Source organism: Phyllobates terribilis, unplaced genomic scaffold (genome assembly GCF_046119375.1).
Source record: "Phyllobates terribilis strain yellow unplaced genomic scaffold, ASM4611937v1 Scaffold_2__4_contigs__length_985480577, whole genome shotgun sequence".
Taxonomy (NCBI): Eukaryota; Metazoa; Chordata; class Amphibia; order Anura; family Dendrobatidae; genus Phyllobates; species Phyllobates terribilis.
Window position 1 is genome coordinate 44540930 of NW_027362762.1, and position 259304 is coordinate 44800233.

At 44.3% G+C, this 259304-nt stretch overlaps 1 protein-coding gene across 3 annotated transcripts; it reads right to left on the minus strand.

Moving 5' to 3' along the window:
* Positions 1 to 76255: 76255 nt before the first annotated feature.
* Positions 76256 to 182092, minus strand: MAP6 (microtubule associated protein 6). 3 transcript variants are annotated; one of them, XM_073661409.1, is made up of 3 exons: positions 180738 to 182076; positions 130410 to 130623; positions 76256 to 80990 (listed from the first exon to the last, which is right to left on the minus strand). In XM_073661409.1, the coding sequence occupies exons 1-3, from the start codon at positions 181499 to 181501 to the stop codon at positions 80790 to 80792; spliced, it is 1179 nt and encodes a 392-aa protein (XP_073517510.1). In that variant the 5' UTR covers positions 181502 to 182076; the 3' UTR covers positions 76256 to 80789. The 3 variants fall into 3 exon arrangements, with proteins under 3 accessions (XP_073517510.1, XP_073517517.1, XP_073517524.1); XM_073661416.1 differs by lacking the exon at positions 180738 to 182076 and adding an exon at positions 177298 to 178463; XM_073661423.1 differs by lacking the exon at positions 76256 to 80990 and adding an exon at positions 94851 to 95820 and having other exon boundaries at positions 180738 to 182092.
* Positions 182093 to 259304: the final 77212 nt, after the last annotated feature.

A 259304-nucleotide genomic window follows, 5' to 3' on the forward strand; every position in this document is an offset into this window, starting at 1 on the left:
TTCCAGAATTATTTGATCATCTGAGGGGGGCTAGAATCTTCACCAAACTAGACCTCCGTGGGGCGTACAACCTGGTTCGTATCCGTCAAGGGGATGAATGGAAGACGGCATTCAACACCCGGGACGGCCACTATGAATACCTGGTAATGCCCTTTGGTCTCTGTAACGCTCCTGCCGTTTTTCAAGAGTTGGTCAATGACATCTTCCGGGACCTTCTCTACTCCTGCGTAGTGGTGTACCTGGACGACATCTTGGTCTTCTCTCCGGATCTCCAGACTCACCGGAGGGACGTTCGTCAGGTCCTGCTCAGGCTCAGGCAGAATCACCTCTTCGCTAAATACGAGAAGTGCCTCTTTGAGCAGACCTCGCTTCCGTTTTTGGGCTACATTATTTCTCAGACCGGCCTACGAATGGATCCAGAGAAACTGTCTGCCATCGAGAAATGGCCTCGACCAGAGGGGCTGAAGGCCATTCAGCGGTTCCTGGGCTTCGCCAACTACTACCGCCTCTTCATACCACACTTCTCTTCCCGGACTGCCCCAATTTCCGCGCTCACCCGTAAGGGTACTAATCCCAAAGAGTGGCCGCCCGAAGCAGAAGAAGCCTTTCTTTCCTTAAAACAGGCCTTCTCTTCCGCCCCGGTGCTGCATCGCCCGGACGGCAACAAGCAGTTCTTCCTGGAAGTGGACGCCTCCTCCTCTGGAGCTGGAGCGGTACTTACTCAAAAATCTTCTTCCGGGAGGATGGTAACTTGCGGCTTCTTCTCTAAACTCTTCTCCTCCTCAGAGCGCAATTATTCCATAGGAGATCGAGAGTTATTGGCCATCAAACTGGCATTGGAGGAGTGGCGTTACCTGCTTGAGGGGGCTCTTCACCCGGTAATAATTTACACTGACCACAAGAACTTGGCTTATCTCCAGCATGCCCAGAGACTCAACCCGCGCCAAGCCCGGTGGTCCTTGTTTTTTGCTCGTTTTGATTTTGTCCTTCATTTTCGCCCGGCTGACAAAAACGTCAAGGCGGACGCCTTGTCTCGATCCTTTCTGGTATCTGATCTCGAGGAAGATCCGAAACACATCATCGATCCCGCCAGAGTAATGCAGGTGGCTCCCGTGAGTCTAAATCGTCTTCCTCCCGGAAAGACGTTCGTATCAGTACCTGATCGGGAGAAGATCCTTCACTGGGGTCACTCGTCTAAACTGGCTGGCCACGCTGGTCAGAAGAAGACCCTCCAGCTTATTTCCCGGCACTACTGGTGGCCTACCCTGCACAAGGATGTAATAGACTTTGTTTCTGCCTGTGTGTCCTGCGCCCGCAACAAGGTTCCGAGACATCTGCCAGCCGGTCGCCTCCTTCCGCTCCCAGTATCTGCTGCCCCCTGGCAGCATATTGCAATGGACTTCATAACTGACCTCCCACTCTCTGCCGGTTGTACGGTCATTTGGGTGGTCGCTGACCGCTTCTCCAAGATGGCTCATTTCGTTCCCCTGCCAGGCCTCCCGTCTGCACCCGAGCTAGCTAGAGACTTTATTCATCACATCTTCCGTTTTCATGGCCTGCCCCTCCACATCGTGTCGGATCGTGGGGTACAGTTCACCTCACGCTTCTGGAGAGCCACTTGTAAACTACTAGACGTCTCCCTGGACTTCTCTTCCGCTTACCACCCACAGTCCAATGGTCAAGTGGAGCGGATCAATCAGAACCTGACCAGTTACCTCCGGCACTTCGTTAATGCCCACCATTCTGACTGGGTGGATCTCCTACCATGGGCCGAGTTCTCTTACAATAATCACGAGAGCGAATCCTCCAAATCCCCGTTTTTTGTAGTCTTTGGTCAGCATCCTCGGATTCCTTTTCCTGTCTCCACCTCGGTGGACAACCCGGCTGCGGAATCTCTCGTTAGCAAATTTTCCTCCATTTGGGAGAGTACCCGATCCGCACTCCTTCAGTCTTCCGAGCGTATGAAAAGACACGCTGACAAAAAACGTCTGGACCCTCCTCAATTCCGTCCTGGGGATAAAGTCTGGCTCTCGTCCAAATATGTCCGGCTCAAGATCCCTTCCTATAAGTTAGGGCCTCGGTTCATCGGCCCACTGGAGGTCATCAGTCAGATCAACCCGGTGGCCTATAAATTGAAACTCCCGGCCAACTTACGGATCCCTAACTCCTTCCATGTATCTCTCCTCAAACCTGTGGTACTTAACTCTTTTTCCAAGTCTACAGGTACGCCTCCTGCTCCGGTTTCTGCTGAGGACGAGTTTGAGGTAGAGAACATTCTTGCCACCAAAAGGGTAAGAGGAAAGACCTTTTTTTCTGGTAGATTGGAAGGGGTTTGGTCCTGAGGAGAGAACGTGGGAGCCCCGGGAGAACATCCATGCCCCTCTCATCCTAGCTAAATTTCTGTCTGGCCTAAAAAAGGGGGGGCCTAAAGGGGGGGGTACTGTAGCGCTGGCGTCCCTGCCCTCTGCTAGGCAGGGACGCTGCTCCCCTCACCGCTCTGCTCCGTGCCCGGCATCCTCTCCCCGCTCTGCTGTCAGCGCGCGCTCCTTCCCGGCGTCCTCCTCCCGCTCTGCTCTCAGCGCGCGCTCCTTCCCGGCCCCTGTGCTTAGGGCGTGCGCGCGCGTGCTCCCCTCCTCTTAAAGGGGCCGCGCGCGCCGTCCTAAGGAGTCCCCGGCCAATGGCCGGAGGACTTCATCATATATAAGGCACCTCCTCCAAAATGGAGGTGCCCGAGCAATGTTGTTTCCACCTGTGTCTCACCTGTGCTTCAGCCCTCAGGTCCCGTTGCCAGTTTCCTGTCAGTTACCTGCCAGTTTCCCGCCAGTTACCTGCCTGATTCCTGCCTGAATACTTGTTACCTGTCTGCCAGTCTGAGGTCCGACGGTCTGCCTTACTACTCCTGTCAGTCTGTCTATAGGACCAGCCTGCCCGCTCACCTGGGAGCGCACATCAGCTACCTGCCTACTTTCCTGAGGTCCGACGGTCTGCCTTACAACTCCGGTCAGTCTGTCTATGGACCAGCTTGCCCGCTCACCTGGGAGCGCTTCTCCGTTACCTGCCTGCTTGCCAGCCCGGAGGCTCCGTTGTCACGTGCTGTGACCATCAGCTACTTCAGACTCTTGTCCGCTCACCTGGGAGCGCTTCTCCGTTACCTGCCTGCTTGCCAGCCCGAAGGCTCCGTTGTCACGTGCTGTGACCATCAGCTACTTCAGAGACTCTTGCCCGCTCACCTGGGAGCGCTTCTCCGTTACCTGCCTGCTTGCCAGCCCGGAGGTTCCGCCGTCACGTGCCGTGACCACCTGTTATTCCAGAGACTCTCGCTTGCTCACCTGGGAGCACACATCTACCATCTGCCTGCTAGCCTACCCGGAGGCTCTGCCATCACAGGTCGTACCTACCCTTTACCCAGAGACTGCCCTGATCACTTGCCGTATCTCCCTGTCCGTTCATCCAGAGACTGCCACCCGCTCCCTTACAAGGGCTGCCCCCTTGTATAGTAGCTCAGAGGTTCCGCCTCCCAGACCCGTTACATATAGTAGTTATATTCCTGTACATAGGAGCAGTATTATAGTAGTTATATTCCTGTACATAGGAGCAGTATTATAGTAGTTATATTCTTGTACATTGGGGCAGTATTATAGTAGTTATATTCTAGTACATAGGGAGCAGTATTATAGTAGTTATATTCTTGTACATTGGGGCAGTATTATAGTAGTTATATTCTTGTACACAGGAGCAGTATTATAGTAGTTATATTCTTGTACATAGAAGCAGTATTATAGCAGTTATATTCTTGTAAATAGGGGGCAGTATTATAGTAGTTATATTCTTGTACATTGGGGGCAGTATTATATTAGTTATATTCTTGTAGATTGGAGGCAGTATTATAGTAGTTATATTCTTGTATATAGAGGCAGTATTATAGTAGTTAGATTTTTGTACACAGGGGTAGTATTATAGTAGTTATATTCTTGTACATAGGGGCAGTATTATAGTAGTTATATTCTTGTACATAAGACCAGTATTATAGTAGTTATATTCTTGTACATAGAGGCAGTATTATAGAAGTTATATTTTTGTACATAGGAGCAGTATTATAGTAGTTATATTCTTGTACATAGGGAGCAGTATTATAGTAGTTAGATTCTTGTACATTGGGGCAGTATTATAGTAGTTATATTCTTGTACATAGGAGCAGTATTATAGTAGTTACATTCTTGTACATCAGGGGCAGTATTATAGTAGTTATATTCTTGTACATAGGAGCAGTATTATAGTAGTTATATTCTTGTACATAGGAGCAGTATTATAGTAGTTATATTCCTGTACATAGGGCAGTATTATAGTAGTTATATTCCTGTACGTAGGGCAGTATTATAGTGGTTATATTCTTGTACATAGGGGGCAGTATTATAGCAGTTATATTCTTGTAAATAGTGGGCAGCATTATAGTAGTTATATTCTTGTACATTGGGGGCAGTATTATAGTAGTTATATTCTTGTAGATTGGAGGCAGTATTATAGTAGTTATATTCTTGTATATAAAGGCAGAATTATAGTAGTTAGATTCTTGTACACAGGGGTAGTATTATAGTAGTTAGATTCTTGTACATAGGGTCATTATTATAGTATATTCTTGTACATTCAGGCAATATTATAGTAGTTATATTCTTGTACATAGGACCAGTATTATAGTAGTTATATTGTTGTACATCAGGGGCAGTATTATAGTAGTTATATTCTTGTACATAGGAGCAGTATTATAGTAGTTATATTCTTGTACATAGGAGCAGTATTATAGTAGTTATATTCTTGTACATAGGGCCATTATTATAGTATATTCTTGTACATTCAGGCAATATTATAGTAGTTATATTCTTGTACATAGGAGCAGTATTATAGTAGTTATATTCTTGTACATCAGGGGCAGTATTATAGTAGTTATAGTCTTGTACATAGGAGCAGTATTATAGTAGTTATATTCTTGTACATAGGAGCAGTATTATAGTAGTTATATTCTTGTACATAGGAGCAGTATTATAGCAGTTATATTCTTGTAAATAGGGGGCAGTATTATAATAGTTATATTCTTGTACGTAGGGGGCAGTATTATAGTAGTTATATTCTTGTACATAGGGGGCAGTATTATAGTAGTTATATTCTTGTACATAGGGGGCAGTATTATAGTAGTTATATTCTTGTACATAGGAGCAGTATTATAGTAGTTATATTCTTGTACAGTGGGCAGTATTATAGTAGTTATAGTCTTGTACATAGGGGCAGTATTATAGTAGTTATATTTTTGTACATAGGGGGCAGTATTATAGTAGTTATATTCCTGTACATAGGAGCAGTATTATAGTAGTTATGTTCCTGTACATAGGAGCAGTATTATAGTAGTTATATTCTTGTACATAGGGGCAGTATTATAGTAGTTATATTCTTGTACATAGGGGCAGTATTATAGTAGTTATATTCTTGTACATAAGAGCAGTATTATAGTAGTTATATTCTTGTACATAGAGGCAGTATTATTGAAGTTATATTCTTGTACATAGGAGCAGTATTATAGTAGTTATATTCTTGTACATAGGGAGCAGTATTATAGTAGTTAGATTCTTGTACATTGGGGCAGTATTATAGTAGTTATATTCTTGTACATAGGGGGCAGTATTATAGTAGTTATATTCTTGTACATAGGGGGCAGTATTATAGTAATTATATTCTTGTACATAGGAGCAGTATTATAGTAGTTATATTCTTGAACATAGGAGTAGTATTATAGTAGTTATATTCTTGTACATAGGGGCAGTATTATAGTAGTTATATTCTTGTACATAGGAGCAGTATTATAGTAGTTATAGTCTTGCACATAGGAGCAGTATTATACTAGTTATATTCTTGTACATTGGGGGCAGTATTATAGTAGTTATATTCTTGTACATAGGGGCCAGTATTATAGTAGTTATATTCTTGTACATAGGGGCAGTATTATAGTAGTTATATTTTTGTACGTAGGGGGCAGTATTATAGTAGTTATATTCCTGTACATAGGAGCAGTATTATAGTAGTTATATTCCTGTACATAGGAGCAGTATTATAGTAGTTATATTCTTGTACATAGGGGCAGTATTATAGTAGTTATATTCTAGTATATAGGGAGCAGTATTATAGTAGTTATATTCTTGTACATTGGGGCAGTATTATGGTAGTTATATTCTAGTACATAGGGGGCAGTATTATAGTAGATATATTCTTGTACATTGGGCAGTATTATAGTAGTTATATTCTTGTACATAGGGGCAGTATTATATTAGTTATATTCTAGTACATAGGGAGCAGTATTATAGTAGTTATATTCTTGTACATTGGGGCAGTATTATAGTGGTTATATTCTTGTACATAGGGGGCAGTATTATAGCAGTTATATTCTTGTAAATAGGGGGCAGTATTATAGTAGTTATATTCTTGTACATTGGGGGCAGTATTATAGTAGTTATATTCTTGTAGATTGGAGGCAGTATTATAGTAGTTATAGTCTTGTACATAGGGGCAGTATTATAGTAGTTATATTCTTGTATATAGGAGCAGTATTATAGTAGTTATATTCCTGTACATAGGGGCAGTATTATAGTGGTTATATTCTTGTACATAGGGGGCAGTATTATAGCAGTTATATTCTTGTAAATAGGGGGCAGTATTATAGTAGTTATATTCTTGTACATTGGGGGCAGTATTATAGTAGTTATATTCTTGTAGATTGGAGGCAGTATTATAGTAGTTATATTCTTGTACATAGGAGCAGTATTATAGTAGTTATATTCTTGTACAGAGGAGCAGTATTATAGTAGTTATATTCTTGTACATAGGAGCAGTATTATAGCAGTTATATTCTTGTAAATAGGGGGCAGTATTATAATAGTTATATTCTTGTACATAGGAGTAGTATTATAGTAGTTATATTCTTGTACATAGGAGCAGTACTATAGTAGTTATATTGTTGTACATAGGAGCAGTATTATAGTAGTTATATTCTTGTACATAGGAGCAGTATTATAGCAGTTATATTCTTGTAAATAGGGGGCAGTATTATAGTAGTTATATTCTTGTACATAGGGGCAGTATTATAGTAGTTATATTCTAGTACATAGGGAGCAGTATTATAGTCGTTATATTCTTGTACATTGGGGCAGTATTATAGTAGTTATATTCTAGTACATAGGGAGTGTAGCGCCGGCGTCCCTGCCCTCTGCTAGGCAGGGACGCTGTTCCCCTCACCGCTCTGCTCCGTGCCCGGCGTCCCTCTCCCGCTCTGCTGGCAGCGCGCGCTCCTTCCCGGCCACTGTGCTTAGGGCGCGCGCGCGCTCTCCCTCCCTCTTAAAGGGGCCGCGCGCGCCGTCCTAAGGAGTCCCCGGCCAATGGCCGGAGGACTTCACCATATATAAGGCACCTCCTCCAAAATGGAGGTGCCCGAGCAATGTTGTTTGCACCAGTGTCTCACCTGTGCTTCAGCCCTCAGGTCCCGTTGCCAGATACCTGCCAGTTACCTGCCAGATTCCTGCCTGATTACTTGTTACCTGCCTGCTAGTCTGAGGTCCGACGGTCTGCCTTACCATTCCTGTCAGTCTGTCTAAGGACCAGCCTGCCCGCTCACCTGGGAGCGCACATCAGCTACCTGCCTGCTTGCCTGAGGTCCGACGGTCTGCCTTCCAAACTCCTGTCTGTCTGTCTATGGACCAGCTTGCCCGCTCACCTGGGAGCGCACATCTGCTACCTGCCTGCTAGCCTACCTGGAGGCTCCGCCGTCACGTGCTGTGACCACCTGCCTGTCCAGTGACTCCTGCCCGCTCACCTGGGAGTGCTCATCTGCTACCTGTCTGCTAGCCTACCTGGAGGCTCCGCCGTCACGTGCTGTGACCACCCGCCTGTCCAGAGACTTCTGTCCGCTCACCTGGGAGCGCTCATCTGCCGCCTGTCTGTTGGTCTTCCTGGAGGCTCCGCCGTCACGTGCTGTGACCACCTGCCTGTCCAGTGACTCCTGCTCGCTCACCTGGGAGCGCTCATCTGTTGCCTGTCTGCTAGCCTACCTGGAGGCTCTGCCGTCACGTGCTGTGACCACCCGCCTGTCCAGAGACTTCTGCCCGCTCACCTGGGAGCGCTCATCTGCCGCCTGTCTGTTGGTCTTCCTGGAGGCTCCGCCGTCACATGCTGTGACCACCCGTTCATCCAGAGACTCTCGCCTGCTCACCTGGGAACTCACGTCTATCTTCAGCCGCCACAGGTCGTACCAACCCTTTACCTAGAGACTGTCCCGGTCACTTGCCGTGACCACCAGCCCGTTCATCCAGAGACTGCCTCGGTCACTTACCGTGACCTCCAGCCCGTTCACTCAGAGACTGTCCCGTTCACCTGCCGTGACCACCAGCCCGTTCATCCAGAGACTGCCTCGGTCACTTGCCGTGACCTCCAGCCCGTTCACTCAGAGACTATCCCGTTCTCCTGCTGTGACTTCCAGCCCGTCTTTCCTGGTCGCCACCCGCTCCCTTACAAGGGCCGCCCCCTTGTATAGTAGCTCAGAGGTTCCGCCTCCCAGACCCGTTACAGTTTGCTCGGGCCATGGAACCCGGTGACACCCAAGCTCCCTCGCTCTCGGACTTGTGTCATGAACTGTCCCGTCAAAGGTCCCAACAGGAGTCCATCCTGGGTCACCTGCGGAATGTCAATACTCGCCTGGACACTCTGACTGCACCACCAGCAACCTCCGCCAGTGCCATGACTCGCAACCCGGCAGCCCCGCTGCCCACCAATACCATGGTACCTTACCCCGGACCCCGGCTTTCTGCACCTCCTCGCTTCGGAGGCGACTCCGCCCAGGCTCGGGGCTTCATAAATCAGTGCACCCTGCACTTTGAACTATTATCTCACCAGTTTAACTCCGACCGGGCCAAAATTGCATTCATCATGTCCCATCTCACCGGGGAGGCCCTGGCCTGGCTAAATCCTCTATGGGAGAGAGGAGACCCCCTGGTATCCAACTTGCCTGCTTTTCTCACGGCTTTCCGGAAAGTCTTCGACGAACCCGGACGGAAGACCTCATCCGCATCATCTCTGCTACGCCTCCGTCAGGAAAGTCTCACCGTGGGCCAATATGCCATACGGTTCCGTACCCTTGCCTCGGAGCTGGCCTGGGATAACGACGCTCTGGTATCCGTCTTCTGGGAGGGTCTGTCCGGCCGTATTAAAGATGAGCTTGCCGGCCGGGACATTCCTACCACTCTCGATGACTTAATAACTCTTGCCACCCGGATTGACCTACGGTTCCAGGAGCGTGCCAGAGAGGTCACCCGTGAGAGGAGATTACCCCGTCTAGCTCCTACTTTTCAGAAACCCGTCACTCCTTCTGTCTCTTACCAGGTACACTCTCCTGAGCCTATGCAGGTCGACCAGACCAAGATGGTCAAGACCCGTCAGGACTTACGCCGTGCCGAGGGGACCTGCTTCTACTGCGGCAGTAAGGAGCACCGGATCCGTGCCTGCCCGGAGAGGTCGGGAAACGCCTGTGTCTAGGTTCGCTCAGAGAGGTCCACCTAGACAAGAATAAATCCTCTCCATCCCTGCTGTTGTCAGTTTCAATCGTCTACGGGGAGAACCGTTATTTCGAACTAGCCCAACTTGACTCTGGAGCAGCCGGGAATCTTATTTCACAGTCCCTGGTAGAGAAATACCGCATCCCCACCAAACCTCTGGCTGTACCCTTGTCCGTTGCTGCCGTGGATGGGGGGCTCTTACCACGCCCCATCCAACTCATCACCGAATCCATTACTCTGCAGGTAGGAATGCTGCATTCTGAAAGTATCTCCTTCCATGTTCTGCCTGGACTCTCTCACGCCCTCTTGCTAGGTCTACCTTGGCTCCAGAGACATGCACCCGTTCTTGACTGGCAGACCGGAGAGGTCCTTCGCTGGGGACAGGGCTGCCATAAGACCTGTCTGGTTCAAGTTCATCCCGTCCGTCCTTCTCCTACCCCAGCTAATCTACCTGGACTTCCGATCCCGTATTGGTCTTATGCTGATGTCTTTAATAAAAAGGAAGCAGAGACACTACCCCCTCATAGACCATACGACTGCCCTATCGACCTGTTACCTGGTACTTCTCCTCCCCGTGGGCGTATTTATCCATTATCCGCTGCTGAGACCCGCTCGATGTCCGAATATATTGAGGAGAATCTGGCCAGGGGATTCATCCGGAAATCTACCTCCCCGGCGGGAGCAGGCTTCTTTTTCGTCAAAAAGAAGGACGGCTCCCTCCGTCCCTGTATAGACTATAGAGGCCTTAACCAGATCACGGTGAAGAATAAGTACCCCCTTCCGCTCATTCCGGAGTTATTTGATCGTCTGAGGGGGGCTAGAATCTTCACCAAACTGGACCTCCGTGGGGCGTACAACCTGGTTCGTATCCGTCAGGAGGATGAATGGAAGACGGCATTCAACACCCGGGACGGCCACTATGAATATCTGGTAATGCCCTTTGGCCTCTGTAACGCTCCTGCCGTCTTTCAAGAGTTGGTCAATGACATCTTCCGGGACCTTCTCTACTCCTGCGTAGTGGTGTACCTGGACGACATCTTGGTCTTCTCTCCGGATCTCCAGACTCACCGGAGGGACGTTCGTCAGGTCCTGCTCAGGCTCAGGCAGAACCATCTCTACGCTAAATTTGAGAAGTGCCTCTTTGAGCAGACCTCGCTTCCGTTTCTGGGCTACATTATCTCTCAGACCGGCCTACAAATGGATCCTGAGAAACTGTCTGCCATCGAGAAATGGCCCCGACCGGAGGGGTTGAAGGCCATTCAGCGATTCCTGGGCTTCGCCAACTACTACCGCCTCTTCATACCACACTTCTCTTCCCGGACGGCCCCAATTTCCGCGCTCACCCGTAAAGGTACTAATCCCAAAGAGTGGCCACCCGAAGCAGAGGAGGCCTTTCTTTCCCTAAAACAGGCCTTCTCTTCCGCCCCGGTGCTGCATCGCCCAGATGGCAACAAGCAGTTCTTCCTGGAAGTTGACGCCTCCTCCTCTGGAGCCGGAGCGGTACTTACTCAAAAATCATCTTCCGGGAGGATGGTAACTTGTGGCTTTTTCTCAAAACTCTTCTCCTCCTCAGAGCGCAATTATTCCATAGGAGACCGAGAGTTATTGGCCATCAAACTGGCATTGGAGGAGTGGCGTTACCTGCTCGAGGGGGCTCTTCACCCGGTAATAATTTACACTGACCACAAGAACTTGGCTTACCTCCAGCATGCCCAGAGACTTAACCCGCGCCAAGCCCGGTGGTCCTTGTTTTTTGCTCGCTTTGATTTTGTTCTTCATTTTCGCCCGGCTGACAAGAACGTCAAAGCAGACGCCTTGTCCCGATCCTTTCTAGTGTCAGATCTCGAGGATGAACCTAAACATATCATCGATCCCGCCAGAGTAATGCAGGTGGCTCCCGTGAGTCTAAATCGTCTCCCTCCCGGTAAGACGTTTGTTTCAGTACCTGATCGGGAGAAGATCCTACACTGGGGCCATTCGTCTAAACTAGCTGGCCACGCCGGTCAGAAAAAGACCCTCCAGCTTATTGCCCGGCACTACTGGTGGCCTACCCTGCACAAGGACGTAATAGACTTCGTTTCTGCCTGTGTGTCCTGCGCCCGCAACAAAGTCCCGAGACACCTGCCAGCCGGTCGCCTCCTTCCGCTTCCTGTGCCTGCTGCCCCCTGGCAGCATATTGCTATGGACTTCATAACTGATCTCCCAGTCTCTGCCGGTTGTACGGTCATTTGGGTGGTCGCTGACCGCTTTTCCAAGATGGCTCACTTTATTCCTCTGCCAGGCCTCCCGTCTGCACCCGAGCTGGCTAAAGACTTTATCCGCCACATCTTCCGTCTTCATGGCCTGCCCCTCCACATCGTGTCGGATCGTGGGGTACAGTTCACCTCACGTTTCTGGAGAGCCACCTGTAAACTGCTAGACGTCACCCTGGCCTTCTCTTCCGCTTACCACCCACAGTCCAATGGTCAAGTGGAGCGGATCAATCAGAACCTGACCAGTTACCTCCGGCACTTCGTTAATGCCCATCATTCAGACTGGGTGGATCTCCTACCATGGGCCGAGTTCTCTTATAATAACCACCAGAGCGAATCCTCCTCCAAATCCCCGTTTTTTGTAGTCTTCGGTCAACATCCTCGGATTCCTTTTCCTGTCTCCACCTCTGTGGACAACCCGGCTGCGGAATCTCTCGTTAGCAAATTTTCCTCCATTTGGGAGAGTACCCGATCCGCACTCCTTCAGTCGTCCGAACGGATGAAAAGACACGCTGACAAAAAACGCCTGGATCCTCCACAATTTCGTCCTGGAGATAAAGTCTGGCTCTCATCTAAATATGTCCGACTCAAGATACCTTCTTACAAGTTAGGGCCTCGGTTCATCGGTCCTCTGGAGGTCATCAGCCAGATCAACCCGGTGGCCTATAAATTGAAACTCCCGGCCAACTTACGGATCCCTAACTCTTTCCATGTATCTCTCCTCAAACCTGTGGTACTTAACTCTTTTTCCAAGTCTACAGGTACGCCTCCTGCTCCGGTTTCTGCTGAGGACGAGTTTGAGGTAGAGAACATTCTTGCCACCAAAAGGGTAAGAGGAAAGACCTTTTTTCTAGTAGATTGGAAGGGGTTTGGTCCTGAGGAGAGAACGTGGGAGCCCCGGGAGAACATCCATGCCCCTCTCATCTTAGCTAAATTTCTGTCTGGCCTAAAAAAGGGGGGGCCTAAAGGGGGGGGTACTGTAGCGCCGGCGTCCCTGCCCTCTGCTAGGCAGGGACGCTGTTCCCCTCACCGCTCTGCTCCGTGCCCGGCGTCCCTCTCTCGCTCTGCTGGCAGCGCGCGCTCCTTCCCGGCCACTGTGCTTAGGGCGCGCGCGCTCTCCCTCCCTCTTAAAGGGGCCGCGCGCGCCGTCCTAAGGAGTCCCCGGCCAATGGCCGGAGGACTTCACCATATATAAGGCACCTCCTCCAAAATGGAGGTGCCCGAGCAATGTTGTTTGCACCAGTGTCTCACCTGTGCTTCAGCCCTCAGGTCCCGTTGCCAGATACCTGCCAGATACCTGCCAGATTCCTGCCTGATTACTTGTTACCTGCCTGCTAGTCTGAGGTCCGACGGTCTGCCTTACCATTCCTGTCAGTCTGTCTAAGGACCAGCCTGCCCGCTCACCTGGGAGCGCACATCAGCTATCTGCCTGCTTGCCTGAGGTCCGACGGTCTGCCTTCCAAACTCCTGTCTGTCTGTCTATGGACCAGCTTGCCCGCTCACCTGGGAGCGCACATCTGCTACCTGCCTGCTAGCCTACCTGGAGGCTCCGCCGTCACGTGCTGTGACCACCTGCCTGTCCAGTGACTCCTGCCCGCTCACCTGGGAGCGCTCATCTGCTACCTGTCTGCTAGCCTACCTGGAGGCTCCGCCGTCACGTGCTGTGACCACCCGCCTGTCCAGAGACTTCTGTCCGCTCACCTGGGAGCGCTCATCTGCCGCCTGTCTGTTGGTCTTCCTGGAGGCTCCGCCGTCACATGCTGTGACCACCCGTTCATCCAGAGACTCTCACCAGCCCGTTCATCCAGAGACTGCCTCGGTCACTTACTGTGACCTCCAGCCCGTTCACTCAGAGACTGTCCCATTCACCTGCCGTGACCACCAGCCCGTTCATCCAGAGACTGCCTCGGTCACTTGCCGTGACCTCCAGCCCGTTCACTCAGAGACTATCCCGTTCTCCTGCTGTGACTTCCAGCCCATCTTTCCTGGTCGCCACCCGCTCCCTTACAAGGGCCGCCCCCTTGTATAGTAGCTCAGAGGTTCCGCCTCCCAGACCCGTTACAGGGAGCAGTATTATAGTAGTTATATTCTTGTACATTGGGGCAGTATTATAGTAGTTATATTCTTGTACACAGGAGCAGTATTATAGTAGTTATATTCTTGTACATAGAAGCAATATTATAGCAGTTATATTCTTGTAAATAGGGGGCAGTATTATAGTAGTTATATTCTTGTACATTGGGGGCAGTATTATAGTAGTTATATTCTTGTAGATTGGAGGCAGTATTATAGTAGTTATAGTCTTGTACATAGGGGCAGTATTATAGTAGTTATATTCTTGTATATAGGAGCAGTATTATAGTAGTTATATTTCTGTACATAGGGGCAGTATTATAGTGGTTATATTCTTGTACATAGGGGGCAGTATTATAGCAGTTATATTCTTGTAAATAGGGGGCAGTATTATAGTAGTTATATTCTTGTACATTGGGGGCAGTATTATAGTAGTTATATTCTTGTAGATTGGAGGCAGTATTATAGTAGTTATATTCTTGTACATAGGAGCAGTATTATAGTAGTTATATTCTTGTACATAGGAGCAGTATTATAGTAGTTATATTCTTGTACATAGGAGCAGTATTATAGCAGTTATATTCTTGTACATAGGGGGCAGTATTATAGTAATTCTATTATTGTACATAGGAGCAGTATAATAGTAGTTATATTCTTGTACATAGGGGGCAATATTGTAGTAGTTATATTCTTGTACATAGGAGCAGTATTATAGTAGTTATATTCTTGAACATAGGGGGCAGCATTATAGTAGTTATATTCTTATACATAAGGGGCAGCATTATAGTAGTTATATTCTTGTACATGGGGCAGTATTATAGTAGTTATAGTCTTGTACACAGGGGGCAGTATTATAGAAGTTATATTCTTGTAGACAGGCTCAGTATTATATTAGTTATATTCTTGTACATAGGGCAGTATTATAGTAGTTATATTCTTGTACATAGGGGGCAGTATTATAGAAGTTATAGTCTTGTAGATAGGCTCAGTATTATATTAGTTATATTCTTGTACATAGGGCAGTATTATAGTAGTTATATTTTGTACATAGGGGGCAGTATTATAGTAGTTATATTCTTGTACATAGGAGCATTATTATAGTATATTCTTGTACATTCAGGCAATATTATAGTAGTTATATTCTTGTACATAGGAGCAGTATTATAGTAGTTATATTCTTGTACATAGGGGCAGTATTATAGTAGTTATATTCTTGTACATAGGAGCATTATTATAGTATATTCTTGTACATTCAGGCAATATTATAGTAGTTATATTCTTGTACATAGGGGCAGTATTATAGCAGTTATATTCTTGTACATAGGGGCAGTATTATAGTAGTTATATTCTTGTACATAGGGGGCAGTATTATAGTAGTTATATTCTTGTACATAGGAGAATTATGATAGTATATTCTTGTACATTCAGGCAATATTATAGTAGTTATATTCTTGTACATAGGAGCAGTATTATAGTAGTTATATTCTTGTACATAGGGGCAGTATTATAGTAGTTATATTCTTGTACATAGGGGCAGTATTATAGTAGTTATATTCTTGTACATAGGATCGGTATTACAGTAGTTATATTCTTGTACATAGGGGGCAGTATTATAGTAGTTATATTCTTGTACATAGGAGCATTATTATAGTATATTCTTGTACATTCAGGCAATATTATAGTAGTTATATTCTTGTACATAGGAGCAGTATTATAGTAGTTATATTCTTGTACATAGGGGCAGTATTATAGTAGTTATATTCTTGTACATAGGAGCATTATTATAGTATATTCTTGTACATTCAGGCAATATTATAGTAGTTATATTCTTGTACATAGGGGCAGTATTATAGTAGTTATATTCTTGTACATAGGGGCAGTATTATAGTAGTTATATTCTTGTACATAGGGGGCAGTATTATAGTAGTTATATTCTTGTACATAGGAGAATTATGATAGTATATTCTTGTACATTCAGGCAATATTATAGTAGTTATATTCTTGTACATAGGAGCAGTATTATAGTAGTTATATTCTTGTACATAGGGGCAGTATTATAGTAGTTATATTCTTGTACATAGGGGCAGTATTATAGTAGTTATATTCTTGTACATAGGATCGGTATTACAGTAGTTATATTCTTGTACATAGGGGGCAGTATTATAGTAGTTATATTCTTGTACATAGGAACAGTATTATAGTAGTTATATTCTTGTACATAGCAGCAGTATTACAATAGTTATATTCTTGTACATAGGGGCAGTATTATAATAGTTATATTCTTGTACATAGGGGGCAGTATTATAGTAGTTATATTCTTGTACATAGGGGGCAGTATTATAGTAATTATATTCTTGTACATAGGAGCAGTATTATAGTAGTTATATTCTTGAACATAGGAGTAGTATTATAGTAGTTATATTCTTGTACATAGGGGCAGTATTATAGTAGTTATATTCTTGTACATAGGAGCAGTATTATAGTAGTTATATTCTTGCACATAGGAGCAGTATTATAGTAGTTATATACTTGTACATTGGGGGCTTTATTATAGTAGTTATATTCTTGTACATAGGGGCCAGTATGATAGTAGTTATATTCTTGTACATAGGGGCAGTATTTTAGTAGTTATATTTTTGCACGTAGGGGGCAGTATTATAGTAGTTATATTCCTGTACATAGGGGCAGTATTATAGTAGTTATATTCCTGTACATAGGAGCAGTATTATAGTAGTTATATTCCTGTACATAGGAGCAGTATTATAGTAGTTATATTCTTGTACATAGGGGCAGTATTATAGTAGTTATATTCTTGTACATAGGGGCAGTATTATAGTAGTTATATTCTTGTACATAAGAGCAGTATTATAGTAGTTATATTCTTGTACATAGAGGCAGTATTATAGAAGTTATATTTTTGTACATAGGAGCAGTATTATAGTAGTTATATTCTTGTACATAGGGAGCAGTATTATAGTAGTTAGATTCTTGTACATTGGGGCAGTATTATAGTAGTTATATTCTTGTACATAGGAGCAGTATTATAGTAGTTACATTCTTGTACATCAGGGGCAGTATTATAGTAGTTATATTCTTGTACATAGGAGCAGTATTATAGTAGTTATATTCTTGTACATAGGAGCAGTATTATAGTAGTTATATTCCTGTACATAGGGCAGTATTATAGTAGTTATATTCCTGTACGCAGGGCAGTATTATAGTGGTTATATTCTTGTACATAGGGGGCAGTATTATAGCAGTTATATTCTTGTAAATAGTGGGCAGTATTATAGTAGTTATATTCTTGTACATTGGGGGCAGTATTATAGTAGTTATATTCTTGTAGATTGGAGGCAGTATTATAGTAGTTATATTCTTGTATATAGAGGCAGAATTATAGTAGTTAGATTCTTGTACACAGGGGTAGTATTATAGTAGTTAGATTCTTGTACATAGGGTCATTATTATAGTATATTCTTGTACATTCAGGCAATATTATAGTAGTTATATTCTTGTACATAGGAGCAGTATTATAGTAGTTATATTGTTGTACATCAGGGGCAGTATTATAGTAGTTATATTCTTGTACATAGGAGCAGTATTATAGTAGTTATATTCTTGTACATAGGAGCAGTATTATAGTAGTTATATTCTTGTACATAGGGCCATTATTATAGTATATTCTTGTACATTCAGGCAATATTATAGTAGTTATATTCTTGTACATAGGAGCAGTATTATAGTAGTTATATTCTTGTACATCAGGGGCAGTATTATAGTAGTTATAGTCTTGTACATAGGAGCAGTATTATAGTAGTTATATTCTTGTACATAGGAGCAGTATTATAGTAGTTATATTCTTGTACATAGGAGCAGTATTATAGCAGTTATATTCTTGTAAATAGGGGGCAGTATTATAATAGTTATATTCTTGTACGTAGGGGGCAGTATTATAGTAGTTATATTCTTGTACATAGGGGGCAGTATTATAGTAGTTATATTCTTGTACATAGGGGGCAGTATTATAGTAGTTATATTCTTGTACATAGGGGGCAGTATTATAGTAATTATATTCTTGTACATAGGAGCAGTATTATAGTAGTTATATTCTTGTACATAGGAGTAGTATTATAGTAGTTATATTCTTGTACATAGGGGGCAGTATTATAGTAGTTATATTCTTGTACATAGGAGCAGTATTATAGTAGTTATATTCTTGTACATAGGAGCAGTATTATAGTAGTTATATTCTTGTACATAGGAGCAGTATTATAGTAGTTATATTCTTGTACATAGGGGCAATATTATAGTAGTTATATTCTTGTACATTGGGGGCAGTATTATAGTAGTTATATTCTTGTACATAGGGGCCAGTATTATAGTAGTTATATTCTTGTACATAGGGGCAGTATTATAGTAGTTATATTCTTGTAAATAGGGGGCAGTATTATAGTAGTTATATTCTTGTACATTGGGGGCAGTATTATATTAGTTATATTCTTGTAGATTGGAGGCAGTATTATAGTAGTTATATTCTTGTATATAGAGGCAGTATTATAGTAGTTAGATTTTTGTACACAGGGGTAGTATTATAGTAGTTATATTCTTGTACATAGGGGCAGTATTATAGTAGTCATATTCTTGTACATAAGAGCAGTATTATAGTAGTTATATTCTTGTACATAGAGGCAGTATTATAGAAGTTATATTTTTGTACAAAGGAGCAGTATTATAGTAGTTATATTCTTGTACATAGGGAGCAGTATTATAGTAGTTAGATTCTTGTACATTGGGGCAGTATTATAGTAGTTATATTCTTGTACATAGGAGCAGTATTATAGTAGTTACATTCTTGTACATCAGGGGCAGTATTATAGTAGTTTTATTCTTGTACATAGGAGCAGTATTATAGTAGTTATATTCTTGTACATAGGAGCAGTATTATAGTAGTTATATTCCTGTACATAGGGCAGTATTATAGTAGTTATATTCCTGTACGTAGGGCAGTATTATAGTGGTTATATTCTTGTACATAGGGGGCAGTATTATAGCAGTTATATTCTTGTAGATTGGAGGCAGTATTATAGTAGTTATATTCTTGTATATAGAGGCAGAATTATAGTAGTTAGATTCTTGTACACAGGGGTAGTATTATAGTAGTTAGATTCTTGTACATAGGGTCATTATTATAGTATATTCTTGTACATTCAGGCAATATTATAGTAGTTATATTCCTGTACATAGGGCAGTATTATAGTAGTTATATTCCTGTACGTAGGGCAGTATTATAGTGGTTATATTCTTGTACATAGGGGGCAGTATTATAGCAGTTATATTCTTGTAGATTGGAGGCAGTATCATAGTAGTTATATTCTTGTACATAGGAGCAGTATTATAGTAGTTATATTCTTGTACATAGGAGCAGTATTATAGTAGTTATATTCTTGTACATAGGGCCATTATTATAGTATATTCTTGTACATTCAGGCAATATTATAGTAGTTATATTCTTGTACATAGGAGCAGTATTATAGTAGTTATATTCTTGTACATCAGGGGCAGTATTATAGTAGTTATAGTCTTGTACATAGGAACAGTATTATAGTAGTTATATTCTTGTACATAGGAGCAGTATTATAGTAGTTATATTCTTGTACATAGGAGCAGTATTATAGCAGTTATATTCTTGTACGTAGGGGGCAGTATTATAGTAGTTATATTCTTGTACATAGGGGGCAGTATTATAGTAGTTATATTCTTGTACATAGGGGGCAGTATTATAGTAGTTATATTCTTGTACATAGGAGCAGTATTATAGTAGTTATATTCTTGTACAGTGGGCAGTATTATAGTAGTTATAGTCTTGTACATAGGGGCAGTATTATAGTAGTTATATTTTTGTACGTAGGGGGCAGTATTATAGTAGTTATATTCCTGTACATAGGAGCAGTATTATAGTAGTTATGTTAATGTACATATGAGCAGTATTATAGTAGTTATATTCTTGTACATAGGGGCAGTATTATAGTAGTTATATTCTAGTACATAGAGAGCAGTATTATAGTAGTTATATTCTTGTACATTGGGGCAGTATTATAGTAGTTATATTCTTGTACATTGGGGCAGTATTATAGTAGTTATATTCTTGTACATAGGGGCCAGTATTATAGTAGTTATATTCTTGTACATAGGGGCAGTATTATAGTAGTTATATTCTTGTAAATAGGGGGCAGTATTATAGTAGTTATATTCTTGTACATTGGGGGCAGTATTATATTAGTTATATTCTTGTAGATTGAAGGCAGTATTATAGTAGTTATATTCTTGTATATAGAGGCAGTATTATAGTAGTTAGATTTTTGTACACAGGGGTAGTATTATAGTAGTTATATTCTTGTACATAGGGGCAGTATTATAGTAGTTATATTCTTGTACATAAGAGCAGTATTATAGTAGTTATATTCTTGTACATAGAGGCAGTATTATAGAAGTTATATTTTTGTACATAGGAGCAGTATTATAGTAGTTATATTCTTGTACATAGGGAGCAGTATTATAGTAGTTAGATTCTTGTACATTGGGGCAGTATTATAGTAGTTATATTCTTGTACATAGGAGCAGTATTATAGTAGTTACATTCTTGTACATCAGGGGCAGTATTATAGTAGTTTTATTCTTGTACATAGGAGCAGTATTATAGTAGTTATATTCTTGTACATAGGAGCAGTATTATAGTAGTTATATTCCTGTACATAGGGCAGTATTATAGTAGTTATATTCCTGTACGTAGGGCAGTATTATAGTGGTTATATTCTTGTACATAGGGGGCAGTATTATAGCAGTTATATTCTTGTAGATTGGAGGCAGTATTATAGTAGTTATATTCTTGTATATAGAGGCAGAATTATAGTAGTTAGATTCTTGTACACAGGGGTAGTATTATAGTAGTTAGATTCTTGTACATAGGGTCATTATTATAGTATATTCTTGTACATTCAGGCAATATTATAGTAGTTATATTCTTGTACATAGGAGCAGTATTATAGTAGTTATATTGTTGTACATCAGGGGCAGTATCATAGTAGTTATATTCTTGTACATAGGAGCAGTATTATAGTAGTTATATTCTTGTACATAGGAGCAGTATTATAGTAGTTATATTCTTGTACATAGGGCCATTATTATAGTATATTCTTGTACATTCAGGCAATATTATAGTAGTTATATTCTTGTACATAGGAGCAGTATTATAGTAGTTATATTCTTGTACATCAGGGGCAGTATTATAGTAGTTATAGTCTTGTACATAGGAACAGTATTATAGTAGTTATATTCTTGTACAAAGGAGCAGTATTATAGTAGTTATATTCTTGTACATAGGAGCAGTATTATAGCAGTTATATTCTTGTACGTAGGGGGCAGTATTATAGTAGTTATATTCTTGTACATAGGGGGCAGTATTATAGTAGTTATATTCTTGTACATAGGGGGCAGTATTATAGTAGTTATATTCTTGTACATAGGAGCAGTATTATAGTAGTTATATTCTTGTACAGTGGGCAGTATTATAGTAGTTATAGTCTTGTACATAGGGGCAGTATTATAGTAGTTATATTTTTGTACGTAGGGGGCAGTATTATAGTAGTTATATTCCTGTACATAGGAGCAGTATTATAGTAGTTATGTTAATGTACATAGGAGCAGTATTATAGTAGTTATATTCTTGTACATAGGGGCAGTATTATAGTAGTTATATTCTAGTACATAGAGAGCAGTATTATAGTAGTTATATTCTTGTACATTGGGGCAGTATTATAGTAGTTATATTCTAGTACATGGGGAGCAGTATTATAGTAGTTATATTCTTGTACATTGGGGCAGTATTATAGTAGTTATATTCTTGTACACAGGAGCAGTATTATAGTAGTTATATTCTTGTACATTGGGGGCATTATTATAGTAGTTATATTCTTGTAGATTAGAGGCAGTATTATAGTAGTTATATTCTTGTATATAGAGGCAGTATTATAGTAGTTAGATTCTTGTACACAGGGGTAGTATTATAGTAGTTATATTCTTGTACATAGGGGCAGTATTATAGTAGTTATATTCTTGTACATAAGAGCAGTATTATAGTAGTTATATTCTCGTACATAGAGGCAGTATTATTGAAGTTATATTCTTGTACATAGGAGCAGTATTATAGTAGTTATATTCTTGTACATAGGGGGCAGTATTATAGTAGTTATATTCTTGTACATAGGGGGCAGTATTATAGTAGTTATATTCTTGTACATAGGGGGCAGTATTATAGTAATTATATTCTTGTACATAGGAGCAGTATTATAGTAGTTATATTCTTGAACATAGGAGTAGTATTATAGTAGTTATATCCTTGTACATAGGGGGCAGTATTATAGTAGTTATATTCTTGTACATAGGAGCAGTATTATACTAGTTATATTCTTGTACATTGGGGGCAGTATTATAGTAGTTATATTCTTGTACATAGGGGCCAGTATTATAGTAGTTATATTCTTGTACATAGGGGCAGTATTATAGTAGTTATATTTTTGTACGTAGGGGGCAGTATTATAGTAGTTATATTCCTGTACATAGGAGCAGTATTATAGTAGTTATATTCCTGTACATAGGAGCAGTATTATAGTAGTTATATTCTTGTACATAGGGGCAGTATTATAGTAGTTATATTCTAGTACATAGGGAGCAGTATTATAGTAGTTATATTCTTGTACATTGGGGCAGTATTATGGTAGTTATATTCTAGTACATAGGGGGCAGTATTATAGTAGATATATTCTTGTACATTGGGCATTATTATAGTAGTTATATTCTTGTACATAGGGGCAGTATTATATTAGTTATATTCTAGTACATAGGGAGCAGTATTATAGTAGTTATATTCTTGTACATTGGGGCAGTATTATAGTGGTTATATTCTTGTACATAGGGGGCAGTATTATAGCAGTTATATTCTTGTAAATAGGGGGCAGTATTATAGTAGTTATATTCTTGTACATTGGGGGCAGTATTATAGTAGTTATATTCTTGTAGATTGGAGGCAGTATTATAGTAGTTATAGTCTTGTACATAGGGGCAGTATTATAGTAGTTATATTCTTGTATATAGGAGCAGTATTATAGTAGTTATATTCCTGTACATAGGGGCAGTATTATAGTGGTTATATTCTTGTACATAGGGGGCAGTATTATAGCAGTTATATTCTTGTAAATAGGGGGCAGTATTATAGTAGTTATATTCTTGAACATTGGGGGCAGTATTATAGTAGTTATATTCTTGTAGATTGGAGGCAGTATTATAGTAGTTATATTCTTGTACATAGGAGCAGTATTATAGTAGTTATATTCTTGTACAGAGGAGCAGTATTATAGTAGTTATATTCTTGTACATAGGAGCAGTATTATAGCAGTTATATTCTTGTAAATAGGGGGCAGTATTATAATAGTTATATTCTTGTACATAGGAGTAGTATTATAGTAGTTATATTCTTGTACATAGGAGCAGTACTATAGTAGTTATATTGTTGTACATAGGAGCAGTATTATAGTAGTTATATTCTTGTACATAGGAGGAGTATTATAGCAGTTATATTCTTGTAAATAGGGGGCAGTATTATAGTAGTTATATTCTTGTACATAGGGGCAGTATTATAGTAGTTATATTCTAGTACATAGGGAGCAGTATTATAGTCGTTATATTCTTGTACATTGGGGCAGTATTATAGTAGTTATATTCTAGTACATAGGGAGCAGTATTATAGTAGTTATATTCTTGTACGTTGGGGCAGTATTATAGTAGTTATATTCTTGTACACAGGAGCAGTATTATAGTAGTTATATTCTTGTACATAGAAGCAGTATTATAGCAGTTATATTCTTGTAAATAGGGGGCAGTATTATAGTAGTTATATTCTTGTACATTGGGGGCAGTATTATAGTTGTTATATTCTTGTAGATTGGAGGCAGTATTATAGTAGTTATATTCTTGTATATAGAGGCAGTATTATAGTAGTTAGATTCTTGTACACAGGGGTAGTATTATAGTAGTTATATTCTTATACATAAGAGCAGTATTATAGTAGTTATATTCTTGTACATAGAGGTAGTATTATAGAAGTTATATTCTTGTATATAGGAGCAGTATTATAGTAGTTATATTCTTGTACATAGGGAGCAGTATTATAGTAGATTCTTGTACATTGGGGCAGTATTATAGTAGTTATATTCTTATACATAAGAGCAGTATTATAGTAGTTATATTCTTGTACATAGAGGTAGTATTATAGAAGTTATATTCTTGTATATAGGAGCAGTATTATAGTAGTTATATTCTTGTACATAGGGAGCAGTATTATAGTAGATTCTTGTACATTGGGGCAGTATTATAGTAGTTATATTCTTGTACATAGGAGCAGTATTATAGTAGTTATATTCTTGTACATCAGGGGCAGTATTATAGTAGTTATATTCTTGTACATAGGGGCAGTATTATAGTAGTTATATTCTTGTACATAGGGGCAGTATTATAGTAGTTATATTCTTGTACATAGGGGGCAGTATTATAGTAGTTATATTCTTGTACATAGGAGCAGTATTATAGTAGTTATATTCTTGTACATCAGGGGCAGTATTATATTAATTATATTCTTGTACATAGGGGCAGTATTATAGTGGTTATATTCTTGTACATAGGGGCAGTATTATAGTGGTTATATTCTTGTAAATAGGGGGCAGTATTATAGTAGTTATATTCTTGTACGTAGGGGGCAGTATTATAGTAGTTATATTCTTGTACATAGGGGGCAGTATTATAGTAGTTATATTCTTGTACATAGGGGGCAGTATTATAGTAGTTATATTCTTGTACATAGGAGCCGTATTATAGCAGTTATCTTCTTGTACAGTGGGGGCAGTATTATAGTAGTTATATTCTTGTACATTGGGGCAGTATTATAGTAGTTATATTCTTGTACATAGGGGGCAGTATTATAGTAGTTATATTCTTGTATATAGAGGCAGTATTATAGTAGATATATTCTGGTACATAGGGGGCAGTATTATAGTAGTTATATTCTTGTACATAGGAGCAGTATTATAGTAGTTATATTCTTGTACATAGGGCACAGTATTATAGTAGTTATATTCTTGTACATAGGAGCAGTATTATAGTAGTTATATTCCTGTACATAGGGGGCAGTATTATAGCAGTTATATTCTTGTACATAGGAGCAGTATTATAGTAGTTATATTCTTGTACATAGGGGGCAGTAATATAGTAGTTATATTCTTGTACATAGGGGGCAGTATTATAGTAGTTATATTCTTGTATATAGGATCAGTATTATAGTAGTTATATTATTGTACATAGGGGGCAGTATTATAGTAGTTATATACTTGTACATAGGGGGCAGTATTATAGTAGATATATTCTTGTACATTGGGCAGTATTATAGTAGTTATATTCTTGTACATAGGGGCAGTATTATATTAGTTATATTCTAGTACATAGGGAGCAGTATTATAGTAGTTATATTCTTGTACATTGGGGCAGTATTATAGTGGTTATATTATTGTACATAGGGGGCAGTATTATAGCAGTTATATTCTTGTAAATAGGGGGCAGTATTATAGTAGTTATATTCTTGTACATTGGGGGCAGTATTATAGTAGTTATATTCTTGTAGATTGGAGGCAGTATTATAGTAGTTATAGTCTTGTACATAGGGGCAGTATTATAGTAGTTATATTCTTATATATAGGAGCAGTATTATTGTAGTTATATTCCTGTACATAGGGGCAGTATTATAGTGGTTATATTCTTGTACATAGGGGGCAGTATTATAGCAGTTATATTCTTGTAAATAGGGGGCAGTATTATAGTAGTTATATTCTTGTACATTGGGGGCAGTATTATAGTAGTTATATTCTTGTAGATTGGAGGCAGTATTATAGTAGTTATATTCTTGTACATAGGAGCAGTATTATAGTAGTTATATTCTTGTACATAGGAGCAGTATTATAGTAGTTATATTCTTGTACACAGGAGCAGTATTATAGCAGTTATATTCTTGTAAATAGGGGGCAGTATTATAATATTTATATTCTTGTACATAGGAGTAGTATTATAGTAGTTATATTCTTGTACATAGGAGCAGTATTATAGCAGTTATATTCTTGTAAATAGGGGGCAGTATTATAATATTTATATTCTTGTACATAGGAGTAGTATTATAGTAGTTATATTCTTGTACATAGGGGGCAGTATTATAGTAATTCTATTATTGTACATAGGAGCAGTATAATAGTAGTTATATTCTTGTACATAGGGGGCAATATTGTAGTAGTTATATTCTTGTACATAGGAGCAGTATTATAGTAGTTATATTCTTGAACATACGGGGCAGCATTATAGTAGTTATATTCTTATACATAAGGGGCAGCATTATAGTAGTTATATTCTTGTACATGGGGCAGTATTATAGTAGTTATAGTCTTGTACACAGGGGGCATTATTATAGAAGTTATATTCTTGTAGACAGGCTCAGTATTATATTAGTTATATTCTTGTACATAGGGCAGTATTATAGTAGTTATATTCTTGTACATAGGAGCAGTATTATAGTAGTTATATTCCTGTACATAGGGCAGTATTATAGTAGTTATATTCCTGTACGTAGGGCAGTATTATAGTGGTTATATTCTTGTACATAGGGGGCAGTATTATAGCAGTTATATTCTTGTAGATTGGAGGCAGTATTATAGTAGTTATATTCTTGTATATAGAGGCAGAATTATAGTAGTTAGATTCTTGTACACAGGGGTAGTATTATAGTAGTTAGATTCTTGTACATAGGGTCATTATTATAGTATATTCTTGTACATTCAGGCAATATTATAGTAGTTATATTCTTGTACATAGGAGCAGTATTATAGTAGTTATATTGTTGTACATCAGGGGCAGTATCATAGTAGTTATATTCTTGTACATAGGAGCAGTATTATAGTAGTTATATTCTTGTACATAGGAGCAGTATTATAGTAGTTATATTCTTGTACATAGGGCCATTATTATAGTATATTCTTGTACATTCAGGCAATATTATAGTAGTTATATTCTTGTACATAGGAGCAGTATTATAGTAGTTATATTCTTGTACATCAGGGGCAGTATTATAGTAGTTATAGTCTTGTACATAGGAACAGTATTATAGTAGTTATATTCTTGTACATAGGAGCAGTATTATAGTAGTTATATTCTTGTACATAGGAGCAGTATTATAGCAGTTATATTCTTGTACGTAGGGGGCAGTATTATAGTAGTTATATTCTTGTACATAGGGGGCAGTATTATAGTAGTTATATTCTTGTACATAGGGGGCAGTATTATAGTAGTTATATTCTTGTACATAGGAGCAGTATTATAGTAGTTATATTCTTGTACAGTGGGCAGTATTATAGTAGTTATAGTCTTGTACATAGGGGCAGTATTATAGTAGTTATATTTTTGTACGTAGGGGGCAGTATTATAGTAGTTATATTCCTGTACATAGGAGCAGTATTATAGTAGTTATGTTAATGTACATAGGAGCAGTATTATAGTAGTTATATTCTTCTACATAGGGGCAGTATTATAGTAGTTATATTCTAGTACATAGAGAGCAGTATTATAGTAGTTATATTCTTGTACATTGGGGCAGTATTATAGTAGTTATATTCTAGTACATGGGGAGCAGTATTATAGTAGTTATATTCTTGTACATTGGGGCAGTATTATAGTAGTTATATTCTTGTACACAGGAGCAGTATTATAGTAGTTATATTCTTGTACATTGGGGGCATTATTATAGTAGTTATATTCTTGTAGATTAGAGGCAGTATTATAGTAGTTATATTCTTGTATATAGAGGCAGTATTATAGTAGTTAGATTCTTGTACACAGGGGTAGTATTATAGTAGTTATATTCTTGTACATAGGGGCAGTATTATAGTAGTTATATTCTTGTACATAAGAGCAGTATTATAGTAGTTATATTCTCGTACATAGAGGCAGTATTATTGAAGTTATATTCTTGTACATAGGAGCAGTATTATAGTAGTTATATTCTTGTACATAGGGGGCAGTATTATAGTAGTTATATTCTTGTACATAGGGGGCAGTATTATAGTAGTTATATTCTTGTACATAGGGGGCAGTATTATAGTAATTATATTCTTGTACATAGGAGCAGTATTATAGTAGTTATATTCTTGAACATAGGAGTAGTATTATAGTAGTTATATCCTTGTACATAGGGGGCAGTATTATAGTAGTTATATTCTTGTACATAGGAGCAGTATTATACTAGTTATATTCTTGTACATTGGGGGCAGTATTATAGTAGTTATATTCTTGTACATAGGGGCCAGTATTATAGTAGTTATATTCTTGTACATAGGGGCAGTATTATAGTAGTTATATTTTTGTACGTAGGGGGCAGTATTATAGTAGTTATATTCCTGTACATAGGAGCAGTATTATAGTAGTTATATTCCTGTACATAGGAGCAGTATTATAGTAGTTATATTCTTGTACATAGGGGCAGTATTATAGTAGTTATATTCTAGTACATAGGGAGCAGTATTATAGTAGTTATATTCTTGTACATTGGGGCAGTATTATGGTAGTTATATTCTAGTACATAGGGGGCAGTATTATAGTAGATATATTCTTGTACATTGGGCATTATTATAGTAGTTATATTCTTGTACATAGGGGCAGTATTATATTAGTTATATTCTAGTACATAGGGAGCAGTATTATAGTAGTTATATTCTTGTACATTGGGGCAGTATTATAGTGGTTATATTCTTGTACATAGGGGGCAGTATTATAGCAGTTATATTCTTGTAAATAGGGGGCAGTATTATAGTAGTTATATTCTTGTACATTGGGGGCAGTATTATAGTAGTTATATTCTTGTAGATTGGAGGCAGTATTATTGTAGTTATAGTCTTGTACATAGGGGCAGTATTATAGTAGTTATATTCTTGTATATAGGAGCAGTATTATAGTAGTTATATTCCTGTACATAGGGGCAGTATTATAGTGGTTATATTCTTGTACATAGGGGGCAGTATTATAGCAGTTATATTCTTGTAAATAGGGGGCAGTATTATAGTAGTTATATTCTTGAACATTGGGGGCAGTATTATAGTAGTTATATTCTTGTAGATTGGAGGCAGTATTATAGTAGTTATATTCTTGTACATAGGAGCAGTATTATAGTAGTTATATTCTTGTACAGAGGAGCAGTATTATAGTAGTTATATTCTTGTACATAGGAGCAGTATTATAGCAGTTATATTCTTGTAAATAGGGGGCAGTATTATAATAGTTATATTCTTGTACATAGGAGTAGTATTATAGTAGTTATATTCTTGTACATAGGAGCAGTACTATAGTAGTTATATTGTTGTACATAGGAGCAGTATTATAGTAGTTATATTCTTGTACATAGGAGCAGTATTATAGCAGTTATATTCTTGTAAATAGGGGGCAGTATTATAGTAGTTATATTCTTGTACATAGGGGCAGTATTATAGTAGTTATATTCTAGTACATAGGGAGCAGTATTATAGTCGTTATATTCTTGTACATTGGGGCAGTATTATAGTAGTTATATTCTAGTACATAGGGAGCAGTATTATAGTAGTTATATTCTTGTACGTTGGGGCAGTATTATAGTAGTTATATTCTTGTACACAGGAGCAGTATTATAGTAGTTATATTCTTGTACATAGAAGCAGTATTATAGCAGTTATATTCTTGTAAATAGGGGGCAGTATTATAGTAGTTATATTCTTGTACATTGGGGGCAGTATTATAGTTGTTATATTCTTGTAGATTGGAGGCAGTATTATAGTAGTTATATTCTTGTATATAGAGGCAGTATTATAGTAGTTAGATTCTTGTACACAGGGGTAGTATTATAGTAGTTATATTCTTATACATAAGAGCAGTATTATAGTAGTTATATTCTTGTACATAGAGGTAGTATTATAGAAGTTATATTCTTGTATATAGGAGCAGTATTATAGTAGTTATATTCTTGTACATAGGGAGCAGTATTATAGTAGATTCTTGTACATTGGGGCAGTATTATAGTAGTTATATTCTTATACATAAGAGCAGTATTATAGTAATTATATTCTTGTACATAGAGGTAGTATTATAGAAGTTATATTCTTGTATATAGGAGCAGTATTATAGTAGTTATATTCTTGTACATAGGGAGCAGTATTATAGTAGATTCTTGTACATTGGGGCAGTATTATAGTAGTTATATTCTTGTACATAGGAGCAGTATTATAGTAGTTATATACTTGTACATCAGGGGCAGTATTATAGTAGTTATATTCTTGTACATAGGGGCAGTATTATAGTAGTTATATTCTTGTACATAGGGGCAGTATTATAGTAGTTATATTCTTGTACATAGGGGGCAGTATTATAGTAGTTATATTCTTGTACATAGGAGCAGTATTATAGTAGTTATATTCTTGTACATCAGGGGCAGTATTATAGTAATTATATTCTTGTACATAGGGGCAGTATTATAGTGGTTATATTCTTGTACATAGGGGCAGTATTATAGTGGTTATATTCTTGTAAATAGGGGGCAGTATTATAGTAGTTATATTCTTGTACGTAGGGGGCAGTATTATAGTAGTTATATTCTTGTACATAGGGGGCAGTATTATAGTAGTTATATTCTTGTACATAGGGGGCAGTATTATAGTAGTTATATTCTTGTACATAGGAGCCGTATTATAGCAGTTATCTTCTTGTACAGTGGGGGCAGTATTATAGTAGTTATATTCTTGTACATTGGGGCAGTATTATAGTAGTTATATTCTTGTACATAGGGGGCAGTATTATAGTAGTTATATTCTTGTATATAGAGGCAGTATTATAGTAGATATATTCTGGTACATAGGGGGCAGTATTATAGTAGTTATATTCTTGTACATAGGAGCAGTATTATAGTAGTTATATTCTTGTACATAGGGCACAGTATTATAGTAGTTATATTCTTGTACATAGGAGCAGTATTATAGTAGTTATATTCCTGTACATAGGGGGCAGTATTATAGCAGTTATATTCTTGTACATAGGAGCAGTATTATAGTAGTTATATTCTTGTACATAGGGGGCAGTAATATAGTAGTTATATTCTTGTACATAGGGGGCAGTATTATAGTAGTTATATTCTTGTATATAGGATCAGTATTATAGTAGTTATATTATTGTACATAGGGGGCAGTATTATAGTAGTTATATACTTGTACATAGGGGGCAGTATTATAGTAGATATATTCTTGTACATTGGGCAGTATTATAGTAGTTATATTCTTGTACATAGGGGCAGTATTATATTAGTTATATTCTAGTACATAGGGAGCAGTATTATAGTAGTTATATTCTTGTACATTGGGGCAGTATTATAGTGGTTATATTATTGTACATAGGGGGCAGTATTATAGCAGTTATATTCTTGTAAATAGGGGGCAGTATTATAGTAGTTATATTCTTGTACATTGGGGGCAGTATTATAGTAGTTATATTCTTGTAGATTGGAGGCAGTATTATAGTAGTTATAGTCTTGTACATAGGGGCAGTATTATAGTAGTTATATTCTTGTATATAGGAGCAGTATTATAGTAGTTATATTCCTGTACATAGGGGCAGTATTATAGTGGTTATATTCTTGTACATAGGGGGCAGTATTATAGCAGTTATATTCTTGTAAATAGGGGGCAGTATTATAGTAGTTATATTCTTGTACATTGGGGGCAGTATTATAGTAGTTATATTCTTGTACATAGGAGCAGTATTATAGTAGTTATATTCTTGTACATAGGAGCAGTATTATAGTAGTTATATTCTTGTACACAGGAGCAGTATTATAGCAGTTATATTCTTGTAAATAGGGGGCAGTATTATAATATTTATATTCTTGTACATAGGAGTAGTATTATAGTAGTTATATTCTTGTACATAGGAGCAGTATTATAGCAGTTATATTCTTGTAAATAGGGGGCAGTATTATAATATTTATATTCTTGTACATAGGAGTAGTATTATAGTAGTTATATTCTTGTACATAGGGGGCAGTATTATAGTAATTCTATTATTGTACATAGGAGCAGTATAATAGTAGTTATATTCTTGTACATAGGGGGCAATATTGTAGTAGTTATATTCTTGTACATAGGAGCAGTATTATAGTAGTTATATTCTTGAACATAGGGGGCAGCATTATAGTAGTTATATTCTTATACATAAGGGGCAGCATTATAGTAGTTATATTCTTGTACATGGGGCAGTATTATAGTAGTTATAGTCTTGTACACAGGGGGCAGTATTATAGAAGTTATATTCTTGTAGACAGGCTCAGTATTATATTAGTTATATTCTTGTACATAGGGCAGTATTATAGTAGTTATATTCTTGTACATAGGGGGCAGTATTATAGAAGTTATATTCTTGTAGATAGGCTCAGTATTATATTAGTTATATTCTTGTACATAGGGCAGTATTATAGTAGTTATATTCTGTACATAGGGGGCATTATTATAGTAGTTATATTCTTGTACATAGGAGCAGTATTATAGTAGTTATATTCTTGTACATAGGGGCAGTATTATAGTAGTTATATTCTTGTACATAGGAGCATTATTATAGTATATTCTTGTACATTCAGGCAATATTATAGTAGTTATATTCTTGTACATAGGGGCAGTATTATAGTAGTTATATTCTTGTACATAGGGGCAGTATTATAGTAGTTATATTCTTGTACATAGGGGGCAATATTATAGTAGTTATATTCTTGTACATAGGAGAATTATGATAGTATATTCTTGTACATTCAGGCAATACTATAGTAGTTATATTCTTGTACATAGGAGCAGTATTATAGTAGTTATATTCTTGTACATAGGGGCAGTATTATAGTAGTTATATTCTTGTACATAGGGGCAGTATTATAGTAGTTATATTCTTGTACATAGGAGCGGTATTACAGTAGTTATATTCTTGTACATAGGGGGCAGTATTATAGTAGTTATATTCTTGTACATAGGAACAGTATTATAGTAGTTATATTCTTGTACATAGCAGCAGTATTACAATAGTTATATTCTTGTACATAGGGGCAGTATTATAATAGCTATATTCTTGTACATAGGGGGCAGTATTATAGTAGTTATATTCTTGTACATAGGGGGCAGTATTATAGTAATTATATTCTTGTACATAGGAGCAGTATTATAGTAGTTATATTCTTGAACATAGGAGTAGTATTATAGTAGTTATATTCTTGTACATAGGGGGCAGTATTATAGTAGTTATATTCTTGTACATAGGAGCAGTATTATAGTAGTTATATTCTTGCACGTAGGAGCAGTATTATATTAGTTATATTCTTGTACATTGGGGGCTTTATTATAGTAGTTATATTCTTGTACATAGGGGCCAGTATGATAGTAGTTATATTCTTGTACATAGGGGCAGTATTATAGTAGTTATATTTTTGCACGTAGGGGGCAGTATTATAGTAGTTATATTCCTGTACAAAGGGGCAGTATTATAGTAGTTATATTCCTGTACATAGGAGCAGTATTATAGTAGTTATATTCCTGTACATAGGAGCAGTATTATAGTAGTTATATTCTTGTACATAGGGGCAGTATTATATTAGTTATATTCTAGTACATAGGGAGCAGTATTATAGTAGTTATATTCTTGTACATTGGGTCAGTATTATGGTAGTTATATTCTAGTACATAGGCGGCAGTATTATAGTAGATATATTCTTGTACATTGGGCAGTATTATAGTAGTTATATTCTTGTACATAGGGGCAGTATTATAGTAGTTATATTCTAGTACATAGGGAGCAGTATTATAGTAGTTATATTCTTGTACATTAGGGCAGTATTATAGTGGTTATATTCTTGTACATAGGGGGCAGTATTATAGCAGTTATATTCTTGTAAATAGGGGGCAGTATTATAGTAGTTATATTCTTGTACATTGGGGGCAGTATTATAGTAGTTATATTCTTGTAGATTGGAGGCAGTATTATAGTAGTTATAGTCTTGTACATAGGGGCAGTATTATAGTAGTTATATTCTTGTATATAGGAGCAGTATTATAGTAGTTATATTCCTGTACATAGTGGCAGTATTATAGTGGTTATATTCTTGTACATAGGGGCAGTATTATAGCAGTTATATTCTTGTAAATAGGGGGCAGTATTATACTAGTTATATTCTTGTACACTGGGGACAGTATTATAGTAGTTATAGTCTTGTACATAGGAGGCAGTATTATAGTAGTTATATTCTTGTATATAGAGGCAGTATTATAGTAGTTAGATTCTTGTACACAGGGGTAGTATTATAGTAGTTATATTCTTGTACATAGGGGCATTATTATAGTATATTCTTGTACATTCAGGCAATATTATAGTAGTTATATTCTTGTACATAGGAGCAGTAATGTAGTAGTTATATTGTTGTACATAGGAGCAGTATTATAGTAGTTATATTCTTGTACATAGCAGCAGTATTGCAAGAGTTATATTCTTGTACATAGGGGGCAGTATTATAGTAGTTATATTCTTGTACATAGGGGGCAGTATTATAGTAATTATATTCTTGTACATAGGAGCAGTATTATAGTAGTTATATTCTTGTACATAGGAGTAGTATTATAGTAGTTATATTCTTGTACATAGGAGCAGTATTATAGTAGTTATTTTCTTGTACATAGGGGCAATATTATAGTAGTTATATTCTTGTACATTGGGGGCAGTATTATAGTAGTTATATTCTTGTACATAGGGGCCAGTATTATAGTAGTTATATTCTTGTACATAGGGGCAGTATTATAGTAGTTATATTTTTGTACGTAGGGGGCAGTATTATAGTAGTTATATTCCTGTACATAGGAGCAGTATTATAGTAGTTATATTGCTGTACATAGGAGCAGTATTATAGTAGTTATATTCTTGTACATTGGGGCAGTATTATAGTAGTTATATTCTAGTACATAGGGAGCAGTATTATAGTAGTTATATTCTTGTACATTGGGGCAGTATTATAGTAGTTATATTCTTGTACACAGGAGCAGTATTATAGTAGTTATATTCTTGTACATAGAAGCAGTATTATAGCAGTTATATTCTTGTAAATAGGGGGCAGTATTATAGTAGTTATATTCTTGTACATTGGGGGCAGTATTATATTAGTTATATTCTTGTAGATTGGAGGCAGTATTATAGTAGTTATATTCTTGTATATAGAGGCAGTATTATAGTAGTTAGATTTTTGTACACAGGGGTAGTATTATAGTAGTTATATTCTTGTACATAGGGGCAGTATTATAGTAGTTATATTATTGTACATAGGGCAGTATTATAGTAGTTATATTCTTGTACATAGTAGCAGTATTATAGTAGTTATATTCCTGTACATAGGGCAGTATTATAGTAGTTATATTCCTGTACGTAGGGCAGTATTATAGTGGTTATATTCTTGTACATAGGGGGCAGTATTATAGCAGTTATATTCTTGTAAATAGTGGGCAGTATTATAGTAGTTATATTCTTGTACATTGGGGGCAGTATTATAGTAGTTATATTCTTGTAGATTGGAGGCAGTATTATAGTAGTTATATTCTTGTATATAGAGGCAGAATTATAGTAGTTAGATTCTTGTACACAGGGGTAGTATTATAGTAGTTAGATTCTTGTACATAGGGTCATTATTATAGTATATTCTTGTACATTCAGGCAATATTATAGTAGTTATATTCTTGTACATAGGAGCAGTATTATAGTAGTTATATTGTTGTACATCAGGGGCAGTATTATAGTAGTTATATTCTTGTACATAGGAGCAGTATTATAGTAGTTATATTCTTGTACATAGGAGCAGTATTATAGTAGTTATATTCTTGTACATAGGGCCATTATTATAGTATATTCTTGTACATTCAGGCAATATTATAGTAGTTATATTCTTGTACATAGGAGCAGTATTATAGTAGTTATATTCTTGTACATCAGGGGCAGTATTATAGTAGTTATAGTCTTGTACATAGGAGCAGTATTATAGTAGTTATATTCTTGTACATAGGAGCAGTATTATAGTAGTTATATTCTTGTACATAGGAGCAGTATTATAGCAGTTATATTCTTGTAAATAGGGGGCAGTATTATAATAGTTATATTCTTGTACGTAGGGGGCAGTATTATAGTAGTTATATTCTTGTACATAGGGGGCAGTATTATAGTAGTTATATTCTTGTACATAGGGGGCAGTATTATAGTAGTTATATTCTTGTACCTAGGAGCAGTATTATAGTAGTTATATTCTTGTACAGTGGGCAGTATTATAGTAGTTATAGTCTTGTACATAGGGGCAGTATTATAGTAGTTATATTTTTGTACGTAGGGGGCAGTATTATAGTAGTTATATTCCTGTACATAGGAGCAGTATTATAGTAGTTATGTTCCTGTACATAGGAGCAGTATTATAGTAGTTATATTCTTGTACATAGGGGCAGTATTATAGTAGTTATATTCTAGTACATAGGGAGCAGTATTATAGTAGTTATATTCTTTTACATTGGGGCAGTATTATAGTAGTTATATTCTAGTACATAGGGAGCAGTATTATAGTAGTTATATTCTTGTACATTGGGGCAGTATTATAGTAGTTATATTCTTGTACACAGGAGCAGTATTATAGTAGTTATATTCTTGTACATTGGGGGCATTATTATAGTAGTTATATTCTTGTAGATTAGAGGCAGTATTATAGTAGTTATATTCTTGTATATAGAGGCAGTATTATAGTAGTTAGATTCTTGTACACAGGGGTAGTATTATAGTAGTTATATTCTTGTACATAGGGGCAGTATTATAGTAGTTATATTCTTGTACATAAGAGCAGTATTATAGTAGTTATATTCTTGTACATAGAGGCAGTATTATTGAAGCTATATTCTTGTACATAGGAGCAGTATTATAGTAGTTATATTCTTGTACATAGGGAGCAGTATTATAGTAGTTAGATTCTTGTACATTGGGACAGTATTATAGTAGTTATATTCTTGTACATAGGGGGCAGTATTATAGTAGTTATATTCTTGTACATAGGGGGCAGTATTATAGTAATTATATTCTTGTACATAGGAGCAGTATTATAGTAGTTATATTCTTGAACATAGGAGTAGTATTATAGTAGTTATATTCTTGTACATAGGGGGCAGTATTATAGTAGTTATATTCTTGTACATAGGAGCAGTATTATAGTAGTTATATTCTTGCACATAGGAGCAGTATTATACTAGTTATATTCTTGTACATTGGGGGCAGTATTATAGTAGTTATATTCTTGTACATAGGGGCCAGTATTATAGTAGTTATATTCTTGTACATAGGGGCAGTGTTATAGTAGTTATATTTTTGTACGTAGGGGGCAGTATTATAGTAGTTATATTCCTGTACATAGGAGCAGTATTATAGTAGTTATATTCCTGTACATAGGAGCAGTATTATAGTAGTTATATTCTTGTACATAGGGGCAGTATTATAGTAGTTATATTCTAGTACATAGGGAGCAGTATTATAGTAGTTATATTCTTGTACGTTGGGGCAGTATTATGGTAGTTATATTCTAGTACATAGGGGGCAGTATTATAGTAGATATATTCTTGTACATTGGGCAGTATTATAGTAGTTATATTCTTGTACATTGGGCAGTATTATAGTAGTTATATTCTTGTACATAGGGGCAGTATTATATTAGTTATATTCTAGTACATAGGGAGCAGTATTATAGTAGTTATATTCTTGTACATTGGGGCAGTATTATAGTGGTTATATTCTTGTACATAGGGGGCAGTATTATAGCAGTTATATTCTTGTAAATAGGGGGCAGTATTATAGTAGTTATATTCTTGTACATTGGGGGCAGTATTATAGTAGTTATATTCTTGTAGATTGGAGGCAGTATTATAGTAGTTATAGTCTTGTACATAGGGGCAGTATTATAGTAGTTATATTCTTGTATATAGGAGCAGTATTATAGTAGTTATATTCCTGTACATAGGGGCAGTATTATAGTGGTTATATTCTTGTACATAGGGGGCAGTATTATAGCAGTTATATTCTTGTAAATAGGGGGCAGTATTATAGTAGTTATATTCTTGTACATTGGGGGCAGTATTATAGTAGTTATATTCTTGTAGATTGGAGGCAGTATTATAGTAGTTATATTCTTGTACATAGGAGCAGTATTATAGTAGTTATATTCTTGTACAGAGGAGCAGTATTATAGTAGTTATATTCTTGTACATAGGAGCAGTATTATAGCAGTTATATTCTTGTAAATAGGGGGCAGTATTATAATAGTTATATTCTTGTACATAGGAGTAGTATTATAGTAGTTATATTCTTGTACATAGGAGCAGTACTATAGTAGTTATATTGTTGTACATAGGAGCAGTATTATAGTAGTTATATTCTTGTACACAGGAGCAGTATTATAGCAGTTATATTCTTGTAAATAGGGGGCAGTATTATAGTAGTTATATTCTTGTACATAGGGGCAGTATTATAGTAGTTATATTCTAGTACATAGGGAGCAGTATTATAGTCGTTATATTCTTGTACATTGGGGCAGTATTATAGTAGTTATATTCTAGTACATAGGGAGCAGTATTATAGTAGTTATATTCTTGTACATTGGGGCAGTATTATAGTAGTTATATTCTTGTACACAGGAGCAGTATTATAGTAGTTATATTCTTGTACATAGAAGCAGTATTATAGCAGTTATATTCTTGTATATAGGGGGCAGTATTATAGTAGTTATATTCTTGTACATTGGGGGCAGTATTATAGTTGTTATATTCTTGTAGATTGGAGGCAGTATTATAGTAGTTATATTCTTGTATATAGAGGCAGTATTATAGTAGTTAGATTCTTGTACACAGGGGTAGTATTATAGTAGTTATATTCTTGTACATAGGGGCAGTATTATAGTAGTTATATTCTTGTACATAAGAGCAGTATTATAGTAGTTATATTCTTGTACATAGAGGTAGTATTATAGAAGTTATATTCTTGTATATAGGAGCAGTATTATAGTAGTTATATTCTTGTACATAGGGAGCAGTATTATAGTAGATTCTTGTACATTGGGGCAGTATTATAGTAGTTATATTCTTGTACATAGGAGCAGTATTATAGTAGTTATATTCTTGTACATCAGGGGCAGTATTATAGTAGTTATATTCTTGTACATAGGGGCAGTATTATAGTAGTTATATTCTTGTACAAAGGGGCAGTATTATAGTAGTTATATTCTTGTACATAGGGGGCAGTATTATAGTAGTTATATTCTTGTACATAGGAGCAGTATTATAGTAGTTATATTCTTGTACATCAGGGGCAGTATTATAGTAATTATATTCTTGTACATAGGGGCAGTATTATAGTGGTTATATTCTTGTACATAGGAGCAGTATTATAGTAGTTATATTCTTGTACATAGGAGCAGTATTATAGTAGTTATATTCTTGTACATAGGAGCAGTATTATAGCAGTTATATTCTTGTAAATAGGGGGCAGTATTATAGTAGTTATATTCTTGTACGTAGGGGGCAGTATTATAGTAGTTATATTCTTGTACATAGGGGGCAGTATTATAGTAGTTATATTCTTGTACATAGGGGGCAGTATTATAGTAGTTATATTCTTGTACATAGGGGGCAGTATTATAGTAGTTATATTCTTGTACATAGGAGCCGTATTATAGTAGTTATCTTCTTGTACAGTAGGGGCAGTATTATAGTAGTTATATTCTTGTACATTGGGGCAGTATTATAGTAGTTATATTCTTGTACATAGGGGGCAGTATTATAGTAGTTATATTCTTGTATATAGAGGCAGTATTATAGTAGATATATTCTGGTACATAGGGGGCAGTATTATAGTAGTTATATTCTTGTACATAGGAGCAGTTTTATAGTAGTTATATTCTTGTACATAGGGCACAGTATTATAGTAGTTATATTCTTGTACATAGGAGCAGTATTATAGTAGTTATATTCCTGTACATAGGGGGCAGTATTATAGCAGTTATATTCTTGTATATAGGAGCAGTATTATAGTAGTTATATTCTTGTACATAGGGGGCAGTAATATAGTATTTATATTCTTGTACATAGGGGGCAGTATTATAGTAGTTATATTCTTGTATATAGGATCAGTATTATAGTAGTTATATTATTGTACATAGGGGGCAGTATTATAGTAGTTATATACTTGTACATAGGGGGCAGTATTATAGTAGATATATTCTTGTACATTGGGCAGTATTATAGTAGTTATATTCTTGTACATAGGGGCAGTATTATATTAGTTATATTCTAGTACATAGGGAGCAGTATTATAGTAGTTATATTCTTGTACATTGGGGCAGTATTATAGTGGTTATATTCTTGTACATAGGGGGCAGTATTATAGCAGTTATATTCTTGTAAATAGGGGGCAGTATTATAGTAGTTATATTCTTGTACATTGGGGGCAGTATTATAGTAGTTATATTCTTGTAGATTGGAGGCAGTATTATAGTAGTTATAGTCTTGTACATAGGGGCAGTATTATAGTAGTTATATTCTTGTACATAGGAGCAGTATTATAGTAGTTATATTCCTGTACATAGGGGCAGTATTATAGTGGTTATATTCTTGTACATAGGGGGCAGTATTATAGCAGTTATATTCTTGTAAATAGGGGGCAGTATTATAGTAGTTATATTCTTGTACATTGGGGGCAGTATTATAGTAGCTATATTCTTGTAGATTGGAGGCAGTATTATAGTAGTTATATTCTTGTACATAGGAGCAGTATTATAGTAGTTATATTCTTGTACATAGGAGCAGTATTATAGTAGTTATATTCTTGTACATAGGAGCAGTATTATAGCAGTTATATTCTTGTAAATAGGGGGCAGTATTATAATATTTATATTCTTGTACATAGGAGTAGTATTATAGTAGTTATATTCTTGTACATAGGAGCAGTATTATAGCAGTTATATTCTTGTAAATAGGGGGCAGTATTATAATATTTATATTCTTGTACATAGGAGTAGTATTATAGTAGTTATATTCTTGTACATAGGAGCAGTATTATAGCAGTTATATTCTTGTAAATAGGGGGCAGTATTATAGTAGTTATATTCTTGTACATAGGGGCAGTATTATAGTAGTTATATTCTAGTACATAGGGAGCAGTATTATAGTTTTTATATTCTTGTACATTGGGGCAGTATTATAGTAGTTATATTCTAGTACATAGGGAGCAGTATTATAGTAGTTATATTCTTGTACATTGGGGCAGTATTATAGTAGTTATATTCTTGTACACAGGAGCAGTATTATAGTAATTATATTCTTGTACATAGAAGCAGTATTATAGCAGTTATATTCTTGTAAATAGGGGGCAGTATTATAGTAGTTATATTCTTGTACATTGGGGGCAGTATTATAGTTGTTATATTCTTGTAGATTGGAGGCAGTATTATAGTAGTTATATTCTTGTATATAGGGGGCAGTATTATAGTAGTTATATTCTTGTACATTGGGGGCAGTATTATAGTTGTTATATTCTTGTAGATTGGAGGCAGTATTATAGTAGTTATATTCTTGCACATACGGGCAGTATTATAGTAGTTAGATTCTTGTACACAGGGGTAGTATTATAGTAGTTATATTCTTTTACATAGGGGCAGTATTATAGTAGTTATATTCTTGTACATAAGAGCAGTATTATAGTAGTTATATTCTTGTACATAGAGGTAGTATTATAGAAGTTATATTCTTGTATATAGGAGCATTATTATAGCAGTTATATTCTTGTACATAGGGAGCAGTATTATAGTAGTTAGATTCTTGTACATTGGGGCAGTATTATAGTAGTTATATTCTTGTACATAGGAGCAGTATTATAGTAGTTATATTCTTGTACATAAGAGCAGTATTATAGTAGTTATATTCTTGTACATAGAGGTAGTATTATAGAAGTTATATTCTTGTATATAGGAGCAGTATTATAGTAGTTATATTCTTGTACATAGGGAGCAGTATTATAGTAGTTAGATTCTTGTACATTGGGGCAGTATTATAGTAGTTATATTCTTGTACATAGGAGCAGTATTATAGTAGTTATATTCTTGTACATAGGGGGCAGTATTATAGTAGTTATATTCTTGTACATAGGAGCAGTATTATCGTAGTTATATTCTTGTACATCAGGGACAGTATTATAGTAATTATATTCTTGTACATAGGGGCAGTATTATAGTGGTTATATTCTTGTACATAGGAGCAGTATTATAGTAGTTATATTCTTGTACATAGGAGCAGTATTATAGTAGTTATATTCTTGTACATAGGGGGCAGTATTATAGTAGTTATATTCTTGTACATAGGAGCAGTATTATAGTAGTTATATTCTTGTACATAGGGGCAGTATTATAGTAGTTATATTCTTGTACATAGGGGGCAGTATTATAGTAGTTATATTCTTGTACATAGGAGCAGTATTATCGTAGTTATATTCTTGTACATCAGGGACAGTATTATAGTAATTATATTCTTGTACATAGGGGCAGTATTATAGTGGTTATATTCTTGTACATAGGAGCAGTATTATAGTAGTTATATTCTTGTACATAGGAGCAGTATTATAGTAGTTATATTCTTGTACATAGGAGCAGTATTATAGCATTTATATTCTTGTAAATAGGGGGCAGTATTATAGTAGTTATATTCTTGTACGTAGGGGGCAGTATTATAGTAGTTATATTCTTGTACATAGGGGGCAGTATTATAGTAGTTATATTCTTGTACATAGGGGGCAGTATTATAGTAGTTATATTCTTGTACATAGGAGCAGTATTATAGTAGTTATATTCTTGTACAGTGGGGGCAGTATTATAGTAGTGATATTCTTGTACATTGGGGCAGTATTATAGTTGTTATATTCTTGTACATAGGGGGCAGTATTATAGTAGTTATATTCTTGTATATAGAGGCAGTATTATAGTAGTTATATTCTTGTACATAGGGGGCAGTATTGTAGTAGTTATATTCTTGTATATAGAGGCAGTATTATAGTAGATATATTCTGGTACATAGGGGGCAGTATTATAGTAGTTATATTCTTGTACATAGGGCACAGTATTATAGTAGTTATATTCTTGTACATAGGGGGCAGTATTGTAGTAGTTATATTCTTGTATATAGAGGCAGTATTATAGTAGTTATATTCCTGTACATAGGGGGCAGTATTATAGCAGTTATATTCTTGTACATAGGAGCAGTATTATAGTAGTTATATTCTTGTACATAGGGGGCAGTAATATAGTAGTTATATTCTTGTACATAGGGGGCAGTATTATAGTAATTATATTCTTGTATATAGGATCAGTATTATAGTAGTTATATTATTGTACATAGGGGGCAGTATTATAGTAGTTATATACTTGTACATAGGGGGCAGTATTATAGTAGTTATATTCTTGTACATAGGAGCAGTATTATAGTGATATTAATCTGATTTTTGACCTCCATGGTTTATGTGTAAGATATAGGTCCCTTATTCACAGCCGAGGTCCCCTAAAGCTCTTCCTTCCCCCTTTTTTATGTGGCTGGTACATTTAGATGGATAGTAAATGAGAAATCTTCTACATATATGGTGGTCTTTCTCCGTTCAGTAATATGAGAGTAACAGAAAGCATTAGAGATAGATCATTGCTTGTACATGGAGTTTCATCATTTATTGTCTGTGAGGTCCTGGAGGACGATCTGATTGTAGATGTTTGATTTGTAGATATCAGAGATATATGGCCGGTCCCATACATGCTGGAATAGCCATTTATCCATGAAGACCTGGTGGCTCCTGTTCTGTGCACTGTAGCAGATGTGGATGTATCAGCATCGTCTTCTATTACTGGGATAAAGCGTTGGGTGATCATTAGAATTAGTCGCATTGTGTTGTTGTATAGTGATCCTGTCTCCTCTGTAATTCTCCAACTCTCACGATGGGAAATTAGCTCCAATCTGCCAGCGGAAATATTTCCTTGTTTCCCTTGTGAGTTAATTCAATTTCATCGGCCCACCCACGTCTCATACAAAATCCCCCCTCGTCTGTAGTCAGCGGCCGCAGGTCTGAAGATCCTCACTGGTGCCTCAGTCACATACAGAACTGCTCCAAAAATCACTGTTCATTTACTGTCTGCTGTCACACAAGACCTAATGACATAGAAGTAACAATGACGAGCGCCATATTGTAATGCACCGAGTCCTGTATCTTTGTTTCTATTATTGTGTAGTTTGTGCAGCTCTGGATGTGACTGGAGTATGAAGCTACAACGTAACTACGATAAATACAAGACTAAGCGTTAGATACCGAGTATGAAAGGTTTAGAAAGTTACAGAAGATTCTCTGTCTACAAACATTACATACCTTACACTGAGACTCTGCCAGCAGAATAGTGAGTGCAGCTCTGGAGGATAATACAGGATGTAACTCAGGATCTGTAATGTAATGTATGTACACAGTGACTGCACCAGCAGAATAGTGAGTGCAGCTCTGGAGTATAATACAGGATGTAACTCAGGATCTGTAATGTAATGTATGTATACAGTGACTGCACCAGCAGAATAGTGAGTGCAGCTCTGGAGTATAATACAGGAGGTAACTCAGGATCAGTAATGTAATGTATGTACACAGTGACTGCACCAGCAGAATAGAGAGTGCAGCTCTGGGGTATAATACAGGATGTAACTCAGGATCATTAATGTAATGTATGTATACAGTGACTGCACCAGCAGAATAGTGAGAGCAGCTCTGGAGTATAATACAGGATGTAACTCAGGATCAATAATGTAATGTATGTACACAGTGACTGCACCAGCAGAATAGTGAGTGCAGCTCTGGAGTATAATACAGGATGTAACTCCGGATCAGTAATGTAATGTATGTACATAGTGACTGCACCAGCAGGATAGTGAGTGCAGCTCTGGAGTATAATACAGGATGTAACTCAGGATCAGTAATGTAATGTATGTACACAGTGACTTCACCAGCAGAATAGTGAGTGCAGCTCTGGAGTATAATACAGGATGTAACTCAGGATCAGTAATGTAATGTATGTACATAGTGACTGCACCAGCAGGATAGTGAGTGCAGCTCTGGAGTATAATACAGGATGTAACTCAGGATCAGTAATGTAATGTATGTACACAGTGACTGCACCAGCAGAATAGTGAGTGCAGCTCTGGAGTATAATACAGGATGTAACTCAGGATCAGTACAGGATCAGTAATGTAATGTATGTACACAGTGACTGCACCAGCAGAATAGTGAGTGCAGCTCTGGAGTATAATACAGGATGTAACTCAGGATCAGTAATGTATGTACACAGTGACTGCACCAGCAGAATAGTGAGTGCAGCTCTGGAGTATAATACAGGAAGTAACTCAGGATCAGCAATGTAATGTATGTACACAGTGACTGCACCAGCAGAATAGTGAGTGCAGCTCAGGAGTATAATACAGGATGTAACTCAGGATCAGTAATGTAATGTATGTACACAGTGACGGCACAAGCCGAATAGTGAGTGCAGCTCTGGAGTATAATACAGGATGTAACTCAGGATCAGTAATGTATGTACACAGTGACTGCACCAGCAGAATAGTGAGTGCAGCTCTGGAGTATAATACAGGATGTAACTCAGGATCAGTAATGTATGTACACAGTGACTGCACCAGCAGAATAGTGAGTGCAGCTCTGGAGTATAATACAGGATGTAACTCAAGATCAGTACAGGATCAGTAATGTAATGTATGTACACAGTGACTGCACCAGCAGAATAGTGAGTGCAGCTCTGGAGTATAATACAGGAGGTAACTCAGGATCAGTACAGGATCAGTAATGTAATGTATGTACACAGTGACTGCACCAGCAGAATAGTGAGTGCAGCTCTGGAGTATAATACAGGATGTAACTCAGGAGCAGTACAGGATCAGTAATGTAATGTATGTACACAGTGACTGCACCAGCAGAATAGTGAGTGCAGCTCTGGAGTATAATACAGGATGTAACTCAGGATCAGTACAGGATCAGTAATGTAATGTATGTACACAGTGACTGCACCAGCAGAATAGTGAGTGCAGCTCTGGAGTATAATATAGGATTTAACTCAGGATCAGTACAGGATCAGTAATGTAATGTATGTACACAGTGACTGCACCAGCAGAATAGTGAGTGCATCTCTGGAGTATAATACAGGATGTAACTCAGGATCAGTACAGGATCAGTAATGTAATGTATGTACACAGTGACTGCACCAGCAGAATAGTGAGTGCAGCTCTGGAGTATAATACAGGATGTAACTCAGGATCAGTACAGGATCAGTAATGTAATGTATGTACACAGTGACTGCACCAGCAGAATAGTGAGTGCATCTCTGGAGTATAATACAGGATGTAACTCAGGATCAGTACAGGATCAGTAATGTAATGTATGTACACAGTGACTGCACCAGCAGAATAGTGAGTGCAGCTCTGGAGTATAATACAGGATGTAACTCAGCATCAGTAATGTAATGTATGTACACAGTGACTGCACCAGCAGAATAGTGAGTGCAGCTCTGGAGTATAATAAAGGATGTAACTCAGGATCAGTAATGTAATGTATGTACACAGTGACTGCACCAGCAGAATAGTGAGTGCAGCTCTGGAGTATAATACAGGATGTAACTCAGGATCAGTAATGTAATGTATGTACACAGTGACTGCACCAGCAGAATAGTGAGTGCAGCTCTGGAGTATAACACAGGATGTAACTCAGGATTAGTACAGGATCAGTAATGTAATGTATGTACACAGTGATTGCACCAGCAGAATAGTGAGCGCAGCTCTGGAGTATAATACAGGATGTAACTCAGGATCAGTAATGTAATGTATGTACACAGTGACTGCACCAGCAGAATAGTGAGTGCAGCTCTGGGGTATAATACAGGATGTAACTCAGGATCAGTAATGTAATGTATGTACACAGTGACTGCACCAGCAGAATAGTGAGTGCAGCTCTGGAGTATAATACAGGATGTAACTCAGGATCAGTAATGTAATGTATGTACACAGTGACTGCACCAGCAGAATAGTGAGTGCAGCTCTGGAGTATAATACAGGATGTAACTCAGGATCAGTACAGGATCAGTAATGTATGTACACAGTGACTGCACCAGCAGAATAGTGAGTGCGGCTCTGGAGTATAATACAGGATGTAACTCAGGATCAGTAATGTAATGTATGTACACAGTGACTGCACCAGCAGAATAGTGAGTGCAGCTCTGGAGTATAATACAGGATGTAACTCAGGATCAGTAATGTAATGTATGTACACAGTGACTGCACCAGCAGAATAGTGAGTGCAGCTCTGGAGTATAATACAGGATGTAACTCAGGATCAGTAATGTAATGTATGTACACAGTGACTGCACCAGCAGAATAGTGAGTGCAGCTCTGGAGTATGATACAGGATGTAACTCAGGATCAGTAATGTAATGTATGTACACAGTGACTGCACCAGCAGAATAGTGAGTGCAGCTCTGGGGTATAATACAGGATGTAACTCAGGATCAGAAATGTATGTACACAGTGACTGCACCAGCAGAATAGTGAGTGCAGCTCTGGAGTATGATACAGGATGTAACTCAGGATCAGTAATGTAATGTATGTACACAGTGACTGCACCAGCAGAATAGTGAGTGCAGCTCTGGGGTATAATACAGGATGTAACTCAGGATCAGAAATGTATGTACACAGTGACTGCACCAGCAGAATAGTGAGTGCAGCTCTGGAGTATAATACAGGATGTAACTCGGCATCAGTAATGTAATGTATGTACACAGTGACTGCACCAGCAGAATAGTGAGTGCAGCTCTGGAGTATGATACAGGATGTAACTCAGCATCAGTAATGTAATGTATGTACACAGTGACTGCACCAGCAGAATAGTGAGTGCAGCTCTGGAGTATAATACAGGATGTAACTCAGGATCAGTAATGTATGTACACAGTGACTGCACCAGCAGAATAGTGAGTGCAGCTCTGGAGTATGATACAGGATGTAACTCAGGATCAGTAATGTAATGTATGTACACAGTGACTGCACCAGCAGAATAGTGAGTGCAGCTCTGGGGTATAATACAGGATGTAACTCAGGATCAGTAATGTAATGTATGTACACAGTGACTGCACCAGCAGAATAGTGAGTGCAGCTCTGGAGTATGATACAGGATGTAACTCAGGATCAGTAATGTAATGTATGTACACAGTGACTGCACCAGCAGAATAGTGAGTGCAGCTCTGGGGTATAATACAGGATGTAACTCAGGATCAGTAATGTAATGTATGTACACAGTGACTGCACCAGCAGAATAGTGAGTGCAGCTCTGGGGTATAATACAGGATGTAACTCAGGATCAGTAATGTAATGTATGTACACAGTGACTCCACCAGCAGAATAGTGAGTGCAGCTCTGGGGTATAATACAGGATGTAACTCAGGATCAGTAATGTAATGTATGTACACAGTGACTGCACCAGCAGAATAGTGAGTGCAGCTCTGGAGTATAATACAGGATGTAACTCAGGATCAGTACAGGATCAGTAACGTAATGTATGTACACAGTGACTGCACCAGCAGAATAGTGAGTGCAGCTCTGGAGTATAATACAGGATGTAACTCAGCATCAGTAATGTAATGTATGTACACAGTGACTGCACCAGCAGAATAGTGAGTGCAGCTCTGGAGTATAATAAAGGATGTAACTCAGGATCAGTAATGTAATGTATGTACACAGTGACTGCACCAGCAGAATAGTGAGTGCAGCTCTGGAGTATAATACAGGATGTAACTCAGGATCAGTAATGTAATGTATGTACACAGTGACTGCACCAGCAGAATAGTGAGTGCAGCTCTGGAGTATAACACAGGATGTAACTCAGGATTAGTACAGGATCAGTAATGTAATGTATGTACACACTGATTGCACCAGCAGAATAGTGAGCGCAGCTCTGGAGTATAGTACAGGATGTAACTCAGGATCAGTAATGTAATGTATGTACACAGTGACTGCACCAGCAGAATAGTGAGTGCAGCTCTGGGGTATAATACAGGATGTAACTCAGGATCAGTAATGTAATGTATGTACACAGTGACTGCACCAGCAGAATAGTGAGTGCAGCTCTGGAGTATAATACAGGATGTAACTCAGGATCAGTACAGGATCAGTAATGTATGTACACAGTGACTGCACCAGCAGAATAGTGAGTGCGGCTCTGGAGTATAATACAGGATGTAACTCAGGATCAGTAATGTAATGTATGTACACAGTGACTGCACCAGCAGAATAGTGAGTGCAGCTCTGGAGTATAATACAGGATGTAACTCAGGATCAGTAATGTAATGTATGTACACAGTGACTGCACCAGCAGAATAGTGAGTGCAGCTCTGGAGTATAATACAGGATGTAACTCAGGATCAGTAATGTAATGTATGTACACAGTGACTGCACCAGCAGAATAGTGAGTGCAGCTCTGGAGTATAATACAGGATGTAACTCAGGATCAGTAATGTAATGTATGTACTGTAATGCAGCAGGTTGCTAGCATTACTGTAAATGGTCCAGGATGTGCTTACCGGACCATGTACCTTCCCCTTTATCTGACTGGTCACATGACTGTGACATCACCCAGGTCCTGCATGCACAGTAAAGCTCTGTATACATGACTGGGACAGCACACAGGACCTATACACACAGCTGACTGATCACATGACTGTGACATCAGCAAGGTCCTGTCAGTATGTGGCTGTCTGTGCACAGCATATATAAACCTGCTTAATTTGAGACAGGTGTGTTCGGTGTGAGGCGTGAGGCCTGATCCCCATGTGTGTGGGATACTGTGTTACCGTTTGTGAGAGGCCTAGTGAGGCCGAGAGTGAAGCCTGGCAGCCTGAAAGGCCAAGCCTGGATCCGATGCATGGATGTCAGTGGCCTTTGAGGGAAAGCCGGCTTGTGGAAGAGTCCTGGAAGGCGCAGGCTGGATGTGAGTGGAGACATACCAGTAGCCTTAGACGGAACGACGGCTGGAGACCCCTACCTGGGAAGCCGCAGAGCCACAGTGGTGGCAGAGTAACGGACTGAGACAGCTATACCCGGCAAAGGTAATACCCGGTGCTATATGGACATTGTGATATGAACATTGCTACTTTATTACCTTGCTGTAAGCTGTACCCTGGAGCAAGTGGGCCGGGGTGCCACTTGGCTCATGAATTGTTTGTGTGTAAACCTGCCGGTGGCGGACTAAGATGAACTGTGTGTGAACAGCGGTTTATGAAGTGCCATAATAAACTGCAACACTGTGTGAAAAACGTAAAGACATTGCATGTGTGCATTGATTGACGCAGCGAAGCGAGTTACCCCCAGTATGATGACTAGCGCTGCATTACATATGGTTCGAGAATGCGGGCAACGGCAGCCTGGTTGCTAGTGGCAACGACAACCCTGGTTGCTAGGGGCAACGGCACAGGACGACGAGTGTGGATAAAGCATCTTGCGGCAACTCGGCGGGGTTGCGAAGATTGGTGTCGCACTCAAACCTGGTTTGCTGTGGCTCGGCGGGGCTCACGAAGTATAAAGCATCTTGCGGCAACTCGGCGGGGTTGCGAAGATTCTCATCGCACTCAAATCCGGTTTTGCGGTGGCTTGGTGGGGCCACGAAAATTTTTCCGGGAGAGCGATGAAGTGCTAGTGTGAACAGTGTACCGCGATGGCTGTGAGCAAAGCAGCAGATCTGTCTGGAGCTATTGAGCGGTTGAAGGGCCGGTTGGGACCGGAGCAGGTATTTGGGAAACTTTTACTGGATATGGTGCAGGAACCGCAGGAGCTGTGGGCACCATATGGAATGGCAGCAGTGGACCATCCTATGGACTCTCCGGGGGCGCCAGTGTTGTCCCAGAGTGCCCGGGGAGGTGGTAAGAGATGTTGTGAACTGAGTCCTAAGACTACTGCTGATTTTTTGTGTAAAAATTACCCTGCCGGTGTGGTTGTTAAAAAGGGGGCGGAGTCTAAAAAAGGGGCGGATTTTCACAAGAGTGTGGAGTGTAGAAAACTGAAAATTGTTACTGGTGGTGGGTTGGTGCCTCCTAAAAATGACAATGTGACCGTTGATAACGTGGTAACTCCAGTAGAAGGGGGTGACGTCAAAGTGGGAGGTGACCTGTTAGTCCACAACACCATGGGTAGTGACACAGACCCCGTAGCTGACTGTGACACTATGAAAGTAAAAAGTGAGTTCAGTCAGGAGGGGCTAGACGAGGTGAGAGAGTCCCCATCTCGTAGACGGCGCAAGGGCCACAAAAAGGTTGCTCCTGTAGACTTGGCTGAAAATGAAAATAAAAAGAATGTAGTACTTTGTGCCTATGCTTCAAGTGTGGATCCTCCTTTAGAGGTAGAAGAGGAGGTGACGTTTCCAGTAGCAACCTCCGGTACGGTACTGAGACTGACGGATCAGGATCTGACAGCCCCGAAAGAGAAGGTGGCCAGTCATGACCAGGAACTGGAGCCTATCAGGCAACAGTGTCAGAGTGACGTGTCCGCAGACCAGCTGAACCTGGAGTCTGAACAGCAGAAAATATACCAGGTTATGAGGAACTGGCAGCGAGACGTGGAGGGAAGCAACGCGGAAATTAACCATTGGAAGGAAATGTTCTACGCAATTAAGGAGGACCGCCGCAAAATCAAGGAAGAAGTTTTGCAGTTGAAGCTTGAGAAGGAGGCGCGGCAGGATGGTGTTTCTGGACGTGAACAAATCCTAGAACGACTGCGCAAACAGCTCAACCAGGAGCTGTGTGACTCCAAGAAGGTGTGTGGTGAACGCAGTAGGGAACTGCAACAGAGTAAGAGAGATTATGAGGATCTCCTCAAGGTGAAGGAAAAACTAGAGGAGGATAAGGCGGGTGCAGAGCAAGTGCGCCAAGTGGTTGAGACCACTCTGCAAGACACCCGTGAGGAGAATGATGGTCTCCGGGGAAAGACCCTAGATCTGGAAGCTCAGGTGAAGGAGCTACAGATGTCCTGTGATACTCTCCAGAGGGCGGAGACGTGCCTTAAAGAAACAGTCAGCAAGATGGAAGCTGAGCGGAAAAAGATGGAGGAGTCCGTCAGAGAAGCCACAGACCAGGGCCAGGAGTTGGCCGCTGGTGAGGGGAGGTGTGAAACAGATACCTCCTCGAGTGATGCGAGCTTGGATGATTCGGTGGAAGTAAGAGCCGAGATCAGGGAGCTCAAGGAGTTGCTACAAACCCAGTGGACGCAAGAGAAGCGTGAGAGACTGGCTATTGAGAGCCGAGTGGGCACATTGGAGACGGAGAGGTCTGAGAGAGCTCTGCTGCTGGAAGAGCAGTTGAAGCAGGAAGAGCTTCAGAGACGGGCCGCTGAGAGGCGAGTAACTGAGCTGGAAGGAGAAGTTTTAGAGCTCAAAGGTCGCCTAGCAAAGTGTCACGTGGTGAACGAGGTCTCCTTGGAGAAGGGAAAAGGCAAACAAGTTGCACTTACTCCCTTAGACCCTGAGAAGGTGGACCTGAGGAGAGCTAAAAGTATGGTGTTGGAAGATAAAGGTGAAGTGGAGGTGGTCAAGACGAAAAGTTGTGAAGTGGTAGCTGTGAGTCAGCTCAGGGGAAGCGTCCAGGGTGAAGAAGCTGGAAGTCAGTTGTCCCTGAAACCTGAGCTGGTTGATCGTCTGGAAACCACTGGTGAGACCGAAACGTCTCGTAGATGTACCCGAGGACTTGAGGGAAGAATGCACCCGTGAGTCCGTGCATGAAGAGTTTAAGAAGGCTGTGGGAGCCTGTAAGGTGTACTTGACCTCAGAAGCTAAACAGCTGGTGGTCCTGTCCACGACCGAAGTCACAGTGAAGAGGGTGGCGATCCTAAGTGATATGCACTGGCGATGTATTCGCACGAAGCGGTTTCTCCGGTTGAAGACGGAGCAAGCCGTTAGACAACTGGAGCTTAGGAGGAAAGCTCACAGTATGCGTGAAGAGGTCATCCGGTGCCTCATGTTCTGGTGAGAAAGCTCATTGGGAGAAGCGGTCGAGCCATGCAGATGATGGTCAAAAAGTCTGGTGTGATGAGAGTAAGCAGTCCACGTGATCAACAGGACTGGATACCAGACGAAGACGGCATGGTGTCCTTCTCCGCTGTAGGAACAGAAGAAAGCCTAGAATATATACGCATGCTGATTGAGTACCGAGTGACCTACCTGCAGGAGGTAGAACAATTGAATCTCGCTAGACTGCGAGTGGATAGACAGCATCATCTGAGCAGCAGAAGATGGAAGCCGTCTAGAAATAGTGAGACCCGACAGAGAAAGGGCCCCCTAAATAACAGAACAGCTACAGCTGAAGTTAGGGACCTTTTAGGATGTCCTGAGAGTAGTGGGTGTGGGTTTAGAGGTAGTGAGACCTCCAGTAACTCAGGTTTGAGCAGTCCGTACAAACGACCCAATAGAGGACAGGACAGTACGGAGTCGAACCGGACCTTAGATACCAGGGCATGTGAGTCGCACTGCTGTATTGACCGCTGGGAGCGGGGGAGACCTGACAGGGTTTTGATTGACCGCTGGGAGCGGGGGAGACCTGACAAGGTTACAACTGACCGCTGGGAGCGGGGGAGACCTGACAAAGTTACGACCCGGAAAGGTGACCTGACGAAGTCAGTGACAGTGACAAATGGTAGGTCCCTAAGGAATGGGCTAATGTCATTGACCAAGGTTCCAGGGGCTGAGTAGCACAATTGTAAAGTTCATGGTCTATATGTGAGCTGGGGGTTATAATGTTATTGTGTATATTATGTGTTCAACCCCACAAGTTTGAACAGAGGGGGGGGGGGATATGTAATGCAGCAGGTTGCTAGCATTACTGTAAATGGTCCAGGATGTGCTTACCGGACCATGTACCTTCCCCTTTATCTGACTGGTCACATGACTGTGACATCACCCAGGTCCTGCATGCACAGTAAAGCTCTGTATACATGACTGGGACAGCACACAGGACCTATACACACAGCTGACTGATCACATGACTGTGACATCAGCAAGGTCCTGTCAGTATGTGGCTGTCTGTGCACAGCATATATAAACCTGCTTAATTTGAGACAGGTGTGTTCGGTGTGAGGCGTGAGGCCTGTTCCCCATGTGTGTGGGATACCGTGATACCGTTTGTGAGAGGCCTAGTGAGGCCGAGAGTGAAGCCTGGCAGCCTGAAAGGCCAAGCCTGGATCCGATGCATGGATGTCAGTGGCCTTTGAGGGAAAGCCGGCTTGTGGAAGAGTCCTGGAAGGCGCAGGCTGGATGTGAGTGGAGACATACCAGTAGCCTTAGACGGAACGACGGCTGGAGACCCCTACCTGGGAAGCCGCAGAGCCACAGTGGTGGCAGAGTAACGGACTGAGACAGCTATACCCGGCAAAGGTAATACCCGGTGCTATATGGACATTGTGATATGAACATTGCTACTTTATTACCTTGCCGTAAGCTGTACCCTGGAGCAAGTGGGCCGGTGTGCCACTTGGCTCATGAATTGTTTATGTGTGTAAACCTGCCGGTGGCGGACTAAGATGAACTGTGTGTGAACAGCGGTTTATGAAGTGCCATAATAAACTGCAACACTGTGTGAAAAACGTAAAGACATTGCACGTGTGCATTGATTGACGCAGCGAAGCGAGTTACCCCCAGTATGATGACGAGCGCTGCATTACAGTACAGAGTGACTGCACCAGCAGAATAGTGAGTGCAGCTCTGGAGTATGATACAGGATGTAACTCAGGATCAGTAATGTAATGTAATGTATGTACACAGTGACTGCACCAGCAGAATAGTGAGTGCAGCTCTGGAGTATGATACAGGATGTAACTCAGCATCAGTAGTGTAATGTATGTACACAGTGACTGCACCAGCAGAATAGTGAGTGCAGCTCTGGGGTATAATACAGGATGTAACTCAGGATCAGAAATGTATGTACACAGTGACTGCACCAGCAGAATAGTGAGTGCAGCTCTGGAGTATGATACAGGATGTAACTCAGGATCAGTAATGTAATGTAATGTATGTACACAGTGACTGCACCAGCAGAATAGTGAGTGCAGCTCTGGAGTATGATACAGGATGTAACTCAGCATCAGTAGTGTAATGTATGTACACAGTGACTGCACCAGCAGAATAGTGAGTGCAGCTCTGGGGTATAATACAGGATGTAACTCAGGATCAGAAATGTATGTACACAGTGACTGCACCAGCAGAATAGTGAGTGCAGCTCTGGAGTATAATACAGGATGTAACTCTGCATCAGTAATGTAATTTATGTACACAGTGACTGCACCAGCAGAACAGTGAGTGCAGCTCTGGGGTATAATACAGGATGTAACTCAGGATCAGTAATGTAATGTATGTACACAGTGACTGCACCAGCAGAATAGTGAGTGCAGCTCTGGAGTATAATACAGGATGCAACTCAGGATCAGTAATGTAATGTATGTACACAGTGACTGCACCAGCAGAATAGTGAGTGCAGCTCTGGAGTATAATACAGGATGCAACTCAGGATCAGTAATGTAATGTATGTACACAGTGACTGCACCAGCAGAATAGTGAGTGCAGCTGTGGAGTATAATACAGGATGTAACTCAGGATCAGTAATGTAATGTATGTACACAGTGACTGCACCAGCAGAATAGTGAGTGCAGCTTTGGAGTATAATACAGGATGTAACTCAGGATCAGAAATGTATGTACACAGTGACTGCACCAGCAGAATAGTGAGTGCAGCTCTGGAGTATAATACAGGATGTAACTCAGGATCAGTAATGTAATGTATGTACACAGAGACTGCACCAGCAGAATAGTGAGTGCAGCTCTGGGGTATAATACAGGATGTAACTCAGGATCAGTAATTAATGTACGTATACAGTGACTGCACCAGCAGAATAGTGAGTGCAGCTCTGGGGTATAATACAGGATGTAACTCAGGATCAGTAATTAATGTACTTATACAGTGACTGCACCAGCAGAATAGTGAGTGCAGCTCTGGAGTATAATACAGGATGTAACTCAGGATCAGTACAGGATCAGTAATGTAATGTATGTACACAGTGACTGCACCAGCATAATAGTGAGCGCAGCTCTGGGGTATAATACAGGATGTAACTCAGGATCAGTAATTAATGTACGTATACAGTGAGTGCAGCTCTGGAGGATAATACAGGATGCAACTCAGGATGAGTAATGTAATGTATGTACACAGTGACTGCACCAGGAGAATAGTGAGTACAGCTCTGGAGTATAATAGAGGAGGTAACTCAGGATTAGTAATGTAATGTATGTACACAGTGACTCCACCAGCAGAATAGTGAGTGCAACTCTGGGGTATCATACAGGATGTATCTCAGGATCAGTACAGGATAAGCAATGTAATGTATGTACACAGTGACTGCACCAGCAGAACAGTGAGTGCAGTACTGATCAGCTGTTGCTCACTGTGGTGATTGTGGGTATGGTGGATGCAGATCCTGCTGTGAGCTCCAGCTCTCCTGACAACCAACACCTCTCCACCTGAGGATCTGCTCTCTCTCCTACCCAGTGGGGGAGTGGGTTTCCTGGGATGAGTGATGGAGCCAAGTCCCAGGCTTCTGCTTCCCGAACCAGGCCGGCTGAAGGGGGGGGGGGGGGGGGCAGGAGAAACCAGCAAGCGTCCTGCACATCGGAGGAGTCGGGGGTGAGACGCTCCACCAGGAGTCGCAGCAATGTGGCTCCTACTCCCCCCGGGATTGTGAAGACTCCTAGAAGCCGCAAGGCTTCCAGCATGGAGGAAAAGCCTGACAGCGTGCATGATGGCGCTCCTTCCGGAGGAAAGCTGAGTGCTCACGGAGGTGAGGCCGACCTCACTGAGTAAGGTTGGGGCTGCAGAGACCCCGGGAGTCTGTGTCCACCTATGCCTCCCAGGTCATGATCCACCTCCGTGAGTATTAAGATGCGAGTAAGCTCGTCAGGAGGCTTCGCGATGAGCAGCGCTGCACAAGCGCCAAAGCAGCGGGGGCCTCCAAACAGAGGAAGGCTAAACTCCAGGCGGAGGTAAAGAGGCTAACCAGTGAAATTAATATGCTTGAACTTAGGAAAGCTATCATCAGAGAGCAGAGTCGTCCATTCAAGGAAAAACTAATTAATGAAGACCGATTCAGAGAAATGGCTGATAACAGAGAGCAAAGGCAGATGGGGCTGCAGCCTGAGAGCGAGGTGGATGATGAGAGTGATGATGACCAGCAGCAAGCCCCACCTGGCAGCCTGCAAAGTCACCCGCAGGCCACGTGCAGCGAGCTCCCTGCAGGACAGGCGACAGTGACATCCGGTCGCAGTTCTGCCGGCTCTGGGGAGGACAGTGACAGCAGCGGCAAGGGAGGGGCGCTAATGGCCGAGATAAAGCTCCTGGAGTCTCCAGTGTGCCTCCAAAACTTCCATATTGGTTACGATCTACCAGAAGAGGCACCTGGGGGCCACAAAAAGGCTAAGAAGACCAAGCCAAAGCTGCAGGAAGCGGTAAGATACGTATTTGCCCCCCTCCCTGAGTCGGTGGCAGGCTCAGCTCGCTGTATAAGCCCCGTTGCCCAGCCCAGCCCGGGCTCTGCTGTGGATCCGGTGCAAAGGCGCGGGGTGATTACACATCTTGGTAGTGAGGCGCAGATCTCCGTCTCTGCTTGTAGTAGCGGGGACGCAGCAGGAGGTGCATCAGCCGAGAGGCTGGACAGGGAGGGCGGCCCGGCGGCGGGCGTTCGGTCAGGCCATGATACTGTGGTGCGCTCCTCAGTGGGAGGGGGGAGCGGCCCGGTGTCGGGGGCAGCTTCGGTAGCCTCGGCGCCTCTGAATGCTGTTGTCGCTGATCACTTAGTTGAGGAGCGGCGGCAGTGTGAGGGGGCTGTCGGGGCTGAGCCTTCCAGTCCTCCCACAAAAGTGCTATTTTGTGTTGGCGCTGCTGGTCCGGAGGATCCTGATGCTAAAGATCAGCGGCGCCTCACAACAGCTAAAGATCAGCGGCGCATCTCTACAAATGCAAAACAGCGGAAATTACCGACTGATGTGGAGGGCACACATAAGACCAGGTGGAGGGTGAGATGGAGGTGGGTAATGGTGATGCTGTTGGAGCTGATTTAGTCACTGGTCCGGTTGCCCCCCCGGGGGTGGCAACGCCTGTCCAGAGTTATGCCAGTGTCACCTCCAGGGCAAATAGGGCATCCTCCTCCTCCTCGTCTCTGGGCTTTGGGGACGGCATATTGCAACGTCTCCTTGTGAAGGCTCTAAAGAAGGGTGAGAGATCACTAACGGTAGAGGGTCGAGAGGTTGATCTATCCTTCTGGATAGAGAGGCATGGCCTCGGGGCCTTCCGAAAGCGAAAAGGGGGGATACAGTGTGGTCCCTCCCAATAGCCGGGCCAGGCAGTGTGCGTAGGAATGTGGTCCGTCTTCGGTGGAGGGGCAGTGATGCATGTCCTCCAAGGTCTAAAGTTGTGGAGCTCCTGCTGAGGATGGGCTTCAAGGCGATTGACATCTACGCCTTGATACATCCCTATTCCACTCCTGAGTTTGATGTCAGCTTTGTTCGTCTGGAGGGGCTTGAGCTCTTCTGGACGAATTATGAGTTGGCAAAAAATGAGCCCGGCTGGCGAGACTTTGCCGTTCAGGCAGTGTCTCGCCAAAACCAGATCAAGAAAGTGACCGTGATGACTCGTAACAAGTCCCTTTCTTGTTATGACATCATGACGTGGCTTGGTCGGTATGGAGAGGTGGTGGAGATGCCAAAGAAAAACCGCGACGAGTTTGGTAACTGATCAGGGGCCTGGACGTTTATGGTAAAACTTAAGCGTTCAGGTGGTACGGTTGCCCACATTCCATCGTCTGCCTTCCTGGGTAGGGATCGTATCCTGGTCTTCTACCAGGGGCAGCCGAGGCTCTGTCACAGGTGCGGCGACCCCACACACTTCAGTGCAAACTGCACCGTGCAGAAATGCGCGTTGTGTGGGGGTGTCGGCCATCTTGCCGCCTCTTGTGTGGAGATTAGGTGCCACCTGTGTGGTGAGTTAGGTCACCCATTCAGCCGTTGTCCTCGCTCCTTCGCTAATGCAGTCGAGACCCCGGTGGGAGAAAGCCGTGAGGCCGATTCTGCTGGAGAGGGGTCTAGCAGGGGTGGGGGAGCTGAGGGGCCAGGGAAGAAAAGCAATAAAAAGACGCCTGCCCAGCTGAGGCGTCTAGACAAGCGCAGAGAGGAGAGGGAGCGGGGCGAGCCCCAGACTACCGGGGCAGCCCCTGTCCTGGATGCCAGTCTTGCTACTGAGGCCCCGAGGGATGATGAGTTGGATGAGGAGGTCAGGAGGATCCACAGGGAGGAAACTGCCTCTGCCTCAGAATCCTCCCATTATGAAAGTATGGATGAGGATAATAAGCGGTGGCTAGAGCACAAGCGTAAGCTCGGCACCAAAAAGAAGAAAAAGAAGGGAGATAAAACATCTTCTCCTGCTCTGACCAAGGAAGGTAAAACCGACTTCCCTCTGGTTGGTCTTTCTAACCGGTTCCAAGCTCTTGATAACATCTCTTCCTCAGAGGAGGAGGCCGAGGGTGAGGTTCCGGCTTCAGCGGAGCTTACAGGGGGCGCTGAGTCTCCTTCTCCTGGGGATGCAAGGTCTTTGGGGGGAGGGACTGGCCCAGAGTCCAGAGACGAGGACGAGAAAAGAAGAAAAAATGTGGGAATGGACACCTCTGTGTCATTACAGAGGGGGAAGGATTCCTCCTCTGAGGCAGAGGATAAGGGGAGTGGGAAGAAGAAAGCCATCTAACTCAATCACCAATGATGGCGGTACCCACTCCGTTGATGCTGGCGTCCATTAATGTCGCCAGCATTAAGTCAAATATTGCTAGATTTGCGGCCTTTGATTTTCTCAGCCGGGTTGAAGCTGACATTTTCTTTTTGCAAGAGACCAGGCTGCCAAATATGGCAGAGGTTTTTATAGCTAAGAGAGAGTGGAGATTCGGGCCCTCCTATTGGTCTCTTGCGGCCAGGTCGTATAGCGGAGTGGCGGTCCTTTTTTCCGCACCGGTAGAATGCGGCACGGTGGCGCAGTGGTTAGCACTGCAGCCTTGCAGTGCTGGGGTCCTGGGTTCAAATCCCACCCAGGACAACATCTGCAAGGAGTTTGTATGTTCTCCCCATGTTTGTGTGGGTACACAGTGACTGCACCAGCAGAATAGTGAGTGCAGCTCTGCAGTATAATACAGGATGTTACTGTTAAGAACTGCTACAAACACTAAGGAAAGATAGGAAAACTGTCCCTACAATAGGACTAAGCTGATTCCCTATGATGCAGCGGGGGACCTGTTCCTTGTGAACAGACCTGCCTCAGTCCTCGGCTAGTGTGAACACAGACCTATAGATATAAGGGAGGGGTCCCTACAAGAACTAAGGACTGGGATATAGTTGGACACCTTCTAGCAGAAATTGTAGCAGAGCAAAGACAAACAAACAAAAAGTACTAGTGGTCCAAAGACCAAGCAAACTACAGAGAAAGGTACAAGGCACCTGGCTAGCTTAAGAGTAAATGTAACACTGAAGTCCAGCAAGGCCAGGAGGGCGGAGCTGGATTATATAGGCAGAAAGTCATGTGACCAGCAAAATAGAAAAAACTAACAGGAGGGTTCTAACAGGAGTACCCCCTCTTCTATGAGGATCCTCCGGATCCTCCAGGCCCAGGCCTATCAGGAAACCTCCTGTGAAACGCTCTGATAAGTCTAGGAGCAGAGACATCATCCGCCCTTACCCAGGAGTTATCCTCGGGACCGAAACCCTTCCAAGCGAAGAGATACTGTAATTTCCCTCTATGCCATCTAGAAATAAGAATGCATGAAATTTCATATTCACCGTCCTCCACCACCGGAGGAACAGAGACAGTGGCATCCCTATCCGAAACATCAGCTTTCTTCAATAAGGAAACATGAAACACCGGATTAATCTTCCAGGAGGTAGGAACCTCCAACCTAACAGCAGATTGGTTAACTACCTGAAGCACTTTAAAGGGCCCTACAAACTTGGGACCCAATTTTTTAGAAGGAATCCTCAACCGCAGATTCTTAGAGGACAACCAAACCATGTCACCAACCGTAAACAAAACCTCTTGACGTTTCCTGTCAAACTACCTCTTAGATTTTTTGTTAGCCTCTTGAAGGTTACAACGTACATCAGTCCAAACTCTCTCCAAATCACCGGAAAAATTCTCCTCCTCCAGCACCGCCGATACCAATTTGGAGAATGACCCAAACGACGGATGTCTCCCAGAACAACAAAAAAAAGGCGAACACCCAGCAGAAGAGGATGTATGATTGTTCAGAGCAAATTCAGCAAGTGGCAGAAACTCAGACCACCCCTCTTGATTGTCTGCCACAAAACAACGCAAGAACTGCTCAACATCCTGGTTCTTCCTTTCTGTCTGGCCATTAGACTCAGGATGATATCCGGATGAAAACGACAAATGGACTCCCAACCTGTCACAAAAGGCACGTCAAAAGCGAGCCACGAACTGAGATCCCCTATCGGAAACAATGTTGGTAGGAACACCATGTAGTCTGACAATTTCTTTAACAAAAGCCTTAGTGAGTGTCTTAGCGCAAGGCAGTTTGATGAAAGGAACCAAGTGACACATCTTGCTAAAATGGTCCACGACCACCCAGATGACAGTGAAACCCTCGGACACAGGAAGGTCAGTAATAAAATCCATAGTGAGATGCGTCCAAGGTGCACTAGGAACCTCCAGAGGACAAAGCAACCCCGCTGCAGGAGCATGCGAAGCCTTTGACCTAGCACACACAGTACATTGACGCACCCACTTAATGACTTCCTTCTGCCATCCAGGCCACCAAAAACTGCGACCCACAAGTCTCTTAGTCTCCGAAATTCCTGGATGACCTGCCAACCGAGACTCATGACACTCAACAAACAAATCTCTCCTAAAGGTTCTAGGCACAAACAACCTCCCATGGGGAGTGTTAGAGGGGGCATCCTCCTGGGCTTTCAGAATCCCATCTTCCACAACGGAGTCCAATGCTGCTACCACAACACCTTCCTGTAAAATGCTCTCCTCCTCCTCCTCGGTACCAACCATGGGAGAAAAGCTGCGAGATAAAGCATCAGCTTTGACATTCTTGGTACCCGGGATGTAAGTAACAGAAAAATTAAACCGTGAAAAAAAAGTGCCCACCTAGCCTGACGGGCATTCAAGCGCTTGGCAGCATCAAGATAGATCAGATTTTTATGATCAGTGAAAACCTGAATGGGAAATTCAGCACCTTCCAAGAAATGACCCCAGTGTTCAAATGCGAGTTTAATCGCCAGCAATTCCCTATTACCAATATCGTAATTAAGTTCAGTCTCGGAAAATTTTTTTGAAAAAAAAAAAGGCACAGGGATGTACTCCATCCTTGTTCTCCTGAGACAAAACCGCACCGACCCCCACCGAAGAAGCATCAACCTCAACCAAAAACGGCTTGGTCACATCAGGCTGCATAAGGATGGGAGCAGAGGTGAACCTCTCCTTTAGAAACACAAAAGCTTCAATGGCCTCAGAAGTCCACTGAACCGCATTAGCACCTTTCCTGGTGAGATCGGTCAGTGGTTTAACAATTATAGAAAAATTCTTAATGAATTTTCTGTAATAATTGGCAAAACCCAAAAATCTCTGTATTGGTTTCAAACCAATAGGCCTAGGCCATTCCTGCACAGCCTGAACCTTCACCGGGTCCATCTCAAAGCCCTCGCTGGAGATAATGTAGCCCAAAAAACTAATCCTCTGTACAGCGAACTCACATTTCTCCAGCTTAGCAAAAAGCGAATTGTCCATTAATAACTGTAATACCTCACGTACGCTCCGCCAATGAGACTCCAGATCCGGCGAATAAATCAGAATCTCATCCAAATACACAACCACATTCTTACCGATCAGCGGCCTTAGGATGTCATTTAATAAGGTTCTGAAAAAATGCTGGTGCATTGGTAAGACCGAAAGGCATCACCAGATTCTCAAAATGACCCACCGGAGTGTTAAAAGCAGTCTTCCATTCATCACCTTCCTTCATACATAACAAATTGTATGCCCCCCGGAGATCAATTTTAGAGAACCACTTGGCCCCCACTAACTGGTTGAACAAGTCAGGAATTAACGGCAGTGGGTAAGGATTGCGTACAGTAATTTTATTAATTTCGCGAAAGTCCAGACAAGGACGTAAACCGCCGTCCTTTTTTTTTTTTTTACAAAAAAGAATCCAACAGCCACAGGAGACTTAGAGGGCCTAATGTGACCGGCGGCCAAACTTGTCTGTATGTATTCCTCCAAGGCCTTTCTCTCAGGAATAGTAAGATTAAACGACTCTTAGGAAGAGTCGCTCCAGGGACAAATTCAATGGTACAATCATAGTCTCTATGAGGAGGTAAAACTTGCGACTCCTGCTCAGAAAAAAACTTCCAAAAATCCTGAACAGGTACAGGTAATTCCCCTCTTTCCACAGCAGCAATGCGACCATTACAACATCTATCATAACACTTAGGACTCCAAGACTTAATTTTATTGGTAGACCAGTCCAGTACAGGATTGTTAAATTTTAACCAAGGTAACCCCAAAACCACTGGAGCAGGCAAACTATTTAATACCACCAAATCCAAATTATCTTTGATACCATTAATGGTGAGGGGAAATTCAAAAACCTTGTAATACCTTGCAAGGGAGAGCCATCAACAGCAACCACAGAAATAGGAGATGACAAAAGTTTGGATTCTAATTTAAATTTTTCCAAAAAACCCTCATCAATCACATTGAGTGTAGAACCACAATCCACAAATACCCGAAATTCAATCAACTCCTCCTGGAATGAGGTGCTTCCAGAAAGAAATACTCCTTTTGAGTTTAAACAAGCTATACGGGTGTAACTGACCTCTTTTTTTTTTTTTTCTTTGTTCAAACGAAGCACACAGTTCTTTAATAAAGTGGTCAGATTTACCACAATAAAAACACAATCCTTTAGCAAACCTGCGGTCTTTTTCCTGAGAGTGGGGTGACATCGCCCCAATCTCCATCGGTTCTTCACCCTCCGAACAGACCCGCTGAAAACTAGGAGCTGCCATAGTAGTAGATTTCTCTTCATTACTCCTAGCACGCAGTCTCCTGTTCACATGTATGGCTAATTGCATTGCCTCCTGCAAGGTTCCAGGTTTTGGGAAGGCAATCAGCAGATCCTTAACCCTTTCACCTAGACCATCAAGAAGCAAACATTTTAATGCTGAGTCATTCCATTCCACTTCAGCCGACCATCTTCTGAAGTATGTACAATAATTTTCCACATCACCTGATCCCTGCTTCAAACGTCTTAATTCAGTTTCAGCAGATGAGACTCGATCAGGATCATCATACAACAACCCCATAGCAGAAAAAAAATCTTCCACAGATCTAAAACACGGATCATTAGGTTGTAGAGAAAAGGCCCATCCCTGTGGTTCTTTGCGTAAAAGTGACATTATAAATCCAATGAGCTGTGATTCATTCCCCGAGGATCTGGGTCTTAAACGAAAATATAATAAACAAGCGTTTTTGAAGGAAAAAAAATCTTGCCGTTTACCATTAAAAAAAATCTGGCAGTCCTACCTTCGGTTCGACAAAATGCGCTCCAGGACAGCTACTCACGTGTTGCTGGAGCTCGGCCACCTCCAAAGACAGTCCCTGCAGGCGTTGAGCCAACTCCTGAACCGACACCATGCTGAAATCAGGATTTCTTTCCTTAGAGTGTTTTATTTTTGGGCTGGACTTACTGTTAAGAACTGCTACAAGCACTAAGGAAAGATAGGAAAACTGTCCCTACAATAGGACTAAGCTGATTCCCTACGATGCAGTGGGGGACCTGTTCCTTGTGAACAGACCTGCCTCAGTCCTCGGCTAGTGTGAACGCAGACCTATAGATATAAGGGAGGGGTCCCTACAAGAACTAAGGACTGGGATATAGTTGGACACCTCCTAGCAGAAATTGTAGCAGAGCAAAGACAAACAAACAAACAGAAGTACTAGTGGTCAAAAGACCAAGCAAACTACAGAGAAAGGTACAAGGCACCTGGCTAGCTTAAGAGTAAATGTAACACTGAAGTCCAGCAAGGCCAGGAGGGCGGAGCTGGATTATATAGGCAGAAAGTCATGTGACCAGCAAAATAGAAAAAACTAGCAGGAGGGTTCTAACAGTTACTCAGGATCAGTAATGTAATGTATCTACACAGTGACTGCACCAGCAGAATAGTGAGTGCAGCTCTGGAGTATAAAACAGTATGTAACTCAGGATCAGTAATGTAATGTATGTACACAGTGACTGCACCAGCAGAATAGTGAGTGCAGCTCTGGAGTATAATACAGGATGTAACTCAGGATCAGTAATGTAATGTATGTACAGTGACTGTACCAGCAGAATAGTGAGTGCTGCTCTAGAGTATAATACAGGATGTAACTCAGGATCAGTAATGTAATGTATGTACACAGTGACTGCACCAGCAGAATAGTGAGTGCAGCTCTGGAGTATAATACAGGATGTAACTCAGGATTAGTAATGTATGTACACAGTGACTGCACCAACAGAATAGTGAGTGCAGCTCTGGGGTATAATACAGGATGTAACTCAGGATCAGTAATGTAATGTATGTACACAGTGACTGCACCAGCAGAATAGTGAGTGCAGCTCTGGGGTATAATACAGGATGTAACTCAGGATCAGTAATGAAATGTATGTACACAGTGACTGCACCAGCAGAATAGTGAGTGCAGCTCTGGAGTATAATACAGGATGTAACTCAGGATCAGTAATGTAATGTATGTACACAGTGACTGCACCAGCAGAATAGTGAGTGCAGCTCTGGAGTATAATACATGATGTAACTCCGGATCAGTAATGTAATGTATGTACACAGTGACTGCACCAGCAGAATAGTGAGTGCAGCTCTGGAGTATAATACAGAATGTAACTCAGGATCAGTAATGTAATGTATGTACACAGTGACTGCACCAGCAGAATAGTGAGTGCAGCTCTGGAGTATAATACAGAATGTAACTCAGGATCAGTAATGTAATGTATGTACACAGTGACTGCACCAGCAGAATAGTGAGTGCAGCTCTGGAGTATAATACAGGATGTAACTCAGGATCAGTAATGTAATGTATGTACACAGTGACTACACCAGCAGAATAGTGAGTGCAGCTCTGGAGTATAATACAGGATGTAACTCAGGATCAGTAATGTAATGTATGTACAGTGACTGCACCAGCAGAATAGTGAGTGCAGCTCTGGAGTATAATACAGAATGTAACTCAGGATCAGTAATGTAATGTATGTACACAGTGACTGCACCAGCAGAATAGTGAGTGCAGCTCTGGAGTATAATACAGGATGTAACTCAGGATCAGTAATGTAATGTATGTACACAGTGACTGCACCAGCAGAATAGTGAGTGCAGCTCTGGAGTATAATACAGGATGTAACTCAGGATCAGTAATGTAATGTATGTACACAGTGACTGCACCAGCAGAATAGTGAGTGCAGCTCTGGAGTATAATACAGGATGTAACTCAGGATCAGTAATGTAATGTATGTACAGTGACTACACCAGCAGAATAGTGAGTGCAGCTCTGGAGTATAATACAGGATGTAACTCAGGATCAGTAATGTAATGTATGTACACAGTGACTACACCAGCAGAATAGTGAGTGCTGCTCTGGAGTATAATACAGGATGTAACTCAGGATCAGTACAGGATCAGTAATGTAATGTATGTACATAGTGACTGCACCAGCAGAATAGTGAGTGCAGCTCTGGAGTATAATACAGGATGTAACTCAGGATCAGTAATGTAATGTATGTACACAGTGACTGCACCAGCAGAATAGTGAGTGCAGCTCTGGGGTATAATACAGGATGTAACTCAGGATCAGTAATGAAATGTATGTACATTGTGACTGCACCAGCAGAATAGTGAGTGCAGCTCTGGAGTATAATACAGGATGTAACTCAGGATCAGTAATGTAATGTATGTACACAGTGACTGCACCAGCAGAATAGTGAGTGCAGCTCTGGAGTATAATACAGGATGTAACTCAGGATCAGTACAGGATCAGTAATGTAATGTATGTACACAGTGACTGCACCAGCAGAATAGTGAGTGCAGCTCTGGAGTATAATACAGGATGTAACTCAGGATCAGTAATGTAATGTATGTACACAGTGACTGCACCAGCAGAATAGTGAGTGCAGCTCTGGAGTATAATACAGGATGTAACTCAGGATCAGTAATGTAATGTATGTGCACAGTGACTGCAGCAGCAGGATAGTGAGTGCAGCTCAGAAAAGTAAATGTAACATATTTATAAAGTCACTTGGGTGTAAAACAGCGTACATGTATATATCTCTCGTGTCACCAGCTCCTCATAGATTATAAGCTTTTATAAGCAGTATCCTCCCTATTAAAGGGAATCTATCACCCCCTGGGACTTATTTGACCTCTAATATGGGCATACAGGTGATAGAAATGTAAATCTATACTTACCTGTATGTCCCATATTACAGGTTTGCTTGCTGTGAAATGACTTTTTATTCCTACAAGTTTCTGATGTGTTCCCGTCCCGCCTCCTGTGTGAATTACAATGTTTCCCCCCTCCCCTGCACAGTGCCCTGTGACGTGCAGCTGCCGCGCTAAATCCCGCGCACTTCACCTTTTACGCAAGGCGCACTTCTCGCTGCCGTCTATGTTCATTGTAGAGTAGGGGTCTTGTGCACAGGCACCGGGAAGTCACAGTAGGAGGGGATTTCTTCCCGGCCTCGACCCCACAAACATCAGAAACTTCACTGAATAAAAAGACATTTCACAGCAACCAGACCTCTAATATGAGGCATACACATACGTATAGATTTACATTTCTACCACCTGTATGCCCATATTAGAGGTCGGATAAGATCCAGGGGGTGACAGATTCCCTTTAAGCCTCCCATACATATCACACCAATATTGTCCGCACTTGCCGATATTGATGGGTTTAGCAGACAGTCCAATGTGTATGGGGGCTCTGGCCAACTGACTGACGGGGGATATATCCCTCAGGGGTGTCTCATTTCCGACAGCTGATCCTTTTGTTTTCCCATAGATAAGTCGCCAGCAGAGATGTCTGTCAGTGGTTTTCTCATAGACAACAGAGCTGCGCTCGGCCGAACGATCGCTCCTGTGTATGATAGAGGCAGCCATGGTGGCCAACAGCAGAACGATTGGCCGAAGCTTCTTACTAATGTGAATGGGGGTTTAGTTTTTGAATAGTTTAATATTTCATTACTGTATATTTTCCTATCTTGTTAGTATCTGCGCTCTCTCTGTACAATGATGTGGAACATGTCGGCATGATATAAATGAAGATTATTGTGATTGCTATGTACTTTTTATATATTTTGTTTATCTCAGAGTTTCATAGAGACGCGTGGCGCTCAATAAATGCCCTATTGTTCATCTGCTGAGCCCTTGTGGCCACTAGCCACTTACAGAACCATTTGTCACCACTGTTGTAGGGAGAAGTGTATAGACACCAATACCACAGCACTCCTAGCAGCCATGTATGTTTGGAGAATATAGGACCCTCATGCAATGGAGACCCCCTGTTCAGATATTGAACCTTCTTTTATTTCTGCAATATATTGCAATGGTTTTGTGTGTAGCCGTCCCTTTATATAACAGACTGGTAAATTGTTCCTCAGAGCCTCGGTGCCCATCACCCCTCAATCATCGTACTCCGCAATAATCATCACATACAGCACAATACAGACAACGCCAGAGAGAGAAATCCCCGCTGATCTCTGCTCCCTGTGCACAATCGTTACCATGCCAACCACAATGATAAATAGAACTCCGACTGTATCCAGTGTGCTGCTACACTATCCAGACTGTAGTAAATTTGGAGGAAAAACTGAGTATTATAGACTCAAATAAAATGAACATTCATTAGAAATATATTAAAATACACATATTGATTAATACAACACAGACAGAACAGACAATAAATTTATAAAGTTGTGTGCAGCCCTAGGTATCACCATTTAACATGTCTAATGGAGTCATACCAAACCTGTAGTAGACAGTTAAGGTACAGAATATACATACAATAAGCAAGAAAAATCAATAGGGAAATGCATTTACATAGTGTCAATCAAGTGATATGTTCACAACCTCTCCAGGATATCCCCCATGATGAAGCGAAACGCGCGTAGGGGTCTCTTAGGGGGATCTTGTGTGTCAGCCTCCCTTACTCTAGGCTGTCCTGCTACCTGGGTAGGTTGTGAACATATCACTTGATTGACACTATGTAAATGATTTACCTATTGATTTTTCTTGCTTATTGTGTGAGAGATAGAGGCCGAGTCATTATGTTTTACCATCCCAAGTGTGGGAAATTGCTATCTATGGCTCTGCCCTCCACTTTGGCAATATATTCTGTACCTTAACTGTCTACTACAGGTTTGGTGGGACTCCATTAGACATGTTAAATGGTGATACCTAGGGCTGCAAACAACTAAGTATGCATATAATGCCTTATCTGGGGTTGTTTGTGTTAAACTATCCAGACTACGCATAAGAAAGGAGAGATAGATGATAGATAGATAGATAGATAGATACAGGGGCGTAACTGTAATAGGTTTAGTGGGTTGCAATCGCACCCGGGCCCTGGAGCCTAGGGGGCCCAAAAGACTCCTTTGGCCCATATGAAAAGACCATTACTATTAAAGACTTGCAATAATGAGGGGCCCCATTGGAGCTTTTGCATTGAGGCCCATAAGATTCAAGTTATGCCACTGGATATACAGTGGTGGCCAAAAGTATTGGCACCCCTGCAATTCTGTTAGATAATACTCAGTTTCTTCCTGAAAATGATTGCAATCACAAATTCTTTGGTATTATCTTAATTTAATTTGTCTTCAATGAAAAAACACAAAAAGAATTGTCCTAAAGCCAAATTGGGTATAATTCCACACCAAACCTAAAAAAGGGGGTGGAAAAAAGTATTGGCACCCTTTGAAAAATCATGTGCTGCTTCTCTAATTTGTGTAATTAACAGCACCTGTAACTTACCTGTGGCACCTAACAGGTGTTGGCAATAACTAAATCACACTTGCAGCCAGTTAACATGGATTAAAGTTGACTCAACCTCTGTCCTGTGTCCTTGTGTGTACCACATTGAGCATGGAGAAAAGAAAGAAGACCAAAGAACTGTCTGAGGACTTGAGAAACCAAATTGTGAGGAAGCATGAGCAATCTCAAGGCTACAAGTCCATCTCCAAAGACCTGAATGTTCCTGTGTCTTCCGTGCGCAGTGTCATCAAGAAGTTTAAAGCCCATGGCACCATGGCTAACCTCCCTAGATATGGACGGAAAAGAAAAATTGACGAGAGATTTCAACGCAAGATTGTGCGGATGGTGGATAAAGAACCTCGACTAACATCCAAACAAGTTCAAGCTGCCCTGCAGTCCGAGGGTACACCAGTGTCAACCCGTACTATCCGTCAACGTCTGAATGAAAAGGGACTGTATGGTAGGATACCCAGGAAGACCTCACTTCTTACCCCGAGACATAAAAAAGCCAGGCTGGAGTTTGCCAAAACTTACCTGAGAAAGCCTAAAACGTTTTGGAAGAATGTTCTCTGGTCAGATGAGACAAAAGTAGAGCTTTTTGGGAAAAAGCACCAACATAGAGTGTACAGGAAAAAAAAAAGAGGCATTCAAAGAAAAGAACACGGTCCCTACAGTCAAACATGGCGGAGGTTCCCTGATGTTTTGGGGTTGCTTTGCTGCCTCTGGCACTGGACTACTTGACCGTGTGCATGGCATTATGAAGTCTGAAGACTACCAACAAATTTTGCAGCATAATGTAGGTCCCAGTGTGAGAAAGCTGGGTCTCCCTCAGAGGTCATGGGTCTTCCAGCAGGACAATGACCCAAAACACACTTCCAAAAGCACTATAAAATGGTTTGAGAGAAAGCACTGGAGACTTCTAAGGTGGCCAGCAATGAGTCCAGACCTGAATCCCATAGAACACCTGTGGAGAGATCTCAAAATGGCAGTTTGGAGAAGGCACCCTTCAAATATCAGGGACCTGGAGCAGTTTGCCAAAGAAGAATGGTCTACAATTCCAGCAGAGCATTGTAAGAAACTCATTGATGGTTACCGGAAGCGGTTGTTCGCAGTTGGCTAAAGGTTGTGCAACCAAGTATTAGGCTGAGGGTGCCGATACTTTTGTCTGGCCCATTTTTGGAGTTTTGTGTGAAATGATCAATGATTTGATTTTTGCTTCATTCTCTTTTGTGTTTTTTCCTTGCAAGCAAATTAAATAATGAAGATAATAATACCAAAGAATTTGCGATTGCAATCATTTTCAGGAAGAAACTGAGTATTATCTGACAGAATTGCAGGGGTGCCAATACTTTTGGCCACCACTGTATAGACAGATAGAAAGATAGATAGATATGTATAAAAAAGGGAATAGCAGCAATCCAATTCCAAAAAATGAGGATGTTTATTCATCCAACATGGCAACATTTCGGTTCATGTGTGAACCGTTCACAAACTACAGTATTCCATTTTTTTATACATATACAACCTCTGGCAAAAATTATGGAATCACCGGGCTCGGAGGATGTTCATTCAGTTGTTTAATGTTGTTGAAATAAAGCAGATCACAGACATGGCACAAAATTAAAGTCATTTCAAATGGCAACTTTAGGGCTTTAAGAAACACTAAAAGAAATCAAGATTAAAAATGTGGTACTCAGTAAGGGTAATTTTTTTCAGACCAAGCAGAGGGAAAAAATTATGGAATCACTCAATTCTGAGGAAAAAATTATGGAATCACCCTGTAAATTTTCATTTCCAAAACTAACACCTGCATCAAATTAGATCTGCTTGTTAGTCTGCATCTAAAAAGGAGTGATCACACCTTGGAGAGCTGTTGCACCAAGTGGACTGACATGAATCATGGCTCCAACACGAGAGATGTCAATTGAAACAAAGGAGAGGATTATCAAACTCTTAAAAGAAGGTAAATCATCACGCAATGTTGCAAAAGATGTTGGTTGTTCACAGTCAGCTGTGTCTAAAATCTGGACCAAATACAAACAACATGGGAAGGTTGTTAAAGGCAAACATACTGGTAGACCAAGGAAGACATCAAAGCATCAAGACCGGATACTTAAAGCAATATGTCTCCAAAACAGGAAATGCACAACAAAACAAATGAGGAACGAATGGGAGGAAACTGGAGTCAGTGTCTGTGACCGAACTGTAAGAAACTGCCTAAAGGAAATGGGATTTACATACAGAAAAGCTAAACATAAGCCATCATTAACACCTAAACAGAAAAAAACAAGGTTACAATGGGCTAAAGAAAAGCAATCGTGGACTGTGGATGACTGGATGAAAGTCATATTCAGTGATGAATCGCGAATCTGCATTGGGAGAGGTGATGATGCTGGAACTTTTGTTTGGTGCCGTTCCAATGAGATTTATAAAGATGACTGCATGAAGAGAACATGCAAATTTCCACAGTCATTGATGATATGGGGCTGCATGTCAGGTAAAGGCACTGGGGAGATGGCTGTCATTACATCTTCAATAACTGCCCAAGTTTACATTGATATTTTGGACAGTTTTCTTATCCCATCAATTGAAAGGATGTTTGGGGATGATGACATCATTTTTCAAGATGATAATGCATCCTGCCATAGAGCAAAAACTGTGAAAACATTCCTTGAAAGAAGACCCATAAGGTCAATGTCATGGCCTGCAAATAGTCCGGATCTCAATCCAATTGAAAATCTTTGGTGGAAGTTGAAGAAAATGGTCCATGACAAGGCTCCAACCTGCAAAGCTGATCTGGCAACAGCAATCAGAGAAAGTTGGAGCCAGATTGATGAAGAATACTGTTAATGAGTGACAAAGTCCATGCCTCAGAGACTGCAATCTGTTATTAAAGCCAGAGGGGGTGCAACAAAATACTAGTGATGTATTGGAGTGTTCTTTTGTGTGTTTGTTTTTCATGATTCCATAATTTTTTCCTCAGAATTGAGTGCTTCCATAATTTTTTCCCTCTGCTTGGTCTGAAAAAAATTACCCTTACTGAGTACCACATTTTTTATCTTGATTTCTTTTGGTGTTTCTTAAAGCCATAAAGTTGCCATTTGAAATGACTTTAGTTTTGTGCCATGTCTGCGATCTGCTTTTTTTCAACAACATTAAACAACTGAATGAACATCCTCCGAGCCCGGTGATTCCATAATTTTTGCCAGGTGTTGTATATAGGTTTGGGCTTTGTCTGGGAAGCTTTGTACCTACACATCGGTTAGCTGGTGCTGCATCTTAATTTGTCTTTCTAGATAGATAGATAATAAATGATTGATAAATAATACACTTTGTGCAGAATTATTAGGCAAATGAGTATTTTGCTCACATGATACTTTTTATACAAGTTGTCCTACTCCAAGCTGCATATTCTTGAGAGCCAACTACCAATGAAGTAAATCTGGTGATGTGCTTCTCTGTAATGAGGAGGGGTGTTGACTAATGACATCAACACCCTATATAAGGTGGGCTTAATTATTAGGCAACTTCCTTTCCTTTGGCAAAATGGGTCAGAAGAGAGATTTGACGGGCTCTGAAAAGTCCAAAATTGTGAGATGTCTTGCAGAGGGAGGCAGCAGTCTTGAAATTTCCAAACTTTTGAAGCGTGATCACCGAACAATCAAGCGTTTCATGGCAAATAGCAACAGGGTTGCAAGAAGCGTGTTGGCCAAAAAAGGCGCAAAATAACTGCCCATGAATTGAGGAAAATCAAGCGTGAAGCTGCCAAGATGCCATTCGCCACCAGTTTTGCCATATTTCAGAGCTGTAACGTTACTGGAGTATCAAAAAGCACAAGGTGTGCGATACTCAGGGACATGGCCAAGGTAAGGAAGGCTGAAAAACCACCACCTATGAACAAGAAACATAAGATAAAACGTCAAGAATGGGCCAAGAAATATCTTAAGACTGATTTTTCAAAGGTTTTATGGACTGATGAAATGAGAGTGACTCTTGATGGGCCAGATGGATGGGCCAGAGGCTGGATCAGTGAAGGGCAGAGAGCTCCACTCCGACTCAGACGCCAGCAAGGTGGAGGTGGGGTACTGGTATGGGCTGGTATCATCAAAGATGAACTTGTGGGACCTTTTCGGGTTGAGGATGGAGTGAAGCTCAACTCCCAGACCTACTGCCAGTTTCTGGAAGACAACTTCTTCAAGCAATGGTACAGGAAGAAGTTGGTATCGTTCAAGAAAAACATGATTTTCATGCAGGACAATGCTCTATCACATGCATCCAACTACTGCACAGTGTGGCTGGCCAGTAAAGGTCTAAAAGAAGAAAAAATAATGACATGGCCCCCTTATTCACCTGATCTGAACCTCAGAGAACCTGTGGTCCATCATAAAATGTGAGATCTACAGGGAGGGAAAACAGTACACCTCTGGGAGCAGTGTCTGGGAGGCTGTGGTGAGATCTACAGGGAGGGAAAACAGTACACCTCTGGGAGCAGTGTCTGGGAGGCTGTGGTGGCTGCTGCACGCAATGTTGATCGAAACCAGATGAAGCAGCTGACAGAATCTATGGATGGAAGGCTGTTGAGTGTCATCATTAAGAAAGGTGGCTATATTCATCACTAATGTTTTTGGTTTTTGTTCTTGCTTGTCAGAAATGTTTATTTCTAAATTTTGTGCACTGATATTGGTTTACCTGGTGAAAATAAGCAAGTGAGATGGGATTATATTTGGTTTTTATTAAGTTGCCTAATAATTCTGCACAGTAATAGTTACCTGCACAAACAGATATCCTCCTAAGATAGCCAAATCTAAAAAAAACCCACTCCAACTTCCAAAAATATTAAGCTTGGATATTTATGAGTCTTTTGGGTTGATTGAGAACATGGTTGTTGATCAATAATAAAAATAATCATCTAAAATACAACTTGCCTAATAATTCTGAACACAGTGTAGATAGATAGATAAGAGAAAGATAACCGATAGATGATAGATTGATAGACATATAGATAACGATAGACAGATAACGATTCATAGATACATATGTGAGATAGATAGATAAAGACAGCAAGAGAGATAGATAAATAGATAATAGATAGATAGATAGATGATAGATAGATACAGTAGATAGACCGATAGATAAATAGATAGATAATAGATAGAGGATGCTAATTTGTATTTGGTCCTGACAACAACCCTTCTTTTTAGAGGTTGTTCCAAGTCTGGAAGTTATCCCATGCCTATGGGATATTGGATCATTTCTCAATTTCTAGGGGTCTGACAGCTGGGACCCCCATAGATCCCTGGGCTCTGAAGAGCTCAGAGCTCTGTGTGAATGTATCAGTGGTCAATCCTGTGCACTGCGGTCCCATTCATTCTTATGGAAAGACCAGATGAACCCCGCTTTTGGCTTTCTCCGGTGGTCCCATACAGAATTAATGGAGCGGCAGTGCACATGACGGACCACGTCTCCATTCAGAGCCCAGTTCTTGGGATCTATGCGGGTCCCAGTGGTCAGAACCCAGCAATCGTGAAGTTGTCGATTGGGTAGGTGATAACTTCCAAACTTCTACAATCCCTTTAATTTGACAGAGATATCGTTGTGCAGTTCTGTAGGAATCAGATGTAGAAAGGCCGGCACCTACGTCATATATATGATTTCTTATCTCACCGATTCCTTCTCATCAGATCCTGAGAACATTCAGTGAGCGCGGCCTCTCCTTCTATCCCATAGTAACAGACTGACCCCCTTTCCTAATAGTGAGTGCCACGTGGACTTCTTGTAGTTCTGTAGCAAGTGTTATGACCTCTGGATACCTGGCTGGTGTTGAACTACAAGTCTCAGCATTCTGCACAGGATATGCTAGGACTTGGACCTGGAAACAATCAGTAAGGCTGAATTTCTGTATTTTTTTTTTATTGATTTGCAGTCATTTCTCAGCAAGCATTACATTGTACAGGTAGGAAACCATTAGAAGGTGACGGATGGCGAGGACGAGCTTCATACCCTCAATGACATGACAACAGAAAAATCTCTTATAGAAAGGTCGGGGGTGAACATGGCGGACAGAGGGGACATGACCAATCCCTACAACCTGGGTACATCGCCAATCTGGGCAGGATATTGGGAACTCTCAGGGTCATAAACACTTGCAAACCCCCCAAGTCGCCCCTTAATGTCATTCATTCACCAGAAGACATCACGTTATGGATTCTTCCTTTTCAGCCAAGACTTCGTATCATCTGCACAGACTTTATGCTTCGCTTACTGACAGCAGCGGCTTTTGGACCTTGGACACGGCAAAGAACAACTGCATAGAATGGACATAATGCAGTCAAGGGCAATAACCACATTTGTATCCTTCTAAAAAGGGGTCAAAAAATCTTTGCTGATTGATTTCATAGCTTTGTCCTATATCTTTACAAGGATTTTCCTATTACACAGCTCCAAATCTCCTGCGCTTAAGATTTACGCTATAAAATTCCACCTGCAGCCACCACCAGGGGGAGCAGAGGAGCTGACTGCATGGAACTCAACAAACACTGTATGCAATCATGTATAAGCTCCCCCTAGTGGTGACTGCAGGTAGCTAACATGTTTATTATGTAGCTCTGTGAATATGCGGGAGATTTGGAGCTGTATATCAGATGGAATAAAGGAATTATCACTATAATTATGTAAGTTCACAAAGGTAGCCCTTGTTACTTGTCTGCTATGTAAACTAGAAGAAGAAAATTAAATTTGCATATTTTTCTCATGGAGTATTGGCAATAAGGTCTCCCTAATGAGAGCAAATACCCTCCAAAACTGTCTCATGGGGGCCTCATTCAGCAACAAAACACTATCCCTGCTCATTTCGAAAGGCTCCTTATGAGGTCAGACATCACTATCACCAATAGGTGGCACTAGTGAGTTTTCTTCCTCTGGAATGCTGCTAATTTTCATATTATTACCCATAGTGCATTTCCAACAAATCTCCATACTTAACTGATCGTCATAAAGAAAGCCAGCAGGAAATTGGATCTATATATTGTAAATTGATAAAAAAAAAGTCCTGGCTGAGAAGCAGAGAATAAAGATGATGTATCACCTGTAGATGACGTGTTCCCGTCCCTTTTCCTGCAGGTTCTCCTTTACGATTTTTATTTTCCTTACCCTGAAGCTTATTGGTTTCTTCTGTTCTCTTCCTTTACTTCCTGCTGTTAAAGTGGGAGGGACTTAAAACAAGTCTGCGCAGCAGAGAGGAAGTCCATTGTATAGCAAATAGAACTTCCTGTGCCCTCAACAAGCGGGTCACCAGGTCAGGAAGATATAAGAGATAACCCGAACTGCTTGTATATATATTTGTGTGTGTGTATATATATATATATATATATATATATATATATATATATATATATATATATATATATATATATATATATATATATATATATATATATATATATATATATATATATATATATATATATATACATATACACTGCTCAAATAAATAATGGGAACAGTTAAACAACAGAATATAACTCCAAGTAAATCAAACTTCTGTGAAATCAAACTGTCCACTTAGGAAGCAACACTGATTGACAATCAATTTCACATGCTGTTGTGCAAATGGAATAGACAATAGATGGAAATTATTGGCAATTATCAAGACACCCTCAATAAAGGAGTGGTTCTGCAGGTGGGGACCACAGACCACATCTCGGTACCAATGCTTTCTGGCTGATGTTTTGGTCACTTTTGAATGTTGGTTGTGCTTTCACACTCGTGGTAGCATGAGACGGATTCTACAACCCACAGAAGTTGCTCAGGTAGTGCAGCTCATCCAGGATGGCACATCAATGCGAGCTGTGGCAAGAAGGTTTGCTGTGTCTGTCAGCGTAGTGTCCAGAGACTGGAGGCGCTACCAGGAGACAGGCCAGTACACCAGGAGACGTGGAGGGGGCCGTAGGAGGGCAACAACCCAGCAGCAGGACCGCTACCTCTGCCTTTGTGCAAGGAGGAGCACTGCCAGAGCCCTGCAAAATGACCTCCAGCAGGCCACAAATGAGCATGTGTCTGCACAAACGGTTAGAAACCGACTCCATGAGGGTGGTAGGAGGGCCCGACGTCCACAGATGGGGGTTGTGCTCACAGCCCAACACCGTGCAGGGTGCTTGGCATTTGCCACAGAACACCAGGATTGGCAAAGTGGCCACTGGCGCCCTGTGCTCTTCACAGATGAAAGCAGGTTCACACTGAGCACATGTGACAGACGTGACAGAGTCTGGAGACGCCGCGGAGAGCGATCTGCTGCCTGCAACATCCTTCAGCATGACCGGTTTGGCAGTGGGTCAGTAATGGTGTGGGGTGGCATTTCTTTTGAGGGCTGCACAGCCCTCCATGTGCTCGCCAGAGGTAGCCTGACTGCCATTAGGTACCGAGATGAGATCCTCAGACCCCTTGTGAGACCATATGCTGGTGCGGTTGGTCCTGGATTCCTCCTAATTCAGGACAATGCCAGACCTCATGTGGCTGGAGTGTGTCAGCAGTTCCTGCAAGATGAAGGCATTGAAGCTATGGACTGGCCGCCCGTTCCCCAGACCTGAATCCGATTGAGCACATCTGGGGCATCATGTCTCGCTCCATCCACCAACATCACGTTGCACCACAGACTGTCCAGGAGTTGGCGGATGCTTTAGTCCAGGTCTGGGAGGAGATCCCACAGGAGACCATCTGCAGCCTCATCAGGAGCATGCCAAGGCGTTGTAGGGAGGTCATACAGGCACGTGGAGGCCACACACAATACTCAGCCCCATCAGGAGCATGCCCAGGCGTTGTAGGGAGGTCATACAGGCACGTGGAGGCCACACACAATACTCAGCCTCATCAGGAGCATGCCCAGGCATTGTAGGGAGGTCATACAGGCACGTGGAGGCCACACACAATACTCAGCCTCATCAGGAGCATGCCCAGGCGTTGTAGGGAGGTCATACAGGCACGTGGAGGCCACACACAATACTCAGCCTCATCAGGAGCATGCCCAGGCGTTGTAGGGAGGTCATACAGGCACGTGGAGGCGACACACAATACTCAGCCTCATCAGGAGCATGCCCAGGCGTTGTAGGGAGGTCATACAGGCACGTGGAGGCCACACACAATACTGAGCCTCATCAGGAGCATGCCCAGGCGTTGTAGGGAGGTCATACAGGCACGTGGAGGCCACACACAATACTCAGCCTCATCAGGAGCATGCCCAGGCGTTGTAGGGAGGTCATACAGGCACGTGGAGGCCACACACAATACTCAGCCTCATCAGGAGCATGCCCAGGCGTTGTAGGGAGGTCATACAGGCACGTGGAGGCCACACACAATACTGAGCCTCATTGTGACTTGTTTTAAGGACATTACATCACAGTTGGATCAGCCTGTAGTGTGTTTTTCCACTTTAATTTTGGGGGTGACTCCAAATCCAGGCCTCCATTGGTTAATAAATGTGATTTCCATTGATGATTTTTGTGTGATTTTGTTGTCAGCACATTCAGCTTTCTACAGAACAAAGTATTCAATGAGAAGATTTCATTCATACAGATCTAGGATGGGGTATTTCAGTGTTCCCTTTATTTTTTTGAGCAGTATATATATATCCGAGGTGTTCAACTGTACGGAAGAAATGAAATGTTGTGAAAATTCCGGAATTGGAAAACGCAACAATGTATCAATATTTTTTATCGTAGTATCAAAATAGACATGAGATCTGGATGGTAATGCCTGCGCTATGATAATTAATAATCTTTAATAGAATGTATATAGGAGTCTGGATTCTCGGATCAGACAGGGTTATAGGAGGACATGACCAATGGGTCCAAGAGCTTGCACTCTGATTCACTAGTCAGTAGTATTTTTTTTCCCACGGCTGATTATAAAGTCTACGAAGCATCTATGGGATGTAATTAATGTGAATTTCTTTCCCTGTACATATGCCCCCCCCTGCCCCACCCCCACCCCACCATATAAATGCGCTTACTTGTTCACCCTTGGTCCTACCACATTGACGCTAACTATGAACTTTCCACCACTGGTCACGTCACACCACACACAGGAGTATAGGGGCATTACAGGCGATCACGTGGAGCAGTACATTCTCTTGATAGCACCGTGAACACGTATAGATTTGGATCATTCTCACATAGAAATTCTTGGACCGTACAGAAATAAAAAATTAAAATAAAATAATAATAATAATAAAAAAAAAAAATAAAAAAAATCAGTGTCGTTACAGTGTGGCGGGAGTGAGAGGACGCAAAGTCTAGGGCACAATCAGAAAGCATAAGCAATTTCGTAGTCACTAACGTTATCCGGTGGTCTCGGTAGTAAAAATAATACAATAATAATTAACCAGAATAATCATAGAATTATAGAATAAGCGCTTTGTCATAATTAGTTTTGCATTACTCTTTCGCTTCGGCCAGTTTATTGTTCATCTCTTTGCTCTTGTCTTCGGGTTTGGCGGTGGTGGTGGTGGTCTCGGGGGCCTTCTTTTTGGAGGCTCGGCCGGGAATGATCTGCTTGTCTTTGGCCTTTTTCACCGGTTTATGGCTTGGGGTGGATGTCTTTTTTGGTTTGGAAGGCTGGACGTTGGGTTTTTCCACCTGGACGGAGACAGACGCACAGGAAAAACACGGGGACAACACAGACACAGACACGAAGAGGAGAAGAAGGTAAAATCAGGAGGAGGTCGGACAATGGTTTTGTTACAATGTATCAATGTGATTTATAGACAGCAACCCAAGTGAACGAATGGAGCAAGGACCTCTGCGGAGGACGGCGGTGGACCTCTGCGGAGGACGGCGGTGGACCTCTGCGGAGGACGGCGGTGGACCTCTGCGGAGGACGGCGGTGGACCTCTGCTGAGGACGGCGGTGGACCTCTGCTGAGGACGGCGGTGGACCTCTGCTGAGGACGGCGGTGGACCTCTGCTGAGGACGGCGGTGGACCTCTGCCGACCTTAGACTCCGCTAGAAAAAGCAGCTAAGGTGGAGTCATCTATCGCAGCGGTGTCCTAATGGAGCAGAGCTGCAGTGTACAGCATGGGGAAGTACATGAGCAACCTGATTCTCTAATGATAGAAGAGGTGGATTTCTGACTACCTTGGACTTCTATAGACAATGCAGATGAGTTGGAGTCGCTGATCTATGCTGTTTGATAATAGAGCAGTGCTGCAGTGTACAGCATGGGGAAGTACAGAGGAGCAACCTGACCCTCTAAAGATAGAAGGGGATTTCAGACTACCTTAGACTCCAATAGACAATGCAGATGAGTTAGAGTCACTCCTAGCGATGTCCGTCCTAATGGAGCAGAGCTGCAGTGTACAGCATAGGGAAGTACAGAGGAGCATCTTGACCCTATAATGATAGAAGAGGTGGGTTTCAGACTACTTTAAACTCTGGTAGACAATGCAGATGAGTTGGAGTCGCTGATCTATGCTGTTCGATAATAGAGCAGTGCTGCAGTGTACAGCATGGGGAAGTACATGAGCAACCTGACCATCTAATGATAAAAGGGGATTTTGACTACTTTATACTCCAATAGACAATGTAGATAAGTTGGAGTCACAGCTAGCGGTATCCTAATGGAGCAGAGCTGCAGTGTACAGCATGGGGAAGTACAGAGGAGCATCTTGACCCTCTAATGATAGAAGAGGTAGATTTCAGACTACCTTAGATGCCAAGAGACAATGTAGATGACTTGGAGTTGATGACCTATGTTGTTTTTATAATAGAGCAGTGCTGCAGTGTACAGCATGGGTAAGTACCGTGGAGCATCCTGACCCTCTAATGATAGAAGAGGTGAGTTTCAGACTACCTTAGACTCTGGTAGACAATGCAGATGAGTTTGGGTCGCTGATCTATGCTGTTTGATAATAGAGCAGTGCTGCAGTGTACAGCAGAAGGAAGGATGGAGCAGCTGCATGATCCCCTGATGAGACAAGTGGTGGATTTCTGACAACCTCAGACTTCAATTAACAATGTAGTTAAGATAGAGTCACAGATCTTAGCTGTACCCTAATGAAGTAAAGCTGCAGTGTTCAGCATAGTGGACGACACTACAGTCGCCTGACCTGCTAATCAAAAAGGATGTAAATTACCTGAAGCTCCAACAGACACAGTAAGCTGCAGTCAATGATCAGTGCCATGTGCAAATAGAGAAGAGCTGCAGTGTAAAGCATGGGAGATGGATCTCAGACCAAAGCAAAGTCCAAAAGACAATGCCGCTCAGGTAAAGTCACCGATAACAGCTGTGTCCTTATAGAGCAGAGCTGCACTGTACAGCATAGTGGAGTAAAGAATAGTGGCCTAAGCCTCATAGTTGTATCTAATCAGATAAGAGGTGGACTTCAGACCTGGACTCCAGTGGAAAATGCAGCTAATGTAGAGTCACTGCTGAACCCTGAAGGAGCAAAACTGCAGTGTAAAGCACAGGGGAGTATAAAGCAGCTGCCGAAGCTGACCAATAAGGAATCAAGATAGCACATACTGTATCTAGAATGTCATCCCATCCACAATGCGGGCAGCAAAACAGCTCATGTGCTGCTCCCCCAATTATTATATCTCTGTGCGGTAACAATGTGAAACTGGAGCCCCCACCCAGCGGCACAACAGGATACAGGTGTGGGGGCGACACTACAGACCACCACAAATCACTCACCCCTTATACTGTGCTGAGTAACAGGATGCAGGAGGTAACTCAGGATCAGTAATGTATGTACACAGTGACTGCACCAGCAGAATAGTGAGTGCAGCTCTGGAGTATAATACAGGATGTAACTCAGGATCAGTAATGTAATGTATGTACACAGTGACTGCACCAGCAGAATAGTGAGTGCAGCTCTGGGGTATAATACAGGATGTAACTCCGGATCAGTACAGGATCAGTAATGTAATGTATGTACACAGTGACTGCACCAGCAGAATAGTGAGTGCAGCTCTGGGGTATAATACAGGATGTAACTCACGATCAGTAATGTAATGTATGTACACAGTGACTGCACCAGCAGAATAGTGAGTGCAGCTCTGGAGTATTATACAGGATGTAACTCAGGATCAGTACAGGATCAGTAATGTGATGTATGTACACAGTGACTGCACCAGCAGAATAGTGAGTGCAGCTCTGGGGTATAATACAGGATGTAACTCAGGATCAGTAATGTAATGTATGTACACAGTGACTGCACCAGCAGAATAGTGAGTGCAGCTCTGGGGTATAATACAGGATGTAACTCAGGATCAGTAATGTAATGTATGTACACAGTGACTGCACCAGCAGAATAGTGAGTGCAGCTCTGATCAGCTGTTGCTCACTGTGCTGATTGTGGGTGTGGTGGCTGCAGATCCTGTTGTGAGCTCCTGATCTCTGAGAAACCAACACCTCTCCACCTGGGGATCTGCTCTCTCTCCTACCCAGGGAGGGAGTGGGTTTCCTGGGATGAGTGATGGAGCAAGTCCCAGGCTTCTGCTTCCCGAACCAGGCAGGCAGGGGGCAGAAGAAACCAGCAACCGGCCTGCACATCGGAGGACTCAGGGGTGAGACGCTCCACCAGGAGTCGCAGCAATGTGGCTCCTACTCCCCCCGGGACTGTGGAGACTCCTAGAAGCCGCAAGGCTTCCAACATGGAGGAAAAGCCTGACAGTGCGCATGATGGTGCTCCTTCCAGAGGAAAGCTGAGTACTCACGGAGGTGAGGCCGACCTCACTGAGGGGGGTTGGGGGCTGCAGGGACCCCGGGAGTCGGTGTCCACCTATGCCTCCCGGGTCATGATCCACCTCCGTGAGTATGAAGATGCAAGTAAGCTCATCAGGAGGCTCCGGGAGGAGCTGCGCTGCACAAGCGCTAAAGCTGCAGGTGCCTCCAAATCGAGGAAGGCCAAGCTCCAAGCCGAGGTAAAGAGGCTCACCAGTGAGATTCATCTGCTGGAACTAAGGAAAGCCACCATCAGAGAGCATAGTGGTCCATTTAAGGAAAAACTAGTTAATGAAGACGGCTTCAGAGAAATGGCTGATAACAGAGAGCAAAGGCAGATGGGGCTGCAGCCTGAGAGCCAGGTGGATGATGAGAGTGATGATGACCAGCAGCAAGCCCCACCTGGCAGCCTGCAAAGTCACCCGCAGGTTGCTTGATCCTGCCCCCGCAGCTTGTCATTTCCGGCCGTTCCCCCAGCGACATGCACTACGCCGACATGCATGTTTACTATGCGGGGAGCTGCCTCCCCTTTTGCTCTCATTTCCGGCATCCGTCCCCTGGTGGTGCGTTCCAGTGTGGAGCGCACCGCTGTGGGCGTTGGATTCTTGATCCTGCCCCCACAGCTTGTCATTTCCGGGCGTTCCCCTAGCGACATGCACTATGCCTTCCTCCCCCAGGCTCTATTTCCGGTTGCAGTGTTCCGGTGGTGCGTTCCACTGTGGCAAACACGCCATTCACTATTTGCAGGTGGATTCTCCCTAATGCGCCGCAGCTTATTCTTATTGGGTCCTGGTGGGAAGCATGTAATCATGGATGTGGGAATCCTACTGGAGTCTTTATACATTCTATAGTGGGCATATCTCCTGATGGTATTATTTTCATCTGGCCCAGTTCGTGTTTTTATTGTCTCTCCTCTTTGACTAATTAGGGCATGTGATTTTTGAAGTATACATTTCTAATGTTTGGGACATTGACTCTATACCCCTGAGGAAGCCATAATCGTATGGCGTAACGCGTAGGTTTTGTATTATTGACATCTCCTTCTTTCTATCTGTACTTTTATGTAACACCTGCACCGGGAACTGTTAGAGCCGTTGCTGGTATACTGGGACTTACAGACACTAAGAAGAGCTTTGCAGCTGCTGTTAAACAGGGACCTACAGACATTAATCGTTTTTCCCCTGAGCTGCAGTGGACTACAATTCCCAGGGACCCTTGTTTCTGTCAGATGACACAGCCTGGAAGGAATGAAGGAGAGAGAGTGGATTGGATGAGGAGGGACTTGGGGGAGGGAGCTGGGCAGAAAGTAAAAGTTCAGAGGGAAAGGAGCGTGGCAGCCTGCTGTGAAAGACAGAGCGGTGTGGATTTGTATTCCTCTACGCTGCAGTGTTGCCGCCCCCTCTGATATACCCACGCTGCTGGAAAGAGCGCGGCCCTGTCACACTCTGAAGCAAGTTACATCAAGGTCTCAGAGAGTTCTGCCGGCACTCCCACCATATAAAGGCCTGAATCCTGCCGCCCCCAGCTGGTGTCCAGAGAACCATCCGACCGTTTGAGACACACAGTGAGTGCCCTTCTGAGACTTGTGGTTCTACCAGCGCTATTTACAGTGAGTACACTACAACCCAGACTATTGACATTAATATTCATCTAAGTGCACCAACGGTTCTAATTTGCGCGCCAACATCCGCGGCAACTGGGCCCCAACATTTGGAGTGAGTTAATACAAAAAGGGAAAACCTGCTACGTTATATTTGCAGGGTCGGAGTAGAAGTAGATTGTGATGTGTATATGACTTTTATAGAGCACCGTTACTTGTATTATATGTTATTCCTTTACACCCACCTCAATTCTGCTGCATAGTAATAAACCTGTTAAACGGTTTTACTCCTGTTCCCTGTGAGTGTGTAGTGAGCCTTGGCAGGGGGTTCCCGAATCAGCCCCTGGCAGAAGATAACCGTCCTTCTGCAGTTACAGAGAGAGAGCTCCAATCAAGATTCAGGTGGAGGCACTGCGCTCTAGAGAGGTGAGACCCCCCATAACACCCAGTGTACCGTGGTAGCCCTAAAGGGGTGTTACAGTGGAGGCACTGCTGAGATCCAGAACTAACACAGGAGTATTTACTATGGAGACTTTAACAGAGCAAGAAGCGTATTTGTGGTGTGAAGAGATGGATGTTACAGCCAAACAAAGCTTTGCAGTGAGTGGTGAGCTCTGTGATGCGTCTGATGAAGAGATACTGAAAATAGTTAACCGACTCACTGAACTTGCCCACCCTAAAGTGGTCGACCGCAGGAAGGAAAAGGGGGGACAGTTACCCACAGCCCTGATCTCAACCGGGCAGGTCTTGAGGAAAGAATACTTCCCATCCATGGTAGCTGTGTCCCCAGAGTATGGTCGACAATGGAAGATCATTTGGCCTACTGAGTCCGAAGTTGAGACCCGGCAACAGGAATCAACCACTCAGCCTAGAAAGACTAATATATGTCCACCCTCTACTCCACTTAGAGCCAGTCCTGAAGAGACAGCGGCCCCTGCTGATGTGCTTATGACAGCTATGGAAAAGTTAGTCAGTCAGTTTGCAAAGATGCAGCCAGAAGGGAACTACCGTCGTCTAATAATTTTCTCGGGTGCCCTCCCCACCCCTGCTGGAGAAGAAGGATATGATAGTTGGAGGGATGTCACTTTACTGTGCTTAGAAGAGTGGCAGTGCACTGATGTCGTAAAGAAGCAGAGAATAGTAGAAAGTTTGAAGGGTACTGCTATGGAAGTGGTGCAGGCTGCTTGGCGGAGCAAGCCACTAGCAACTTATCAAGATTATATGAGTGCTTTAGAAGATGCCTTTGGATCCCCTGAAGATGCTACTGATCTACTCTATAAACTCCGTACCACCTACCAACAACCAGATGAGAAGATGTCCGACTATCTATACCGACTAGATAAGCTGGTTCATAGAATAGTATCTAAAGGTGGAGTCAGCCCTAAAGAAGTTGATCAGTGTCGTCTGGAACAAGTACTCAGAGGAGCTCTCACTCATGATCCAATTGCCCAGCGGATGAGGTCTTGTGATAGGGAGAAGATTCCTGGTTCTTTTCATGAGTTGCTTAAGGAAGTTCGCAAGGAGGAGGTTATTTTGGCCGCAAGAGAGAAGACATCCCCTCGGGTGACTACTGTTGCCCTGAAGCCAGCAGCCGACTGCCAAGAGACAGAACTGTTGAAAGTCATCGAGAAACAGGGGGAGCAGATTACACAATTGTTAAGTGCCCAGGCCAAGACAATACAGCGGCTACAAAGTGCTGCAGAGGTAGCCGAGAAGCAAACCCTGGCTTCAGGAAGAGAGAATGATGACCTCTGTAGAGTGGAGAGTAGGAAACCAGAAGGGTGCTTTGTCTGTGGGAGTCCAGGCCATATAGCTCGTCAGTGTCCGAAGAGGTGGAGCTCAAGGAACTCTTCACATCTTCCCCATCACTCTCAAAGGCAGTCGGGAAACGGGAAAGGGGGCCAGTAGAACCCCATACTGAGCCCCCATCAGCAACTAAGACCTACTCTACCTCCCCATCCAATAGTGCCTCATCGAAAACACTGCCTGAAGGGTTAGTGGGACCAGCCCCACATGTCCCCGCATATATCAATGGTCAACCTTGTTCAGTATTGCTGGATAGCGGATCTCAAGTGTCCATCATCTTCGAAGGATGGTATAAGAGATATTTATCCAATGTGCCCCTGGAACCGTTGTCTGGACTCGTGGTGTGGGGACTGAGTGAGCACAGCTACCCCTACCGAGGATACGTGTCCGTGACACTACGATTCCCAAAGACTGTTGTTGGAGTGGATAAAGAGATACCCATCATAGCGTTAATCTGCCCGGAGGCAGAGGCAGATGAGAGACCAACACCTGTCATAGTGGGAACAAATGCCAACATCTTCCGTACGTTAGCTCAGTGGTGTCGTGAAGTTGGGGGAGAAAATTACTCGCAGACTCTATCCATCCACCCAGTCTGTCTGGAAGCCTATGTGAGAACAGAGGAGGAGAAGAGGGAACTGCAGCCTGAAAGCTTTGACCCTTGTTTTGAAGGAAGTGAGCTGAAAGGAGAAGAGAGGGGGTTGGTCATCGAAGGCATGATGATGCGGGGGGCAGCTTTCTCTTTAGGCGAATGGGACATGGGCCTCACCCAAGGAGTAGAGCATCGCATTCGGTTGAAGGATCAAACGCCTTTCCGAGAGAGATCCCGAAGATTGGCCCCTGGGGATATTGAAGATGTCAGGCAGCATCTACACGGTATGTTAGACACAGGAGTCATCATAGAGTCTAGTAGCCCCTATGCTTCCCCCATCGTGATAGCTCGGAAAAAAAATGGAGCTATTCGGATGTGTGTGCATTATCGTACCTTGAACAAACGTACGGTCCCTGACCAGTACACTGTGCCCCAAATAGATGAAGCTTTGGATTGCCTGAAAGGGAGCCAATGGTTTTCTGTGTTAGATCTCCGGAGTGGCTGCTATCAGATACCCATATCAAAAGAAGATCAGGAGAAGACCGCTTTTATCTGCCCCATTGGGTTCTTCGAGTTTCAGAGACTGCCTCAAGGATTGACAGGTGCTCCGGCCACTTTTCAGAGATGTATGGACAAAGTAGTGGGGGACATGCACTTATGTGTGGTCCTGGTTTATCTAGATGATCTTATTGTTTTTAGGAAGACTCTGGAAGAACACAACCAGCGGTTGTTCAAGGTGCTGGATCGGTTGAAGGAGGCTGGGTTGAAGTTGTCCCTTGACAAGTGTCGGATTTGCCAGACGACTGTGAAATATGTGGGGCACATAGTCAGCAGAGAAGGAATTTCCACCGACCCCGCCAAAGTGGAGGTTGTTGTAAACTGGCCTAAGCCCACCTAACTGAGGGAGCTTAGGTCCTTTTTAGGATTTTGTGGATATTACCGAAGATTTGTACCCCAGTACTCTCGGATTGCGAAGCCATTAACTGCCCTTACCCAGGGGTATCCCCCTTCCGGGAGGACAGCCCACTCCTCAAGGTCAGGACAGAGGGTCTACTTCCGAGTTAATGAACATTTTGGGAAAAGATGGACACCTGTATGCGATGAGGCATTCGAGAAACTGAAGTCATGTTTGACCCAAACTCCAGTGTTGGCCTATGCAGACCCCAGTAAACCATATGTGTTACATGTAGATGCTTCTCTCGATGGACTAGGAGGGATTCTCTACCAAGACCATGATGGCTGTCTGCGTCCCGTTTACTACATTAGTCGAGGATTGACTCCCAGTGAACGCAACTACCCAGCTCACAAACTGGAGTTTCTGGCTCTGAAATGGGCTGTAGTGGACACGCTGCATGACTACCTCTATGGGGTATACTTCGTGGTTCATACCGACAACAATCCATTAACCTACGTGAGAACCACAGCAAAACTGGATGCCACGGGGTACCGGTGGCTTGCCGCACTCTCTTTGTACGATTTCAGCTTAAAATATCGACCAGGGATCAGTAACATTGATGCAGACACACTCTCTCGCCTGCCTAGGGAACCCTTAAATGAGGAAGAAGAAGGAGGATGGATAGCGGTCCCTGCCCCTGAGGTGAAGACTCTGTGCCATAGACATCAAACTAATGCCCTCCCTATGCAATGCTGTGCTAAATTCTTAGGAGTATCCAATGAAGCGCTCCCGTTGTTGTACTGCCGAGTGACAAATGTAACCCCAGACTCTCTCCCTCAACTGACTCGTAATCAAGTCAGAAAGGCGCACCAGGAGGATCGGTCGGTGGGGGTAGTCCGATGGTGGGTTAAGAGGGGCTGGAGGCCTGAAAAGAATGCATTAAGAACAGAGGAGTCTGTCCTGCTGACTCGGCAGCTAGAGTCTCTAGTAGTAAGAAATGGACTACTATACCGGGAGGCAAAGTGCCAGAAGGGAGGAGTCCGCAGACAGCTGGTGTTACCCACCCGATTTCGGAGGATGGTCATGAAGTCCCTGCATGATGACCGTGGACATCTTGGCATCGAAAAGACCACGAGTCTTGTGGCCGACCGATTTTACTGGCCTCGCATGGAAGCGGATATTGAAGAATACTGCAAATCATGCTCCCGGTGTGTGTTGAGAAAAACCTTGCCTTTGAGAACAGCCCCCCTTGTGAACATTACCAGTGATGGCCCACTTGAGCTAGTGTGCATTGATTTCCTCTCCATCGAGCCTGATGAAAGCAATGTCAGTAATGTGTTAGTGGTCACTGACCATTTCACCCGATATGCCCAAGCCTACCCCACTAAAGATCAAAGGGCAATTACTGTGGCAAAAACACTATGGGAGAAGTTCTTCGTACATTAAGGGCTGCCTGCCCGCATCCATACCGATCAAGGAAGAGATTTCGAAAGTAGACTAATCAAGGAGCTATGCGCTCTCTGTGGGATCAAGAAATCCAGAACCACACCATATCACCCCCAAGGGGACCCTCAACCTGAGAGATTCAATCATACCCTTCTGAACATGTTAGGCACTTTGGATCCGAGGAAGAAGGGACACTGGAGCAGGCATGTGAGCCAGTTGGTTCATGCCTACAATTGCACCACAAATGAGTCCACTGGATACTCTCCTTATTTCCTCATGTTTGGAAGAAAAGCCCGGCTACCAGTGGATATTAGTTTTGGGACATCCATTGACCGTTCTAATGGGAAGACCTACTTAAAATATGTGTCCCAGCTAAAAGAAGATTTGACAAAAGCTTACAGATTGGCAGAGCAGGCCTCTGGTCGGTCAGGGAAGCGCAATAAGACTCGCTACGACTGTAGAGTTCGAGAACAAATTTTACTGCCTGGAGATAGAGTCCTTATTCAACTTCTGGGCCTTCCTGGGAAGCACAAGCTTGCTGATCGGTGGTGTCCTGACCCTTATGTGGTGATGGAGAAGCGGCCCGGTGTCCCGGCCTACAGAGTGAAGCCCGAGAAAGGTTTTGACAGCTCCGCCCCCTATCATCGACACCATCTGTTGCCTGTGGGGAAAAAACATCCCTTTACCCCCATTGCCAGCTCAAGGAGGTCATACAACCATTCCGTGCAATAGGAGAAGTCGTAGGTGTCAAAAACCACCCCAGCCTGGGGTTGCCTCAGGAGGAAGTGACAGCGAGTCTGGGGATGAATGGGGACCCAACGGTCAATGGAGCTACAGGTGGACCGAGGACCCATGCCCCATGGGCGTGTACCCTGTAAACCAGACTCCTGAAGTGGAAACAAAGAAAAAGGACATTTGTCAGGAGGCGAGTGCGCTCTGCCCACAATTGGGGGAAAGTTCAGAAGAGGGACATTTATTGAATGAAGAGATCCACCTGGAGGAGCCCGTTCTTGAGAGACAAGAGTCAGGGGATGAGGAGGAGGCCCCCTCAGCACACAGTCGTCCCAAACGGGACACTAGGCCACCCATGATGTTGACCTATGATAGAATGGGACATAGCACTGAGGTCCCCAGGCTGATACACCCTAATTCAAATTCTATTTGGCCTTATTTCCCGGTATCTCCCATGTGTCCAGGAGGTGGTTTGTGTGCATGTAAATTTGGTGTTAGTCAGGATGCCTTAACCCCCATTCATGTTTCAGGTGGTGAGTCCTCATGTCATGATGGGACACTTTCAATGGCTCACCAGGGGGAGAATGTAACACTTGCACCGGGAACTGTTAGAGCCGTTGCTGGTATACTGGGACTTACAGACACTAAGAAGAGCTTTGCAGCTGCTGTTAAACAGGGACCTACAGACATTAATCGTTTTTCCCCTTAGCTGCAGTGGACTACAATTCCCAGGGACCCTTGTTTCTGTCAGATGACACAGTCTGGAAGGAATGAAGGAGAGAGAGTGGATTGGATGAGGAGGGACTTGGGGGAGGGAGCTGGGCAGAAAGTGAAAGTAAAAGTTCAGAGGGAAAGGAGCGTGGCAGCCTGCTGTGAAAGACGGAGCGGTGTGGATTTGTATTCCTCTACGCTGCAGTGTTGCCGCCCCCTCTGATATACCCGCGCTGCTGGAGAGAGCGCGGCCCTGTCACCCTCTGAAGCAAGTTACATCAAGGACTTGGAGAGTTCTGTCGGCACTCCCACCATATAAAGGCCTGAATCCTGCCGCCCCCAGCTGGTGTCCAGGGAAGCATACTACCGTTTGAGACACACAGTGAGTGCCCTTCCGAGACTTGTGGTTCTACCAGCGCTATTTACAGTGAGTACACTACAACCCAGACTATTGACATTAATATTCATCTAAGTGCACCAACGGTTCTAATTTGCACGCCAACATCCGCGGCAACTGGGCCCCAACGTTTGAACTGAGTTAATACAAAAAGGGAAAACCTGCTACGTTATATTTGCAGGGTCGAAGTAGAAGTAGATTGTGATGTGTATATGACTTTTATAGAGCACCGTTACTTGTATTGTATGTTATTCCTTTACACCCACCTCAATTCTGCTGCATAGTAATGAACCTTTTAAACCAGACCTGGGCAAACTGCGGCCCGCGGGCCACATCCGGCCCTTTGACCGCTTCTGTGTGGCCCGCTGACACAGTCAGCCAGACGCAGGAGAAAGCCTGAGCTATTATCTTACTCAGACTCAGCATTCTGATTGTAGCTCCGCCCCCCTGTGGATGCCATCTTCTCATTGGTGGATGTGGGGATGCTCAGTTCCTTGCTTGCAGAGCAGAGCTACTGTAATGTCTTCAGGTCAGGAGTGTTCAAGAAGAGGGAAACTTGGACTACTACACCCATCTGCTGCACATAGTGGGCAAGTGACATCTAAGTTGAGCCCCATGGTATAAAATAACAGCTAGGAGCTGACATTGTGTCTACTGTGCTGATCAGTTCACAGCACAGCACTGCCTCCTTTCTCAGACCGCAGTTTACACTCAGTGAGAGCAGCTAATTATCTGCAGCTTACTGAGTCTTCCCCTGGCAGCTCAGACTGATTGGAGAGAACATTTGCATTCCTAGTGAATGACTCCAACAGTGAAGTGCCCCTCCTCACCTGGGATATTCTATGTGCTCCCCAAACTGCACCCCACATACTCTGCTGCCTCTCCACCTTTGAGTGAGGGTTAACCCTTACCTCACCCTTTACACTGAGCTTTTGAGTTATTGCGCTGTGTTCTATGTCCTGTGCAGGTGAGGTAAGTGTTAAGCTCCTCACAATGCTCCCTGCTGTGATCTGTGACTTATCACAGCCATAGACTTTATTAAAGATCCCCCCCACCTGCCTGTTACCTCCTGCCCCACATGTGATGTGGATCTATGCATGTGGAACAGGGGTGGGCAAACAACTTTTTTTTTCCACATGCTCCCAATTTATGTATTGATTGATCAATTGCCAATGCTTGCTATGATAAACTTTATTGTAGCAAGTATTATCAGGGTGTGTTCACACAACTGTATTTTCGGTCCTAGTGCTTTTCGTGAAAAAAATAAAATAAACCTGACTTCACACGGACAGGACTAGTAGCAATGCTTTGCAATTGAGCTATTCAGATTACAGTTTAAGTCCACGGCCCCACTATCAGTATTTGGCAGAATTTTTTTCTCAGGAGTGGGAGCCAAAACCAGGTGAGGAACAATCAGAGAATAATAGAAGATATAATAGAAACAAGTCACCAGTTCTGCATTTATCACCCACTCCTGAGAAAAAATACTGACTGAATACTGATAGTGGGGCCGTGGCCTAACACAGACCAAATATCCGTGTGAAAAAGATCACAGCACACACCAGTTTCTTCTGTGTATCGGATAACACTCACTTATTGAAGTCAGAGTTTGCAAAAAAAAAAATTGAATCACATATTAATCATCTGTATGGCATCTGATTTTTACAGATACATTTCGATTACAATCATACGAAACTGTATTTGTTTTTGTACATTTTATTCACTTCTGATATATAAAAATGGATCACAATACAGATGATAAAAATAGTCTGCCTTTCTGGATGACAATCATGACATCGCTCATGTACACGTAATCATATAATCACCTTCTTTTTATAAAGCGATAAAATTAATATTGAGCAGAATTAAAGGGGCGGCCTAAAACAGAAGGTAAATTTCATACTAAATGTCTATTTAATTCAATCCAATCACTTATCTAGTACAGTTCAATTAAAAATTCCCTACCGTTTCCTCTCTACTCTAACTTCTTGTTTGTTTTTTCTCATCCAATGATGTTTTGTTGAGAATTCCAGTGCATTTTGGGATACTCACATGGGACGTCATCAAGGGGAAAAGGATGCGATCACTGACGCTGCTTTCCTCACATTTAAACGAAGCACCATCAGTGACCTCTGTTTTGGAGTCTGGGTTAGTCCCTGCTTGCTGCGTGGTGTCCTTACAATTTCCACTGACAGCGCACTCTCTTGCTGGCTCATCACTTCTCTTTAGAGCCAGCAAGGGAGTGCACTGTCACTGTTCATTCAAAGGAATATAGTGCCGGGAGCTCATACTGTCCATAGGTCATAATTTATAACCGATGCATTATCAGTAGAGCAGGGACTAGCCCAACCTCTGAAACAGACATAATTGATGCCACTTCATTTCATGGAGGGGGCAGAAGCTGCGGAAGTGACCACAGCTTCTACCACCTTATGACGTCCTGTGTGAGTATTCCAAACAAAATGCCATTGGAGGTTAAAAAAAAAAGACTGGAAGTCAGACTGGAGAGGGTATATTAGGGAATTTTCAATTGAAGTATATAAAAAAGGAGATTAGAAAATTACATTATTTAGATAAATGTTTAGTATGAAATTCACCTTTGGTTTCAGACCACCCCTTTAAGTTCAGCCGACTGGTTCGGCCCTCAAAAGCAGTGCCAGTTTCTCATGTGGCCCCTTGGGAAAATTAATTGCCCACCCCTGTGTTAAACAGTTTTACTCCTGTTCCCTGTGTGTGTACGGAGCTGTGGTAGGGGCTTCCCGAATCAGCCCCTGGCAGAAGATAACCGTCCTTCTGCAGTCCCAGAGAGAGAGCTCCAATCAAGATTCAGGTGGAGGCACTGCGCTCTAGAGAGGTGAGACCCCCCATAACACCCAGTGTACCGTGGTAGCCCTAAAGGGGTGTTACACTTATACTGTTGGTACTCTCATATTTACTCCCTATTCTGGTACCACTCTTTTCTGTATCACTTTTTAGGATAAACCTTATGTATTGGATACTCTCTCTGTGGAGAAAATTTTTTTTTTAGGAATCATTAGATACAGAGTGGGTCTAGGATATTTTCAAATCAGGCTATCTTATTGATTGATCGGTTTAAATCATGTTATTACATCTATACTAGTTTTACTTAGATCATGTACCACAATTATTTAATATTTTGCACAGATGAATTGTTTGATATTTAAGACTATATTGGATTGATATGTTAATTTCTATAAGGGGATCTCTCTGCTTGTGTTTTTTTTTTGTCTTACATGTCTTTTAATCATGTTTTTAAATGGTGGTGTTTAATGTCCTAAGAACAATAAAATTTTGTATCATTTTTTCACGATACTGTGTACATATTTAATTACTCAGTGTGTTTAGTGCCTTCATTGTCCCATTTTCTCTCTTCTCGCTCCCTTCAGGACAGGCGACAATGACATCCGGTCGCAGTTCTGCCAGCTCTGGGGAGGACAGTGACAGCAGCGGCCAGGGAGGGGCGCTAATGGCGGAGATTAAGCTCCTGGAGTCCCCAGTGTGCCTCCAAAACTTCCATCTTGGTGACGATCTACCAGAAGAGGCACCTGGGGGACACAAAAAAGGCAAAGAAGACCAATCCAAAGCTGCAGGAAGTGGTAAGCTATGTCTATGCCCCCCTCCCTGTACCCCCTGAGTCGGCGGCAGGCTCAGCTCGCTGTATAAGCCCCGTTGCCCAGCCCAGCCCGGGTTCTGCTGTGGATCCGGTGCAAAGGCGCGGGGAGATTACAGAGCGCGGTAGTGAGGCGCAGAGCTCCGTCTCTGCTTGTAGTAGTGGGGACGTAGCAAGAGGTGCATCAGCCGAGAGGCTGGACAGTGAGGGCGGCCCGGCGGCGGGCGTTCCATCAGGCCACGATGCTGTGGTGCGCTCCTCAGTGGGAGGGGGGAGCAGCCCGGTGTCGGGGGCCGCTCCGGTAGCCTCGGCACCTCTGAATGCTGTTGCTACTGATCACTTAGTTGAGAAGCGGCGGCAGTGTGAGGGGGCTGTCGGGGCTGAGCGTTCCGGTCCTCCCACGAAAGTGCTATTTTGTGTTGGCGTCGCTGGTCCGGAAGATCCTGATGCTAAAGATCAGCGGCGCCTAACAGCATCTAAAGATCAGCGGCACATTATTCCGAATGCCAAACAACGGAAATTACCGACCGATGATGTGGAGGGCACACATAAGACCGGGGGTGAGGTCGCCTCCAGTTCTATGGAGGTGACTGAGCCCCTTGTGCCTGATGCGGAGGTCAAAATGTCATCCGCCATTGTCACTGGTCCAGCAGGAATGAATGTGGTGGTGGGGGTGAATGAGGCTAATTCATTGTCTAGTGGTGTGGTTGCTGGTTTGGTGGAGGGTGAGATGGAGGTGGGTAATGGTGTTGCTGTTCGGGCTGATGTGGTCACTGGTCCGGTTGCCCCCCCCCGGGGGTGGCAACACCTGTCCGGAGTTATGCCAGTGTCACCTCCGGGGCAAATAGGGCATCCTCCTCGTCTCCGGGCTTTGGGGACGGCATGTTGCAACGGCGCCTTCGGGAGGCTCTAAAGAAGGGTGAGAGATCGCTAATATTAGAGGGTCGAGAGGTTGATCTATCCTTCTGGATAGAGAGGCATGGCCTCGGGGCCTTCCGAGAGCAAAAAGGGGGGGATACAGTGTGGTCCCCCCAACAGCCGGGCCAGGCAGTGTGCGTAGGAATGTGGTCCGTCTTCGGTGGAGGGGCAGTGATGCATGTCCTCCAAGGTCTAAAGTTGTGGAGCTCCTGCTGAGGATGGGCTTCAAGGCGATTGACATCTACGCCTTGATACATCCCTATTCCACGCCTGAGTTTGATGTCAGCTTTGTTCGGCCGGTGGGGCTTGAGCTCTTCTGGACGAATTATGAGTTGGCAAAAAATGAGCCCGGCTGGCGAGACTTTGCCGTTCAGGCAGTGTCTCGCCAAAACCAAATCAAGAAAGTGACCGTGATGACTCGTAACGAGTCGCTTTCTTGTTATGACATCATGACGTGGTTTGGTCGGTATGGAGAGGTGGTGGAGATGCCAAAGAAAAACCGCGATGAGTTTGGTATCTGGTCAGGGGCCTGGACGTTTATGGTAAAACTTAAGCGTTCAGGTGGTACGGTTGCCCACATTCCATCATCTGCCTTCCTGGGTAGGGATCGTATCCTGGTCTTCTACCAGGGGCAACCGAAGCTCTGTCACAGGTGCGGCGACCCCACACACTTCAGTGCAAACTGCACCGTGCAGAAATGCACGATGTGTGGGGGTGTCGGCCATCTTGCTGCTTCTTGTGTGGAGATTAGGTGCCACCTGTGTGGTGAGTTAGGTCACCCATTCAGCCGTTGTCCTCGCTCCTTCACTAATGCAGTTGAAACCCCGGTGGGAGAAAGCCATGAGGCCGATTCTGCTGGGGAGGGGACTAGCAGGGGTGGGGGAGCTGAGGGGCCAGGGAAGAAAAGTAGCTGAGGCGTCTAGACAAGCGCAGAGAGGAGAGGGAGCGGGGCGAGTCCCGGGCTACTGGGGCGGCCCCTGTCCTGGATGCCAGTGTTGCTGCTGAGGCTCCGAGGGATGATGAGTTGGATGAGGAGGTCAGGAGGATCCACAGGGAGGAAACCACCTCTGCCTCAGAATCCTCCCATTATGAAAGTATGGATGAGGATAATAAGCGGTGGCTAGAGGACAAGCGTAAGCTCGGCACCAAAAAGAAGAGAAAGAAGGGAGATAAAACATCTTCTCCCGCTCTGACCAAGGTACCTAAGGAAGGTAAAACTGACTCCCCTCTGGTTGGTCTTTCTAACCGGTTCCAAGCCCTTGATAACATCTCTTCCTCCTCTGAGGAGGCCGAGGGTGAGGTTCCGGCTTCAGCGGAGCTTACAGGGGGCGCGGAGTCTCCTTCTCCTGGGGATGCAAGGTCCTTGGGGGGAGGGACTGGCCCAGATTCCGGAGACAAGGACAAGAAAAGAAGGAAAAATGTGGGAATGGACACCTCTGTGTCATTAAAGAGGGGGAAGGATTCCTCCTCTGAGGCAGAGGATAAGGGGAGTGGGAAAAAAAAGCCATCTAACTCAATCACCAATGATGGCGGTACCCACTCCGTTGACACTGGCGTCCATTAATGTCGCCAGCATTAAGTCAAATATGGCTAGATTTGCGGCCTTTGATTTTCTCAGCCGGGTTGAAGCTGACATTTTCTTTTTGCAAGAGACCAGGCTGCCAAATATGGCAGAGGTGTTTATAGCTAAGAGGGAGTGGAGACTCGGGCCCTCCTATTGGTCTCTTGCGGCCGAGCCGTATAGCGGAATGGCGGTCCTTTTTACCGCACCGGTAGAATGCCGACGGGTTATTGAGTTAGAAATGGGGAGGTGCCTGATATTAGATGTCCTCATGAAGGGACAAGAGCTCCGGCTCATTAACATCTATGGTCCCCAATCTAAGTTGGACCGGAAGTGTCTCTTTAAGAGGATCAAGCCCTACCTTTTCACGAGTCGGCAGGTCATCTTTGGAGGGGACTTTAACACTGTCACGAGGCCCCGGGATAGAGGAGGTTCCAGAGACAAGCTGACTTATGATAGCGTCGCCCTTAATAGTATAGCTAGTGAGGCTCGCCTGGTGGATGTCCACATCCAGCACACCGCAAGCCATGAGGGGTTCACCTATCATAGAGGTAACTGTAGGTCCAGGATAGACAGGTTTTATTTAAAGGAGGAAGCCGTCTCTTCAGCAGTATCTGTTGTTGAGGTGGAGTTCTCCGATCACTGTTTGATTTTGTTTTCCCTGAATGTTACAGAGACCCCCCGGATGGGAAGAGGCTTTTGGAGGCTCAATTCGTCTCTCTTGGAAGAAGCGGAGATAAGACAGTCCTTTGAGGATTTTCTTCAGAGCCAGGTACCCTTACTGGATCTTTGTAGTAGTAAGTCAGAGTGGTGGGAGATGTTCAAGAAAAGGGTGGAGAGATTCTTCCGCCAGCTCTCGAGCCTCAGGAGCCTGGACAGGTATCGCCTGTATCAGGGCCTGAGGAGGAAACTCGAGCATCTTGTCTCAACTGGAAGTAGCCGCGAGGAGATCTCCAGAGTGAAATCTTTGCTAATGAGGTGTCAGTATGATAGACACGCATCTTTGGTTTTTGAGAGGGATTACGAGAAGTCCTGCTCGCCCGACCCTTACAGAAGCTGCAAGATGTCAGTGAATAGTAAAGTTGTTACAGGACTGGTTGACACTGCGGGGTCCCTGAAATGATCCAGATCAGGGATCCTGGAGGTCGTCAGATCCTTCTACTCGCACCTCTTGGGGAAGAGGGATCTGGATTGGGATGAGATGTCGGCTTTTCTGGCTGAAGCCGTCCCCGAACGAGGGGTAGACCCCTCTCTTGGCGTTTTGACAGAGATGATCAGGGAAGAGGAAGTTAAGTTGGCGATTGAAGGGCTTGCCCTAAAGAAATCTCCCGGTCCAGATGGCTTAACATCTGAATTCTATAAGACCTTTAAGGACGCCTTGGTTCCCCTCTTGACTGAGGTATTCAATGAGTGTCTTTCCTCGGGCACTCTGCCAAAGTCAATGAGGAGGTCTGCCCTGATCATCTTGTCAAAGGGTAAGGACCCATCTTGCATTGAGAATTGGTGTCCCATAGCGCTTCTTAATGCAGACAGGAAGGTTTTGGCAAAGGTGCTGTTTAATCGGCTGGTGAAATTTGCGCGCCGGCTCCTTTCGGGAGCTCAGCATTGCTCTGTTCCGGGCCTCAGTACAATTAGTGCTGTACTCTGTGTCCGAGAGGCGGTGGAGCAGGGTAGGGCTGGTCACTGGAAGGGGTACATGCTGTCATTGGACCAGGCAAAAGCGTTTGATCGGGTTAATCATGAGTACCTCTGGTCTGTCCTTCTGAGGTATGGCCTACCGGGGGGGGTTGTTGATTGGCTTAAGACCTTGTACGCTGGGGCAGAGAGTTTCCAGCTTGTGAACAGTTGGATTGGCAGCTCTTTTGAGGTTGGATGTGGTGTTCGCCAAGGTTGTCCCCTGAGCCCGCTGCTGTACGTGTTTGCGATTGACCCACTTCTTAGGAGGGTGGAGCGTGGACCGTTGGCTGGGATCGGGATGGACCGGGCAGCACCGGAAGCCACTCTGAGAGTGGTGGCGTATGCCGATGACGTCACCATTTTTGTTTCCTCTGATGGGGAGGCAGAGTGGCTGATGTCAGAGGTAAATCGCTACTCGGAGGCATCTGGGTCTAAGATCAACCGGGATAAGTCTGAGAGTCTCTGGCTGGGAGGAGGAGATCCTGGTTTTGATCTCCCGGACACTCTTCCAGGACCCAAAGTCTCTGCAAAAGTTTTGGCATCGAATTTGGCCAGGGGGATTACCCCAAACAAAATTGGAAAAGCAGGCTAGAGATCGCCACTCAGAAGGTGAACCAATGGAAGGGTTGGTCTTTGACCCTAAGGGTCAAAACTTACCTGCTCCCTTTGGTGATCTATCTGGGCAGTGTGTGCATCTTGCCGGAGACTCTCTGGACTCGGGTCTACAGTTTGTTCTTCCAACTGTTATGGGGGAATAGACTGAACCTGGTCAAGAGGGAGGTTACTTACCGTACGAGGAGACTAGGAGGGTTGGGTATGGTCAACCCTGTGGTATTCCTTGTGAATACCTTCATTAAGATCAATATTGCAAACCTATGGAAAGAGAGGGCTCCTCCGTGGGTATTCTCCTGTAAGGGATGGTTTCAGCCTTTCTTCCAGGAATGGGAGACAGAAGGGCAAGTGAAGGATCTACACACACCGCATGGACATCTCCCGGCTTACGCTACCGTGGTTCTGAAGGTAATTCGCCGGTGGGGTCTGGGAATGTGGGAGGTCAGGACTCCGCCAAGGAAGCTCCTTGACAAAAGGGTTCTGTTGACCCATTTTCAGAGGCCTCTGGTGCTCAGGGATTGCCCAATTCGGGATCTTGGGGTGGGTCTGCATCTTTTGAATTCTATCAGGATCCCCTCAAAGGTTTGGGACTTGGCTTGGCGCTGCTTCCATGGGAAACTGTGTGTGAGGGACAATCTGAAGTGTAGGAGCTCTGAGGACAGGAACTGTCCTCGGGAGCATTGTGGCACCATGCTTGAAAGCATGGACCTCTTCCTGCTTCGTTGTCCCTTTAACACAGAGGTGTACAACAGGGTGGGCGCCTCCATTGGCTGGCCCCGGCTGGCCGGTCTCTCTTATGCGGAATGGGCCTATGGAGCATTCGGGGACCTGGGTGGTCGGGACCGCTGCACCTTATTTCTAGTTAGCGCAGTGGTTAGGTATCACACGTGGAACGCACGGTGCTTAGTATCGACGCAACGGAAAATCCTCCCAGTGGACGATGTGTTTAGGACCATACTCGGTGACCTGGTGAAGGTGCGTTCTCTGGAGTATGAGAGACTGGGTACACGGAGGGCCGCTCTCCTCTGGAGGGGCTTTTCTTTTAGTGTGCCCTAGTCTGGTCATCTCCTCTCCTGGTGGTGGGCTGCTGCTGACACCATAGATTTTTGTTTTGATCAGTAGACAGTGATGTAGGGCTGCAGGCGCCGAACTTGGGCTTTGTTAGTTGTGGTTATTCTATTGTTTGTTATTGTATTGTTTGTTTCTATATATATTGTATATATGGATATGGATTTGGGTGTAGGTGTTAGGTTGGGTGGCGGGAAAAGGGGGAGGTGGGTTCATCTTGTGGGGTTTTGGGACACTGATTATTTGGGTGAAAAACTGGCACTGCCTGATCTGGCCTATGGAAGTTGGATATAGGCATGAGACGCAGGACCAGCTCTCAGGTCAGTGCCGGGGTTGGGAATGGTGGGCTCGAGTGTGGGGTGCTTAGTTTAGTATTGTATATATTTGTATAGTTAATATTTATTTTATATTAATTAAAAAAAAAAAGTTTGTATATATTTGTCAGCTATTGTTTATTTTGTTTATGTTTATTTTACTTATTGTTTGTGGTTATTATTTTGTTTGGTAACCGGAACAGAAGTCTGTAGTGTAAGTTTTTATTATTGTGTATATATGTATAATATGTGTGTGAGGAGAGAGGGAGCGGCTGGACCAGTTCATTATATTGTTTATTTTCTGATTATAAATTTTGTTATGCTTTTCATTTTTATAATAAAAGATCTACAGGAGGTAACTCAGGATCAGTAATGTAATGTATGTACACAGTGACTGCACCAGCAGAATAGTGAGTGCAGCTCTGGAGTATAATACAGGATGTAACTCAGGATCAGTAATGTAATGTATGTACACAGTGACTGCACCAGCAGAATAGTGAGTGCAGCTCTGGAGTATAATAGAGGAGGTAACTCAGGATCAGTAATGTAATGTATGTACACAGTGACTGCACCAGCAGAATAGTGAGTGCAGCTCTGGAGTATAATACAGGATGTAACTCAGGATCAGTAATGTAATGTATGTACACAGTGACTGCACCAGCAGAATAGTGAGTGCAGCTCTGGAGTATAATACAGGATGTAACTCAGGATCAGTAATGTAATGTATGTACACAGTGACTGCACCAGCAGAATAGTGAGTGCAGCTCTGGAGTATAATACAGGATGTAACTCAGGATCAGTAATGTAATGTATGTACACAGTGACTGCACCAGCAGAATAGTGAGTGCAGCTCTGGAGTATAATAGAGGAGGTAACTCAGGATCAGTAATGTAATGTATGTACACAGTGACTGCACCAGCAGAATAGTGAGTGCAGCTCTGGAGTATAATACAGGATGTAACTCAGGATCAGTAATGTAATGTATGTACACAGTGACTGCACCAGCAGAATAGTGAGTGCAGCTCTGGAGTATAATACAGGATGTAACTCAGGATCAGTAATGTAATGTATGTACACAGTGACTGCACCAGCAGAATAGTGAGTGCAGCTCTGGAGTATAATACAGGATGTAACTCAGGATCAGTAATGTAATGTATGTACACAGTGACTGCACCAGCAGAATAGTGAGTGCAGCTCTGGAGTATAATAGAGGAGGTAACTCAGGATCAGTAATGTAATGTATGTACACAGTGACTGCACCAGCAGAATAGTGAGTGCAGCTCTGGAGTATAATACAGGATGTAACTCAGGATCAGTAATGTAATGTATGTACACAGTGACTGCACCAGCAGAATAGTGAGTGCAGCTCTGGAGTATAATTCAGGATGTAACTCAGGATCAGTAATGTAATGTATGTACACAGTGACTGCACCAGCAGAATAGTGAGTGCAGCTCTGGAGTATAATACAGAATGTAACTCAGGATCAGTAATGTAATGTATGTACACAGTGACTGCACCAGAAGAATAGTGAGTGCAGCTCTGGAGTATAATGCAGGATGTAACTCAGGATCAGTAATGTAATGTATGTACACAGTGACTGCACCAGCAGAATAGTGAGTGCAGCTCTGGAGTATAATACAGAATGTAACTCAGGATCAGTAAGGTAATGTATGTACACAGTGACTGCACCAGAAGAATAGTGAGTGCAGCTCTGGAGTATAATTCAGGATGTAACTCAGGATCAGTAATGTAATGTATGTACACAGTGACTGCACCAGCAGAATAGTGAGTGCAGCTCTGGAGTATAATACAGGATGTAACTCGGGATCAGTAATGTAATTATGTACACAGTGACTGCACCAGCAGAATAGTGAGTGCAGCTCTGGAGTATAATACAGGATGTAACTCAGGATCAGTAATATAATGTATGTACACAGTGACTGCACCAGCAGAATAGTGAGTGCAGCTCTGGAGTATAATACAGAATGTAACTCAGGATCAGTAATGTAATGTATGTACACAGTGACTGCACCAGAAGAATAGTGAGTGCAGCTCTGGAGTATAATGCAGGATGTATCTCAGGATCAGTAATGTAATGTATGTACACAGTGACTGTGTAACATACCTGGCGGCGTCCTTGCATAGTGGTCCATCTCCCACTGTGCAAGAGCGCGCACTTGATCTCCAGTCCAGGGTGTCTCTCTGGCTTCCCTCCATGCTGTCTGTTTGCTTCTGTGTCTGCTGCTTAAGGGCCGCGCCTGATCACTTCCTGCTTTTTGTACCTGCTGCAGGCACACCCCTTGTGCGTCCTCAGCCTATTGCTGTCTGTCACCTGTTATTTAAACAGCTGCCCCAGTTAACCCATGCCTGAGCATCTTGCCCTGTCAGTTGGCTTTTGTCTCTGACATGCCAGGTCCTGTCTATGTTACCTGTCTTGCAGTATCTGTTCCCATGTCTGTACTGTGTCCTATCTGTGTACCTTAACCTGCAGTCTGTACTCGTTCCTTGCCTGTTTGTTCCGCCTTCCTGGAGGCTGTATTTCCAGGCTAGTCTGAACACGCTCCTTGCCTGTTCGTCTCGCCTCTCTGGGGGCCGTATTCCCAGACCCTCTCCTGTATCCCACTGCAGTGTCGGTCTCCTCCGTACACTCAGTACCAGTCTGAACTCTCTCCTATCTTTTACCTGTTTTTTCTCTATGTCCGTTCCTTTCCTTTTTCTGCAGAGTCTGAACTCGTACCTAACTCCTGCTCGTTGTCACTGTGCTTCCGTTTGTGAGTTTGTGGTCCACTCGCTACTTCTCTGCAAGTACCCTGTGGGTATCTGGTTCTGCCTTTCCCTTCTAGTCTGTTCCGTGTGAACAGAGTCCTGTTCCCTCTGTGTCTGCGGTTTTCGCTTTGCTCAGCTCTGTCCGCCGCGTCTGCGGTTTTTGCTTTGCTCAGCTCTGTCCGCCGCGTCTGCGGTTTTCGCTTTGCTCAGCTCTGTCCGCCGCGTCTGCGGTTTTCGCTTTGCTCAGCTCTGTCCGCCGCGTCTGCGGTTTTCGCTTTGCTCAGCTCTGTCCGCCGCGTCTGCGGTTTTCGCTTTGCTCAGCTCTGTCCGCCGCGTCTGCGGTTTTCGCTTTGCTCAGCTCTGTCCGCCGCGTCTGCGGTTTTCGCTTTGCTCAGCTCTGTCCGCCGCGTCTGCGGTTTTCGCTTTGCTCAGCTCTGTCCGCCGCGTCTGCGGTTTTCGCTTTGCTCAGCTCTGTCCGCCGCGTCTGCGGTTTTCGCTTTGCTCAGCTCTGTCCGCCGCGTCTGCGGTTTTCGCTTTGCTCAGCTCTGTCCGCCGCGTCTGCGGTTTTCGCTTTGCTCAGCTCTGTCCGCCGCGTCTGCGGTTTTCGCTTTGCTCAGCTCTGTCCGCCGCGTCTGCGGTTTTCGCTTTGCTCAGCTCTGTCCGCCGCGTCTGCGGTTTTCGCTTTGCTCAGCTCTGTCCGCCGCGTCTGCGGTTTTCGCTTTGCTCAGCTCTGTCCGCCGCGTCTGCGGTTTTCGCTTTGCTCAGCTCTGTCCGCCGCGTCTGCGGTTTTCGCTTTGCTCAGCTCTGTCCGCCGCGTCTGCGGTTTTCGCTTTGCTCAGCTCTGTCCGCCGCGTCTGCGGTTTTCGCTTTGCTCAGCTCTGTCCGCCGCGTCTGCGGTTTTCGCTTTGCTCAGCTCTGTCCGCCGCGTCTGCGGTTTTCGCTTTGCTCAGCTCTGTCCGCCGCGTCTGCGGTTTTCGCTTTGCTCAGCTCTGTCCGCCGCGTCTGCGGTTTTCGCTTTGCTCAGCTCTGTCCGCCGCGTCTGCGGTTTTCGCTTTGCTCAGCTCTGTCCGCCGCGTCTGCGGTTTTCGCTTTGCTCAGCTCTGTCCGCCGCGTCTGCGGTTTTCGCTTTGCTCAGCTCTGTCCGCCGCGTCTGCGGTTTTCGCTTTGCTCAGCTCTGTCCGCCGCGTCTGCGGTTTTCGCTTTGCTCAGCTCTGTCCGCCGCGTCTGCGGTTTTCGCTTTGCTCAGCTCTGTCCGCCGCGTCTGCGGTTTTCGCTTTGCTCAGCTCTGTCCGCCGCGTCTGCGGTTTTCGCTTTGCTCAGCTCTGTCCGCCGCGTCTGCGGTTTTCGCTTTGCTCAGCTCTGTCCGCCGCGTCTTCGGTTTTCGCTTTGCTCAGCTCTGTCCGCCGCGTCTGCGGTTTTCGCTTTGCTCAGCTCTGTCCGCCGCGTCTGCGGTTTTCGCTTTGCTCAGCTCTGTCCGCCGCGTCTGCGGTTTTCGCTTTGCTCTGCTCTGTCCGCCGCGTCTGCGGTTTTCGCTTTGCTCTGCTCTGTCCGCCGCGTCTGCGGTTTTCGCTTTGCTCTGCTCTGTCCGCCGCGTCTGCGGTTTTCGCTTTGCTCTGCTCTGTCCGCCGCGTCTGCGGTTTTCGCTTTGCTCTGCTCTGTCCGCCGCGTCTGCGGTTTTCGCTTTGCTCAGCTCTGTCCGCCGCGTCTGCGGTTTTCGCTTTGCTCAGCTCTGTCCGCCGCGTCTGCGGTTTTGAATTTGTCTCCTAGTCTGTACTGGACCCTACTCAGCCTGTGCTCTAGTCTGCCTGTTCCTGTATTCCCCGGTGTGGGTCAACAGCCGTGTCCGGAGTCTGACCTGGAGTAGACCCTGGTTCCTCTGCTCGGTTCCTCCCTGGTGCACTGGCGTCGTATGCCGTTGTGCGACCTTGGTCGGATCGGGCAGATACTTAGTTATGCCCCTCCAGGCACTCTCCGGTTCAAGGCACAGTGGAATCACTACATAAACACGCACACGCCAGTCAGTCCGGGCGTGTGCATTACAGCCTGCACCAGCAGAATAGTGAGTGCAGCTCTGGAGTATAATTCAGGATGTAACTCAGGATCAGTAATGTATGTACACAGTGACTGCACCAGAAGAATAGTGAGTGCAGCTCTGGAGTATAATTCAGGATGTAACTCAGGATCAGTACAGGATCAGTAATGTAATGTATGTACACAGTGACTGCACCAGCAGAATAGTGAGTGCAGCTCTGGAGTATAATACAGGATGTAACTCAGGATCAGTCATGTAATGTATGTACACAGTGACTGCACCAGCAGAATAGTGAGTGCAGCTCTGGAGTATAATACAGGAGGTAACTCAGGATCAGTCATGTAATGTATGTACACAGTGACTGCACCAGCAGAATAGCGAGTGCAGCTCTGGAGTATAATACAGGAGGTAACTCAGGATCAGTAATGTAATGTATGTACACAGTGACTGCACCAGCAGAATAGCGAGTGCAGCTCTGGAGTATAATACAGGATGTAACTCAGGATCAGTACAGGATCAGTAATGTACTGTATGTACACAGTGACTGCACCAGCAGAATAGTGAGCGCAGCTCTGGAGTATAATACAGGATGTAACTCAGGATCAGCCATGTAATGTATGTACACAGTGACTCCACCAGCAGAATAGTGAGCGCAGCTCTGGAGTATAATACAGGATGTAACTCAGGATCAGTAATGTAGTGTATGTACACAGTGACTGCACCAGCAGAATAGTGAGTGCAGCTCTGGAGTATAATACAGAATGTAACTCAGGATCAGTAATGTAATGTATGTATACAGTGACTGCACCAGCAGAATAGTGAGTGCAGCTCTGGAGTATAATACAGGATGTAACTCAGGATCAGTAATGTAATGTATGTACACAGTGACTGCACCAGCAGAATAGTGAGTCCAGCTCTGGGGTATAATACAGAATGTAACTCAGGATCAGTAATGTAATGTATGTACACAGTGACTGCACCAGCAGAATAGTGAGTGCAGCTCTGGAGTATAATACAGGATATAACTCAGGATCAGTAATGTAATGTATGTACTCAGTGACTGCACCAGCAGAATAGTGAGTGCAGCTCTGGAGTATAATACAGGAGGTAACTCAGGATCAGTACAGGATCAGTAATGTAATGTATGTACACAGTGACTGCACCAGCAGAATAGTGAGTGCAGCTCTGGAGTATAATACAGGAGGTAACTCAGGATCAGTAATGTAATGTATGTACACAGTGACTGCACCAGCAGAATAGTGAGTGCAGCTCTGGAGTATAATACAGGAGGTAACTCAGGATCAGTAATGTAATGTATGTACACAGTGACTGCACCAGCAGAATAGTGAGTGCAGCTCTGGAGTATAATAGAGGAGGTAACTCAGGATCAGTAATGTAATGTATGTACACAGTGACTGCACCAGCAGAATAGTGAGTGGAGCTCTGGGGTATAATACAGGAGGTAACTGAGGATCAGTACAAGATCAGTAATGTAATGTATGTACACAGTGACTGCACCAGCAGAATAGTGAGTGCAGCTCTGCAGTATAATACAAGATGTAACTCAGGATCAGTACAGGATCGGTAATGTAATGTATGTACACAGTGACCGCACCAGCAGAATAGTGAGTGCAGCTCTGGAGTATAATACAGGAGGTAACTCAGGATCAGTAATGTAATGTATGTACACAGTAACTGCACCAGCAGAATAGTGAGTGCAGCTCTGGAGTATAATACAGGATGTAACTCGGGATCAGTACGGGATCAGTAATGTAATGTATGTACACAGTGACTGCACCAGCAGAATAGTGAGTGCAGCTCTGGAGTATAATACAGGATGTAACTCAGGATCAGTAGTGTAATGTATGTACACAGTGACTGCACCAGCAGAATAGTGAGTGCAGCTCTGGAGTATAATACAAGATGTAACTCAGGATCAGTAATGTAATGTATGTACACAGTGACTGCACCAGCAGAATAGTGAGTGCAGCTCTGGAGTATAATACAGGATGTAACTCGGGATCAGTACAGGATCAGTAATGTAATTTATGTACACAGTGACTGCACCAGCAGAATAGTGAGTGCAGCTCTGGAGTATAATACAGGATGTAACTCAGGATCAGTACAGGATCAGTAATGTAATTTATGTACACAGTGACTGCACCAGCAGAATAGTGAGTGCAGCTCTGGAGTATAATACAGGAGGTAACTCAGGATCAGTAATGTAATGTATGTACACAGTGACTGCACCAGGAGAATAGTGAGTGCAGCTCTGGAGTATAGTACAGGATGTAACTCAGGATCAGTACAGGATCAGAAATGTAATGTATGTACACAGTGACCGCACCAGCAGAATAGTGAGTGCAGCTCCGGAGTATACTACAGGATGTAACTCAGGATCAGTAATGTAATGTATGTACACAGTGACTGCACCAGCAGAATAGTGAGTGCAGCACTGCAGTATAATACAGGATGTAACTCAGGATCAGTAATGTAATGTATGTACACAGTGACTGCACCAGCAGAATAGTGAGTGCAGCTCTGGAGTATAATACAGGATGTAACTCAGGATCAGTAATGTAATGTATGTGCACAGTTACTGCACCAGCAGAATAGTGAGTGCAGCTCTGGAGTATAATACAGGAGGTAACTCAGGATCAGTACAGGATCAGTAATGTAATGTATGTACAGTGACTGCACCAGCAGAATAGTGAGTGCAGCTCTGGAGTATAATACAGGAGGTAACTGAGGATCAGTAATGTAATGTATGTACACAGTGACTGCACCAGCAGAATAGTGAGTGCAGCTCTGGAGTATAATACAGGATGTAACTCAGGATCAGTAATGTAATGTATGTGCACAGTTACTGCACCAGCAGAATAGTGAGTGCAGCTCTGGAGTATAATACAGGATGTAACTCAGGATCAGTAATGTAATGTATGTATACAGTGACTGCACCAGCAGAATAGTGAGTGCAACTCTGGAGTATAATACAGGATGTACCTCAGGATCAGTAATGTAATGTAATGTATGTACACAGTGACTGCACCAGCAGAATAGTGAGTGCAGCTCTGGAGTATAATACAGGATGTAACTCAGGATCAGTAATGTAATGTATGTATACAGTGACTGCACCAGCAGAATAGTGAGTGCAACTCTGGAGTATAATACAGGATGTACCTCAGGATCAGTAATGTAATGTAATGTATGTACACAGTGACTGCACCAGCAGAATAGTGAGTGCAGCTCTGGAGTATAATACAGGATGTAACTCAGGATCAGTAATGTAATGTATGTACACAGTGACTGCACCAGCAGAATAGTGAGTGCAGCTCTGGAGTATAATACAGGATGTAACTCAGGATCAGTAATGTATGTACACAGTGACTGCACCAGCAGTATAGTGAGTGCAGCTCTGGAGTGTAATACAGGATGTGACTCAGGATCAGTAATGTAATGTATGTATACAGTGACTGCACCAGCAGAATAGTGAGTGCAGCTCTGGAGTATAATACAGGATGTAACTCAGGATCAGTAATGTAATGTATGTACACAGTGACTGCACCAGCAGTATAGTGAGTGTAGCTCTGGAGTATAATACAGGATGTGACTCAGGATCAGTAATGTAATGTATGTACACAGTGACTGCACCAGCAGAGCAGTGAGTGCAGCTCTGGAGTATAATACAGGATGTAACTCAGGATCAGTAATGTAATGTATGTACACAGTGACTGCACCAGCAGAATAGTGAGTGCAGCTCTGGAGTATGATACAGGATGTAACTCAGCATCAGTAATGTAATGTATGTACACAGTGACTGCACCAGCAGAATAGTGAGTGCAGCTCTGGAGTATAATACAGGATGTAACTCAGGATCAGTACAGGATCAGTAATGTAAATTTATTAGATTATAGTTTATTTAGAAGGGACCGGAAACAGGGGAAGGGCGGAGGAGTCTGCTTATATGTAAGGTCACGTCTAAAACCCAGACTAAGGGAAGATATAGGAGAGGGAGAAGAGGGGGTCGAGTCCATGTGGGTAGAGATAGAGGGAACTAAAAATAATAATAAAATATTACTGGGGGTCTGCTATAAGCCACCAAATATAACAGAGGAGAATGAGAATCTGCTATTAGGACAAATAGACAAAGTAGCAAAACATAATGAGGTGATTGTAATGGGGGACTTCAACTACCCGGATATTGACTGGGAAACAGAAACCTGTAGATCGCAGAAAGGAAAAAGGTTCTTGACAAATATTAAGGATAATTATCTCTCCCAACTAGTGCAGGAACCAACGAGAGGGAAGGCAGTGTTGGACTTAATATTGACTAATAGGCCTGATAGAATAACTGAGGTACAGATAGGGGGGCACCTAGGTAATAGCGACCATAATATTATCGACTTCAAAATGCCCTTCAGTAGGGTTATCAATAAGGGAACAACAAAAACATTAAACTTTAGGAGGGCGAAGTTTGATCATCTGAAAGAAAACCTTCAACTTATAGACTGGGACAAAGTTCTTAATCAAGGAAATACGAATAGTAAATGGGAAACCTTCAAAAGAATTCTGAATACTCAGTGCGAGAGGTATATACCGTATGGGAATAAAAGGGCCAGAAATAAGAGGAAACCAATATGGTTGAACAAGAACGTAAAAGGGGCGTTAAATAGCAAAAAAGAGGCATTCAAGAGATTAAAACAGGAAAACAGTAAGGAGGCACTAATGTGTTACAAGGAAATAACGAGAACCTGCAAAAAACAAATAAAAATAGCGAAGGAGGAAACAGAGAGACGTATTGCTAGGGAAAGTAGATCAAATCCCAAACTGTTCTTTACGTATATAAATAGTAAAAGGATTAAATCGAATAATATTGGACCGATAAAAAGTGATGAAGGCAAAATCATAGAGAAAGATGAGGATAAAGCTAATCTATTAAATACATTTTTTTCGTCAACTTTCACAAAGGAAATCGAACTAACAGGCGAAATGAGAAGTGACAAGCTTAATCCTCCACTAAGTATGACAAATCTAACCCAAGCTGGGGTACAGAAACGCCTCAGTAACATTAAAATAAACCAATCACCAGGACCTGATGGCATACACCCACGGGTACTAAGGGAACTAAGTAATGTGATAGACAGACCGTTATATTATATTTAAGGACTCTGTTGAGACTGGGTCTGTGCCACTTGATGGGCGACAGGCGAATGTAGTGCCAATATTCAAAAAGGGAGCGAAAAGTGACGCCGGAAACTATCGGCCGGTGAGTCTGACGTCCGATGTGGGCAAAATTTTTGAAAGCTTCATTAAAGAGGCAATTACAGAGCATCTTGATGCTAATAATCTATTAACCCCGAACCAACATGGATTCATGAGGAATCGCTCCTGCCAAACACACCTGAGTGACTTCTACGAGGAGGTTAGCTCTCGAGTAGATCAGGGGGAACCAGTGGATGTCGTGTATCTCGACTTCTCAAAAGCGTTCGATAGCGTGCCACATAATAGGTTGGTATACAAAATGAGAATGATGGGGCTGGGGGAAAATGTCTGCAAGTGGGTAGCTAACTGGCTAAAGGATAGAAGGCAGAGGGTGGTTATAAATGGAATATACTCACATTGGGTAAGCGTCACTAGTGGGGTACCACAGGGGTCTGTACTAGGCCCAATGTTATTTAATATCTTTATTAACGACATAGTCAACGGGATAAATAGTAAAATATCAATATTTGCAGATGACACAAAGTTATGTAAAACAATTAATACAAAAGAGGACAGTGCAGACCTACAGAGGGATTTGGATAAGCTGGGTAGGTGGAGCATTAAATGGCAAATGAGGTCTAACGAGGAGAAATGTAAGGTCATACATATGGGAAGGAGAAATGGAAGTCACCAGTACTCACTGAATGGGAAATCATTGGGGAATTCAGAGATGGAGAAGGACTTGGGCATCTTGATTGATGGCAAACTAAATTGGAGTGCCCAAAGTCAGGCCGCTGCTGTAAGGGCAAACAGGGTAATGGGATGTATCAGAAGAGGTATAGCTGCAAAGGATGAGAACATTGTTCTTCCACTGTACAACGCACTGGTCAGACCACACTTGGAATACTGTGCTCAGTTATGGGCCCCAATATATAGAAAGGATATAAATGAGCTTGAAAAGGTACAAAGGAGGGCAACAAAATTAATAAAGGGAATGGAGGGACTGCAATACCCAGAGAGGTTGGCAAAACTAGGACTATTCAGCCTGGAAAAGAGAAGGTTGAGGGGGGACATAATAAATGTGTACAAATATGTTAGGGGACAGTATAGAGACCTTGCCAGGGATTTGTTCAAAAGGAGGGATATTACGGTAACAAGAAGGCATTCACTAAGACTGGAAGAGAAAAGGTTTCAGCACCAGCATAGGAAGGGGTTCTTTACGGTAAGAGCAGTGAGAATATGGAATTCACTGAGTGAGGAGACGGTAATGTCGGATTCACTACACCAGTTCAAGCGGGGACTGGATGCATTTCTAGATACCAGGCAGATTTCAGCATATACTTAAAAATAGAATAAAATAGTAGGTTGATACAGGGATTTATTCTGACTGCTGGTTTCAGAGTCGGGAGGGAATTTTTCCTCAGGTGAAGATTGGGGTTTGGTTTTTTTGCCCTCCTCTGGATCAACTTTAGCAATTACAGAACTAACAGGTCGAACTTGATGGACGCAAGTCTTTATTCGGCTTTACAAACTATGTTACTATGTTACTATATTACTATGTTACTATGTACACCGTCACTGCACCAGCAGAATAGTGAGTGCAGCTCTAGAGTATAATACAGGATGTAACTCAGGATCAGTAATGTAATGTATGTACACAGTGACTGCACCAGCAGAATAGTGAGTGCAGCTCTAGAGTATAATACAGGATGTAACTCAGGATCAGTAATGTAATGTTTGTACACAGTGACTGCACCAGCAGAATAGTGAGTGCAGCTCTGGAGTATAATACAGGATGTAACTCAGGATCAGTAATGTAATGTATGTACACAGTGACTGCGCCAGCAGAATAGTGAGTGCAGCTCTGGAGTATAATACAGGATGTAACTCAGGATCAGTACAGGATCAGTAATGTAATGTATGTACACAGTGACTGCACCAGCAGAATAGTGAGTGCAGCTCTGGAGTATAATACAGCATGTAACTCAGGATCAGTACAGGATCAGTAATGCAATGTATGTACACAGTGACTGCACCAGCAGAATAGTGAGTGCAGCTCTGGAGTATAATACAGGATGTAACTCAGGATCAGTAATGTAATGTATGTACACAGTGACTGCACCAGCAGAATAGTGAGTGCAGCTCTGGAGTATAATACAGGATGTAACTCAGGATCAGTACAGGATCAGTAATGTAATGTATGTACACAGTGACTGCACCAGCAGAATAATGAGTGCAGCTCTGGAGTATAATACAGGATGTAACTCAGGATCAGTAATGTAATGTATGTACACAGTGACTGCGCCAGCAGAATAGTGAGTGCAGCTCTAGAGTATAATACAGGATGTAACTCAGGATCAGTAATGTAATGTATGTACACAGTGACTGCACCAGCAGAATAGTGAGTGCAGCTCTGGAGTATAATACAGCATGTAACTCAGGATCAGTACAGGATCAGTAATGCAATGTATGTACACAGTGACTGCACCAGCAGAATAGTGAGTGCAGCTCTGGAGCATAATACAGGATGTAACTCAGGATCAGTAATGTAATGTATGTACACAGTGACTGTACCAGCAGAATAGTGAGTGCTGCTCTGGAGTATAATACAGCATGTAACTCAGGATCAGTACAGGATCAGTAATGCAATGTATGTACACAGTGACTGCACCAGCAGAATAGTGAGTGCAGCTCTGGAGTATAATACAGGATGTAACTCAGGATCAGTACAGGATCAGTAATGTAATGTATGTACACAGTGACTGCACCAGCAGAATAGTGAGTGCTGCTCTGGAGTATAATACAGGATGTAACTCACGATCAGTACAGGATCAGTAATGTAATGTATGTACACAGTGACTGCACCAGCAGAATAGTGAGTGCAGCTCTGGAGTATAATACAGGATGTAACTCAGGATCAGTACAGGATCAGTAATGTAATGTATGTACACAGTGACTGCACCAGCAGAATAGTGAGTGCAGCTCTGGAGTATAATACAGGATGTAACTCAGGATCAGTAATGTAATGTATGTACACAGTGTCTGCACCAGCAGAATAGTGAGTGCAGCTCTGGAGTATAATACAGGATGTAACTCAGGATCAGTAATGTAATGTATGTACACAGTGTCTGCACCAGCAGAATAGTGAGTGCAGCTCTGGAGTATAATACAGGATGTAACTCAGGATCAGTACAGGATCAGTAATGTAATGTATGTACACAGTGACTCCACCAGCAGAACAGTGAGTGCAGCTCTGGAGTATAATACAGGATGTAACTCAGGATCAGTAATGTAATGTATGTACACAGTGACTGCACCAGCAGAATAGTGAGTGCAGCTCTGGAGTATAATACAGGATGTAACTCAGGATCAGTAATGTAATGTATGTACACAGTGACTGCACCAGCAGAATAGTGAGTGCAGCTCTGGAGTATAATACAGGATGTAACTCAGGATCAGTAATGTAATGTATGTACACAGTGACTGCACCAGCAGAATAGTGAGTGCAGCTCTGGAGTATAATACAGGATGTAACTCAGGATCAGTACAGGATCAGTAATGTAATGTATGTACACAGTGACTGCACCAGCAGAATAATGAGTGCAGCTCTGGAGTATAATACAGGATGTAACTCAGGATCAGTAATGTAATGTATGTACACAGTGACTGCGCCAGCAGAATAGTGAGTGCAGCTCTAGAGTATAATACAGGATGTAACTCAGGATCAGTAATGTAATGTATGTACACAGTGACTGCACCAGCAGAATAGTGAGTGCAGCTCTGGAGTATAATACAGCATGTAACTCAGGATCAGTACAGGATCAGTAATGCAATGTATGTACACAGTGACTGCACCAGCAGAATAGTGAGTGCAGCTCTGGAGCATAATACAGGATGTAACTCAGGATCAGTAATGTAATGTATGTACACAGTGACTGTACCAGCAGAATAGTGAGTGCTGCTCTGGAGTATAATACAGCATGTAACTCAGGATCAGTACAGGATCAGTAATGCAATGTATGTACACAGTGACTGCACCAGCAGAATAGTGAGTGCAGCTCTGGATTATAATACAGGATGTAACTCACGATCAGTACAGGATCAGTAATGTAATGTATGTACACAGTGACTGCACCAGCAGAATAGTGAGTGCTGCTCTGGAGTATAATACAGGATGTAACTCACGATCAGTACAGGATCAGTAATGTAATGTATGTACACAGTGACTGCACCAGCAGAATAGTGAGTGCAGCTCTGGAGTATAATACAGGATGTAACTCAGGATCAGTACAGGATCAGTAATGTAATGTATGTACACAGTGACTGCACCAGCAGAATAGTGAGTGCAGCTCTGGAGTATAATACAGGATGTAACTCAGGATCAGTAATGTAATGTATGTACACAGTGTCTGCACCAGCAGAATAGTGAGTGCAGCTCTGGAGTATAATACAGGATGTAACTCAGGATCAGTAATGTAATGTATGTACACAGTGTCTGCACCAGCAGAATAGTGAGTGCAGCTCTGGAGTATAATACAGGATGTAACTCAGGATCAGTACAGGATCAGTAATGTAATGTATGTACACAGTGACTCCACCAGCAGAACAGTGAGTGCAGCTCTGGAGTATAATACAGGATGTAACTCAGGATCAGTAATGTAATGTATGTACACAGTGACTGCACCAGCAGAATAGTGAGTGCAGCTCTGGAGTATAATACAGGATGTAACTCAGGATCAGTAATGTAATGTATGTACACAGTGACTGCACCAGCAGAATAGTGAGTGCAGCTCTGGAGTATAATACAGGATGTAACTCAGGATCAGTAATGTAATGTATGTACGCAGTGACTGCACCAGCAGAATAGTGAGTGCAGCTCTGGAGTATAATACAGGATGTAACTCAGGATCAGTACAGGATCAGTAATGTAATGTATGTACATAGTGAGTGCAGCTCTGGAGTATAATACGGGATGTAACTCAGGATCAGTAATGTAATGTATGTACACAGTGACTGCACCAGCAGAATAGTGAGTGCAGCTCTGGAGTATAATACAGGATGTAACTCAGGATCAGTAATGTAATGTATGTACACAGTGTCTGCACCAGCAGAATAGTGAGTGCAGCTCTGGAGTATAATACAGGATGTAACTCAGGATCAGTACAGGATCAGTAATGTAATGTATGTACACAGTGACTCCACCAGCAGAACAGTGAGTGCAGCTCTGGAGTATAATACAGGATGTAACTCAGGATCAGTAATGTAATGTATGTACACAGTGACTGCACCAGCAGAATAGTGAGTGCAGCTCTGGAGTATAATACAGGATGTAACTCAGGATCAGTAATGTAATGTATGTACACAGTGACTGCACCAGCAGAATAGTGAGTGCAGCTCTGGAGTATAATACAGGATGTAACTCGGGATCAGTACAGGATCAGTAATGTAATTTATGTACACAGTGACTGCACCAGCAGAATAGTGAGTGCAGCTCTGGAGTATAATACAGGATGTAACTCAGGATCAGTACAGGATCAGTAATGTAATTTATGTACACAGTGACTGCACCAGCAGAATAGTGAGTGCAGCTCTGGAGTATAATACAGGAGGTAACTCAGGATCAGTAATGTAATGTATGTACACAGTGACTGCACCAGGAGAATAGTGAGTGCAGCTCTGGAGTATAGTACAGGATGTAACTCAGGATCAGTACAGGATCAGAAATGTAATGTATGTACACAGTGACCGCACCAGCAGAATAGTGAGTGCAGCTCCGGAGTATAATACAGGAGGTAACTCAGGATCAGTACAGGATCAGTAATGTAATGTATGTACAGTGACTGCACCAGCAGAATAGTGAGTGCAGCTCTGGAGTATAATACAGGAGGTAACTGAGGATCAGTAATGTAATGTATGTACACAGTGACTGCACCAGCAGAATAGTGAGTGCAGCTCTGGAGTATAATACAGGATGTAACTCAGGATCAGTAATGTAATGTATGTGCACAGTTACTGCACCAGCAGAATAGTGAGTGCAGCTCTGGAGTATAATACAGGATGTAACTCAGGATCAGTAATGTAATGTATGTATACAGTGACTGCACCAGCAGAATAGTGAGTGCAACTCTGGAGTATAATACAGGATGTACCTCAGGATCAGTAATGTAATGTAATGTATGTACACAGTGACTGCACCAGCAGAATAGTGAGTGCAGCTCTGGAGTATAATACAGGATGTAACTCAGGATCAGTAATGTAATGTATGTACACAGTGACTGCACCAGCAGAATAGTGAGTGCAGCTCTGGAGTATAATACAGGATGTAACTCAGGATCAGTAATGTATGTACACAGTGACTGCACCAGCAGTATAGTGAGTGCAGCTCTGGAGTGTAATACAGGATGTGACTCAGGATCAGTAATGTAATGTATGTATACAGTGACTGCACCAGCAGAATAGTGAGTGCAGCTCTGGAGTATAATACAGGATGTAACTCAGGATCAGTAATGTAATGTATGTACACAGTGACTGCACCAGCAGTATAGTGAGTGTAGCTCTGGAGTATAATACAGGATGTGACTCAGGATCAGTAATGTAATGTATGTACACAGTGACTGCACCAGCAGAGCAGTGAGTGCAGCTCTGGAGTATAATACAGGATGTAACTCAGGATCAGTAATGTAATGTATGTACACAGTGACTGCACCAGCAGAATAGTGAGTGCAGCTCTGGAGTATGATACAGGATGTAACTCAGCATCAGTAATGTAATGTATGTACACAGTGACTGCACCAGCAGAATAGTGAGTGCAGCTCTGGAGTATAATACAGGATGTAACTCAGGATCAGTACAGGATCAGTAATGTAAATTTATTAGATTATAGTTTATTTAGAAGGGACCGGAAACAGGGGAAGGGCGGAGGAGTCTGCTTATATGTAAGGTCACGTCTAAAACCCAGACTAAGGGAAGATATAGGAGAGGGAGAAGAGGGGGTCGAGTCCATGTGGGTAGAGATAGAGGGAACTAAAAATAATAATAAAATATTACTGGGGGTCTGCTATAAGCCACCAAATATAACAGAGGAGAATGAGAATCTGCTATTAGGACAAATAGACAAAGTAGCAAAACATAATGAGGTGATTGTAATGGGGGACTTCAACTACCCGGATATTGACTGGGAAACAGAAACCTGTAGATCGCAGAAAGGAAAAAGGTTCTTGACAAATATTAAGGATAATTATCTCTCCCAACTAGTGCAGGAACCAACGAGAGGGAAGGCAGTGTTGGACTTAATATTGACTAATAGGCCTGATAGAATAACTGAGGTACAGATAGGGGGGCACCTAGGTAATAGCGACCATAATATTATCGACTTCAAAATGCCCTTCAGTAGGGTTATCAATAAGGGAACAACAAAAACTTTAAACTTTAGGAGGGCGAAGTTTGATCATCTGAAAGAAAACCTTCAACTTATAGACTGGGACAAAGTTCTTAATCAAGGAAATACGAATAGTAAATGGGAAACCTTCAAAAGAATTCTGAATACTCAGTGCGAGAGGTATATACCGTATGGGAATAAAAGGGCCAGAAATAAGAGGAAACCAATATGGTTGAACAAGAACGTAAAAGGGGCGTTAAATAGCAAAAAAGAGGCATTCAAGAGATTAAAACAGGAAAACAGTAAGGAGGCACTAATGTGTTACAAGGAAATAACGAGAACCTGCAAAAAACAAATAAAAATAGCGAAGGAGGAAACAGAGAGACGTATTGCTAGGGAAAGTAGATCAAATCCCAAACTGTTCTTTACGTATATAAATAGTAAAAGGATTAAATCGAATAATATTGGACCGATAAAAAGTGAGGAAGGCAAAATCATAGAGAAAGATGAGGATAAAGCTAATCTATTAAATACATTTTTTTCGTCAACTTTCACAAAGGAAATCGAACTAACAGGCGAAATGAGAAGTGACAAGCTTAATCCTCCACTAAGTATGACAAATCTAACCCAAGCTGGGGTACAGAAACGCCTCAGTAACATTAAAATAAACCAATCACCAGGACCTGATGGCATACACCCACGGGTACTAAGGGAACTAAGTAATGTGATAGACAGACCGTTATATTATATTTAAGGACTCTGTTGAGACTGGGTCTGTGCCACTTGATGGGCGACAGGCGAATGTAGTGCCAATATTCAAAAAGGGAGCGAAAAGTGACGCCGGAAACTATCGGCCGGTGAGTCTGACGTCCGTTGTGGGCAAAATTTTTGAAAGCTTCATTAAAGAGGCAATTACAGAGCATCTTGATGCTAATAATCTATTAACCCCGAACCAACATGGATTCATGAGGAATCGCTCCTGCCAAACACACCTGAGTGACTTCTACGAGGAGGTTAGCTCTCGAGTAGATCAGGGGGAACCAGTGGATGTCGTGTATCTCGACTTCTCAAAAGCGTTCGATAGCGTGCCACATAATAGGTTGGTATACAAAATGAGAATGATGGGGCTGGGGGAAAATGTCTGCAAGTGGGTAGCTAACTGGCTAAAGGATAGAAGGCAGAGGGTGGTTATAAATGGAATATACTCACATTGGGTAAGCGTCACTAGTGGGGTACCACAGGGGTCTGTACTAGGCCCAATGTTATTTAATATCTTTATTAACGACATAGTCAACGGGATAAATAGTAAAATATCAATATTTGCAGATGACACAAAGTTATGTAAAACAATTAATACAAAAGAGGACAGTGCAGACCTACAGAGGGATTTGGATAAGCTGGGTAGGTGGAGCATTAAATGGCAAATGAGGTCTAACGAGGAGAAATGTAAGGTCATACATATGGGAAGGAGAAATGGAAGTCACCAGTACTCACTGAATGGGAAATCATTGGGGAATTCAGAGATGGAGAAGGACTTGGGCATCTTGATTGATAGCAAACTAAATTGGAGTGCCCAAAGTCAGGCCGCTGCTGTAAGGGCAAACAGGGTAATGGGATGTATCAGAAGAGGTATAGCTGCAAAGGATGAGAACATTGTTCTTCCACTGTACAACGCACTGGTCAGACCACACTTGGAATACTGTGCTCAGTTATGGGCCCCAATATATAGAAAGGATATAAATGAGCTTGAAAAGGTACAAAGGAGGGCAACAAAATTAATAAAGGGAATGGAGGGACTGCAATACCCAGAGAGGTTGGCAAAACTAGGACTATTCAGCCTGGAAAAGAGAAGGTTGAGGGGGGACATAATAAATGTGTACAAATATGTTAGGGGACAGTATAGAGACCTTGCCAGGGATTTGTTCAAAAGGAGGGATATTACGGTAACAAGAAGGCACTCACTAAGACTGGAAGAGAAAAGGTTTCAGCACCAGCATAGGAAGGGGTTCTTTACGGTAAGAGCAGTGAGAATATGGAATTCACTGAGTGAGGAGACGGTAATGTCGGATTCACTACACCAGTTCAAGCGGGGACTGGATGCATTTCTAGATACCAGGCAGATTTCAGCATATACTTAAAAATAGAATAAAATAGTAGGTTGATACAGGGATTTATTCTGACTGCTGGTTTCAGAGTCGGGAGGGAATTTTTCCTCAGGTGAAGATTGGGGTTTGGTTTTTTTGCCCTCCTCTGGATCAACTTTAGCAATTACAGAACTAACAGGTCGAACTTGATGGACGCAAGTCTTTATTCGGCTTTACAAACTATGTTACTATGTTACTATATTACTATGTTACTATGTACACCGTCACTGCACCAGCAGAATAGTGAGTGCAGCTCTAGAGTATAATACAGGATGTAACTCAGGATCAGTAATGTAATGTATGTACACAGTGACTGCACCAGCAGAATAGTGAGTGCAGCTCTAGAGTATAATACAGGATGTAACTCAGGATCAGTAATGTAATGTTTGTACACAGTGACTGCACCAGCAGAATAGTGAGTGCAGCTCTGGAGTATAATACAGGATGTAACTCAGGATCAGTAATGTAATGTATGTACACAGTGACTGCGCCAGCAGAATAGTGAGTGCAGCTCTGGAGTATAATACAGGATGTAACTCAGGATCAGTACAGGATCAGTAATGTAATGTATGTACACAGTGACTGCACCAGCAGAATAGTGAGTGCAGCTCTGGAGTATAATACAGCATGTAACTCAGGATCAGTACAGGATCAGTAATGCAATGTATGTACACAGTGACTGCACCAGCAGAATAGTGAGTGCAGCTCTGGAGTATAATACAGGATGTAACTCAGGATCAGTAATGTAATGTATGTACACAGTGACTGCACCAGCAGAATAGTGAGTGCAGCTCTGGAGTATAATACAGGATGTAACTCAGGATCAGTACAGGATCAGTAATGTAATGTATGTACACAGTGACTGCACCAGCAGAATAATGAGTGCAGCTCTGGAGTATAATACAGGATGTAACTCAGGATCAGTAATGTAATGTATGTACACAGTGACTGCGCCAGCAGAATAGTGAGTGCAGCTCTAGAGTATAATACAGGATGTAACTCAGGATCAGTAATGTAATGTATGTACACAGTGACTGCACCAGCAGAATAGTGAGTGCAGCTCTGGAGTATAATACAGGATGTAACTCAGGATCAGTAATGTAATGTATGTACACAGTGACTGTACCAGCAGAATAGTGAGTGCTGCTCTGGAGTATAATACAGCATGTAACTCAGGATCAGTACAGGATCAGTAATGCAATGTATGTACACAGTGACTGCACCAGCAGAATAGTGAGTGCAGCTCTGGAGTATAATACAGGATGTAACTCACGATCAGTACAGGATCAGTAATGTAATGTATGTACACAGTGACTGCACCAGCAGAATAGTGAGTGCTGCTCTGGAGTATAATACAGGATGTAACTCACGATCAGTACAGGATCAGTAATGTAATGTATGTACACAGTGACTGCACCAGCAGAATAGTGAGTGCAGCTCTGGAGTATAATACAGGATGTAACTCAGGATCAGTACAGGATCAGTAATGTAATGTATGTACACAGTGACTGCACCAGCAGAATAGTGAGTGCAGCTCTGGAGTATAATACAGGATGTAACTCAGGATCAGTAATGTAATGTATGTACACAGTGTCTGCACCAGCAGAATAGTGAGTGCAGCTCTGGAGTATAATACAGGATGTAACTCAGGATCAGTAATGTAATGTATGTACACAGTGTCTGCACCAGCAGAATAGTGAGTGCAGCTCTGGAGTATAATACAGGATGTAACTCAGGATCAGTACAGGATCAGTAATGTAATGTATGTACACAGTGACTCCACCAGCAGAACAGTGAGTGCAGCTCTGGAGTATAATACAGGATGTAACTCAGGATCAGTAATGTAATGTATGTACACAGTGACTGCACCAGCAGAATAGTGAGTGCAGCTCTGGAGTATAATACAGGATGTAACTCAGGATCAGTAATGTAATGTATGTACACAGTGACTGCACCAGCAGAATAGTGAGTGCAGCTCTGGAGTATAATACAGGATGTAACTCAGGATCAGTAATGTAATGTATGTACACAGTGACTGCACCAGCAGAATAGTGAGTGCAGCTCTGGAGTATAATACAGGATGTAACTCAGGATCAGTACAGGATCAGTAATGTAATGTATGTACACAGTGACTGCACCAGCAGAATAATGAGTGCAGCTCTGGAGTATAATACAGGATGTAACTCAGGATCAGTAATGTAATGTATGTACACAGTGACTGCGCCAGCAGAATAGTGAGTGCAGCTCTAGAGTATAATACAGGATGTAACTCAGGATCAGTAATGTAATGTATGTACACAGTGACTGCACCAGCAGAATAGTGAGTGCAGCTCTGGAGTATAATACAGCATGTAACTCAGGATCAGTACAGGATCAGTAATGCAATGTATGTACACAGTGACTGCACCAGCAGAATAGTGAGTGCAGCTCTGGAGCATAATACAGGATGTAACTCAGGATCAGTAATGTAATGTATGTACACAGTGACTGTACCAGCAGAATAGTGAGTGCTGCTCTGGAGTATAATACAGCATGTAACTCAGGATCAGTACAGGATCAGTAATGCAATGTATGTACACAGTGACTGCACCAGCAGAATAGTGAGTGCAGCTCTGGATTATAATACAGGATGTAACTCACGATCAGTACAGGATCAGTAATGTAATGTATGTACACAGTGACTGCACCAGCAGAATAGTGAGTGCTGCTCTGGAGTATAATACAGGATGTAACTCACGATCAGTACAGGATCAGTAATGTAATGTATGTACACAGTGACTGCACCAGCAGAATAGTGAGTGCAGCTCTGGAGTATAATACAGGATGTAACTCAGGATCAGTACAGGATCAGTAATGTAATGTATGTACACAGTGACTGCACCAGCAGAATAGTGAGTGCAGCTCTGGAGTATAATACAGGATGTAACTCAGGATCAGTAATGTAATGTATGTACACAGTGTCTGCACCAGCAGAATAGTGAGTGCAGCTCTGGAGTATAATACAGGATGTAACTCAGGATCAGTAATGTAATGTATGTACACAGTGTCTGCACCAGCAGAATAGTGAGTGCAGCTCTGGAGTATAATACAGGATGTAACTCAGGATCAGTACAGGATCAGTAATGTAATGTATGTACACAGTGACTCCACCAGCAGAACAGTGAGTGCAGCTCTGGAGTATAATACAGGATGTAACTCAGGATCAGTAATGTAATGTATGTACACAGTGACTGCACCAGCAGAATAGTGAGTGCAGCTCTGGAGTATAATACAGGATGTAACTCAGGATCAGTAATGTAATGTATGTACACAGTGACTGCACCAGCAGAATAGTGAGTGCAGCTCTGGAGTATAATACAGGATGTAACTCAGGATCAGTAATGTAATGTATGTACGCAGTGACTGCACCAGCAGAATAGTGAGTGCAGCTCTGGAGTATAATACAGGATGTAACTCAGGATCAGTACAGGATCAGTAATGTAATGTATGTACATAGTGAGTGCAGCTCTGGAGTATAATACGGGATGTAACTCAGGATCAGTAATGTAATGTATGTACACAGTGACTGCACCAGCAGAATAGTGAGTGCAGCTCTGGAGTATAATACAGGATGTAACTCAGGATCAGTAATGTAATGTATGTACACAGTGTCTGCACCAGCAGAATAGTGAGTGCAGCTCTGGAGTATAATACAGGATGTAACTCAGGATCAGTACAGGATCAGTAATGTAATGTATGTACACAGTGACTCCACCAGCAGAACAGTGAGTGCAGCTCTGGAGTATAATACAGGATGTAACTCCGGATCAGTAATGTAATGTATGTACACAGTGACTGCACCAGCAGAATAGTGAGTGCAGCTCTGGAGTATAATACAGGATGTAACTCAGGATCAGTAATGTAATGTATGTACACAGTGACTGCACCAGCAGAATAGTGAGTGCAGCTCTGGAGTATAATACAGGATGTAACTCAGGATCAGTAATGTAATGTATGTACACAGTGACTGCACCAGCAGAATAGTGAGTGCAGCTCTGGAGTATAATACAGGATGTAACTCAGGATCAGTACAGGATCAGTAATGTAATGTATGTACACAGTGACTGCACCAGAAGAATAGTGAGTGCAGCTCTGGAGTATAATACAGGATGTAACTCAGGATCAGTAATGTAATGTATGTACACAGTGACTGCACCAGCAGAATAGTGAGTGCAGCTCTGGAGTATAATACAGGATGTAACTCAGGATCAGTACATTATCAGTAATGTAATGAATGAGCGCAGCTCTGGAGTAGCAGGTATCCTCATGTAACCTATTGTTGTCTGGAGCAGTGGCAGAAGCTCCTGGTGTCTCCGGTGTATCGCGGCGGCTCTGACTCTCACAGATGACATTGTGCTGGTTTCCTCCCAGCTTCGCTCTTAGATTTCAGGCATTATATCTGGTAATGATTAGCTGCTGTTTATTATTTCGCTGCTTCTTCTTCGTTCTGCGTCTTAAGTCCATTTTCAAGGTTTTCCTGGACCCGCGTCACTAGGAATCCTTGTCTACAACGTGCAGAGACGCTGCCGATCACCCGATGGACAAGCACAACGTTCATTAATCGGGTGAAATGATCTTTTGTGTAATGTAAAGGATCCCTTAGTGAAGAGCAGCACGGCTCCAGCAGCTGAGGCTCCTCTGTCTCGCCCTGATGCTTTACACTGCAGCCACATTGTCAGCCGAGCGGCCGATATCAGCACATGGTGGATCTCTGAATTGAGGAGAAATAACAATGCTATACAAGGCTTCTATATCTTGATATGACTGATAACAGGGAGTAATAGATTTTATTTATATGCCTTGCCAAATGGAAAAGCTAATAGACTCATTGATTGATGTCCCTTTAAGGCCCCTAAGAGACCTGGTCATGAAGGGGTTAAAGAGCAATGCTCCAGCAGAGGAGTGCTGTTACCTCTGCCTGCGCAGACACGGTCGCTGTATACGGCTGTGCGCCTTCTGTACATCATGTGACCATGGATTAAACGTGTAATGACGGTGGTGCGCCCGCTCCGGCTGACAGGCGGCACTTACCCAAATTACATCTAATTACACCGCTCTGCACAGTCCGCTCAGCAGTTTTTCTCTTTCTTTGTTTATTATGATGCAATACAGATGTATCAAAGTGATGTAGCAGAGCATTGTAGCCGAGCCATGTAGCAGCGCATTGCAGTAGAGCAATATAGCACAGCATTGTAGCAGAGCAATATAGCAGAGTGATGTAGCAGAGCCATGTAGCAGCGCATTGTAGCCGAGCATTGTAGCAGAGCGATGTAAAAGAGGGATGTAGCAGTGCATTGTAGCAGAGCGATGTATCAGTGCATTGTAGCAGAGCCATGTAGCAGAGCATTGTAGCAGAGCGATGTAACAGAGGAATGTAGCAGAGCGATGTAGCAGTGCATTGTGGCAAAGCGATGTAGCAGTGCATTGTAGCAGAGCGATGTAGCAGTGCATTGTAGCAGAGCAATGTAGCAGAGCGATGTAGCAGTGCATTGAAGCAGTGCGATGTAGCAGTGCTTTGTAGCAGAGCTGAGTTTAATAGTTAACCCCTTCCCAACATGATAAAGGCTCTTGTATTACATTTAATAAACTGCTACATCTGATAAAAGTCAGTTCTGCTACATTGGATACACTCAGCTCTCCTATATCTGATTGTTCTGTTACATTTGATATAATCTCAGCTCTGCTACATCTGATTGTTCTGTTACATTTGATATAATCTCAGCTCTGCTACATCTGATTGTTCTGTTACATTTGATACACTCAGCTCTGCTACATCTTATAGGTTTGTTACATTTGATAAACTCAGCTCTGCTACATCTGACTCAGCTTTTCTACATTTGATGAAGACAGATCTGTAACATTTGATATACAGTAGTCCATTTTGTTAAATTTATTAAACTCAGCTATTTTACACACTCAGCTCTGCTACATCTGATAGTTCTGTTACATTTGATAAACTCAGCTCTGCTACATCTGAATAGGGTTTCATCGGTCCCGAGTAAGTGCGCATTGAAAGCTGCCAGTTCTGCCAGTGGCCGCAGTCAGCACCAGATGGGGACACGGCCCCCCGCGCTGCCGTACGTCGATGTTTTTATATTAGGAGACACATCGATGGAGCGGAGCTGAGTTTGCCATATGGCACAGCAGGTATATACAGTAAAAATACGGTATGTTATATATATTTTTTTTATAAAGCACTGTTTGCTATTGTCGCTGTATATACTTTATATATAAATTCTTCACTGTATATACTGTATACGGCCCCCTCTATATACTGCACCTCCTCAAAGTCCAATAAATCTCCAATTTTTTGATAGATTGTAAATTCTGGGATATTTCCAGCTGAATAATCACAAGCACTTCGGATCAAATTTGTGAACGCAGAGTAATAGTGCCGCCATAGAGCTGCACAGGGTCAGCATTGTGCCGCCATATGTCGGATTTCATGCACAAATTTTACATAAAATCTGCAGAACAAAATAGAAATTGGACGATTCTTGTACGACGTTACAAAGAAGCATTGTCCCTAGGAGAGAATATGTGTACGCTCTGCCTCCTCACTGAGCACTGTATGGCGGCACACGTCGTCCCATATAGATCTGTAGTGGCGTGTGGAACCAGCAGTGTACAACCTACCATGATATATCAGTATTATTTAGGCATGTAGCACTTCGTTATATTTCTTTGTATAGACTTTTATCTTTGAGTACAGTATGGCAGCATTTGCATTATATGGCACTGTACGGTATTTTATTTTCATGGCTGTTACACCACTGTATAAGGAAGTGTTATTTAAGTAGTGTACTATAACATTAGATCACTGTATGGCGGTAGATGCATTATGTTGCTGTACGGTGTATTATTTTTGCAGTGTAACAATATTATTTAGGCAACTATATAGAGGTATTATTCGGTCAGTATATGGCGGTGTTATTTAGACACTGTACTATATCATTAGAGCACTGTATGGCAGTAGATACATTGTGTGGTACTAACACTTAGGTGCTTTATTTTTTGGAGTGTATGGGGGTGGCAGCACTGCAAATCATTATTATTTAGGTAACTATATGAAGGTGGTTTTTGGCAGTGTTATGTAGGTAGTACGCTATATCATTACAGCACTGTATGGCGGTATTTACATTGTGTGACCCCAGTACAGTCCAATTTTTCCACAGTGAAGTGACAGCACTGTAAACCCTTGTTATTTAGGCGGTATTATTTAGTCACTATAAATTATTAATGCACTATAGTGCGGTAGATACATTGTGTGGCAGTACTATTTAGGCACTGTACAGTACATCATTTTTGCATTGTAAGGTAAATGATTTTTTATGCAACTACTTGGAAGCGTTTTTTTTCCCATGTTATTTAGGCACCACGTTGTATCATTGGAGCGCTGTATGGCGGTATACAGTATTATATGATATTTGTTTTGTCCTTGGTCCCTTTTTGCATCAGTGTTTTTTCGTGTCCTGGTCCCTGTACATGCTTTACATTGAGGTAGACATATCCTCAATGACCCGTCCACCTCTTATTCTATAGATTTGGTTCTTTTTAATGTTTTTTTGGGGGGTTTTATTTGGGTTTGACATAATCTGGCCTTCTAGTATGGTATTTGTATTTGGTGTTTGATGGGACATCCGTCCTGACCACGTGCCGTCATTTTCCCATATGTGGTCACTGTCGGGTTAAATTAAAAGAAGAATAAGACACAAATGAAAAAAAAAAAGTGAAAAATACCAAAAACTATAAAAAAAAAAAGGTGCACGTGTAAGAATGAATCGGCCCCATTATGCGGCACTATTACTTAGGGGCATTAGACTATATTATTTTTGCATTATATGGTGGTGACAGAAACTATATGGAGGCATTATACAGTACTATTATTATTATTTATTATTATAGTGCCATTTATTCATTATACGGCCAGCATATGGAAGTGCTATTTACACTATACTGTATTGCTATAGCACTGTATGGCGGTACTTATATTACGTGCCACTGCTACTCTAGCGTTGCACAGTACATTATTTCGGCATGTGTAAGGTGGTAACAGCTCTGCAAAATGACGTCATTTAGACAATTAAATGAAAGTCTCATTTAGGCAGTATATTGTATCATTAGAGCACTATATGGCGGTAGTTATGTTCTGTGGTGCTGCTACATACTCTTGACACTGTATTGCCATTATTTCTGCAATGTATGGTGGTGACAGCACTATAAAATGTCATTTAGGCAACTGTATGGAGGGTTATTTAGACAACATACTGTTTCATTAGAGCACTATATGGCGGTAGTTATATTCTGTGGTGCAGCTACTTTCTCTAGGCACGGTATAGTACATTATTTTGGCAATATATGGATGTGACAGCACTGTAACATGTTATTTAGATAACTATATGGAGGGGTTATTTATACTCTCTACGGTATTAATAGAGCACTGTATGGCGGTAGCTACATCGTGTGGCACTGCTACTTAGGGACTGAGTAGTGCATTATTTTTGCAGTGTATGGAGGTGGCAATAGAACAATAAACTATTATTTAGCCGTCAATATGAAGGTAGTATTTGGTCAGCATACGGCAGTGTTATTTATTATATCATTAACGACTGTATGGCGGTATTTACATTGACACAGTACCGTACATTATTTATGCAGCGTTTGGTGATGACCGCACTGTAAATAACTGTTATTTTGGATACTATATAGAAGTATTATTTAGCCAGTATATGGCGGTGGTATTTATGTACTATACCGTATGGCGCTGAATGGCAGTAGGCCTTATGGGGGTGTACTAGTAAAAGCGTCTCACCTTGGGGGACTCTTTATGGGGCTCGCTGTAGAGGCTGCGTATCCTCCGACGCTCGGTCAGTTTGTTGTCAGCGGTTGACGGTTGGTTGCATTCGCCCTTGAACGTGGCCTTGTAGCTGGTTTCATGCACCACTTTCTCCTCCGGAGGGCGATACTGAGGTCGGGCCTTTATTGGCTTTACGGGTTTCACATCAGTCCAGGGTCTGAACTCATTCCTGGAAGCAAAGGACAAAACCACCATTAATATTCCTACAAGCTGCCATCAGGAGAGCGATATACAGACTATGCTCCGACCATCTATAGAAGTGGCGCCCCCGACTGACGGCACTGAAATCACTAAGAAGGTACGGCACCCTCCTATATGAGACCTTGGAATAAATACAGACCCCAGACCAGACCCCTCCTAAACAAATACAGACCCAAGACCAGCTTCCTCCTAAACAAATACAGACCCCAGACCAGCCCCCTCCTAAACAAATACAGACCCAAGACCAGCCCCCTTCTAAACAAAAAAAACATATGACCAGCCCCCTACTAAGCATATACAAATCCAAAACTAGCCCCCTCCTAAACAAAAAAAGACATACGACCAGCCCCCTCCTAAACAAATACAGACTCAAGACCAGCCCCCTCCTAAATAAATATAGACCTCAGACTTGCACCCTCCTAAACACATACAGACCCAAGATCAGCTCTCTCCTAAACAGATGAAGACTCAAGACCAGCCCCCTCCTAAACAATTACAGACCCAAAAATAGCCTCCTCCTAAACAAATACAGACCCAAGACCAGCCCCCTCCTAAACAAATACAGACCCAAGACCAGCCCCCTCCTAAACAAATACAGACCCATGACCAGTCCACTCCTAAACAAAAAAAAGAGACGCGACCAGCCCCCTCCTAAACAAATACAGACCCAAGACCAGAGCCCTCCTAAACAAATACAGACCCAAGACCAGAGCCCTCCTAAACAAATACAGACCCAAGACCAGAGCCCTCCTAAACAAATACAGACCCAAGACCAGAGCCCTCCTAAACAAATACAGACCAAAGACCAGCCCCCTCCTAAACAAATACAGACCCAAGACCAGCCCCCTCCTTAACAAATACAGACCCAAGACCAGCCCCCTCCTAAACAAATACAGACCCATGACCAGTCGACTCCTAAACAATTACAGACCCAAAAGCAGCCCACACCTAAACAAAAAAAAGACACACGACCAGCCCCCTCCTAAACAAATACAGACCCAAGACCAGCCCCCTCCTAAACTAATACAGAGCCAGGATGAGACCCCCTAAGCTGACGTAGACCCAGGACTAGATCCGGGATCAGGACCGCTAAACTAATATTGAGGTAAGACCAAACCAGGGAAGACCAGAATCCCCTGAACTAATAGAGACCCAAAGCCAGGCTCCATGAACTAATAGAGACCCAAAGCCAGGCTCCATGAACTAATAGAGACCCAAAGCCAGGCTCCATATACTAATATAGACCCAAGAGCAGACCCTCTAAGCCTGGGAGTGAGGACTGCAGGAAGGAGGAGAGGGGAGCACTGTATACAGGCTGGGGCACTTGATAGCTCCTCCGGGAGTTTGGGAGACTTCCCTTATTTCTAGAAGCCTCCGGTGCATTGTGTGATAAGTGGCAAGTGAGCAAAGGAGCCCAAGGCTGTTTATGGATCTCAGATCTGTCACTTCCTGAGCTTCTTATAGAGAGGAGACCTGTATGGCGGGTCCACCACTACCCATGGTCTGCAGCACATTCCCTAATATATCCATTCCCCAGAGAAGCCTGATTTGGCCACCAAGGAACCTCCCAGGAGTACGTTTTGATATTTCTGGACCCCTATTGTTTCCACTATGTAAAGTCTGGTATACTGTATGGCGGCATTATTTTTTGCAATCTCACAGAATATTTGGCCCTGGGGCCTTTATTGGCGTTGGATAATCCCTTTTTTTATTAGGAGGGACCTCTAATGATAAAACGATCACTGGGATCACATCGATCAGCTGCAGCAAGTATTCCGTTTCGCAGCAGCTCCCCTACAGGAGAGATGGAGCATTACACAGGTCTCATGAGGGTGCTCTATAGTAATGCGTGGATGAGTCCTCCGGGGGGGGGGGGTCGTCTTTGTAGCCATTCTCTGCTCAGGCCAATAGACGAGGGTCCTGATGATGGGGGCGACCCCCATTCTCCCCCCACTATTTACAGGGGATTTTTGGAAGGTATTTTTCTTCTCGTCGCCCCTTTTGCTGCGGAATCCTTACGTTTTGTGGCTGCCTTCGCACACCAGTTAACCCCGCATTTACTGGTATTAGGGGTCTTTGTCGCACTTCGCTCCTTCACGGGATTAATAATTCATAAAGTGCTAATCCTGACATTTATCCTGCTGAAGATTAGCGCCGGGGGGCGGCAGATTCCATGTATTTGTAATAATTCCAAACTTCTGTTCTCAAGTTTTATGTAAATCAGATGAAATTGCCCCATTATGTTTCATTTTCTTCGTTAACATTTCTATTTAAGAAACTCTTATACTTTTATCCCCGGTGTAATTTTTAGGTTGAATACTCTGCACTGATTAATGTCTTAATACATCGTTATCGCTGCCATTACTCAGTCTTTTCCAAATTCCCTGCGTAAATATAAAAAAGTTTCTCTTCCTCCAGTCACCACTAGGGGGGGCTCATGAGCTAACAGCATACAATCTATCCATTGCACTCAAGAATAAGGGTACATGCACACACAGAGCAATTGCAGGAGACATTCTGCAACAAAAATGTGTCTTTTAGCAAGAAAACCGCTGCATAAAATAAGTTCATTTATGATGCATTATTGAGACATTTTTTTTGCATGTGTTTTCCCCCATTAACTGAAAAACGGTGCAAAAATACTGAAAGAATTGACATGCTGCAGTTTTGAAACTGCTTTTTGGTGCAGAGATTTCTGCTGCAAATACTTAACGTGTGCACATACCCTAACACAGAACTTTGTTTCCCTGCAAGCGACCACTAGAGGGAGCTCACTGCATACTGGTTCATTTTGTCACCACAGTGGATGTGGAGCTTTGACACCAATAAAAACATATAGACATGAAAAAAATGTTAGAGTGGACGTTCACTTTAAATCACAAGCTCTTTAATAAGAGTGAAAACTGAAGGGCTGGCTGGGGGGCTTTACTACAAAGTGCAGAACGTGATCGCAGTTATCTCTGATCCCGGCTGTCTAAATCCTCATATGCAGCAGCCAATAGCAACGAAGACGTTTAAGCAATGAGACAGAGGGGATCCCACTGCCACCCCTGTGACATGGAGCCCTCTGAGCCACTGTGATTTGGAGCCCTCTGAGCCCCTATAACGCGGAGCCCCTATAACGCTGAGCCCCTATGATGCGGAGCTCCTCTGAGCCCCTATAACACTGAGCCCGTGATGCGGAGACCCTCTGAGCCCCTATAACGCGGAGCCCTTATGACACGGCGCCCCAAGCCCCTATAACGCTGAGCCACTATGATACGGAGCCCCTCTGACGCCACGTGACGCGGTGGTGGGGTGTCCATAGGTTACACTGATCCCCGGATCCACCATTTTCGCTCCTCCCGGGGTCCTGACCGGATTTCTTGGTTTTTCCTATTTTGGGAATAAGGAGATTTCTATCAAGATTATTAAACATTTTTTGTGGAAACAAAAGAAAAGCAAATAACCCTCCTCTTCCTCCCAGAATCCCGTCGCCTCCTGCAGTTCTGCGCTTCCCTGTATCCTGGGATCTCGGCGCTTCCCTGTATCCTGGGATCTCGGCGCTTCCCTGTATCCTGGGATCTCGGCGCTTCCCTGTATCCTGGGATCTCGGCGCGTCCCTGTATCCTGGGATCTCGGCGCTTCCCTGTATCCTGGGATCTCGGCGCTTCCCTGTATCCTGGGATCTCGGCGCGTCCCTGTATCCTGGGATCTCGGCGCGTCCCTGTATCCTGGGATCTCGGCGCTTCCCTGTATCCTGGGATCTCGGCGCTTCCCTGTACACTGGGATCTCGGCGCTTCGCTGTATCCCGGGATCTCGGCGCTTCCCTGTATCCCGGGATCTCGGCACGTCCCTGTATCCTGGGATCTCGGCGCTTCGCTGTATCCTGGGATCTCGGCGCTTCGCTGTATCCTGGGATCTCGGCGCGTCCCTGTATCCTGGGATCTCGGCGCTTCCCTGTATCCTGGGATCTCGGCGCTTCCCTGTATCCTGGGATCTCGGCGCTTCCCTGTATCCTGGGATCTCGGCGCTTCCCTGTTTCCTGGGATCTCGGCGTTTCCCTGTATCCTGGGATCTCGGCACGTCCCTGTATCCTGGGATCTCGGCGCTTCCCTGTATCCTGGGATCTCGGCGCTTCCCTGTATCCTGGGATCTCGGCGCTTCGCTGTATCCTGGGATCTCGGCGCGTCCCTGTATCCTGGGATCTCGGCGCTTCCCTGTATCCTGGGATCTCGGCGCTTCCCTGTATCCTGGGATCTCGGCGCTTCCCTGTATCCAGGGATCTCGGCGCTTCCCTGTATCCAGGGATCTCGGCGCTTCGCTGTATCCTGGGATCTCGGCGCTTCCCTGTATCACGGGATCTCGGCACGTCCCTCTATCCTGGGATCTCGGCGCTTCCCTGTATCCTGGGATCTCGGCGCTTCCCTGTATCCTGGGATCTCGGCACGTCCCTGTATCCTGGGATCTCGGCGCTTCCCTGTATCCTGGGATCTCGGCGCTTCGCTGTATCCTGGGATCTCGGCGCTTCGCTGTATCCTGGGATCTCGGCGCTTCGCTGTATCCTGGGATCTCGGCGCTTCCCTGTATCCTGGGATCTCGGCGCTTCCCTGTATCCTGGGATCTCGGCGCTTCCCTGTACACTGGGATCTCGGCGCTTCCCTGTATCCAGGGATCTCGGCGCTTCGCTGTATCCTGGGATCTCGGCGCTTCCCTGTATCCCGGGATCTCGGCACGTCCCTCTATCCTGGGATCTCGGCGCTTCCCTGTATCCTGGGATCTCGGCGCTTCCCTGTATCCTGGGATCTCGGCGCTTCGCTGTATCCTGGGATCTCGGCGCGTCCCTGTATCCTGGGATCTCGGCGCTTCCCTGTTTCCTGGGATCTCGGCGCTTCCCTGTTTCCTGGGATCTCGGCGCTTCCCTGTTTCCTGGGATCTCGGCGCTTCCCTGTATCCTGGGATCTCGGCGCTTCCCTGTTTCCTGGGATCTCGGCGCTTCCCTGTATCCTGGGATCTCGGCGCTTCCCTGTATCCTGGGATCTCGGCGCTTCCCTGTATCCCGGGATCTCGGCGCTTCCCTGTATCCCGGGATCTCGGCGCTTCCCTGTATCCTGGGATCTCGGCGCTTCCCTGTATCCTGGGATCTCGGCGCTTCCCTGTATCCCGGGATCTCGGCGCTTCCCTGTATCCTGGGATCTCGGCACTTCGCTGTATCCTGGGATCTCGGCGCGTCCCTATATCCTGGGATCTCGGCGCTTCCCTGTATCCTGGGATCTCGGCGCTTCCCTGTATCCTGGGATCTCGGCGCTTCCCTGTATCCTGGGATCTCGGCGCTTCCCTGTATCCTGGGATCTCGGCGCTTCCCTGTACACTGGGATCAGGCAGCCGCCTCTGCTGATATTATATAGATCATTTATGGGATCATTATAATTTTTGGCGCCCGGACTGGTCAGATTTAGGAAGACCCCTGTAAGATTGCGGCATTGATCTATTTACTGAATGTCGGACTGTGTTCATCCTGAGCCTCCTGGTACATGAGCAGAAACAGAGGAGCCGGACAGACAGACGCGTTAGGAGGGGAGGATTAACCCTCTGATTTCCATGCTGGGTGGGCAGTGTCATGGCTGCAGGGAGTGATTAATGGCCGCCCCGTCCCCAGAAATCCTACAGATCCCCTGTGATGGACGATCAGATCTGCAGATGAGATCCCCGGGGTGAGGAGCGGCAGTGGTGCAGTGATCGCCTGCAGCGCCGCTCCGCGGTCACATCGCTGCGGTTTCCGTCCTCTCTCCGGCTCCTTTGTTCTCGAGGCTCCGCCTCTCCTTATAGAGCCGCCGCCGCCATCCCCTGCAGACCCCCGGCAGAGCACCGGCAGACATGGGGGCAAAGGGGAAACAATGGCTGAAAAAGCCCCATAATGTAGTGTGCAGACAGTGCGCCTCCTCGGGGGTCTCAGGCGCCCCTGTAATCTATAGGGAGGTAAGAAGGCGGCAGATTGGGCACACGCCAGGGTCAGGGGTCAGCTACCTGCGGCTGTCCCGGTATGCTCTCTGCTGACCTCTCCCCCGGAGTCTGACATTTTTATGGAATTTTTCTCCCTCTTCAGGGAAATTTCCTGCAGTGTCCATGCACGAGTGTGGCTTAGATATTTGGAGATTACAGTGGTATTAGTGCACTATATGGCGGTATTATTTAGACACTATATACTGTAGCTTAGATATTTGGAGATTACAGTGGTATTAGTGCACTATATGGCGGTATTATTTAGACACTATATACTGTAGTTTAGATATTTGGAGATTACTGTGGTATTAGTGCACTATATGGCGGTATTATTTAGACACTATATACTGTAGCTTAGATATGTGGAGATTGCAGTGGTATTATTAGTGCACTATATGGCGGTATTATTTAGACACTATACTGTAGCTTAGATATGTGGAGATTGCAGTGGTATTATTACTGCACTGTATGGCGGTATTATTTAGACACTATATACTGTAGCTTAGATATTTGGAGATTACAGTGGTATTAGTGCACTATATGGCGGTATTATTTAGACACTATATACTGTAGCTTAGATATGTGGAGATTGCAGTGGTATTATTAGTGCACTGCATGGCGGTATTATTTAGCCGCTATATACTGAAGCTTAGATATGTGGAGATTGCAGTGGTATTATTACTGCACTATATGGCGGTATTATTTAGCCGCTATATACTGTAGCTTAGATATGTGGAGATTGCAGTGGTATTATTACTGCACTGTATGGCGGTATTATTTAGACACTATATACTGTAGCTTAGATATTTGGAGATTACAGTGGTATTAGTGCACTATATGGCGGTATTATTTAGACACTATATACTGTAGCTTAGATATTTGGAGATTGCAGTGGTATTATTAGTGCACTGTATGGCGGTATTATTTAGACACTACTGGAGCTTAGATATGTGGAGATTGCAGTGGTATTATTAGTGCACTGCATGGCGGTATTATTTAGCCGCTATATACTGTAGCTTAGATATGTGGAGATTGCAATGGTATTATTACTGCACTGTATGGCGGTATTATTTAGACACTACTGGAGCTTAGATATGTGGAGATTGCAGTGGTATTATTACTGCACTGTATGGCGGTATTATTTAGACACTACTGGAGCTTAGATATGTGGAGATTGCAGTGGTATTATTAGTGCACTGCATGGCGGTATTATTTAGCCGCTATATACTGGAGCTTAGATATGTGGAGATTGCAATGGTATTATTACTGCACTGTATGGCGGTATTATTTAGACACTATATACTGTAGCTTAGATATTTGGAGATTACAGTGGTATTAGTGCACTATATGGCGGTATTATTTAGACACTATATACTGTAACTTAGATATGTGGAGATTGCAGTGGTATTATTAGTGCACTATATGGCGGTATTATTTAGACACTACTGGAGCTTAGATATGTGGAGATTGCAGTGGTATTATTAGTGCACTGCATGGCGGTATTATTTAGCCGCTATATACTGTAGCTTAGATATGTGGAGATTGCAATGGTATTATTACTGCACTGTATGGCGGTATTATTTAGACACTACTGGAGCTTAGATATTTGGAGATTGCAGTGGTATTATTACTGCACTGTATGGTGGTATTATTTAGACACTACTGGAGCTTAGATATGTGGAGATTGCAGTGGTATTATTAGTGCACTGCATGGCGGTATTATTTAGCCGCTATATACTGTAGCTTAGATATTTGGAGATTACAGTGGTATTAGTGCACTATATGGCGGTATTATTTAGACACTATATACTGTAGCTTAGATATTTGGAGATTGCAGTGGTATTATTAGCGCACTGTATGGCGGTATTATTTAGACACTACTGAAGCTTAGATATGTGGAGATTGCAGTGGTATTATTAGTGCACTGCATGGCGGTATTATTTAGCCGCTATATACTGTAGCTTAGATATGTGGAGATTGCAATGGTATTATTACTGCACTGTATGGCGGTATTATTTAGACACTACTGGAGCTTAGATATGTGGAGATTGCAGTGGTATTATTAGTGCACTGCATGGCGGTATTATTTAGCCGCTATATACTGTAGCTTAGATATGTGGAGATTGCAATGGTATTATTACTGCACTGTATGGCGGTATTATTTAGACACTACTGGAGCTTAGATATGTGGAGATTGCAGTGGTATTAGTGCACTGCATGGCGGTATTATTTAGCTGCTATATACTGTAGCTTAGATATGTGGAGATTGCAGTGGTATTATTACTGCACTGTATGGCGGTATTATTTAGACACTATATACTGTAGCTTAGATATTTGGAGATTGCAGTGGTATTATTAGTGCACTGTATGGCGGTATTATTTAGACACTTTACACTGTAGCTTAGATATGTGGAGATTGCAGTTGTTTTATTAGTGCACTGTATGGCGGTATTATTTAGACACTATATACTGTAGCTTAGATATGTGGAGATTGCAGTGGTATTGCACTATATGGCGGTATTATTTAGACACTATATACTGTAGCTTAGATATCTGGAGATTGCAGTGGTATTATTACTGCACTGTATGGTGGTATTATTTAGACACTATATACTGTAGCTTAGATATTTGGAGATTACAGTGGTATTAGTGCACTGTATGACGGTATTATTTAGACACTATATACTGTAGCTTAGATATGTGGAGATTGCAGTGGTATTATTAGTGCACTATATGGCGGTATTATTTAGACACTACTGGAGCTTAGATATGTGGAGATTGCAGTGGTATTATTAGTGCACTGCATGGCGGTATTATTTAGCCGCTATATACTGTAGCTTAGATATGTGGAGATTGCAGTGGTATTATTGCTGCACTGTATGGCGGTATTATTTAGACACTATATACTGTAGCTTAGATATTTGGAGATTACAGTGGTATTAGTGCACTATATGGCGGTATTATTTAGACACTATATACTGTAGCTTAGATATTTGGAGATTGCAGTGGTATTATTAGTGCACTGTATGGCGGTATTATTTAGACACTTTACACTGTAGCTTAGATATGTGGAGATTGCAGTGGTATTATTAGTGCACTGTATGGCGGTATTATTTAGACACTATAGACTGTAGCTTAGATATGTGGAGATTGCAGTGGTATTATTACTGCACTGTATGGCGGTATTATTTAGACACTATATACTGTAGCTTAGATATGTGGAGATTGCAGTGGTATTATTACTGCACTATATGGCGGTATTATTTAGACGCTATATACTGTAGCTTAGATATGTGGAGATTGCAGTGGTATTATTACTGCACTGTATGGCGGTATTATTTAGACACTATATACTGTAGCTTAGATATTTGGAGATTGCAGTGGTATTATTAGTGCACTGTATGGTGGTATTATTTCGACACTGTATACTGAAGCTTAGATATTTGGAGATTGCAGTGGTATTATTTGTGCACTGTATGATGGTATTATTTCGGCACTATATACTGTAGCTTAGCTATATGGATATTACTGTCGTATTATTAGTGCACTGTATGGCAGCATTATTTAGGCAGTATATACTGCAGCTCAGATATTTGGACATTAATGTTATTAGTACAGTATTGCTGTATGACGTAGGCACTATACACCGTAGATCACATTTTTGGGTATTGTAGTGGTCTTATTAGTGCACTGCATGGCGGTATTATTTAGACACTATATACTGTAGCTTAGATATTTGGAGATTGCCGTGGTCTTATTAGTGCACTGTATGGCGGTATTATGTTGTCACTATATTCTGTGGCTCACATTTTTGGATATTGCAGTGGAATTATTACTGCGCTGTATGGCGGTATAATTTAAGAGCTATTTACTGTGGCTCAGATATTTGCACATTGCAGTGCCATTATTTTATGCATTGTATAATGTATTATTTGGGTGTTGTATGGTGCTGTAAATTGCGCTTAGTCTCCCTGTCAAGGAAGGAGATGATTTATACATTATTTTGCTAAAAATCCTGCGTACCAATAAAATCAATAGTCTAGATTTTTGGCACAAGCATACAGAAGGACGTCTTCCACGTCATGCAGTACCATGGTATTGGCAAAAATGGGCAGGAAGCATCAGAAGCCAAGACGTGCCGGAGATTACATCGGCCTTTGGTAATTAACGCTCAATTAATTACTAGAATTTCCTCCAGTCTGGCGCACGTGTCGGATTATTATAATTTCACATTTGGGTGCTGCAGACTGAGAGGACTTGCAGGATCCCGGCTGTAATATGGAACATAAGACCAGGGACGTAAGGACAGCTGAAGTGTAGGGCAGCGCACAGACCTATCAGGTCCATGTGCCGCAATACACACTGCTGGACAATCAGAGGCCACCAGCTGACGTCGGCGTGCACGTGACCCGGGGCACATGGCAGTGACATCATGCGCTCCTGTCGCTTGCACGCTGGAGTCTTCTGGTGGCTTCAGAAGAGGACACCGCATGGCAGGGGAGCGCAGGGAAGGTGAGTATTTTTTTTTTAAATCAGTGAGTACTCGGTGGCCATACTACTGTATGGATGACTGTGGGCTCTACATTATACTACATGGATGACTATGAGCTGTGCATTATACTACATGGATGACTGTGGGCTGTGCATTATACTTTATGGAGGACTGTGGGCTGTGCATTATACCACATGGATGACTATGGGCTGTGCATTATACTGTATGGATGACTATGGGCTGTGCATTATACTACATGGATGACTATGAGCTGTGCATTATACTACATGGATGACTATGTGTAGCGCTGGCGTCCCTGCCCTCTGCTAGGCAGGGACGCTGCTCCCCTCACCGCTCTGCTCCGTGCCCGGCGTCCTCTCCCCGCTCTGCTGTCAGCGCGCGCTCCTTCCCGGCGTCCTCCTCCCGCTCTGCTCTCAGCGCGCGCTCCTTCCCGGCCCCTGTGCTTAGGGCGCGCGCGCGCGCGCTCCCCTCCTCTTAAAGGGGCCGCGCGCGCCGTCCTAAGGAGTCCCCGGCCAATGGCCGGAGGACTTCATCATATATAAGGCACCTCCTCCAAAATGGAGGTGCCCGAGCAATGTTGTTTGCACCTGTGTCTCACCTGTGCTTCAGCCCTCAGGTCCCGTTGCCAGTTACCTGCCAGTTACCTGCCAGTTACCTGCCAGTTACCTGCCAGTTACCTGCCAGTTTCCTGCCAGTTTCCTGCCAGTTTCCTGCTAGTTACCTGCCAGTTACCTGCCTGATTCCTGCCTGAATACTTGTTACCTGTCTGCCAGTCTGAGGTCCGACGGTCTGCCTTACTACTCCTGTCAGTCTGTCTAAAGGACCAGCCTGCCCGCTCACCTGGGAGCGCATATCAGCTACCTGCCTGCTTGCCTGAGGTCCGACGGTCTGCCTTACTACTCCGGTCAGTCTGTCTATGGACCAGCTTGCCCGCTCACCTGGGAGCGCTTCTCCGTTATCTGCCTGCTTGCCAGCCCGGAGGCTCCGTTGTCACGTGCTGTGACCACCAGCTATTTCAGAGACTCTTGCCCGCTCACCTGGGAGCGCATCTCCGTTACCTGCCTGCTTGCCAGCCCGGAGGTCCCGTTGTCACGTGCGGTGACCACCAGCTATTCCAGAGACTCTTGCCCGCTCACCTGGGAGCGCTTCTCCGTTACCTACCTGCCTGCCAGCCCGGAGGTTCCGCCGTCACGTGCCGTGACCACCTGCTATTCCAGAGACTCTCGCTTGCTCACCTGGGAGCACACATCTACCATCTGCCTGCTAGCCTACCCGGAGGCTCTGCCATCACAGGTCGTACCTACCCCTTACCCAGAGACTGCCCTGATCACTTGCCGTAACTCCCTGTCCGTTCACCCAGAGACTGCCACCCGCTCCCTTACAAGGGCCGCCCCCTTGTATAGTAGCTCAGAGGTTCCGCCTCCCGGACCCGTTACAGTTTGCTCGGGCCATGGAACCCGGTGGCACCCAAGCTCCCTCGCTCTCGGACCTCTGTCTTGAACTGTCCCGTCAGAGGTCCCAACAGGAGGCCATCCTGGGTCACCTGCGGAATGTTAATACTCGCCTGAACACTCTGTCTGATCCACCAACAACCTCCGCCAGTGCCATATCTTGCAATCCGGCAGCTCCGCTGCCCACTAATACTATGGTATCCTACCCCGGACCCCGGCTTTCTGCACCTCCTCGCTTCGCAGGCGACCCCGTCCAGGCTCGGGGCTTCTTAAATCAGTGCACCCTGCATTTTGAACTTTTGTCCTACCAGTTTAACTCCGACCGGGCCAAAATTGCCTTCATCATGTCCCATCTCACCGGGGAGGCCCTGGCCTGGCTGAATCCTCTATGGGAGAGAGGAGAGCCCCTGGTGTCCAACTTGCCTGCTTTTCTCACGGCTTTCCGGAAAGTCTTCGACGAACCCGGACGGAAGACCTCATCTGCATCATCGTTGCTACGCCTCCGTCAGGGGAGTCTCACCGTGGGCCAATATGCCATACGGTTCCGTACCCTTGCCTCGGAGCTGGCCTGGGATAACGACGCTCTGGTTTCCGTCTTCTGGGAGGGTCTGTCCGGCCGTATTAAAGATGAACTTGCCGGTCGGGACATTCCTACCACTCTCGATGACTTAATAACTCTTGCCACCCGGATTGACCTACGGTTCCAGGAGCGTGCCAAAGAGGTCACCCGTGAGAGAAGGATTCCACGTTTAGCTCCTACTTTCCAGAAACCCGTCATTCCCTCCATCTCTCCCCAGGTACACTCTCCTGAGCCTATGCAGGTCGACCAGACCAAGATGGTCAAAACCCGTCAGGACTCACGCCGTGCCGAGGGGAGCTGCTTCTACTGTGGCAGTAAGGAGCACCGGATCCGTGCCTGCCCGGAGAGGTCGGGAAACGCCTGTGTCTAGGTTCGCTCAGAGAGGTCCACCTAGACAAGAATAAATCCTCTCCATCCCTGCTGTTGTCTGTTTCGATCATCTACGGGGAGAACCGTTATTTCGAACTAGCCCAACTTGACTCTGGAGCAGCCGGGAACCTTATTTCACAGTCCCTGGTTGAGAAATACCGCATCCCCACCAAACCTCTGGCTGTACCCTTGTCTGTCGCTGCCGTGGATGGGGGCCTCTTACCTCGCCCCATTCAACTCATCACCGAATCCATTACCCTGCAGGTGGGAATGCTGCATTCTGAAAGTATCTCCTTTCATGTTCTGCCTGGACTCTCTCACGCCCTCTTGCTAGGTCTGCCCTGGCTCCAGAGACATGCACCCGTGCTAGACTGGCAAACCGGAGAGGTCCTTCGCTGGGGACAAGACTGTCATAAAACCTGCCTGGTTCCCGTCCATCCCGTCCGTCCCTCTCCTACCCCAGCTAATCTACCTGGACTTCCGATTCCTTATTGGTCTTATGCAGATGTCTTTAATAAAAAGGAGGCAGAGACATTACCACCACATAGACCATACGACTGTCCCATCGATCTGCTACCCGGTACTACTCCTCCCCGTGGGCGTATCTATCCTTTATCCGCTGCTGAGACCCGGTCAATGTCCGAATATATTGAGGAGAATCTGGCCAGAGGATTCATCCGGAAATCTACCTCCCCGGCGGGAGCAGGCTTCTTTTTCGTCAAAAAGAAGGACGGCTCTCTCCGTCCCTGTATAGACTATAGAGGCCTAAACCTGATCACGGTGAAGAATAAGTACCCCCTTCCGCTCATTCCAGAATTATTTGATCGTCTGAGGGGGGCTAGGATCTTCACCAAACTGGACCTTCGTGGGGCGTACAACCTGGTTCGTATTCGTCAGGGGGATGAATGGAAGACGGCATTCAACACCCGGGACGGCCACTATGAATACCTGGTAATGCCCTTTGGTCTCTGTAACGCTCCTGCCGTCTTTCAAGAGTTGGTCAATGACATCTTCCGGGACCTTCTCTACTCCTGCGTAGTGGTGTACCTGGACGACATCTTGGTCTTCTCTCCGGATCTCCAGACTCACCGGAGGGACGTTCGTCAGGTCCTGCTCAGGCTAAGGCAGAACCATCTCTACGCTAAATTTGAGAAGTGCCTCTTTGAGCAGACCTCGCTTCCGTTTCTGGGCTACATTATCTCTCAGACCGGCCTACAAATGGATCCTGAGAAACTGTCTGCCATCGAGAAATGGCCCCGACCGGAGGGGTTGAAGGCCATTCAGCGATTCCTGGGCTTCGCCAACTACTACCGCCTCTTCATACCACACTTCTCTTCCCGGACGGCCCCAATTTCTGCGCTCACCCGTAAAGGTACTAATCCCAAAGAGTGGCCACCCGAAGCAGAGGAGGCCTTTCTTTCCCTTAAACAGGCCTTCTCTTCCGCCCCGGTGCTGCATCGCCCAGATGGCAACAAGCAGTTCTTCCTGGAAGTTGACGCCTCCTCCTCTGGAGCCGGAGCGGTACTTACTCAAAAATCATCTTCCGGGAGGATGGTAACTTGTGGCTTCTTCTCTAAACTCTTCTCCTCCTCTGAGCGCAACTATTCCATAGGAGACCGTGAGTTATTGGCCATCAAACTGGCATTGGAGGAGTGGCGTTACCTGCTCGAGGGGGCTCTTCACCCGGTAATAATTTACACTGACCACAAGAACTTGGCTTACCTCCAGCATGCCCAGAGACTTAACCCGCGCCAAGCCCGGTGGTCCTTGTTTTTTGCTCGTTTTGATTTTGTCCTTCATTTTCGCCCGGCTGACAAAAACGTCAAGGCGGACGCCTTGTCTAGGTCCTTTCTGGTGTCTGATCTCGAGGAGGATCCGAAACATATCATCGATCCCGCCAGAGTAATGCAGGTGGCTCCCGTGAGTCTAAATCGTCTTCCTCCTGGTAAGACGTTCGTACCAGTACCTGATCGGGAGAAGATCCTACACTGGGGTCATTCGTCTAAACTAGCTGGCCACGCCGGTCAGAAAAAGACCCTCCAGCTTATTACCCGGCACTACTGGTGGCCTAACCTGCACAAGGATGTAATAGACTTTGTTTCTGCCTGTGTGTCCTGCGCCCGCAACAAAGTTCCGAGACACCTGCCGGCCGGCCGCCTCCTACCTCTGCCAGTACCTGCTGCCCCCTGGCAGCATATAGCGATGGACTTCATTACTGATCTGCCCGTCTCTGCCGGTTGTACGGTCATTTGGGTGGTCGCTGACCGCTTCTCCAAGATGGCTCACTTCATTCCACTGCCAGGTCTTCCGTCTGCACCCGAGCTGGCTAAAGACTTTATCCGCCACATCTTCCATCTTCATGGCCTGCCCCGTCACATCGTCTCGGATCGTGGGGTACAGTTCACTTCCCGTTTCTGGAGAGCCACTTGTAAATTGCTGGACGTCACCCTGGACTTCTCCTCCGCTTACCACCCACAGTCTAATGGTCAAGTGGAGCGGATCAATCAGAACCTGACCAGTTACCTTCGGCACTTCGTTAATGCCCACCATTCTGACTGGGTGGATCTCCTGCCATGGGCCGAATTCTCGTACAACAATCACGAGAGCGAGTCTTCCTCCAAATCCCCGTTTTTTGTAGTCTACGGTCAGCATCCTCGGATCCCGTTTCCCGTCTCCACCTCGGCGGACAATCCGGCTGCGGAATCTCTTGTTAACAAATTTTCCTCCATATGGGAGAGTACCCGGTCCGCACTCCTTCTGTCATCCGAGCGTATGAAAAGACACGCTGACAAAAAACGTCTGGACCCTCCTCAATTCCGCCCTGGGGATAAAGTCTGGCTCTCGTCCAAATATGTCCGGCTCAAGATCCCTTCCTATAAGTTAGGGCCTCGGTTCATCGGCCCACTGGAGGTCATCAGTCAGATCAACCCGGTGGCCTATAAATTGAAACTCCCGGCCAACTTACGGATCCCTAACTCCTTCCATGTGTCTCTCCTCAAACCTGTGGTACTTAACTCTTTTTCCAAGTCTACAGGTACGCCTCCTGCTCCGGTTTCTGCTGAGGACGAGTTTGAGGTAGAGAACATTCTTGCCACCAAAAGGGTAAGAGGAAAGACCTTTTTTCTGGTAGATTGGAAGGGGTTTGGTCCTGAGGAGAGAACGTGGGAGCCCCGGGAGAACATCCATGCCCCTCTCATCCTAGCTAAATTTCTGTCTGGCCTAAAAAAGGGGGGGCCTAAAGGGGGGGGTACTGTAGCGCTGGCGTCCCTGCCCTCTGCTAGGCAGGGACGCTGCTCCCCTCACCGCTCTGCTCCGTGCCCGGCGTCCTCTCCCCGCTCTGCTGTCAGCGCGCGCTCCTTCCCGGCGTCCTCCTCCCGCTCTGCTCTCAGCGCGCGCTCCTTCCCGGCCCCTGTGCTTAGGGCGCGCGCGCGCTCCCCTCCTCTTAAAGGGGCCGCGCGCGCCGTCCTAAGGAGTCCCCGGCCAATGGCCGGAGGATTTCATCATATATAAGGCACCTCCTCCAAAATGGAGGTGCCCGAGCAATGTTGTTTGCACCTGTGTCTCACCTGTGCTTCAGCCCTCAGGTCCCGTTGCCAGTTACCTGCCAGTTTCCTGCCAGTTTCCTGCTAGTTACCTGCCAGTTACCTGCCTGATTCCTGCCTGAATACTTGTTACCTGTCTGCCAGTCTGAGGTCCGACGGTCTGCCTTACTACTCCTGTCAGTCTGTCTAAAGGACCAGCCTGCCCGCTCACCTGGGAGCGCATATCAGCTACCTGCCTGCTTGCCTGAGGTCCGACGGTCTGCCTTACTACTCCGGTCAGTCTGTCTATGGACCAGCTTGCCCGCTCACCTGGGAGCGCTTCTCCGTTATCTGCCTGCTTGCCAGCCCGGAGGCTCCGTTGTCACGTGCTGTGACCACCAGCTATTTCAGAGACTCTTGCCCGCTCACCTGGGAGCGCATCTCCGTTACCTGCCTGCTTGCCAGCCCGGAGGCTCCGTTGTCACGTGCGGTGACCACCAGCTATTCCAGAGACTCTTGCCCGCTCACCTGGGAGCGCTTCTCCGTTACCTACCTGCTTGCCAGCCCGGAGGTTCCACCGTCACGTGCCGTGACCACCTGCTATTCCAGAGACTCTCGCTTGCTCACCTGGGAGCACACATCTACCATCTGCCTGCTAGCCTACCCGGAGGCTCTGCCATCACAGGTCGTACCTACCCCTTACCCAGAGACTGCCCTGATCACTTGCCGTAACTCCCTGTCCGTTCACCCAGAGACTGCCACCCGCTCCCTTACAAGGGCCGCCCCCTTGTATAGTAGCTCAGAGGTTCCGCCTCCCGGACCCGTTACACTATGGGCTGTGCATTATACTACATGGATGACTATGAGCTGTGCATTATACTACATGGATGACTGTGGGCTGTGCATTATACTACATGGATGACTATGGGCTGTGCATTATACTACATGGATGACTATGGGCTGTGCATTATACTACATGGATGACTATGGGCTGTGCATTATACTACATGGATGACTGTGGGCTGTGCATTATACTACATGGATGACTATGGGCTGTGCATTATACTACATGGAGGACTATGGGCTGTACATTATACTACATGGGTGACTATGGGGAGTGCATTATACTACATGGAGGACTATGGGCTGTGCATTATACTGTATGGATGATTATGGGCTGTGCATTATACTACATGGATGACTATGAGCTGTGCATTATACTACATGGATGACTATGTGCTGTGTATTATACTACATGGAGGACTGTGGGCTGTGCATTATACTACATGGATGACTATGGGCTGTGCATTATACTGTATGGATGACTATGGGCTGTGCATTATACTACATGGATGACTATGAGCTGTGCATTATACTACATGGATGACTATGGGCTGTGCATTATACTACTTGGATGACTATGAGCTGTGCATTATACTACATGGATGACTGTGGGCTGTGCATTATACTACATGGAGGACTATGGGCTGTACATTATACTACATGGGTGACTATGGGGAGTGCATTATACTACATGGAGGACTATGGGCTGTGCATTATACTACATGGATGACTATGGGCTGTGCATTATACTACATGGATGACTATGGGCTGTGCATTATACTACATGGATGACTATGGGCTGTGCATTATACTACATGGATGACTATGGGCTGTGCATTATACTACATGGATGACTATGGGCTGTGCATTATACTACATGGATGACTATGGGCTGTGCATTATACTACATGGATGACTATGTGCTGTGTATTATACTACATGGAGGACTATGGGCTGTGTATTATACTACATGGAGGACTGTGGGCTGTGCATTATACTACATGGATGACTATGGGCTGTGCATTATACTACATGGAGGACTGTGGGCTGTGCATTATACCACATGGATGACTATGGGCTGTGCATTATACTACATGGATGACTATGTGCTGTGTATTATACTACATGGAGGACTGTGGGCTGTGCATTATACTACATGGATGACTATGGGCTGTGCATTATACTACATGGAGGACTGTGGGCTGTGCATTATACCACATGGATGACTATGGGCTTTGCATTATACTACATGGGTGACTATGGCCTGTGCATTATACTACATGGATGACTATGGGCTGCGCATTATACCACATGGATGACTATGGGCTGTGCATTATACTACATGGATGACTATGTGCTGTGTATTATACTACATGGAGGACTATGGGCTGTGCATTATACTGCATGGATGACTATGGGCTGTGCATTATACTACATGGAGGACTATGGGCTGTGCATTATACTACATGGAGGACTGTGGGCTGTGCATTATACTACATGGATGACTATGGGCTGTGCATTATACTACATGGAGGACTATGGGCTGTGCATTATACTACATGGATGACTATGGCCTGTGCATTATACTACATGGATGACTATGGCCTGTGCATTATACTACATGGATGACTATGGACTGTGCATTATACTACATGGATGACTGTGGGCTGTGCATTATACTTTATGGAGGACTAAGGGCTGTGCATTATACTACATGGATGACTATGGGCTGTGCATTATACTACATGGATGACTGTGGGCTGTGCATTATACTACATGGATGACTATGGGCTGTGCATTATGGAGGACTGTGGGCTGTGCATTATACTACATGGATGACTATGGGCTGTGCATTATACTACATGGATGACTATGAGCTGTGCATTATACTACATGGATGACTATGGGCTGTGCATTATACTACATGGATGACTATGAGCTGTGCATTATACTACATGGATGACTGTGGACTGTGCATTATACTACATGGATGACTATGGGCTGTGCATTATACTACATGGATGACTATGAGCTGTGCATTATACTACATGGATGACTGTGGGCTGTGCATTATACTACATGGATGACTATGAGCTGTGCATTATACTACATGGATGACTATGGGCTGTGCATTATACTACATGGATGACTATGAGCTGTGCATTATACTACATGGATGACTGGGCTGTGCATTATACTACATGGATGACTATGGGCTGTGCATTATACTACATGGAGGACTGTGGGCTGTGCATTGTACTACATGGATGACTATGGGCTGTGCATTATACTACATGGATGACTATGGGCTGTGCATTATAGTGTATGGAGGACTATGGGCTGTGCATTATACTACATGGATGACTATGGGCTGTGCATTATACTACATGGAGGACTGTGGGCTGTGCATTATACTATATGGAGGACTATGAGCTGTGCATTATACTATATGGAGGACTATGGGCTGTGCATTATACTGCATGGATGACTATGGGCTGTGCATTATACTTTATGGATGACTGTGGGCTGTACATTATACTACATGGATGACTATGGGCTGTGCATTATACTACATGGATGAATATGGGCTGTGCATTATACTACATGGATGACTATGGGCTGTGTATTATACTACATGGAGGACTATGGGCTGTACATTATACTACATGGGTGACTATGGGGAGTGCATTATACTACATGGAGGACTATGGGCTGTGCATTATACTACATGGATGACTATGGGCTGTGCATTATACTACATGGATGACTATGGGCTGTGCATTATACTACATGGATGACTATGGGCTGTGCATTATACTACATGGATGACTATGTGCTGTGTATTATACTACATGGAGGACTGTGGGCTGTGCATTATACTACATGGAGGACTGTGGGCTGTGCATTATACTACATGGAGGACTGTGGGCTGTGCATTATACTACATGGAGGACTATGGGCTGTGCATTATACTACATGGATGACTATGTGCTGTGTATTATACTACATGGAGGACTGTGGGCTGTGCATTATACTACATGGATGACTATGGGCTGTGCATTATACTACATGGAGGACTGTGGGCTGTGCATTATACCACATGGATGACTGTGGGCTTTGCATTATACTACATGGGTGACTATGGCCTGTGCATTATACTACATGGATGACTATGGGCTGCGCATTATACCACATGGATGACTATGGGCTGTGCATTATACTACATGGATGACTATGTGCTGTGTATTATACTACATGGAGGACTGTGGGCTGTGCATTATACTACATGGAGGACTGTGGGCTGTGCATTATACTACATGGATGACTATGGGCTGTGCATTATACTACATGGAGGACTATGGGCTGTGCATTATACTGCATGGATGACTATGGGCTGTGCATTATACTACATGGAGGACTATGGGCTGTGCATTATACTACATGGAGGACTGTGGGCTGTGCATTATACTACATGGATGACTATGGGCTGTGCATTATACTACATGGAGGACTATGGGCTGTGCATTATACTACATGGATGACTGTGGACTGTGCATTATACTACATGGATGACTGTGGACTGTGCATTATACTACATGGATGACTATGGGCTGTGCATTATACTACATGGATGACTATGAGCTGTGCATTATACTACATGGATGACTGTGGGCTGTGCATTATACTACATGGATGACTATGAGCTGTGCATTATACTACATGGATGACTATGGGCTGTGCATTATACTACATGGATGACTATGAGCTGTGCATTATACTACATGGATGACTGTGGGCTGTGCATTATACTACATGGATGACTATGGGCTGTGCATTATACTACATGGAGGACTGTGGGCTGTGCATTATACTACATGGATGACTATGGGCTGTGCATTATACTTTATGGATGACTATGGGCTGTGCATTATACTACATGGATGACTATGGGCTGTGCATTATACTACATGGATGACTATGGGCTGTGCATTATACTACATGGATGACTGTGGGCTGTGCATTATACTACATGGATGACTGTGGGCTGTGCATTATACTACATATATGGACTGTGGGCTGTGCATTATACTACATGGATGACTGGGCTGTGCATTATACTACATGGATGACTATGGGCTGTGCATTATACTACATGGATGACTGGGCTGTGCATTATACTTTATGGAGGACTGTGGGCTGTGCATTATACTTTATGGAGGACTAAGGGCTGTGCATTATACTACATGGATGACTATGGGCTGTGCATTATAGTGTATGGAGGACTATGGGCTGTGCATTATACTACATGGATGACTATGGGCTGTGCATTATACTACATGGAGGACTGTGGGCTGTGCATTATACTATATGGAGGACTATGAGCTGTGCATTATACTACATGGAGGACTTTGGGCTGTGCATTATACTGCATGGATGACTATGGGCTGTGCATTATACTTTATGGATGACTGTGGGCTGTGCATTATACTACATGGATGACTATGGGCTGTGCATTATACTACATGGATGACTATGAGCTGTGCATTATACTACATGGAGGACTATGGGCTGTGCATTATACTTTATGGATGACTGTGGGCTGTGCTTTATACTACATGGATGACTATGGGCTGTGCATTATACTACATGGATGACTATGAGCTGTGCATTATACTACATGGAGGACTATGGGCTGTGCATTATACTGCATGGATGACTATGGGCTGTGCATTATACTACATGGATGACTATGGGCTGTGCATTATACTTTATGGATGACTGTGGGCTGTGCATTATACTACATGGATGACTATGGGCTGTGCATTATACTTTATGGATGACTATGGGCTGTGCATTATACTTTATGGATGACTATGGGCTGTGCATTATACTTTATGGATGACTGTGGGCTGTGCATTATACTACATGGATGACTATGGGCTGTGCATTATACTACATGGATGACTATGGGCTGTGCATTATACTACATGGATGACTATTAGCTGTGCATTATACTACATGGATGACTATGAGCTGTGCATTATACTACATGGATGACTGTGGGCTGTGCATTATACTTTATGGAGGACTGTGGGCTGTGCATTATACTACATGGATGACTATGGCCTGTGCATTATACTACATGGAGGACTATGCGCTGTGCATTATACTTTATGGAGGACTGTGGGCTGTGCATTATACTACATGGATGACTATGGCCTGTGCATTATACTACATGGATGACTGTGGGCTGTGCATTATACTTTATGGATGACTGTGGGCTGTGCATTATACTACATGGGTGACTGTGGGCTGTGCATTATACTACATGGAGGACTATGGGCTGTGCATTATACTACATGGAGGACTATGGGCTGTGCATTATACTACATGGATGACTATGGGCTGTGCATTATACTACATGGATGACTATGAGCTGTGCATTATACTACATGGAGGACTATGGGCTGTGCATTATACTGCATGGATGACTATGGGCTGTGCATTATACTTTATGGATGACTGTGGGCTGTGCATTATACTTTATGGATGACTGTGGGCTGTGCATTATACTACATGGATGACTGTGGGCTGTGCATTATACTTTATGGATGACTGTGGGCTGTGCATTATACTACATGGATGACTATGGGCTGTGCATTATACTACATGGATGACTATGGGCTGTGCATTATACTTTATGGATGACTGTGGGCTGTGCATTATACTACATGGATGACTATGGGCTGTGCATTATACTTTATGGATGACTATGGGCTGTGCATTATACTTTATGGATGACTGTGGGCTGTGCATTATACTACATGGATGACTATGGGCTGTGCATTATACTACATGGATGACTATGGGCTGTGCATTATACTACATGGATGACTATGAGCTGTGCATTATACTACATGGAGGACTATGGGCTGTGCATTATACTGCATGGATGACTATGGGCTGTGCATTATACTTTATGGATGACTGTGGGCTGTGCATTATACTACATGGATGACTATGGGCTGTGCATTATACTACATGGATGACTATGAGCTGTGCATTATACTACATGGAGGACTATGGGCTGTGCATTATACTTTATGGATGACTGTGGGCTGTGCTTTATACTACATGGATGACTATGGGCTGTGCATTATACTACATGGATGACTATGAGCTGTGCATTATACTACATGGAGGACTATGGGCTGTGCATTATACTGCATGGATGACTATGGGCTGTGCATTATACTACATGGATGACTATGGGCTGTGCATTATACTTTATGGATGACTGTGGGCTGTGCATTATACTACATGGATGACTATGGGCTGTGCATTATAATTTATGGATGACTATGGGCTGTGCATTATACTTTATGGATGACTGTGGGCTGTGCATTATACTACATGGATGACTATGGGCTGTGCATTATACTACATGGATGACTATGGGCTGTGCATTATACTTTATGGAGGACTGTGGGCTGTGCATTATACTACATGGATGACTATGGCCTGTGCATTATACTACATGGAGGACTATGCGCTGTGCATTATACTACATGGAGGACTGTGGGCTGTGCATTATACTACATGGATGACTATGGCCTGTGCATTATACTACATGGATGACTGTGGGCTGTGCATTATACTTTATGGATGACTGTGGGCTGTGCATTATACTACATGGGTGACTGTGGGCTGTGCATTATACTACATGGAGGACTATGGGCTGTGCATTATACTACATGGAGGACTATGGGCTGTGCATTATACTACATGGAGGACTATGGGCTGTGCATTATACTACATGGAGGACTGTGGGCTGTGCATTATACTACATGGATGACTATGGACTGTGCATTATACTACATGGATGACTATGGGCTGTGCATTATACTACATGGATGACTGAGCTGTGCATTATACTACATGGATGACTATGGGCTGTGCATTATACTACATGTATGACTGTGGGCTGTGCATTATACTGTATGGAGGACTATGGACTGTGCATTATACTACATGGATGACTATGGACTGTGCAGTATACTACATGGATGACTATGAGCTGTGCATTATACTACATGGATGACTATGGGCTTTGCATTATACTATATGGATGACTATGGGCTGTGCATTATACTACATGGATGACTATGAGCTGTGCATTATACTACATGGATGACTATGGGCTGTGCATTATACTACATGGATGACTATGAGCTGTGCATTATACTACATGGATGACTATGAGCTGTGCATTATACTACATGGATGACTATGGGGAGTGCATTATACTACATGGATGACTATGGGCTGTGCATTATACTACATGGATTACTATGAGCTGTGCATTTTACTACATGGATGACTGTGGGCTGTGCATTATACTTTATGGAGGACTGTGGGCTGTGCATTATACTTTATGGAGGACTGTGGGCTGTGCATTATACTACATGGAGGACTGTGGGCTGTGCATTATACTACATGGAGGACTGTGGGCTGTGCATTATACTACATGGATGACTATGGGCTGTGCATTATACTACATGGAGGTCTATGGGCTGTGCATTATACTACATGGATGAATGTGGGCTGTGCATTATACTACATGGATGACTATGAGCTGTGCATTATACTATATGGAGGACTATGGGCTGTGCATTATACTACATGGATGAATGTGGGCTTTGCATTATACTACATGGATGACTATGAGCTGTGCATTATACTATATGGAGGACTATGGGCTGTGCATTATACTACATGGATGAATGTGGGCTGTGCATTATACTACATGGAGGACTATGGCTGTGCATTATACTACATGGAGGACTATGAGCTGTGCATTATACTATATGGAGGACTATGGCCTGTGCATTATACTACATGGAGGACTATGCGCTGTGCATTATACTACATGGATGACTGTGGGCTGTGCATTATACTATATGGAGGACTATGGCCTGTGCATTATACTACATGGAGGACTATGCGCTGTGCATTATACTACATGGATGACTGTGGGCTGTGCATTATACTATATGGAGGACTATGGGCTGTGCATTATACTACATGGAGGACTGTGGGCTGTGCATTATACTACATGGATGACTATGGACTGTGCATTATACTACATGGATGACTATGGGCTGTGCATTATACTACATGGATGACTGAGCTGTGCATTATACTACATGGATGACTATGGGCTGTGCATTATACTACATGTATGACTATGGGCTGTGCATTATACTGTATGGAGGACTATGGACTGTGCATTATACTACATGGATGACTATGGACTGTGCAGTATACTACATGGATGACTATGAGCTGTGCATTATACTACATGGATGACTATGGGCTGTGCATTATACTACATGGATGACTATGAACTGTGCATTATACTACATGGATGACTATGAGCTGTGCATTATACTACATGGATGACTATGGGGAGTGCATTATACTACATGGATGACTATGGGCTGTGCATTATACTACATGGATGACTATGAGCTGTGCATTATACTACATGGATGACTGTGGGCTGTGCATTATACTTTATGGAGGACTGTGGGCTGTGCATTATACTTTATGGAGGACTGTGGGCTGTGCATTATACTACATGGAGGACTGTGGGCTGTGCATTATACTACATGGAGGACTGTGGGCTGTGCATTATACTACATGGATGACTATGGGCTGTGCATTATACTACATGGAGGACTATGGGCTGTGCATTATACTACATGGATGAATGTGGGCTGTGCATTATACTACATGGATGACTATGAGCTGTGCATTATACTATATGGAGGACTATGGGCTGTGCATTATACTACATGGATGAATGTGGGCTTTGCATTATACTACATGGATGACTATGAGCTGTGCATTATACTACATGGAGGACTGTGGGCTGTGCATTATACTACATGGATGACTATGGGCTGTGCATTATACTACATGGATGACTATGAGCTGTGCATTATACTACATGGATGACTATGAGCTGTGCATTATACTACATGGATGACTATGAGCTGTGCATTATACTACATGGATGACTATGAGCTGTGCATTATACTACATGGATGACTATGGGCTGTGCATTATACTACATGGATGACTATGAGCTGTGCATTATACTACATGGATGACTATGAGCTGTGCATTATACTACATGGATGACTATGAGCTGTGCATTATACTACATGGATGACTATGAGCTGTGCATTATACTACATGGATGACTATGAGCTGTGCATTATACTACATGGATGACTATGAGCTGTGCATTATACTACATGGATGACTATGAGCTGTGCATTATACTACATGGATGACTATGAGCTGTGCATTATACTACATGGATGACTATGAGCTGTGCATTATACTACTATGTATGACTATGGGCTGTGCATTATACTACATGGATGACTATGGGCTGTGCATTATACTACATGGATGACTATGAGCTGTGCATTATACTACATGGATGACTATGAGCTGTGCATTATACTACATGGATGACTATGAGCTGTGCATTATACTACATGGATGACTATGGGCTGTGCATTATACTACATGGATGACTGTGGGCTGTGCATTATACTACATGGATGACTGTGGGCTGTGCATTATACTACATGGAGGACTATGCGCTGTGCATTATACTTTATGGAGGACTGTGGGCTGTGCATTATACTTCTGTTATGGTGCCCCATGGCTCTGGGTTCGCCCCTGGTGAATATAATGGTTTATTATTTTCTATACATTAAAGAACAGCAGCTGGATGGGGACATATACCAGGATAGAGGGCATATATATATATATATATATATATATATATATATATATATATATATATACTGTATTTATATCAGTATGAGGGACATACAGTGGCATATAAAAGTTTGTGCACCCCTGGTCAAAATTACTTTGCACAGTTAAGCAAGTAGAAGATGAAATGCTCTCTAAAAGTCCTAAAGTTACAGATGACAAATTTCATTTGTATTTTAGGCAAATAAATATATGGTATATATTGTCCTCTTTTACAATTTAAAAATTAGTAAAAAGAAAATGGGCCGATGCAAAAGTCTGGGCACCCTGCATGGTTAGTACCTAGTAGCGCCCCCTTTTGCACGTGTCACAGCTTGTAAACACTTTTTGTAGCCAGATAAGAGTCTTTCAATTCCTGTTTGAGGGATTTTCATCCATTCTTCCTTGAAGAATTCTTCCAGTCCTGTGAGATTCCTGGCTCCTCTTGCATGCTCTTGTATTTTGAGGTCTAGCCACAGATTTTCAATGATGTTCAGATCAGGGGACTGTGAGGGCAGTTGTAAAACCTTCAGGTTGCGCCTTTCGAGGTCGTCTATTGTGGATTTTCACGTGTGTTTAGGATCATTCTCTATTTGTAGAATCCGTCCTCTTTTCATCTTCAGCTTTTTTACAGATGGTGTTATGTTTGCATCAAGAATTTGTTGAAATTTCATTGAATCCATTCTTCCCTCTACCCGTGAAATGTTCCCAATTTGTACAGGTGTCTTTGAACAGTAGAACAATGTACCACAACTCCAGCGTCTGCTAAATCTTTCTGAAGGTCTTTTGCAGTTAAGCAGGGGTTCTGATTTGCCTCTCTAGCAATCCTATGAGCAGCTCTCACTGAAATTTAGCTTGGTCTTCCAGACCTTATCTTGACCTCCACTGTTCCTGGTAACTGCCATTTTGTAATTACATTTTGAACTGAGGAAAGGGCAACTTGAGAACACTTTGCTATCTTCTTATCGCCTTCTGCTTTGTAGGCCTCCACCATTTTCATTTTCAGTGTGCTCGGCAGCTGCTTAGAAGAACCCATGGCTGCTGTTTTTTGGCACAAGGTTAGAGGATGCTGGGTTTTTATTAAGCTGGGAGATTTGTATCATATGGCCTTTCCTAACTATGATAGTGAACAAGCCATAACCCTAACAGGCTAATTAAGGTCTGAAACCTTGGTCAAAGTTATTTGAGCACAAAAATCTTCAAGGGTGCCCAAACTTTTGCATTGGACCATTTTCCTTTTTGTAATTTTTAAAATTTAAAAAATGATATATATATATATTATTACACCCCGTATATACTCGAGTATAAGCCGAGTTTTTCAGCACATTTTTTGTGCTGAAGAAGCCCCCCTCGGCTTATACTCTGGTATATACCCGAGTATATAGAGATTTCGATGGTGGATGGTATAGTGGGGGGGGGGGATTGCGGCGGCGGAGGAGCGGTGCACACACAGGAGCCGCTGCTGCACCTACCACATGTGCCCACTGCTAAAGAGAAATGAATATTCCCTCTTCTCCACTCCCATGGGCGTGGAGAAGAGTGAATATTCATTATCTTTAGTAGCGGGCACGGAGGAGCACTGAGCCACGACTCCTGCTGTCAGTGCCCGCTACTAAAGAGAATACATATTCATTCTTTTCCACGCCCATAGTCCCGGCGTGGAGAGGAGTGAATATGCCGGCAGCTCACAGCAGTGTCTGACAGCGCATGCCTGTGACGCCATGCGCTCTCAGCTGCTAACATGAGCTGCAGCAGGAGAACAAGACGCAGCGCCGAAGCAGAGGTGAGGAAGGAAGGTGAGCATAAGTGTTTATTTTTTTATGTGTGCGATGATGGGGCCATACATACCAGGATTGGGGGATGAGGAGCCCACACATACCGGGATTGGGGGATGAGGGGTCCTATACATACCAGGATTGGGGGATGAGGGGTCCTATACATACCAGGATTGGGGGATGAGGAGGCCATGCATACCAGGATTGAGGATGATAGGGCCATGCATACCAGGATTGGGGGATGAGGGGGCCAGGCATACCAGGATTGGGGGATGAGGAGGCCATACATACCAGATTTGGGGGATGAGGGGTCCTATACATACCAGGATTGGGGGATGAGGGGTCCTATCCATACCAGGATTGGGGGATGAGGGGTCCTATGCATTCCAGGATTGGGGGATGAGGGGTCCTATACATACCAGGATTGGGGAATGAGGGGTCCTATGCATACCAGGATTGGGGGATGAGGGGTCCTATGTATTCCAGAATTGGGGGATGAGGGATCCTATACATACCAGAATTGGGGTGTGAGGTGGTGCCATGCATACCAGGAGTGGGCAATACTACCAGGATGGGGAAATGTACCAGTAGCTTCTGCATTTCCCACCCTCTTTTTTGTGGTAAAATTAGGTACCTCGGCTTATACTCGAGTATATACGGTGTGTATATATATCATTTTTTGCCTAAAATACACAATTCACTATGGGACACAATTCACTATGGGGCCCCCAGATTTTTAATTATGCCCCTGGTCATGGGGGCATAGGGGAAAGTAGAAAGGGTGTTGTGGCTGCCATGGGGGCATTGTGGCTGTCATGGGGGCATTGTGGTGTCATGGGGGCATTGTGACTGTCGTGGGCGCATGTGGTGTCATGGTGGCTCTGTGGCTGTCATGGTGGCTCTGTGGCTGTCATGGTGGCTCTGTGGCTGTCATGAGGTCATTGTGGCTGTCATGGGGGCACTGTGGCTTTCATGGGGGCACTGTTGCTTTCATGGGGGCACTGTGGCTTTAATGGGGGCACTGTGGCTTTAATGGGGGCACTGTGGCTTTAATGGGGGCACTGTGGCTGTCAGAGATGGCCTTCAATATTCTGCCATTGCATTAGCAGCATAAAAAAAATATATGTTTCCCTTCATAGACACGAAGATAACAGCATGTTGAAAATGATGAAGAAATAAAGTATTTTAGAAAGTGATAAAACTTCATAAAACCTTCACAAAAATCCCACAGAAATCCCCTTTAGATTTGGGAGATGTAACAAACTGGAGTCAGCGGGTGAATTTCCTGCTACAAATCGGCAGCAAGAGACTTTTCATCTCTTTGTGACGGATTTGATTACTTTTGGCCACACGACTGCTCTGAACAGACGGCAGAACATTAAGTGTCAGGTTTATGGGAATAAATTGGTGATTCCTCTCGGATTGAATGAATGACTGTGAGCAAAATGTCTGTCCCCGTATTAAGGAAGGAGCTGATCCTTCGTGTGGAGATCCACATAGTGGTGACTGTTTAGGGCAACGCTCCCTCCAATAGGGAGAACATTTTTTCTATCTAGACACCTAGACATTTTGAATATCCTGACTTCTTACTAAGAAGGCAGAGATGGTTTATCACCATCTCTGCCTGCCTGGTCCCTGTATACACTGTGCTTATGGAGTTTAGTGTGAACAGTCCTGGAAATAATAATGGTGACTATAGCGCCAGTGCGAATAATCCTGCAGAAAGTCCAGTTCTGGGTATCTGATGAGCTTCTGGGTCTCGCCAGAACCCGATCAGCAGTCAAGAAGATGTGAGAAATAAAAAAAAAAATGCAATATTAAAGCGTCCTACAAAGGTCCTGAGTCATCATAGTCTTCGCCCCTTAGTTCTGGTTCTAATAGTGATTTTTTTTAATTTGTGCCTTATATTATTTATTTTGTGCCCTTTTTTTCAAGTTACCTTTCCTCAGTTTTGTCTGTTTTTTTTTTCTTTGTGTGTGTTTGACATTACGGCCGTGGTTCTTTCTGCAGATTCTTTATCCAGATGCCTCATTCATCATTTCTGACCTTTTTGAAATGTTGTAAAATGTTTGCACAATTGTATTCCAGCATTCGACTGGAGTACGAAACCTGCCCAATTTTTTATTTTATTTTATTATATTTTTTTCTGTGGAGCTGAAGACTTGCATGAGACATCATCAGGGGCTGTGTGAATTATTTAATGTAAAAACTTGAGAAAAAAAAAAAAAAGTAAAAGAAAAAAACTCTTCGCCAGTAGGAAAAATCAAACAAACAATGGAAACAGGTTTCTTATTTAACAACGTCGCTGTTGCAAGAAAACGGCAATGAATTCCATAAGTTACAAAAAAGAAAAGTCACTTCGAAACAAGTGCAAATGATGAATTGAGTTCAAGGCATCTAAAAATAAACCCAAAACAAATACAAAATAGAGAATTACAAAATAAATCAAATTAAATAAATTAAAAAAAAAAAGAAAAAAATACTAAAACTAGTGCAAATTACAGCTCTGCCCCTAAAAATCCAAAACTACCCATGCCGTTTCTGTTATTTTATTTATATTTTCTATTTATATCACTAAAAAAAATATGCAATTGTCCTAAAAATAAATCCTTATGTGTCAAGGAAAAAAAAGACTAAAACATAGCTGCACTTTGTGCTTTTAAAAAATTAGAAAAAATGAAAGCTAAACTATGCCTAGTGAATAACAGAACAAATTAACCTGGTCTTGAACTGGTTAAAAGTTGTGACATTGACTTACAGGGTAGTCACACTTTTCTTCTTTCTGGAGAAGAGCTAGTTTGCATAGTTAAAGAAAAGTTGTCTTCAGAATTGATTTCGGGGTACAAACAGGAAGAAATGTGACTTAAAGGGGGCTCCCGACCCACATGAATATCTCAGCAACCAATTATTTCCTACTGTTCTATCATCCATAGTGAAGTCACTGATGTATCAATGGACAAACATCATCATCCTACTTTTAAACTTTTTTCTTGCAAAAGTCTTAGAATCATAGTAATATACATTGGTGACCCAACGGTAGAGGCAGGGAACTCCTGGAATATTAAGGCATCTAAGTGTGGTAGGGAGGTCAAAATACTGATGTCATTATAGTTATCGCTGTGACCTCTTAATTTTTTTCAGGTTTAAAATTTAAAAAAAGAAAAAGTTATGTTTTTTTTCTTGCTTTTCTTTTTTTTTTATGCAACAATTTTCTCACCCTAGCCCTATCGGAAAAGACCCTGGTGGACCTATCTAGCCTTGCACAAGATCCGTGGTGGACCTATCTAGCCTTGCACAAGATCCGTGGTGGACCTATCTAGCCTTGCACAAGATCCGTGGTGGACCTATCTAGCCTTGCACAAGATCCGTGGTGGACCTATCTAGCCTTGCACAAGATCCGTGGTGGACCTATCTAGCCTTGCACAAGATCGATCTTCCTACAGCGCGTTCATCCATCAAGTCGCCATTGCTCCAGATCAAGCTGAAGGCCATTAAGGCTATGTGCCCACGTTGCGGACCTGAAGCATATTTTTTACGCTTCTCCCTGGCGGGAAAATCGCATGCGGATATTACATGCGGTTTTCCCGCCAGGTAGAAGCGTTTGTGAGGCGTCTTTGCATGCATTTCCGCATGCGGGTTATCAAGCACTTCTCCAAGCATCACTTGGAAAAGTGCTTGACAACTTGTTCAGAATGGTAAAAAATAAAAAAATAAACTTTATACTCACCTTCTGATGCATCCTCTGCCCCGTCCGGAGTCTTGAGCGGCTCACGCTGTTGTGTGCAGGACCTGCGGTGACGTCATTGAGTCATGTGGTGGGTCACATGACTCAATGACGTGGCAGGTCCTTCAGACAACAGCGCGACGGAGGGAAAACATCAGAAGATAAGTATAAACTTTATTTTATTCTTTTTTTTACAGGTTCTTTGGTACCCAGGTCTGGATGAGAGTCTCCTCTCATCCAGACTTGGGTACCATCCGCACATTGATTCCGCTGCGCTTCCGCAAAATTAATGAACATGCTGCGGATTTTTGACTGCAGCATATACGCTGCAGAAAAATCCGCAGCATGGGCATTGACATTACGGATTGCCATTGGGGACCATGGGGTGCGGATATACATGCGTTTTTCAAGCGTTTACGCTGCGGAAATTCCGCAGCATATACGCTTGAAAAACGCTACGTGGGCACACAGCCTAAATATATAAAATAGCCCTATCACTGATCCTAACCCAATCAATCCCTAGCCCTAAATCTAACCCTAATCCTAAACCAGTCCCTAACTCTAATCCTAGTTAAGGTTAGAAAAAGTGTAAGTATAACCATGGCAGAATAAAAGTTTTCACTTTTTTTGGATATTGTTTAGGAAGTTCTTGAAAACTACTTGTACAGTGCTCGTTTGTTTTTGCTATCTATGAAATTCAGATTCAACGAACTTTTTATACGCAGGACCAAATACACATTAATTTTTGCCAATAAGGAATAGGAACGATGAGTAGGGACTGTAGAAACAATGGATGGGGGCACAGTAGAGGTAGGGACTATAGAAGTCCGTGTCCTATGACGGTCCCTACAGTCTATGATCAGCGCTCACATATTGCACTGCTATCTTCCTCGCGCTCTCTTTTTGCCCCGCAGGATTTAAGTTTCCTCTTCCTCCTTCATGGAGTTAAAATCTGGGAAGAGATCGGAGAGTCTCCTGAAGTGAGTGTCGCTCACTGCTGAGTATTTGGTGCAGTGTAGCAGGAAATGGTCTCATCCTCCAGGTCACAGTGTAGGTTCAGTCTGTCCTCCCTGGCAAGGGCGTAGCGATCGCAGACGATACGACCATGACCGGGGACTTGCAGGAGATGGGCTCGCCGACAACAATTTCACCTGGATGTGTGTCCTCGGATGCACATTCAGGTGAAATGTATTGCGGGTCAGAGACGCGCCGGCTCCCTGCCCTACAATATACACCAGCCGGCTAATCAGTGGCCAGTCACAGACATTGGCTCACCAGTGACACTCAGCGCATGGCAGTGACATCATGTGTTGCCCATGCCGGCTCCCGCGCTGGCTACACAAGATGATACCGCACGGCGTGGGAGTGGGGGAAGGTGAGTAGAATCATTTGTTTATTTTAACAATGTCCTGGAGAAGAAGGTAAGGAGACATTGTACCAGAATGGGGACATTACACCAGGATAGGGAACATTATATGAGGATGAGGGGTTTATACCAGTATGGGGGACATTATACCAGGATAGGGAACATTATATGAGGATGAGGGGTTTATACCAGTATGGGGGACATTATACCAGGATGGGGAACATTATATGAAGATGGGGGTTTTATACCAGTATGGGGGACATTATACCAGGATGGGGAACATTATATGAGGATGGGGGTTTTATACCAGTATGGGGGACATTATACCAGGATAGGGAACATTATATGAGGATGGGGGTTTTATACCAGTATGGGGGATATTATACCAGGATAGGGAACATTATATGAGGATGGGGGACATTATATGAGGATGGGAGTTTTATACCAGTATGGGGGACATTATACCAGGATAGGGAACATTATATGAGGATGAGGGGTTTATACCAGTATGGGGGACATTATACCAGGATGGGGAACATTATATGAAGATGGGGGTTTTATACCAGTATGGGGGACATTATACCAGGATGGGGAACATTATATGAAGATGGGGGACATTATACCAGGATGGGGGACATTATACCAGGATGGGGGATAATATGCCAAAATGGGGACATTATACCAGTATGGGGGCATTATTCCAGGATGAGGGACAATATACCAGGATGGGGGACATTATATGAGGATGGGGGTTTTATACCAGTATGGGGGACATTATATGAGGATGGGGGGTTTATACCAGTATGGGGGACATTATACTAGGATAGGGAACATTATATGAGGATGGGGGTTTTATACCAGTATGGGGGACATTATACCAGGATGGGGAACATTATATGAAGATGAGGGTTTTATACCAGTATGGGGGACATTATACCAGGATGGGGAACATTATATGAGGATGGGGGTTTTATACCAGTATGGGGGGCATTATACCTGGATGGGGGACATTATACCAAAATGGGGGCATTATACCAGAATGGGGACATTATACCAGTATGGGGGCATTATTCCAGGATGGGGGACATATCAGCATGGGGGTGTTATACCAGGATGGGGCCATTATACCAGGATGGGGGACAATATACCAGGATGGGGGACATTATACCATAATGGGAAATTATACCAGAATGGGGCACATTATATCAGGATGGGGGACATTATATCAGGATGGGGGCTTTATACCAGGATGGGGCCATTATACCAGGATGGGGGACAATATGCCAAAATGAGGGCATTATACCAGAATAGGAACATTATACCAGGATTGGGCTATTATACCAGGATGGGGGACATTATATCAGGATGGGGACATTATACCAGGAAGGGGCTCAGGATTGGGGAAAATGTTCTATCATGTGGCCCAGGATGGGGGAGATTATTGCAACAAGGAGCCAGGACGGGGGACATTATTAAATTTTGGGTGAAACTGGCATTGACTTCATTACTTTGGATTCCTAAGACACATTGTAATTTGACCAAATCCCTACCTTTTCTGACACGGGACTTACTTAAAATATGGGACTCTTATTTTGACACAGCGTTTCTCAAATAGCCCCGGTCCCATGACCCCATTGGTTGACAATCCCGAGTCGCCCCCCCCCCCCATTGGTGTTGGAGTAGGGTCGTTTTTGGTGCGGTCCAACACACCTAAACTCCGAATCATGCACGTCTGTAGAATGTTAGAAAGACAGCAATCACTGGCGGAGCTGAGGGAGGAATTTCCAGAACTCCATATATCATGGTTTGCGTATTTGCAGCTACGTTCCTTTGTGTGTCGTCCCACCAGCTGGCTTCAATATATGAAACAGATCTAACGCCATTGGAATCATTGATGATGGAATGGAAAAGAGCTTTTTTTTCTGTGCACACAGGCTTCCCCTGGCTTGTAGGGCTCAGGAAACAAACTTGAAACTTTTAACTAGTTGGTACAGATGTCCAGCACCCCTTCATAAGATATACCCCCTGGTATCTGACCTCTGCTGGAGATGCGAGGCACCTGAGGGTACCATGCTCTACATCTGGTGGGATTGTCCAACAATTAAAAGACTTTGGAACATACTCAAAGGTTTCTGGTGACATCATTCAAAGTAACACACAACTTGGCCTACTGTCAATGACTGAAGGCTCCTTTAGGAACATTAAGATAGGACTCCTAAAACATTGCATAGCGGCCACTCATACTATCATTCCTAGGAAGTGACGTTCTAAGACAGCCCCCAATATCGGGGATTGGATAGTTGAAGTGGGTTTCTTATGTAGGATGGAGAAGCTAGGCACCGTTTTTATTTTGTTTCTCGGATGTTTATGATGATAAGGAATATAATACTCAAGACAGCATTATGGCAATGTTCTGGACAATCAGTCAATGGTTTTTGAGTGAATTTGACTCATGAAAGCGGTTATGTTTTACTTCATTGTCTTACTGTTCTATTTGACTGTTTTGCTATTTTTGCTTTTCCTTTTCCCTGCATGGACACTTGTTATTTTTTTTGTTTGTTATATATGAAAACATCTAATAAAAACTGTTTAAGAGAAATTTTGGGTGAACATATATGTCTTTATAGGACCTAGAATACTACAAGGGCCCATACATCTGACCAACATGCAGGTGGGGACCCAGGTGCAAATTCTGCATCAGGGCCCATTGGACTTTAGTTACTCCACTGCTCCCTGGGCTTGTAGCTCTGTCTGTTCCAGCCGGACTCTATGGCCAGATTGTGGGCACAGAGTCTATACCGGCTCAGGATCTGGTGGTCTCTGGGGTCCGGGGGTTTCTCCATTGCATTATACTTTATGAGGGGGGCTGCATTATACTCTGAGGATGCTGCATTATACTCTGAGGGGGGTTGCATTATACTCTGAGGGGGGCTGCATTATACTCTATGAGGGGGGCTGCATTATACTCTATGAGGGGGGCTGCATTATACTCTGAGGGGGGCTGCATTATACTCTGAGGGGGGCTGCATTATACTTTATGAGGGGGGGCTGCATCATACTTTATGAGGAGGGCTGCATCATACTTTATGAGGAGGGCTGCATCATACTTTATGAGGGGGGCTGCATTATACTTTGAGTGGGGGCCACATTATACTCTGAGGGGGGCTGCATTATACTCTTTGAGGGGGGCTGCATTATACTCTTTGAGGGGGGCTGCATTATACTTTATGAGCGGGACTGCATTATACTTTGAGTGGGGCTGCATTATACTCTAGGGGGGCTGCATTATACTCTATGGAGGCCGGCATTATACTCTATGGAGGACGGCTGCATTATACTCTATAAGGGGGGCTGCATTATACTCTGAGGGGGGCTGCATTATACTCTATGAGGGGGCTGCATTATACTCTATGGAGGGCAGCATAATCTATGGAGGGCTACAGCATTATACTCTATGAGGGGGGCTGCATTATACTCTGAGGAGGGCGGCATTATACTCTATGAGGGGGGCTGCATTATACTCTGAGGGGGGCTGCATTATACTCTGAGGGGGGCTGCATTATACTATGAGTGGGGCTGAATTATACTTTATGAGGGGGACTGCATTATACTCCATGAGGGGGGCTGCATTATACTCTATGAGGGGGGGCTGCATTATACTTTATGAGGGGGGGTGCATTATACTTTGAGTGGGACTGCATTATACTCTGAGTGGGACTGCATTATACTGTATGAGGGGGCCGCATTGTACTTTATGAGGGGAGACTGCATTATACTCTGTGGAGCTGCATTATCCTCTGAGTGGGGCTGCATTATACTATGAGGGGGGCTGCATTATACTCTGGGGAGGGCTTCATTATACTCTGATGGGGGCTGCATTATACTCTATGGAGGGCTGCATTATACTCTATGGAGGGCTGCATTATACTCTGAGGGGGGCTTGCATTATACTCTATGGAGGGCTTGCATTATACTCTATGGAGGGCTGCATTATACTCTGAGGGGGGCTGCATTATACTCTGAGGGGGGCTGCATTATACTCTGAGGGGGGCGGCATTATACTCTGAAGGTGCTGCATTATACTCTATGAGGGGGGCTGCATTATACTATGAGGGGGGCTGTATTATACTCTGGGGAGGGCTACATTATACTCTGAAGGGGGCTGCATTATACTCTGATGGGGCTGCATTATACTCTATGGAGGGCGGCATTATACTCTACGGAGGGCGGCATTATACTTTATGAGGAGAGCTGCATTATACTCTGAGGGGGGCTGCATTATACTCGGAAGATGCTGCATTATACTCTATGAGGGGGGCTGCATTATACTCTATGAGGGGGGCTGCATTATACTCTGAGGGGGGCTGCATTATACTTTATGAGGGGGGCTGCATTATACTTTGAGTGGAGCTGCATTATACTATGAGGGGGGCTGCATTATACTCTAATGGGGCTGCATTATACTCTGAGGGGGACTGCATTATACTCTATGGAGGGCGGCATTATACTCTATGAGGGGGGCTGCTGCATTACACTCTGAGGGGGGCTGCATTATACTCTGAGGGGGGTTGCATTTTACTCTATGAGGGCTGCTACATTATACTCTATGGAGGGCTGCATTATACTCTGAGGGGGGCTGCATTATACTCTATGGAGGGCGGCATTATACTCTACGAGGGGGGCTGCATTATACTTTATGAAGGGATCTGCATTATACTCTATGGAGGGCTGCATCATACTCTATCGAGTATCATGTGGTGCATTATACTATATGGTGGCTGCATTATACTATATGGTGGCTGCATTATCCTCTATCAAGAACAATGGGGAGTGCATTATACTATTTTATTATATGGGACTTGCATTACCCTGTATGGAGGACTATGGGGAGTGCATTATATTATATGGACTATAGAGTGCATTATACTATGGGGAGTGCATTATACTATATAGAGGACTATGGGGAGTGCATTATACTATATAGAGGACTATGGGGAGTGTATTATACTGTATGGAGGACTATGGGAAGTGCATTGTACTGTATGGAGGGCTATGGGAATGTATTATACTATATGGAGGACTATGGGGAGTGCATTATACTAGATGGAGGACTATGGGGAGTGCATTATACTGTATGGAGGAATATGGGTAGTGTATTATACTATATGGAGGACTATGGGGTGCATTATACTATATGGAGGGCTATGGGGAGTGTATTATACTATATGGAGGACTATGGGGCCCATTATACTATATGGAGGACTATGGGGAGTGCATTATACTATATGGAGGACTATGGGGAGTGCATTATACTGTATGGAGGGCTGCATTATACTCTATGGAGGGCTGCATTATACTCTGAGGGGGGCTGCATTATACTCTATGGAGGGCTTGCATTATACTCTATGGAGGGCTGCATTATACTCTGAGGGGGGTTGCATTATACTCTATGGAGGGCTGCATTATATTCTGAGGGGGGCTCCATTATACTCTGAGGATGCTGCATTATACTCTATGAGGGGGGCTGCACTATACTATGAGGGGGGCTGTATTATACTCTGGGGAGGGCTACATTATACTCTGAAGGGGGCTGCATTATACTCTGGAAGGCTGCATTATACTCTATGGAGGGCGTCATTATACTCTATGAGACGGGCTTCATTATACTCTAAGGAGGGCTGCATTATACTCTGAGGGGGCTGCATTATACTCTATGAGGGGGGTTGCATTATACTCTATGAGGGCGGCTGCATTATACTCTGAGGGGGGCTCCATTATACTCAGAGGAAGCTGCATTATACTCTATGAGGGGGGCTGCATTATATTCTATGAGGGGGGGCTGCATTATACTTTATGAGTGGGGCTGCATTATACTATGAGGGGGGCTGCATTATACTCTGATGGGAGCTGCATTATACTCTATGGAGGGCGGCATTATACTCTATGAGGGGGGCTGCATTATACTCTGAGGAGGGCTGCATTACACTCTGAGGGGGGCTGCATTATACTCTGAGGGGGGTTGCATTTTACTCTATGAGGGCTGCTGCATTATACTCTATGGAGGGCTGCATTATACTCTATGGAGGGCTGCATTATACTCTGAGGGGGGCTGCATTATACTCAGATGGAAGCTGCATTATACTCTATGGAGGGCGGCATTATACTCTGAGGGGGGCTGCATTATACTCTGAGGAGGGCTGCATTACACTCTGAGGGGGGCTGCATTATACTCTGAGGGGGGTTGCATTTTACTCTATGAGGGCTGCTGCATTATACTCTATGGAGGGCTGCATTATACTCTATGGAGGGCTGCATTATACTCTGAGGGGGGCTGCATTATACTCTGAGGGGGGCTGCATTATACTCTATGGAGGGCGGCATTATACTCTACGAGGGGGGCTGCATTATGCTTTATGAAGGGATCTGCATTATACTCTATGGGGGGGCTGCATCATACTCTATCGAGTATCATGTGGTGCATTATACTATATATACTATATGGTGGCTGCATTATACTATATGGTGTCTGCATTATCCTCTATCAAGAACAATGGGGAGTGCATTATACTATTTTATTATATGGGACTTGCATTACCCTGTATGGAGGACTATGGGGAGTGCATTATATTATATGAAGGACTATTGAGTGCATTATACTATGGGGAGTGTATTATACTATATAGAGGACTATGGGGAGTACATTATACTATATAGAGGACTATGGGGAGTGTATTATACTGTATGGAGGACTATGGGGAGTGCATTATACTGTATGGATCACTATGGGAAGTGCATTGTACTGTGTGGAGGGCTATGAGGAATGTATTATACTGTATGGAGGGCTATGGGGAATGTATTATACTATATGGAGGACTATGGGGAGTGCATTATAGTAGATGGAGGACTATGGGGAGTGCATTATACTGTATGGAGGAATATGGGGAGTGTATTATACTGTATGGAGGGCTATGAGGAATGTATTATACTATATGGAGGACTATGGGGAGTGCATTATACTATATGGAGGACTATGGGGAGTGCATTATACTGTATGGAGGGCTATGGGGAATGTATTATACTATATGGAGGACTATGGGGAGTGCATTATACTATATGGAGGACTATGGGGAGTGCATTATACTGTATGGTGGAATTTGGGGAGTGTATTATACTGTATGGAGGGCTATGAGGAATGTATTATACTATATGGAGGACTATGGGGAGTGCATTATACTATATGGAGGACTATGGGGAGTGCATTATACTGTATGGAGGACTATGGGGAGTGCATTAAACTATATGGAGGACTATGGGGAGTGCATTATACTGTATGGAGGGCTATGGGGAATGTATTATACTATATAGAGGACTATGGGGTATATTATACTAAACAAGCAATATGCTGCCTATTCATCGAGTTATTGGATTGTTTATGCTGGAACAAAAATCCTCTTTCTCGGCAGCACATCGCCGGGTGTAAACTGATAACATGATGCTGTTTGGAGACAGATTGATCTATTAGTGATTGTTCTGTGCCCATCATTCTTCCTCAGCCGGTGTAAAGAGACCTGGAAACAAGCGTTGAATGACTTCAATATTGTCGATCACATTTGTTTAGCGGCCTGAATTCAGGTGCAATATTTCAGCATTTCGGGCCCCACTTTAAACTTTAGCCCAGGGCCCCACTTTGTCTAAAACCGGCCCTGGCTGTACTTCAGCGTTTCTGGTGGGATTCCATCCAGGCCACTGGCTTTTCTGCACCTTATGGAAGAGATTCTCTCTGCAACTTCCTGTAATGCGATTGGTCTATCCAGAGGGTTTTGGAAATTTTTTACCTCGATTGCCTTTAGTTTTCCCATCATGTTTTCTGTTCTTGGCTTAGTCCTTCCTTCAGGATGTCTTTATAGAGGTCTCTGAAGTACTGGAGCCAGATGTTGCCATTTTGGATATGGATGTTGCTTTTCTTGCTTTTTGTGCCCATGTTGGTTCCATAGTTCCCAGAAGGAGTTGTCTTGGAGGGAGTCTTGGAGTTGGCTAAGTTTGGTGGAGATGTAACTTTGCTTCTTCCTTCTGAGGACTTGTTTGTTTTGCCTTTGTATGATGTCGTAGGCGTCCCTCAGACCCGGGTGGTTGGGGTCTCTGTGTTTCTTGTTTGAGATCTTCCGAACGGCTTTACATTCTCTGTCAAACCATCCATTGATCTGTTTTTGTTTTAGCCTCTTGTAGTTGACTTTAAGGCCGGACAATCTGGCCATGGTGTAGAATATATCATTGAGGTCTTTTGCAGCTTGACTCAGTCCTTCTGGGTTAATCTTGTAGTCCTTGTTGTAGAAGTGGTTGAGCATCTCCTGTATTTCGGGGCTGCTGGGAGCCTCTTTATATTTTATTGCCGACATCTTGGACCATTTGTGGGATGGAGGCAGGTTGAGGAGGCCGCTCTGCTGAGGCTTTTCTTGGTGGATTTCATGTACAGAAGAAGTTGGCTGTGATCTGTCAGGTGCGTTTGTGGGGTGACTATAAAGGCGCTGATATTTGCCAGGTCCTTATCTGTAATGGCATAATCTACTACACTCCTTCCTACATGGGAGTTTAGAGAATCTCCCTCGGTGCGACCATTAAGAATATGAAGTCCTAAACTTCTGCATAAGTTCAGGAGCTTTTTGATGCTTCTGATGACTGTACTGTAATAGCTGTTTCCCTCCAAATATGTAGATGTTCCCATCCTTGGTCAGAAAGTCTTTTTCTGTCCCTGTTCTTGGATTGTCGTCTAAAAATATGAGAACTTTTCTCATGGCCTGGTAATGGGCAGCTTCTCCTTGTAAGATTTTTAAGCTGTCTGGATTGAGGTAGGGTGACTCTCTGGTGGTGGTATGTAGGTTTCACGGAGGTAGACATCAGACTGAGAGGTGAGGATGGAGCTGCTGATTCTGACCCATATGTGGCTGTCTCCTCTCTTCACCGGTTGGATGTACTGATGGAGCCACCGGTTGGATGTACTGATGGAGCCACCGGTTGGATGTACTGATGGAGCCACCGGTTGGATGTACTGATGGAGCTCCTCTTTGTACCAGACCAATATTCCCCCTGAGCAGCGGCCCTGCTTGATGCTTTTATTTTTCCAGGTAGGGACAGATATTTCCCTGTATCCGATGGGCACTAGGGATTCATTTCCAGCTCTGGTCCATGTATTCAAGAGGATCCGAATGTCTATATTTTTCAGTGTTTACAAAAAGTCGGGGTCATTTGTTTGACATCCGAAGGCTGAGACGTTCATCTACCACCTATCTATCCATCTATCTATCCAGGAGTTTAACGATCTTGGTCACAGAGGTTGTGACCGTGACTGGACTTGTGCAGGAGGGGGATCCACTGACGCCAGTGCCTATTTCAGCTGGATGTGTGTCCTCAGACACACATTCAGCTGAAATGTATTGCAGTTCAGAGACCCCTTGGCTCCCTGCACCACAATACACACCGCCAGCCAATCAGAGGCCGTCAGCTGATGTTGGGGTGCCCGTCATAGGTGTTGCATGTCAGTGACGTCATACGTCACCAGAGGTGGGTGCACCGAAGTCAGCTGCTGGCCTTTGCGCAGTCTATGTAAGAGGACTGCGTACATCGTAGGACCAGTAAGGGGCCAAAGACGGGGGACATTATACTAGGAAGGGGCCCAGGATGGTGACATTAGTACAGGAAGGGCCAAGATAGAGGAAATTATTACAGGAAGGGGCCAGGCTGGGTGACTTTATCACAAGAAGGGACCAGGATGTGGGACATTATTACAGGAAGGGGCATGGATGCAAGACATTATTACTGGAAGGGGCCAAGGATGGGAAACTTTGTTACAGAAAGGGGCCCAGAATGGGGTACATTATTACAAGGCGGGGTGTACATATATCTTTATAGGATCTAAAATGCTATGAGGGACTAAACATCTGACCAACATGCAGGTCCTTCGGGCACACATTCCTCTGAAGACCCGCCCGCTCCTTGCACCACAATATATGTTGCTGACCAATCAGAGACCATTAGCTTATGTCGGCATGCCCATCACAGGTGGTGCATGTCACTGCCAGTGGTAGATTCGCCCAAGTCAGCTATTGGCCTTATCACAGTCTATGGAAGAGGACGGTGCACGTCGTAGGACCAATAAGGGGCCAAAGACAGGGGACATTATACTAGGTAGGGGCCCAGGATAGGGGACATTAATACAGGAAGGGACCAGGATGGGGCACATTATTACAGGAAGGTCCAGGATGGGGGGGACATTAATACAGGAAGGTGCCCAGGATGGGGGACATTATTACTGGAAGTGGTCCAGATTGGGGGGACATTATTACAGGAAGGGGTCTAGGATGAGGGACATTATTACAAGAAAAGGCTCACGATGGGGGAAATTATTATAAGAATGGGACAGGATGGGGGACATTATTACAGGAAGAAGCCCAGAATGGGGGACATTACAACTCGAAGCAGCCTAGGATGGGGCACATTTTTACTAGAAAGGGCCTAGAATGGGGGATATTATAATAGAAAGGGGCCCAGGATGGGGGACATTATTACAGGGAGGGGCCAAGGATCGGGGACATTATTACAGGAAGGGGCCCAGGATCGGGGACATTATTACAGGAAGGGGCCCAGGATCAGGGACATTATTACAGGAAGGGGCCCAGGATCGGGGACATTATTACAGGAAGGGGCCCAGGATCGGGGACATTATTACATTGGGGGCGAACAGATATGTCTTTATAGGATCTAGAACACTACAAGGGCCCATGGATCTGACCAGCACGCAGGTGGGGTCCATTGGACTATTACACCATTGTATCTATCTATCTAGGAAAAAAGAAAACAACAAAGCAGCACCAATCCACCAATATGGATGCCGACCTCCTGATCCACTGGCAATCAGATACCAAAATACAAATAGGAAAAATGGAGGTAGCAAATCCTTCAATAAAACTTATCTATCTGTCATCTATCTATCTATCTATATCTATCTATTATCTATCTATCTATTATCTATCATCTATCTATCACCTATCTATCATCTATCTATTATCTATCTATTATCTATCTATCTATTATCTATCTATTATCTATCTATCTTCTATCTATCTATTATCTATCTATCTATTATCATCTATTATCTATCTATTATCTATCTATTATCTATCTTCTATCTATCTATTATCTATCTATCTATTATCATCTATTATCTATCTATCATCTATCTATTATCTATCATCTATCTATCATCTATTATCTATCATCTATCTATCATCTATCTTTTTTTTCCTGTGTTCACATCTTTCCTTCCCTCCTCACTCTCCCACAATCCTTTTTCCTATTCACTTACAATAATTGAGTGTAGAATGAAAATTACCCAACTGTGCTCTGATTGGCTGCTGCTGTGGTAACGGTCTTGGTGTAGTTTTCTCCGCAACATAACAACAGAGCTGTTTCTCCATTAATGGCCGCGGTCGGGTGTAGTCACCACAGAAACAGGGCTCATTAATTAGATGTGTAATAACAATATGTGACGTCATCTGCTGCAGTTAAATGGACAGCGCCGCTACGATCATATGACGGCGCGATGACATCACGTGTATAAAAAAACAACATTTGTGGACATTAAAATAGAAATGTATCTATTTGTCCTTCTCATTGTCTGAACATTCCAGACCATGATGCTTTGCAGCAGTCAAAGCTGCACACTTCCTCTAGTGTAGATGGGTCTTGTGAAAATGGTGCATTATGGGAAAAGTAAGGGTTTATTCTTTGCCACATCCTTGGCTAGAAATTCTAAATTCCAGTAAAAATCATAACGATAAATTACTTTTAAGATAGGACTATTTAACAAGGCATGACATCCTAGACAGGTTCCTTGTAATAGCCAGGCTATCCTTACTTCTCTGTGGCAGCCATTTTTCAGGATAGCTGGCCGTGAAAAAAAGTCTAAAAAGGGTTTTCCAAGAATAAAAAGTGCAAACAAAATTAAGCACTATGTGATCCGTGCCCCCTCCCCCTGTATAAACCCCCATGGGTGCAGAGCTATTGCTATCCATAGGGATGTGGTCACGTGACAAGGTCACATGACTGTACAACATGACATCCTTAAGGATGACGTAATGTAACCCATTACTTTCTAGAAAGAGAAAACAGGAAGTTTTTTTTCATTATTATTATTAACAAAAATATATATAATTATGAATTAATCTAAAAATTTTCGATTTTTGGAAAATCGCTTTAATCTGCAGTTTAGACACATAAGGCTCAGGGTGTAGGATCCCTTATTTTCAGTAGAATTTAACTGAAGTTCTCTTGCTAATATACAGGACATTACTTTAAAAAAAATAAAAAAATATATATATATATATATTTTTTTTTTATTATTATACAAAAAAATTATATTAAATGTATTTTAAAATATAATTTTAGATTTAGTTAATATATTTAAAATTATACAGTAACATTTTGAAAAAAATAAAGGAAAAAAAAAATCTTAAGAAAGCGTGATACATGACTTAAGACCCTGATATCAGCATGCACGGAGAATTATACTGGTGCCACAAACTCCGACAATCGACGGCTGCTGTTCAATACAACCAAATATTTACACTAATGAATGAAACATTGTAACAGACGTCTCCGGATGTTATGTGAAGCTCTATTCTGACCTGTATGAGGATCTTGCTCCGTGGTCCTCCATCCCTTGACTTTGCAGTGGGCTCTCTGCCTCCTTGGATGCTGGATTGGCACTGGTTAATAATTCTCGGTGCTGGATGACTTTACTTTCCTCTACTACCGATACCAATATCTCAGGGGTGACGTTATAGGCGATGGCTACCCTACCCGCTATTTCGGCATCAATTATCCTCTTCTCCACAGGTGGTAAGATAGAACCCATGAAATCTTTCTTCTTTCTGTCCTCAATGGGAGGGATGTAGACCGGACCTTGGATGGGTTTTGGAATCCATGGATGGTCACCTTGGCGGGGAATTGGCCACGACCTGTAATCTTTCTTGTATTGGGTCTCCCTTTCTAGGGGAGCTTCGGAGGGCAGATATTCACTCCTTGGTTTGCAGCTTTGCTCAGGATTTGCCTTCCAAGGCTTGAAATCTTGTCTCATCACCGAACCCCTGGTAGACTCCAATCTCCTAGAGTAGTCCCTGGATGACCTAGACTGGCCTCCATAGTAGGAATCTGCCAGCGGTGGCTGAGTTTCTATGGCAGTAGACCCAGGGCGTGGTGGCTGGCTAAGATGAGGTCCATCTGTCACTTCCGAATATTTGGAAAACATTAAAGGGACGGCAATGTCTCCCTTGTCTTGTTTATTCCCAAAGCGAGCAATGCAACATGCCCTGGTTACACAAGGCCATGCCATTTTTAACAACCTTGAGAATTCCTATCTCTCAATTAATGAGAAGCTTCTGTTTTTTCTTAATTATTGCTCCTTGAAGATAGTTCAGTTGCTGGTGAACGAGAAAGACAAAAAAATTCCTTGAGATAAAAAAAAAAATTTGTAGATCCCTTACAAGCCTAAATGGCTTCCGTGGATCTACAAGGCGAGTTGCAAGTGATGGATTCCAGAGCTCGGTCTCATGCCTCTTCCCTCTTGATTAATAAATGTTAATTTTGCATCCAGTGACCTCTAGCCGTAGTCGGAAGAAGAAGAAGAAGAAGAAGAAATCCGGCGAACATCTCTAAAAGGGAGGACCCCACCCACCTTGCTCTCTGCATCCCCAGATGCCAAGGAAAAGAAGAGTGAGAAGAGCGAGAGGGGGAGGAGAATTTAATGCTGGCAAAAAGATCTCCACTATGCAGCACCTAAAATGTAATATCAAAGGAGGGAGAGCGAGCGAAGGAAGGAAGGAGGGAGGGAAGGAGTGCAGTGCATTTAACCCTTAATGGCCAGGTACACCACATCTGGCATATGCACCAATCACTGGACGGCTGAACACTGCAAGAGGCGCATCTCCGGCATGGAGGGTGCAGCACTCGTCTATTGCATGATTACATAGTATCCACCATTACTGATCCACCAAGGACCTCCAACAACAAACAGTAGCCCACCATATACACATCTATGTGCATATTCCATCGCTGGTGTAGGAAATCCTATTATCTCCTTTGCAATACTCCTTACAACCAGTTGGGTTGATTTCAGCACCAGAGTCTGTGGACAGTGCCCGCCATATCTCTATGAGATTGCAAACACACAGTCATCCCTACATCCAGCCCTCGGCCTCTAGAATCAGGCTACGCTTCTCTCTTTTTTTTTTTTTTCCAATCTGAAGGATTTAATTAATCATGATTATCTTCTTACACCCATTCATAACAATGGTAATTGATTCGCGCAGGTGCCGATAAATCTCAAACTTAGCATCTTATTCCATTTACTCTGTGCATAGAAATTCAATTACTTGCATTCCATTTGTTTATACATATTTTTTTTTCACATTTTAAAATAAGTTTGTCATCTCAATTTAAAGCAAAATTCAGAATTTATATCATGATTACTTTTTACTTAATGAAAAAAAAAAAATAAAAAAAAATCAGAAAATAAAACGAAATAATTACCTTTTGTTGACTCGTTGACAATAAACTGCTGATTTTATTGTTTTACGTGGAGAAGCTGCTTAACCCTGATGGCTGATTGGTTGCTAAGGAGTCATCCTGACATGTTTACAATGAATTGGGAAATATTCCCTAGTGTGTACAAGGGCTACAATGGAATAATGCCCTTTCTTTCTACTAATTCTGTTATTTTTTTTATTTTTTTTGGAGGGGAGGGGATTGTCTATAGGGCTTGAGGTTTTCCTTATTTTTGTGTAATTAAAAAAGTAACTATAAAAAAAGGTAAAAAATAAACAAATATATAATTAGAAAAAAAAAAATCCTCTCGTTAATTATAAAACAGTAATAAAAATAAGTAATAAAATCAATAATAAATAGTAAAAAAATAAACAAATCTATAATTAGTAAAAAAAAAAACAATCCTATCATTAGTCATAAAACATTAATAAAAAAATAAGTAATAAAATCGGGGATGTATGGTTAAAAAAAAAAGGTAAAAATAATGATATATATAATTACAAAAATAATCCTAGCATTAATAAAAATAAAATCAATAGTGAATAGTAAAAAAATATATATATAGGTAAAAAATAATGAAATATATAATTAAGAAAAATCTTATCATTATTCATAAAACACCAATAAAAATAAGTAATGCAATCCATTATTGAATAGTAAAAAAAAAAACAAGAATTTAAATAAATTATGAATTAGAAATAAATTCAATTAAAATGTCACATTAGATTAGGTTTTTAAGAAATTAAATCAGATCCTTAGGAAAATTGGCTTTTAGATTGCAAATAATTTTTTTTTTAATCTTTTGGTTTTAATAAATATAACTATAAGCGGAAAATAATTTTCTAAAAAAAAGGTAACACTGAAAATTCCATTATTAGAAAAGCTAAAAATATAAAAAATAAATAAATCAGGTGTTGACATATCCCCCAGCTGTGAGATATTTATGTTCTTCTCTATAATATATATCTGTATATGGAAACAAAATATCATCTCACAGATGAAAAGCACAATAAAGGGCAGGTTAATAATTAATAGCTAATTGGCTTTGTGCCTTTACTAGACAAGGACACACATAGGATAATGGGCATCAAGTTCTTACATACGAAAACAGAAAAAAATAATATATTTTTTAAGATAATTTAAGTTTTTTTTAGAAACATTGATGAAATATTATCTTTAATAGGTGACTATCTTCATTCAAAAATGTATTTTGCAAGCAGTTTTTCGAAAGCAACTGTACTAGCAACCATTCATGTGTTTGTCTTGAATTTTCCCCTCTTTTTGATTAATCTATGCTTTATTGGATTTTTAATCTACTACATAATAAAGATTGTTATATTTTACCTTTTTGGGGTTTATGTACTTCCTTTCCCACCTTTTGGTTGTAGTCTGGATTGTTAGAATTACTCCTTAATTGTTTTTTTACGGGTGATATTTTGAGTTATGCTTGGGCCTTAAGACTTGATATGACCATAAGTGACCCAGAGATACAAAAAGTTGATATAAAAATAGTTTTGCTGACCTGTACGAGGTGCCCACTCCTCCTTCCTGTTTGATCTGCCTGTTGAGTATATCGGCTGCGTCCCTTGGTCTCAGGCCTTCCATGGACCATCTTGTAGATGGCGACTTCTCCCTGTTTCGCTTTTCTTGGACCTCTTTATGAGTAGACTGTATATCCGCCACACTGCTAAAGGTAACAGAGGCCTTGACTTTGGGAACCACCATTTCTGTAGACTCTACCTTCGGTGGTTCATCCGCCCTTTTCTCTGGTAAGGCTACTGGTGTTTTCTTCATTTTGGCAGCACTTGAGGCTGTTGGGGCAGTGAGGCCTGGCGAAGGCTTTGGAATCCATGGATGGTCCCCACGACGAGGTATGGGCCAAGCTTTGAAATCTTTCTGATACTGCGTCTCTCTTTCGAAAGGAGCTTCAGAGGGTTGATACTCACTCTTGGGTTTGCAGCTCGCCTCTGGTTTTACATTCCAGTGCTTATAATCCTGACGCATGACCGAACCTGATGTCTCCTTGCTATGACCAGGTCCAGGTTGGTGGGACAAGTCTCTGGTAGACCCAGCACCATGATCTGCCTCTACTTGGGCAGGCTGTGCCTCAACGGCATAAGAACTAAGACGGGCTTGAGGCTGTTGAAGGTGAGCATGGTGTTGTTGACTTCCTTCGGTGACCTCCGAATATTTGGTGAAGACCAAAGGAACAGCAATGTCGCCCTTATCTAACTGGTTCCAGAAACGGGCAATGCAGCATGCCCTGGTAATACAGGGCCATGCCATAGCCTCCACCCTGACAGTCGTAGGGAGCCTCTTACAAACTACAATGAAGACTCTGGGTTCTCCCTTCCAGCCACCTTGCAAGACGTAGAAATAGTAACAGTTTAGTCCTGATGGTCTCCTTCCAGGAGATTGCCCAGCCAAATGTAGACAGCGCTCTTCTCACCGGATATGACAACTCCCAGAGATATATTTTAGGGTGTTATTTTTCAAAGTCATGTCGCAGATAAACCTCTTCTCATGGTTGCCCTTTTACTGCTTTGTATGGTCAATGCAAAGACCAAGAACCGGAATATAAAGATATGGTGTCTCCTTCCCTCTGCTCAGTCATGGAACACTTTCTGCAAGTGTCTCTATGGCATGATGATGCAGGAACTGAAGTCAATCCTGGTGGACAACCCTTCCACACCCACAACCAGAGCGTGTGGTGTTTCCTTGCAATCCTGGCAGTGAGACCCTGCCACAATCAGAGAGCAAGATCTCTGCAGGAAGTGGTCCCACCCACCCTGGTATCTGCATCCTAAATGCTGCTGCTGCTGATGGGGTGGGGGTTCGGAGAAGGAGGAGAGATGCTGGGAGAGAGATGGCTCCTTCGTCAGCACGCAAGGCAACGTCTCAAATGAATGGAGAGGAGGCTGCTTGTTACTGCGGCTTGTTAACTGTTCATTGTCTGGAGGGGGGTCAGGCGGGGAGCAGATGGATTTCATTACCCCCATTGTCACTTTCCACTTAGCGAAAGCCTTGTGGCAGGTTCCACTCGGATGAAGGAGCCGCCACGTGAATTATTTATGGTTGAACATTCACTGTCTCCGATGAAGGCGACACATGAAAGCGACGGTCATTCAAATGATGACATCAAATATTTATTTTCAACACCGACAAGGAGTGGAATTTACATTATCGCGCAAAGATGACTTTCCACACAAAAGGACGAGGGTCCACATGTGCAAATTAGAAGAAGGAAAAAAAAAGTATCATTTGAATGATACAATGTTTCTGCACAGTGGACACACAAAGGACGAGGGTCCACATGTGCAAACGTGATACTTTTTTTCCCCAAAAGTAAAAAAAAAGTATTGATTTAATTTTAAATGTTATTAATTAAAAAAAAAATGATACAATGTTTCTGCACAGTGCCGCTGTTGGGAAAAGAATTTATTGAAATTGTTGCAAGCAGTTTTACTATTTATTTTGTTTTACAAAGTACAAATATTAGGAAAGATTTATCGCTTACAGTCGATGAGATTTCATTTCTGACTATTCAACGGGCTTTTGGAAAAGTAAAACAGTAACCTTTTCGTCCCCACTTTTCCTTTGAGCTAGTTTTAATAAATGTGCCTTAGGGGGAAAAAAAATGAAGGGAATGAAAAATTGTTTTCAGGGTGATCACAGCTGATTGGCATGGGATAAGGGAAGTCTGCATCTTTCGTCCCGCAGCTAAAGGTTTTAGACACTTTATTTTAAATGCATGCATTTTTTTAAAAATAATTTTTGCAATGGGGTTTCATTAAATAAATTGAACTGTTTTGGCTTCTACATCCTTTATGTAGGTGAATGATTTCTCCAATCCCAGCAGTCTCCGTGCTGCTGTCCGGCATCCATGGTCCTGAAATCTATAATGCTGCACAACATACATTATATAGACAGGGAACAGCCGACATCCACCGGAGCCGATAATCTCTGATAATTATAATCTCACCCGGGGATTTGCTAATATTATATATGTGGGAGTGTGAAAAATGAAAACATACAGGAAACTCCATTTATGTGAGGAGTCTTGTGCTACATGTTGCATTAAAGGGGTCGAGTCATCCGAAAATGATTTATTGATTAAATTAGGGTTTTCTGGTACATAATATTCTTTCTCATATCACAATCTTTGTAGTAAATAAATAACAGAAATCTTGCAATTCTCACACCGGCCACTGGGGATTTAAGGCGCTAACTTCCTGTTGTTTTAAGGAAATTCACATGTACATTAACAGCAATGAAAAGACTCTGACCTTATATTTTGTATTAAAGCATCTAATGAGTGTGTGCAAAGGGAGGGGGAGGTGAGCTGTGACATCACCTATTGTGAATGGTGGATCCTGTGTAATCTACTGTATATAGAGGTGTTAACAGTCATTGTACAGGAGGAGGAGGTGAGCTGTGATATCACCTATTGTGAGTGGTGGATTCTGTGTCATCTACTGTATATAGAGGTGTTATCAGTCATTGTACAGGAGGAGGAGGTGAGCTGTGATATCATCTATTGTGAATGGTGGATCCTGTGTTATCTACTGTATATAGAGGTGTTGTTATCAGTCATTGTACAGGAGGAGGAGGTGAGCTGTGACATCATCTATTGTGAATGGTGGATCCTGTGTTATCTACTGTATATAGAGGTGTTATCAGTCATTGTACACAGGGAGGAGGAGGTGAGCTGTGACATCACCTATTGTGAATGGTAGATCCTGTGTTAACTACTGTATATAGAGGTGTTAGCAATCATTGTACAGGAGGAGGAGGAGGTGAGCTGTGACATCACTTATTGTGAATGGTGGATCCTGCGTTATCTACTGTATATAGAGATGTTATCAGTCATTGTACAGGAGGAGGAGGAGGTGAGCTGTGACATCACCTATCCTGTGTTATCTACTGTATATAGAGGTGTTATCAGTCATTGTACAGGAGGAGGAGGTGAGCTGTGGCATCACCTATTGTGAATGGTGGATCCTGTGTTATCTACTGTATATAGAGGTGTTATCAGTCATTGTACAGGAGGAGGAGGTGAGCTGTGACATCACCTATTGTGAATGGTGCATCCTGTGTCATCTACTGTATATAGAGGAGTTATCAGTCCTTGTACAGGAGGGGGAGATGAGCTGTGATATCTCCTATTAGGAATGGTGGATCCTGTGTTCTCTACTGTATATAGAGGTGTTATAAGTCATTGTACAGGAGGAGGAGGAGGTGAGCTGTGATATCTCCTACTGGGAATGGTGGATTCCGTGTTATCTACTGTATATAGAGGTGTTATCAGTCATTGTACAGGAGGAGGTGGTGAGCTGTGACATCAAGTATTGGTGGATCAGCTATGGATAGAGGTGTTACCTGTCATTCTAATCTTGGTTCTGATGATAAGAAAACTACTGTAAAGTCCCTTCTAAAAAGTGAGGAAGAGTCTAGAAAAGTTCAAGTGGCCATTGTGAAAATTGCGATAGTACTAATTTGTTTTTTAATAAAGATCATAATAAATATATATATATAAAAAAAATTGTCAAAATGTTTAAAAATACATGTAACACAAAAAATCTGATTCAACCAAATGGCCATTTTCTGACAACACATCCTCTTCCAATTCTAACCCTAGAGTTCTGTAACTTTGTAACATTTCCTAACCATTTTCCAGATCTCCGCTTGCTGTCAGTTAATAAAACCATCCCTGTTGTTTATGCCCCTTCTGGGCTTTTCTTTTGTGGAGTAAAACTATCAGAGTCCCATATCTTTCTCTTGTCCTGGTAGTTTGTTACAATGTATCAGTGCACATAAAATGTATTGAGCTATAGTTAGTACAGTGCTCACCTGTTCAGGCTCTGGAGGCAACGAAAGCCAGCGGAGATATTGAAAATGCTGAATCCCAGCCACTGGCCGCCCGCGGACAATAACTACTAGCCATCATTGGCAGAACTACAACTCCTACACTCTGCAGTCAATGACCAGAATTATGAACGTTCCATAACCTGCAGTCTGTCTTCTTTCTGTTGAATGTGCTATTGCTCCCTGTTATCAGCCACTGAGACTGGAAAGAAACCGATTATGTTTTAAATGAATACTATGTATTGCTCCCTGTTATCAGCCATTTCATGATGGAGAGGGGAATAGGATGTATTGCTCACTGCTATCAGCTGAGGAGAAGCTGCTTGAAAGACAAGTGAGTATCTATCGCTCTCTGTTATCAGCCATTCAAGTCTGGAGAGGGATGGACTGTAGGACCAGGGCGTACATGTATTGCTTTCTGTTATCAGCCATTTTAGACTGTTGAGAGGCTGATTGTAGGAAAGGTGGATGCAATCTATTGCTCCCTGTTATCAGCCATTTTAGTCTAGAGAGGTGCAGAGCAAAGCATCGTAAATACATCTATTACTCCCTGTTATCAGCCATTATTGAAGAGAAGCTGATTCTAGTACAGTTTAATACAATCTATTACTCCCTGTTATCAGCCAATATTGAAGAGACGCTGATTCTAGTACAGTTGAATACACTCTATTACTCCCTGTTATCAGCCATTATTGAAGAGGAGCTGATTCTAGTACAGTTGAATACAATCTATTACTCCCTGTTATCAGCTTGTTTTCCCCCCAGTAATCTTCCCCCACATTCCTGTGACAATAACAGCAGTGGGAATTGAAGAACATGGGTGGGCTCCAGCCCTGGCTTTACCCCCAGCGTCAGTACATCCATCGCTCCCTGTTATCAGCCATTTCAGTGTGTAGGACAGGTGAACACGTCTATGGGTCCCTGTAATTAGCAAAAATTAACCCCCTCCAACGTAAGTGACAGCAACAGGGTCCTCTCTCCTCCTGTACCAGTCAATGACTTCTATTGTCTAAGATTATTGTATTGATTTATTATGTATACCCCTTTTCACATGTAAAGCGCCATGGAATAAATGTCGCTATAATAATAATAATAATAATAGGGAATATAAGAACATATATTAATTGGCTGCATGGAGCCGGGGTCTCGCCCATGTACTGGGGGCGCGGGGCTGCTGCTCGCCGGTCACTCATTGCATTATTGGATTCTATAAGCTAATTACGAGACAGCCCTGGACTTGCTGACGGCCGGCATTATTGACTATGGCGCGATGCCTCTGCTGCATGACAACCTCGGAGGTTTCCGTTGCTATGTGCGAGCGGCTCCCGTCTACGTGCACTGCAGCCATTTCTCTAATTAACCCTTCACTATAAATGGCATTAAAAATATAAAGGAACAAACACTTCTCTCTCACCCTGTGTAATGCAAAGAAATAATCTGCTGCATCTCTTTCCTGGGACCCCCAAATCTGGTGCAAAGTGGGGACATAAAGGGCAGAAGTGCACACCGGGATGGGACACCTTAGCTTATTGTCTTCTTTAATATCATGCTAACGCTCTGCTGTTACCATTGATCGTATCATTAGAGGGAACGTTCAAAGTTTCTATATTCATTCATTTCAAAATCGATCTTCGTTTGATATATCTCTGCTTCCATTCAGACGGCCACAGAAATAAATGATGAATTTCTGCTTTCCTTTAGCCTCCACTAGGGGGAGCTCAAGAACTTACCAAAGATAGATTTATAAATCAGCTCAATGGCAGCTGTACATATTTGTATGCAGTGAGCTCCCCCTAGTGGTGTCTAACAGAATCAAATATATAGCAATCTGTATAGTGGTTGAACCCAATATTTGTGCCTTAGATTGGACACTGAAAGGTGCCCTCCAATATAGAATTAATATGATGCAATTACTGGTACCCTGTTTGCCTATTCGATCCTCGTATAGATTTTGCACACGTGCAGATGCATAGTTATGATCCACCGCCGATCAAAAGCTCAGGTAAGTGCCCTCCCAAATTGGACCCCTGATATTCCTTACTTGCAACCACCTGACACACCATAAATCAGAGTATTCCCCATTGGCTCCTGGGTGATGCCATGGAGCCTACAAGGTCTATGAGTGCTAATGATCTAATATTAGACCCCATGGCTGCAATCTCGGACCACCTACACTTTCAAATGCAGAAATTTGAAATTTACATATATCCCCTTTAACCCCTTAAGGACCATGGATTTTTCCATTTTTGCGTTTTCGTTCTTCGCTCCTCTTCTTCCCAGAGCCATAACTATTTTAGTTTTCCTTTAATATGGCCGGTGTGAGGGCTTGTTTTTTTTTGAGGGGCATTGTATTTTTGAACGACGCCATTGGTTTTACCATATCGTGTACTGGAAAATGGGAAAAAAAAAATTCCCAAGTGCGGTGAAGTTGGACAAAAAGTGCAATTCCACAATAATTTAATAGGTAAATGCCGCTGTTAGAGATTGACAGCGGCATTTAAACTAGTTAAAAGCCTCAGTCAGGTGGATCATGATTCCACCCGTGGCTGTTAGGGGCACATGACAGCTGATCAGGTCAGAGGTCATGTGTTTCGCAAAAGGTAGTAACCTATGATAGAGGGGGTGGCGACCTATGACAGATAATCACGTCATAGGTCGTTAAGGGGTTAAAGTCAACTTCTATGTGGCCCCGAAGTTCCCTTGGCCACATACAATTGTACACATTCTGCATTGAGTATGCTTGCCTGATGGGACTACTTTTGGACTTAAAGTGAATCTTTACCTTCTATCAGCATTTTTTTTTGTAAAAGTATTTTGTGCTTAATAATTTTGTAATATATCTTTATACTGGTTGATTTTCTGTTTCTCTGATACAAAGCTCCAAATCTGCTGTATAGATACAAAATTACTGTACATAAAAAAATTCTGTGGCCGGCAGCCACCACTAGAGGGAGCTCAGGAGCTTACTGCATACAGATTATACATTAACCCTTCCCGAATGAATGTGACTGTACATCCAGATCGCAGGTGATTTCTGGCAATCCGGCTGTTTTCGGTAATCTCGGCTCAAAAAGAAATAAGAAAAAAAAAAGGGATCAAGAAGTTGTATTAGAACATTATAGCAATAAAACAACAGCTTGAAATGTAAAAAAAAAGAAAAGACCTCAAACAGTTCCATAAACAGAAAAATGTTACAAAAATGTTACAAAATGACGACCAAAACATAAAAATAGAATATCACCATAATTGAAACAAAGTTATGCTGCACATTAAACTGTAACAAATAAAATTTAAAAATGTAATGTTTTTTGCTCATGCCTACTAAAAATAAATACCGTAAATAAATCTACGGAAAAATAATAAAAGTTCTGGGTATCAGAATATTGCGACCATAAAAAAACACCTTTTTTAAAAAAGTACCGCAATTTCTTCTGCAAAAGTGGCAAAACATAAAAAAAAACAACTCTATAAATTTGGTATTGACGTGATCGTATCAACCCACAGAATAAAGACAAAATGACAATTATACTAAATGTAAAAAAAATAAACAAAAGTTTGAATTTAAAAATTTTGAAAAATTCAATAAAAATAATCTGATGAAAAAAAAACAAAGCAAAAAACCAAAATAAAGAATTACTGTTTTTTTTGTTCAATTTGACTCCCAAAAAGTGTAATAAAATAAAAAAATATATATTATTATATACTAATAGAAATAATAATAATACAATTGTAATAAAAAAAGCTCTTCTAAAGCTCTGCTGATGATGGAAAATTGTGAAACTTTTGGCTCTCAGAATTTGGCAAAAAAACAAATGATTTTTTTTTTCAGAGTATTTATTGTACAACAGTAATAAAAATAAAACCCTAGAAAATTGGTATCGGCATAATCGTACTGACTCACAGGAGAAAATTAACATTTTATTTGTGCCGCATAATAAATAGCTTAAAAATTAAACCGCAAAAAAAAATGTCAGAATTTCTGTTTTGTGTATATTCCTTCCTATAAAAAGTTAATAAAAGTTTGTTAACAATGGACCCCAAAATGATGCCGCTGATAAACACGACACATATTGAAAAAAAAATCAAGCCCTCATATGACTATGTCGCTGAAAAAATAATAAAGTTAGGGCTCCTGGAACGTGACCATAAAAAAGTTTAAAAAAAAGAAAAATCTATCTTAACCCCTTCACCCCCAAATGCTGTTTTCACCTTCCTGATCAGGCCAATTTTACAATTCTGACCACTGTCCCTTTAAGAGGTAAAAACTCTGGAACGCTTCAACGGATCCCACTGATTCCGAGATTGTTTTTTGTGACATATTGTACTTCATGATAGTGGTAAAATTTCTTCGATATGACTTACGTTTATTTGTGAAAAAAAATTAAATTTGGCAAAAATTTAGCAATTTTCAAAATTTGAATTTTCATGCCCTTAAATCCGAGAGATATGTCACACAAAATAGTTAATAAATAACATTTCCCACATGTCTACTTCACATCAGCACAATTTTTTAAACAATTTTTTTTTTGTTAGGAAGTTTTAAGGGTTAAAAAATGACCATTTTTCCAACAAAATTTACAAAACCATTTTTTTAGGGACCACATCACATTTGAAGTGACTTTGAGGGGTCTATAAGACAGAAAATACCCAATAGTGACACCGTTCTAAAAAACTGCACCCCTCAAGGTGCTCAAAACCACATTCAAGAAGTTTATTAACCCTTCAGTTGCTTCACAGAAATTTTTAGCATGTGCAAGAAAAAAATGAACATTTAACTTTTTTTCACAAAAATTTTACTTTAGACCCAAATTTTTTTATTTTCGTAAGGGTAACAGAAGAAAATTGAACCCAAAATTTGCTGTGCAATTTCTCCTGAGTACGCAGATACCCCATATGTGGGGCTAAATTACTGTTTGGGTGCACGGCAGGGCTCAAAATAGAAGGAGTGGCGATTTGGAACGCAGACTTTGATGGAACGGTCTGCGGGTGTCATGTCGTGATTGGAGAGCCCTGATGTGCCTAAACAGTGGAAAACCCCCACAAATGACCCCATTTTGGAAACTAAACCCCTCAAGGAATTTATCAAGATGTGTGGTGAGCACCATGAACTCACAGGTGCTTCACAAAATTTTACAATGTTGATCTGTGACAATGCAAAAAAATGTTTTTTCCCACAAAAATGTTGTTTTAGCCCAATTTTTAAATTTTCACAAGGGTAGCAGAAGAAAATTGACCCCAAAATTTGTTGTGCAATTTTTCCTGAGTACGCCGATACCCCATATGTGGTTGAAAACTACTTTTAAGGCACAGCGGAAAGTTCAGAAGAGAAGGAGCGCCATATTGGAGTTCAGATTTTGCTGGACTGGTTTGACGGTGCCATGTCACATTGGCAGAGCCCCTGAGGTACCAGAACAGCAGAACTCCCTATAAGAGCCCCCATTTTAGAAACTACACCTCTCAATGAATTCATCTAGGGGTGCAGTGAACATATTGACACCACAGGTGGGTTACAGAGTTTTATACCATTGGGCGGTGAAGAAAGAATAATTTCATTTTTACCACCAAAATTTTGTTTTAGCCCCAGATTTTACTTTTCACACTGGGAAATGGGTAAAAATGGCACAAAAATTTGTCACACAATTTCTTTATCAATGCTTTATGAATGTAGAAATACCCCATATGTGGCTGTACAGTACTGCTTAGTCATACTGTGAGACTCCGAAGGGATGGAGCGCTATTTGCATCCTTGAGCGCAGATTTTTCTAGAATAGAAGAGAAGAATCCCCCCTCAAGTGACCCCACTTCGGAAATTATACCCCTTTGGGAATTAATCTACAGGTGTGGTGAGCATTTTAACTACATGGGTGTTTTCCAGAAACAAGCAGCAGTGGATGTTCCTGAGTGAAAAGTGCAAACTGCCGTTGTAGTGACCAGTACATTGTAGTGACCAGTACGTTATGCCCAGCTCATGCTTCGGGAGACATGCACCCGTAAATAAGGCGGGCTCTCATCGCTAAAGAAATGCCAAACATGTGGACTCTAATTGAGGTTTATGGCACACTGTGGGGCTCAGAAGGGAGGTGGGCATTTGGATTTGGGAGCACAGAATTTTCTGAGTTTCTTTTGGGAGGCAAGGAGCCATAGCGCTTTTCCAGAGCCTTTGTGCTACCAGTAACGTGGAAGACCTCTATATTTCTGTTAACAGATGACGGACCCAAGTGGGTACTTGCTTTTTTGTGGATTGAGTAGAAGCTTTTATAGTGATCCAAAATGTTATGTAAAATGGTCCCATTTATCCTGTGCTCTACGCTGAGCACTGATATCGGGGTTTACATTTAAATCTCTGAGTGACGTGATTCAGGTTAAACCCCCAAGGGATCCATTCACTGAGGCAGCAGAGTTACTCTGGACTCCATCTGGCCTATGTTCTGCGTCGTCCTTCTTTTCAGAGGTTCACAAAACTGTGGCTGACGGCACTTTTATGCAGGCCTAATAAAAAGACGGACACCGTGGGATCACAGGCCAGACGGTGTCCACAGTGTCTCCATCAGTCTCATTATAGGAAATCTTCCGCCAGGGGTTCCTTCTGAATCACATATTTCAGAGATTTCCACGGAAACCCGGTGTAAGCGCTCAGCGTGGAGCACAGGATAAATGTGAGCTGAGCCTTACCGGGATCTTTGGGAGGCAGAATGAACAAATCAGCAGCAGGTGAAGAATTGGTTTTATTTATTTTTTACGCATTTCTCATGCAATGTAAGTGATTACACAAATTTATTCTTCAGGTCGGTGAGATTACAGCGATACCAGATTTATATCAGGTTTTTATGTTTTGGCACTTTTACACAATGAAAACGATTTTTTAAAAAAAAAATTATTATTTTTGCATCGCTTTATTCTGAGCGCTATAACTTTTTTATCTTTACGTTGATGGAGCTGTATGGCGCTTTTTTTTTTTCGGGACAATATGACGTTTTCAGCGGTACCATCTTTATTTACATTCGTCTTTTTGATCGCGTTTTATCCCACTTTTTGTTTGGCGGTATGATGATAAAGCAACGTTTTTTTGCCTCATTTTTTTTACGGTGTTCACTAAAGGGGTTAACTAGTGGGACAGTTTTATAGGTTGGGTCGTTCCGGATGTGGCAATACCAAATATGTGTACTTTTATTGTTTTTTATTTTGTTTTGTTTTTTTTCATAATAATATTTATTTATGGGTACAATATATTTTTTATTTTTTTTTATTATTTTATGATTTTTTAAAAAGTATTTTTACAAATTTTTTTAACTTTTTTTTTGCTTAGTCCCACTATGGAACTTTCACTTTCTGCAGTCTGTTCGCTGTTATAAGGTATAGCAATGCAGGATCACTGCTATGCCTTATAGCTGTCAGCCCTGCAGACACAAGTTAGTTTGACTATGCGCTGCGCATGATCTAACTACCTTGCTAGTGCCTGAGGATCCGGGTGTCGTCATGACGCCATCAGGTCACCATGGCAACAATCGGGCCCTTGTGATGACGTGACAGGGGCACCGATCCAAGAACAGAGGGGCTTCAGAGGGGGTTAAAGTTCCGGCAGCGGTGAGGGCACCACTCCTGGCACTGAGAGCTGGGTGTCAGCTGTCAGAATCAGTTGACACCCGACGGTGATCGCGCCTGCACAGCTTCTGTGCGCGCAAAATCGCCTAGATGTATCCATACGTCCAAGGTTGGTAAGTACCAGGCGACCTGGACGTATGGATACGTCTGAGGTCGCAAAGGGGTTAAAGGCCAAAACTGGATCTGTAAGCTCCCCCTAGTGGTGGCTGCAGGCAACAGAACTTTTATAATTTTTTTCCAAATGATCCCTTCACGACCTTTGATGTATATTTATGTCATATGACGTGTCCCAGCCTTTGAGGTGGGCTCGTACGCCGAGCCCACATCTTTCCCCCCCCATCTGCACAGGATGATTTATTTAATTAGCCGCCATGTGCCTTTATAGCAACATCGGGAGGATCGGAGCTCCGTCTGTGGCAGTTAACCAGTTAAATCCCGCTGTCAATTACAGTGCCATTCAACACACATCGGCCGGAAGCGCATCATTCATCCTGTCCATCGGCACCCCCGTAATGTGATGTCATGATACCAGGGGGTCTGCTGATGAACCCCATTAATACATTACGATCCCCCTGTGAACGCTGACCTGTGGCCGACCCTCATAGGAGATCATGATTTCTGCTATATAGATCAGTGCTGAAGCCTCACTATGTATAGCACAGGCGATCGAATAATCGCACCTTCAAGTCCCCTAAGGGGACTATTAAATAAAGTCAAAAGTTAAAAGTTTTTAAAAACTATGAAAAATAAAAAAAAAACACAATCACCCCCCCCCCCTTTTTTTTAAAAAAAAAATACACATTTGATGTCACCGATTTCAGAAATGCCCGATCAAAATATCAAATAAATTAATCTGATCGGTAAATGGCGAAACAAGAAAAAAAATAAAAAAAAAATAAAAATTTTAGTCTCCACTGCAATGCAATAAAATGCAATAAGAAGAGATCAAAACATCATATCTACCGCAATATGGTATCAATCAAAACTCAGATCAGGACACAAAAAATAATCCCTCACCCAGCCCCAGATCCCGAGGGGTCTTGGAAAATGGCGACATAAGTAAAAAAACATTTTCTTACAAATTTCAGAATTTTTTTTTCACCACTTAAATAAAAATATATATATATATATACATGTTTGGTATCCGCGTACTAGTACTGACCTGGGGAATCATAATGGCAGGTCAGTGTTACCATATTGTGAATATGGTAAATAAAAAAAAAATCCCCCCAAAAATTGCAGAAAGCATATATATTTTTTGCAATTTCAGCGCACTTTGAATTTTTTTCTTGTTTTCCAGCACATCAAATGATAAAATGAATGGTGTCATTCAAAATTACAACTTGACTTACATAAAACAGCCCCTCATATGGCTATGAGGATGGAGAAATGGAAGAATTATGGCACTTGGAAGAAGGGGAGGAAAAGACAAAAGCGCAAAAACAGAAAATCACAAGTTCTTGAAAGGGTTAAAGCGGGGGGTTTGTTAACCCTTACAGGACAAGTGAAGCTCCAGACGCTCATAAGATCTGTAGTATTGAAAACAATTACTCAGCGCATAATATTGTAACTATTTAAAGTAAATACAAATGTAGGGAACTAATATAATATAACATTTTGCTCTCAAAAGCTGGAGGGACATTAAGGAGATGGATAATGATGATATTATTCTAATGTGTTTCTTATCATTCATGCGTTTACCTGTATCATCTACCTCATCTCTCCATATATTATCCTCCCCCTGCTCTTCCCGCTGTGTTACCTCTGGATGCTGCAGTATCTGGAGCAATAATAATCTGATCAGCGCTCGGCCATCTGTCACATCTGTGACCAACACAAGAGCAGCACAGAGAACCGACCGCTCCTCCAGTAATGTCAGATCACAGAGCGAGAACAAGCGCACTGCAAGGTGCAAGAAAGGAAGAAGAGCCCAGTATTATTACCATTATCTACAAGCAGTATTATAGTAGTTATATTCTTGTACATGGGGGGCAGTATTATAGTAGTTATATTCTTGTACATAGGGGGCAGTATTATAATAGTTATATTCTTGTACATAGGGGGCAGTATTATAGTAGTTATATTCTTGTATATAGGAGCAGTATTATAGTAGTTATATTCTTGTACATAGGAGCAGTATTATAGTACTTATATTCTTGTACATAGAGGGCAGTATTATAGTAGTTATATTCTTGTACATAGGGGGCAGTATTATAGTAGTTATATTCTTGTACATAGGGGGCAGTATTATAGTAGTTATATTCTTGTACATAGGAGCAGTATTATAGTACTTATATTCTTGTACATAGAGGACAGTATTATAGTAGTTATATTCTTGTACATAGGGGGCAGTATTATAGTAGTTATATTCTTGTACATAGGAGCAGTATTATAGTACTTATATTCTTGTACATAGAGGACAGTATTATAGTAGTTATATTCTTGTACATAGGGGGCAGTATTATAGTAGTTATATTCTTGTACATAGGGAGCTGTATTATAGTACTTATATTCTTGTACATAGAGGGCAGTATTATAGTAGTTATATTCTTGGACATAGGGGACAGTATTATAGTAGTTATATTCTTGTACATAGGGAGCTGTATTATAGTACTTATATTCTTGTACATAGAGGGCAGTATTATAGTAGTTATAGTCTTGTACATAGGGGCAGTATTATAGTAGTTATATTCTTGTACATAGGGAGCTGTATTATAGTACTTATATTCTTGCACATAGGGGGCAGTATTATAGTAGTTATATTCTTGTACATAGGGGGCAGTATTATAGTAGTTATATTCTTGTACATAGGGAGCTGTATTATAGTACTTATATTCTTGTACATAGAGGGCAGTATTATAGTAGTTATATTCTTGTACATAGGGGCAGTATTATAGTAGTTATATTCTTGTATATAGGAGCAGTATTATAGTAGTTATATTCTTGTACATAGGAGGCAGTATTATAGTAGTTATATTCTTGTACATAGGGGGCAGTATTATAGTAGTTATATTCTTGTACATAGGGGAAGTATTAAAGTAGCTATATTCTTGTACATAGGGGGCAGTATTATAGTAGTTATATTCTTGTACATAGGGGCAGTATTATAGTAGTTATATTCTTGTACATAGGGGCAGTATTATAGTAGTTATATTCTTGTACATAGGGGGCAGTATTATAGTAGCAATATTCTTATACATAGGGGGCAGTATTATAGTAGTTATATTCTTGTACATAGGAGCAGTATTATAGTAGTTATATTCTTGTACATAGGGAGCAGTATTATAGTAGTTATATTCTTGTACATAGGGAGCAGTATTATAGTAGTTATATTCCTATACATAGGGGGCAGCATTATAGTAGTTATATTCCTATACATAGGGGGCAGTATTATAGTAGTTATATTCTTGTACATAGGGGCAGTATTATAGTAGTTATATTCTTGTACATAGGGGGCAGTATTATAGTAGTTATATTCTTGTACATAGGGGCAGTATTATAGTAGTTATATTCTTGTACATAGGGGGCAGTATTATAGTAGTTATATTCTTGTATATAGGGGCAGTATTATAGTAGTTATATTCCTATACATAGGGGGCAGTATTATAGTAGTTATATTCTTGTACATAGGGGCAGTATTATAGTAGTTATATTCTTGTACATAGGAGGCAGTATTATAGTAGTTATATTCTTGTACATAGGGGGCAGTATTATAGTAGTTATATTCCTATACATACGGGCAGTATTATAGTAGTTATATTCTTGTACATAGGGGCAATATTATAGTAGTTATATTCTTGTACATAGGAGGCAGTATTATAGTAGTTATATTCTTGTACATAGGGGGCAGTATTATAGTAGTTATATGCTTGTACATAGGAGCAGTATTATAGTAGTTATACTCTTTGTGTTAAGACGCCTCACTCGGCCGCTTCCAGAAGTAGACTCAGGAACCGTATTTTCACTGCAGGCTTTATTATATGGCATAAAGCCCTGCAGCTCCAGAAAAGATAAACATAGCCTTACTGGCAAAACAGCAAAACAAAAGATAAACAATAGCACAGTCCATGTATGTTTGTGCGGTTCGCCCACACAGGTTGTAGTCCCAGCTTTCAGCTCCTCTCTGAGCTGTGGACTTCCAGTCTGGAGTGTTCACCACTCCAAACTCAACAGAGGAAAAAAAACAAGACTGAACATTTAAACGTTGCTCAGGCACACCCTGGGGTGGAAGTATGGGGTATGACTTCCCTCCCATCTCTGTCATTCCCATAAAACCACACCCTTTAAAAGAGTTAACCCCCCAGCATATAACATACTGGCAGAAAGTTTATTGGTTTTAGTTCACACAGGCTAGCAACCGGCGTGACACATACCCAGGGCCGGCTCCAGGTTTTTGTGGGCCCTGGGCAAAAGAGTCTCAGTGGGCCCCTTTAACACATACCATGATTCATGATGCACAGTTACCGCAGAGAAATATATATATATATATATATATATATATATATACACAGTGGTGGCCAAAAGTATTGGCACCCCTGCAATTCTGTCGGATAATACTCAGTTTCTTCCTGAAAATGATTGCAATCACAAATTCTTTGGTATTATTCTCTTCATTTAATTTGTCTTCAATGAAAAAACACAAAAAGAATTGTCCTAAAGCCAAATTGGATATAATTCCACACCAAACCTAAAAAAGGGGGTGGACAAAAGTATTGACACTGTTTGAAAAATCATGTGATGCTTCTCTAATTCGTGTAATTAACAGCACCTGTAACTTACCTGTGGCACCTAACAGGTGTTGGCAATAACTAAATCACACTTGCAGCCAGTTAACATGGATTAAAGTTGACTCAACCTCTGTCCTGTGTCCTTGTGTGACCACATTGAGCACGGAGAAAAGAAAGAAGACCAAAGAACTGTCTGAGGACTTGAGAAACCAAATTGTGAGGAAGCATGAGCAATCTCAAGGCTACAAGTCCATCTCCAAAGACCTGAATGTTCCTGTGTCTTCCGTGCGCAGTGTCATCATGAAGTGTAAAGCCCATGGCACTGTGGCTAACCTCCCTAGATGTGGACGGAAAAGAAAAATTGACGAGAGATTTCAACGCAAGATTGTGCGGATGGTGGATAAAGAACCTCGACTAACATCCAAACAAGTTCAAGCTGCCCTGCAGTCTGAGGGTACAACAGTGTCAACCCGTACTATCCGTCGGCGTCTGAATGAAAAGGGACTGTATGGTAGGATACCCAGGAAGACCCCACTTCTTACCCCGAGACATAAAAAAGCCAGGCTGGAGTTTGCTAAAACTTACCTGAGAAAGCCTAAAACATTTTGGGAGAATGTTGTCTGGTCAGATGAGACAAAAGTAGATGGGAAAAAGCATCAACATAGAGTGTACAGGAAAAAAAAAGAGGCATTCAAAGAAAAGAACACGGTCCCTACAGTCAAACATGGTGGAGGTTCCCTGATGTTTTGGGGTTGCTTTGCTGCCTCTGGCACTGGACTGCTTGACCGTGTGCATGGCATTATGAAGTCTGAAGACTACCAACAAATTTTGCAGCATAATGTAGGGCCCAGTGTGAGAAAGCTGGGTCTCCCTCAGAGGTCATGGGTCTTCCAGCAGGACAATGACCCAAAACACACTTCCAAAAGCACTATAAAATGGTTTGAGAGAAAGCACTGGAGACTTCTAAGGTGGCCAGCAATGAGTCCAGACCTGAATCCCATAGAACACCTGTGGAGAGATCTCAAAATGGCAGTTTGGAGAAGGCACCCTTCAAATATCAGGGACCTGGAGCAGTTTGTCAAAGAAGAATGGTCTACAATTCCAGCCGAGCATTGTAAGAAACTCATTGATGGTTACCGGAAGCGGTTGTTCGCAGTTATTTTGGCTAAAGGTTGTGCAACCAAGTATTAGGCTGAGGGTGCCAATACTTTTGTCTGGCCCTTTTTTGGAGTTTTGTGTGGATGTTGTATACCTTGACTTCTCCAAAGCGTTTGATACCGTGCCACACAAAAGGTTGGTATATAAAATGAGAATGCTTGGTCTGGGGGATAATGTGTGCAAGTGGGTAAATAGCTGGCTGAGTGATAGAAAGCAGAGGGTGGTTATCAATGGAGTAAGCTCAGGGTGTGTCAGGGTTACTAGCGGGGGGCCTCAAGGGTCTGTCTTGGGCTCTATATTATTTAATATATTTATTAATGATCTAGTGAAAGGGTTGCATAGTAAAATAGCAATATTTGCAGATGATACTAAACTTTGTAAAGTAGTTAATACAGATGAGGACAGGGCACAGCTACAGGAGGATTTAGATAAATTGGGGAGTTGGGCCAAAAAATGGCAAATGGGGTTCAATGCCGATAAATGTAAGGTCATGCACATGGGAAAGAAAAACAGCAGTCACGCATACATATTAAATGGGAAAACGTTGGGGAAATCTGACATGGAGAAGGACCTGGGCGTCTTGGTTAATAGCAAATTAAATTGGAGTGCCCAGTGTCAGGCAGCAGCTGCGAAGGCAAATAGAGTCATGGCATGCATCAGAAGAGGAATAGGGGCATATGATGAGAACATTGTTCTTCCTCTGTATAAAGCGCTGGTAAGGCCGCACTTAGAATATTGTGCACAGTTCTGGGCTCCGGTGCTCAGGAAAGACATATTGGAGCTAGAGAGGGTACAAAGGAGGGCGACTAAGGTAATAAAGGGAATGGAGGGACTAGAATACCCAGAGAGGTTGTCAAAATTAGGCCTATTTACGTTGGAAAAGAGAAGGCTTAGGGGAGACCTCATAAACATGTATAAATACATCAGGGGGCAGTACAGAGATCTCTCCCATGACCTGTTTATACCAAGGATGGTAACAAAGACGAGGGGGCACACTATGCGTCTGGAGGAAAGGAGGTTCCTGCACCAGCATAGAAGGGGATTCTTTACGGTCAGAGCCGTGAGACTCTGGAACTCTCTGGGAGAGGAAGTGGTGATGTCCAACTCACTTAATGAGTTCAAGAGAGGCCTGGACGCCTTTCTTCAGAACAATAAAATTACATCTTATGCTTAGTGATAGTTAATTAATCCAGGGATTTAATCTGACTGCCAGATTGGAGTCAGGAAGTGAATTTTTCCTCAATTATGTAAATTGGCCTATACCGCATGGTTTTTTTTTGCATACCCCTGGATCAACGCTGCGGAATAGCTGCAGTGCACAAGAAATAGGCTGAACTGGATGGACGCTTGTCTTTTTTCAGCCTTATAAACTATGTAAAAATGATCAATGATTTGATTTTTGCTTCATTCTCTTTTGTGTTTTTTCCTTGCAAGCAAATTAAATGAAGAGAATAATACCAAAGAATTTGTGATTGCAATCATTTTCAGGAAGAAACTGAGTATTATCTGACAGAATTGCAGGGGTGCCAATACTTTTGGCCACCACTATATATATATATATATATATATATATATAGTACAAGGCTGAAGATTTCACTTCTTACATTACATGAGTGATATCTATTGTAAATTCTACAATGGCTCCAAAACCGGCGAATCCTCGCAGCGCACAGCGCAGACCGGAGGGTATAGTCCTCCATACAATATTATGGGCCCCATATATTGCTCCATGCAGAATACTGGTCCCCATATAACACTCCATACAGGATACTGGTCCCATATAACGCTCCATACAGGATACTGGTCCCCATATAACGCTCCATACAGGATACTGGTCCCCATATAATGCTCCATAGAGATTACTGGCCCCCACACAATGCCCCATGCAGGAAGTCACCTCTCCCCCCCCATATAATGCCCCATGCAGGAAGTCACCTCCCCCCCCATATAATGCCTCAAGCAGGATGCCACCTCTCCCGCCTATATAATGCCCCATGCAGGATGTCACCTCCCACATATAATGCCCCATGCAGGATGTCACCCCCCCTTCCTCATAATGCCCCATGCAGGATGTCACCTCTCCCCACCCATATAATGCCCCATGCAGGATGTCACCTCTCCCCCAATATAATGTCCCATGCAGGATGTCACCTCTCCCCCCATATAATGTCCCAGGCAGGATGTCACCTCTCTCCCATATAATGCCCCATGCAGGATGTCACCTCTCCCCCCATATAATGTCCCATGCAGGATATCACCTCTCCCGCCATATAATGCCCCATGCAGGATATCACCTCTCCCCCCATATAATGCCCCATGCAGGATGTCACCCCCCATATAATGCCCCTTGCAGGATGTCACCCCCCATATAATGCCCCATGTAGGATGTCACCCCCCCATATAATGCCCCATGCAGGATGTCACTCCCCCCATATAATGCCCCATGCAGGATGTCACTTGTTCTCCCCCTCATATAATGCCCCATGCAGGATGTCACCTGTTCCCCTTCATATAATGCCCCATGCTGGATGTCACCCCCCCATATAATGCCCCATGCAGGATGTCACCTCTCCCCCCATATAATGCCCCATGCAGGATGTCACTTGTTCCTCCCCTCATATAATGCCTCAAGCAGGATGTCACCTCTCCCCCAATATAATGCCCCATGCAGGATGTCACCTATCCACCCCATATAATGCCCCATGCAGGATGTCACTTGTTCTCCCCCTCATATAATGCCCCATGCAGGATGTCACCCCCCCATATAATGCCCCATGCAGGATGTCACCCCCCAATATAATGCGCCATGCAGGATGTCACCTCTCCCCCCATATAATGCCCCATGCAGGATGTCACCTCTCCCCCCCATATAATGCCCCATGCAGGATGTCACTTGTTCTCCCCCTCATATAATGCCCCATGCAGGATGTCACCCCCCCATATAATGCCCCATGCAGGATGTCACCACCCCATATAATGCACCATGCAGGATGTCACCTCTCCCCCCCATATAATGCCTCATGCAGGATGTCACCCCCCCCATATAATGCCCCATGCAGGATGTCACCCCCCCATATAATGCCCCATGCAGGATGTCACCCCCTCATATAATGCACCATGCAGGATGTCACCCCCCCATATAATCCCCAATGCAGGATGTCACCTCTCCCCCCATATAATGCCCAATGCAGGATGTCACCTCTCCCCCTATATAATGTCCCATGCAGGATGTCACCTCTCCCCCCATATAATGCCCCATGCAGGATGTCACCTCTCCCCCCATATAATGCCCCATACAGGATGTCACTTGTTCTCCCCCTCATATAATGGCCCATGCAGGATGTCACCCCCCATATAATGCCCCATGCAGGATGTCACCTCTCCCCCAATATAATGCCCCATGCAGGATGTCACTCCCCCCTATATAATACCCCATGCAGGATGTCATCTCTCCCCCCATGTAATGCCCCATGCAGGATGTCACCTCTCCCCCCCCATATAATGCCCCATGCAGGATGTCACCTCTCCCACCCATATAATGCCCCATGCAGGATGTCACTTGTTCTCCCCCTCATATAATGCCCCATGCAGGATGTCACCCCCCCATATAATGCCCCATGCAGGATGTCACCCCCCCATATAATGCACCATGCAGGATGTCACCCCCCCATATAATGCCCCATGCAGGATGTCACATCTCCCCCCCTATATAATGCCCCATCCAGGATGTCACTTGTTCTCCCCCTCATATAATGCCCCATGCAGGATGTCACCCCCCCATATAATGCCCCATGTAGGATGTCACCACCCCATATAATGCACCATGCGGGATGTCACCTCTCCCCCCCATATAATGCCTCATGCAGGATGTCACCCCCCATATAATGCCCCATGCAGGATGTCACCCCCCCATATAATGCCCCATGCAGGATGTCACCCCCTCATATAATGCACCATGCAGGATGTCACCCCCCATATAATCCCCAATGCAGGATGTCACCTCTCCCCCCATATAATGCCCCATGCAGGATGTCACCTCTCCCCCCATATAATGCCCCATGCAGGATGTCACCTCTCCCCCCATATAATGCCCCATACAGGATGTCACTTGTTCTCCCCCTCATATAATGGCCCATGCAGGATGTCACCCCCCATATAATGCCCCATGCAGGATGTCACATCTCCCCCAATATAATGCCCCATGCAGGATGTCACTCCCCCCCTATATAACGCCCCATGCAGGATGTCATCTCTCCCCCCATGTAATGCCCCATGCAGGATGTCACCTCTCCCCCCCATAAAATGCCCCATGCAGGATGTCACCTCTCCCCCCAATATAATGCCCCATGCAGGATGTCACCTGTCCCCCCCCCATATAATACCCCATGCAGGATGTCACCTCTCCCCCCATATAACGCCCCATGCAGGCATGCAGGATGTCACCTCTCCCCCTAATATAATGCCCCATGCAGGATGTCACCTCTCCCCCTCATATAATGTCCCATGCAGGATGTCACCTCTCCCCCCCATATAATGCCCCATGCAGGATGTCACCCCCCCATATAATGCCACATGCAGGATGTCACCTCTCCCCCCATATAATGCCCCATGCAGGATGTCATCTCTCCCCCCATGTAATGCCCCATGCAGGATGTCACCTCTCTCCCCCCTTATAATGCCCCATGCAGGATGTCACCTCTCCCCCCCATATAATGCCCCATGCAGGATGTCACCTCTCCCCCCATATAACGCCCCATGCAGGCATGCAGGATGTCACCTCTTCCCCTCATATAATGCCCCATCCAGGATGTCACCTCTCCCCCCCATATAATGCCCCATACAGGATGTCACCTCTCCCCCCATATAATGCTCCATGCAGGATGTCACCTCTCCCCCCCATATAATGCCCCATGCAGGATGTCACCTCGCCCCCATATAACGCCCCATGCAGGCATGCAGGATGTCACCTCTCCCCCCAATATAATGCCCCATGCAGGATGTCACCTGTCCCCCCCCCATATAATACCCCATGCAGGATGTCACCTCTCCCCCCATATAACGCCCCATGCAGGCATGCAGGATGTCACCTCTCCCCCTAATATAATGCCCCATGCAGGATGTCACCTCTCCCCCTCATATAATGTCCCATGCAGGATGTCACCTCTCCCCCCCATATAATGCCCCATGCAGGATGTCACCCCCCCATATAATGCCACATGCAGGATGTCACCTCTCCCCCCATATAATGCCCCATGCAGGATGTCATCTCTCCCCCCATGTAATGCCCCATGCAGGATGTCACCTCTCTCCCCCCTTATAATGCCCCATGCAGGATGTCACCTCTCCCCCCCATATAATGCCCCATGCAGGATGTCACCTCTCCCCCCATATAACGCCCCATGCAGGCATGCAGGATGTCACCTCTTCCCCTCATATAATGCCCCATCCAGGATGTCACCTCTCCCCCCCATATAATGCCCCATACAGGATGTCACCTCTCCCCCCATATAATGCTCCATGCAGGATGTCACCTCTCCCCCCCATATAATGCCCCATGCAGGATGTCACCTCGCCCCCATATAACGCCGCATGCAGGATGTCACCTCTTCCCCTCATATAATGCCATATGCAGGATGTCACCTCTCCCCCCCCCATATAATGCCCCATACAGGATGTCACCTCTCCCCCTCATATAATGCCCCATGCAGAATGTCACCTCTCCCCCTCATATAATGCCCCATGCAGGATGTCACCTCTCCCCCTATATAATGCCCCATGCAGGCTATCACCTCTGCCCCCTATTCAATGCCCCATGCAGGATGTCACTTGTTCCCCCCCCACCATATAATGCACCATGCAGGATGTCACTTGTCCCCCCCACCATATAATGCCCCATGCAGGATGTCACCTGATCCCCTTCATATAATGCCCCATGCATGATGTCACTTGTTCCCCCCCCACCATATAATGCCCCATGCAGGATGTCACTTGTCCCCCCCCATATAATGCCCCATGCAGGATGTCACTTGTCCTCCCCACCATATAATGCCCCATGCAGGATGCCACTTGCCCCACCCCCCACCATATAATGCCCCATGCAGGATGTCACTTGTCCCCCCCCCCATATAATGCCCCATGCCTCCATAAATATTAAAAAAAAATCAGTTACTCACCTCACTTCTCATCTGCTGCTGCTGCTCCGGACTCCTCACCCGTGCCGGCGTCTTCCCGCTCTGCACTGTGACTGCTCAGGAGAGAGCGCGGTGTAAAGACATCACTGCGCCCTCTGACCAGAGACGTCACAGTGCAGCAGCCGCGGAAGAGACCGGAGCTACTGCGGAGGCACGGGGAGAGGTAAGTATTGTGTCGGGGCCCTGAGCAAGTGGGGGGGAGTGGGCGCTGACACAGACACTGCACCGCTCACAGGTGCCCGAAGGTGAGTGGGCCCCCCTGCCTGCTCAGGGCCCCGGCACTTCCCCGGGTGCTGACGCTGGCCCTGCCTCCTCTCATATATCATACCACTGACTCTGTCACATATTCCCCCCCTCTGCCCAAAGCCGGGGGTTTGGGCACCTTCTGATACCAGACAGGGAATTCTAGACAGAGCATCAGCGTTCCCGTGTAACTTCCCGGGCCTATGCTCTACGTTAAACTTGAAGTCCTGAAGAGCTAGGAACCATCTAGTTACCCTGGCATTTTTACCCCTCTTTTCCATCAACCATCTCATCGGGGCATGGTCTGACACCAACTTAAACTTCCACCCTAGTAAGTAGTATCTTAGTGTATCTACGGCCCACTTTATGGCTAAACACTCCTTTTCTACTATTGCGTCATTTTTCTCGCAGGAGGAAAGCTTCCGGCTCAGATAGAGAATGGGATGTTCTTCCCCATTTATCTCTTGAGAGAGTACGGCTCCTAGACCAACCTCTGAAGTGTCTGTCTGGACCACAAACTCTTTCTTAAAGTTTGGTGCGACGAGGACCAGCTGTTTACACAGTGCTGACTTCAACAGGTGAAACGCGGTCTGTGTTTCCTCCGTCCACTTCACCATGGTTGACCTGGTGCCTTCTAGGAGATCCGTCAGTGGCGCGGCCATCATGGCAAAATTTGGGATAAACCGCCGGTAATATCCCACCATTCCCAAGAATGCTCTTACTTGCTTCTTGGAGAGCGGCTGCGACCAGGTCTGGATTGAATCCACTTTATTAACTTGCGGCTTTATTTCGCCTCTCTCGACGACATAGCCCAAGTACTTGGCCTCCTCTTTTCTGACGGCGCGTATTTTCGGATTTATTGTAAATCCCGCCTTCCTTAGAGCATCCAAAACAGCCTGTAGTTTAGGTAGATGACTAGCCCAGTCTGGGCTAAAGACTACAATGTCGTCAAGGTAGGCTGCGGCATGCTTCTTATGTGGGGCTAGGATCCGATCCACAGTGCTCAAATAGGTGGCTGGGGCCCGAACGGCATCCGAGTGTATTGAAAGCACCTATCCGGTGTTGAGAAAGCCGTCTTCTCCTTGGCCGTCTGGGACATGGAGATCTGCCAATAGCCCTTCTTCAGGTCGAGAGTGGTGATGTATCTCGCCGGTCCAAGCCTCTCGATGAGTTTGTCGACAGGGGGCATTGGGTACACGTCACACTGGGACACCTCATTCAGCCGGCAGTAGTCATTACAAAACCGCCACTCTCCATTGGGTTTTGGCACGAGGACGATTGGGCTTGACCACCCACTCTTTGACTCCTCTTTTACCCCGAGGTCTAACATCCTCTTCACCTCGGCCGAGATCACCTCCCGGAGTGCTTCCAGAATCCGATACGGCTTGAGATTCACCCCGGCAACTCTGAGAACAGCTTCCAATTCCGCTGTAGTAGTTCTCGACACTGTTGCTTCTGGGCTGGCGATAGAGTCTCTGCTATAGTGACCTCTTCCACCTTGCCTTCGGGAGCGGCTCCCAGGCAAGGAGTTTCCACAGGTTCCTGGTCCCGCCACGGCTTGAGCAAGTTCACATGGTATACTTGGTGCTGCTTTCTTCGGCCAGGTTGGTGGACTCAGTAGTTCACTTCACAGAGTTTCTCCACCACCTGATACGGGCCTTTCCACTTGGCCAGGAACTTACTTTAGACAGTGGGAATGTGAACCAGAACGTGATCCCCAGGCTGGAACTGTGTCAGCCTTGCCAACCGGGTATACACCCTCACCTGGGCTTCCTGCGCCCCGAGGCGATGTTCCTTCACGATGGGCATCACTTTCGCCATTCTGTCCTGTAACTGGGCACATGTTTGATGATGCTGCGGTGGGGTGTGACCTCGGCTTCCCAGGTTTCCTCGGCGATGTCTAGGAGACCCTTTGGATGCCGGCCAAATAGAAGCTTGAACGGAGAGAAGCCAGTGGAGGCTTGGGGAACTTCTTTGATGGAGAAAAGTAGAAACGGAAGCAGGTAGTCCCAGTCTCGACCATCCTTCTCAACGACTTTTTTGAGCATTGCTTTCAGGGTCTTATTAAAGCGCTCCACCAGGACATTGGTCTGCGGATGGTAAACAGAGGTTCGCAGCTGGGTAATCTGAAGCACTTTACACAGCTCCTTCATCACCTTGCTCATGAATGGGGTTCCTTGGTCCGTCAGGATTTCCTTCGGCAAGCCGGTCCTGGCAAAGATATGGACAAGTTCCCGGGCTATGCTCCTACTGGACGAGTTACTTAAGTGTACCGCTTCAGGGTACCGGGTCGCATAGTCCATGACAACCAAGATGTATTGATGGCCCTGGGCCGATTTAACTAAGGGACCCATGAGGTCCATGGCAATCCTCTCAAAGGAAACTTCTATCACAGGTAGTGGAACTAAGGGACTACGGAAGTGGGAGGTGGGCGCGGTTATCTGGCAGGTGGAGCAGGATCTACAATAGTTTAAGATCTCCCGGTAACATCCTGGACAAAGAAACATTCTCACTATTCTCTCCTGAGTGTTTTCAACCCCTAGGTGTCCCCCTAGAACATGTGAGTGGGCCATGTCTAATACCCTCCGACGATATGACCCTGGAACTAACAGCTGTTCCACTACCTCTTCACCTTTCAGTTTGGTTACCCGGTATAATAGCTCCCCCTGAACTGCAAAGTGTGGGTATGTAAGGTGCCCCAGCGAGGTAGTCGTGGGCAAGCTGTAGCCCCCTCTCGCTCTGGCACCCTACAGACAATTCGTGTCCTCCCTCTGAAGTGTGGCTATGTATGTGGTGCTCTCCACTTACTTCAAACCATCCGATCGCAGCTGTCTCCAGGCATTTCTCTTCTGGGACCAAGGCAGCAATAAATTCAGAGGACACGAGGTTCTTAACCAGAACTTGGACTTTACTTGGGGAAGAGGAATATGTACAGTATTTACAGGCAGATATAATGGATAAGGCCCGACAGGTTATTATCTCTCTCACAGGCGCTGGCAACATCTTCAGCCCTGGTTCCCTCTATAAGTGAAGCATCTCTGTGACTCTAATCTCTAGCCCAAGAGACTCTTCTGCAATATCAACAGTGTTCCGAATCGGATCTCTCCCCTACGTCTTAGCCTGGAGTCCTATTTATCTTCCTCTGCTTCCTGCAGACTAGAAGTGCCCCGGGTCCTCAATATTTCCGACCGGCTAACAGGACTATTGCTCTTGCGTAGGGAGACTTTCACACTGGTGATCCCACTGTCTGAGGGTATGGAGCTCCCGTCTACCCTAGCAGCCACCATATATTCAGGCTGCCCATACGGTTCACTGTCCTATCTCTTACTGATCATCACTTCCTGCTTCTGGAAACTAAGCAGAGATTTTCCTAAAGTGCTCACCCTCTGTGGACTGTCATCACACAGCATTAACCCCATCACTGTCTGTAACACTGCTAGCAGACTCATCCTGACATCTGCACCCAGGACAGTGGCATCTTGTGGCTGATTACAAGTACTGCAGCCCACAAGGAATTATGCCAGGAACAAGCTCTATAACTCTCAAGGCTTGATCAGGGCACTAAGTTCCCCCTCTACTCTACTGACTGGACCACTGAAGCTAACCCCTTAGCCTGGCCTACCAACAGTTCAGAGAGGTCTAACTACAGGGACACTTCCTTTAACTACTTCAGTGCCAAGGGAAGGCTACATCCTTCCCCACTATTACAGGTACCTGGTGTCCGCCCTCGTCTCTTGGGCAACACCATTACAAACCATAAAATTGTCTCATGCCCCTTTCAAGGTCAAGTCCTAAACTTGAGCTACCCCAAAGTTCTCTCCGGGCACCTCTAGTTCAGGGAGGTCAGCCTCCTCAGTCACAGTCTCGTCGATGTCACCGACAAGGACACACAGTGGAAACTCTTCCGCTTCCGATGTTGACTGGGGTATTTCTCTAGTATCCTGGCTTTTGTCCCCGTGACTGAGTCTGGATCCCTTCCCCCACAAATCCCAGAACAAGGGAAAATCGCGCCCCAATATGACAGGATGTATCAGGTCCTTGACCACCCCCCACCTAGTGGGATTGGGCGCCACAGTCTGTTCCGACTGTCACTCTGGCCACCGGGTAGTTCTTGGCGTCCCCATGTATGCAGCGGACGCCCACAGATCTGGCGGGGATCAGCTGGTGGGGAAGAGTGGCACTGATCAAGGTCACCAGACTCCCGGAGTCCAACAGCCCCAGGACAAACACTCCATTAACAGACACGGCACATGCCTGCGGCCCCTCGCCGGGTTGACAGTCCACACTGCAGGCTGGGTAAGCATAGTATGAACATCGTCTGCCTAGGCTGTAGTCCATTGGCTCAGCAGATGTATGACACTGGGCAGCTACCTGTCCCGGATTGAGACATCGCTAACAGATCACATCCTTCACAACAGTCCTTGTAGCCCCTTCAGTGGAAGTGGAACGCCCCCCAGTTGTGGCTCTGAACCTCTTCCTTGGTGAACTCACCCACTTTTGGGCACTCCAGTAAGGGGAGGTGGCTATGTCGGGTTTCCTCAGGGATTTTTCGATCACTTGGAACCTCTCTACCAGACCTACGAGGTCGTCTGCGTTCCGAGGGTCGCCCTTGGCAACCCAGGTCTGCACCGGCCTGGGTAGGGAATGGATGAACCTGTCCATCACCACACGCTCAACCATCTGGGCAGGCTGCAGCCATTTCTGTACAAGATGTAACAAGTCAAACATCTGTGAGCGTGGAGGTCTGTCGCCAGCATGCGCCCAGTCGTGGACCCTTTGGGCTCTGACAGACATAGTCACTCCTGAGTGTGTCAATATTTCGGTTTTTAATTTGCCGTATTCCTTTGCGTCCTGTAAAGTCAGATTGTAAGAAGCCTTCTGCGGCTCCCCAGTCAATTATAGCGCCAGAATCTCCGCCCACTGCTTCGGAGGTAAATTCTCCAGTTCCGCCACCCTCTCTAAAACAGTCAGGAACGCCTCAACATCATCCCCCGGGGTCATCTTCTGTAACGCTCTCCTTACAGTCTTCCTGACGTATGCATCATCACCTGGACTTGTCGGAGCCATCGCCTTGCCATGGATTGCCTCTGCAAGTATCTGCTGTTGCTGTTGGCGATGCTGATCCTGTTGCTGCTGTTTCTGGGGCTGAACCTGTTGTATCAGCAGCTTAGTGGTCTCTTGTTGCTGCCGTAGCTGGCTCTGCAAGTGCTGCATGCTTTGCTGGCTCTGCACCAGGTGCTTAATTAGCTCTTCCATGCTACTGGACGTCTCCTGCAGGCTGGCAGCCTTCACCCAAGACATCCACCGGTCTCTGTGGCAGGTACACGTGTTCCTGGAATCTTGCACGCACTCTCGCACAAACTGTGGTAAGACGCCTCACTTTCTCCATGTTTTTTCTGCAGGCTTTATTATATGGCATAAAACCCTGTGTAACATACCTGGCGGCGTCCTTGCATGGTGGTCCATCTCCCACTGTGCAAGAGCGCGCACTTGATCTCCAGTCCAGAATGTCTCTCTGGCTTCCCTCCATGCTGTCTGTTTGTGTCTGTTTCTGCTGCTTAAGGGCGGCGCCCGATCACTTCCTGCTTTTTGTACCTGCTGTGGGTCACACCCCTTGTGCGTCCTCAGCCTATTGCTGTCTGTCACCTGGTATATAGCTCAGCTGCTCCCATCTATCCCTGCCTGAGCATAGTGTTTCATTCAGTGTGTGCTTTCACTCTGAAGATGCCAGGTCCCGTTCTTTGTCTCCTGTCTTGCGGTATCAGTTCCCGTGTCTGAACTGAGTCCTGTCTATGTCTCCTGCCTTGCGGTATCAGTTCCCGTGTCTGAGCTGAGTCCTGTCTTTGTCTCCTGCCTTGCGGTATCAGTTCCCGTGTCTGAACTGAGTCCTGTCTGTGTACTCTTGCCTGCTGCCTTTCCTGGAGGCTGTATTTCCAGGCCTGTCTGAACACGCTCCTAGCCTGTTCCTCCCGCCTTCTAGGGGCCGATTACCTAGATCCGTTCCTGTATCTTGTCTGTCCTGTCTGAACACGCTCCTAGCCTGTTCCTCCCGCCTTCTAGGGGCCGATTACCTAGATCCGTTCCTGTATCTTGTCTGTCCTGTCTGAACACGCTCCTTGCCTGTTCGTCCCGCCTCTCTGGGGGCCAATTACCCAGACCTGCTCCTGTATCTTGTCTGTTCTGTCTGAACACGCTCCTTGCCTGTTCGTCCCGCCTCTCTGGGGGCCGTATTCCCAGACCCGCTCCTGTGTCCCGCTCCTGTGTCGGTCTCGTCCGTACACTCAGTTCCAGTCTGTACTCTCTCCTATCTTTCATCTGTCTTTTCTCTATGTCCGTTCCTTTCCTTTTTCTGCAGAGTCTGAACTCGTACCTAACTCCTGCCTGTTGTCTCTGTACTCCCGTTTGTGAGTTTGTGGTCCACTCGCTACTTCACTGCAAGTACCCTGTGGGTGTCTGGCTCTGCCTTTCCCTTCCTGTCTGTTCCGTGTGAACAGAGCCCTGTCCCCCCTACTCAGCCTTGCCTGCTCTGACTCCTTTGCTCACTGCTCCGGCGGTTCTAGCCTGCTCTGACTCCTTTGCTCACCGCTCCGGCGGTTCTAGCCTGCTCTGACTCCTTTGCTCACCGCTCCGGCGGTTCTAGCCTGCTCTGACTCCTTTGCTCACCGCTCCGGCAGTTCTAGCCTGCTCTGACTCCTTTGCTCACCGCTCCGGCGGTTCTAGCCTGCTCTGACTCCTTTGCTTACCGCTCCGGCGGTTCTAGCCTGCTCTGACTCCTTTGCTCGCTGCTCCGGCAGCCTTGCTCCGCTCTGACCCTTTTGCTCGCTGCTCCGGCAGTCTCGCTCCACTCTTGCTCACCGCTCCAGCCGGCCTCGTCCTGCTTTACTCTTGCTCACTGCTCCAGCAGTCTCGCTCAGCTTTGATCCTTTGTTCACCGCTCCTGGCGGCCTTGTCCTGCTCTACTCTTGCTCACCGCTCCAGGCGGCCTTGTCCTGCCCTGTTCTCGCTCACCTCTCTGGGCGGCCTCACTCTGCAGTGTTTGTCCGCCACATCTGTGGCTCTGTTCCTGAGTCCCAGTGTGTACTGGGTCCTATCCCGCCAGTGTCCCTACCTGCTAGTGCCTCCCTGTCTGCACTCTAGCTGTGCTTGCCTGTACCCCTCTGCCTGTATTGTTCCTGAGTCCCAGTGTGTACTGGGTCCTATCCCGCCTGTGTTCCTACCTGCTAGTGCCTCCCTGTCTGCACTCTAGCTGTGCTTGCCTGTACCCCCCTGCCTGCTTACCCGCCTGCCTGCATACCAGTCGTGCCTGCCTATACCCACCAGTCTGTGTGCCAGCCTACCAGTCTGTTCCTGTATTCCCCTGTGTGGGTCAGCAGCCGTGTCCGGGGTCTGTCGTGGAGTAGCACCTGGTCCCTTTGCTCGGTTCCTCCTTGGTGCACTGGCGTCGTATGCCGTCGTGCGACCCTGGTCGGATCGGGTGAATACCTAGTTAAGCCCCTCCAGGCATTCACTCTCCGGCACGGTCCAGTGGAATCACTACAATCACACGCACACGCCGCTCAGCCCGGGCGTGTGCATAACAGCATGCTCAGGCCATGGTTCCCGTTGAGCCCCACGGCCTTCGCTCTGAGAAGTTTTCCAGCGAATACATGCATTAAAATAAATAAATAAATTTTTTTTTCCTTAGCTGAGTTCGAGGCGAATTACGCACCGTCCAGATGGATCTATCAGCTCTCGTTCCTGCGGATCCGCCACGTTACTATGGGGATCCAAGACAGTGTCGTGCATTTGTGGAGCAATGCATGCTACACTTTAAGGCCTACCCTCTCTATTTTCCTTCCGATTGGGCTAAAGTGGCCTTTATGATTGACTACCTAGCGGGTGATGCCTTGAAATGGGTCACCCCCCTATGGGAAGCATGGGATCCTGTCGTCCTTGACCTGCAGGCCTTCCTGGTGGCCTTTCGTATGGTCTTCGAGGACCCTAACCCTGAAGCCCCTGCTGAAGCTTCACTTCCCAATATCCCGGAGCAGCCCCGACGGGTAATGTGTGTGGGTAGCGCAATAGTCCTCCAGCCCAATGAGACTACTGCCCACCCAGAATCCTCACAGGGTGACTACGCTTTCCGGAATACTTCTCCCAACCTCAAGAGGCAGTCCAGACGTGCTAGACGTAGAGGCAAGCCGTCACGCCAGGGTCTGTCCTCCCTGAGACCTCCTGACCCCAACCTTGAAGTCCCTACTGAAGCTTCATCTCCCTGTATCCCGGAGAAGCCCCAACGGGTAATGTGCATGGGTAGTGCACCAGTTCTCCTGCCCGAAGAGACTTCTGCCCATCCAGACTCCACACAGGAGAACTTCCTGCACCCGGCATCAGATGCTTCACCCACTTTAACCGGTGTGCATGTCCAAGGATGCTCCAAAGCTGTGGTTACCTCAGAGTCTGTGCACCTCTACTACCTGGTGGAGGACCCCCTGTTGCCTCCTGAATCCTCCGGGATACCACTCGATGACAAATGGAGAGAGACTTCTCTACACCCGGTACTCGATACTTTGTCCGCTTCGTCCTGTGAGCCTGACAATGGGTACCCCAAAGTGGTAGTTACCCCCGAGTCTCTACACCCCTCCGACCAGGCGGAGGACCTCCAGTTGTCTCCTGAACCCTTCGGGGTGCTACCTGGTAGCGAAAGGACAGAGACTCTCCTATACTCTGTACCTGATACCTCGCTCGCTTCGTCCAGTGAGTCCAACCTAGTGTACTCCGAAGCAGAGGTTACTCCCGAGTCTCTACACCCCTCCGACCAGGCGGAGGACCTCCAGTTGTCTCCAGAACCCTTCGGGGTGCTACCTGGTAGCGAAAGGACAGAGACTCTCCTATACTCTGTACCTGATACCTCGCTCGCTTCGTCCACTGAGTCCAACCTAGTGTACTCCGAAGCAGTGGTTACTCCCGAGTCTCTACACTCCTCCGACCAGGCGGAGGACCTCCAGTTGTCTCCAGAACCCTTCTGGGTGCCACCTGGTGGTGAATGGACAGAGACTTTCCTATATCCTAGATCTGATACCTCGCTTGCTTCGTCCAGTGAGTCCGACCTAGTGTACTCTGAAGCAGAGGTTACCCGTGAGTCTCTACACCCCTCTGACCAGGCGGAGGACCGCCAGTTGTCTCCAGAACCCTTCGGGGTGCCACCTGGTGGTGAATGGACAGAGACTTTCCTATACTCGGTACCCGATACCTCGCCTGCTTCGTCCAGTGAGTCCGACCTAGTGTACTCTGAAGCAGATGTTTTCTCTGAGCCTCTGCACTCTTCTGACCCGGCGGAGGACCTCCAGTTGTTTCCTGAATCCTCCGGGGTACCACCAGATAACAAAGAGACAGTGACTTTTCCTCATTATGTACCTGATAACCCGTCTATTTCTTCCTGTGAGCTTGACAAGATGTACCTCGAAGCAGAGATTACCCCCAAGTCTCTGTCCCCCTCCAACCCGGTGAAGGACTTCCAGTTGTCTCCTGTACCCTCTGGGGTGCCACCTGAAAATATGTGGAGAGAGACTTCCTTGTGTGCTGTTCCTGGTACTCCACCCGTTTCGTCTGTTGCTGAGGATGGCTGGATAGGAGGTAGCATCCTAGCTAACCAGATGAGATCAGTTTTTCCTGTGGACAGTGGAAGTGATCTCCTTGAAGTGAACGACTGGTCCTCGAATTCCCTGCGGAAGATTCTGGCAGGCCTGAAGAAGAGGGGGCGTAAGGGGGGGGGGTACTGTAACATACCTGGCGGCGTCCTTGCATGGTGGTCCATCTCCCACTGTGCAAGAGCGCGCACTTGATCTCCAGTCCAGAATGTCTCTCTGGCTTCCCTCCATGCTGTCTGTTTGTGTCTGTTTCTGCTGCTTAAGGGCGGCGCCCGATCACTTCCTGCTTTTTGTACCTGCTGTGGGTCACACCCCTTGTGCGTCCTCAGCCTATTGCTGTCTGTCACCTGGTATATAGCTCAGCTGCTCCCATCTATCCCTGCCTGAGCATAGTGTTTCATTCAGTGTGTGCTTTCACTCTGAAGATGCCAGGTCCCATTCTTTGTCTCCTGTCTTGCGGTATCAGTTCCCGTGTCTGAACTGAGTCCTGTCTATGTCTCCTGCCTTGCGGTATCAGTTCCCGTGTCTGAGCTGAGTCCTGTCTTTGTCTCCTGCCTTGCGGTATCAGTTCCCGTGTCTGAACTGAGTCCTGTCTGTGTACTCTTGCCTGCTGCCTTTCCTGGAGGCTGTATTTCCAGGCCTGTCTGAACACGCTCCTAGCCTGTTCCTCCCGCCTTCTAGGGGCCGATTACCTAGATCCGTTCCTGTATCTTGTCTGTCCTGTCTGAACACGCTCCTAGCCTGTTCCTCCCGCCTTCTAGGGGCCGATTACCTAGATCCGTTCCTGTATCTTGTCTGTCCTGTCTGAACACGCTCCTTGCCTGTTCGTCCCGCCTCTCTGGGGGCCAATTACCCAGACCTGCTCCTGTATCTTGTCTGTTCTGTCTGAACACGCTCCTTGCCTGTTCGTCCCGCCTCTCTGGGGGCCGTATTCCCAGACCCGCTCCTGTGTCCCGCTCCTGTGTCGGTCTCGTCCGTACACTCAGTTCCAGTCTGTACTCTCTCCTATCTTTCATCTGTCTTTTCTCTATGTCCGTTCCTTTCCTTTTTCTGCAGAGTCTGAACTCGTACCTAACTCCTGCCTGTTGTCTCTGTACTCCCGTTTGTGAGTTTGTGGTCCACTCGCTACTTCACTGCAAGTACCCTGTGGGTGTCTGGCTCTGCCTTTCCCTTCCTGTCTGTTCCGTGTGAACAGAGCCCTGTCCCCCCTACTCAGCCTTGCCTGCTCTGACTCCTTTGCTCACTGCTCCGGCGGTTCTAGCCTGCTCTGACTCCTTTGCTCACCGCTCCGGCGGTTCTAGCCTGCTCTGACTCCTTTGCTCACCGCTCCGGCGGTTCTAGCCTGCTCTGACTCCTTTGCTCACCGCTCCGGCGGTTCTAGCCTGCTCTGACTCCTTTGCTCACCGCTCCGGCGGTTCTAGCCTGCTCTGACTCCTTTGCTTACCGCTCCGGCGGTTCTAGCCTGCTCTGACTCCTTTGCTCGCTGCTCCGGCAGCCTTGCTCCGCTCTGACCCTTTTGCTCGCTGCTCCGGCAGTCTTGCTCCACTCTTGCTCACCGCTCCAGCCGGCCTCGTCCTGCTTTACTCTTGCTCACTGCTCCAGCAGTCTCGCTCAGCTTTGATCCTTTGTTCACCGCTCCTGGCGGCCTTGTCCTGCTCTACTCTTGCTCACCGCTCCAGGCGGCCTTGTCCTGCCCTGTTCTCGCTCACCTCTCTGGGCGGCCTCACTCTGCTGTGTTTGTCCGCCACATCTGTGGCTCTGTTCCTGAGTCCCAGTGTGTACTGGGTCCTATCCCGCCAGTGTCCCTACCTGCTAGTGCCTCCCTGTCTGCACTCTAGCTGTGCTTGCCTGTACCCCTCTGCCTGTATTGTTCCTGAGTCCCAGTGTGTACTGGGTCCTATCCCGCCTGTGTTCCTACCTGCTGGTGCCTCCCTGTCTGCACTCTAGCTGTGCTTGCCTGTACCCCCCTGCCTGCTTACCCGCCTGCCTGCATACCAGTCGTGCCTGCCTATACCCACCAGTCTGTGTGCCAGCCTACCAGTCTGTTCCTGTATTCCCCTGTGTGGGTCAGCAGCCGTGTCCGGGGTCTGTCCTGGAGTAGCACCTGGTCCCTTTGCTCGGTTCCTCCTTGGTGCACTGGCGTCGTATGCCGTCGTGCGACCCTGGTCGGATCGGGTGAATACCTAGTTAAGCCCCTCCAGGCATTCACTCTCCGGCACGGTCCAGTGGAATCACTACAATCACACGCACACGCCGCTCAGCCCGGGCGTGTGCATAACACCCTGCAGCTCCAGCAAAAATAGACATAGCCTTACTGGCAACACAACAAAGCAAAAGATAAACGATAGCACAGTCCATAGCAGTGTGGGGTTTGCGCACATAGGTTGTAGTCCCAGCTTTCAGCTCCTCTCTGAGCTGTGGACTTCCAGTCTGGAGTGTTCACCACTCCAAACTCAACAGAGGAAAAAAAACAAGACTGAACATTTAAATGTTGCTCAGCCACACCCTGAAGTGGAGGTATGAGGAATGACTTCCCTCCCATTTCTATGTCATTCCCATAAAACCACACCCTTTAAAAGAGTTAACCCCCCAGCATATAACATACTGGCCGAAAGTTTATTGGTTTCAGTTCACACAGGCTAGCAATCTGCGTGACACATACCTCCCCTCACATATCATACTAGTGACTCTGTCACATCTTGTACATAGGGAGCAGTATTATAGTAGTTATATTCTTGTACATAGGAGCAGTATTATAGTAGTTATATTCTTGTACATAGGGGTCAGTATTATAGTAGTTATATTCTTGTACATAGGAGCAGTATTATAGTAGTTATATTCTTGTACATAGGAGCAGTATTAAAGTAGTTAGTAACATAGTAACATAGTTTAAGGTTGAAGGAAGACTAAGTCCATCTAGTTCAGCCCATAGCCTAACTTGTTGATCCAGAGGAAGGCAAAAAAAAAAACATGCGGCAAACACTAAGCTCCACATTGGGGAAAAAAATTCCTTCACGACTCCATACGACAATCAGACTAGTTCCCTGGATCAATGCCCTATCAAGGAAAATTCAGTTTTTGTCCCCTTTTTGAATATTGGCACCACATTTGCTATACGCCAGTCCTATGGTACAGACCCTGTTATTATGGAATCTTTAACCCCTTAATTACCGGGGACGTATTAGTACGCATATTTGCGTACTGCCCGTTCAGTGAGGGTTGCTGCGCTGAGCCCTCACTGAACGGAGCACATGTCAGCTGATTCTTATATCTTACATTCTGACATGTGCCCGCAACAGCCGCGGGTGGAATCGCGATCCACCCGCGGCTGTTAACATATTAAATGCCGCTGTCAATCTCTGACAGCAGCATTTAACGCGCGCTTCCGGGTAGCGCGTCATAAGCCCCGCCCACCGGCGACCCCGTCACGTGATCGCGGGTCACCGATGGGTGGACATGACAACCCAGGGTCTGCAGCAGACGCCTGTGGTTGTCATGATCTTGTCGCTATGAGCGCCACCTAGTGGTCGGCGCTCATAGCACAGGACCATTTCTGCTGCATGCAGGGGACCTGCTCGTCCCCTGTATGTAGCAGAGGCGATCGGATAGTTGCTGCTTCTAGTCTCCTATGGAGACTATAGAGGCAAGCAAAAAGTAAAAAAAAAAAGTTTTTAAAAATATAAAAAAAATAAAAAAAATATAAAAGTTTAAATCACCCCCCTTTTGCCCCATTCAAAATAAAATAATAAAAAATAAACCCCACATACACATATTTGGTATCGCCGCGTTCAGAATCGCCCGATCTATCAATATAAAAAAATTATTAATCCGATCGGTAAACGGCGTAACGAGAAAAAAATTCTAAACGCCAGAATTACGTTTTTTGGTCGCCGCAAAATTGCAATAAAATGCAATAACGGGCGATCAAAACATCGGATCTACCCCAAATGTTATCAATAAAAATGTCAGCCCGGTGCGCAAAAAATAAGCCATCAACCAGCCCCAGATCACGAAAAATGGACACGCTACGGATCTTAGAAAATGGCGCTATTTTTTTATTTATTTTTTTACCAAATTTTGGAATTTTTTTTCACCACTTAAATATAAAAGAACCTATAGATGTTTGGTGTCTATGAACTCGTAATTACCTGTAGAATAAGAAGGGCAGGTCAGTTTTAGCATTCAGTGAACGTGGTAAAAAAAACAAAAAAAAAAACAACTGTGGTATTGCACTTTTTTTGCAATTTTACCGCACTTGGAATTTTTTTCCCGTTTTCCCGTACAGGATATGGTAAAACTAGTAATGGCGTTGAAAAATACAACTCGTCCCGCAAAAAATAAGCCCTCACATGGCCATATTGACCAAAAAATAAAAACGCTATGGCTCTGGGAACAAGGGGAGCAAAAACGAAAATGCAAAAACGGAAAATGCTCCGGGGCTTAAGGGGTTAAAGATTAAAAATAATGGTCTATCTATGACGTTACTTAATTCCTGCAGTACTCACGGGCGTATCCCATCCGGGCCCGGGGATTTGTCAACTTTAGTGATTTTTAGACGCCGCCGTACTTCCTGCTGGGTTAAGCAAGTGACATTTACTGGAGAATTTTTGTTATCACTGATCATGTTTTCTGTCATGCGATTTTCTTGTGTAAATACGGTTGAAAAAAAATCATTTAGCATATTGGCTTTTTCCTCATCCTCATCCACCATTTTACCCAGACTATTTTTAAGGGGGCCAACACTATCATTTTTTAGTTTTTTACTATTTATGTAGTTAAAGAATATTTTGGGGTTATTTTTACTTTCTCTGGCAATGATTCTCTCTGCCTCAATCTTTGCTGCCTTGATTTGGTTTTTACATAATTTATTTAATTTTCTATATTTATTTATTGCCTCATCACTACCTACTTGCTTTAGTTCTCTAAATGCTTTCTTTTTGTCACTTATTGCGCCCCTTACAGCTCTATTTAGCCATAGTGGTTTCCTCCTATTTCTAGCATGTTTATTCCCATAGGGTATATATTGTGCGCAGGTCCTATTCAGGATGCTAATAAATGTCTCCCATTTGCTTTGTGTAGTTTTATGTCTCAGGATATCGTCCCAGTTTATTGCACTAAGATCATCTCTTAACCGTTGGAAATTTGCCTTCCTGAAGTTTAGTGTCCTTGTAACCCCTCTACTACACATCTTATTAAAGGTTACATGAAAACGTATTATTTTGTGATCACTATTACCCAAGTGACCCCCAACTCGTATATTTGATATGCGGTCTGGCCTGTTGGTTAATATTAGGTCTAGCAGTGCCCCCCTTCTTGTTGGGTCCTGAACCAGTTGTGAAAGGTAATTGTCTCTCATAGTAGTCAAAAACCTATTTCCTTTGCTTGAACTCCATGTTTCTGTCCCCCAATGTATTTCAGGGAAGTTGAAGTCCCCCATAATAATGACTTCTTGAGTCGCTGATTCATCTATTTGCTTTATGAGGATATTCTCCGCTACTTCCATTATTTTGGAGACTTATAACAAACCCCTATCAGTAATTTATTATTTTTTCCCCCTCCCCTTATCTCCACCCACAGGGACTCTACATTTTCATTAGATTCACATATATCCTCCCGCAAGACAGGTTTTAAGGATGATTTTACATATAAACACCCCCCCCTCGCTTGTTTGTACGGTCATTTCTGAACAGACTATAGCCCTGTAAATTAACTGCCCAGTCATGGCTCTCGTCCAGCCACGTCTCAGATATCCCCACCATGTCATAATTATTTTCCAACAAAATTAATTCTAATTCCTCCATTTTGTTTGTGAGGCTTCTGGCATTAGTGTACATGCATTTTATGTATCTCTCTGTACCTCTATTCCTTCTTACTTTATTGACTGTTCTAACCCCACCCCCAATTTCTTTATTTGTGCCCAGGTCACTATCTGCACTATCTTCCCCACCTATAAAATGAATACCCTCCCCCCCAATCCCTAGTTTAAACACTCCTCCAACCTTCTAGCCATTTTCTCCCCCAGCACAGCTGCACCATCCCCATTAAGGTGCAGCCGGTCCCTAGCGTAGAGTCTGTAGCCAACTGAGAAGTCGGCCCAGTTCTCCAGGAACCCAAATCCCTCCTTCCTACACCAGTTCTTGAGCCACTTATTTATCTCCCTAATCTCCCGTTGCCTCTCTGGCGTGGCACGTGGTACGGGTAGTATTTCAGAGAATAACACCTTGGAGGTCCTTGCTTTCAGCTTGCAGCCTAATTCCCTGAAATCATCTGTAAGGACCTTCCACCTACCTCTAACTTTGTCATTTGTGCCAATATGCACCATGACCGCTGGGTCCTCACCAGCCCCTTCCAGTAATCTGTCAACCCGATCAGCGATGTGCCGGACTCGAGCGCCAGGTAGGCAGCACACTGTTCGACGATCCCTGTCTTTGTGACAGATTGCCCTATCTGTTCCTCTAATAATTGAGTCCCCCACTACCAGCACCTGCCTGGCCTGCCCTGCTCTCCTATTTCCCTCCTTACTGGAGCTGACACTCCTCCGGCTTTCAGGGGACATGCCTTGCTGCAGTAGTGCTACCCCTGTACCGTCACTCCCCTCATCTGCCAAGTTTGCAAACTTATTGGGGTGTGCCAGATCAGGACTAGCCTCCCTGGCACTCTTCCCTCTACCACCCCTTCTAACTGTCACCCAACTAGCGACCTCACTGTCCTGCAGCTCCCTACTACCACCCTCCCCCACATCTACCCCAGTGAGCAGCTGCTCAGTGAGCAGCAGACTCCTTTCCATGTTGTCAATGGATCTCAGTGTTGCCAGCTGCTCATTTAGATCCAGTATCTGGGCTTCCAAACGCACAACATGCACACATCTCGCGCAGCAGTAAGCAACCCCGACCGGCTGTTCAAGGAATACATACATGTGGCAAGATGTACACTGGATAGCATTGTCAATAATGGAGCTCATTTCCTAATGGGGATTGCAATATACAGAATGTTAAGTAAAAAGTAAAGTAAAGAAATTAATGAAATACAGTCAGCAATTCAGTCCAAAGTCCTCCCTTCCAAACTCCCTGAATCCAAGTCACTGAAAAACAAGTCACACACTTACTTTCCGGACACACGCAGCTCGTTCACACTCGCAAATTAAGAGATTTAAAGAGTTTTTTTTTTTTCCCCTTTTCCAGCAATGCACCCTTCACCTCAATGCACTTCCAAAGTTATATTCTTGTGCATAGGGGGCTGTATTATATCAGTTATATTCTTGTACATAGGAGCAGTATTATAGTAGTTATATTCTTGTACATAGGAGCAGTATTATAGTAGTTATATTCTTGTACATAGGAGCAGTATTATAGTAGTTATATTCTTGTACATAGGAGCAGTATTATAGTAGTTATATTCTTGTACATAGGAGCAGTATTATAGTAATTATATTCTTGTACATAGGGGCAGTATTATAGTAGTTATATTCTTGTAGAGAGGGGCAGTATTATAGTAGTTATATTCTTGTACATAGGGGGCAGTATTATATCAGTTATATTCTTGTACATAGGAGCAGTATTATAGTAGTTATATTCTTGTACATAGGAGCAGTATTATAGTAGTTATATTCTTGTACATAGGAGCAGTATTATAGTAGTTATATTCTTGTACATAGGGGCAGTATTATAGTAGTTATATTCTTCTACATAGTGGGCAGTATTATAACAGTTATATTCTTGTACATAGGAGCAGTATTATAGTAGTTATATTCTTGTACATAGGGGGCAGTATTATAGTAGTTATATTCTTCTACATAGTGGGCAGTATTATATCAGTTATATTCTTGTACATAGGAGCAGTATTATAGTAGTTATATTCTTGTACATAGGGGGCAGTATTATAGTAGTTATATTCTTGTACATAGGGGGCAGTATTATAGTAGTTATATTCTTGTACATAGGGGCAGTATTATAGTAGTTATATTCTTGTACATAGGGGGCAGTATTATAGTAGTTATATTCTTGTACATGGGGGCAGTATTATAGTAGTTATATTCTTGTACATAGGAGCAGTATTATAGTAGTTATATTCTTGTACATAGGGGACAGTATTATAGTAGTTATATTCTTGTACATAGGAGCAGTATTATAGTAGTTATATTCTTGTACATAGGGGACAGTATTATAGTAGTTATATTCTTGTACATAGGAGCAGTATTATAGCAGTTATATTCTTGTACATAGGAGCAGTATTATAGTAGTTATATTCTTGTACATAGGGGGCAGTATTATAGTAGTTATATTCTTGTACATAGGGGGCAGTATTATAGTAGTTATAGTCTTGTACATAGGAGCAGTATTATAGTAGTTATATTCTTGTACATAGGGGACAGTATTATAGTAGTTATATTCTTGTACATAGGAGCAGTATTATAGCAGTTATATTCTTGTACATAGGAGCAGTATTATAGTAGTTATATTCTTGTACATAGGGGGCAGTATTATAGTAGTTATATTCTTGTACATAGGGGGCAGTATTATAGTAGTTATATTCTTGTACATAGTGGCAGTATTATAGTAGTTATATTCTTGTACATAGGGAGCAGTATTATAGTAGTTATATTCTTGTACATAGGGGGCAGTATTATAGTAGTTATATTCTTGTACATAGGGGGCAGTATTATAGTAGTTATATTCTAGTACATAGGAGCAGTATTATAGTAGTTATATTCTTGTACATATGGGCAGTATTATAGTAGTTATATTCTTGTACATAGGAGCAGTATTATAGTAGTTATATCCTTGTACATAGGGGCAGTATTATAGTAGTTATATTCTTCTACATAGTGGGCAGTATTATAGTAGTTATATTCTTGTACATAGGGGCAGTATTATAGTAGTTATATTCTTGTACATAGGGGGCAGTATTATAGTAGTTATATTCTTGTACATAGGGGGCAGTATTATAGTAGTTATATTCTTGTACATAGGGGCAGTATTATAATAGTTATATTCTTGTACATAGGGGGCAGTATTCTAGTAGTTATATTCTTGTACATAGGGGGCAGTATTCTAGTAGTTATATTCTTGTACATAGGGAGCAGTATTATAGTAGTTATATTCTTGTACATAGGGGGCAGTATTATAGTAGTTGTATTCTTGTACATAGGGGGCAGTATTATAGTAGTTATATTCTTGTACATAGGGAGCAGTATTATAGTAGTTATATTCTTGTACATAGGGGGCAGTATTATAGTAGTTATATTCTTGTACATAGGGGGCAGTATTATAGTAGTTATATTCTTGTACATAGGAGCAGTATTATAGTAGTTATATTCTTGTACATAGGAGCAGTATTATAGTAGTAATATTCTTGTACATAGGGGGCAGTATTATAGTAGTTATATTCTTGTACATAGGAGCAGTATTATAGTAGTTATATTCTTGTACATAGGGGACAGTATTATAGTAGTTATATTCTTGTACATAGGGGCAGTATTATAATAGTTATATTCTTGTACATAGGGGGCAGTATTCTAGTAGTTATATTCTTGTACATAGGGGGCAGTATTCTAGTAGTTATATTCTTGTACATAGGGAGCAGTATTATAGTAGTTATATTCTTGTACATAGGGGGCAGTATTATAGTAGTTGTATTCTTGTACATAGGGGGCAGTATTATAGTAGTTATATTCTTGAACATAGGGAGCAGTATTATAGTAGTTATATTCTTGTACATAGGGGGCAGTATTATAGTAGTTATATTCTTGTACATAGGGGGCAGTATTATAGTAGTTATATTCTTGTACATAGGAGCAGTATTATAGTAGTTATATTCTTGTACATAGGAGCAGTATTATAGTAGTTATATTCTTGTACATAGGGGGCAGTATTATAGTAGTTATATTCTCGTACATAGGAGCAGTATTATAGTAGTTATATTCTTGTACATAGGGGACAGTATTATAGTAGTTATATTCTTGTACATAGGAGCAGTATTATAGTAGTTATATTCTTGTACATCGGGGGCAGTATTATAGTAGTTATATTCTTGTACATAGGGGGCAGTATTATAGTAGTTATATCCTTGTACATAGTGGCAGTATTATAGTAGTTATATTCTTGTACATAGGGAGCAGTATTATAGTAGTTATATACTTGTACATAGGGGGCAGTATTATAGTAGTTATATTCTTGTACATAGGGGGCAGTATTATAGTAGTTATATTCTTGTACATATGGGCAGTATTATAGTAGTTATATTCTTGTACATAGGAGCAGTATTATAGTAGTTATATCCTTCTACATAGGGGCAGTATTATAGTAGTTATATTCTTGTACATAGGAGCAGTATTATAGTAGTTATATTCTTGTACATAGGGAGCAGTATTATAGTAGTTATATTCTTGCACATAGGGGCAGTATTTTTCCTTAGCAGGGGGCAGCACTGATTTCCTGTGATGGTCGCAGGATTAGCTTCTCCTGGGACATTATAGGGGGTTTCAGACTATAATGAGACATTAATGTGATGTGTCACTGGCTGGCTGGATCTCATTACTGGGAGATAATAACAATGTGGTCCCTCTATGTTTTGCACTTCTGGTTATAGTGTAACTGTTCACATCCCGATTCCTCCTCTCTGTATAGAGGATTCTTGTGGTCAGGACTGGTGGTAAATAATGAATGGATCTGGTGATGCATGAATGGACATTCCTGGGAAAGTGCAGACATGGGAAAGCAGCGTCTTTGTTACTGGGGGCCTGGGAGTGGGGTCTGGGGGGCACAGGCTGTGGGCTCTGCAGGTATTTGGCAGCAGAGCTGACAGAAGGCAGTTGGGTACTGTTGCTGTAGCATTGATGCGTCTGCAGCTATATAATATATACAGTCCCAGCCGCAGTGTATGTGCGCTCCACATCTGAAATAAAACTCTTCCACGGAGCAATTTTCACACTATGGGGTCTGTACGACGCGGTACTCCGCTGGCTGTGGAAGTGAATGGGAGCTGAGATGCAGTACCCAAACCTGCTAAAATACTGTGAACGTCAGTATCACAGCGGGAGCTGCAAGCAGCTGATCGGCAGGGTGACCGCTTGCAATGCCAATGATTTTTTTGGACCTGTCCATCACATGATCGCTGGTTTTCTGCCAAGTATAGCAAAGCTCCTGGGTCCTAGAAGACTCAGATTAGCTCTACCTGTTACTAATGTCAGGACAGGCTCCGGTGGACGCACCCGCTACAGTGGAAAAAAATGAACAATAAAGAAAAAAATAATAGTTTCCCTAGACGTTTTTTATGAGGAGGTGGGAAACAATTTATGTAAAAATTATTTAGAAATAAAATATTGGAAACATTTACAAAAATTTAATTACGAAGTAAAAAACATAAAAATGTTCTCTGACTGCAAAAGAAAAATCATAATTATATATTTTTTCATGTATACGGTAAATAAAAAAAACAAAACATCCTCTAAGCTCGACACCAGACGCACTGAAGACCCCCATAGTGACTGGGCGGTGAGCTGCGTGGACGAGGGTCCGGGGAGTGGTGAGAATTCTTATTTTTTAACTCCTGTTTGGTTCTTTTGAATCGAGGTAAAGAGCAGCCGGCCACCATCTTGCTGGATTCATGTGAATTGAATCCTGATAGAATCCAAATTTTTACTGCAATTCAAGACAAACTCGATTATTATAGGAGAAATTTTAGTAAACATGTAAAACGTTAAAAAAATAGAGACCTATAAAATACACAGTCATTTTTATTCACCCCAAAACGTGGAAAAAAACAAGGCTTCACACAGCTAGGCCAGTGGAAAAATAAAAAAAAGTTATTATTGTTGAACTTTGAGAGGCAAAAAAGGAAAAAAAAACAGTGGTTATTATGGTCTCTTCCAGGCCTGGTCATTGAAAGATAAAACTCAATAGGATCTGAATAAATAGGTATGTAGTGAGCTCCACCTAGTGGTGGCTGTATAAATCTGCATGTAGTGAGCTCCGCCTAGTGGTGGCTGTATAAATCTGCATGTAGTGAGCTCCGCCTAGTGGTGGCTGTATAAATCTGCATGTAGTGAGCTCCCCCTAGTGGTGGCTGTATAGATCTGTATGCAGTGAGCTCCCCCTAGTGGTGGCTGTATAGATCTTCTCCTCCCCAGGTTACTTTACCCAAGGAGAGAAGAAACATTTTATTAATACACGCGCACATACACACATCATACCACACCTGACAAAGAAAACTCCGGTCCATCGCCCAAAAAGAAACATAAAAGGTGTAACATACCTGGCGGCGTCCTTGCATGGTGGTCCATCTCCCACTGTGCAAGAGGGCGCACTTGATCTCCTGTCCAGAATGTCTCTCTGGCTTCCCTCCATGCTGTCTGTTTGTGTCTGTTTCTGCTGCTTAAGGGCGGCGCCCGATCACTTCCTGCCTTTTGTACCTGCTGTGGGTCACACCCCTTGTGCGTCCTCAGCCTATTGCTGTCTGTCACTTGGTATATAGCTCAGCAGCTCCCTTCTATCCCTGCCTGAGCATAGTGTTTCCTTCAGTGTGTGCTTGCACTCTGAAGGTGCCAGGTCCCGTCTCTTGTCTCCTGCTTTTTGTTTCAGTTCCCGTGTCTGAACTGAGTCCTGTATGTTTCCTGCTTTGCGGTATCAGCTCCCGTGTCTGAACTGTGTCCTGTATGTCTCCTGCTTTGCGGTATCAGCTCCCGTGTCTGAACTGAGTCCTGTATGTCTCCTGCTTTGCGGTATCAGCTCCCGTGTCTGAACTGAGTCCTGTATGTCTCCTGCTTTGCGGTATCAGCTCCCGTGTCTGAACTGAGTCCTTTCTGTGCTCTCTTGTCTGTCCTGTCTGAACACGCTCCTAGCCTGTTCCTCTCGCCTTCTAGTGGCCGATTTCCTAGACCCGCTCCTGTGTCTGGTCTGTCCTGTCTGAACACGCTCCTTGCCTGTTCGTTCCGCCTTCTAGTGGCCGATTTCCTAGACCCGCTCCTGCGTCTGGTCTGTCCTGTCTGAACACGCTCCTTGCCTGTTCGTTCCGCCTCTCTGGGGGCCGTATTCCCAGACCCGCTCCTGTATCCCTCTGCAGTGTCGGTCTCCTCCGTACACTCAGTTCCAGTCTGAACTCTCTCCTGTCCTTTACCTGTTTTACCTCTATGTCCGTTCCCTTCCTTTTTTCTGCAGAGTCTGAACTCGTACCTAACTCCTGCTTGTTGTCTCTGCAAGTACTGTGTGAGTATCTGGCTCTGTCTTTCCCTTCCTGTCTGTTCCGTGTGAACAGAGCCCTGTCCTCCCTGCTCAGCCTTGTCTGCACTCTAGCTGTGCTTGCTTGTAACCCTCTGCCTGTATTGTTCCTGAGTCCCAGTGTGTACTGGGTCCTATCCCGCCTGTGTTCCTACCTGCTAGTGCCTCCCTGTCTGCACTCTAGCTGTGCTTGCCTTTACCCCCCTGCCTGCATACCCGCCTGCCTGCATACCAGTCGTGCCTGCCTATACCCACCAGTCTGTGTGCCAGCCTACCAGCCTGTTCCTGTATTCCCCTGTGTGGGTCAACAGCCGTGTCCGGGGTCTGTCCTGGAGTAGCACCTGGTCCCTCTGCTCGGTTCCTCCTTGGTGCACTGGCGTCGTATGCCGTCGTGCGACCCTGGTCGGATCGGGTGAATACTTAGTCACGCCCCTCCAGGCATTCACTCTCCGGCACGGTCCAGTGGAATCACTACCAATCACACGCACACGCCGCTTAGCCCGGGCGTGTGCATAACAAAAGGCACCCGGCTTAAAACACATCTATATAAACCACACAATTCTTTTTGTTTTAACCCCCTCGGCCCCCCCACCACTAAAAAGCCCCACACAATACAAAAATAAGCTCACCGAGGAGCTCATGACCTCCTGCCTACGAGACAGGTGCATTAACCCAGTAAGCCACAGGATCATCACCTTACAATACAATGCTACATAACTCTCTATGTCTGTAAGCCCTATATCAGTATTTCACTTCTGCAAAACAAAAATCTGATAGTGAAAAGCCCCCAGCCCGCCACCAGACGGGAGATGACCCACGTCTATCCTAACAATCCTTACTCCACCAGCCGTCCCTACCTGTCTAGACATCTGCCCCTATTTATCTACCTACCTTTCCCCGTCTATCCCTACCTGACCCTACTGCCCTACCGAACTCACCGCGTGCCTACCTAACTGTCCCTGTCCTGTCCCTACCTATCTACCTGTCCCTACTGAAGCCATCTACCTGTCCCTACCACTTACCTGCTTATCTAGGCTCTAGGGTACATTAAATGAGAACCCTCTCCAGAGAAGAGAGGCCCTCGCTGCACCCAGCCTGCCATACTCCAGAGAGCGCACCTTCACCAGGCCACCTAGAATGTTCCCAACAACCTCGTCCCCGGGGAGGATTTTCTGCTGAGTTGACACTAAGCACCGTGCGTTCCACGTGTAAAACCTGTCGACTAAACTGACTAGAAATAAATTGCCCCGATCTCGTCCACCCAGGGATCCGAATGCCCCATACGCCCACTCCGCATAGGAAAGGTGTGCCAACCGAGGCCAGCCTATGAAAGCACTTACCCTGTTGTAGACCCCTGTATTAAAAGGACACTGAAGGAGGAAGTGCTCCATGCTTTCCAGCGTGTCGCAACACTCCTCACGGGGACAACCCCAGCAGTCTTCGGAGTTCCTACACTTCAGGTTGTTCCTTACATACAGTTTCCCATGGAAGCAGCGCCAAGTCAAGTCCCAAAACTTCAAGGGGACCCGTGTAGAATTCAATAACCTCAACCCGCCCCCAGATCCCGACTTGGGCAATCTTTGAGCACCAGAGGCTTTTGGAAATGGGTCAACAGGGCCCTCCTGTCAAGGAATTTTCTCAACATGGTCCTGATCTCCCACATTCCCAGACCCCACCGGTGGATTACCTTCAGAACATGGGTAGCGTAAGCCGGGAGATGTCCATGCGGTGTGCGTAGGTCCTTCACTTGCCCTCCTGTCTCCCATTCCTGGAAGAAGGGCCGAAGCCATCCCCTGCAGGAGAATACCCACGGAGGAGCCCTCTCTGACCAGAGGTTGGCGATGTTAGTCTTGACTAGAGATGAGCGGTGTTCGACTAGAACTGTTCGCCAATCTCAAATTCGAGCTGTTTTGGGTGGTGTTCGAGTTGTTCAACGAACCCGAACGATTTGCAAAAAATTCGGCTGTTCGAGGTTATGTTCGATAACTGTTCGTGCACCAAAAGCGTGTCCTGCATGTCTGGCGCTATTTAGAGCACCAATCATGCAGGGATTGTCTGCCACTCACTGTAATGCCACAGCCATGGTGGTTGTGGCATTACAGTGATTGCCCAAATCGATGGGAACAGTGCTCACAGTGAAACATGAAAAGCCGGCAATTCAGCAGCGGCATACACCGGTACCCGACAATTTAGAACCGAAAGAATAGAGCATCACACATAGATTAGATAGATAGAGACATGTCAGTCACATATATATGAAGTACAGTGACAGTGTTGGTTACTGTACTTGTCATTTAGTGTAAAGGATTTATTAAAAAAAATAATAGTGTTTTCATGCACCGTCTCTTTAAAAAAGCCGGCCGGCAATTCAGCAGCGGCACCCGACAATTTATAACAGAAAGAATAGAGCATCACACATAGATTAGATAGATAGAAACATGTCAGCCACATATATACGAAGTACAGTGACAGTGTTGATTACTGTACTTGTCATTTAGTGTTAAAATAAAGGATTTATTAAAAAAAAAATTGCCGTGGGGTTCCCCTTAATTTTAGTCTCTAGCGGAGGTTAAGCAGACGGCTGGGGCAGATGTTTGAAGCCTGGGAAGGGGGTAATACCCACGGAGCTTCCTGGGCTATTAATATCAGCCCCCAGCTGTCTGCCTAGCCTTTACTAGCTATTAAAATGGGGACCCCCCCAAAAAAATGACGTGTGGTCCCCTTATTTTAATAGCTAGCAAAGGCTAGGCAGACAGCTGGGGGCTGATATTAATAGCCCAGGAAGGGTGCCATGAATATTGGCCCCCTCCCAGGCTAGAAACACCAGCCGTCAGCCTCCCCAGAAATGGCGCATCCATAGGATGCGCCAATTCTGGCACTTAGCCTCGCTCTTCCCACTGCCCTGTAGCGGTGGCAGTGGGGTAATAGGGCTGGGGTTGATGTCAGCTTATAATGCCAGCTGACATCAAGCCCAGGTTAGTAATGGAGAGGCGTCTATAAGACACCCCCATTACTAACCCCATAGTCAAAGTTACAAAAAAACACAAACACCCAGAATAAAGTCCTTTAATTGAAATAAACACACAATTCTTTATTGTTCTAAATTAAACCATACTTACCATCACGCCCATTCCAGCTGAAGCCAACGATCTCCTGCAATAAAAGAAAAATAATAAAGCAACATCATCCTTACCTTTCCATGGTTCCCACGACGGCTTCAGCTCTGCTACATTCACATAACAGGCTGGATCGCAGCAGAACGCTGCCATCCAGCTTGCCATGCCGCACACACTGAGAAGCGCAGGCATGCTTGCGCTCCTCAGTGTCTCGCTGTGACGGCATAAAGATGAGCCGAGTTCATGTCCAATGAACTCGGCTCACCTCAGGCACGTCACTGACAGCGTGGGAAAATTCTCCTGCACTCAGCGCTTCAGCGTGAGAATTCTCCCACGCTGTCAGTGACGTGCATGAGGTGAGCTGAGTTCATTGGACATGAACTCACCTCATGCACGTCACTGACAGCGTGGGAAAATTCTCACACTGAAGCGCTGAGTGCAGGAGAATTTTCCCACGCTGTCAGTGACGTGCATGAGGTGAGCTGAGTTCATTGTCGGCTCATCTGGATGCCGTCACAGCCAGACACTGAGGAGCGCAAGCATGCCTGCGCTTCTCAGTGTCTGCGGGATGACAGGCTGGATGGCAGCGTTCTGCTGCGATCCAGCCTGTCATGTGAATGTAGCAGAGCTGGAGCCGTCCTGGGAACCATGGAAAGGTAAGGATGAGGTTGCTTTATTATTTTACTTTTATTACAGGAGATCGTTGGCTTCAGCTGGAATGGGCGTGATGTTAAGTATGGTTTAATTTAGAACAATAAAGAATTGTGTGTTTATTTCAATTAAAGGACTTTATTCTGGGTGTTTGTGTTTTTTTTAACTTTGACTATGGGGTTAGTAATGGGGGTGTCTTATAGACGCCTCTCCATTACTAACCTGGGCTTGATGTCAGCTGGCATTATAAGCTGACATCAACCCCAGCCCTATTACCCCACTGCCACCGCTACAGGGCAGTGGGAAGAGTGAGGCTAAGTGCCAGAGTTGGTGCATCCTATGGATGCGCCATTTCTGGGGCGGCTGACGGCTGGTGTTTCTAGCCTGGGAGGGGGCCAGTATTCATGGCTCCTTTCCTGGGCTATTAATATCAGCCCCCAGCTGTCTGCCTAGCCTTTGCTAGCTATTAAAATAGGGGGGACCCCACGTCATTTTTTTGGGGGGGTCCCCATTTTAATAGCTAGTAAAGGCTAGGTATTCAGCTGGGGGCTGATATTAGTAGCCTGGGAAGCTCCATGGGTATTACCCCCTTCCCAGGCTTCAAACATCTGCCCCAGCCGTCTGCTTAACCTCCGCTAGAGACTAAAATTAAGGGGAACCCCACGCCAATTTTTTTTTTAGTAAATCCTTTATTTTAACACTAAATGACAAGTACAGTAATCAACACTGTCACTGTACTTCATATATATGTGACTGACATGTTTCTATCTATCTAATCTATGTGTGATGCTCTATTCTTTCTGTTATAAATTGTCGGGTACCGATGCTGAATTGCCGGCCGGCTTCTTTAAAGAGATGGTGCATGAAAACACTACTATTTTTTTTAATAAATCCTTTACACTAAATGACAAGTACAGTAACCAACACTGTCACTGTACTTCTTATATATGTGACTGACATGTTTCTATCTAATCTATGTGTGATGCTCTATTCCTTCTTGTCTAAATTGTCGGGTACCGGTGTATGCCGCTGCTGAATTGCCGGCCGGCTTTTTTAAAGAGAGCGTCTTCTGAGCAGTTTGTCAGCTTTTGGACACCTTTGAAGGTGTTTTCTATGTGTTTCTATGTGTTTTTGTTTGCCTGCCATTGGTTTTAACGGTGTTCGACGGTGTTCTAAGGTATTCGACAAACAGTTCGACGAACAGTTCCTCGAACATCCCGGTGTTCGACGAACTGAACCCGAACACTACGGGGTGGCTCAACACTAGTCTTGACTAAATGACTAAATTCTTTACTAGAAACACCACTGGGTTGACCATACCCAACCCTCCTAGTCTCCTCGTGCGATACGTGATCTCTCGTTTGACTAAGTTCTATTTCCCCATAACATCTGGAAAAACAGGCTGTAGACTCGTGTCCAGAGCAGCTCTGACAACATGCAGACACTGCCCAGGTATATTAACAAGGGTAGCAAAAAACCCTGAACCAGGCTAACCCTTTTCCTCAGGCTCTAGAAGAGTGTCCGGGAGACCAAAGCTAGGGTCTCCCCCTCCCAGCCAGAGACTCTCACACTTTTCCTGATTAATCCTGGACCCAGAAGCCTCCGAGTAGCGACCAACCTCAGACATGACCCACTCCGCCTCCTCACCTGAGAACACAAAAAGGGAGACATCATCGGCATACGCTACCACCCTCAGAGTGGCTTCTATAGCCGCCTGGTCCATTCTGACTCACGCCAAAGGACTGCTCTCAATCCTCCTTAAAAGGGGATCTATCGCGAACATGTATAACAGCGGGCTCAACGGACAGCCCTGGCGGACCCCGGACCCAATCTCAAAAGGGCAGCCAGACCAACCATTCACGAGCGGGAAAGTCTCTGCCCCCGCATACAAGATCTTTAGCCAATTTACAAACCCCCCAGGAAGACCGTACCTCAGAAGGACGGACTAGAGGTAATCGTGGTTAACCCGATCAAAAGCCTTAGCCTTGTCTAAAAACAGCAAATACCCCTTCCAATGGCCAGCCCTACCATGCTCCACCGCCTCTCGGACACTGAGTACTGCACTAAAAGTGCTGCGGCCTAGAACAGAGCAATGCTGAGCCCCTGAAAGGAGCCAGGGTGCAAACTTCACCAGCCGATTAAACAGCACCTTTGCCAGAACCTTCCGGTCCATATTGAAAAGTGCTATGGGACGCCAATTCTCAATAAGGGATGAGTCCTTACCCTTTGACAGGATAATCAGGGCCGACTGGCTCATTGACCGGGAAAGAGCGACCGAGGAGAGACACTTGTTAAACATCTCAGTCAAGAGGGGGACCAAGGAGTCCCTAAAGGTCTTATAAAACTCGGATGTTAAGCCATCAGGACCTGGCGATTTCTTAGACCGAAGCCCATCAATGGCCAGTCGCACTTCCTCTTCCCTGATTGCCTCTGTCAAAACGTGAAGCGAGGGGTCATCCCCTGGCTCAGGGATGGCTTCGGCCAGGAAAGCCGACATCTTGTACCGACCCAGATCCTTCTTCCCCAAGAGGTGTGAGTAGAAAGATCTGATCACATCCAGGATCCCTGATTTGGATCTGTTCAGGGAACCCGTACCGTTGACCAAACCAGTCACCACCTTACAACTCACTGACATCTTACAGTTTCTGTAGGGGTCGGGCGAGCGGTACCTCCTGAAATCCCTCTCAAAAACCAAAGATGTGTGCCTATCGTACTGACACCTCTTGAGTAAAGACTTCACTCTGGAGATCTCCTCACAGTCATCTCCAGTCGAGACGAGATGTTCGAGTTTCCTCCTCAGTTCCTGATACAGGCGGTACCTGTTCAGGCTCCTGAGGCTCGAGACCTGGCGAAAGAAACTCGCAACCAGTTCCTTGAACATCTCCCACCACTCTGAGTTATTGCTACAGAGATCCAAAAGCGGTACCTGGCTCTGAAGAAAGTCCACAAAGGATTGTCTTATCTCTGCTTCCTCCAGAAGGGACGAATTCAGCTTCCGCAATCCTTTTCCCATCCGAGGGGTTTCTGCAATATTCAGAGAAAAAGAAATCAGAAAGTGATAGGAGAACTCCACTTCAACAATGGACACTGCTGAAGAGATGGCTTCCTCCTTCAAAAAACCTGTCTATGCTAGACCTGCAGCTACCTCTATGAGAGGTGAAACCACAGTGACCTAGGGTGTGCCGGATGTGGACATCCACCAGGCATGCTATCATAAGCCAGCCGGTCAATGGAGCCTCCCCTATCACGAAGCCTTGTGACAGTATTAAAATCACCTCCAAAGACCACCTGCCGGCTCGTAAAAAGATATGGCTTAATCTTCAGAAAGAGACATTTACGGTCCCACTTTGACTGTGGACCATAGATGTTAATGAGCCGAAGCTGGTCCCCTCATGAAGACGTCTAAGACCAGGCACCTCCCCATTTCTACCTCTATAACTCTCTGGCATTCTACCGATGCAGTCTTAAAAAGGACTGCCACCCCGCTACATAGCTCGGCCGCAAGAGACCAGTACGAGGACCTGCACCTCCACTTACTCTCCGCCTTGTGTATGGCCCCCATATTCGTAAGTCTGGTCTCCTGCAAAAACAAAATTTCAGCCTCAAATCGGGTGAGAAAATCAAAGGCCGCAAATCTAGCCGCATCAGACTTTATACTAGCGACATTAATGGATGCCAGAGTCAACGGGATGGGTGCCGCCATCATGAGTGATCGAGTTAGATGGCCTTTTTCTTCATCCCACCCATTTTCCTAGCCCGTTCATCCCCGGACGACGAAGCCCCCCCTCTTCTTTTCAGAGAGACCGAGGTATCCATGCCTCCCACCTCTTTCTCATCTCCGGACCCAGGGTTGTCCCCACCTCCCGAGGAAGACTCCCCCTCCGGAGAAGGGACCCCGCACCCTCCCAGAGACCCTCCCGATGTTACCTCCGGAACCTCACCCCCAACTCCCGTCTCAGCAGGGTCGTCAAGGGCTTGGAACCCGTGGGAGAGGGGGATCAGAGGAGAATCGGTGGGACCTTCCTTAGGCACCTTGGTCAGGGATGGAGAAGATTTTCCACCTCCCTTCTTTTTTTTTTTTTTTTACTTTTGGCACTCTTTGTAACCTTGTCACCCATTTCTTTTGGCTGTTACCTTCCGTCCTCATCAATACTTTCATATTGGGAGGCATTTGATAGATCAGCCACCTCCTCTTTCTCCATCCGTCTGATCTCCTCATTCACCGCTTCCTCCCCCGGGGCCTCAGTGACATAGGCCGCCACCACAGAGGAGGGGACAGCCATTACCCCAGTTTCCCGAGGCTCCTCCTGCCCCCTGCCCTCCTGACACCTTGCCTACCTCCGCTGGTAAGAGGGGACCCTAGCCCTGCCATTCCTCACCGGACCCTCAGCTCCTCACCCGCTGCCACCTCCAACCTCTGCAGAAGTTGCACCGCCAAGAACTTCCTCGTGGCTCCCTTCCGCCCGGCCATGGCATTAGAGAAGGAACGAGGGCAGCGGCTGAACGGGTGACCTAGATCACCACACAGGTGACGTCGAATGACACCACAGGACGCGGCGAGGTGACCCACCTCGTCACACAAGGCACATTTCTGCACCTTGCAGCCCGCGCTGAAGCGACAAGGATCACCGCACCTGTGGCAGACCTTCGGCTGCCCCTGGTAGAAGGCCAGAATCTGATCCCTTCCCAGGAAAGCTGAGGAAGGGATGTGGGTGACAATGCCCCCTGAACACTTCAACTTCACCATGAAGGTCCAGCCTCCTGACCAGATGCCAAAATTGTCCCTGTTCTTCTTAGGGACCTCTACAACCTCGCCGTACCGGTTCAACCAGGTCATTATGTTGATGCCAGAAAGAGACTCTTTACACGTTAAAACTATCACTTTCTTCAGCCCACTTTGGCGAGAAATTGCCTCCACAGCAAACCCTCGCCAGCCGGGCTCCTCTTTTACCAGCTCATAATTCGACCAAAAGAGCTCCAAGCCCTCCAGCCGAACAAAGCTGATATGAAAGGTGAAGGTCCCAAAAGGATGTATCAGAGCAAAGATGTCAATAGCCCTGAAGTCCATCTTCATGAGGAGCTACACCAAATTTGTCCTTGATGGACACGCCTCATCGCCCCTCCAGCAAAGACGAACCACATTTCTCCTGGAGACCCCCTGCCCGGCTGTCGGGAGGGACCACACAGTACCCCCCCCCCCCCCTGCAGCTACACCAAACCTATCTAGCCAGTAGGACAACTCCACCTCTCTTCCCTCTACATTGATCATCCGCTCCCCTTTTTTCAGGACCTCCTGGAAACGGCAGCGAAAAGCATCATTCCCTGGGTCCGGAGATGAGGAAGACCCCTCTAGAACCCCACCAGCAGCAGCCGCATAACTAATGGTGCCTGCAGGCGAGAGAGGTGATGGACCAGCCCCTAAATTCCCTGAACCCTCAACCTCACAGTCAACCATCTCCACCTCGCTTACTTCAGCCTAACCATTTCCACTAGTAGAAGTCCCCGCGCTGGCAACAATCACACCCCCCATTCCCACCTCAGAAACCGCCCCTCCAACACCCGACCCTACACCATTGTCACAGACACTATTCACACCACTATCACCACTTCCATTCTGATTTACATTTTCATTTGTATTTTCTACACTGCTTTCTACTGGGGGGGTTGTTATTTGAAATGCAGCTGTCCCTTTAAGGGCGATGCTGCAGGGTTTAATTACCACACCCTCCTTTTCAGCAGAGCTTGTACTGGCAGCTGCTGCAGACTGTTGCTCCAGCCTCTCCTGCAGACCATCTCCACGCTCCTGTGTGCACTTCACCGCCGGGTCCCCCGCAGATACAGGAGGTGACACACACGCATAGGACCCCGGTGGCACGACCCGCCCGGCGAGGGTGCGGTCCGGGCCGGCATTACCGCAGCCATTACAGCTGACCCCGAGATGATAACCGATGCCGGGGTCCCTGACTTTGACCCAGAATCGGATCTGCATGTGGGGGACCCCGACACCACACGCCGCCGATGATGCGACCCCGGCTGACAGCGCATCGCCAACAGTGCGGGCAGCGGCGACCGCCGGCAAGGTACCCACAGTCTCCACCCCCGAGCGTCAGCGGGTGCAGCAGGCGCCAGGCCGTCCCCCGCTTTCACTGAGGAGGACCGGGCCTGGACACCTCCACAGATCTTATCACCGCCCGCCACAGGGCCACACTCCAGACCACTCCATTGTCCGGCTCTGTAGCCGCATGCCCACTCTTGCCCCCTCTGCTACCGCCAGCAGAGACAGCGACCTGCGCCCTATGTCTTGTACTCTCCCCGCTCCCTCGCACCGGACCCACTGCAGGGCCCGGGCCGGGATCGGGGGTGCCCAGGAAGGGGGACAAACACCAACCTCTCCTCCGATGTTTTCTTCTTTTTTTTCTGTTTCTTTTCCCCCTCCTGGTTACCTCGTCCCTGCAGACCCCATCCCCAAACTTCAGGTGGGCATAACTAACTGGGGACTCTGACAGATCTGCTGCATGACGAGGCTACCCCCACTACTGCTGTTATCACTGCTGCTATCATCCACATCACCCCCATCATCCTCTGAAATACTATTGTCTGATGGGAGTGGGACCTGCACTGGATCTATCCCGCTGTGTGTGGCCTGGAGATCACTTACCAAGCCCCCAGGTGGGTATGGTGCCTCCTCCATCTCCACATGGTCCACCTCCTCCACCTGGGTCGGACGCCAAGACCTCTCTGGCTCCTTTGCAGCAGCAATGTTGTGGAAACGGTCCTCATTCTCCAGCTTTTCCCGAAAGGGCCCGCTGTTGTCCAATATGGCCGCTCTCCGGGCTTCCATGCCCTCGATGCATATCCCCAGGCAGGATATCCTGGCTGTTAGGGCAGACTTGTCTATGCAGGAGGCTCTGTCTGCAGCCTGCCTTGCCTCCTTCATCTCCTCCGGAGCCTCCTCAGGGTCTTCCCGGCCTTTGCCTTTCATACTCACAGAGGTACACCTGGATGCGGGAGCCTTAGCTGGTAACCGGCTGCCGTGCGGCCCTCGTGCCCCAATCCTTCAGCACCGCCACCGCTGCACCTCTGCGAGTACTCCGCTCACCTCCAGGAGAAGACACCGCAGTGGCCCTGCCTCAGCCTTAGGGGCTTTGCAGCCCTCCTGGGTCTTCCTGGGCTCCTCCATGCTCTGGGCCTTGTTGGATCTGGTAACCCCCTTTGCCAGTAGCAATGAGCTCCCACCCCTCGCCGGCTTAGACCAAGGGTTGGGAGACGGGGCTCAGCCCCACAGATCATCCACTAAACCCCTCTCTTTCCTGGGTCAGAGAGGGGGGGATTCTTGGGTGTAAAATAACTGGTGACACCCCTTGAGCAAACAAAGCAACACCTTCCTCCATAGACTACAGGCTCCTAGTGGTGGTGGCTGTATAAATCTGTATATAGTAAGCTCCCTCTAGTGGTGGCTGTATAAATCTGTATGTAATGAGCTCCCTCTAGTGGTGGCTGTATAAATCTGTATATAGTAAGCTCCCTCTAGTGGTGGCTGTATAAATCTGTATGTAATGAGCTCCCTCTAGTGGTGGCTGTATAGATCTGTATGTAGAGAGCTCCCCCAAGTGGTGACTGTATAGATCTGTATGTAGAGAGCTTCCCCAAGTGGTGACTGTATAGATCTGTATGTAGTGAGCTCCCCCTAGTGGTGGCTGTATAAATCTGTATGTTATGAGCTTCCTCTAGTGGTGACTGTATAAATCTGTATGTAGTGAGCTCCGCCTAGTGGTGGCTGTATAAATCTAGATGTAGTGAGCTCCCCCTAGTGGTGGTTGTATAAATCTGTATGCAGTGAGCTCCCCCTAGTGGTGGCTGTATAAATCTGTGTGTAGTAAGCTCCCCCTAGTGGTGGCTGTATAAATCTAAATACAGTGAGCTCCTCCTATTGGTGGATGTTTAGATTTACATGTAGTGCCCCCCCCCCTTAGTGGTGGCTGTATATATCTAAATGTAGTGAGCTCCCCCTAGTGGTAGCTGTATAAATCTGTATGTAGTGAGCTCCCCCTAGAGGTGGCTGTATAAATCTGTATGTAGTGAGCTCCCCCTAGTGGTGGCTGTATAAATCTAAATACAGTGAGCTCCTCCTATTGGTGGCTGTTTAGATTTACATGTAGTGCCCCCCCTTAGTGGAGGCTGTATATATCTAAATGCAGTGAGCTTTCCCTAATGGTGACTGTATAGATCTATATATAATGAGCTCCCCCTTGTGGCGGCTTCTTGTAGTATAATTTCAGTAATCATTGCTAGGATTTCCTCACTGTTGACCCTATAACAGTTGTGTCTTCAGTCTATGGCAGATGCACCTTATTTTGTGTCCTAAAATAAATCATCACAAAACTATAGGAAGCACATGACCGTGTACGGCCAACCCGGGTTCCATAGTTCCGTAAGACCCCTCCCCATCTTACCGACCTCAAGTACCTTAACAAATAAAAACACTGCACCTGTAATTTCTTTGGATAAATTTTTGGCCACAGCGGCCACTTTATTAACAAACAACATTAACATATAAACATTATTATTCAAATAAATAAGAAGGGAGGGTTCTTGGAGTTAAAAATTAGATCTGGCATAACTAAACCGAAATAGAACCACCGTGTTACCCTCAGCCGTCCATCACCAGCTCGAGGGCACCAAAAGCTCCCAGGGTAAAACCCCGTCCAGAGCCCCAAAAAAACAAATGCCAGATCACCCCGCTTAATCAAGCCACTGCCTGTAAATTTCCAATAACTTTCCACCGACACTTCTGTGCCAACTCCAAGAACCCCACCCCACGCCAAGCCACTGCGACATACCTTCTTACACGACTTTACATAACAATTTTAATATAACCCAGTATAATGCACAACATCAAATACCCCATTAATTCTTTCACGATAAACAACCACCCTTTTACCATTAATCACAAAATATACCAATGGAAAACAAAAAAGAAGGTGGGTGGGTGGGAACTTCTCTCAATGACTTCTTCCCTGGACTGCCCGTTTTCCCGCACTTTTCCCTATTATACCTCTTCCCCCCCTTTACCCCACCCCCATCCAAATGCCAGCCCCTCCAAGCCTATACCCAATCCCGACCATTGGGATTTAAAAATTGCACCCTCCTGGCCAATCCCGGTCATGTGGGGCTTCCTTCTAGGTTCCCATGCCTCCAGCCCCCTTCTTGACCGTGTACGGCCAACCCGGGTTCCATAGTTCCGTAAGACCCCTCCCCATCTTACCGACCTCAAGTACCTTAACAAATAAAAACACTGCACCTGTAATTTCTTTGGATAAATTTTTGGCCACAGCGGCCACTTTATTAACAAACAACATTAACATATAAACATTATTATTCAAATAAATAAGAAGGGAGGGTTCTTGGAGTTAAAAATTAGATCTGGCATAACTAAACCGAAATAGAACCACCGTATTACCCTCAGCCGTCCATCACCAGCTCGAGGGCACCAAAAGCTCCCAGGGTAAAACCCTGTCCAGAGCCCCAAAAAACCAAATGCCAGATCACCCCGCTTAATCAAGCCACTGCCTGTAAATTTCCAATAACTTTTCCACCGACACTTCTGTGCCAACTCCAAGAACCCCACCCCCCGCCACAAACGAACAGCCCTGACCACCTCAGGCTCGTGAGCGCCCCAACACTGCCAAAGCCCTCTCAATCCCCTCCTGTATAGATAATGCCCATAAATCAATCCCAATATCGTTCAGGTGCACACCATCCTTCGCCCAAAAATCACCAGCCCCTGCCTCAAGATCAAGATGCCGAACACTTACACCCCCATTTCTACCAACAAAAGCTGCTATGGCTCTATTCAACTTTACTCGTGCCCTATTAATGCCCTTCACTGATCTGACCTCCCTCCAATTTTTTCTCGGCACAATGTCAGACCAAACCGTCAACACCCCAGGAAAAGATGTCCATAACCTTAAAAAATCAATTCGAATATCCCTCATCAATTCCCTAACCGGCCGAACCCCCAAATCATTCCCCCCCATATGCACCACCAAAATGTCCGGCGCCCGGTCCAAACGAGCCGCCTTATGGAATTCAGGCAGCACCCTTCTCCATACCATCCCTCTAAAACCCAGCCAACGGACCACCACTTGCTCTCTGCTAAAACCCAGTTGCCTACCGTTTGGCCTCACATCCGCCCGCAGCGCCCCCCAATGAACGAAAGAGTGTCCAAGAATCCAGACTAATAACGGGACGTCACCTGCAATAAGACAAGCAAAAAGGGGGGGGGGGTATTCACTTCTGGACAAAATAAAAACCACCATTCCGCATACCTAATGCCGTACATAGGACAGATAACGATCAGAACTCCACCTCCCGATGCGTTTTATCACATCCTTTCCTAAACCCAAACCGTCCGCTTCTGACGCCGCACCGATTCTGAAAGAATGCGACCCGTACACCTCAGGACTAAGGCCCAACTCCCGGATCCCTTTTTTAAATACCGCAATAAATTGAAAACGGGACAAAAACTCTCCGTTTTTATGACACAATAATGGGCCCTTACGTCCCGACCAAACCTGCCAGTAAGCCATTAAACATCTCCTAGGACAAATAAAAGATCCATTAACCTCACCCAATACCACTCGCTTGCCTCTGCCCAATTGATCCGTCTTCCCCCTCCTAATCCAAAATTCGATGCCCCCTTTCCGACCGCTCACATCCTCAGCAAACAAACCCCCAACCTTATTCCTACTTGGTGCCACCAACTCACCTAATCTTAGTGCGCCAAAAAACGCCAATGAAAAAGCCAATCTAAACAGTGTGGCTTCAAAAACCGAACAACAGATCTTATCCAACACTAAACCCAACCGCTCTAAAATACTAAAAGTCACTGGTCTTCGTCTATCCAACACTTTACCGCCTCTCCTAAAGCCCCTAAGTGCTTGCTTCACTAAAAAGGACTTTGTAACATCTTTTATCCCCTGCAATTTAAAAGCGAATGCCAATCCTGCTACAAATTTACTAACTTTTGACACAGACCATCCAATCTCTGCTGCCCTTCCCACAAGAAACAACACTGCCATCTCTCTATCTCCTTCACTTTCCACCACACCCCACTCCAGAATCCAACTCGCCACGATGCCTCGTATGATGCCCAGGTCTGCCTCGTAATGGACTCCCTTATTAACCGTCCGGCTCCTCCATGACCAGTTGCCACAAATGCGAAGGGCATTCTTGACCCACGTCCCCTGCCTCTGGTGCTAGCGCCCGAAAACGGTCCCACTGAAAACGAGATAAGGCATCTGCTATGGAATTTTGTACACCTGGAACATTGACTGCTGTAATCCAAGCGTTCAAATTGAGACAACAAAGAACTAGTTCCCTGAGCAGCCTAATAACCGGCGGGGACGAGGCCGACAAGCTGTTGATGACAGACACCACTCCCATGTTATCACAATGAAACTGAATTCTCCTGTTGGCAAAACACTCCCCCCAAATAGTAACCGCAACAACAATAGGGAACAATTCCAAAAACGCCAGGTTCCTCGTAAGTCCCCTCTCCGTCCACCCAATTGGCCATGCCCCAACACTCCACCGCCCTTTCCAGTAGGCCCCATAACCAGCACTTCCTGCAGCATCTGTAAATATCTCACAATCAAAACTGCTTACAAACTCCTGCTGGATTAACGACCTGCCATTATAGCTTTCCAAAAACAACTTCCAAACCTTCAGGTCCTCCTTGTGTTCCTTATTTAGGCGGATAAAATGATGAGCCGCACGCACTCCTGCTGTGGCGCCTGACAACCTGCGACAAAATATTCTGCCCATTGGCATAATCCTGCATGCAAAATTTAAGCGCCCCAACAGCGATTGTAGCTCCCTCATGGTCACCTTGCGCAACCTCCCGACTCTATCGACCTCCTGCTTGAGCAACGCAATTTATCTTCAGGTAATCGACACTCCATCCTTTCCGTATCAATAACAATGCCCAAAAAACTTAGGATTGTGCAAGGGCCTTCCGTCTTTTCTTTTGCCAATGGTACGCCAAAATGCTCCGCTACCCACACCATAGTACCTAACAAATTCCTACACAATAACGATTGCGGAGGGTCTATAAACAAAAAATCATCCAAATAATGAATGACTGAATTAACTGATGCCAGGTCCTTCACCACCCATTCCAAAAAGGTACTAAACGTTTCAAACAAAGAACACGAAATTGCACAACCCATTGGCAAACACCTATCCATGTAAAATGCCCCATTCCAAAAACAACCTAACAACGGGATACTATCCAGGTGAACTGGCAGCAACCGAAAAGCAGACTCGATATCCGTCTTGGCTAGCAACGATCCTGACCCATATCGCTGTACCCATCGCACCGCCGCATCAAATGATGTATATTCAACTGAACATAATTCCTGTGCAATGCCATCATTCACCGAGAGCCCCTTCGGGTACGACAAATGCTGAATCAAACGAAACTTATTCAGCTCTTTTTTGGGCACAACCCCCAACGGCGAAATAATCACCCTGCTGCTAGGTAATACCCGAAACGGTCCCGCCATCCTGCCCAATTCCACCTCCTTAGCCAACTTCACGCTAACCACATCCGGATGAAGGGAAGCCGACGTCAAATTTTTTACTGAAAAGGGGACCTTGTGCTCAGGAGGAGGAATTCTAAAACCTTCCAAAAACCCATCCGAAATGACCTGAGCCTTCAACTGATCCGGATACCTACTTAGAAAGGGGGCCATCGCGTGCACCCTCACCGGAGTCAGCCCTTTGACCGGTACCCACTGTCGGCTTTCCCTTACCCTTCTTAAAGCATTTTGATGCTCCGTGTGAGCTTCCATTACAATAGGAGCACACATGTTTAAATTTACAGGAGGTCCCGTACTTGCATTGGCCGTCATTAAATTGCTAGCAAGTTCCCACTTCCTTCTTAGTGCTTTGTGCCCCCTGGCTACTTCCCCCGTGTCCTGCTGATTGGTTACCACTACTGCTGCTCCCGTGAAAGGACTGCCCATACCTCACTGGGGCCATAACCTTCAGCCACAAACCAATGTCCTTTTGATCCCATCTGATCTCAGGGCGGACTGCCTTCCTCTGCCGAAATTGCTCGTCATATCGTAACCACGCCTGACCCCCGTAAGTCCTATGAGCCTCCCCAATAGCATCAAGGTAGCAAAACAAACCCGAACAATTATCAGGAGCTTTTTCTCCAATAACGCTAGCCATTATTGCAAAAGCCTGTAACCAATTGACAAACGTCTGTGTTATCAACCTCCACCTACGCTTCTCTTCTTCCTCTTTTTTACTGTCTTCCTTTTTTCCCTTATCCAGGTTAAACTTTTCCAATGGAAGAAAGGAAAAAATTTCGACATACTCGTCCCGCCAAATTTTTTCTTTAACCTCTTTTTTTAAATGCGCCCCCAACGGCCCCTCAAAGCACACATATATCTCCCCTTTCGCCCTATCATCCAGTTTTATAGTATCCGCATTTTCCTTTTCTGTCTGCACACAAACCGATACCCCAGAAGGTGTCCCAGCTGTACACCCCGCCGACCTGGCCGACTCGCTCCCCACCTGCAACAACGCCGGTTGACTAGGTAGCCAAGCCCCCGCCGGTGACAACCCCCTTTGAATGGCTCCCTCGCCGTCTATTCTCGCCAAAATGCGCGACATGCTAACCAACAAATCCCTAAACCCGCTTACATCTGACCCACTACCTCCCCTACCATTTTCCCTGCTGGGCCCAGACACCTGCCTATCGCCTACCCCATCCGCTACAGACCCCGCGGGCGACAAACCATACATAGACGCATACTCACGAAGCTGCGCAGGTGCTGTGTCCCCGCCAGCCGTACTCCCCGAGTCCTGATGAGTCCTTGGTTCGTCTTGTTCTTCTCCATAATCCAGTCCGACCGACCCCTGCCGCTCAAGGCCCGCGCCCCTGGCCTCCTCGTCACCAGGGGGGACCCGAGCCCGTGCCGACCTCCCCGCCATTCGTCCTCCGCTCATCCCTGCTCCAGTCTTCACCGCCGACCGTGCACATCCGCGATTTTTAGACCCGGACTCACCAGCCCGATCCGTGTTGGTCCGTGGATAACTGCCAGGCAACTCCGTGCTGCTGCCCGCCGCTCCATCCCTCTGCCTGGAGAAACTTGAGCCAGGCAGCAGGTCCTGGAATTGTTGCTGCCTGCCCGTGTAGCTCCGCTGCTGTCTGCGCCCTCTGGTCTGTCTGGCAGGCACCCCGACAGGAACGTCACCAGGTGTGCCTGCCGCGCTGGTGTTCCCTCCGTTCCCCGCTGCAGGATTGCCGCCCTTTTTCCTTTTGAATAACCGGCGTCTTGAATCGCCGCTGGATCTTGGAGCGGGGGGCGTGTCACTGCGCCCGCCGCTCATTGGCTGTGCGTCCCTTTCATCTGACTCTGGGGCCGGAAGTGACGTAGTCCCCATATCCGGTGAGGCCCCGCCCCCCGGATGACGCGTCTGCGGCCCGGGCCTTGCTTCTGGCACGGCCTGGGCTCTAGTACTGCGGCGCGCCGATGGGGGAGGCCGCACCACGACGGACTGGGGAACTTCAGTCGCGGACCGCGACCCGATGCAGGGGAAGCCCGCAGACCGGCTGGGCGGATTCCTGCCGCGGCGGGCACGCCGGCAGGGGATTCCGCCGGCATGCTCCCCGGACACAGGGTCCCCTGAGGGGCTCGGCAGCCTGCGCCTGCTGCCCGTACCAACCATCTCCAGGGAAAGCCTCTCGGGGGGCCGCGTCCTCCTGGCAATTCTTCCCAAACCCGATGGGGATTCTTCCTCTCCGGCATTCCCCAGAAGTCCGGCCAGCTGGGTCTCAAGCCACCCTCCTTGCCTGGATCTGGCAGTCTCCCTCAACCTGGCGATAAGGGACTCCACGGACTCCATAATAGCGAGAAGAGTGTCCAAGCAATTAGAAAGGTAAAAATAATTATTTTTTTTTTTTGATCAGTGCTCCAGAACTTCTCTCAATGACTTCTTCCCTGGACTGCCCGTTTTCCCGCACTTTTCCCTATTATACCTCTCCCCCCCTTTACCCCACCCCCATCCAAATGCCAGCCCCTCCAAGCCTATACCCAATCCCGACCATTGGGATTTAAAAATTGCACCCTCCTGGCCAATCCCGGTCATGTGGGGCTTCCATCTAGGTTCCCATGCCTCCAGCCCCCTTCTATCTTCAAGGTGCTGAGTGTTATTACTGCACTGTATTATGTTTCCGGTATCTGATGGAGGGCGGCAGTGGACGGGTCACGTGGGTCATTTCCTGGACATTCCAATCAATACTCCATTACTGACCTCCACATATTAATTACTGATTGTCAGCCACAAACTATTAATTAATAACATAACTGAAAACATTGTGCTCATCCTGATACAGAAGAGCACAGGCAGGACATCCCCGTGATGCAGTCTGTCCAGTCCCGTCAGATGGGCAGTCAGTCCAAGGAGCATTAGAAGCCCAGAACCATTGGCCGTATTACTGACGGTGGGTCCATTCAGGACATGTGCACTCGGGATATTCCAGCTCGTGGTTTGTACAGGGCGCTAGAGCCCAGAAATAATGATAGAAAAAATAACAAAGGCAAAATATAAGAGTTCTTCTTCTGATTCTCAAGACTCAAATTGTGTCAGTTCTCAAGGTGTTTTAACTAAATATAAAAAGTGAGACATTATGTCTGCACTGTGTAGTGGTTATGTCTGTACTGTATGTTGGTCATGTCTGCACTGTGTAGTGGTTATGTCTGCACTGTATATTGGTCATGTATGCACTGTGTAGCGGTTATGTCTGTACTCTATGTTGGTCATGTATGCACTGTGTAGCGGTTATGTCTGTACTGTATGTTGGTCATGTATGCACTGTGTAGTGGTTATGTCTGCACTGTATATTGGTCATGTATGCACTGTGTAGTGGTTATGTCTGCACTGTATGTTGGTCATGTATGCACTGTGTAGCGGTTATGTCTGTACTCTATGTTGGTCATGTATGCACTGTGTAGTGGTTATGTCTGCACTGTATGTTGGTCATGTATGCACTGTGTAGTGGTTATGTCTGCACTGTATATTGGTCATGTATACACTGTGTAGTGGTTATGTCTGCACTGTATATTGGTCATGTATGCACTGTGTAGTGGTTATGTCTGCACTGTATATTGGTCATGTATGCACTGTGTAGTGGTTATGTCTGCACTGTATATTGGTCATGTATGCACTGTGTAGTGGTTATGTCTGCACTGTATATTGGTCATGTATGCACTGTGTAGTGGTTATGTCTGCACTGTATGTTGGTCATGTCTGCACTGTGTAGTGGTTATGTCTGTACTGTATGTTGGTCATGTATGCACTGTGTAGTGGTTATGTCTGTACTGTATGTTGGTCATGTATGCACTGTGTAGTGGTTATGTCTGTACTGTATGTTGGTCATGTATGCACTGTGTAGTGGTTATGTCTGCACTGTATATTGGTCATGTATGCACTGTGTAGTGGTTATGTCTGCACTGTATATTGGTCATGTATGCACTGTGTAGTGGTTATGTCTGCACTGTATATTGGTCATGTATGCACTGTGTAGTGGTTATGTCTGCACTGTATATTGGTCATGTATGCACTGTGTAGTGGTTATGTCTGTACTGTATGTTGGTCATGTCTGCACTGTGTAGTGGTTATGTCTGTACTGTATGTTGGTCATGTCTGCACTGTGTAGTGGTTATGTCTGTACTGTATGTTGGTCATGTATGCACTGTGTAGTGGTTATGTCTGTACTCTATGTTGGTCATGTCTGCACTGTGTAGTGGTTATGTCTGCACTGTATATTGGTCATGTATGCACTGTGTAGCGGTTATGTCTGTACTCTATGTTGGTCATGTATACACTGTGTAGTGGTTATGTCTGCACTGTATATTGGTCATGTATGCACTGTGTAGTGGTTATGTCTGCACTGTATATTGGTCATGTATGCACTGTGTAGTGGTTATGTCTGCACTGTATATTGGTCATGTATGCACTGTGTAGTGGTTATGTCTGTACTGTATGTTGGTCATGTCTGCACTGTGTAGTGGTTATGTCTGTACTGTATGTTGGTCATGTATGCACTGTGTAGTGGTTATGTCTGCACTGTATGTTGGTCATGTCTGCACTGTGTAGTGGTTATGTCTGCACTGTATATTGGTCATGTATGCACTGTGTAGCGGTTATGTCTGTACTCTATGTTGGTCATGTATACACTGTGTAGTGGTTATGTCTGCACTGTATATTGGTCATGTATGCACTGTGTAGTGGTTATGTCTGCACTGTATATTGGTCATGTATGCACTGTGTAGTGGTTATGTCTGCACTGTATATTGGTCATGTATGCACTGTGTAGTGGTTATGTCTGCACTGTATGTTGGTCATGTCTGCACTGTGTAGTGGTTATGTCTGTACTGTATGTTGGTCATGTATGCACTGTGTAGTGGTTATGTCTGTACTGTATGTTGGTCATGTATGCACTGTGTAGTGGTTATGTCTGTACTGTATGTTGGTCATGTATGCACTGTGTAGTGGTTATGTCTGCACTGTATATTGGTCATGTATGCACTGTGTAGTGGTTATGTCTGCACTGTATATTGGTCATGTATGCACTGTGTAGTGGTTATGTCTGCACTGTATATTGGTCATGTATGCACTGTGTAGTGGTTATGTCTGCACTGTATATTGGTCATGTATGCACTGTGTAGTGGTTATGTCTGCACTGTATGTTGGTCATGTATGCACTGTGTAGTGGTTATGTCTGCACTGTATGTTGGTCATGTCTGCACTGTGTAGTGGTTATGTCTGTACTGTATGTTGGTCATGTATGCACTGTGTAGTGGTTATGTCTGTACTGTATGTTGGTCATGTATGCACTGTGTAGTGGTTATGTCTGTACTGTATGTTGGTCATGTATGCACTGTGTAGTGGTTATGTCTGCACTGTATATTGGTCATGTATGCACTGTGTAGTGGTTATGTCTGCACTGTATGTTGGTCATGTATGCACTGTGTAGTGGTTATGTCTGCACTGTATGTTGGTCATGTATGCACTGTGTAGGGGTTATGTCTGCACTGTATGTTGGTCATGTATGCACTGTGTAGTGGTTATGTCTGCACTGTATATTGGTCATGTATGCACTGTGTAGTGGTTATGTCTGCACTGTATGTTGGTCATGTATGCACTGTGTAGTGGTTATGTCTGTACTGTATGGTGGTCATGTATGCACTGTGTAGTGGTTATGTCTGCACTGTATGTTGGTCATGTATGCACTGTGTAGTGGTTATGTCTGCACTGTATGTTGGTCATGTATGCACTGTGTCGTGGTTATGTCTGCACTGTACGTTGGTCATGTATGCACTGTGTAGTGGTTATGTCTGCACTGTATGTTGGTCATGTATGCACTGTGTAGTGGTTATGTCTGTACTGTATGTTGGTCATGTATGCACTGTGTCGTGGTTATGTCTGCACTGTACGTTGGTCATGTATGCACTGTGTAGTGGTTATGTCTGCACTGTATGTTGGTCATGTATGCACTGTGTAGTGGTTATGTCTGTACTGTATGTTGGTCATGTATGCACTGTGTAGCGGTTATGTCTGCACTGTATGGTGGTTATGTCTGCACTGTGTACTGGTTATGTCTACACTGTATGTTGGTCATGTATGCACTGTGTAGTGGTTATGTCTGCACTGTATGTTGGTCATGTATGCACTGTGTAGTGGTTATGTCTGCACTGTATGGTGGTCATGTATGCACTGTGTAGTGGTTATGTCTGCACTGTATGTTGGTCATGTATGCACTGTGTAGTGGTTATGTCTGCACTGTATGGTGGTTATGTATGCACTGTGTAGTGGTTATGTCTGCACTGTATGTTGGTCATGTATGCACTGTGTAGTGGTTATGTCTGTACTGTATGGTGGTCATGTATGCACTGTGTAGTGGTTATGTCTGCACTGTATGTTGGTCATGTATGCACTGTGTAGTGGTTATGTCTGCACTGTATATTGGTCATGTATGCACTGTGTAGTGGTTATGTCTGTACTGTATGTTGGTCATGTATGCACTGTGTAGTGGTTATGTCTGCACTGTATGTTGGTCATGTATGCACTGTGTAGTGGTTATGTCTGTACTGTATGGTGGTCATGTATGCACTGTGTAGTGGTTATGTCTGCACTGTATGTTGGTCATGTATGCACTGTGTAGTGGTTATGTCTGCACTGTATATTGGTCATGTATGCACTGTGTAGTGGTTATGTCTGTACTGTATGTTGGTCATGTATGCACTGTGTAGTGGTTATGTCTGTACTGTATGTTGGTCATGTATGCACTGTGTAGTGGTTATGTCTGCACTGTATGTTGGTCATGTATGCACTGTGTAGTGGTTATGTCTGCACTGTATGTTGGTCACGTCTGCACTGTGTAGTGGTTATGTCTGCACTGTATATTGGTCATGTATGCACTGTGTAGTGGTTATGTCTGCACTGTATGTTGGTCACGTCTGCACTGTGTAGTGGTTATGTCTGCACTGTATATTGGTCATGTATGCACTGTGTAGTGGTTATGTCTGCACTGTATGTTGGTCATGTATGCACTGTGTAGTGGTTATGTCTGTACTGTATGTTGGTCATGTATGCACTGTGTAGTGGTTATGTCTGTACTGTATGTTGGTCATGTATGCACTGTGTAGTGGTTATGTCTGCACTGTATGTTGGTCATGTATGCACTGTGTAGTGGTTATGTCTGCACTGTATGTTGGTCATGTATGCACTGTGTAGTGGTTATGTCTGTACTGTATGGTGGTCATGTATGCACTGTGTAGTGGTTATGTCTGCACTGTATGTTGGTCATGCATGCACTGTGTAGTGGTTATGTCTGCACTGTATGTTGGTCATGTCTGCACTGTGTAGTGGTTATGTCTGTACTCTATGTTGGTCATGCATGCACTGTGTAGTGGTTATGTCTGCACTGTATGTTGGTCATGTATGCACTGTGTAGTGGTTATGTCTGCACTGTATGTTGGTCATGTATGCACTGTGTAGTGGTTATGTCTGCACTGTATGTTGGTCATGTATGCACTGTGTAGTGGTTATGCATGCACTGTGTAGTGGTTATGTCTGCACTGTATGTTGGTCATGTATGCACTGTGTAGTGGTTATGTCTGCACTGTATGTTGGTCATGTATGCACTGTGTAGTGGTTATGTCTGCACTGTATGTTGGTCATGTATGCACTGTGTAGTGGTTATGTCTGCACTGTATGTTGGTCATGTATGCACTGTGTAGTGGTTATGTCTGCACTGTATGTTGGTCACGTCTGCACTGTGTAGTGGTTATGTCTGCACTGTATATTGGTCATGTATGCACTGTGTAGTGGTTATGTCTGCACTGTATGTTGGTCACGTCTGCACTGTGTAGTGGTTATGTCTGCACTGTATATTGGTCATGTATGCACTGTGTAGTGGTTATGTCTGCACTGTATGTTGGTCATGTATGCACTGTGTAGTGGTTATGTCTGTACTGTATGTTGGTCATGTATGCACTGTGTAGTGGTTATGTCTGTACTGTATGTTGGTCATGTATGCACTGTGTAGTGGTTATGTCTGCACTGTATGTTGGTCATGTATGCACTGTGTAGTGGTTATGTCTGCACTGTATGTTGGTCATGTATGCACTGTGTAGTGGTTATGTCTGTACTGTATGGTGGTCATGTATGCACTGTGTAGTGGTTATGTCTGCACTGTATGTTGGTCATGCATGCACTGTGTAGTGGTTATGTCTGCACTGTATGTTGGTCATGTCTGCACTGTGTAGTGGTTATGTCTGTACTCTATGTTGGTCATGCATGCACTGTGTAGTGGTTATGTCTGCACTGTATGTTGGTCATGTATGCACTGTGTAGTGGTTATGTCTGCACTGTATGTTGGTCATGTATGCACTGTGTAGTGGTTATGTCTGCACTGTATGTTGGTCATGTATGCACTGTGTAGTGGTTATGCATGCACTGTGTAGTGGTTATGTCTGCACTGTATGTTGGTCATGTATGCACTGTGTAGTGGTTATGTCTGCACTGTATGTTGGTCATGTATGCACTGTGTAGTGGTTATGTCTGCACTGTATGTTGGTCATGTATGCACTGTGTAGTGGTTATGTCTGCACTGTATGTTGGTCATGTATGCACTGTGTAGTGGTTATGTCTGCACTGTATGTTGGTCATGTATGCACTGTGTAGTGGTTATGTCTGCACTGTATGTTGGTCATGTATGCACTGTGTAGTGGTTATGTCTGTACTGTATGTTGGTCATGTATGCACTGTGTAGTGGTTATGTTTGTACTGTATGTTGGTCATGTATGTACTGTGTAGTGGTTATGTCTGTACTGTATGGTGGTCATGTATGCACTGTGTAGTGGTTATGTCTGCACTGTATGTTGGTCATGTATGCACTGTGTAGTGGTTATGTCTGCACTGTATGTTGGTCATGTATGCACTGTGTAGTGGTTATGTCTGTACTGTATGTTGGTCATGTATGCACTGTGTAGTGGTTTTGTCTGTACTGTATGGTGGTCACGTATGCACTGTGTAGTGGTTATGTCTGCACTGTATGTTGGTCACGTCTGCACTGTGTAGTGGTTATGTCTGCACTGTATGTTGGTCATGTATGCACTGTGTAGTGGTTATGTCTGTACTGTATGTTGGTCATGTATGCACTGTGTAGTGGTTATGTCTGCACTGTATGTTGGTCATGTATGCACTGTGTAGTGGTTATGTCTGTACTGTATGGTGGTCATGTATGCACTGTGTAGTGGTTATGTCTGTACTGTATGGTGGTCATGTATGCACTGTGTAGTGGTTATGTCTGCACTGTATGTTGGTCATGTATGCACTGTGTAGTGGTTATGTCTGCACTGTATGTTGGTCATGTATGCACTGTGTAGTGGTTATGTCTGCACTGTATGTTGGTCATGTATGCACTGTGTAGTGGTTATGTCTGCACTGTATATTGGTCATGTATGCACTGTGTAGTGGTTATGTCTGCACTGTATATTGGTCATGTATGCACTGTGTAGTGGTTATGTCTGCACTGTATGTTGGTCATGTATGCACTGTGTAGTGGTTATGTCTGCACTGTATATTGGTCATGTATGCACTGTGTAGTGGTTATGTCTGCACTGTATATTGGTCATGTATGCACTGTGTAGTGGTTATGTCTGTACTGTATGGTGGTCATGTATGCACTGTGTAGTGGTTATGTCTGCACTGTATGTTGGTCATGTATGCACTGTGTAGTGGTTATGTCTGTACTGTATATTGGTCATGTATGCACTGTGTAGTGGTTATGTCTGCACTGTATGTTGGTCATGTATGCACTGTGTAGTGGTTATGTCTGCACTGTATGTTGGTCATGTATGCACTGTGTAGTGGTTATGTCTGCACTGTATGTTGGTCATGTATGCACTGTGTAGTGGTTATGTCTGTACTGTATGGTGGTCATGTATGCACTGTGTAGTGGTTATGTCTGCACTGTATGTTGGTCATGTATGCACTGTGTAGTGGTTATGTCTGTACTGTATGGTGGTCATGTATGCACTGTGTAGTGGTTATGTCTGCACTGTATGTTGGTCATGTATGCACTGTGTAGTGGTTATGTCTGTACTGTATGTTGGTCATGTATGCACTGTGTAGTGGTTATGTCTGCACTGTATGGTGGTCATGTATGCACTGTGTAGTGGTTATGTCTGCACTGTATGGTGGTTATGTCTGCACTGTGTAGTGGTTATGTCTGTACTGTATGTTGGTCATGTATGCACTGTGTAGTGGTTATGTCTGTACTGTATGTTGGTCATGTATGCACTGTGTAGTGGTTATGTCTGCACTGTATGTTGGTCATGTATGCACTGTGTAGTGGTTATGTCTGCACTGTATGGTGGTTATGTATGCACTGTGTAGTGGTTATGTCTGCACTGTATGTTGGTCATGTATGCACTGTGTAGTGGTTATGTCTGCACTGTATGTTGGTCATGTATGCACTGTGTAGTGGTTATGTCTGTACTGTATGGTGGTCATGTATGCACTGTGTAGTGGTTATGTCTGTACTGTATGGTGGTCATGTATGCACTGTGTAGTGGTTATGTCTGCACTGTATGTTGGTCATGTATGCACTGTGTAGTGGTTATGTCTGTACTGTATGGTGGTCATGTATGCACTGTGTAGTGGTTATGTCTGCACTGTATGTTGGTCATGTATGCACTGTGTAGTGGTTATGTCTGTACTGTATGTTGGTCATGTATGCACTGTGTAGTGGTTATGTCTGTACTGTATGTTGGTTATGTATGCACTGTGTAGTGGTTATGTCTGTACTGTATGTTGGTCATGTATGCACTGTGTAGTGGTTATGTCTGTACTGTATGGTGGTCATGTATGCACTGTGTAGTGGTTATGTCTGCACTGTATGTTGGTCATGTATGCACTGTGTAGTGGTTATGTCTGTACTGTATGTTGGTCATGTATGCACTGTGTAGTGGTTATGTCTGTACTGTATGTTGGTCATGTATGCACTGTGTAGTGGTTATGTCTGTACTGTATGTTGGTTATGTATGCACTGTGTAGTGGTTATGTCTGCACTGTATGTTGGTCATGTCTGCACTGTGTAGTGGTTATGTCTGCACTGTATGGTGGTTATGTCTGCACTGTATGTTGGTCATGTCTGCACTGTGTAGTGGTTATGTCTGTACTGTATGTTGGTCATGTATGCACTGTGTAGTGGTTATGTCTGCACTGTATGTTGGTCATGTCTGCACTGTGTAGTGGTTATGTCTGCACTGTATGGTTCTGGAATTTACACACCTTAGGTTATTGTTGTGACTTTTCTCTGTGGTGTTATCTCATTTGCACTCTGGCGGTTTTATGAGTTCACTTTATACTAATGCTGTTGTTTTATACAATATGGAGGCAGCTTATTTGAGCCTTGTGCAGCACTTTATATGTGCACTTTATAATACTATTATTTGGAATCAGTAAATCAGCATTATATAATATTACATGATAAATAAAAAAAATAGGTGCCTCCAAATTGACAGTGACAGTGGCCCTATAACTGGAAATCAGTATTACCAGCCCTAGTTCAAAACCTATTGCCCTGACTAAACTTCCAACATTGTCACCTAAATGTGGTGCATATAGCAGGAGAGCACGGTCTGGCAGTATTAACTTTGCCGTACTATAGCACCATTATTGAGCATTTAGTCTTGTTATGATGCAAGACAGCTCAAATGACCCCACAGTGAACCCTATAAAACTAGGGATTATGGCAATTTATTGGTTTGACATCCCCTTAAGGAAAATATTTTAATATTTAATATAATGAATGGGTTTTTTTGAGGTTAAGGAGTCATTTTATAACCTTGTGCAAACAACCACACAGAGGATTATATTTGCCGCTCTTGATGCATTAAGCCTCGTCCAGTTTATCAAAAAATATAATGATCCAAAACTGATGTTATATAATAACATAGACTAAATGTGTGCAGGGAGCTCCCCCTACTGGTGGCTGCAGACAGTCTTATCATGTATCTCTGTATACAGGGAGCTCCCCCTAGTGGTGGCTGCACACAGAATCTTATCATGTATCTCTGTATACAGGGAGCTCCCCCTAGTGGTGAATAAAGACAGGATCTTATCATGTATCTCTGTATACAGAGAGCTCCCCCTAGTGGTGAATAAAGACAGGATCTTATCATGTATCTCTGTATACAGGGAGCTCCCCCTAGTTGTGGCTGCAGACAGAATCTTATCATGTATATCTGTATACAGGGAGCTCCCCCTAGTGGAGGCTGTAGACAAGATCTTATCTTGTATCTCTGTATACAGGGAGCTCCCCCTAGTGGAGGCTGCAGACAGAATCTTATCATGTATCTCTGTATACAGGGAGCTCTCCCTAGTGGAGGCTGCAGACAGAATCTTATCATGTATCTCTGTATACAGGGAGCTCCCCCTAGTGGAGGCTGCAGACAGAATCTTATCATGTATCTCTGTATACAGGGAGCTCCTCCTAGTGGTGGCTGCAGACAGGATCTTATCATGTATCTCTATATACAGGGAGCTCCCTCTAGTGGTGGCTACAGACAGAATCTTATCATGTATCTCTGTATACAGGGAGCTCCCCCTAGTGGTGGCTACAGACAGAATCTTATCATGTATCTCTATATACAGGGAGCTCCCCCTAGTGGTGGCTGCAGGCAGGATCTAAATGATTCAGTGAGCTTTGCGCCATTTCTGGTGTGATCTTTTATAATGGGATGGAATATGATGGCACTGTTGCGGTCATGCCTTGTCCCACTACACTGTACCTTCTATGCTGCTACTCCTGGTTATCTATATTCCCTATCTCGATATGTCACTTAGATCATTGTGATCATTTATCTTTATACATACAATATGGTTATTATAGGGATGTCGACCATTTATGAAATATAATTATTTATCTACTTAGATATGTATATTGATACTTTATACTTCATCAAGATGACTTTTTACTTTAATATAATTTTACAACAATATTTTTATATTTATTTGTGATGATATGTACATTCTATATAATAATATCAGGAGAATTCTAGAATTATTTCAATGTAGATACCATTCTGATGTAGAACTCTGCATTTATTATTTTCTTTCTGCTCGTCTGGAATGTACATTATTACTTTTCTATTTTCTTTAATAATGCAGGATGGGTTAAAATGTGAATCATCAAGTGGAAAGATAACGTCATCGTGATGGACTTAAAGATGCATCTACTATGTATTACCAAATTGTGTTGTTAATGTATGGATAGGGTTTGAGGGCAACTTTGCCCAGACTTAATATGGTGTGTGCACGGACCCGGTGTGGTGCGCGCGCGTGACGTGTCATGGCGGCCTCGCCTCCCTCGACTGGCGTCCTATCAGGAACCGATATGCGCGCATGCGCGTGTCGACTTCCTGGACGCCGGCCGAGTGATGGCGACGCGCCCTGGACGGCATGCGTGCGCCCTAATACACAGAGGGAATAACAGGTGTGCTTCACTCCTCTCTTTATATAAATATATCAGGTGTGGCACTGCCTCTGTACCCCCCGACGAAGCAGCACGCGAAACGCGCGTTGGGGTACGAGGCAGTGTGGTCTTATAACACTCTGGCATTGGTTTGTATTATGCCTGCCTTGGGGGTACTATAATGCTGATATCACTTGATTGCTGATAAGGATTCTGATATGATCCTTATGACTGGTGATATGCACCCGGGTTTATGTACTAGCTTATGTGTTCCATATGTAAGCTGTAATTGATGTAACCACTGTGATTACTCTACTGGCTTGTATATGGGAGATATCCCTCAAACCATGAGGATTTATACTTTACTTACATGTGTTACACGATAATCTTATGACTTGTGCAGGAGGATATTTTCCTCAAATTGTGAGGACCTGTACCTTGTCTATAATTGTTATATGATAATCCCATGTGAGAATATATCCCTCAGAATGTGAGAATTTGTATTTTTCTGTACATGTCATGTGATATTTTTATGGCTTATATATACGGGTATGTATTCTATTTACACATGTTTTGTGATAATCTAATGGCAGGGACATGGGGCATATCCCACGAAACTAAGAGGTTTGGAACTTTACTGATAGAGTCTTACATCCCTACTTTCTGAACTGTATTTATTTTTTGTGCTTACAGTGATATCTTTTGACCACACTGCCTCAATTTTATTGGGGCTTTCTATGTCTAAGGGGTTTTTGACATGATTTTATGGGGTGTTTGTATGTCTTGTGATAACATAAATAAAAATTTGAAATAGCAGATTTACTGAGTACTTTGATCTCCTTATTTAAATTATTAATGTAGAATGAGGAATGAGAAATAGGATCTTATCATGTATCTCTATATACAGGGAGCCCCCCCTAGTGGTGGCTACAGACAGAATCTTATCATGTATCTCTGTATACAGGGAGCTCCCCCTAGTGGTGGCTGCAGGCAGGATCTTATCATGTATCTCTGTATACAGGGAGCTCCCCGTAGTGGTGGCTACAGACAGAATCTTATCATGTATCTCTGTATACAGGGAGCTCCCCCTAGTGGTGGCTGCGGACAGGATCTTATCATGTATCTCTGTATACAGGGAGCTCCCCGTAGTGGTGGCTGCAGACAGGATCTTATCATGTATCTCAGTATACAGGGAGCTCCTCCTAGTGGTGGCTGCAGACAGGATCTTATCATGTATCTCTGTATACAGGGACTCCCCCTAGTGGTGGCTGCACACAGAATCTTATCATGTATCTCAGTATACAGGGAGCTCCTCCTAGTGGTGGCTGCAGACAGGATCTTATCATGTATCTCTGTATACAGGGAGCTCCCCGTAGTGGTGGCTGCACACAGAATCTTATCATGTATCTCAGTATACAGGGAGCTCCCCCTAGTGGTGGCTGCGGACAGGATCTTATCATGTATCTCTGTATACAGGGAGCTCCTCCTAGTGGTGGCTGCACACAGAATCTTATCATGTATCTCAGTATACAGGGAGCTCCTCCTAGTGGTGGCTGCAGACAGGATCTTATCATGTATCTCTGTATACAGGGAGCTCCCCCTAGTGGTGGCTGCAGACAGAATCTTAT

What these genes read in the sequence shown, in the direction of transcription:
- MAP6 (XM_073661409.1), bottom strand. Translation starts at nt 181,501, where the DNA reads ATGGCATGGCCCTGTATTACCAGGGCATGCTGCATTGCCCGTTTCTGG. An exon ending in GGAGTGGGCACCTCGTACAG is followed by an intron (nt 130,624 to 180,737) that starts GTCAGCAAAACT and finishes CTTTGCTTCCAG; the next exon opens with GAATGAGTTCAGACCCTGGA. An exon ending in CCCATAAAGAGTCCCCCAAG is followed by an intron (nt 80,991 to 130,409) that starts GTGAGACGCTTT and finishes GTCTCCGTCCAG; the next exon opens with GTGGAAAAACCCAACGTCCA.